We start from the raw sequence: 287,121 nt of genomic DNA on the forward strand, positions 1-287,121 counted from the left end.
TTCAGAAGAGGTGAGCAGCTAAGATAAGAGGGAGCAAAAGATAAGAGAGAGCAACACTCATCTCAGACCCTCCAAGTGTCCCTATTTTCCAGGGACATCCCTGATTTAGAGAAGGCCGTCCCGATTTCTGGTTTGATCCCAGAATGTCCCACTTGAACTTAGGATGTCCCTACTTTCATTGGAGTTAGCTGACCTCCAAGCCATCTGAAGGCAATCATCGGAGAAATGTTGGAGGGTGTGTACATCTGATGTCTTCTGGATGAAGCCTTATTAGGGCTTAGACCCAAACCAGATATTTCGTGGCAAACCTGTAGAACGTTGAAGAAATAGCAGTGAAAAAATAGCAAGTGGAGGCAGTGGCAGAGGAAGCTGTTTGGGCACCTGGGGCCGGTGCACCCAGGGGTGGGGCAAAACACCCATGGGGTGGGGCGCACCGCAGGGCCTCTGGAGTCTGCCTGCCTCCTCCCACTCAGCCGCTCTACAGCCGGGGGAGAGGCAGCGAACGGACCGTTTGTGTAGCGTAGAGCCTGCACGTGCACAAGCTGCCAAATCTCTCCCAGGAGAGACGCGTGCTACAGGCCCCGCGGGGAGTCTGCCTGGCATTGTGTCACACACCCCCTCAGTGGTGACACCCAGGGCGACCCGCACCTACCGCACCCACCTTCCTCCGCCCCTGAGTGGAGAAGGGTTACTTATCCTCCCATTCACCTCTACTCTCCTCCACTCTCCTCCCTCAATCACAGTGGTACCTCAGGTTACATACGCTTCAGGTTACAGACTCTGCTAACCCAGAAATAGTGCTTCAGGTTAAGAACTTTGCTTCAGGATGAGAACAGAAATCGTGTTCCGGCGGTGCAGCAGCAGCCGGAGGCCCCATTAGCAAAAGTGGTGCTTCAGGTTAAGAACAGTTTCAGGTTAAGAACGGACCTCCAGAACGAATTAAGTACTTAACCCAAGGTACCACTGTACCTTTCCACAACTGAGGTTTTCATATTTATGATAAGGACCTCAAGGACCAGCTCTCCTTACATGAAGCAGCCTAGACCCCACAGTCTTTATCAGAGGCCCTTCTCGATGAGCCTCCTCCTCCAAGGGAAGTGAGGAGGGTGGCAACACAAAAACAGGATTTTTCAGTTGTGGTTCCCCATTTGTGGAATGCTCTTGCCAGCCTTTCAGTGCTAGACCTTAAGATGTTGTTTGTCTAGGTTTTTGATTATAAGTTTGGATCATATCTTGGAATAATTTGGACCTTTACTGTAGTGCTCACTTTTAGTGGGATGGAATAGGATTTGTACTTTTTATAGTATTGCTGGATGAGCACTTTAATGATTTTTATTATTATTATTACTTATTGTGTCTTGTTTTCTTTGCTATTTGCTTTTTAATTGCTTTTTAACTGTTTTCTAGTCACGTTGAAACATCTTTTCATATACACAAATAAATGAATGCAACAGATGACAACAAGAGCAGCTTGTGTGTAATTCAAGTCCATTTACAATACATGAAATTAGATAAAAGTTGCAAGAGACACAAACAAATTGGGTGATATCTAATGTTAATCATACTAAGAATAGATCTGTTGAAGTCAATTGAATTGTGTGACTCAAATTTATTTATTTCAATGGATTTACTGTAACACTGAATATCACTCATGGTTTTTATGTAAGACAAGTGTATACATAATTGAGCAAGTTGATAAGCAACTCAACTTACTGCACTGGAAGAAAGGCAAATATTTAAACATAGATAACAGACACAGGAGGGACGCGGGTGGCGCTGTGGGTTAAAGCCTCAGCGCCTAGGACTTGCCGATCGAAAGGTCGGCGGTTCGAACCCCCGCGGCGGGATGCGCTCCCATCGTTCGGTCCCAGCACCTGCCAACCTAGCAGTTAGAAAGCACCTCCGGGTGCAAGTAGATAAATAGGGACCGCTTACCAGCAGGAAGGTAAACGGCGTTTCCGTGTGCTGCGTTGGCTCGCCAGATGCAGCTTGTCACGCTGGCCACGTGACCCGGAAGTGTCTGCGGACAGCGCTGGCTCCCGGCCTATAGAGTGAGATGAGCGCACAACCCTAGAGTCTGTCAAAACTGGCCCCGTACGGGCAGGGGTACCTTTACCTTTACCAGACACAGGTACACTGGAAAGTCTAAAAAAGGGAACTTGAATCTAGAAACTGAAATTAGCAGAAAAGACTAGAAAACAATCTAGGACGATAAATATTTTAAATGTATTTACCTACATGAAAAACAATATTTAAAATGCATCTGCAGGTGGTATAATGCAGGAGTTTTCCTATATAAATAACTCCTTATTTTTGGATGTGTGAGTATAACAGCAGTGCCTGTTACCACATATGATGGCTGTGTCCAAATGTTTATTTATTTTGAGGAAAAGGTGTTTCAGGAAAGAAAATTACTTCACAAAATGTATTATTTATCACCAGTTTGATAAATACTTATGATATCCAAATTAAAGAATTAATCATATGTTGACAACAGCAAGCTTAATCATATTAAGACTTTGGAAAGATTTTCAAGGAACAACAGTTGACAATAGCATTCAAAATTGTGTATCTTAGCAATGGCAAAAAAAAACTAACACAGAAAGGAAAGCTAGTCAAAGGACAACTTAAAATCGATAATATATTCACTGTTCGAATAGATTTTTTTTTCACTAATAAAAAAAGAAAAAAGCAGAACAGCTCCAGCAACCTTTATGTGGATTTGGAACTCAAGCCCCCTGAAGAAGTAAACTGACAAATTATGCGGGCTGATCTTCGAGATAAAGCAGGAATTCTTGAAGCTTGAGACAAAACAGAAATGCCTGTAAAGAAGCAAAAAGAATACATTTTTTTTACATATATAAATGTTAACAGGGGCAGCTGAGAATTGTAGTCCAAAACATCTGGATGGCATCAGATTGGGAAGACTGATTTATATATGAAAGTTAAAATATTAAATTAAATGATCAATGCAGACGCCACCCTCAGAGCAACACAACCTAGGAGCTATTTTCACACACTTCTAGTCAGGAACTATTGCTGCTAGGATGCTTCCGAAAAATCAACCTCACAGCATTTGCCTCCATCACTGGGTCACACAAAAACAAGTTAGTTGCAAGTACTAATTCATTCCGGAGGTCCGTTCTTAACCTGAAACTGTTCTTAACCCGAAGCACCACTTTAGCTAATGGGGCCTCCTGCTGCTGCCGCACAATTTCTGTTCTCTTCCTGAAGCAAAGTTCTTAACCCGAGGTACTATTTCTGGGTTAGCGGAGTCTGTAACCCGAGGTACCACTGTAACTTTAAGTTTTATGATTTCCAAGTGCACTTTGTTGTTGTTTAGTCGTTTAGTCATGTCCGACTCTTCGTGACCCCATGGACCAGAGCACGCCAGGCACTCCTGTCTTCCACTGCCTACCGCAGTTTGGTCAGACTCATGATTGTAGCTTCAAGAACACTGCCCAACCACCAAGTGCACTTAATTATGACCAAAGTTAGCTGTCTTGTAGCTATATAGTTTTTAAATGGCTGTTTGTTTGTTTTTTTGGTTACTGTGGCAATGGTTGCCCTTGAGTAACACACATTTTGGAAAAGAAAAACAATCTGCATGTCCCTGCCCTTTCCTTTAGTAGGATCTTTCATGTTCCTGCTAATGTTATATCTTCTGGCAAGCCTGACGAACTAATGTGGTGTAAGGGCTTGTTTACCCCTGCGCCAATCCAGTCCTCCTACTACCGAGATTCCTTGCAAACTTGCAGCATCTATTGGTCCATATCAGTGTAAACCATTGCTTTGATGGGGATCCATATTCTGCAAAATATTCATGAATATTGTGCATCCGTTTGTGACAGACAGAGCATTGAGTCATCATCTAATCATGGCAGGAAGGAGAAATGGCCAGTCAGGAGAAAGTGAGGATGGTAAAGAGAGAATTTGACAACGGCCCTACTGGCCGGGCACCAATTCTCTCGGATCCTCAGTAAAGCCATAGCAGCTTGCAGCCTCCCTCCTGCCAACTTTGCCCCCCACTCCTTCAGAATCAGTGCTGCAACAATAGCATCCACTCACGGATTGCCAGGGGATGAAATTAACGCTTTGGGCAGGTGGCTCTCTGCATCCGACAGCCAATACATTCACACTCCCCTTCCATCACTCAGTATGTCCTGTTGACTTCTTCACTTTCAGGTATGGCACCCAAAAGAAGTTGGATACGCGGCCACAGCATTGTTCACTGGGCAAGGGCCCATGTTTCATTCTCCTCCCGAGGCTATGGACTCAGTTTGCCTTCAGATGTCCAGATTACATGGTTCAGTTGCAGGGGTATGCGATGGGAGCAGCTGATGCCACTCTTGCCATCCATAATCAAGGCATCCAGTCCACCCGATCTCTTAGTCATCCAGAAAGGTGAGAATGACCTTGGTCCTAGGAAGGGCATAGGCCTCATCTGGGCCATCGTTGCAGAACTGGGCTCTCTTAATGGATTTTCCCCCCAAATGACCGTCTGCTGGTCCGAACTATTGGAGAGACATCAGTGGTGGGATATCCCAGCTCCCTCAAAAATCAACAAGGTTAACCACACAATCGGGTGCAAAGGAGAGGCTATAGGTGGAAGGGTGATGTGGCATCCAGTCAGCACTTACGTTCAGGTCACCTGTCTGACGTCATTGGCAATGATGTGTGGCTTAATGACATCCCTGCTTTCCCCCAGGGAAACCCATGGTTTAGCAGTGAATTGGAGCAAACAGCAATAAGATTTCCTGCATACTGATGCTTATTCTGATTTATCGCTAAAAAGCGGTTTTCCAGGGGAAGGCAGCGGGGCAAAGGCAGAACCACTCAGGCCCATGCTTTCTAGGAAATGTGGTTAAGCCCTTAATCAAACATTTAGTCAATCTCTCTTTTCCATCCTGTCTTCTTTGTATATTGGGGTTAGAACTGAGTGACTGATGTTCTTTTAAAAAAAAAAGTTTTCTTTGTGCAAAGAACCCAGAGAACATATCTTTACCTAGTTCATGCTTTGATGCAAAAATACAAATACATCTGTTTCTTAAGGCAAAAGAAATATGAAGTGGTTCAGACTAAGACAATGAACAGAAACAGGAGTGAATGGTGGGAACTGTTACTGACTATGTAGTCACACCGGCTTGTTCCCCAAGCTACGGTATATCTTGTGATCAACTAGTACAGTTTACACCAAATCCTGCATTGACAAAATTTGGGACAGTGTACTGGCATACAGTTCTTTCCTACCATTTAAAATTGAGTGTGATGTGCCCGTATAATGTCTCAAAGAATGATTCACCCATGTGATCCATTCATACAACTTACTACAGTGGTACCTTGGGTTAAGTACTTAATTTGTTCCGGAGGTCCGTTCTTAACCTGAAACTGTTTCTGTTTTCATCCTGAAGCAAAGTTCTTTTTTAAAAAAATATTTTTTATTAACTGGCCAATCACATCAAATTAAATCACCTCACATAAATTCCGAATTACAAAGCCAAATTTTGAATTTTGTTGGGGGGACCCATACTTCAAGATCCGAAGGGGGATTCTGATCATCTTCTTGCTGCTGCGTTAATGTCCAAATCAGTCCAAATCAGACAGAGTTCGTAATTCTATCCCATCTTGTCTTGCTGTTTCCACATCACATCTTGTTCATATATTTTTTCTTTTTTCTTTATGATCTCTTCTTAGTCTCCTTAAGCCGATAAACACCAATATAATAATCCTGTGTGAATTTTCCGTTCTTCCAATCCTCAAATCCAGATGGTTTCCATATATCATCTCCTTCATAGATAACATCGCTCTTTCCATCATAATCTTACGAAGCTGTCGCTCTTGAGTCCCACTGAGGAGTTTAATCCACAATATATAAACAGCTTTGTTTTTCTCTTTCTCCTCCCAGACTCAAGACCTCCGACAGAGCTTCCCAAAATGGCGACCACATTTTTAACTGCGTCATTCCAAAGCTCTTATACCTTCCAGGCTCATCTTGAAACATGCTTTGGTCCGAAAGTTTATCTCCACACTGCCTTAAATCCACAGCTTAAGTCCTTAAAACGACATTTCTGACTCCTTAGGGGAGGGGATTCTTGTTTAATCACATAGAGAAAGAAAGGAAAGTTTTTTTTCCCCTCCCCCATCAGTCATTTGCCGTACCGTATCTTGACGTATCTTCTCATATTTTATTCTTGTCTTGTTTTATCAGAGATCTCTTCTGTCAGCAGTCTTTACTCCCCCTTCTTCCTTGAAGTATGTGCAATTCGCCTCGTCCAAATTGTTTCTTTTGAAGTTCTTGCAGCTAGTGGCGCGAGACGGCGTCCAGGAGTGCCGAAATCCCACAGGAGGGCTTTGTGCCTAGTGCCCCCATCACCACAAATTCGGGGGTGGTATAGGGCACAGCAGGCAAGGGCCATCCCCCCACAATCCTGGGGGGGTTAAGGAGGCTAATTACCCCCATCATAGCCTCCAAATCACCTTGTGTGGGTCGGAGAGATGTTATTGTCAGCCATCTTCTGATGCGCCCCCTAGTGGCTCCCTGAAGCAAAGTTCTTAACCTGAAGCACTATTTCTGGGTTAGCGGAGTCTGTAACCTGAAGCGTATGTAACCTGAAGCGTATGTAACCCGAGGTACCACTGTAATATAATTCTGCACTTCCAGAACCAAATAGCCACTATCTTTTAGGCTCTTAAAAACAGAGGATCTATTTTATTTTATTTTTTGTCCCAGTAGCCCGGGATGTCCTTACACTCTACAATGCACCTTAAGAGGCAAATCCAATTATAACTGCAAAAGATCTGTATTCCAGTTTAATATGCTTATAAACTGCAGGCTTCAGAGCAACTGCACCCCTCCTAGCTCCTTGCTTTTTAACATTCTACCTGATGAAGGGCTCTGGAGAACTTGAAAACTTGCTCACTATTTTGTGGCAGTTCAGTTGACCCTGATAAAAGTAATGCCTTATTGTGTGTTTTGGTTCCCGCCAAATGTATTTAACAGCTACTTGTTCTTCTGTAAGTTTTAACTTTTAAGCAGGAAGGGAGTTGAAACATTTCCTTATTGTTGCCTTAACTAAAACAGGATGTAGAATGGATAGCCGCTGCATGCCTTAAACAATATATGGTCTCCAGTTGCAAATCATCTTGCCATGGGTCTGGAGTTGATAATAATGGGTAACAGAATATGCAGTGCTTGCAAATCCAAATTAGAAGCTTATTTCCCCCTGGGAATTTTTATTAGCCACTGAGAGGGCCAGAGGTATAGCAGCGAAAGAGACGTCACAAAAACTGTTATCAGCTGACTTAGTCTTTATCAGTAAACTGCAGATGGCAGCTCTTTTGCGTGGAGGCTTAGGGTCTTTTCAAGCTCCCAAGACAGGCATGGCCAGCACTGCTATGCTGCAGAATGTGAAGCAAGTAACCTGCTTCAGGCAGAATCATTGGGGGTAGGGGAGATACATGAAGCCAGGTGCTGAAATCTGAAAGGTGCAAAGACACTTTTGACAGTAGTGCCTCTAGCCAGGAAATGGGGGTACCATTTGGGCTCCATTCCGAGCAGCAATGTGTCCTGGGATGGCACTGAGAAGAGATGGGGTTCTTCCTGGCAAGCAGCTCCTAATGTTACCCAGTCCTGATTCCTCTGCTATAAACGGCAAGTGGAAAGGCAATGGACTTTCCACACTGCAGAAGGTTTAGTGCTATGTCTGCATGTATAGATAGATAATGTCAGATTTTTAGCCAGCTGCAAAGCCAAGAACAAGAACATAAGAATTGGGGTCCATTCCAAGGAAAACAGGTAAATTGGCTGAATGTACATCAAGTTTGTTACTTATAAAACAATAAATGCTCTTAGACAACTTATACCCTTTGAGCAAATATTGCAAGAAAACTCAGTCCTCAAAACGTTTAGATTCTAGAATTATTCTTATTGTTATTATTCACTACCCACCTTTCATCCTAAAGTCCCAGGGGCAGGTTACAACATTTAAAAATGGAACGATGATATAATGGATATATTGTGCTAAATGTTTAGGTTTAGTAAACATTGGGATTCAATTAGAACTTGTATAACTGGGATATGTTATAAGACAGTCTCTATGTGTATTAGAAAGGGAGTTATGCAAGGGGTGTGAGGTGTTTAATTCGTGTTGATGTGTGAAGACTGTGTGTCAGACCTTGAGAATGTTAACAAGATCCATGTGCATTGCAATGTCTGGACCTACTTCTGAGGATCAGCAATTAGCATGGGAAGAGTTACTTAACCTAGGCAAATGTCTTGAGTGTGTACCAGTCTTTCATCCTAGTCAATCAACAAGTGTTGATGAAGTCCGGAATTCCTTTTTTCAATGAGGGCCTGGGGAGATTAACTATTAGCACTGCAAAGCATCAAAAGGACTGGCCTTTAAAATGCAACTGAATGAAGCAGGCTTAGTTGTTAGAAACAGCAGAAATCAGCAAGAAAATTGGCTTCCAGGTGGAAAAATCAAAATTGGAAACAGAACTGTTAGATCCCAAAACTAAGATATTATCAAGAATGTATAACTTGCTGTTGAAATGGAATACTCAGGATGAAACGGTGAAATCTGCTATGATAAATGGGCACAAGATGTTGGACATAACATTATGCTGGCTGACTGGGAACAGTTATGGACCACAGGTATGAAATTTACGGCATGTAATGCCTTAAGAGAAAATATTATGAAAATGATATACAGGTGGTACATGACACCAGTCAAGCTTGCAAAAATATATCACTTGCCCGATAATAAGTGTTGGAAATGTAAAGAAAATGAAGGTACATTCTTTCACCTTTGGTGGACGTGCCTAAGGATTAAGGCTTTCTGGGAGATGATCTATAATGAAATGAAAAAGGTATTTAAATATACTGTGATGGGATCATGAGCTGCTTGTGCGTAAAAGCGTAGTCCCTCAAAGATTGCCCAGATTAGCAAAGCTCTGTCTATGGCGGAGCCCCTTAAGCATGGCTCCCTCAGTCGCTGGCAGAATCCGACAGTGGGCGTTTGTGGAATCTCTTCCAACATAAAAGCTCCTTAACGGAAACGCGTCTTCTGGACTCTCGGCGCGACAGTTTCCGGCGAGGGGTGGGTGTCCCTATAGGAGGTCCTGAAACCTCCTCACTGTTCTCGCTAGAAGTGTCCCTGAGCCATCCCTCCGACTCACTTTCCCTCGGAGCTCCTTCTCTCCCCCTGCTGGTTCCCTCCTCTGCTGCTAGGTCTCTCCTAGCCTCCGTGAGCCCTTCCACCACCTGCCCTTCCGATGGCAGTTCCCTGACATATACCTTTCTGAAGAAACCAGAGGCCTTTCTCCTGGGCATAGTCGGCCAATTGGTGTTAAAGAAGGATAGAACTTTTTTTATGTATGCAACAACAGCAGCAAGAATACTTATAGCGAAGTATTGGAAGACACAAGATTTACCCACCCGGGAAGAATGGCAGATGAAGGTGATGGAGTACATGGAACTGGCGGAAATGACTGGCAGAATCCAAGACCAGGGAGAAGAGTCAGTAGAAGAAGATTGGAAGAAATTTAAAGACTATCTACAGAAACACTGTAAAATTAAGGAATGCTAAAAGGATGTTGGAATGATGTAATGTGGCTTTTGCAGTAATGTTATATAGGGTTAAGGAAGAATGGATTGTTAACAGGTCAGAATGTAAAGTTACAATATATTAAGATAAATTAGTAAGATAAAAACAAGAATGGAAAGGATTTGCTGAAATAATCAATTGAACTAGAATACAAAAAAGGGAGGTGTGAGGAGGTCAAGGAAACAAGTAAATGAAACACAAGACATGGAAAGATGGATTTCTTTTTAATTGTTTTTACTTTTTCTGTATTTTGTATTTTCTGTTTTTCTTTATCTTTATTTTTGTAATTCTTTTGAAACTTTAATAAATATTATTTATAAAAAAACCAGTAGAAATCAGGAGAGATGCCTTAGAGACTGAGTGTTGCACTTCTGTGGGGAACAAGCCCCTCTTGAAATGACCATGCTGTAGGATCTAGGACTCCCTCCATGCAGGCTGAAGGTGCAAAGATGTGAATAAATCCTATTTCTTAAAGCTATGACAAGTCTCCGTCTCGCCTTCAGTTTTCCAAAGGAGCACAGATCCTGGCTGAGTGCCTGGAACCCCCTGGAATCTTCCTACCTCTCAGCAGAGAGCAGAGGTGGTACTCAACTTTTGTAACAATATATTGGTGGGTAGGAAGGCCAATGAAATCAGCATTTGTCAATATAAGGGGAAACTTGCTGAAGCTAGCCCATAGGTGGCCATAGTCATCAGTTGAAATAGCCAACATTAAATAATTTTGGACATTTAATTGCTAGAGAAGATGTTCTAACAGCAGTACGTGCTATCGCTCAGTAGGAGAACATGTGATTTGCTTTTGCAAAGGATCCCAGATTCAATCCCAACCATTTCCTTGTAGAACTTGAAAAGGCCCATTTGATTCAGTCCAGTGAAGAATAATATGTATTCCATCTGAGCAACAAACTGTATTACGTTCCTAAATAAAAGAGTTCAGGTTCAAGAAATACACGTGGGTTTTTTTAAATATCCTAGGAAGTGATTACTAAAAAAAGAGGAGGGATAAAACATCAAGAATGCAGTGAATTTTATGTTCTCCAACTCACCCCCCTTTTAGGTAATCTCATCCTAGGACATTTCTACACACGAGACTTATATTGATTTTGCATTATATAAGCCACCAATACAAATGTAAACCTGACGTTGACTGCCAACAGCAGATATTTGATTACTATTCTGAATTCTTTCCTCTATTAAATAAAAAAGAAGAAGAGAGACTGAAATGTATTTCATGGAGACCTGTGCATTTTCCCCCTTAGTAGTTAAGTCCCACTGAATTTTCTGCCAAGTGTGCATATGATTGCACCTTTCGCCACAATCCAGTGCGCATTCACCTGGGAATAATCTCCATGGTACATAGTTTGTATGAACATGCATATGACTGCACTGTTTGTGTTTCTCTAAACCAGTGGTTCTCAACCTTCCTAATGCTGCAACCTTTTAATACAGTTCCTCATGTTGTGGTGATCCCCCAACCATAAAATTATTTTTGTTGCAACTTCATAACTGTAATTTTGCTACTGTTATGAATCGTAATGTAAATATCTGGTATGCAGGATGTATTTTCATCGTTACAAATTGAACATAATTAAAGCATAGTGATTAATCACAAAAACAATATGTAATTATAAATTGTGAAATATTTATTTCTAATTACAAATAAATGAAATTTTGTCTTGAAGCATGGTGTAGCATGGGTAACAGTCTTAATATAACAACAGTAAACTACATTGCTACACTTTGTGACAGTATGCGTAAAAAGCCAACGTCAGTACAAAGGTTGAGATTGCTTCTTTCTCACCAGATCAGAAATTCTCGGGGCAATCTTTGCAAGAGCACAACAAAGATAATCTTCCACAACAAGTCTACTTCTGTATTTAGACTTGATAACCAACAAGCTGGAAAACCCTGTTTCACAGATATGTTGTTGGAAATGGAAGCAGGCGCAACACAGTCTCAGACAGAACAGGATATGACTGCAAACACTTGAATTTTGTAACTGGTGTTGTAGAGAAATCAGTTCTCGCTGCATCGCTGTTAATAAGTTCAATGATCTCCTCTTGTACTGTCTCAGGAACACCTTCAACTTTGACTGTGAATGGGCTTCTGACAAGTGCAAATGGGGTGTCAGGTAGATTTGGAACTTTCAATGAAATTTTGCCTGCAAGCATGTGCAAGTGTTCTTTCACAGAAATTATCATCGTAATCCTTTTGTCTGGTTCAATGTCATGTTCCTCAAAGAAAGCAGATAAGGTAGGCAGCATTTAATTTTATTTTCATCCATATTTTTTTTTGCCAAAGCTGAAGTTTCATTTGGAATGATCGGATCTTTTCAGACAAATTGAGGCATGTTGAATTTGGTCCTTGCAGTGATAAATTTAACTCATTCAAGATGACAAAGATGCACGATTTCTGTTCTCATCCTGAAGCAAAGTTCTTAACCTGAGGTAATATTTCTGGGTTAGCGGAGTCTGTAACCTGAAGCATATGTAACCTGAAGCATATGTAACCTGAGGTACCACTGTAGCTGCTTTCAACACAGCAGCTGCTCTCTGCACAGTAGCTGTTCTCAGTAGCAGTTCTACACAGTAGCTGTGGCGGGTCCGCATAAGTACATTATGGCGCCAATCCTATCACATACACCTGTATTTGTACGGGGTTATGTGATGGGGTTGGCACGGTGATGTCCATAGCTGTCAACTTTTCCCTTTTCTTGCAAGGAATCCTATTCGGAATAAGGAAATTTCCCTTAAAAAAAGGAAACATTGACAGCTATGATGATGTTATCACGCCGGGTACTCGGTTGTGGGCGTATCTGTACGTGGGCGGACCCGCCTGGAGACGGATAGAGGAGCAATGTCTCTGTTCCTAAGACCATTGGAATTATGTGTTTTCCAATGGTCTTAGGCAGAAGTCAGCAACCTAAGGCCCATGGGCCGGATACGAGCGGCAGAGGCTGTTGGCGGCGGAGGAGCCCATCCTCAAAAAGCTTGCTGACCCCTAGTCTTAGGCGACCCCTGTGAAAAGGTCATTCGATCCCCAAAGGGGTCGCAACCCACAGGTGCTCTAAACAATGCCAATACAATCCATGGACAGGGTTTACCCAGAGAAAACCTCCTGATAAATTACACTCAAAAGGAGAATAACAACTTCCGCCGATTTTGAAGCACATCTTGTATTCCTCATGCAGCTGCTCACTCCATACAAAAATGAAAGTTAATTGAGCTGTTATGCTGCAGGCAACAGTTTCAAATTCTTGCCAATCAATCCTAATTTAATCATGTGCCATCCTGTTGAATGCTTGCATGCCAGCACAGTGGTGAGAGAGATTGCTCTTCCAGAGGCAATTTATGACATAGATGAAATGTGTTTGTCTTTAGGCAACAGTTCCCCGCCCCCAAGAAAGCTTATCTAATCATTCCCTACATTTTGTTTGGATTTTGGGCACAGTTCAACTCTCTATATATAACCTTCTTATGAAAATAACAGCACATTTATGGGCAAATAGCAGTCAGGTAGGAGGTGATTTCTAACATAAAACCAGTGCAGGGTCTACTTAGATCAGGAACACATTCCAGATTAAAGGTTCTCCAGTTCTTTCTCCCCTCCAAAATAAAAACAACCAGTTGTTCTATTTAAAACATGTGATGGGACATCGCATACAGTTTGGCCCTAAAAGCTCCCAAGGGCCTCAGAATATAAGATACTGACTTTAGCTTTTATAAGTGTGTCCATAATTTATTTTATTTAAATACTGCTAAAATATTTATGTTAGTCATAAAAAATCAGAACTGGTCACCACAATATTGTTGCATGCCACCCCCAATTTTTGAGCAATACAAGATTTCAGGGAGTTCCAGGTACACTTACTCAATTAGTGTTTCCTTTTGGAAAATGAGACACAGTGGGAGACTGTGGTGTCTTTACTATATATGGTTTATTTACATGTATCTACAACTAGGACTTGCTGATCAGGTCAGCGGTTCAAATCCCCGCCATGGAATGAGCTCCCGTTGCTTGCTCCCTGCTCCTGCCAACCTAGCAGTTCGAAAGCACCTCAAAGTGCAAGTAGATAAATAGGTACCACTCTGGCGGGAAGGTAAACGCCGTTTCCGTGCGCTGCTCTGGTTCGCCAGAAGCGGCTGAGTCATTCTGGCCACATGACCCGGAAGCTGTAGGCCGGCTCCCTCGGCCAACAAAGCCAGATGAGCACCGCAACCACAGAGTCGGCCACAACTGGACCTAACGGTCAGGGGTCCCTTTACCTTTACCTTTTTACAACTTGAGCCGGTTCCCAGCATCACATTCCAAGAGGGTCTCTTGCCTTCTCCCATAGCTGCATCCCTGGATTCAAACAGACATCAGCCATTGTGCTGCACCTCCTGCTTACCTGTTTCTTCACTGCCTACCCTAAGCTTCTAACTCACAATTAGCTTTTAAAACTTGGCCTAATTAAAGGGTTAGAAGTGTCTGGCACATATCCCTTTATCATCGTAGTCGTTCTCCCAGTGGCGTAGCGTGGGTTGTCAGCACCCGGGGCAAGGCAAGTGATTTGCGCCCCCTAACCCGTGGATTTTAGCAGGGGGCAGAGAGCTGCGAGTGCGAGCGCGCCCCCCCCAGATGTTGCGGCCGGTGTGGCCGGCCCCCCCTGCACCCCCCACGCTACGCCACTGCGTTCTCCTCTGCACACATTCCAGCTTGTCACAATCCTGCTTAAACTGTGGTGCCCAGAACTGGACACAGTACCCCAAGTATGGTCTGACCAAGGCTGAATAGAGCGGTACAATTACTTCCCTTGATCGGGGACACTACTGTTGATGCAGCCTTGAACAGCAATAGTTTTTAAATAGTATCACCCTGTTTTCCCGTGTTATGTTTGTGTTCTGCTAAAATCCTTAGATCCGTTTCACATGCTAAGTCTTAGTAATCACAGCGTTCTTTTCTAAGTGTTCACAGACTGACTGTTGAATTATCTGTTCTAGGACTTTTCCTGGTATTGATGTCAAGCTCACCAGTTAGTAGATACCTGGGTCTTATTTCCCCCCTTTTGGAAGGTGGGGGCAGCATTTGCCTGCTTCCAGTCTGCGGGGATCTCAGCTGTTCTCCAATAATTCTCAAAGATTATAGATAGAGGCTCTGAGACTACACCCGCAAGCTCCTTTAGTACCCTTGGGTGCAGCTCATCAGGTCTTGGAGAGTTGAATTCATTTAAAGTAGCTAAGTGTTCCCTTAGGGACGCGGGTGGCACTGTGGGTTAAACCACAGAGCCTAGGACTTGCTGATCAGAAGGTCGGTGTTCGAATCCCCGTGACGGGGTGAGCTCCCGTTACTCGGTCCCTGCTCCTGCCAACCTAGCAGTTCAAAAGCATGTCAAAGTGCAAGTAGATAAATAGGTACCACTCCAGCGGGAAGGTAAATGGTGTTTCTGTGCGCTGCTCTGGTTCGGCAGAAGTGGCTTAGTCATGCTGGCCACATGACCCGGAAGCTGTACGCCGGCTCCCTCGGCCAATAAAGCGAGATGAGTGCTGCAACCCCAGAGTCGGCCACGACTGGACCTAGTGGTCAGGGGTCCCTTGACCTTTCAGTGTTCCCTTACTACCTGTTTTATTATCTTGGGTGAAGACAGGGGCAAAGTAGGTGATGAGCAGTTCTGATTTTTCTTTGTCACCCAATAGCATTTCTTAGTCTACTCCATGTCAAGGACCTACTACTTGCTTGTTCATCCTCTTGCTTTGAACATAGCCGAAGAAACCTTTTTAAAATTATGTTTGACCTCTCTTGCAAGCCTGAGCTCATTCTGAGCTTTGGCCCACCTAATCTTCTCCCTGCAACTGTTGGCTACTTATGTATACTCTTCCTTTGGGATTTCCCCTTTCTTCCATTTCTTATACATGCCCATCTTAAATCTCAGCTCATCTGTAAGCTCCTTATGCAGCCACACCAGTTTCTGTAGATGCATCCCACTTTTATTTCTTGGTGAGGTTCCATGTTGAACTGTTGATAACACACACCTGTGCCATTATTCGGCCCTGTTCACCTCTGAAACAGGACAAGCATGCTTTCTTAGCTATTGACCTGTAGCGAAGGCTGTCTTGCCATTTTTCTGTTTCTGATATTACAGAGCTGTGCTGCCACCCAGTGGATGTTTCCTATGACATCCTCCTCATCATCATTTACCTAATACTAAACTTGATAGTCCTATGCCTATCAAATGCAGTCAAATGGGGCACCTTACAAGCAATAAAGGTAGGGGGTTGCATATATTTAAGGGGCACCCAGGTATGTAGAAAAATATTAGCTTGTAAATGTAAAAAATAATAATAATGGAGCAGTGGACCCAAACAGCTTGTGGAGGACTGAGCATGGAACGCTGAGAATAGCTAAACATCAACTGAAGAACTTTGGCTATGTACACGTACCATATATTTGAAGTCCTTTAAAGTGCATGACTCACCCCAAATAATCCTGGAAACTGAAGTTTGTTCAGAGTGCTGGGAATTGTAGCTTTGTGAGGGGTGAGCTACAGCTCCCAGGATTCTTGGCAGATGCATTAACGTATGGTGTTTATACAGGTAAATAAAGAAAAAGGAATAGGAGGAGAGAAGTGGCCTCATCAAGCCCCAGGTAGAGCAGCAGGAGAAAGACCCCAACCATCAGTCTCCCAGCATCAGGTCCTTTGATCTGGGCAGAAGCTCACCGAGCCCCTCCCATCTATGGCTTTTGTAGCCTGCCTTGATGTAATCAAGTGCGCCTGGCATTAAGTAAAGGTAAAGGGACTCCTGACCATTAGGTCCAGTCGTGACAGACTCTGGGGTTGCAGTGCTCATCTCGCTTTACTGGCCGAGTGAGCCGGCATACAGCTTCCAGGTCATGTGACCAGCAGGACTAAGCCGCTTCTGGAGAACCAGAGCAGCGCACGGAAACACCATTTACCTTCCCATCAGAGCAGTACCTATTTATCTACTTGCACTTTGACGTGCTTTCGAACTGCTAGGTTGGCAGGAACTGGGACTGAGCAACGGGAGCTCACCCCATTGCGAGGATTCAAACCGCTGACCTTCTGATCGGCAAGTCCTAGGCTCTGTGGTTTAACCCACAGCGCCACCCACGTCCTGCATTACTCATGATTAACACAGAGCAGCTTAGAGTCTCTCACTACCTGCAGCTGGCATCCAGCCAGCACTTGCAACAGAGAAGAACCCAATAAACTCCAGACAGGTGTGTGAAACACAAGAATCAAACTGGGGATGTTTTTGGGTTTTTTAAATAATATTTATTGCTTTTAAACCTTACAAACAAGAAGAAAAAAGAAAAAGAGAAAAAATAAGAAAAAACAAAAGAAAGAAAAAACAATACAATACAATATATAAACAACACACCACACAACATTAACGCATTAAACTAAACTAAACAGAACAAAAACAATTTAAAAACATACATCATACCATTTCAATGCCTTATCTTTCATTCCCTTGTTTCATCGACTTCCTCTCACCTCCCTTTTTGTATTCCACTTCTATTAATTGTTTCAGCAATTCCTTTCCATCTTTCACTATTTTCTGTTATATAAATATCTTAACTTATTTTAACCTTATTTTCCATTAATACTATAATACTTATTTATGCTTAACTCCTTATAACACTTCAACTAAGGCCATATAATTTCATTCCAACATTTTTCTAACACTCATTAATTTTACCGTATTTCTATAAATAAACTTTAAACTTTTTCCAATCTTCTTCCACTGTCTCTTCTCCCTGGTCTCGGCTTCTGCCAGTCATTTCCGTCAATTCCATATAGTCCATCAACCTGGTGATCTTCTGTCCGAGGCTCTTAACTCTTTTCCAGGTCCCTTCTGCAAGTCTTCTTCGTATTTATACATACACTTTATTTGTCTTCTGCTGATCTTGTTCTTAATTTCCTTTCTTTGTTGCTGAAGAGTAGGTCTCGGGGGAGCTCCAACCTAGCAATGTTTTTATTCCTTCTCGACGTGTCATCCACATCTCCGTGGTTAAAACTAAAATCCAAAAGATATTTCAGGACGTGTTTCAAAATCCCTCCAAATCTGAAGGTCCCCACAACTCCAATTTCCTTCTGACCCAGGTCCAGATCCCAAAGGTCAGTAAATCCCTGCATGAGATGATCTATCCAACTTTCCTTCTCCAGTCCAAGCAGGGTTCCAATCTGACTTTCTCTGAATTCAATCATAGAGGGCAACAACTTGTAGTCATCAAATTGCCTCTGTAAGGCTGGGGCTCTCTCCTTCTCCACTTGTATTACTTTAGGTTCAACAACCACAACTTTCTCCCTCGCTTTCTCCACCATTTGGCATGTCAGAGTAGATTCATGTATCGGTTCCTGAATAGTTTCTGTGTAGATATTCACTTTTTGTCCCAATTTAGTCACTTTTTGTTCCAAAATATCAATTTTAATATTCATCACATCCGTCTTCTTATGAAGCTGTTCCAATGACTCACTTATCTTGCATAGTGCAATCACTAAAGCTTCTTCTGCCGACATTCTCAAGCAATCCAAGGTCAATCTCACGGTTTTCTCTTGCAGCTGGAGATTCCACCAGCCCAACTCTTGTAACAATTTCAAAGGCTCCCTCTAGAGGGAAACAATTTCTGTTTGTATCAATCCTTTTAAGCACAGTTCAAGCAGTAAAATTAGTTTCAATTTTCAGCTACTTTTACTCCTTTTTAAACGCAGGAAACAATGGAAACAATGTATTGTTAAAGGGAAATGGACATGCCACCTAACTCCTCAAAATACAATTGTCTTCCGCATTTCCACGACAAACTAAGGCATGGCTTCCGATTGGCTGCAGGAAGCTCCTGCATGCAATCAGAAGCCATGGAAGCCACGTTGGATCTTTGGCTTCCAAAGAATGTTCACAAACCAGAACATTCACTTCCAGGTTTGAGGCATTCAGGAGCCAAAACGTTCGACTCGTAAGGAGTTCAGCTTCCAAGGTACGACTATAGTTACTTATCTCCTTGGCTCAGGGGTTACATAACTCCATACCCTCCAACATTTCTCCAGTGAAAACAGGAACATCTTAAGGAAAAGCAGGGCATTCTGGGATCAAATCAGAAACCAAGACGGCTTCTGTAAATCCAGAACTGTCCCTGGAAAATAGGGACACTTGGAGGGTCTGCAGTAAGGAAGAATGAACCCCCTCAGTGAAGCCAGCAGCTAAAGACTGAAGTAACTGTGAAAGCAACTCTTACTAGTCTCATATTCGTAACTAACAGTGCCTTGCAATTAACTTTGGTTTAGGAGTTGAGTTACTGTGTGTGGTTCCTATTTACTAATTTTTGTTACCATTAATTACTTAAGGAAGAAGAAGAAAAACCCATGAGATAAAGAACATTTTAAATGAACATTGAGTTCTCCAGAGCAAGAACCTGTTGTTCTGCCCTGCTAATCCTTAATGCAGTAATAAGGCTCCATGGGATTGGCTGGCTGGTTTTCAGGAGAGCTCTCAAGAGTGGAGCAACAGTGGAGAAAGTTTTAAAGAAAGTAATGGTAATAATTGGTGGAACTTAGAAACCACTGCAGATCTTTCTGTATCTATGGTATCTGCCGGTCCAACTGTCACGGTCCGGTTCATGGGCGATTGAAGTCCTGGCTGGGGATGTCGGGACCGGGGGCAAGATGGCGGGGTGGGAGCAGGAACGGGGGTCCAGAAACCAGGAGTCAGGAAGCCAAGAGTCTGAGGGTCAGGAAGCAAGGAGTCACGAAGTCAAGGGTCTGTGGATCAAGAAGCAAGGAGTCATGAAGTCAGCGGTCCGAGGATCAAGAAGCAAAGAGTCACAAAGTCAAGGGTCCGGGGATCAAGAAGCAAGGTGTCAAGGAGCCAAATACAGCAAGGCAGGGAGCGCGTTGCTGTGGCAAAGAGCCAAAGGGAAATGCTGACCTTATATCCCTTCCCAGCTCTTGCCACCAGGTTCTGTGAGTTACTAATCAGCCTCACCTGTGCGGCCACGCCTTGCCTCTTCAGAACAAACTTAGGAAGGCCCCAGTCCTGCAAAGTCCTATTGGTCACAGGGCCTGGCTCCTGCATGCACTCCTGACACCAACAAGGTTCATGCATGGGAGATGTTCATCTGGATTCTGGACAAATTGGGATGTGTGGGGAAAACACAAGGCCCAGGCATCCGACGGTGACCAAATCAAATGTGCATTTCTTCAGTTTAGCATATAGATGGTGTTCATGGGGCCACTGCGAGACCCAATGGACGGCTGCTATATGTTGCTGGAATATCTCAGGGTAGATCAGGATGTTATCCCAGTAGATGATTATAAATTGATCTTGCACGTCTTGGAACATGCCGTTCGTAAAGTCCTGAAAGACCGCCAGAGCACTGCAGAGAAAGAAGGACAAGGCTACATCATGTTTTAAGGACTTTTCTATTTGCCAGCCCTGCCTCCTTTTTTTCAAATATGCACCAAGTTGTACGCTTCCTTCAAATCTAAATCGATGCAGAGATGGGGCCATCTGTAGGTAATTAAAAAGTTCTGGCATCACTGAGAAGAAGCAGTGATTCCAAATAGTGATTTCATTCAGGGTTACAGGTAATTGTTCTGCAGATTTCTTTTTGACAAAGTACTGGGGCTCCTGCCAGGAAGGTGGATAGACGGATAAATCCATCAGCTTCTTTCCCAATGAATTCCTTGAAGGGGCTCAGGTTCAGAGAAGGGTGTAAATGTCTTTGTTATATGTTGGCATCTTGGCTCCAGGAATTGGGTCAAGAGCACAATTGTTTGCCTTGTGCAGTGTAAGGAACTGAAGATACATTCATAATCGCAGTAGATTTCACGGAGCTGAAGTGTCAGTTTGCATTTCTTAGTGCAGGAAGTATTGATCTGGTGTTTCCTATTCTAATTAATTCAAGAGGTTCTGGAAGCTTCTCTGTGTGAAATAAACAAGCAGAAGGTTCATGATGTTTGGGTTATTCCTTCAGAGAAGCTGTGCACAGCTGGCTTAAACTGGTTCTCTTATGTCTTCTGTCAAGGTCATGCTGACTATAAACGAAAGGCCAAATGGAGCCTGGGTTTCACTTTCTCTTTCTTTTCCTTCTGGTGTGGTGTTCTGTACATTGTATGCTTAGTGTTAAGGTTTAGACGTATTATAAGTTATTGTAAATTTAAGTTAAGTCTGCTGCAACTGGATTTCTTATGGACAGTGCCAATCCTGAATGTATTGGATTTGTAACCATTATGCTCATATGCCTTCAGTAGTGGTAAAGCCCTGATGGATGAAATATAATTGCCTCTGGTCTATTTTGGGGGGGAATCCTGCAAGGTGTTTAAGTTTTTACTCTGCTAACTATACGTTGGAATCTGCTCTGGATAAATATTGAGTAGAATTTCATGGCATGAAGAGCCATCAAGGAGGGTGGAGTTGCAGTAGCTATAGCACAAATCACTGGAACAAAATGCTCATTTTGTCTTTGGTCAGTCTGAGTGCTGTGAAGAGACACATGAGGAGGAGTTGTTAGGCTAGTCTCGCCTAACAGGGGATGGGCAACCTTTGAGCCAGTGTGGTGTAGTGGTTAAGAGCGGTAGACTTGTAATCTGGTGAACCAGGTTCGCGTCCCTGCTCCTCCACATGCAGCTGCTAGTCACACTTCTTTGAAGTCTCTCAGCCCCACTCACCTCACAGAGTGTTTGTTGTGGGGGTGGAGGGAAAGGAGAATGTTAGCCGCTTTGAGACTCCCTAGGGCAGTGTTTCCCAACCTTGTGCCTCCAGCTGTTTTTGGACTACAATTCCCATCATCCCTTGCCACTGGTCTTGCTAGTCAGGGATGATGGGAGTTGTAGTTCAAAAAACAGCTGGAGGCACAAGGTTGGGAAACACTGCCCTAGGGTAGTGATAAAGCGGGGTATCAAATCCAAAATCTTCTTCTCTTCTTCTTCTTCTTCTTCTTCTTCTTCTTCTTCTTCTTCTTCCCCATGAGGGTCACATGCAGTGATGGGTATACTGAGCCAGGTGAGGTATTGGCTAGCAGTGGTTGTGACCTGGGCAGGCATGTTCATTCACTTATGCACAAATTTATTCTCTTTCTTCCTTGCAGCTTTCAAAAACTCACCTCTGCTGGGAAGACCACCAATCTCTGTTGTTGTTGTTGTTGTTGTTGTTGTTGTTGTTGTTGATGATGATGATGCTGTTGTTTGTTGGCATCCGTCTGACCACAACTCTCTAATTTTTTTAACATCTAATTAAAAAACAATAGTGGGTTGCAGCAGAAAGAAAAAGAATAATAGAGTTGGAAGGGACTCCAAGGGTCATCTAGGAATCTCAAATAAATCATACATGACAGATAGCCATCCAACCTTTGCTTTGAAACCTCCAAGGAAGGAGAGGCCCCCACCTCTCATGGGAGTCTGTTCTGCTGTCAAACAGCTCTTACTGTCAGAAAGTTCTTCCTGATGTTTAGTTGGAATCTCTTGTCTTGTAACTTGAAGCCATTGGTTCGTGTCCTACCCTCCAGAGCATAAGAAAACAAGCTTGCGCCATATTCCATATGACAGCCCTTCAGATATTTGAAGGTGGCTATCCTATCTCCTCTCAATCTCCTCTCTTCCAGGCTAAAAAAACTATCTCTCTGTATCAGGGCTATGATGAGGGATTGTGAGTTTAAAAAGAAGTTGTGGCATTTGCCCGTTCTTTTGAAAATGTCTGTATAGGGGGAGAGAAAGAGTTAATTGGTAGACCAATAGAAAAGCCAGAGGCGGAGCCTACCTGTTTATAAAAGGGCTTAGCCCGAGGTTTAGTTGGTTAGTTGGGAAAAGGCAGTTGGGAAAGCAGTTGGCAGACAGACAGGTGGAAATAAAGAGACAGTGCAGTTGGTTCTTGTATGAGGAGAGATAGAAAAATTAGAGACAGAATAAAATACAGTGGTACCTCTGGTTACGTACTTAATTCATTCCGGAGGTCCGTTCTTAACCTAAAACTGTTCTTAACCTGAGGTACCACTTTAGCTAATGGGGCCTCCCACTGCTGCCGTGCCGCTGGAGCACAATTTCTGTTCTCATCCTGAAGCAAAGTTCTTAACTCGAGGTACTATTTCTGGGTTAGCAGAGTCTGTAACCTGAAGTGTATGTAACCTGAAGCATATGTAACCCGAGGTACCACTGTCAAACTAAGAGGGTAAAGGGTAACAGTGTTTCGAATGCATTTAAAGTTTATTTGTGTTTGCACTAAATTAACTACAATCTTCATTGTTAACTTCAGAACCTGACTGAGACGAAGTGATTTACCAGGGAGGACCTGGTTGGTGGCAGCGGATTAGTGGTATACGGGTCAATAGTCCATGAGACGACTGAGGGCTCCATACCAACGCCACAGAAGTACACTTAGAATCTAAGTGACATGACACAAAAGGAAAATGGAATGGAAAGGGTAGAGGAAAAACATGCAGATTAGACACCAGTTCTTAATCAGATACTTAAACTTAAAATGACCAGCATGAATGGAATGGGAGGGGCCAAAAGGCAGCTGGTTTCAGATATGCAGTGCTGAACTATGCTGTGTGCAGGAATCTCTCCACTGAACAGAAAGGTACTACTGCCACTCATTGGAAACCAAACTGGAAATGGCAAATGGAACTGGAGTCCCCAGATAAGGGATTGGCACTAACAGCTACAGCTATCTATTTCACTGGGTGCCCTTGCAGCCCCAACTTGATAAGGAGCTATTTCTGTGCACTCTTGACTGCTAGTTATCATTCCCTGCACAGAGCAGCTTTTTCTGCATGGGGGAACTGGTTCAAGACAGGGATGCATACGTCAAAGCCTAGTTCCACATACTGGGCTTGCTAGATTGGGGGACAAGCATGTGAGCTTTTCCAAGACTTCCTCCCAGCAAATAGGGGGGGACCCCTAATTCCAAGCTTGCGTATAAATAAATTGTAGATACACTTGAACCACACAATAACCCTGAGCCTAGAATATTGTTGCACTCCACTCCAATCTTTGAGTGGTGCGAGATTCCAGAGGTTCCAGGCGTTCACCCAGGAGTCATGTTTTCTTTCAGAAATGGGGCACAGCAGAGACTGTGGTGCCTTTATGATATATGGTTTATCTACACACATATAAACAACCTGAGCCTATGATGAAGGGGTTTGCAGCATTAACGCCCCAAGAGGGTCTTGTTCCTCCCACAGCTGCAGCCTTGGATTCAAACAGAAATCTTCCCTGCCTTTCCCCTCAAGAGCTGCGTCTACAAACGTAGTCAGGGCTGCCAAAAAAAGAGGGCCAGTTTTGCTTGTGAAGACACAACCACCTGGGTGTCACCCAGAGTACGCTAAACCTTTAAGACACGTTCTTTCTCTCAAAGAATTCTGGGTATTGTAGTTTACCCTGGGCTGCTCCTACTATTAGGCAGGGTGAGCTGACTGCCTCAGGCAGCATATGCTAGAAGGCAGTGGTGCTGCTCAGCTGTGTGTCGTGTCCTTTGCTCTCCACCTTTATAATTATCCTGCTGATCTCCTTCAGGATCAGTGCAGTGCCCAGTTCCTAGCACTAAAGTAGGATTCAGCACATTGGGTAACCTCATGAAGAAAAGCAATCTATAATTTTTCTAGTACATGAATGACATCGTCTACATCCTGAGGCTTCAATACTTTGGCCACCTCATGAGAAGAGAAGACTCCCTGGAAAAGACCCTGATGTTGGGAAAGATGGAGGGCACAAGGAGAAGGGGACGACAGAGGACAAGATGGTGGGACAGTGTTCTCAAAGCTACCAACATGAGTTTGACCAAACTGCAGGAGGCAGTGGAAGACAGGAGTGCCTGGCATGCTCTGGTCCATGGGGGTCACAAAGAGGCGGACACGACTAAACAACAACAACATCCCATCACTAGTAAGTCAAGATGGGATGTAAGAAAACATACAGACTTCAATATATCAATCCACTCTTTGCGGGGGGGGGGGCGGGGAGAGGATGATGTGTTCCCCCCATCTTCTCTCACTTTCTGAGGAATCTTATACCTTCTGCACCCCTTGCTTAATGCCCTTTGCGTCGAGATGGTCTTCAGGGTACAAAACAGTGTTTTCTCAGAGGTTCCCTTGGCGAGCCCTGCATTGGGAGCTGCTTAAGAAGCTAATGGTGGAATGCATCACATCAAGGGTTTCAACATCCATAGCTATAAACAAGGCCCTGGAGTCTTCAGGGTTTCATCCTGGAAGTGGAAGAAATGAGCTGGTGCCCTTCAAATTTAATACAAGCTAGAGAAACTCAGTATCCATCTAAATCAGGCTCATGTCTACAAGTTACGTTTTCCAAACACAAACTTTTTAATTAGCTCCTCGGAGGCTTCAAGAGAGCATTCCCTAATTACTGTCAGCTTGTCCAATTTCTAATAACTCCTCATATGTATTTGTGAGCCAGCAACTGGCTTCAGAAATAGCTGCAACATCTCAAATATTATTCAGCTTGTTGTGATGAACTACGGCATTGATCAGATTTTTTTAAAAAACGCTCCAATTAATCTTGTTCAATTTCCTGATATATGTTTCAGGATTCTGTGGGCATGGGGGAGAGTATTTTCTTGAGACCCATGATGTGTCCACGCATACACAAATCATCTATTCACTATGCTCTGCTTGCATATTTGTAAATAAAGTTTCCAGCGCTCTTTCCTCCAAAGGAAAATAATCCTTGTAACGTTGCCAATTAAATAATAATATAGACCTATGTATTATTATTAGGGACGCGGTTGGTGCTGTGGGTTAAACCACAGAGCCTAGGACTGGCCGATCAGAAGGTTGGCGGTTCAAATCCCCGCGACGGGGTGAGCTCCCGTTGCTCGGTCCCTGCTCCTGCCAATTTAGCAGTTTGAAAACACGTCAAAGTGCAAGTAGATAAATAGGTACTGCTCCGGCGGGAAGGTAGACGGCGTTTCCGTGTGCTGCTCTGGTTCGCCAGAAGCAGCTTAGGCATGCTAGCCACATGACCCGGAAGCTGTACGCCGGCTCCCTCGGCCAATAAAGCGAGATGAGTGCTGTCAGGGAACTGCCATCGGAAAGGCAGGTGGTGGAAGGGCTCACGGAGGCTAGGAGAGACTCGGCAGCGGAGGAGGGAACCAGCAGGGGGAGAGAGGGAGCTCCAAGGGAAAGTGAGTCGGAGGGATGGCTCAGGGAGTCTTCCAGCGAAAACAGTGGAGAGGTGACAGGACCTCCTATAGGTACACCCACTCCTCGCCGGAAGCTGTCGCGCCGAGAATCCCGAAGACGCGTTTCCGTTAAGGAGCTTTTATGTTGGAAGAGATTCCGCAAACGCCCACTGTTGGATTCTGCCAGCGACTGAGGGAGTCATGTTTAAGGGGCTCCGCTATAGACAGAGCTTTGACAACCAGGACCAAGCTCTGAGGGACTAAGCTTTTACGCACAAGCAGCTCATCATCCCATCACAAGTGCCGCAACCCCAGAGTCGGCCACGACTGGACCTAATGGTCAGGGGTCCCTTTACCTTTACCTTATGTATTATTATTATTATTATTATTATTATTATTATTATTATTATTATCTATACCAAGACTCTACATTAATCAAAAATTATCTATAATCTTATGCATGTGACTCTCAAGTATAAACTGTAATCGTGTTTCCTTGGAGTGCGGTAATATTTTAACCACACACCAAAGATGGTGAGAGTCAACTTGCCTGCCCCATTACAATATAATGGGACATAAGGAAATGTGTCATTTGTTGGATCAAAATCTCAGCTTAGTTTGCCATGCACAGCATCTGTTGTGCGTTTGAACCCTGTTTTGTCTATGAACCATACTGGATCTGAGCATTAAAGGGTTTGGGCAGAAACTGTACTCTGAATTTGAAATCTTCATCATCCACTGGGAGTCAGGACAATTATTGTTTATGCAGCACTGGTAAGACTCATGAACACATGGTGTTTCTTAATGGTCCAGTAGATAAAGAGGAAATGTAGGAGGTTATCAAAAAACTGAAAAGACTGAAAGCCCCAGGGATGGCTGGCTTCAGAAATGGTGGAAAGGCATTCATTTCACATGGTTAAGTCCCATCTCAGCAGTAAAAATGAACGTATTGCTCCTATTCAATCCTTTCTTGTGTGGCTTGAGCTCAAAGAACAATGTTGGTGGCATTGACTTCTCAATGGCTATATTGACACTGGAAAACATTGTCGACTGAATAATCATGTTTGTTATAGCCACCAGAGGGAGGGAGGTATAGATATTCCTATTTTGCAATTTTATTGCCACTGCCATAAAGTTTCATAGGTTGCTTAAAGAGGATTGAAGTTGCGTCTTCTGAGGTGACTGCCTTTTTATTCTCACTGCTGATCGTCCATATAATTATGAGCACGGAAAGGTGAGGGTAGGATTCACGTAGTCCTGTCAGTGGAAGCCTTGCACAAGGTCGCCTGCTTCTACAACAGGGCTTTCCCACCACCCCTGCCCACTGTGTGCCCCCATGCCACATCCCGCAAATGACTTGGGCACGGGAGAACTCCTAGAAGCATGCAAGGAGGAGCCAGGGTATGTGTGTTCATTCTGCTTCTAACAGAACATTCAACTTAGCCCAATGATTATTATTTTTTTGCAGGGGGAACTTAGCCCAATGTTGAATTCCTCCCGGGTAGTGCTCCTCCCCCCCCCACACACTTTGCATTTTTTGTGTGCGTGCAAATTGGTCTTAGAGCTCCTGGCATCACCTTTGTTTTCTCACGTGAGAGTGGATTTTTAAAATAGCATTGGTTGGTTGGTTGATTGATTGATTGATTGATTGATTGAGATTTACAAAGGAAGTTCCCTCATCCACCTGGACAACTCCTCTCGAGATGCAGCATGCCGTAATAATTCAAGTCAATAACCACTGCTTGTTCTCATTCCAGATGGCTTATAAATAAAGAAAAATTCCATGTTCAGACTAACCAAAAGATCTCGAAGGCAGATGGGAAATGAGTCCCCGTGTTCCTTTCCAACATGCCAACTTCAAATTATTGGTCAACTGTTCAATAAGCACAGTCCGCCAGGCTTTATTGTACCAATTTGTTGGAGATGCTCCCTGAAGCTTCTTCCAAAATCCAGCTATTATTAGCCTGGCTGCTTCAAGTAGAAAACTTATTAGGGGTTTAAAATGTAAGTCCACATTCTCTCCTCAAAAAAGGTCCAGCCTTTCCGAATGAGAGTACTTGTTCACAATCTGTCAACGCAGCTGTCAGGGGTTCAGAAGGAGAGACACAGGAGGGGGAGCAAATGGAGAGTGAGGAGGAGGAGTACGAGGGGGGCGCAGGCAGTGACAGTGGCCAGAGTTATTCCACAAGCCTCTCTAGCGAATCGGAGGACTCACAGAAGGGAGCGCCGGTGGCCAGAGCAAGGGAGATTCCAAGGGAGAAACCTCAAGAGGGAGGGGCCAGCGGGGAGTCTCTGAACAGCAGCTGGAGATCAGGGCCAGCGTCTCCACCAGAGCGCAGTGGGGAGGGGGAGTCCCAGGAGTCGGGACCAGTGTCCTCACCACCAGAGGGAGGAGAGGAGTCAGGTTTGGCAACACCCACATCAGGAAGCGGGGAAACGGTCAGAAGGAAAGTCACCGGCTGGGCGCGCGCGCCAAGTTCAAATGTACAGGAGCGCGGCACAGCGGGGAGCCCGGGAAGGGAGCCAGGTCCTAAAGCCCGCCGGAGGGAGGGGCAAGACTCAGGAGGCTCCGCGTCAGAGGAGTCCAGGAAGGAGGGAACCCCAGAGGGCAGAAGGACCCAACGCAGGAAAGAGCAGCGCAAGAGGTGGAGCCAGGCTAGAATCTTAAACTGGTGTGGGTGGAGCAGTGAGTCAGAGGGGACTTAGCCGGTCTAGCGTTAAGACGTGGGCCTGCGCGCCCAGAGCTTGGAAATGGAAACTAAACTTCAATAAAGACTTTTGTATATAATATCCACTGGGCGTTGGTCCTCTGTGAGCTGGGACCTAGCGGCAGTCCTGACAGTAAGTCCCCTCTCCATTTTCACCAATTTTGCAACCTCGTGGAGTGCGGGAAAGCAGCGAGGGGTGAAGATTGGTGCTTCGCGAGCTCACGAAAAACAGGGAAATGACTACCGAAGAGAGGATAGCGAGTTTGCAAAACGCAGTGACGCAGTTGACTGCAGAAATTGCGGCTTCCAGAAAAAAAGAACAGGAAGCAGCTGCTGCCTGCCAGGATCTGCGAACCAGGTTAGAAGTGCTAAGTACACAGAGGCTACCAGCCACCAGACCAGAAGGGATTGGGCTGGGAAACAGAGGAGGGAGCCTGGTATCTCACTTCAATGGGGACCTGCAGGAGTATCCTAACTTCAGAGCAGATGTGATTTATACATTGCAGCTGCTTGACAAAGACTTTAAAAATGAGGGAGAGAAAGTGGGATTTATTATTTCGCATTTGCGGGGGACTGGAGGCCGTGCGCTTTCTACTCCAGAAAACTCAGCAAAGCGGAGCAGAACTACACCATTTGGGACAGGGAGTTGCTGGCCATACATGCAGCCTTCAAGGCGTGGCGGCACTTCCTCGTCGGAGCCAAGCACACGGTGCAGGTCCGCACAGACCATAAGAACTTGGAGTACTGGCGCACGGCGAGGTTCCTGAACCAGCGACACATCCGCTGGGCGGAGTTCTTTGCAGATTTCGACTTCAGAATTGAGTACATCCCAGGAAACAGCAACGTCTTGGCGGACGCGCTGTCCAGAAAACCGCAGTATCTGGTGGCAGAGGCACCGGCGGCGGCCAAGCACATTTTCACACCACAGGCGTGGGCATGCGCGTCAGCCACGGTGGACCTGGACGCGGTGCGCCGCGCGCTGCGAACAGACTCGTTCGCCCGAGCCAAGATGGAGGAGGTGTGCAGTGGCAAGGCGAGGGGCGACGAATTCCAAGTGCGAGACGGCCTGCTCCTACGCAAGGGAGTCCTCTACGTACCAGGAGACAGCCTCCGCGCGAAGGTCCTGCAACAGCTGCACGACGCGCCCAGCGCGGGGCACTTCGGCAAGGAGAAGACGGTGGACTTAGTAGCCAGAGACTTTTGGTGGCCTAAGATGCGGGGGGATGTCGCGGACTATGTCAATAGGTGCGACACCTGCCAAAGGGCTAAGCCTGTGCACCAGCCGCCGGCGGGCCTGTTGGAACCGCTACAGACACCGTTCGTACCGTGGGAGAGGGTAGCCCTGGACTTTGTCACAGATCTACCCAGCTCAAGGGGCAAGACGGCAGTGCTCGTGGTAGTGGACCTGTTCACCAAGATGGCCCACTTCATTCCGTGCGCGAAGGTGGCCACGGCCGAGCAGACCGCTAAGATGTTCATAGACCACGTGTTCAAGGTGCACGGCCTACCACGGTCTATTTTGTCCGACCGGGGGCGCCAGTTCATCTCCAACTTCTGGCAAAAGCTGATGGGATTCCTGAACGTCAAGGTCAGCCTGGCGTCGGCGAGACACCCGCAAACTAACGGGCAGGCGGAAAGGGTCAACGCCATCATGCAGCAGTACCTGAGATGCTACGCGAACCAGCAGCCATCGACCTGGGTGGACTATCTACCGTTGGCCGAGTTTGCCTACAACAACACGAAGCACGGGTCCACGGGGGTGACCCCATTTTTTGCCAACTACGGGAGGCATCCCAGAACCTTCCCGGGTCTGGACACAGTGCGGGAGGGGGAGCCACAGGGAGCAGAGGAAGTGGCAGCGGAGTTGCAGGAGATCCACGAGCAGCTCAGGAGGCAGTTAGAGTTGGCAAAACAGGCTTACAAAGTGCAGGCAGATCGACACAGGAGGGTTGGGGAGGACATCCAGGTGGGAGACTGGGTCTGGTTGGCAGCACAAGCAGTTCCAGCCAGATCGTTAGCCAAGAAGAAACTAGGGCACAAGCAGCTAGGGCCTTACCAAGTAGAGGCGCAGATCAACCCAGTGGCCTTCCGGTTGACACTCCCGGAGGGTTCCAGAATGCACCCGGTCTTTCATAGATCAGTGCTCACGCCCTACAGAGAGCCCCACAGGTTTCAAGCACCGGGGAAGGCGCCAGACCCGCTCAGAGAAGCGCCCAAAAAAGGGGGGTCGCCGAAAGGGGAGCCACTTAATGAAGCCACTGAGATTTTAGACTCAAGGTGGGGGGAGGACGGGATTGAATATCTTCTCGCCACGGAGGACACCCCGGCCAGCGCCAACAGGTGGGTGCCGGATTACGCAGTGGAAGAGCAGTTGCTCAAGGAAGAATTCCACACACTTTTCCCGCACAAGCCTATGCCGGCGGGCTTTTTCGAGGATTGTTTGTTCACACCCACACTCTCGGCCAGCACTTTCCGGGGTTTCTCGTCAGCTGAGGACTCGGCTCCGGGAGGCAGCTCTCCGGAGGGATCACTTTCAGGTTTTGGCACGGGGGGATCTTATTGGTGGGAGGACCAACCCGAGGTGGGCTGGCGCAGAGACATGCCGAAGGGGCCCTGGGAGGTGGACCCCCATCAAACAACAGGGGGAGGAGGGCTCTTGGGTGATTTGGGGTCGAGCGCAGATTTCGAGCACACCGCGCAGGAGATGGAAGCGGAGGAGGTCGTCGTCGACGAGCCCATGGGGGACTTCCCGGACTTATCTCGATGGTTGCAAGCCTCAGGGGACGAGCTGTATCCTGGACTCACCCCTACAACAATGGAGCACCCGGAACCCGCACCGGAAGAGGGGGAGGGGGGAAGGGGGGGCTTCGAGGGGGGGATGGATGTCAGGGGTTCAGAAGGAGAGACACAGGAGGGGGAGCAAATGGAGAGTGAGGAGGAGGAGTACGAGGGGGGCGCAGGCAGTGACAGTGGCCAGAGTTATTCCACAAGCCTCTCTAGCGAATCGGAGGACTCACAGAAGGGAGCGCCGGTGGCCAGAGCAAGGGAGATTCCAAGGGAGAAACCTCAAGAGGGAGGGGCCAGCGGGGAGTCTCTGAACAGCAGCTGGAGATCAGGGCCAGCGTCTCCACCAGAGCGCAGTGGGGAGGGGGAGTCCCAGGAGTCGGGACCAGTGTCCTCACCACCAGAGGGAGGAGAGGAGTCAGGTTTGGCAACACCCACATCAGGAAGCGGGGAAACGGTCAGAAGGAAAGTCACCGGCTGGGCGCGCGCGCCAAGTTCAAATGTACAGGAGCGCGGCACAGCGGGGAGCCCGGGAAGGGAGCCAGGTCCTAAAGCCCGCCGGAGGGAGGGGCAAGACTCAGGAGGCTCCGCGTCAGAGGAGTCCAGGAAGGAGGGAACCCCAGAGGGCAGAAGGACCCAACGCAGGAAAGAGCAGCGCAAGAGGTGGAGCCAGGCTAGAATCTTAAACTGGTGTGGGTGGAGCAGTGAGTCAGAGGGGACTTAGCCGGTCTAGCGTTAAGACGTGGGCCTGCGCGCCCAGAGCTTGGAAATGGAAACTAAACTTCAATAAAGACTTTTGTATATAATATCCACTGGGCGTTGGTCCTCTGTGAGCTGGGACCTAGCGGCAGTCCTGACAGCAGCCTTCTGTTTTTGTGTGCACAAATCATATAACTGACACTTACCTGTCAAAGTAACTGCCTTCCACATATCTGTCCAATTGTCGGTTTGAGTTTGCATATTAATATCTTGCTAATCATGGGTTTGATGGAATAATTTAGACCTTAATGCAAAAGATGCTGTAAGATTTCAGTCCCGTGGTATCTTGTTTCAAAAAGGAGGTTGGGTGGACCTCCCAGAAACTTTTCTTTTAGCAGGTATGTGGGAGAGCAAAACATTAGCACTTAATGGGGGGGGGAGATACCCGCACTAAAAGCAGTATAGTGAAGTCTAGCACTGAGGGCCTTCTGGCGGTTCCCTCACTACGAGAAGCCAAGTTACAGGGAACCAGGCAGAGGGCCTTCTCGGTAGTGGCGCCCGCCCTGTGTAATGCCCTCCCACCAGATGTCAAAGAGAAGAACAACTACCAGACTTTTAGAAGACATCTGAAGGCAGCCCTGTTCAGGGAAGCTTTTAATGTTTAACAGACCGCTGTATTTTAATACTTTGTTAGAAGCCAACAATAAAAAGCAGGGAGAAACCACCTCCTGGTGTTTCAAAGTGCTAACTAATGTGTACAGTGGTACCTCGGGTTAAGAACTTAATTCATTCTGGAGGTCTGTTCTTAACCTGAAACTGGTCTTAACCTGAGGTACCACTTTAGCTAATGGGGCCTCCCGCTGCCACCATGCGATTTCTGTTCTCATCCTGAGGAAAAGTTCTTAACCCGAGGCACTATTTCTGGGTTAGCGGAGTCTGTAACCTGAAGCGTCAGTAACCTGAGGTACCACTGTACACACTTTCAGACTTAAGGCACATAGTCGTGAAACGAAAAGCACAGTTTGGAAGGCTGCTTCCTTCTCTGATACAAAATACACCCAGTGGAAGAGGAGGACGGTCACCACACGTTGGTCAGGAATAAGGTCCTCATTTCCCTCACATTGGTCCCATGGACCACACAGAGCAATTAAGACACTGTCAAATGGCTTGCCTTGCTCCTTCCACATTCTGCAATAAGCATAGATGATTTATTCTTTCTGCAGCAGGTGGAAGGAGACTACGTGGCTGAGAAGTGAAGGTGGGAACAGGCCTTGCAGAGAGATGTCTTTTCTCCCCAGACGTGGGTTTTCAGAGCGCCTTCTCAAAAAGAGACGACGCAGAGCAAGATTCTGATGTTACTCTCAGCACCCCTGTGGATCACAGCTCCCTCCCGCTCCACCCCACCCACCTTGAAGCTCTTTCAGTCTCCTGGGAGCATAAGACAGGCTGCAAATAAAACTTTTATTATAAAAGTACTTGCTCACATACAGCACTCTGAATGTGGAAGAAATCAGGAACAGAGAATCTCTTCCAAATGCAGTTGTCTGGAAAATACTAAGATGCTCTTTCTAGATCAATGCACATTTCTGGGTTTTTCTGGATCTTGTACCAGAGAAAAGAAAGCATGACTGTGCTCATTAAAAACAGGGGGGGGGGTGAGAGATCTTAGAGAGAAATAGATGTTGAGGAGATCAAAACAAGCAGACATTTAAATTGCTTTCTCTGTGTGAATCCAACCCTAAGCTGCCTGCCTCACTTCTCTACTCATGGAAGAATCTTTCGCTTTCATATCTAGCCTGTGTTCCAAAGACTCACAGCACTGTAAGTAATTTCCTAAGATTACTCTCCCATTGATTTATTGCACTGGATGCTCTGCCCCCCCCCCCCCAGTCTTACTACCTGCCCTGAAACAAGAGGTACCACACCAACAGGAAGCTTGTCGTTTGGATCCAGCTCCTGAACCAATTTTGCTTGGCTCACACTGTCCCAATCGAACTTTAATTAAGGCGTGTTTAAAATGCATTACTCATAGTTTCACTTGTAAGGCAAAAGGAAAAAAGAAAATTGCTTTCAAACATCACATTATTCAACCCAATAATGTTACATTTCTTTTGGGTCCTGCATGGAATTTCTCAATGGGTGGCACTTAAGAGACTTTTTATTATAAGGTCAGGCAACTCTAGGCTTATTATACGTCTGGAAAACTCCTGACATGTCCTGTTGCTGGTGTCAGGAATTTTACTTTTTGAAATATGGCAACCCTAGGTAACTCAAAATATGTAGAGAAGCACCTGGACCACATTTGGATAATAAAGTGACCTGTGGGGGGGGGGGGATACATTACATGAAGCCTCTCCAACTGGTGCCCACCCTTTCCCCACCCTTAAAACTTCTGTGATTTCCTTGAGCTGTTTTGCTAAATTGGGTAAAAAATAGAAGGGGCAGGCAGCTTAAATTAAAAGATGAGATTGGTTAAAAAAAACAAGCTTGTGCAAAACCAGGAAGCCCAAATCTTTAAAATTCTACATATTTGTTGAAAGTTTGCAATGTAATGCAAGTTACTCAGGCAATAAAAAAAGAAGATGCCTTGTAAAGAACATGCATAGTAAATAAGAGCAACATAAAAATACAAAGCGACAAAGGTGCACTCAGGGCAGGATAATTTTTTTTTAGCAACCAGACACTCATAGAGGCCCCACTCAACAAATACTTATTAATACTATGGATCTCACTCCCACAGGAGTTAGTAATGGCCATTGTTAGCTTCTGGGTGGGGGAGTTTGCGCAAAATCACCTTACATTTCTCAAGCAAATGGGTTCACTTAAAAAAGGGAGGTTGGGATGGGTTGTGGGGGGGAAATGTGTTCTGCAAGCCAAAACAAGCCCATCCTCTCAATAAATAAGTACCATATATGCTTGTTGGGACGTGGGTGGCGCTGTAGGTTAAACCACAGAGCCTAGGACTTGCCGATCAGAAGGTCGGCGGTTCGAATCCCCGCGACGAAGTGAGCTCCCGTTGCTCGGTTCCTGCTCCTGCCAACCTAGCAGTTCAAAAGCATGTCAAAGTGCAAGTAGATAAATAGGTACCGCTCTGGCGTTTCCGTGCGCTGCTCTGGTTCACCAGAAGCGGCTTAGTCCTGCTGGCCACATGACCCGGAAGCTGTACGCCGGCTCCCTCGGCCAATAAAGCGAGATGAGTACCGCAACCCCAGAGTCGTCCTCGACTGGACCTAATGGTCAGGGGTCCCTTTACCTTTACCTTTTTATGCTTATTGTAGTGAATGAGGATGCTTACAAAAATCCTATTCAAGTTTCAGAGGGTCTCTCCAAACAAGTAGTTTTTTTGTGTCTGTATTTTGCAACATATCATTGACACAACAATGGTGTGTTAGTGGCAGATTTATACTGGACATCAGTCTGATCTTTTTTTGGTTGTTCTGTGATACATCTCCAGTGTTACCTTATTAGCATCAACCTGAAATCCTGGACACCTGATTGTGTTTTCCAAAACAACGTGACACCACAATGTGATTTCGGTTCAAAAAATGCAACCCAAATATGCATATTTTGTGCAGTATGCACAAAGCACATTTTTTAAGGGGAAATGAATTGAAAAGCTTACACAAAGGTGCCTTTAAGGAGAAGAACGTATACAAAATGTGTATAAAATACATACAATTTAGAAGTGTGTTTTTTTTTTTACTTTTTTATCTGCAAAAAGTGGATGGGGCAGACCATTCAAAACTGTCATGAAGTGGAAATAGGGTGATTTGTCTATCCTTAGTTTGTGAGCTTCCTTATTCCGAGACATCTGACTAGTGTTGGAAACTGAAGGCTGGTCTAGATGAAACATCTGATTTTAAAAAGCCTTTTCTTACATTCAAATGGAGAGCAAAGAGAACTGTGGAACTTAGAAAGAGAAGGTAGAGAAAGACTTGTGAATTTGGGAACAAAAATGTGAAAAGGGATGCAGAGAGGGAAGAAAGTACTAAGGGGTGAGGGAAGATGATATGAGGGATGCAGCAGAGAGAATGAAGAGGGGACCTGCTATGGAGTGTTCAGGGGAAAGGCGTTTAAAAGATAATTGGTTAAAAATAAAGTGTTGGGTAACAAAGGAGTGTAGTCCTCCTGAGCTAATAAAAAATATGGTTATGGATTAGTCACCAGTTCTGCTCGAAGATATGATTTGGGGAGAAGGGGCGGACTGTTCTTTATCAAGGACAAGAAAGCCAGGACCACCACTGACACTGGCTTTACCTTCCAGAACTGTAACTCAAAGACTTGGGCCTGAGCTTGCTTTTCCCCCCTCCCTCCCTTTCATTCTTTTCTTGTGTGTCATGTCTTTTTAGATTGTGAGCCTGAGGACAGGGGCCACTGAAGAACTGGTTTTTGTAAGCTGCGTTGAGAGCTTTTTTGGCAGGGTACAAATGCACCGGCAAATCACAGTGTGCTTTTGGTGGGGAGGGGGTGGCTCCCATCTAATTTGGTGGTTCTTGATTCTAAAAGGGAAGCTGGGATAGAAGCCTGCCGGGTGAGTGTGAGCCCTGGCACACTGTTTAGTCAGGCTTATCATCTTACAAAATATGAAATAATCCAAACAGACCTATAAGCAAAGGTCTCCCTATTCACAGCCTACATTCCAGCCTCCAGACGGTTTGTTCTCCCTTCCGAGGAGCTTATTTTACATCTTCACTGAGTTTGAAACGACTCAAAAGCAACTCAATACCTTTATCACATGATCTAAGGTTACACCACTCACATGTTAGCTACCAGAGAAACAACAATCAGTTAATCACTGACTTAGCAAGAACTCAAAAGTGCTTGCCCCAGCTTTCAATACAGCCTCATGGAAAATCCCCGTGTTAGCAACAATCATTAATACACATAGCCATTCCCATTTCAGTAAATTAAACAATATTACTTAACACGGTAGCCTCTTCCTGACCCCTTTGGGATACAAGTGGGGCATCAAAACTAAAAACGACAGACGTCATGAAAATCTTCAACTCCGTCTTGATCGCAGTGAGTTATTTGTTCCTTCGGTAGCACTAGGACAGAGAGTAGCTCATGTTGCCCCGGCCATCATGGCAAATAGTCAGGCATAATAGGAATTATAGCACAGCAACATATGGTGATCCCCTGCTCTAAAGCTTTGTTATTGTCTTCTTACCTATGAATGGGGTTAACCTTTCTGGTTCTCTGTCTGTGCGAGTGTTTTATCTTCAGATTACCGTTCTTTTGGGGGTTGGTAATGTGCTTGTTCTCCCCACTGCCCTTTTCGTTCTCTCAATAGGTTGTGCATGATTATGAGGCAACGTGACAATGGCCTACACAAGGAGAAAGCTGGGGAGGGGGAGAGATGCCACCATCCCCCCTTTATCCAGCAAAGACTAATCTGCTTATTTTGCTTGTCCTTCAGAGAGAAGAGTGGAAGAAACAGGGCGATGAGAAACCAAACACACACTGCAGAATTCATCCTGATAGGCTTCTCCACAACAATGTGGTTGCAGAATGTTCTGTTTGCACCATGCCTGGCGTTCTACCTGGTTTTGATAGGTGGAAATACTGCTATTGTTACAATGGCCTGTTTGGATCCTCGTCTTCACACACCTATGTATTTCTTCCTATGTAATTTTTCTGTGGCAGAGACTCTGGTCACATCCACTGTGGTCCCCAGAATGTTGGCAGGCCTAATGGTGGAAAGAAGCGCTATATCCTTTGGAGGGTGCCTGGCTCAATTTTACTTCTATTTTTCGCTGGGATCCACAACCTTCCTTCTGCTGGCTGTAATGTCAATTGACCGCTACGTGGCCATTTGCCATCCTCTGCATTACTCTGTCATCCTGAGCGGCAGAGTTTGCACCCAGCTTGCCCTTGGATCCTGGGCGATTCCCTTTCTTTTCATGATTCCCCCAACCATATTAAGGTCCCTGCTATCCTTTTGCAGCTCTAATCAGATTGACCACTTCTTCTGCGATAACGCACCCTTGCTCAAGCTCTCTTGCTCAGACACCCACCTCATTGAGCTTGGGGACTTCCTCCTTGCGATTCTGTTTCTCTTAAGCTCTTTTGTTGTCATAATAGCATCCTATGTCGCTATCATCTCCACCGTTCTGAAGATCCCCTCTAAAACTGGTCGGCAGAAGACCTTCTCCACCTGCACCTCACATCTCGTTGTGGTGGGCATCGGCTATGGCACCGCTATCTTCATCTACGTGAGGCCTGGCAAGAGCCACTCCACAGATATGAACAAAATGGTAGCCCTCTTGACGGCTGTAGTGACCCCATTCCTAAGTCCCTTCATCTTCACTTTGAGGAATCAGAAGGTCAAGGAGGTCTTCCGTGACTGGTTGGGGAATTTAAGAGGTTTACAGAGAACAAAACTGTGATTGGTAAGAATCATAAAAAAGGACTGCATTTCTGGTTCAGACCAAGGTCCATCTGCTCTAGCAAAGTATTTAACAGTATCCAGTAAGGGTGGGTGAGTGAGTTAAGAAGTCTCTTAGGCACTATTCCTTTGCAATGAATTGTGAAATTGGGTGTTGCTGTGGTCGTTTCTTAAGAGGTAAAGGTAAAGGGACCCCTGACCATTGGGTCCAGTCACAGATGACTCTGGGGTTGCGGCGCTCATCTCACTACTGGCCGAGGGAGCCGGCGTAAGGATTCTCTGGACACTCAGAAAGAGAGCATGAAATTGCTGACCATTATTTATTATCCTCCAAAGCACCTGGTGTTCAGATGTATATGGAAATTCATTGTAGCTATCATGCCTTATAGCAGTTAGCAGAGATAGCGACAGGTTTCCCGAATTTCTCTGCACCTCTGGCGATAGTCAACTGGCCTATGGATATTTGCTTCTTTTAATATTTTTAGCCTGTTGTACCGAATGCCATCTTTGGCACACAGACCAACTTCGTCACATAAAAATCCTGCTTTGTCTTTTATATATAGACTTTTTATATTTTATGATTTTTATTATCCAAATCATACCAATAAAGGCTGGATGAGTACAGACTTTGTAGTCTTTTCTGGGCTTCCAAAGGATAGCCCGTTGGTGAAAATGCACGCCATGGAGGCTTCTGGTCTTAGAATAATTATAATTTTATTATTTATACCCCACCCATCTGGCTGGGTTTCCCCAGCCACTCTTGCCAGTCAGAATGAATTTTTAAAATTGAAGCACAGTGGGAAACAACTCCTTGGGATTTCTGTTTGCTTGCGGGAAGGTTAGACCATGCTGTGTCGAAGCAAGTGTTATCTCACACTTTCTAGGGCACTTTCCCATCACTTTCCTTATTGCAAAAAAGTCTGATCTTTGGAGGATGCAGGTTTGTTGTGCAAGACCCCCAGTCAGCTATAGTTGCGCAGCCTGAATTTGCCGATTCCTGACTGAATCCCGCCTGAAAATAGATAATAGATCAGAAGTGGATACACTGGGCTGATGCTTTCAGTGCAGTATCCACAGCGACTTCCTGAAAGCAAAGTTTAGATTGAGGCTCCCCCGACAATAGCCATACTGGGAGAAGAGGAAGAGCTAGTGGTTTAATGTACCATTTGTAGACTTCAACTTCAATTGCTCTAAACAAGACCCTGGAGCCTTCCATCCAGGAAGTGAAGCAGCTTAGCGGTTGCCAATTGAGTGAGGACTACAGAGACTTGGTACTTATCCAAATCGAGCCCTTAATTTGCAATTACCATTTTGTTTTAATAGACAAACTTTTTAATGAGACCCAGAAGGACTTTATGACATTTTCTTAATTGATCTCGGTTGGTCCCTTTTAAAAATAATTTCACCAGGCACATCTGAGCTAATGGCAACCTTTTGAAATACTGGCGACACCCGCTGGAGAATTCTGGGCTCGTTGTCATCATTCCAGCACAGCATCCAGGCCCAAAATAGTCACTGTTGGGCAGATTAATAACAAACTAAATGATAAACTACACTAGCCTAGCTTGGGGAGGTGGGGGCAGGAAGCAAGCCATTTTTAGGCTGAAATATGGACATGTGGCGCTATGGCTGCCAATCAGCCAGTAATTCACTGCTCTGTCCTGTAAAAAGCACATTTTGGCAAGCAACATGAATCAGATGATTAAAATATATAATGTGTGGCAGTATCAGACGGTGCAGGCAGGGCTGTATTGCTGACCTGGCTTCCCACTGTGGCATACATACCCTCCAACATTTCTCCAATGAAAATAAGGTAAAGGGACCCCTGACCATTAGGTCCAGTCGTGGACGACTCTGGGGTTGTGGCGCTCATCTCGCTTTATTGGCCGAGGGAGCCAGCGTACAGCTTCCGGGTCATGTGGCCAGCATGACTAAGCCGCTTCTGGAGAACCAGAGCAGCGCACGGAAATGCCATTTACGTTCCCACCAGAGCGGTACCTACTTATCTCCTTGCACTTTGACGTGCTTTCGAACTGCTAGGTTGGCAGGAGCTGGGACCAAGCAACAGAGCTCACCCCGTCATGGGGATTTGAACCGCCAACCTTCTGATTGGCAAGTCCTAGGCTCTGTGGTTTAACCCACAGCACCACCTGCGTCCAATGAAAATAGGGACGTCCTATTCCATCAACCTCATCATCATATCTAGACCCTGCCACTCTGGGCGGCTTCCAACAGATATAAAAGCATAATGAAACTATACAGGGCCACTTTTAGATGTTTTCTAAAAAATTCTATATTATTAGTTATGTCCTTGGCTCAGGGGTCACACCCTCCAACACTTCTCTGTCAAAAATCAGGATGTCCTAAGGAAAAGCATGACATTCCAGGATCAAATCAGAAATCAAGATGGCTTCTGTAAATCTGGGACCAATCCTGGAAAATAGGTACACTTGGGAGGGTCTGTGCATGTCTCTGCAGGTTACCGAGGATGTGGGGAGGAGAAGGCAGTGGGAGTTCAGTACAATGCAAACACCGAGTCAGGAGCAGCAGATTGGCTCCACTGTTGCACCAGCACAATGGCAAGCTCCCAGCTGCCTTGCCCCATCCACTAACTGGCAGTGATATGTGGCATTAGGAAGGAGGTCAGGTCAGAAGTGCAGCCCCACCTATGCCACCTGCTGCTGTTGTTGTTGTTTAGTTGTTTAGTCGTGTCCGAGTCTTCGTGACCCCATGGACCAGAGCACGCCAGGCCCTCCTGTCTTCCATTGCCTCCCGCAGTTTGGTCAAACTCATGCTGGTAGCTTCGAGAACACTGTCCAACCATCTCGTCCTCTGTCATCCCCTTCTCCTTGCGCCCTCAATCTTTCCCAACATCAGGGTCTTTTCCAGGGAGTCTTCTCTTCTGCTACTGCTTGTCAAATATTGTTTGCTCTTGAGCTTATCACTGGACCCGCCAGGCTCCACCAACATACTCTCCAACATGCCGCAGAGGGAAATCAGGGCACATATATTTTGGGCTCACATTCTTGCAGAAGCCAGAACAGTACGGTCAGAAGCCAGGGTGCCATCTGTAATTCCAGGATGTCCCGCTTTAAGCAGGACAGTTGACAGGTAAGTATCCACAAACCACACATGATTCTGAGCAATGACACTGTCACTCCTCTAGTTCATACTTATCTATAGATAATCTATAGATTATCAATGGGGAACAAACTGTGTCGGGGGTGCAGGGGCCTTGTGCCAGACCTGTGTGGCTGCCCAGAATTTTCCCATGTGTGTTGGCTCTGGCTAACCCACATCCAACCTTCTTGCATTGGGTAGGAAGGTCGAAGGATTATTTTACATGTGTTTTTTTCGTGACTGTGCTCGGTTCCCTATCACGGGGAGGATTCTAAGCGCATTCAGCTGAAACTCGCTTCAGACCTCTGCATCTGATGTAGGAAAGTCAGGAGGTGGAGTATATATCCCAAGTTCCCCAATTTTCCAGAGACATGCCCAGAATCACGAAGGCCATTCCAGTTTCTGATTTGATCCTGGAATGTCCCTATTTCCTATGCCAGTGCTGCCACGGAGGAGGATGAGCCAGTGCTTGTCCTGAGCAGTGGCGACAGCGAGGGAGCATCTCGATGCCTCCCCAGGGCCACTGCTGTCGGCCTCCTCCCTTGGGCACCTATGGGACCGCCTCTCCTGATATGCCCTGTGGAGGACCTTAAGGTCCACAAATGACAACACCTTGGAGGTCCCAAGTCGCAAGGTGGTTAGATTGGTTTCAACTAGGGCCAGGGCCTTTTCAGTACTGGCCCTGACTTGGTGGAATGCTCTGTCACAAGAAACTAGGACCCTGCAGGACTTGACATCTTTCTGCAGGGCCTGCAAGGCAGAGGTGTTCCGCCTGGCCTTTGCTTTGGACTCAATCTGACCCTTATGTCTTCCCTCCCCTTACGGTTTTGATCTATGGGCTACTTTTAAAATGAAGCTGCATTTTAAATTGCATTTTAACCTGTATTTTAAATTGGGGTTGTTGTCCCCCCCTCCCATTATGTTTCTATTGTAATTTTACTGGTGTTAGCTGCCCTGAGCCTGGCTCTGGCCAGGGAGGGCAGGGTATAAATAAAGTTTATTATTATTTATTATAGCAGCTGCTGGAGAGCAGACAAGGAGAAGGAGAGACCTAGCCCCAAGTGACGCGCCAGCTTTGAGGGGCAGGCAGAGGTCAGAGCGCCCTGGGCAGAAAGAAAGGGGGAGCAGAGCACAAGGACTCAATGGAAACAGTTGGTCCTGGCAGCTATTAACCACTCTCAATTACACCCTGATAATTGCCACCTGCCTGGGTTCTAACTTGTCTTAATTCATTTTAAGATGTATTTTAATTAATTTATGCCTGTTTTTATGCTTATTGTGTTGTTATTATGATGTTAGCCACTCGGAGCCCGGCCTTTCGCCGGGATACAAATAAATATTTTGTTGTTATTGTTATTGTTATTGTTATTGTTATTGTTATTATTAAATACTTTGTGGGTCCGCATCTAATCTTGCCCCTTTCTAAAAAATTGTTTATTGCCGTGTGTTTTTCTTTTCTTTGGTAAATCTGCCAAAAGAATAAAATAAAATAAGATCAAGATCAAGGGTTTTTCTCAGGACACTGGAGGGTTTGTGTTAAGTTGTGGGTGAACATATCAGACGACACAGCGATTCTTCAAACAGCTCTTGTTTATTCACAGGCCAGAACAGAACAGAACTGAAGGGTTCAGCCAGCCTGCTCATATAGAGCTCCACTACAACGCAACAGTAACCATTTTCTGTAACTATCCAATCACTGAACGTCACTTTCAATCCCTTATTTGCATATGTGGACCTGAACTATTTACAGTATCCCCCTGCTGGCCCAGGAAGAGAACTTCAGTACATAACAGTTTGTGCTTTGTCCCGTTGGTGTACTGGTGGCGGCACTCAGCTTTCTGATAGAAAATGCTCTGTGGCAGGGGCAGGGAAAATGGGGGGGGGGGGTCAAGGAGAGTCAGCTGGAGGGAGTGAGAAATGTCCCTATTCTCATCTCAAGTGCACATGGACTCATGATCCCTGCATGGTTTGTGCCCTCACATGTTCTTTGGACTGCCTGGATAGGACAAGGAAGACAGTTTGAAACTCTGAATACATTTGTAATTTATGTGACTTGAAATAATTATAGCAAAATCAGAGTGAGGGATCCCTCAGTAACACAAGCAAGGTAATCAAACCAGGCAGAGGGCCTTCTCGGTAGTGGCGCCCACCCTGTGAAACGCCCTCCCACCAGATGTCAAGGAAATAAACAACTATCCGACTTTTAGAAGACATTTGAAGACAGCTCTGATTAGGGAAGTTTTTAATGTTTGAAGTTTTATTGTGTTTTTAATGTTCTGTTGAAAGAGTGGCTAGGGAAGAAATAAATTATTGTTATTATTATTATTAATCACAGACCAATAAATTTAAAGATTATAATACAAAATTAATATTGTGATACTTATAAAATGGATGACTAAAACCCCCAAGACAATGTGTTATAGTGTAATGCAAATATTTGTAACAACCAATGCATCAATGAAGTTACAAAACAGTACAGGACTAAGTGCCAATAACCAATATGAAAGCTATATATAATGGAGGCACTAAACAGTAAGTGACATAAGTAATAAACAATGCAAAGGTTGTATATCAATAAATAAATTTCATGTGTCCCAAGGGTTAAATGGACACTATATATCAGTAGAAATTGGTACTGATATCAGTGAAATGAATAAATGAAGTTAACAAATACCATACATCAGGGGAGTTTATATACAAATTCCAGGCGGTAGTAAAGTCAATATTGATGAAAACTCTGGAATATTTTTTTGTTTTGCTATTTCCTCAGAAACTACTGTAATAGACAGCAACCAAGATTGATTCTTTCCATGACATCACTGGGCAAACCTCAATTTAAAAATGAATAAATCAAAACAAATCCACTTGTTAAAAATGGGCAATTGAAAAGTGTGGCACAAATTAATGACTAACAGGAATACATGTAAATACCCTGCCAGCAAATCAGGAATACCTGTAAACAAATAAGGCAATTTCTCTTCTTAAAATAATGTATATTTTGAACTGCTGATTTTATGTATACTTGAGTTATTTTTTTACGCCAACCTGTTTTTAACTCCTGATTTTTTTATTGAAAATCTTGGTGTGCATTTCATGCTTTGTGTGAACTGATTATCAGTTTATAATAAACATTTTTAAAAATAATTTTTAAAAGAGTGGATGTTAAATGAAAACAGTTTTTCACTTCATTTATTTCAAGCTTAAAAACAACCACCACGGTACACAAAAATAGGCGTTTTTATCCAAATTAGCAGGAGTCAGGAGGACAGCCTAAACTCAGATTTACTTATTTTTTTAATGAAGGTGGAGCACAATCCCCACTGGCTGAAAAACTGGGTCTCTCAATAACTTTTTGGCCTCATAGTTTATTACAAGGAACTTGTAATACTTTGAAGTAACTTTGCAGTTCTTCTGGGGGTTCTCTAGGGAGGGCAGGAAAAGCTGGGGAACGAGGAAGGAAGGATATAAGGTGAAAGTAAGAGTAATAAGAAAGGTGTGGCTGCTGCTGTGGAAAGAATAATATTTCTGCTGATGAAACTATGGGAAGAGAAAGGGGTCCAGGTTGTGGGTCCAAACCCTCTCAGCACAACTGAATGAAAAGCATATGAGATATGATTAAGGTAAGATAAAAAAATAAAATAAAATGCACCTGGGATCTGGATAGCGGGAGTTTCAGCGAAAAAGGCAGTAGGTGGGGAAAGATTAAGACAACCCTCCACAAATCACAGTTACTGCTTCTCTACTGCAAATCACTGCCCCCCTCTGCAGTTGCTCTTCATAGGCAAAACAGATATTATATTATAACAAGAGATATTATAACAAGATATAATAACAAGATTATAACAAGATTTCTGTATTACACGTAATTTTTGAACTGGGCAGAAGTTGCCACTTAGCTTCCTTGTTTTCCCATTGAGCATCTTGCCTGCACTGTTTTTCTTATCTGAAGAATTACCGTATTTTTCACTCTATAAGACGCACCAGACCACAAGATGCACGGAGGGGAAAAAATTTAAAAATATTCTGAATCCCAGAAGCCAGAACAGCAAGAGGGATCGCTGCATAGTGAAAGCAGCAATCCCTCTTGCTGTTCTGGCTTCTGGGATAGCTGCGCAGCCTGCATTCGCTCCACAAGACGCACACACATTTCCCCTTACTTTTTAGGAGGAAAAAAGTGATTCAGATAATTCCCATCAACATCAAGAACCTGTGGTCCTCCCAACAGTTCCCTCCAGCATGGCCGATGGTCAGAGATGATGTGAACGGTACTGGCATGCATGAAGGGGAAAAGCCACAGAGCTGCCCTTCCGACGCAGCCCCTTGCTGCTGTTTTACCTGGATGGGGTAACAGCAAGGTCAGTGCCACATGTTGCAGCAGTGGGAACAAGGCATGGGTAGGCAAACTAAGGATCGGGGGCCGGATCCAGCCCAATCGCCTTCTAAATCCGGCCCGCAGACGGTCCGGGAATCAGTGTGTTTTTACATGAGTACAATGCATCCTTTTATTTAAAATGCATCTCTGGGTTATTTGTGGGGCATAGGAATTCGTTCATTTTTTCCCTCCAAAATATAGTCCAGCCCCCCACAAGGTCTAAGGGACAGTGGACTGGCCCCCTGCTGAAAAAGTCTGCTGACCCCTGGAGCAAGGGGTTGGCAACGGTGCAGTCATACTGGCTATGAGCTTGCCCAAAACCTGCTCTAGCCCCATCTAGGCATCATCAAAACTTGTGTCAGGAGTGTGGTTCCATGGCACCAAAGAGAGTGTGTCATGTCCTATGCACATGGCTGCTCCGCCATATTTGGTGTGGCCACCATTCTCCTTTAAATGGTGTGCTACTAAGCCTCTCTCAAAATCTGACACCCGCAAGTTAGGAATTGGTTGGTTTCTGTTTACCAAATACAGCCCAAAATATATGTGGGTGGCAGATAGAAAACAAAGCTTATTACAGCCTATTGCTCGGTCAGTAAAACATGAGTCTCTTAAGAGTCGTAGGTTCAAGCCCCATGTTGGGCAAAAAGATTCCTGCATTGCAGGGGGTTGGACTAGATAACCCTCCTGGTCCCTTCCAACTCTATGATTCTACAGAAAACCCAATAACGCATGCAGAGCAAGAGTAAGTTTTTCATCAGGACCAGTTTAGGATAGTATGCTGCTATGCCTATCTAAAAATCTGTCACCCCACGGTTAGGAACTGGTTGGTTACCGTTTACCAAATGTAGCAGAATGGGACTCAAAACAGAAGTGGGTGACAGATAGAAAACAAAGCTTATTACAGAAAACCCAATGCATGTAGAGCCAGATTAATCTCTTCACCAGGACCAGTTTAGGTTGCTACCACACAAGACCCCTTTAACTCTGCTAAGGTGTGGCTTTTCTTTAACTAGCTGAAAGTGGAATCAAACCGAAGATTTCAAACAGCATTTAATATAGTGTTATATCAATATCCTTGCTCATGGCCAGGATTCTTCTATAATCTTTGCACTCATAAATACATCCCACTAAGCAAATATGCAGGGACACGGGTGGCGCTGTGGGTAAAACCTCAGTGCCTAGGACTTGCCAATCGCATGGTCAGCGGTTTGAATCCCCGCAGCGGGGTGAGCTCCCGTCGTTCAGTCCCAGCTCCTGCCCACCTAGCAGTTCAAAAGCACCCTTAAATGCAAGTAGATAAATAGGTACCGCTTTATAGCGGGAAGGTAAACGGCGTTTCCGTGTGCTGCGCTGATGCCGGCTCGCCAGAGCAGCTTCGTCATGCTGGCCACGTGACCCAGAAGTGTCTGCGGACAGCGCTGGCTCCTGGCCTCTAGAGTGAGATGAGTGCACAACCCTAGAGTCTGTCAAGACTGGCCCGTACGGGCAGGGGTACCTTTACCTTTACCTAAGCAAATATGCATTAAAACTTTCCTGTTTGCAGGTCTTACTGGCCATTTAATTTTTTTCTAACCGATTGAACCTGGAAGGTTGTTTATGAATAACCCCTACATTGCCCTTATGTCAGTTCCTATGAAGCAGGGAGAGCTTTAATTGCTGTGGTATCCTTGTATCCTTCCCATCTGCCTTATATCATTATAAACATGATTATAAAAAGGAGACTAGTGATTAAAGCCATGCCTCCCCCATGGGAAGAGAAACTGACACTGAGACAATGAAGAGGGTTTGAATATGTGTATAATTACTAGCTTTATTAGATACAGGTATATTTTGTTTAAATGTCTGTCAGTGTTTGACAGGCAAAGCACTTAATTCAAACGCGATGTTGTATAGCCATATTGTGCACCCTGAGAATCGCAACATGGAAGTTGTTTCTATGAACATTTGACTATGCCTAAAGTTTATATGTCAGGGAATAAGAGGGAGATTGTGACATAGGGATGGGGAAGTAATTTGGTTCAGTTAACAATTTAATGGAAACCCTTCTCATTCATACATCCCATACACACACACACACACACACACACCAAAACACAGAGAGACTTCGAAATTCATTTTCGTGGGATGGGATCCCCCAACCCAAAAATGTGTACAAAAATCCATATATTGAGGGAGGTTAGTGAAAATAACATACCAGAACATATCAGTACAAAACTAGGCACATACCAAAACTTTAATATGTTTATATTAGGATAAATGCACACTAAAATGCTGGCAATCTTTTTGTGAGAAGTTTTTTTTTTAATGGCAACCTGATGTGGATAAGAGACAAACCAAATTTAAGATAAAAAAATTAGAACCTAAGAGGAATCAAAATTGGCAGATTCATCCATCTCTACATGGGGATGTTGTGATGTTGAAGGCTGCTGGGCTGGTTTCCTGTGTTACTAAGAAGAGATTTGTTAGAACATCATTCTATATATTACACACACACACTTACACTTGAACTGCTTGAGAATGTCAGTACATAGGTTAATTTAAAAATATATATAATTAATCTATGATCCTTTTCTTTTACTTCTTTATTTTTTCTTTTTCTTTTTTTCCTGATACCTTATCTTTCATTTCACTCCTTTATTGTGAATAGCATTTTATAGAGGTATAAATAACTGTAAATATGAAAAGAGACAAAGTATTTTCTAATTTTTTTCCTTGGTTATATATATTTTCTTTTTCTTTTGTATTTTCTTTTGTTGTAAATATGTATGTTTTCTAATTTCTACTTAATAAAAATTAATAAATAATAATAATAAACAAAGAGAATGTCAATCCTTTTCTAGAGAATATTCCGTGAAATCCCCTTCACCATTTCAACACCCATAAGTAGTGTGGAGAATTCGGGAGGGGGCAATTTTTGTTTAGTTAGTTCTGCTTTCCTTTTAAAAAGTGAAACTCTGCAGTTTTTAATCCTTTTAAATTTTGGGTTCAATGAATACAGTAATACCTTACCTGTGTTATTGTTATGGTTTTGCTGTGCAATATTTTTGAGTATGTTCCCATTCACTGTCCTTGTATTATTAGTATTATTGTAATTGTTGTTGTTACTACAGTACGCTGTTGTTGTTGTTGTTGTTGTTGTTGTTGTTTTGCACTTCACAGGTAAATTTAATATGCTACGTGCAACCTCTAGACCAGCGATTTAAAATTTGGAAGCCGCTATATTAGTCCTAAAGCTAGAAACAAGATCAAAGCATATGTGCTTTGATGGTATGATTTCATCAATTGACAGGAGGCTGAGGAACAAATGTGCTTCTAAAAACTCTGAAAAACAACGATTCAGCCAACATTCTTGAAATCTACCCAGAAATTAATGGGTAGAAATGTTTTCATGCAATTATCTCCTCCCACATTGTCCCCAGTGTTGTTTTGCTGAATAATTCCACTGATTCATCAGCATGTTTAATTGGGAGTTAAGTCTCACCACTGATCTCAAAGGCTTATGAGTAGATAGGCATTAAGACTGCAGTTTTCGGGAGTTTTACCCTATTTTATGTGTAGATTGAACTGCTGTCCAATATAATAGTGTACCTCAATAATAGGGCTTGTCCATGCCTCCACTTGCCCTGCCACTTTCACCTGGAAAAGCCTGCTGTTTACCACTCAGTCGAAGCAAATGTCCATTGGGTTTTCCATGGACTGACATTTGCTCCAATTCAGCAGTAAAGAGCAGGTTTTCTTGGGGAAAGCAATGGGAGAAACAGGAAAACAATCAGACCCATGCCTAGAAAGCATGGGATTAGCAGAACACCTCTCAGACCCATGATTTCTAGGCAGGAGACAAGTGTTTTTTTAATTTGAAACAGTCCTGGTCTTCCTGAAAGACCTTCTGAAGAGGCCCCATGGCCGTGGCCTGTTGCCTTTCTGTAATACCTGTGAGGTAATAACAACAAAACATTTCTTCAAAATAGTATGGGTTGTCATTACTGTACTTCCTTTCCTTACAAAGGGAAGTGGGCAAAATCTTTTCCTATATGAAAATTAACAGTTGGTAGGAACATGTTAGGTTGTTTCAGGGGCTAGATGCTGCCATTGGTTGCCAATAGTGTCAGTTTGCATTTCTTAGTACAGAAAGTATTGATCTGATATGTAGAGATCTTTCCTATTCTACTTAATTCAAGAGGGTTCTGGAAGCTTCTCTGTGTGAAAGAAGGTTACATGATGTTTGGGTTATTCCTTCAGAGAAGCTGAGCACAGCTGGTTTAAACTGGTTCTGTTATCTCTTTGTGTCAAGGTCATACTGACTATAATAGTGAGGCCAGAAGAAGCCTGGGTTTCCATCTCTCTCTCTCTCTCTCTCTCTCTCTCTCTCTCTTTCTTTCTTTCTTTCTTTCTCGCTCTTTTCTTTCTGGTGTAGTGTTCCATATATAGTGTTAAGGTTTAGACTTATTATAAGTTACTGTGAGTTTGTTAAGTCTGCTGCAACTGGATTTCTTATGGACATTGCCAATCCTGAATGCATTGGATTTGTGACCATTATTCCCATTTGCCTTCAGTAGCAGTAAAGCTCTGCTGGATGAAATGCCTCTGGTCTATTTTTTGGGAATCCTGCAACGTGTTTAAGTTTTTACTCTGCTTACTATACATTGGAATCTGCTCTGGATAAATATTGAGTAGAATTTCAATGACCATCTCTTCTCTAGAGTCAAAAGCGTTTCCCAGTTTAAAGAAATTTGGACTGTCCTTGAATGTCATGTGACATTTACCTGGGAATCATGGCAACTGCTCTCACTGAGGACACAACTGAGCCGACGCAAAAGGGGGTTTCATGGACAGGGGGGCTGCTTCCTACGAGTGTTGGCGACAAGAAGGGTCCATAGGCTGCAAACAGGACAACATCAGCAATGTCTAGGCAACACAATGACCATGTACATACGCAATAGACAATATTTATAGAATTCCTTCAAACCATAACAAGTACAAAATGAAATCTTTAGTCTCAAAGTCTCTGAAAATCTTTAAATGAAGCGAGGTACCAGACTTTGTACGATGAAAGACAAGCTGTGAAGCTTTGTGTATTCAGCAAATACAATGTCCAACACTGAACAGTGATTCCGGATATTGACTACTGATTTGTAGAATTCTTCGTCAGCCTGGTAGAGGATATAGAATTGCTTTGTAAACCCATCTTACAGTGGTACCTTGGGTTAAGTACTTAATTCGTTCCGGAGGTCCGTACTTAACCTGAAACTGTTGTTAACCTGAAGCACCACTTTAGCTAATGGGGCCTCCCGCTGCCGCCGGAGCACGATTTCTGTTCTCATCCTGGAGGAGGAGGAGGAGGAGGAGGAGGAGTTTGGATTTGATATCCCGCCTTTCACTCCCTTTAAGGAGTCTCAAAGCGGCTAACATTCTCCTTTCCCTTCCTCCCCCACAACAAACACTCTGTGAGGTGAGTGGGGCTGAGAGACTTCAAAGAAGTGTGACTGGCCCAAGGTCACCCAGCAGCTGCATGTGGACGAGCGGAGACGCGAACCCAATTCCCCAGATTACGAGACTACCGCTCTTAACCATTACACCACACTGGCTCTGAAGCAAAGTTCTTAACCTGAAGCACTATTTCTGGGTTAGCGGAGTCTGTAACCTGAAGTGCATGTAACCTGAAGCGTATGTAACCCGAGGTACCACTGTATTTCAAATGAATGTATGTAAATGAAAATTTCAAATGCTGTGGAACAGTGCTCATGTAATAATGTAGTCACTGCTCATTTTGTACTTGTTATGGGTTGAAGGAATTCTATAAAGATTGTCTATTCCGTACGTACATTGTTGTCATGTTGCCTAGACATTGCTGATGTTCTCATTGCAACATAGGGGTTTGTTTACTACAAACAGGACAAGGCAGTAGCTGTTGGCTTCTTACATTTTGTGCTCCGGCTTCCCATTCCTTTTGCTGCAGGTATAATGTGGAAACTGCATGGAGAAGAGTAACCATACTTCATCTGGTGAAACTATGGAATTCCTGCTCCTCGGATTCTCTGACTTGCTCCCGCTGAGAACCTTCCTCTTTTACGTCTTCCTCATGGTGCATGTGGTCACCCTTGCAGGAAATCTCCTCATCCTCCTGGCAGTGGCTGCCGAACCCTCCCGCCCTCCTATGCTCTTTTTCCTTTGCCAGCTCTCTGCCATCGAGCTCTGTTACACCCTCGTCATTGTTCCCAAGACGTTGGCTGACCTGCCCAGCCCAGGGGAGAGCACCATTTCCTTTGTGGGGTGCGCGACCCAAATGCATTTCTTTGTGGCCCTGGGCGGCGCTGAATGCTTCCTCCTTGCAGCCATGTCGTACGATCGCTACGTGGCCATCTGCCGGCCCCTGCACTACATGACAATGATGAGCCAGGGTGTCTGCCTTCAGCTTGCTATCGTCTGCTGCCTCGGGGGCTTTGTGATCTCACTGGGCCTCACCGTGGCTGTCTTCCGCCTGCCTTTCTGCAACTCCCGCCGCATTGACCATTTCTTTTGCGATGTCCCTGCCATGCTCCACCTGGCCTGCACAAAGAGCTACATCAGTGAGCTGCCCCTCCTTGCAGCCTGCATGATCCTCCTCCTGTTCCCCTTCCTTCTTATCCTCACGTCCTACACGTGCATCTCAATGGCTGTGATGCGCATCCGGGACTCAGCTGGCCGGGGCAAAGCCTTCTCCACTTGCGCCTCACACCTGGCCGTCACAGTCTTACACTATGGCTGCGCCACCTTCATGTACGTCCGGCCCAAGTCCAGCTACATGCCAGACCGGGACAAGATGGTGTCCCTTGTCTACACCAACATCACCCCCTTGCTTTACCCTCTGATTTACAGTCTCAGGAACAAAGAAATTAAAGGAGCTGTGAGGAAGCTGCTGCAGAAAACGTTAGCTCAGCCACACTGCAACACCTTCAAGAGCAGGCTTGCGTAATTTGTAGGCCATGCAGCTGTATTGTCAGGAGCTGGAGTGAGGCGCAGGTCAGCAATGAAGCAGCCAGTGTCAGTGAAGTGAACTCTTTATTCAAGGAAACCAAAACAGCTCAGACCTAGTGATCGCTGCAACTCTTCCCAGGAGGTCTTGCTCGGATGAGGAAGTTGCAAGGACAGAAGATCCTCACCTTCCCCTCTAAATCAGAGTATCCCTAAACATATTTCTTAGGAAAAAAGCACTAATAATAATAATAATAATAATAAACATCTAAAGAGAGACAAGAGTTTTACCAGAAAGCTGAAGGCTCCTAGTAGCAACAGTTATCCATGCTGTGATGTCTAGAATTGACCGCTGTAATGTGTTATGTGTAGGGCTGTACAGTGGTACCTCGGGTTACAGACGCTTCAGGTAACAGACTCCGCTAACCCAGAAATAGTGCTTCAGGTTAAGAACTTTGCTTCAGGATGAGAACAGAAGTCGTGCTTCAGTGGCGCGGCAGCAGCGGGAGGCCCCATTAGTTTAAGTGGTACCTCAGATTAAGAACAGTTTCAGGTTAAGAACGGACCTCCGGAACGAATTAAGTTCTTAACCAGAGGTACCACTGTATTTTGGAAAGTTTAATTCATTCAAAATGCAGCTACCAGGTGGGAACATGCCTTGCCAGTACTTGAAAGACCTTCACTGGTCTCTAGCTATCACCCAATTTTTCTCTCTGGTGAACAGTTCTTGCAGGTTTTTGTTTTTCCTTTCCCAAATCTGTCAAACCTATTTGGCACAACGGGACAGAAGAAATAAAAATGCACACTGTGAGAAGTGGTGCCCATCTCGAGCCGCTTCCAACTTTCTTAAAAAACTATTTTCCGTCTCCAGCCACTTAAGCTGCAGTCCTATACACACAAATCTGGGAGTCACTTCCACTGAACCTAAGGGGGCTTACTTCCAAGTAGGCATGTCTAGGATTCCAGTTATTCTAATAGGAAACATTTGTTGCATACTGCACTCTTGAGGGGCCCTGCACATATTGTGACCTACACGGGTGGTGCTGTGGGTTAAACCACAGAGCCTAGGACTTGCCAATCAGAAGGTTGGCGGTTCAAATCCCCATGACGGGGTGAGCTCTGTTGCTTGGTCCCAGCTCCTGCCAACCTAGCAGTTCGAAAGCACGTCAAAGTGCAAGGAGATAAGTAGGTACCGCTCTGGTGGGAACGTAAATGGCATTTCCATGCGCTGCTCTGGTTCTCCAGAAGCGGCTTAGTCATGCTGGCCACATGACCCGGAAGCTGTACGCTGGCTCCCTCGGCCAATAAAGCGAGATGAGCGCCACAACCCCAGAGTCGGCCATGACTGGACCTAATGGTCAGGGGTCCCTTTACCTTTACCTTTTTACTCTCATTTTCTAACTCATACTGCCCCTCAATGTGGCCAAACTTAGATTCACAAAATGTTTAGGGGTATGCGTACCCCTGCGTCCCCCCAGAAATAACCACTGATGATGATTATTAAAAAATAAATTTATTTCTCACCCACCCTCCCAAGGGAGCCCATGGCAGCAGTATTGCTGGACACAGAAACACTTAGCTAAGTGCAGAATGTCCCAAACTGCCTGGAAGCACATTGTGGTCAATCTGTACCAATCACATTCCAAGATAAGAGTCTGAAGCTCTATTTATGAGCCAAAATGGGAACCCCCTGAATTTTCATTTTTAAAAAAGCAAAAACCATTTGAATTTCAGCAAAAAGAGAAATTATTTGGCAACTAGCCACCTAGGAGAGATTTCATATGCCTGTGAGTTAACTAACTAGAAACCAGGGCTGGATCTAGACCCATCAAAGACTTGTTTCAGTTAAACGTGTTGCAAACTCTATATGAGAAATTGGGTTAGCAAAAGTGGAACTCCACAGTGCCATCTGGTGTCACAGTGTTAGAATGCATAAACAATGCATATAAAGTGCTTTTTCTTTGCTGAATCCCAGTAACAGAATTACATGGAAGTCTATATAAAACCAGGCATTGGGGGATGGGGGTGGGGAGGAGTTATCACTCATTGATGATTTAGTTGTTGGCAGACCTCTCAAAGTATGATGCAGCTACTCGCCTAGGAAAAGTAAAAAAGGAAATGTACATTATCTGGGCTTATTAGCCCAGGAACGTAGACCCCAGCATTGACATACAGAAACAGAAAGAAAACATCTTCAGAAATAAACTCCTAAGGTAATTATCATATGACCTTCAGATATCATAATTTCACACATATAATGCAGGAAAGGGAGTGTTGGCTTGTTCTGCATGTGACAATGAAGGCAGAAGGTACAGAGTTTGAATAACCCCCACAGAAATTGCAACGCAGCTGCCTATTTTCATGCAGGAAGCCCAACCTATTCTGTCCATGCAGATGTGGAAGTTACAGAATCTGCAGGAATCCATTGAAAACAGGAAATGTCAGTAGAAGTCCACAAGGAGGCACACAAAAACCACTTTTCTGAATACAAATTCTGTTCATTTGCATTTCGTTTACTAAAAATGGCAACAGTTTCAGTTTCATTTCTCCAGATTCTTTTCTTTAAGATTTCCCCCCTTTATCTGACCTGCCCTCCTTCAGATTTAGTTTCATTCAACTTCGTTTTGCTGTTAAGGAGAACTGACTAAGATTGGTAAGTGACATTGTTTTTATGGGGTGCAGCTGTCATAGTAACAGATGGAGCATGTTAGTTAAAATAACACTGAAACAATCAAATGTGCTGTCTTAACTTCTCTAGATAACTGCCTAAAATTAAATTATCACTATTTAATTACAAAAGGCACACACCCTAAGAACTGCAGAAAACTTCAATGAAGAGATAATTATGTGATGCTAAATGGGCAAATATGTAAATTAAAAATGTTTTTAAAACTGCATCAGTGGAACTGCCCTTAATTAAAATGAAACTAGCTCACAGCTTATTAAATCGCACAATACAGAAAATCATAATGGAAACACGACATGAAAAAATTTGGCAGGCAGAAACCAGAAAGAAACAGAACTAAGATGCCTCTTGTCTCAAACATAGAGTGCTGGACAGGTGATTGGTCTCATTTTGGTTGACAGGACCCCTTTGACACTTCCTTAGAGGAAGGGAACAAACTACCAGTGCCATCGCTGCTAAGGCAGAGGCAAAGGAAAGAGGGAACGTGGGAGAGAGAGGCAGAGAAATGGAGGTGGCAGCAGCAGTGGGGAAGAGGAAAAAGTGGTTGGTTGATGGAAGGGCACAATCTCTGGCTGTGTGCACTACCTTTAAAGCACATTTGAAGCACATAATTCCCCTCAAAGACTTCTGGGCACAGTAGTTCATTATGGGTTGCTGGGAATTGTCACTCTCTGAGGGATAAACTACAGTGCCCATAATTCTTTGAGGAGAAAAAAGTGCCCTGAATGTGCTTTAAAGGGATGGACTGTTCACAGTCTGTGACGTTGTGTCCTCTTCCCAAAAGTGATATTCCTCACAAAGAGTGTTAGCAGAGGATACCCCTTGTGATAACTTTTATTCCCACAGTGCCCTTTGCTTATTTGCAAGCTCTGAGGGCTTTCAAAGCATCTCTTTATTCTCCCAGCTACGCCATTAGCTCTGGGATGGTATAAGGAAATGGTTTTTGTGTCTGATGCCATTAGCGTTCTGGTATTTCTGCATTTCTGTAGAGATAAGTTATACTATTCTACCCGCCCTACCAATTACCTGCCCTGGGACCTGCTGGTGAAGGGAGGGCAAGAAACTTAATAATAATAATAGTAATAGTAATGATAGTTGCTGCTGCTGTTTTGCCACACATTCACTCCGTTTGCTGGAATCCTTTTGTAGCTCCTCACAAGTTTAAACTCGTTCCGACTTAATCTGCGCAAACATTAACAATCAAGACAGAGAAAGGGGAAGAGGGCGGTGGTGGTGGGAAACTCGGAAAGCCCCAAAGTCTGCGGTTTGTAAACGTATTAGGGCAAAACTAGGTGTAATGCCATTCACACAATCGGCAACTCCGTGAATTATTTTTACAGAGAATATCAGGCATGAAGTGCATTATGGATCAGTACCCTGGCAGGGGGATTGGGGTGCTTTAGCCCATCCCCCCCCCAAAAAAAACCCCACACACTCATTGCATTCCACCAGATTGGTGGCAATGGAAGTTTTCCTTTCAATCCAGATGAGGTGAAGAAACAAAGGCTAACATCTGCTTAGCCTTCCCCCAGGGCCCTGATCCAGATTGGGGGCCTCACACATGTTGTTTAGTCAATAATAATTGCTGGTTGCATGAATGGTGGTGACACGTTTAATTTGGCCCTGAACAGCGAATGCTGGAGGCATTAGGCAGACTTACGGTAATTAAATTAGACTCTACTAGGTGCAAAACAGATTTCTTGTTGTGTCAAGCGCTGCCGAAGCAGAGAAACAGTAATGGAAAGTATAAACAGATTCTAGTGACTTGAGCATTAACAGGAACACACAAATCCCACAGAATAAAAGAGAAACATGGTTTCTCCAGCAAGGCTGGAGACTAGTTTTAGCAAGAGAAAATATGTGGGGAAGACCCACCACAGGACGGAACGAATCATGATGGTGGCAGCCATCTTTGTTCAGGTGTTTGCTACATCCACACACAAAGCGGCGCAGGAACGTGTGGGGAATAATGTTTACTTGAGAAAGGTGCACAGGTAAAGAGAGATGAACTTTTCCCTTCTCCCCGCTACCGCATCTCCCCATACTTCACCATCTTGAAGGATTTTTATCATGGCATTTTTTCACTAATAAAATGCTCTCCATGACTTTTGTTCAGACAAAAAAACTGGAGGGAAACAAAGTACACAAATACTTTGTACGCCTTTGGAGTCCTTTCATTGTGGCTGGTGGTATTCAACACTGTAAGATAGGACACACAGAGAAAACAGTGCCAACACACACCGATAAATGGTAATCATACCACATTTAAGAAAACGTGCCCTTATTCCTGGCTTAGGTCCCATCTGCACTATACAGTGGTACCTCGGGTTAAGAACTTAATTAATTCTGGAGGTCTGTTCTTAACCTGAAACTGTTCTTAACCTGAAGCACCACTTTAGCTAATGGGGCCTCCTGCTGCCACTGCACCGCCGCTGCACGATTTCTGTTCTCATCCTGAAGCAATGTTCTGAACCCGAGGTAATATTTCTGGGTTAGCGAAGTCTGTAACCTGGAGAGTATGTAACCTGAAGCATATTTGAAGCAGTATCGCACCACTTTAAACTGTTACGGCTTTCCCCAAGGAATCCCAGGTACCACAGTTTAAGGATGCTGAGTGTTGTTAGGAGACTACTGTTCTCTTCACAGCTACAATTCCCAGAGCTCCCTGGGAAGAGGGATTGATTGTTAAACCACTCTGGGCCTTAACAAATTGCAGCTCCCAGGATTCTTTGAGAGAAGTCATTGCCGCTTAAAGTTGTGTGATACTGCTTCAAAGTTATCATGCAGATGGGATGTAGATTGCATCCCTGTTAAGAGCACAAAGGAGGCATATTCTTTAGAGAAAAGGAATACCCGGAGAGGCCATTGTCAATGTACAAGTCTTTGGAGCATTATTGGGACACTGAGATGTGGTGCACTGGAAAGATCCTTTATGTTCTGAAAAAGATACGTTTCTCTCTTTTGCAGATCTTTGCCAGCGACTTGCCGGTGTTTGAGAAGAAATATCCCTCAGAAAATGGGTATATGATCTCATGTTGCACTTTCTAAATGTCTTGATTTTAAAACATTCTGCCTCCGGGGAACTCATGGGTGCTGAAGAGGACTTTGGAGTACAATGGTACCTCAGGTTTAACAACTTAATTCGTTCTGGAGGTCTGTTCTTAACCTGAAACTGTACTTAACCTGATGCACCACTTTAGCTAATGAGGCCTCCCATGCCGCTGCTGCCGTGCCGCTGCTGCACAATTTCTGTTCTCATCCTGAAGCAAAGTTCTTAACCCGAGGTAATATTTCTGGGTTAGAGGAGTCTGTAACCTGAAGTGTATGTAACCTGAGGTACCACTGTATGTTCTAAAACAAGATTTGGGAAACTGTGTGGTCCTCTATGATGTTGCTAGAATCTCCTCAGCCTCAGACAGCATGGTGAATGGTCAGGGATGGTGAAAGTTGTAGCCAAGCAAGAGCTGAAGGGCTGCAGGTTCTGCAACCATCTTTAATTTACCCAGTCCTTTTACATATATTTACATATTTTTATTCCCCAAAGGATTCTTAATTCTCAAGATGTTTCAAACACCAGTCTTTCTGTTCTGACATTTTTAAAAAATGGGCTGTTCTAACTTGCTAAGAATTAGATATGTACTATCTGTAAAAACAAGGGGTAGGTAACCTGAAGCCTTCCAGATATTGTTGAAGTACAGTGGTACCTCGGGGTACATACGCTTCAGGTTACAGACTCTGCTAACCCAGAAATAGTACCTCGGGTTAAGAACTTTGCTTCAGGATGAGAACAGAAATCGTGCTCCGGCGGCGCAGTGGCAGTGGCAGGCCCCATTAGCTAAAGTGGTGCTTCAGGTTAAGAACAGTTTCAGGTTAAGAATGGACCTACAGAACGAGTTAAGTTCTTAACCTGAGGTACCACTGTATGCTGACTCCTGTCAGATGCAACCAGTGTGGGGAACAGCAAGGGAAGATGGGAGTTGTATTCCAAAAACATGTGGAGATTAGGTACCCCTGTATAAGAAAGAAGACAGTATCAATGAATCATAGAATTTGTAGAGTTGGAAATATCAGGGATGTTGTGAAGCCACAAACTCTTCTACAACGCTTTTCAAGGAAAAGCCCTGCAAGTGAGTTAAACTGTGATGAACATGTTGGAACATGCTGGGGCTTCTTCCAGCTAAGTTCACACTTGATATTTCAAACGTATAAATATTTCAAATGAATGAACCTGTGTTTCAGATTGTCAGTCTGCCCACTCAAATACTAGTTAACTCAGTACTGAATTCCTCAGCCCAGCTGTTGCGAAATGAAGGAATGTGCACATGACCACCGAAATGGTTAGGTGGGAATGCTATTAAACAGGAGGAAGTGAGGTCCTCAAAAGAGTTAAGCCTATTCTCCCTGCACTATCACAAATTCCTCTTCAGAGAAAAGTTACGTTCTGCCTAGAAGTGTACTCAGGTTGTATATTAGGAACACATTTATCAGAATAGTTGGTATGGGAAATCAAAATTTTAGCATTCGGTACAAATCACTCTGGTACATTGGAGATCTGATTCTGATTCTATGCAAATTCAGTGTGGCACTTAACCACAAGCAAATATATATAGGATTTGAAACAGCCTATATCAGGGATGTCCAACCAGTCGACCGTGATCGACAGGTAGATCCCCTGGTGACAGCGGTCGATCGTGGTCGATCTTGGGTTCATTTGTGATCGGGGGCGGGGGGGGGAGCTGTTGAATGAATGTATCCAACCCTGGCCCCCTCGCTGTGTTTTTCTGTCGTGCAAAATGGTGGTTCTTTTGCCGTCTTCTGCGGACAATTGGGAAGACAAAATTTGGAGTAATTGCTGCTTACTTCTGTCTATGGTGAGCAATTTATGCTCTGTCCCCCTTAAAAAAAAGAGTTCAACAACTTTGGCCTGCCCCCCTAAAAAGCTCTATAACTCTGGTGTCTCCCCCCCTAAAGAATGGTCAACAACTCTTGCCTGCCCCCCCTAAAAAAGCTCAAGAACTCTGGCCTACCCCCCCCCCAAAGGGTAGATCACTGCCAGTTTTTTTAATACTGGGATTAGATTGTAGTCTCTTGGGCGTTGGATGTGACTGTCCTATATAACTAGGACATAGTTCCAGGGTGAGGTGGGGTGGGGGAACATGTTACGCAATAGCCTAAAAAGTTTATTGTTGGGGAAACATTTTAACACATTTACAAATGATATAAACCATAGAGTAAAACTTGATGCATGCACTAAGGGGTTGTTATTATTATTATTATTATTATTATTATTATTTATACCCCGCCCTCCCCAGCCAAGGCCGGGCCCAGGGCGGCTAACAAGCAATAATAAAAACAAGTTGAATGAATGCAACTTAAAAACAAGATTAAAATACAACAATTAAAATACTGTAACATTAAAATATTAAAATGCAGCCTCATCACAGGTGGAGAAAGGAAAAAGAAAATAAAGAGGGGGAGGGAATCAAATTGGCTCCAAGCCAAAGGCCAGGTGGAACAACTCTGTCTTACAGGCCCTGCAGAAAGAAATCAGATCCTGCAGGGCCCTGGTCTCATGAGGCAGAGCGTTCCACTAGGTCGGAGCCAGTGCTAAAAAGGCGCTGGCTCTAGTTGAAGCTAATCTAACTTCCTTAGGGCCCGGGACCACTAGGGTGTTGTTATTTATGTTTCATCCTGAGGGTGTTTTGTGTTGTACAGGATCATGAGAGAGATGAGGCCATTGTACATCAGATCACGATGAGAAATTACTGCTGGTCAGGAAATGGGTGAAGACAGCATTAAGAGAAAAGGCCTTTCCCTATGCGTTTTATAGCGTACATTGATTTCTTATTATTATACTGTACAACAGGCTGGCTGTTAAACAAAACAAAAAATTAAAGAAGCCAACGTAGTAGCAGTAGGCACAGGGAAAAGTCAGGCTAATAACCACCAAATCCTCAGCTTAGCATTGCCTTTGTTACAGTGCTCTGGAAATTTAAGGGAAATGAATAATATCATCTGTATTTACCTGTTGTTGTTTTTCAGAGCTGGAAAAGAAAACGAATGACTTGACTATCCTGGTCCACAACCAGGGTTACGATGATGTCACGGTTGCAGTCAGTGCCAGGCCAATATACAAACTGCTGGATGGCAACGTGGTTTTCTTCTGGTTGCAATGGCTTTGGTCCAGCATTGCCACCACAGACGTTGGCCCGAAAGCTGAAAAGAAAGTAAATACGGTGACCAGCTGGAATATGATCACTCACCAGTTGGGAAGCTGGGGGTGGAGACTTTATAACATTACCGTGCGGAGGAAGGTGGATGGATATGTTGCTACGTGTACAACTCCACTGGATTGCACTTGGATAGTTGAAGAAAGGGGGATACACCAAAAAGGTGCTGCTGAAAGAAACTACTGCAAATTTGAACCACCTGCCAATAGTGAGGATTAGCTATTTTCCCCCATTCTGCTACATGAATTCTTCTGTGTAATATGGAAGCTTAGCCAAGGCTTTAACAAAATGTTTTTATTCACGTTTAGGTCAACAGATCAGCATAGTATAACCAGCAAAGAACATCACAACATATTGGGCTTCACAACCTTCTACAAGAATAAAAGTTACCAACATCTGTATTGGCTCCGTTCAATAAATCATTCCATAAATTCAGATGAGAGCGTGGTGGTGTTCTTTCACTGTCTTCTATTTTCATGTAATTAATAAATGGTTGGCCAGCCAGGTGTTGTAAAAGGAAAGGGATTTGACTTGCCTTTAGCAGCTCTAACTTGATGAGTCAATTTTTCTGCTAATGCAATTGACCAGATTCTTGCATACCATGTGTCCGAATTTAACAAATACTAAACATCAACATAAATCAAACAAAACTGATTGTCTTACTAGCTTTGCGTTTTGTTTTTAAATCTCGGAGTATAGCAATTATTGTTTGTACCAAATTATTTAACCATAACCTCTTCATCATATTGACAGCTGGCATCAACTTTTTTTTTTCTCTCCTCTCTGCTCTTTGGTCCCCCAGCTTTATTCACTACCCAATACACTAGTTTTGCGGCCCCATGAGCCATCTTATTGCATTTATTTATGGCTCTGGAAAAGGACACATCCAGATGTTTTGAACTACAGCCACAGAGGCAAAAATGTTTGCAAATCCTGCATTAATTCCTGACTTTGTCAATGAGATCACCCCTCTCATAATTCTGTGCTGGGTGAGCACACTGTGCTGTTAACCGTAGAAGCATGTAAAGGAGCCCATGTGCAGCAATGAAGATAACTCGGGGTAGGACTTTTAGGGAGGTTGTCCCTGTGTCCCTGCTCTGTGCAACAGCATTCCTGTCAAGATATGACAGACACCCACTTTCTGGAAATAATTGAAGACATTTTGGTTCCACCAAGCTGTCTCAGCTGGATTAATACTTCTCTTCCATGGAAGTCTACTAAGCATTGTTTTAAAACTGACCTGGTGTTATTTTCTGTACTGTTTTTAAACTGATCTTTAGCTGTTTTATTGCGTTTTGTGCATTGCCTAGAAGCATATGCGCAGAAGGCAATAAACAACTCAGCCAGATGGGTGGGGTATGAATAATAAATAATAATAATTTATTATTATCATCATCATCATCATCATCATCATCATATCTGCTTTAAAACTTCCAAGGAATGAGAGTCTACAACCTCCCAAGGAAGATCGTTCCAAGGTCAAACAGCTCTTACTGCTAGAAAGTTCTTCCTGATGTTTATGTGGAATCTCCTTCCGTGTAACTTGAAGCCATTGGCTTGCATCCTACACTCCAGAGCAGGAGGAATCTTGCAAAAGAACTAATCCAAGTGGCTTCTTTCAGCTCTGGAGTCCACAAACACAGAAAGCCTAACTTCTGTGGAAGTCATTGGAAGAAGACCAAAAATGTCAGCACCGACCCACCAGGTGGCACCCTGAAGCTGTACACAGGGTGTAACTGATGGAAAAGACAGAGGGAGGATCCCAGGAAAAGGTAGCTACCTTTAAGGTGAGTTTATTTGTCTGCCAGATGGGACAGCCCCTTTCAAGCTAGTAAAGCAAGGGAGTTGATTGGGAGAGAACTGGTTTCACCACTCCTCTGCCTGAGTCTTTCATCATAACTCAGGGCCAGGCAGGCAGATTTTGCAATGCACGAGCCCCAGTCCGTCATCTGGCTCTAGAGAGAGCCTCGTGCAAAGGGCACCACGCTGTTGCCCAGATGTGTAAGGCCTCTGGAGAAGGAACTGAGAGAGCTGCAGGCTGCCAGAGCTGAGGAGGAGTGCTGCAAAGGGTCAGAAGTGCCTCCACAGGGAATATGGATGTGAGATTTACTGTGACAAAGGCAGTTCTCTTCTTTGAGCTCCTTTTCCTGCACTGGGCTTCTCTTCCTCCTGAGGTGTCCAGTAAAGAAGGTAAGGGCACTTTGGGAAAGATGGGCGTGGAGTTTTCGGTTAAACTGGACAAACTCCTTGGAAGGTACCAAGGAGGGGAAGCTTCGTTTTCCAGGCAAAAACTGCAAAAAGAAAACTGCTGGAGCATTTTATAGGGAGTCTTGGCTTAGGAACAGCTTATTAAAAAACAAAGTTGCAATGTGTGTTGAGTTCTGGCAGAAGAGAAATTAGGAAAGAGCCTCCTAACGCATTTGTGATTTTTAAGTGTGCACCTAAGAGTGTAAAGCATGAATGTGGTGGACCTGTGTTCGTACAGGTGTGCTTAGCGCTGGGTTGGCTGTGGCACCAAGTGGCAAACTTGGAATTACTGCTGTGTTGTGTGTGAAACAGCCCTAGGTGATAAAGAGATGCTTAAAAAGGCCTTGATTGGCAAGCTCACTGAACCATCTCTGCCTGTCGTGAGGCTGGCTTTACTTACCTGGAAAGTAGCATTGAAGTGAAGAGTGGCATCCCCAATACATGAAAAATCTCTTAAAATAACACATGGTTAGTCTTAAGCTCTGATTTTTTGGTTGAAAAAGAGGGTCTTTGTTTTTACTTAGCTTTCCAGGTCTTGGTGTTTTGTCATTTTAAAAAACCTTTCTTTTTTGAAAAATAAAAATATATTAGGAACAGTGAAATGCCCTGATAAGCAAGCTGTAGGCAAATGATACGACTCCAAAAACTTTATAGAGCCCATTACTTTAGAACCTTAGTGCTAACCTGAATCACACATATATTCCGCTTACATGGAGCAGACACTCTGTAGCTTGTAATTTCTGTGCCTGGAGATGGTTCTCAGTATTATGCCTCTCCCACCCGTCCCGGCACAGTACCACAAAAAAATAAAAATTATAATCTGGCAGATTACATGCAAGACGTAAAAAGCAAACAAAGCAGTAGTTTTCTATGACCCCATCCCTGTAAGGAGTAAATAATAAATAATGAGGAGGGTCGAGAATGTTTATGGACCTTTAAGGATAACTCTGCTGAAATTCAAAGTTCTCATTAAGCAAGACAGAATGCTTAATGAAATAGACATTAATAAATAAATAAAATTTCTGCCTATTGCTGTCCCAAGGGTATATATCTATTGATTCCCAACCCCAGTCCTCAGCCAGTTGATTGAGCTTCTGTGGCATGGAGTTACTGAGAAGCTTCAATGATTTCCCCCTTCCTGTCTAACCAGCTGCCCTTGCTAAGCCTCCTAGCAAGCTACCATCTGGCATTCCACCAAGCTTTCCTGATTATTCCAACATGAAAAGGGGGAAATACATAATAATGTTTGAATAGCTAAAGGTAAAGGTACCCCTGCCCGTACGGGCCAGTCTTGCCAGACTCTGGGGTTGTGCGCCCATCTCACTCAAGAGGCCAGGGGCCAGCGCTGTCCGGAGACACTTCCGGGTCACGTGGCCAGCGTGACAAAGCTGCATCTGGCGAGCCAGAGCCGCACACGGAAACGCCGTTTACCTTCCCGCTAGAAAGCGGTCCCTATTTATCTACTTGCACCCGAGGGTGCTTTCGAACTGCTAGGTTGGCAGGCGCTGGGACCGAGCAGCGGGAGCGCACCCCACCGCGGGGATTCGAACCGCCGACCTTTCGATTGGCAAGCCCTAGGCGCTGAGGCTTTTACCCACAGCGCCACCCGCGTCCCCGTTTGAATACCTAGCACTATATAAATCACATGACATTTTTTGAATTATTTATTTATTTATTTTAAATATTTTTATTGGTTTTTAAAATACAAAATTATAAAACATACCACACAATTTATCACAAATACATTCATTATTGGACTTCCATCAGCACCTCTGATAATCCTCCGTCTTAAACGCTTTTTCTGCATTTCCTAACTTGATATTGCCTTTAGATCTCATAACATATCATCTCTCCTTCTCCATTTTTTACAATATTTCTAATGTTATCCCTCACAGAACTTCTTGCAAACCTACAAACGCCGTCTGATCATTACATATACTTTTCAAATAATCCGCAAATTTACTCCAGTCTTCGGTAAATTTCTGGTCGCACCGGTTTCGGATCCTTCCCGTTAGTTTGTCGAGTTCCGCATAATCCATTAATTTCATCCTCCATTCTTCCATCGTTGGTAATTCTTCTTGCTTCCATTTTTGGGCCTTTTTGGAATTTGTTAAAAAATTATTTTTATCATTAAAAATTTACATTCAAACAGTTTGTGTAATCATTTTGTGATACAGGGTTTGAATTTGATTACAATGGTCTCCTAGGTAAGTTATAAATTTTCCCCATTTTTTTAATGTCCTTGTCTTCTTGATTCCTGAGTCTCCCTGTTAGTTTTGCCGTTTTGGCATAGTCTAGCATTTTGGCTTGCCATTCTTCCCTTGTTAGGATTGACACTTTCCATCTTTGGGCTAATAACATCTGTGCAGCTGTTGTCGCATACATAAAAAGTCTTTTCTGATCTTTTGGAATCTCGGTACCTAGAATTCCTAGTAAAAACGCTTCTGTTTTTTTGACAAAAGTTATTTTAAACAATTTTTTTAAAGTTCATCATATACCATTTCCCAGAAGGATTTAGTTATCTTACATGTCTACCACATGTACCCTCCTTTTCTTTACACTTCCAGCAGATATTTGAACTTGTCTTGTACACTTTAGATAATTTAGTAGGAGTCAAATACCACCGGTACATCATTTTCATATAGTTTTCTTTCAGCGTACAAAAATCACATGACCTTTGATGCTTTTTATCCACACATTCCCCCATATATTTTCTACTTGAAGTTTTGAAGTTGTAAGAAAAGGAAAATTTGGCACAGGGAAAATGAGAAAGACAGGAGGAGGAGATGATACCAGAAGAAAAACATTATGCCGCATCAATGCTCTGATGCTTGCTGTACACCTATCCTGACTGAGACCATAGCAGGATTGATGATGGTACTGTGAATTCTTTCCTAGGGATCCATCCCTGCCAATCCACTCTTTACTTCACTTGTCACAGCTATAGTTCCCAGGACATTTAAACCAACTTAAGACTATGGTGTGATGTAAATATGGCCCAGAGACTTCACAGGTGATTAGTGTGAAGGGAAGGGAAGTCTTGGTAATAATTGACATTGTAAGTCAAAATGACTGCGATTAAAATCACTCAATCAGAATACTTTAGTTTCACCAGTTTGTCAGCAGACCAAGGAAGTTTACATCATCGTGTCTGTGGGTGACAACATATTATATCGGAACGATCTCTAAACCTGAATTACAGAAATATGGCATAACCAATGGGTGAAATTACTGGGTTAGAGTGACATTAGCAAATGGGGAATTTATAAAGTGATAAATATATTTGCTCTGCACACTGCAGGTGCAGAGTTCACAAAACTCATGAGAACTTCGAAGCTGAACGTATATAAGTGCTCTTCAAATATTGATTTCAGTATTTCAACATCTCATGAAAACCCTGATGGCCTTTATGCCCTTCCTCTTTGGCCTCTAGCTCTGTTTGGCTGGCACCTTCTCCTTATCTAACTCAGTGATACTGATGAAGTATTCGAATAACGGGCTCCTTGTATGAATTGCTTATAGTAGTTGTTTTTATTATAAGATGGGTGCCCTTATCCGAAACTCTTAATCTGCTTTTAAGGTAAAGGGACCCCTGAGCGTTAGGTCCAGTTGCGGACGACTCTGGGGTTGCGGCGCTCATCTCGCTTTATTGGCCGAGGGAGCCGGTGTACAGCTTCCGGGTTTTGTGGCTAGCATGACTAAGCCGCTTCTGGCGAACCAGAGCAGCGCACGGAAACACCGTTTACCTTCCCACTGGAGTGGTACCTATTTATCTACTTGCACTTTGACATGCTTTCGAACTGCTAGGTTGGCAAGAACAGGGACCGAGCAATGGGAGCTCACCCCGTCAGGGGGATTCAAAACGCCGACCTTCTGATCGGCAAGCCCTAGGCTCTGTGGTTTAACCCACAGCGCCACCCCCGTCCCGATAATCTGCTTTTAACTAGTATCAAAATGTATTTGGAGCCGATGTTCTGCATTTCCATGGGCAAGTTGGCCTGCATCAAACCAAGCTGTCAAGGTGCGTAGCTGTCCAGAACCTGATTACTTTAACCCCCTTACTTGATCCCACTTTACATGTTATACACATGAAGGGAGAAAAGAAGGAATGGCCATAAATGAGCACATTATTACATCACCCTATGCCTCTGGTTCTCTCTTCTTCAAGAAAACTTACTCTGAAGATTCTGCCCAGAATTTTCTTGGAGAAGGAGAAGTGCGAAAGAAGTCTTTTAAATTGAATTTAATCTCCTGTGGGAATGAAATGATAGGTCTAATTAGTAAATAGCTTGCAGGTCTGGCGAGAAGGACCTCCCTTCACTACATATCCTATTGTTACTGTGCTGGCTGCAGATGACAAGCGTTGCTATGCTTTGTAACCCTTCATTTCCGTATAACTTTATGCCAAATACATTTTACTTCTCTCTCTCTCTCTCTCTCTCTCTCTCTCTCTCTCTCTCTCTCTCTGCAACACCCAGTGGCGTAGCGTGGGGGGTGCAGGGGGGGCCGGCCACACCGGGCGCAACATCTGGGGGGGGCGCTTGCACTCGCAGCTCTCTGCCCCTACCTGGGTTAGGGGCGCAAATTACTTGCCTTGCCCCGGGTGCTGACAACCCACGCTACGCCACTGGCAACACCCACCCCCCTGGATTGATTTAGATTGAGGGTACCAGTGAATAGCACCCAGAAAAGGAACTCTGTGTCAGACATTGGGGTTTGCTTGAGTCGGACTCACTGAAGCATTTTTTTGAGTGGGTGTTTTATTGAGTTGTATTCTGCCCACTTCTGGCAACGCACTATACATTCAAAGCAGTGCCGTGCCATTTTAAACAATCACAGCTTTCTCCCCCCCCAAAATCCCAGGAACTGTAGTTTGTTAAGAGTGCTGAGACCCTTATTCCCTTCACAGAGAAACCATTTTCAGAGTTCCCTGGGAAGAGGGAGTGACGGTTAAATCAATATATGAATTGCAGCTCTGTCTAGGGAATGGGGGGTGTTGGTGGTTCTCCGAACAACTCTCAGCACCCTTAAAAATGCATTTTCCAGAATCCTTGTCAGGAAACCATCACTGTTTAAAGTGGTATGATACTGATTTGAATGCATAGTGCAGCTGGGGGGGGGGGCAATGTCTCCTACCCTCTCAATTCCAGCAAATATATTATGAACCCCTCTTGTGAGCTGTGCTCAGCCTGCAGCATTAGTGTGGCAAGATTTCATTTCATTTCTTCTTGAAATATTTCTTGAAAATGTGAAATAGGTCACATTTTGGAGCAGAGCTTTCACAGGGCAGCTTACCTAAAACAACCACAAATTCCAATCACACATTTCAATTGAAAAACAACAGCAGCCATTTTAAAGCCGTCTAAAGTGATACTTGGGCCAGCAGGACAACGTTCGAGACCAGATCTGGACAATCCAGATTTTTGTTGTATTAGTGGATGTCATAGGAGATGGTTGGGGGAGCTATCAAGTCCTACTGTTTTAATTAGTACCGATACCTCCCCCCCCCCCCCCGTTTCTCAAACCTTTTCCTCCTCAGCAAAAGGGTTCCCATTTTTCTCTCACATTCTCAGGCTGTTTTAGAATTTATTTAAAATATGAGTGGTTGTGGGGTTTTGAGCTTATTTTATCATCATGAGATGGCCAAGGGTGGTATATGCGCTACCTGTTCCTGTAAACATCTACCCAGCAATTTGCAGCCTCCCCAGCTGACCATGATATTAAAAAGGCCCATGGAAGGAGTTACCTCATGATGTTTTCCCCTGGGCTTTAACTGACACGTGGGCACCTGGGAAGGCTGCAAAGTGATTTCTAGAATGAAAGAAAGGACACTGAGAAACCAAAACACACTCTGGCCACCTCAAAAGTAAGATAAGCGCAACAAAAACCCTACCATGAGAGTTTCAGCCCTTCAAATCTTTCTCTCCCCTTTGAAAAGTTTCTAATGCCTTTTCCATCTCATTAATTGATGGAGAATGTTTGTTTGTTTTAACCCGCAGAAGAAATTTTCAGCACGGCAGCTTAAATTATTAAAGCACCAAGTTGAAAATGAGTCACTGTGGCCTTAATGGTCATTCTAGCCTCTTATTAGTCTGCAGCACAATACAGAAATCCATTTGAGATGTGTCAGAATGAAGAAAGTGGAACAAATTGTGGGTAATGTAGCAAGAAAAACAACTTGCTCATCTTGGGCATTTCAAAGCGGGTTCCTTGTGCGTTCTTCTTCCGTACCTGCAGACGAATTCCCCTACTCCATGCAAACTTATGAAAGAAAAGGATCCTTCAGACATAGGCCTCCCCTCTACCCAACATGGATAAATTAACATTATGGGCGGTACAGATCAGATCCTCAGCACATGCCAAAATGCAAGCAGTCATCCAGGGAGAGGAGTAGCAAGGAAAGCCCAGATCCACTCACCCTAGTCATAGCCTACTCAGAGGCCTGTAGGCCCTGCTGAGTATCCGTATCAGGGCAATAGGCAATATCGGGCAGAATTGGAAGCTTCAATTTTCAGTCCTGGTATTTCCAGTTACAAGGATCTCCAGCAGCAGGGCTGGGCCTGAGACAGCTCATTTGGTAGAGCCTGAGCCTCTTAATCTCAGGGGTGTAGTTCGATCCCCATGTCAAGCAAAATATTCCTGCATTATAGGGGGGTTAGACTGGATGACCCCGATGGTGCCCCTGATGCTATTATCTTGTAGTCTGCAAACATGGAGAACCACCGTCAGGAAGAGTTGTTAAGGAGACTTCCTGTAGTTAAGAAGCAGAGTCTAAATGCTTTATATGAGCAAAAATCTATTCCCGCTGTCCCTACTTTCCTTCACTTTTTGTTCCTGGCCATAGTAAAACACTCCCTTGTGTTGCCCTTCGGAAGCGCAGCTTTAAAACGGAGTTGTGAGTTGCTCCTTTTCCCTATCTTCTGGTTTCCGGCACCACCTCTCGGTTGGCTGGCTGAAATCGGTGGTTGTTCTAATCCGACGTGGTTGGGAGTCTGGTAAATATTTTGCAGTGGTTTGCACAGAGAAACGGTCTGGTAAGACTTCAAGTTGAAAGGATAAAGAAGACTTAAGGTTTATTACTCACAGCAAACAAGGCCATGCTAAGCACCTGTTTTGCACGTGGCCAAGATGGAGCCAATATGTTAGCATTACAACCGCATGCTAACTCATTCTGTCGCTAACCTGGACTAACTTGGCGAAGGAGGAAGGAAGTAGAAGCCTGAACAGAAGTAATCTGCTTTACCAAAAAGTACTTCCTAGAAAAGAGTGTGTGAGGCAAGAACAGATTGCCTTTTTGGCCTATAAACACTGCCCTCTCTGCCCAGTTCATGTAACTAATTGCAAGCATTGTTGCTCTACTCCAAGCAAAGGTATCTGGAGGGCACCAGGTTGGGGAAGCCGGCTGTAGAAGTTAAATCTCAGAGTGCAGGGTGGATGCATCTTCACCGTAGTGCACATGCACACTGAATGCAAGCTCATTAACATTGAAGCACCTCATAGGCAGAAGCTCTTTTCACACACTTCAGGTGGCGACATTCAGATTAAACTGTTTGTTGTTGTTGTTTAGTCGTTTAGTCGTGTCCGACTCTTCGTGACCCATGGACCAGAGCACGCCAGGCACTCCTCTCTTCCACTGCCTCCCACAGCTTGGTCAAACTCACGCTGGTAGCTTCAAGAACACTGTCCAACCATCTCGTCCTGTCGTCCCCTTCTCCTTGTGTCCTCCATCTTTCCCAACATCAGGGTCTTTTCCAGGGAGTCTTCTCTTCTCATGAGCTGGCCAAAGTATTGGAGCCTCAGCTTCAGGATCTGTCCTTCCAGTGAGCACTCAGGGCTGATTTCCTTCAGAATGGAGAGGTTTGGTCTTCTTGCAGACCATGGGACTCTCAAGAGTCTCCTCCAGCACCATAATTCAAAAGCGTCAATTCTTCGGCGATCAGCCTTCTTTATGGTGCAGCTCTCACTTCTATACATCACTACTGGGAAAGCCTAAGCTTTAACTATACTAGTATCATATTATAGGACAATGGTGTTTTAAATCAGTGATGGGTGGGCTATTGCAAAGCAGCTGAGAAGAGCCTTTAAGCGATGTTTAACACTTGGAGGCCTCCAGTAGTGATCCTTGCTGTGATAGCACTGGTGCTAAAAGTGCACAAGAGTGTTCCACTTCTTATCTGTTAGATATTACTACTGTGTGGGTCAGTGATGCTCCAAACTTAAAAGAGCACTTTATTATCACCCTAGGTCTTCATTAGAGGAGTAGATAAGGATTCTTCAGACAGGACAGAAGAAGAGACTGCAGGAGGTTACTTCATTGGGGATTTTCTCTCATGCGCTTACTACATGCTCTGATTTACAGACTTCACTGATTTGTGGAGATAGTGAAAGCAGCGCTTGGGTGGTAATAAGAAAAAGCACAATGTCATCACAGTAACACAGATGTGTGCATGTAATGCTTTTTAAATTAATAACAGCATTTATATACAGGCAGTGAACATTTTAGGCATAATTGCGCATGTGCGCATCACGCCAAACCCGGAAGTGACCCAAAAACGTCACAGAAAATAACAGTGGTTGAACAGGCTTTTTCAATGGTGTTTCAGATATACGCGATTTCACTTAAACACGCAGTGCCTTGGAACATAGCCCCCATGTAAATTGGGAGTTGCCTGTATTCTTTTTATCTCTGTGAACTGCCCTGAGGGCCATTTGGCTGAAAAGCAGTATAGAAATATGTAAGATTTAAAAAAGTGAATTGATTGTGGCATAAATAACAAAAGTATTGTAGCCTCTTAAAGACAAACAAATTTATTATGGGATAAGCTTTCATGGACTAGTCACTAGAGGAGATGTCATCAGATTCACGAAACGTTACTAATTGGTAGATACACACAGGAAAAAGGAGAGAGATTAAAGGAGAAGGAGAAAGGAGTGAAAGCACAATTCAAGATATTAAAAGATCAGGAGTAAATAATGGGCTGATGCACAGAAAAGGGCTTAAAAGGAGTTAAAGAATCAACAGAATGAAATTTGAAGGAGGAGTTGGGAAAGAGAACTAGGAAACGACAAAAAAAACCCAACCTCTCACAAGCAGGGCAGGGAGAGAGGAGAAGGAAGATGAGCTGTAGGGAACGAGGGATGAGGTTTACAGAATAGGAAAGACCTGCAGAATTGGCCTCACCCACATAATTGTGGGGCTTTAGAAGCTGCAGCCGTGCTGTTGGCATGAACCTGTGGGAAAGCAGCTTCCACCGGGAGGCTGTAATGTCTAACGTGTGCCGTAGTCAGCCCAAACCACAGCTTGCAAATCCACTTCTAATCATGGTTCCAAACTGTGGTCTGATGCTGGCTAAGATTAGGGAAAGCACAGGTGCAGCCCTTGACTCTAATTATAGCCCCGAAACGGAAAGCATGCCCATACGAGAGGCGAGGTGGGTGTGGAAGGAGAGTGTGGGGCCCATAAGGTGCTCTAATCCCCTAACCAGTCTTACGTTTGCATCAGGCCAAAAATAAGATTGCCAACTGGAGGTTGGGGTTTTTGTTTAACAGTCATTCAGTCTTCCTTATGTGTCATATGAGTACAGTGGTACCTTGGGTTACATACGCTTCAAGTTACATACGCTTCAGGTTACAAACTCTGCTAACCCAGAAATAGTGCTTCAGGTTAAGACCTTTGCTTCAGGATGAGAACAGAAATTGTGCTCCGGTGGCATGGCAGCAGCAGGAGGCCCCATTAGCTAAAGTGGTGCTTCAGGTTAAGAACAGTTTCAGGTTAAGTATGGACCTCCGGAACGAATTAAGTACTTAATCCGAGGTACCACTGTACATACAGTAGCCCAAAGTGGGGATCCCATAACTGTTGAATAGTTTTATTCAAAAAAGTGACTGCATGTGCATCTTTGACTCCCATGATCCCCTGGCCTGTCATTCCTGTCTCTGGTTAGTTCCCTGAGGCAACACTAATTGATCTTTTGTTCTGGTAATTTGTCCCTGTCACTTTTCATCCTTTTGTTAGGTCATGCTCCTCTGTGCTGAAGAGATGACTGCTAGTGTCAAGGCACCCCTTTCCCATTCTAATAAACCCCAGATAATGTTACGGCTCTTTTTCCGCCACTTTACTTGCCACAGCAGTAGACAAATCATGGTGACTTCTTCTGGGAGTCATTTGTTCATGAGAGGAACTTGAAGTATGAGTCAGTAATTCTCTCAGCTCAGCTGCTGCAAGTTCTGTGATTTAAGATGTAGGTTTCAGAAATCAGGTTGGTGTGGCCAAGATCCATTAACTGCTGGCTCAGACATTTTATTGCTTGCAAAATGGATGGAATACAGAAAGGACAAGGACTCCTCTTCTGTGCCCCCCCCCATTTTTTAAAAATGAAATTGTGTGGAAAGAGGAAGGGAGACCTTTCAGCCATGTAAAGGAACCAGAGGACAGTGTGAAGTACAGGGATGAATCCTGTCGTGAACCAGAGAGGCCTGGGGTACCACATTTGGCACATGGCCTGAGATTCCGCATTCCTTGTTTACATTGTCCACATCTCACTACCAGTCTCTCTTTAAAATGGATGCGTTTTATTTTGTGGTACAGCTTCCAGGTGCCCAGGTGTCCCAAAGACTGGTAAGGTCCAGTCCATGGGTAGGCAACCTAAGGCCTGTGGGCCGGATGCGGCCCAACCGCCTTCTCAATCTGGCCCGCACATGGTCCAGGAATCAGCGTGTTTTTACATGAGTAGAATGTGTCCTTTTATTTAAAATGCATCTCTGGGTTATTTGTGGGACCTGCCTGGTGTTCTTACATGAGTAGAATGTGTCCTTTTATTTAAAATGCATCTCTGGGTTATTGCTGGGGCATAGGAATTGGTTCATATTTTCCCCCAAAAATATAGTCCAGCCCACCACATGGTCTGAGGGATGGTGGACTGGCCCACGGCTGAAAAAGGTTGCTGACCCCTGGTCCACTCCCTATGTAGGGTGGCAGTTATGCATCCCCAAAGGTGATCATTTGCATCAACCAAAAAAAGTGGACATCCATTTGAGTATGAGAAGTTAGAAGTGTAATATAGGTGCAAATGTAGGAGTAATTGGCAAAATTTAAACAGATGTACAATACGTCTCTCCACAGTGGGTAAGGCACCAGGTGACGTGTGTCTTCCCAGTCTGCTGTGCAGGTGTTGCTATGTGTTGATGGGGAATCTTCAGACCTTTCTTGATCTGCTCAGCTCTCAAATAGAGGACACATTCAAATAGAGGACTCTGCCTTCCTTGGAGGTTTCCAAGCAGACGTTGGATGGCCATCCGTCATGGATGCTTTAGTTGAGATTCCTACATTGCAGAGGCTTGGACTAGATGAATCTTGGGGTCCCTCCCAACTCACAATTCTATGATTCAGTAAAGTAGGACACATGGGCATCCTACACCTGTGACAAGTAGAGGAATAACAAGAGATCTTGGTGCTGTATAGCAAGTGGCAGCACAGGATTGGCTCTCTGGGATCGTATGATTCTCCAGGTCACAGAATCACAGACCTGTAGAGTTGAAAGGGACCATGAGGATCATCTGGTCCAACCCCCTGCAATGCAGGAATCTTTCACCCAATGTGGGGCTCAAACCTACAGCCCTGAGATTAAGAGTCTCATGCTCCACCAACTGAGCTATCAGGAGGTCCCTTCATACCTTTATGATTCCACTAGTGACTTTCAATGAAGCTGCCTTTTTTTGGCATAAAGGATAGCCTGTACAGTAAGGACCCATTACATGGTGACTTGAAATCCGATATTTTGCTGCATGTCCTAATTGTTGCTTTTTTAATGATTTTCAGTGAACCTTCTTGACACAAGCATTGCTCAGAATGAGTTGGGTTGGTTGCCACATCCTCAAGAAAACGGGGTGAGTAGCCAGTACATGTTCAGAAAGAGAACTGGAAGCAATCTACCTGTATATTGAAACACATGGAGGGGGTTTGGTGGCGGTGGTAGTGATACCTCTGGCGGTGATAGGTTCCCATTGGCTGAGGTTCTCTGATGTCAGAGAGGGGCAATGCAGGTAAAGGTCTATAGAGAGTGAGAGGCAGAAGAGACAGAGGCCTTAGGAAAGATCAGATGAGCTAAGTTAGCCCGTTATGCTTTGCCAAAAAAATTTGGCAGACCCAAAAAAGACATAAATTTGCATAAACTCTATGCATGATAATTTATGCGTATATGTATTCATATGTATGCACAAACGTAGAAATAACTGCTAGAATTTAAATAGAAATGCAAAACATCTCACAATAGTGGGGAAGATGCCAGGGGACTTGGATGCTTGTTCAGTCTGCTGACTATTGATGGGCAACTTCTCATTTTTTTCCGTTCCTGAGCTGACTACAGTGGTACCTTGGGTTACAGACGCTTCAGGTTACAGATTCCACTAACCCAGAAATAGTACCTCAGGTTAAGAACTTTGCTTCCGGATGAGAACAGAAATCATGCTCCGGTGGCGCTGCAGCAGCGGGAGGCCCCATTAGCTAAAGTGGTACCTCAGGTTAAGGACAGTTTCAGGTTAAGAACAGACCTCCAGAACGAATTAAGTCCTTAACCTGAGGTACCACTGTACTGACATCCATTTGGGATCAAGGATTATCCTCTGTAAAATAGGTTGTGTGGCCACCCTACGTAGGGGTGGGTTGAGAAAACAAGTCAAAGGAAGCAATGATATGTGGCTGGGACAGGAGGATTTGAAGGTCTACTGGGGGGGGGGGGAGAGGTGATGAAGAGAAAAGGGTGAGGGTTGACAAAGAAATGGAAGCTGGGAGAAAATGGACAAGAGCTACGGATGTGAGGAAAGCTGAAGGTGACATTTGGACCTGAAATAACCCGTCAAATGTAGGGCTGCATGCATTTGATGCAGAATGGTAGCTTCACTTTGTAACCAGACATCAGCCCAGCCTTATATTCCAGGCCTGAGTTTTCTACACATGGCTCTTAAAGGTAAAAGTAGGTCCAGTCATGACCGACTCTGGGGTTTCGGCGCTCATCTCACTTTATTGGGTCATGTTATACAGCTTCCGGGTCATGTGGCCAGCATGACTAAGCCGCTTCTGGCGAACAAGAGCAGCGCACGGAAACGCCATTTACTTTCCTGCCGGAGTGGTACCTATTTATCTACTTGCACTTTGATGTGTTTTCGAACTGCTAGGTTGGCAGGAACAGGGACTGAGCAACAGGAGCTCACCCTGTTGCGGGGATTTGAACCGCCAACCTTCTGATCAGCAAGTCCTAGGCACTGTGGTTTAACCCACAGACATGGCTCTTACTTGGCTTTTATAGTTCATCTGTCACAGTTCCTGATCATCTCCCATTCTCAGGCCGCTCCACTTCCAACTCCACTCCCAGCTTTCTCTCTCTCCTCCTCCTCTGGACTTCTCAAGATAGCAAGACAGCTTTTCTGCACTGCAAGGACACTTCCAAATTCCTTCACTTCCCTTTTAAAGCAACTCTCTGGGCAGAAAACTAAACACATTCAAAAGCTAGGATTGCCTCAAAAATGGGAGAGAGCTCTGTCAAGGCTTTTTATTTATTTATTTAAATTTTTTTTTATTTTAGTTGCTCAACACATAACAAAAAAAGACAAATTACACCATAATAAGAATACCGTCAGTCACGCCCTACATAAAGAATTAATATAAATTTCATAATCCATAAACTGTAAAGTCTGCGCCTCCTAGTATTGGACTCATTTGAAATAAAAAAACTAGTTTCGGGAGTACGTTCATCTTAATGATTGAAATCCTTTCCAGGAATGTTAGTCTCAATCTGCTCCAGGTTTCAAAATTCCTTTTAATTTCTAGACAAGTTTTTGTATAGTTGTCCTGGAATAAATTAATATTTTTAGGGGTGATCCAAATACCCAAATATTTCACTATCTGGCAGATCCGCAATCCCGATGTTTCTTCTAATTCGATTTCTTCTTGTTTTGATAAGTTTTTAACTAATAATTTTGTTTCGGTAGTATTCAACTTGAAACCTGCCACCTCTCCAAAGTATTTAATCACTTCTAGCACTCTTATCAAGCTTTCTTTAGGGTTTTCACTCATAATAATCAGGTCATCGGCAAAGGCTTTGAGCTTGTATGTTTTGTTGCCCAGGATGGTGCCTTTGACAGATTGGTCTTCCCGAATTTGATTGTTCAATACCTCCATTACCATAATGAAAATAAGGGGGGATAAGGGCTTTCCTTGCCTGGTTCCCTTACTAATGTTACACTCCTCCGAGATATTGCCATTAATAATTATTTTGGCCTGCTGTTCTGAGTAAATTGGTCGGGGCTTGAGGCAAAACAAGGGATGGGATGGATGAGAAGGGGATGGGGAGTTTATGTCAAGACACTGTCCGCAATCCTCACCATGTCTTCTCAGAAGTAAATCCCACACACTCCAGTGGGACTTAAGTCAGAGTCAATTTAGGATTGTAGGTTTCAATCTAGGATTGTAGGTTTCAGCAAAGGTGGAAGAAGCAGGGGAACAGACACCTAACGAAGGGTGTGTACTAGGAATCTGAAGTCACAGTGCAAGCCTAGCTATGTTTACTAGGAAGCAGGGTTGTAGTTCTTTAGCAGGAACCCTTACCTTTTTAAAATTAATATTTGGGGGGGCGACGGCTAGAACAGATAAACATATGCCCAATGCCTAAACCAAAAATCCATCTGCATCTCTACAGTCATACCTCAGGTTACAGACGCTTCAGGTTACGTTTTTTCAGGTTTCGGACGCACTGAAATCCGGAAGTACCGGAATGGCTTACTTCCGGGTTTCGGCGGCCGCGCCTGCACAGAAGCACTAAATCGTGCTTTGCGCATGCGCAGAAGTGCCAAATCGCAATCCGTTTGTGCACAGACACGGCCCTGCGTGTTGCGGCCCTGCGTGTTGCGGACGCTGCAGGTTGTGAACGTGCTTCCCGCACGGATCACATTTGCAACCCAAGTGTCCACTGTAATCAATAAAGTTGTGGCCATTTCTAACCTAGATCATTGTCTGCTTGGGTTTATTAATCATATCTTACATTTCGCCACTGCCTGGGGGTGGCATGGCAACTGGGCCCGCAATCTCTCTATCTATATAGACATTGATTGATTGATTGATTGATTGATTGATTGATGAGTTCCCCCATCCTTTTTTTCCAGGAATAAAACCACTGGCTATTAGTATTCGTTATTTGTTTTGTGTTTTCTGGTTTTCTTCTTTAAGAAGCTTTGCTTTTTGTATTTCTTTGTCCTTTTTGGATTCAGTGGGGTGGGGTGGGGATGGGGGAAAAACACACAGCCCCTTTTATGTTAATTAATTATGTTAATTGTTCAAAGCCTTGAGTTTTTATCTTTTTAGTTCCGAAACCTATAATGTAACACCCTGGAGATGTTACACAGTTTCTGTTAAAGAGATTTTCCCAAATGAAATTTTTGAGCAGATCACAGCCTTTTTTCTTTTCTTTTTTAAAGTTTGTGGAAGACTACCTGGTTATAACATTCTTTGGAATGCACTGTAAATCTCCATTGCCCCCGGGGATTGTCACATACATTTCAGCTTCCCTTTTGATGTTCCTGCAACGCATGCTAACCTTGAGCATTCCAAATTGCTACCACTTGCTCCCAGTTTAGTGTGGAGGGTTTGTGTGTGTGTGTGTGTGTGTGTGTGCCACCCAAACAGTACCGAATTTATGTATAAACTAAACAAACTATAGCTTAGGGCCCCACTCTCTTGGGGGGCCCCAAAAAAAATTAAAGGAAAAAAAACTGGAGGTACATTTCCAAAATATAAGATAAAAAACAAATAAAATAAAACCTACATACAGCAACAATGTTTCACTATTAATATTTGTTGTTTAGTCGTTTAGTCGTGTCCGACTCTTTGTGACCCCATGGACCAGAGCACGCCAGGCACTATTAATATACTTCTTCTTAAATGTATTTCAATCCAACAATTACTTTGATAAAATACATATTTTGTTATGTGCAAATGGCTTTAGATACCTATTAGGTCCATAAATTACCATGTAGCATATATTCAACACAAAAAAACAGCGACAATTTGTTGTTGACAAAGGACAGCTGGACATATACAGGGCCCCATTCATAGCTGTCAACTTTCAGATTTGAAAATAAGGGATCAGCAGCCTCGAAAATAAGGGATCAGCAGCCTCACCTGTCCCGGGGACAGTCTATGGGATATCTAACAATCCAGGATAGCAGCAGGAAATAGCGCTGGAATAAGGGAATTTCCTGCATAAAATGGGAAGGTTGACAGCTATGGCCCCATTACCTTCAGTAGCTTAGGGCCTCATCAAAACTAAATCTGGCCCTGCCCCCAACCTATGGGAAAGGGTGAGGAAGGGGTCCATGCATACAGTTTCCTTGAGCAATAATCCCAAAGTCTTTCTTTTTACATGAGTTTCAAGAGCATCCTGGAGACTTATGGTGATTTTGTAATTCCTTTTTTATTTACAACTATAACTGAGAAGTTGAGCAGGATGGGTACATGCATTGCAGGCACACAGATGAGCAGTGCTAGCCTAATATTGTGTCCGTAACACCAAAGGAATAGTAGCTGGTCTCTGTTTTCCTCTGACTAGCCTGATTCACAAGCTGTGAAGCTTTGTGTATTCATCAAATATGATGTCCAACACTGAACAGTGATTCCGGATATTGACTACTGTATCGTAGAATTCTTTGTCAGCGTGGTGGGAAGATACGGAATTGCTTCATAAACCCATCTTATTTCGAATGAATGTATGTAAATGAAAATATCAAATTCTGTGGAACAGTGCTCATGTAGTCAATATCTGTACATAATCTGGTACGGAAATGTACATAATCTTCATTTGAAGATTTTCAGAGACTTTGAGACTAAAGATTTCATTTCGTATTTGTTATGGTTTGAAGGAATTCTATAAAGATTGTCTATTGCGTATGTACATGGTCATTGTGTTGCCTAGACGTTGCTGTCAAGGAAGGAAGTTGGCGGCAGCAGCAGCCATGGGGAGGCAACGAAATGCTCCCTCACAGCTGCCTCTGCCACCACTGTCACTCAGGGCAATCACAGGCTCATGTGCATATCCAAGCTCTACAACAGTGGTGCTGGCGGAGAAAACAGGGGCATTCTGGGATCAAATCAGAAGCTGGGGTGGCTTTTGTAATCCTGGGATTGTCTCTGGAAAATAGGGACACCTGGAGAGTATTCTAGTTTATTGAGTTAGGGAGTAGGCAGCAGTTTAGGGCTAGAAGAACCATAGGCCTCACTCTACCATGTTATAACCAACTTTGGGTCTTCAATGTGTCTAATCACGACGATATTTTATACATTAAAATAATATTTTATACATCAAGATGATTATGGAACAGAAAATGGGGTGGTTGCAATCCCCAAAGGCCTGGTGGAATGTACAAAGTTTCATCAGGTTTCTGAAGCCCAGAAAGGAGCTAGCAAGGCATGTTTCAACAGAGCAAGTTTTCTACCTGTGGTGCCACCACAGTGAAAGCCCTGCTCCTTGTAGGTGTCAGTTTTGCTTTAGTCACAAACCACACTTGGCACAGAACTTTATTAAATGACTTAAATTCAGCAGGTTCATATCAGAGGAAGTATTCCCTAAGGTGTCCTAGTCCCCAAATTATGTAAGAATTTTTTAACACAAGCAACATCTTAAATTTAGCCTTCAGAGCGATGGGCAGGCAATGGAGTAGTTTTCTCAGCTAGGCCACTCTTGACAGTGGCAAGGCTTTCTCGTGTATGCTTCATAGCGCTATGATGAATCAACATTAAGCATTATTTTGCAACAGGGAGCGACTGAAGCCAATGTGGTTCCTGGTGCATTAGGGTCACTATCTAGCCATTCATGTAATTACTGCCTATTGTAGCCAGGCAACCATCTCAACAAACATTGCGCAATATGCTTCTTTGCCCCGTTATTCTAGCTGGCTCTGAAGCCTCTGGCATGCCCCAATCACAAATTTTGTCAATTATTTCCTTGCAGACAAAGAGAAAGAGTCCATGGCCTGACGTTAGCCTTTGATATTTGTGTGCCTGTTTACACGTCGTCGACTGGCCTTGGCGTGAGTAAAGGGTAAAGGCTAGGGCACTTGTAACCTGGAGCTGCCCTTTCAGGGGGAAAAGAGGAAGGGCAACTGTGACCGTCTGATGCCACCCTGAAAGGAGCAAAGCCATACAATCAGACGGAGGAACTGACCATTGGGCAGCCCTCAAAGAGGAGACACCTTCAAACTGAGGGCTAGCCTCTGTAAAGGAAGATGCATTGCCACCCTAAAAGCCTGAGATATTCTTCTGAGCTGTAGGCTCTCCCCTGTGTATAGTTAGGCTTCCTAGATGTGAGTATAACTATATCGAGGAAAATAGAGAGTTTTTAAAATGACTCAAAGATGCCTGCGGTTAAAACATGAAAATGAACGTGCTGTGAAATGTTGCCAGAAAAATCTGAATGTAATCAATTCTCACTGAGATGGTAAACCTCTTGGCACCTCTCTCGTAATTTAGCAATCACCAAGAGTGAGCGGTTGGGAAAGAGATCAGGGAAGTGGGAAGGGCCCACCCATTTACATACACATTTCTTGTTAGCTAGCTATTTCTCAGAAACGGTAATAGATACTGGGTAAAGGTGAACTCAGTAAAGTTTCCCTAATGAGATATTGTAGCTGGATTTTGCTCCAAAATGGCAAAAATTCAGATTTTGACCAAATGTTTCAGGGTTGTTGTTTTTTGCTTCCTTTGGGTTCTCCAGGAAAAGTAGCTAAATCTCAGGGTAAGAAGGTGGGTTCAAAAAGGCAAATTGTTTTCTGCAGGACTTCCTCTCAGCCTTCTCTTCCAGTGCTTAAAAAAATGAACCACTTTCTTTTTACAACAGGTTTTATTTTTATTTTTATTTTTTGGTGTTGGTATTTTTTTTTGCTCTTTTTCTGTGGAAGAGAGCAACAGCGAGAACACTACTGAAACTGGCATAGGCAATGTATCTGGGCACACATGAGGAATAGAGAGGGAATGAATCAGCACTGGAGATAAGAGAGGAGATGCTTGAAATCTGTACTTTAAAAAAAAAAAATCACAAAGTGCCTCCAGGCTCCGCCCACCGTGCTGCAAAGTAAGGTTCCACATGCATGGGAGGCAGGCAGAATAGTAGTGCAGATTTTGTTTGGTTTGTTTTCTGAAAGAAAACATTGATTTAAGGCAAGTTCTGTTTGTGGTTAAGAGTACTATGCACCATTTGCTGCTCCACCTTGGGCAGCAAAATCTCTCTTGGGCTGGCCTTGATACTTGGCAAACCCTATTCATGCTCAGTACCTATTACTGTACTCCAGGCATTTCTGGCAGGGGGAAATGTTCCTCAAGAGATCTTTGCTTTGTTACGGTGTGTCTGCTTTGTGTTGAAGTTTTCTCAGCCTTCTCCTGCAGAGTGGGGCTTGTCTGGTTTAACTGAGTTGTGTAGACCTCAGAGTGTACAGCAGGTTTTCATTCCTTCTTCTGGTTCAATTACGTAAAATCTTTCAAAAAGCCCAGGGAGCTCAGCTGCTTAGGATCTGATTTAGGATTGTTTGATTTGTATTTAGTATATTTGTTGGTGGGACAGTTCCACAGAGTGTTCCATATTTGGGAATATCTGGTGTTTATACTTATGCGCGTGACGTCATTTTGCGTTTCTGCGCATGCACGAACATCAAAACCCGGAAGTAACCCATTCCGGTACTGGGTTCGGCGCAGTCTGCTACCCGAAAATGTGCAATCCGCAGCGTTCGTAACGCGAGGTATGACTGTACTCTATATCCTCCATTGAGGCATAAGGCACAGGATCCAACAAAACGAATCTCTAAATGCATGAGAGCAGAGTTCTCATAATATTACATTGGTGAATACTTTCCTTGCTTTTGTACTATGCTTGGCTACGTACAAACTTGTAACTTAAATAATTTTTTGTGGTTTTATTTGTTGTTTGTAATGTTTAATGTTGTTTGTAATGTTTAATGAAATAACAAAAATTGTGTACTGACACACATCAATAACTATGGATTTATATTTACGTGTTTCTTAGGGTCAGTCACCTGAAAAAGTTAATTACAACTTTAGAACCACTCCATTTAACCGATAACCGTATCCATTAATTATGCTGCTAATTAATTTTATGGAGCAACACGTATTTTAAAAGGACATTTTCTGTGGAAACATATAGCAGCAGAAAATGTTCTGGGAAATTTCTGCCCCGCCTTACTTGATGGGATGGTTTTAATTACATCTGTCCACCGGTCTTATAATTCTCATGTTCAGTCACCAACCATTTCTCAAATGCAGTTCGGAATATGGCTTAAATTCATCCAAAATGTTAAATCTGCAGCGCGTTTCCAGCATTTTGTGTTGCGTTTGGTGCCAAATTCACAGCTCAGAAAATCTGTGTTATTATACTCCTTCCCAATATTTCCATGTTTATTGTTTCAAAATTAAAATGCTTCCGAAACAGAAATGCTTACTGCTGAAAAACAAACTAATTATATGTTGAAGAATACATAGGAATAATTGTTATGTTAAGTATCACAAAAAAACCCCAGTCAGGTAGACCAACAAGAAACCACTAGCAGGGGAGGGCCCTTGTTTTTTGGATCCTGACTGTGAGTTTCCCACAGGAATCTGGTTGGCCTCTGTGAGAATAGGATGCTGGACGAGATAAGCCATTGGCCTGATCCAGCTCTTCTTATGTTCTTATCTTTTACAGCTGGTTGAATAAGATGTATTTTCAATATGAGAGACAAATGGATATCAATTAGTTAGATTTATCAGGTATGGCAATCCTCCTACATGAGAGCAGGATTTTATGGATGAGTTTTTCCTCACTGCCCTCTAAGCCACAGCCTCAAGTAACAAGCAGCTATTGTTGCATAGCTTTCTGTTGTTGTTGTTGTTGCTGCTGCTGCTGCTGCTGCTGCTAACTAATTACATTTATATACAGTCATACCTTGGAAGTCGAACGGAATCTGTTCTGGAAGTCCGTTTGACTTCCAAAACGTTCGGAAACCAAAGTGCGGCTCCTGCAGCCAATCGAAAGCTGCGTAAGCCCCATTGGACGTTCGGCTTCCCAAAATAGTTCGCAAACCAGAACAGTCACTTCTGGGTTTGTGGCGTTCGGGAGCCAAAACGATTGAAAACTAAGCTGTTTGAAAACCAAAGTACAACTGTACTGCCTTCATCCGAAGATCTCAGGTTGGTTCACAAGATCAAAGTTTTCCAGTGTGCTTTCAGTTTTCCAGTATTAAACCAGCACTGAGTGTACTGCACTAACCAATGAAATAGTTCCATCATTATGGGACTGAAAAAGACAAGATCTGATGACACTAAGGCCATAATACAGAACTCCCTTACATGGAGGGATGGGGGAGGGCAGAACCAAGCTATCAGTGATGTGATCGGTCAGTTAGTTAAGTATTTTTATTTATTTATTTGATTTAGGGGGGCAGCTGCCCCCCCGGCTATGCTCATGTTCGCTTATGTGAAATAGTGTAGCAGGAGCCCCTCCAAAGGCTTATAGAGAGTAAATATATATACATTAATTCCAAACTATAAAGTATTACACGCAAATCTTCCGGGTTGCATTGCAGGGGACCTTTCAACTCCTCAATTCTATGGTTCTATGTATGTAAATACATTAACCTCTGTAAGCTGCTGAAGGGGTTGCAGTACCTCCTGGCAGACTATTTCACATATAGTGGATCTATTTTATCACCTCGGTGATCTTGGACCTCAAAAGTGGCTTCTTTGATCTTAGCTAAGATTGCTCTAATGCAGTGTTTCCCAACCTTGGGTCTCCAGCTGTTTTTGGACTACAACTCCCATCATCCCTAGCTGGCAAGACCAATGGTGAGGGATGATGGGAACTGTAGTCCAAAAACAGCTGGAGACCCAAGGTTGGGAAACATTGCTCTAATGGAGCGGTGCCAAACTTTAGTACAGAATTCAAATTTGCAAAATTTTCAAATTCGTAAACAGAATCAAGTTTCACGTCCCACTGAGATTTGAGGCTGGTGGTGTTCTTGATAAGTAGTCAGACTGGCCACCTGATGCTGTGGAAAGGAATTTAATGCAGATGTTTCCCTTGGGTGGCAATGAACTCTGTGACCCTTTGAACACCGTTTTCGCAGTCATTGCTCAATAGCGGCGATCGCCCAAAGCAGCACATTATGGTGTAAGGATTTTAGCAAGGAGTTTATGTTTTTTGTGGACACAGGTTACATCTCCTGCCCTCATTATCAGATAGTCTTAAGTGTCGGCCTTGGATTGCTTATCTAAAAGTGTCTTGTACACAAGGCTTAAAGGTCCTCTGAGCCTCTGCTCATGGTTGGTGTGGAACAGAAGGTGGAACCGAGGCATCTGTATTGCAGATGTCTATTTTGTACAATGCAGGTTTTATTCCTGTTGGGTGCAGGCTCCAGGTATGGAAGAACCTTGGGCAGTAATAAAACACCTTTCCTGGGCATCCCTCCTTCAGTTAGTCCTCCCTCAGTGAGTCTACCTCTTCACCACCATTGTCACCAACTACTGCAGCTCCTTTTCCTCATGATTGCTACTATCCACTTGCTTAAAGGTAAAGGTAAAGGGACCCCTGACCATTACGTCCAGTCGTGATCGACTCTGGGGTTGCGGCGCTCATCTCGCTTTACTGGCTGAGGGAGCCAGCATACAGCTTCCGGGTCATGTTGTCAGCATGACTAAGCCGCTTCTGGCAAACCAGAGCAGCGCACAGAAATGCCATTTACCTTCCCGCCAGAGTTCTACCTATTTATCTACTTGCACATGACGTGCTTTCGAGCTGCTAGGTTGGCAGGAGCAAGGACCAAGCAACGGGAGCTCACCCCGTCGTGGGGATTCGAACCACCGACCTTCTGCTCGGCAAGTCCTAGGCTCTGTGGTTTAAACCACAGCGCCACCCACTTGCTTGCTTGAGCAAACTGGCATTGGCAATGGCATCTACTGCTCCTTCTTGTTGTTGTTGTAGGTGTTGGGATGCAACTCAGCTTGTACTGAAGACTTGTGGGTCTGCATTGGATAAAGTAGCATGAGAGAGGAACTTCCCTAGACTGTCCTTTAACCTGTGCTGACCTTGCTTCAGGTGCCTAGGCTGATACTTTCAGAGTTGCATATTTCCTTCTTCCTGCTAGCCTTGGGAGAAGATACATCTCTCTGTGTGTCTCCTGCTGATACCAAAGGGCAGGCATGGCTCGTTGTTAGAACTAGGAACCTTCCTATCAAATATGTCTTTCCTTTAATAAAGTTAGCTTTTTTATTTTCCTGAACGCAGAGTCTCAGTTATGGCCAAGGGCTAGGTGTGCTTATCCAGCAACCATTCAGTACTCAGTTCAAATCCCATTTTTAGGCCTATTTTTTTTTATACTTATCAAAATATATACAAAAGTTTATACCCAATACAGAGTATTTTTTATACTACACTTTTAAAATCTAATCTAAAAAAAGAGCAAAAGAAAAGAGAAGGGGAAAGAAAAGAATAAAGAGAAAGAAATGGGAAAAGATAAAAACACTCCCAGTTCTCTGTCAGCTAAATATAGTACCACTCATTAACATCCAACCATTCCATTTTCTATAAGCCAATAATTTTTCCGTCTTCAAATCCCTTTCACGCAAAAAGTCCATAAGAAGATTCTGATCCTTTAAAAAATGACAATAATTGTTTTTCTCTAATTAAACACATTAACTTTGCCATCTCAGCTAAGTCTAATAATTTTATCAGCCATTCCTCCATCGTAGGGCTGTATCTCTTCCATCTTTGTGCACATAACAATATCACCGCAATTCAGACTCCAAGCTTACATGTTAAGCTGTGCATAAGTTCCAAGACTTCTCACCACCAGCATTGACTGACCCTGAGCAAGCTGTGCGTGAACAAGTAGGCTGCAGTGATGAAGGGGAGGAATGGGTCCTGGAGGTGTCTTGTAAATGGACCCCCTCCTTTGGTGCTAGCCCTATTTTGAGTTGTAGCACATGGGGGGGGGTGAAACTCTGAAGCTGCTGCCTACCATGGGGGAAGCGAAGCAGTAGTGTGGTCATGGTTGCATGGCTGTACTAATGGAAGTGCCAGATTAGCAGGGGCACAGATGTCAGTGCAACTGCTGAGCCTCAACTTTTGCTGTCACCCTGCCCCAGCTCAGGTACAGATAAGTCAGAGTGGCATGGGTGTCGGGATGGTGGTTCTGCAATCTTAGGCTTTTAGGCAAGGCATGCAGGCACACTCTTGCAACTGGCACTACGTGTTCAGTCCTTGTTAGCCTGGCTGCCCGAAGCCTTTGTTTCCTCAGAAACTTCTGGTCCTCCCTTTGAATTGCAATGGGAACCTTTTGGGAGAATCTAATAAGAGCCTGATGGCTCTGGCCAGTTGAGTCCAGCACCCTGTTCCTACAGTGGCCAACCAGATGGGAACTGCTCCTGCTGTTTCCAGCAACTGGTATTCCTTTGACAGTGGAAGGTTCTTGTTCCTGCCTTCTCAGCTTTTGCCAGGGCTTACTGGTTACCTATCAGCTGGGTTCCTGGGCCATGGCTCCTGCAGTCACCCAACTGCTCTATCTCAGCTGGACCCACATAAACCTCCTTTGGTACCTGGGACATGAAGACACAAGGGTTGCCAGATTCCAACCTAGAGATAGTGCCCATTCCTTTAAGAATTCATGGGGAACAGGTGTGGATTCAGCCGTTGTACCCGACTGATCTTCCACTAGTCACTTCTTCTCGATCTGCTGCTTTCAGGGAAGCAGGAATCCTGACTAATACATTAGGGAAGGTGAAAGAGGGTGAAGGGACTGGAGACTCAATGAATGCATTCTCTTTCACTGCTTTGGACATTTCAAACAATCAGGCAGGATCTCTGTATCCCAGTCTGTCAACCCTGCCAGGGAGAGTGGTATTACCCAGCCTTGTATTGGCAGAGGAGGCCCTCCTGGTACTTTCACCACCTTCAGAAGTTGGCTTGGAGGGGTGGCAGCCAGGACAGGGCATTATTTATGGCAGCCACTAAGCTGTGGAAATCCCTCCCCACAGAGGGAAAATCAGGCACGTTCATTGTGTAGGTTTAGTCATAATGCTGATGACACACCTCTACCTTGACTCTTGATACTTGATATATATGTTTTTAGGACGCACCCTGTTCTTTCGATTGTATATTGTTTAAACTATTTTAATACTGTATGTTTACATTGATGTAACCCACCCTGGAATGGGGAGGGTGGGTAGGAAATCTCATAGTAATCCCTACTGGTTCAACTGGGGGTGTCAGAAGTTGTAGCAGGACCATATATAGGCAAAGTACATACAACTGAGATGCAGCTCTTGCCAATATAACCAAGTATGAGGACACCTGGTACTTTGGCAGGGCTGCACTTTAATATATCATTGTTTTCCCTGAAGTCAGCGATCCACAGAGACAGATTTGGCTTTTCTCCTTCCAGCGTTAGTTCTTAGCAGTTATCACTAATGTTGTTTCTTAATAAATGTTCATCTGGTTTACAAGTTGTTCTGCATAAACTGGTGGAAAGCATGATTAAAGGTAAATTATCAAGAACGAATCTTGCAATAGAAAAACCAACAAAGCTTCTGGAAAGCCTGACTGACCTTTTACAATTCTATGAAAGTGTCATTAACCACATGGACAACAGTGATCCTGTAGAAATTGTCTCCTTGGACTTTCAAAAAGCTTCGGCTAAAATTCCTCATCAAAGACTCCTGGGTAAACTTAGCAGCCATGGGATAAGAGGACAGGTCCTCTTGTGGATCGGTAACAGATTAAAGAACAGGAAGCAGAAAGTGGGAATAAGTGCCCATTCTCACAATGGAGAGATATAAAAAGTGAGGCCCCATGGGACCCGTGTTTTCTAATTTGCTCATAAATTATCTGGATTTAATAATGTGCAGTGAAGTGCCTAACTTTACTGATGACACCAAATTATTTAGAGTGGTAAAAACAAAACAAAAAAGGATTGTGGAAGAATAGCTCAAAATACCTTTTTTTGTGGATGAGTGGGCATTAAAATTGCAGTTGTTGTTCAGTGTAAAGAAATGTATACGGATGCATGTTGGGGCAAAAAATCTTAACTCCACATGCTCACCAATGGTATCTGAGTTGGTGGTAAGGATATCCCAGGACATACAGTGGTACCTCAGGTTACATACGCTTCAGGTTACATACGCTTTAGGTTACAGACTCCGCTAACCCAGAAATAGTGCTTCAGGCTAAGAACTTTGCTTCAGGATGAGAACAAAAATCGTGCTCTGGCAGTGCGGAGGCAGCAGGAGGCCCCATTAGCTAAAGTGGTACTTCAGGTTAAGAACAGTTTCACGTTAAGAAAGGACCTCTGGAATGAATTAAGTACTTAACCTGAGGTACCACTGTATGAAGGAATTGTAATGTGAACAGAGGCCACCACACTAAGAGACACATGTGCAGCTGCCTCCCATGGTGCATCAATTTCCAGGCTGCCACATTTCAGATTGCAGGTGAGGAACTGAATGTTTCAAAAGTTCCCCATTTCTGTTTTATTTTATTTTTAATCCCTCATAACAAAAGCTGTTGCTCAAGCAAGAAGGTGGGCGAGATTGCTCTCCCTGACACACTAGTTTTATATGTCTGGAGAGTTGTTTTGTTTTAATGTGTGGGAGCGCTCAAATAGTCAACCTCTCACTTGCAATCTGAAGTACAGTCAACAGCAAAGGATTTGTCATGTCAAGCTGCAGATTGCATGGCTTGGCTCTATACAAAAGAGGTTTATAGGTGACAGACTCTGCAAGAATACCCGCATCTGGGCGACATGTACCATCATGAGGGCAATCCCACAGAGGCTTGTTTCAGGTGATCCATCGCAGCTCCCTTTGTACAGAGAGGGACATGTGATCCCCAAACCCGAATGCAGCCTGTGACTCACGCAATTACAGCTTCAACTGACTTTGCTTGCTTTGCATGTAAGGGCAGTCATTACCTCCTTTTGTCTCATTCACCTTACTCACCTCTTTACTTTGGAGAGCAACAAGAGCAGCTGCAGTGTGGGTGCCACAAAGTCATTTTGGCAAGCTTTGGATAACTCCTTAGGAATCCGCCTGCAAAAAGAGCAAGCAGACAAGAATGGCTGTCTGCGCAATGTGTGCATGGGACAGGAGGAAGTATTCTCAGTGGGTTTGTTTGCCCCATTGCTTCATTTTTGCAAAGAACAGTGGGCCTTAGTAGCTCCAGGAGGCGTCCTTGAGGAAGGGACAGCTTTGTGCAGCTGCCTGGGAGAAAGGGATTGGTGTAGAATTATACAGAAGTTGTTTCTGTCCTGTGATGCACTAGGTAGGACACAAATAGATGTTTTTTAAAAAAAATAAAAATTAAGGAATTGCTTAAGGAATTAAGGACGCCAGTGGTGCTGTGGGTTAAACCACAGAGCCTAGGACTTGCCAATCAGAAGGTCAGCGGTTTGAATCCCCGTGACGGGGTGAGCTCCCGTTGCTCGGTCCCTGCTCCTGCCAACCTAGCAGTTCAAAAGCATGTCAGAGTGCAAGTAGATAAATAGGTACCGCTCCGGCGGGAAGGTAAACGGCGTTTTCTGGTTCGCCAGAAGCGGCTTAGTCATGCTGGCCACATGGCCCGGAAGCTGTACACCGGCTCCCAGGCCAATAAAGTGAGATGAGTGCCGCAACCCCAGAGTTTGTCACGACTGGACCTAATGGTCAGGGGTCCCTTTACCTTGTGAAATGTTCCGCAAATGACCAGAGGGGGAGCACACAACATAATGATAGCCCACATTTTTTAATACAGTGGTACCTCGGGTTAAGTACTTAATTCGTTCTGGTGGTCTGTTCTTAACCTGAAGTACCACTTTAGCTAATGGGGCCTCCTGCTGCTGCTGTGCCGCCGGAGCATGATTTCTGTTCTAATCCTGAAGCAAAGTTCTTAACCCAAGGTAATATTTATGGGTTAGCGGAGTCTGTATCCTGAAGCGTATGTAACCCGAGGTACCACTGTAGAGACCTGCACCCCAATTTCCTGTACATAAAGAAAACAGGACTCCCTTTGGTGCAGGAGACATGATCCCTTAGAACTGAGTTAACAGAAATTTAATTTGACCAACTTCTAATGCTGGTTTTGGTGAAAACTTGAATTGCTGAGTTTCTCTTTTCGTTTTAAATCTAACCCTCTTTTAAAATATACTCCTTACCCTTCCCTTCCATTATTCAAATGGTAATTTAGCCAAAAGATGCACCACTTTTAATGGTATAAAAGATTTGCTGAAACTTGAACTCTGCACATGCACAGACCGTGTAGGAATTCCAACCAAGTATTTAGTTGTGTTTAGTCATAATTTAGTCACGCTTAGACCTACTGAAATCAGTGGGACTTAAAATTTGTCTTTGAGGATATGCAAAGTGCCTTTTACTTCATCACTGAAACTGCATCCTGTACCCTTCATGTTAGGGAGAATAGATTCCAGAGCCACATCCTCTGCCCGAATTGCCTAGAACTTGCCTTCTTTGCCACTATGCTGTGCAACCAAAATGTGCTCTTGTCACCCTCCCCAACAGTGGGGGAGACTATTCCTAATCTTCTCTCGCTCCACAACTCTTTTCCAGCTCCTCTTTGCAAAAAGGCGGGGGACACACCTATTTTTCATTACATTCCTCCCTCCACCTTCCTGGCCACAGATAAAGCTTTCTGCACAAATAGTCAAATTCTTTCCAATTATTCAAAGTTCATTGAGATCTACATATGACCTCAGGAAACACTTATTTCCAAATACACACACACACACATGCAGAAATTCCATTGATACCAATGGGAATCGCACCCAACCACCCCTGTGTCTAATTGGTGCATGGGGAGGGGGCAATTTATTTTTTAGTTTAAACTGCCTCTCCTCATGTGCTGCAGTCACCATAAACCACCCACTCCTGCAAATACCTAATATTTAATTTTTTAAAAAAGAACAGCCATGGTTACTAATCACACTATTAAAGTAACATCTGTTTATCATCAAGTGGATAAGTGCTTTGATTTGTGAGATCTCTGACTCCAGGCAGAGGGTACGCCTGTAAGGTTTGGGATAAGGGTACATTTAGGGTGCTTTGCGGAGGCCCAAGATTGACACGGGGGAAGTTCACAGCTGCCAGAACAGGTAAACAGGTTTGGGCTAGAACATGACAATGTTTAATTTCGTCTCATCTGAAGATGATTCACCTACAGTAGAAGAGATGCATTTTCTCAATCTAGCTTCTGCCAAACATAACACAGTCATCATCTCTTTTGCAAATTTTATATTTAGCAATTGGTAATTGACTTAAATAGTTTTCTCCTACAGGAAATTTCTGTGGAATTTCTAAAGGCACCATTCCATTTGTTTGTTTGTTTCAATACAGTCACTCATCCTTTGAAATTATAGGCGTGCTTCAATATTTCTTTATGTTTGTTTGCTCTTTTATTCTGCAGTACAGCATCATGCACAATGATTGTGCTGTACAGATACTGTATTAATAATTTGAGTGTTTGATGTGTGTATGCGTGTGGAGTCTAAACTCCCAACGCTCTTAGATGCCTGCCCATAATGTACAGTTGTGGCCGTCCCATCCAGATACTTTGAACATTAGAAAATCCCAATTTTTTTGGAAGCAATTTCCTATATAAAAAGGGGCAGTTCACGTAGGATGACAAGACTTACTGGTCCTTATTTTATTGAGTTTGCAAATACCTAGCTAATCAGCATCACATAGGTATACTTGCTGAAGTTCCAGCGAGTGGTTAGTTCTAGATCAACACCCAAGACTATTCCATGGCAAGTATTTAGGATATTCTCCCTCATTTTACTCTTGTTGGCGGCCTTGGGCCAAATCAGCATGTATTCAGGATGCTCTGAACTAGCCACATTGCTGTTCTGTTGGGAGAGAGGCAGAGGGAAGCAACAGCAATCAGGTTGTGTTTCTTTAGTTTAAAGAAGGAGAAGGGCGAGATGCTTTGGTTTCTGTGCTGATAAAAAAGACTTCCTTTATTGCAGCACAGCACTCCCCCAGACCCATTAGTCTTTTCCCCCGTAACCTCTGTTTCCCCAATCTCTCCCTCTCTGCTTAAACTCTGTGTCTGTGTAATTGCTCTGCCAATTGCGACTTAGTGCTACCACTACCACTACCTCTACCTGCAGTTGGCTGCCCTGCCCTCCGCCCCACCTGCCCCAGTGGTCAGAATCCTGCTCCTACTGCAGGGGTGGCTAACCCCCAGTCTGGGGGCCTGATTCAGCCCCTCAAAGCAATTTTTCTGCCCTCCTCCCCTGTCCTACCAATTTATCCTATGCTAAGAGAAACAACGAGGGACATGGGTGGCGCTGTGCGTTAAACCACAGAGCCTAGGACTTGCCGATCAGAAGGTCGGCGGTTCGGATCCCTGCGACGGGGTGAGCTCCCGTTGCTCGGGCCCTGCTCCTGCCAACCTAGCAGTTCGAAAGCACATCAAAGTGCAAGTAGATAAATAGGTACCACTCCGGCGGGAAGATAAACGGTGTTTCCGTGCGCTGCTCTGGTTCGCCAGAAGCGGCTTAGTCATGCTGGCCACATGGCCCGGAAGCGGTACACTGGCTCCCAGGCCAATAAAGTGAGATGAGCGCCGCAACCCCAGAGTCGGTCACGACTGGACCTAATTGTCAGGGGTCCTTTTACCTTTACCTTTAAGAGAAACAACAAAAAATTAAAGAGGCACAACTCAGGAGTGGGCAGTGATGTTTAACAACCCAGCACCCTGATAGAGATGGAAATCGCCCACCCCCTATTCATATATCCTTTCATGGTTCTCCTCCAGCCCTGTTTTATTTTCTCAACAATCCTGTGAAATAGATTAAGCCAAGAGACAGTGGCTGGCCAAAGCTTCCCAGCTGAGTGTGGATTTGAAACTGGGTTTGAATCTGTAATCGCTTCACCACCACACCAGTTCTTATGTGTACAAGGTGTGCTCTCTGGCACACAGCTGTGGACTCCCCATGCAGCTTCTTTCCTTCTGGCAGAGGATCCCACCCGGGGCCTTGAACCAAAATACTGAGAAGCAGAAAACGTGTCTCCACCAAGTCAGGAGTAACTAAGTCAGCATTCGCAGACAGTGTTGTGTGTGCCAGATGATGGTGTTTTAGGGACAGGATAACAGCTATGTAGATAAGTCAAGAGATTGACTAGTCGGGGTTATTACTTTGTCATCACTGTAACTTACCAGTTTAATGGCCCTGTTTTCGGGACATGCATTATTCAATTTAGATACTCCAGACTTTAATAGCTCAGCAGGTTTGGCTTGCATCGTTGTTCTGCTGTACACTTGAGAAGCAGGAAAGGCTGGAAGTTCAAAGTAAGCAAGCCAAGCCTCACCCATTGTATTCCGGGCAGGTCACCAAATCAACAAGGAGTGCAATGCAATTTGGCAGGCTCTAAGGACCTGAGATGATTGCTTAGCAATCTCAGATTCCTAATTAAAATGGGGGGGGATGAGGGGGCTTATTCTACATTCCTCCTCTAGTGTGGTTTCATTCCACATCATTAGCTTCCATATAGGTTGTGGATTCTGCTAGTGTCTTAACTCATGTGTCACCTATGTTCAGAAGCACACTACTTTGGAATACCAGTTAACAGGGAGGAGCGACCTGAGATAGCTTTCCTTTTTCCTTTTAATGCTCTGCTCTTGTGCTTTCCTTTTTTTTCTTTTTTAAATTTTTATTGGAATTTTATTTACAACATAACACAAACCCCCCACCCCCAATACACAAATCCACCCCCATTAAACGTGAACATAACATACAGTGAACATAACATACAACAATACAAACAACCAAATAAAAGACTTCCTTTATCCTTTATCTGGCCTCCTTATTTACTTTTTAGAAACTGTTTCCTTTATGAATAATTATTAAGATTTTTCTAATTATAACTTAAATATCCACAAAGTCTCCTGCAGACATTAATCGAAACAAGTCCAGGTATGTATTTTAGGGCACTGTTTTGCGAAGTATTCTCTGCATTTCCCCCATGCTTTTTGAAACTCTTGTCTAGTGTGACCTCTCATTGCCTCTGTTAATCTAGCCAGTTCAATATACTCTAACAGTTTATCTTGTCATTCCATTTTTGTTGGCACAGTTTCTTTTTTCCAGTTTTTAGCAATTAGGATCCTTGCCGCTCCTGTGGCATAGAGGAATATTTTCTGATCTTCTCTTGCTATACCAGTGTCCGTTATCCCTAGTAGAAAAGCTTCTGTATTTTCATAAAGTTATACTTAAACATTTTTTTAATCTCATCATACACTGTGTTCCAGAAGCTTTTGAATTTTTTACAGGTCCACCAAACATGTATAAATGTCCCCTCTGTTTTACCACACCTCCAGCACAGATTTGTTTTTGTCTTATACTTTTTAGCTACTTTGGTAGGTGTTAAGTACCATCTATAAAACATCTTGATTAGGTTTTTCCTCAATACTTCACAGGCTGTAAATTTCCAGTTCTTTCTCCATAGTTCTTCCCATGCTGTTAAGTTAATGGTTTTCCCAATATCTAAAGCCCACTTGATCATTATCTCCTTGACCTGTTCGTCTTTGACCTCCCACTCCAATAATGTATCATACATTTTTTATATTACCTTGGTTTTCTTTTGTAATAACACTTTTTCTAATAATGAAGGTTCGTTTGAGAAACCTTTTTTCTTATCTGTCCTGAACACTTCATGCAATTGATGGTATAGGATCCGACCCATAATCTTTAATTACCAATTTATTATCTTTCCCCCAATCAGATCTTTATATGTGGCCCATTCTAATTCCATATTTTTCTTTTTTATTGTAATTGCTTCTAGAGGTGATGCCCACCATGGTGTTTTCGGTTCTAGAAGATCCTTATATTTTGTCCTTGTTTTATATAATGATTTCCTTATGACATGATTCATAAATCCCCCTAATGAGATACTTTTTATTTTAATATCATTTCTTATGGCATTCATCAATAATTCCAATAATTTCCTTTTCATGCTCTGCTTTTGTGCTTTCCAAGAACATCTGCTAGGCCACCGTTGGAGGCAGTGATACAGCGTAAGCAGTGTTTACATTAACACCCAGTAGTAATTGTTTTTAGTTGTTGGAATTCTAGATACTGTAAATAAATAGTACAGTGGTGAACCCGCAAGACGAATGCCTCGCAAGACGAAAAACCCGCTAGACGAAAGGGTTTTCCGTTTTTCGATGCGCTTCGCAAGACGAATTTCGCTATGGGCTTGCTTTGCAAGACGAAAACGTCTTGCGAGTCTTGCGATTTTTTTCGCTCCCCCCCTTTTTCTAAACCGCTAAGCCTTTAATAGCCGCTAAACTGCTAATAGCGCTAATCCGCTAAGCCGCTAATAGGGTTGCTTCGCAAGACGAAAAAACCGCTAGACGAAGAGACTCGCGGAACGGATTATTTTCGTCTTGCAAGGCACCACTGTAACAGGATGTGGTCTTCATATGCATGATCCATAAGACACATATTAACTCTTTTGTGCACCTTGGCAGTTATTACTAATGTTGTCAACCAATTAAATAATATTTAGTTGATTTAAAATTAATAATTGATTCATCAGTTACTTTTTTTTTTTAAGCATGCATATTGCCACTATTTCAGTGTAGGAGCCTTTTGAGATATTGAACGAAATGTAAAATAACTAGCAATTTAATGAATAAAATCTCACTGTTAGAAGGAAGGGTCATCGTTACATTTTAAATTCTCATTCCCTTTTACAGTAACACAACAGTAACACAAGAGGGGCCTCAAAAGGAGTTGGGGGCGTGACGTGACAAGAGATATGTTCCTAAAACCTGCAGATCCATCAATTAAAATTTCCCTCGTCAATTGAAATTGGCTCCCACTGATCAAGCCGCTAAGCCTTGGGCTGATTAATCTCTTGATTAAATGAATTGCAGCTTGCAGCCCTAGTTATGACTGCACTTGAAAGGATAACTATCACTTACAGGAAAGCATCATTATGCTTATGCAGAGAGAGTATTCAAATTCAAAAACATCACCTAGGAAATTCTTAGCACTGTAAGGCGGGCAGTTCTGTACTGTACTTGCATTACTGTAGATGAGTGGCTGTCTAAGGCCACTCAGTTTTTTTAAGATTTAGAACATAAGACCAAGTGGTCCATCTGGTTGGGCATCCTGTTCTCACATTTGACCAACCAGATGCATGTGGGAAGCCTCAAAGCAGGACCTAAGAGAATGACCAGGGTGAGATTTCTACTAGGGAAATTCCTAAGTCTTAACCACACTCTGATGCTACTGCATTGCAGAAGCCCAGCTAAGCTTTTCCAAAAGCTTTTGGAATCTGGTCCATCTGCTGATGTTAAGGAACCTTCTGAGGCTCTCTGATATGACATGCTTGCAAAACACTTTGAAGAAGGAAAAAATCACTCATACCCACTATTCTATGGATGCAAGAATTGAAATAGATCAGTCTATGGAAATGTCCATAATTCTGTCTGCTCCTGAGCTGTTGGGTGAATTGTTGAGGCCTGATGTGTTCTATGTTATAAGTCAAGCACTGCTAGGAATTGCTTCTTTTTGTTTTTCAATGTATTTCCTATCAGTAAAAAAATTCTCTCTGGCACGAGCAAATTTTTAATCTGAAAGTGTGGCCCAGATAAAAAGTTTGAGAACCACTGTCCTACACAAAGGACTTTAATCTAGGTTCTCCTATGGGTGCCCCTGCCATCTGAGTAGAGATGGGTGGCTCTTAGATGGGCTACTGAGTTTTGGTGGCCCAGTTATAGAAAGATATGCCCAGAAAGACTTGCTTGGCATCTTCCTTGTTGTCTCTTTCGTGTCTAGCAAATGACTTTTTATTTTACCATCAGATTTTAATATTGAGTATTGTTTTGTGCCGCTTTTATAAGTTTTATAAGCCTGCTATAGCCCTTTGTGTCTACAGTTCAATTCTTTCATTCATTCTTGTGAACTGTCCTGGGAATTTTATTGGAGGATGCTATTAAAAATACTTTAAATAAAAATAAACGATAAATATTGTCAGGGAACTGACATCGGAGCTAGAGGCGGAAGGAAGGCTCCAGAGGGATGCCGGAGAGGGTCCCAGCAGGGAGAGAGGCAGGCCATCTGCTGGGGAAGGAAATCAGCGTAGCACCAGTGGAGAAGGGGGGCAGATGGGGGAATCGGAGAGGAGGCTCCAGGACTCTTCACCGGAGACCAGTGGAGAGAGCACGGGTGCTCCGCTGCCCACACCCTCCCTGCGCAGAAGACTTCCGCGCAGGGAGAGTAGGAGGAGACTTGGCGTCAAAGAACTTCTTTGCTGGAAGAAGTTCAAGAAACGCCCACTGTCGGATTCTGCCAGCGACTGAGACAGCCATGAAGTGAAGGGCTGTCCAGACAGAAAGGGTTCAACCAGGTAACCTGGCCAGGAGTGACGGCAACTTACGCACGAGCAACCCCTATAACCATTACAAATATATTAAATCATTTTCCTGGAAATGATCGTTAAATCCTTTTCCTGGAAAAGGCACTTTGTAGATCCAAGGTGTGCTGCAAACTTCTTTCCCAGCCTTCCTACCTGAAAGGCTATACTTAGAAATACCTGTGATTTCATCTGGCGCCATCTATATGTGCAGGATGTGCTCTGCTGCCAGATTATGAGCCCTGCCTTGCTGCGCATCCTGATATGAATCAATCTAATGCTTCAGCCTTAGCCATTAAGGGCAGGTGATTCTTTCTACAGGAAGCAGCTAAGCAAATGAGTGAGTTGAGTGGGATAACCAACCTGGTTAATCTGTTTCTTATCCTGCCAACAAATTCTCCAGCTTCCCTTGACGTGTCATCCATAACTTTATCAACCCTATCAGGTATCATTTGCCTTGCTTTTGTGTTACCTAAGAGAAGCAGTGTGCTCTCACTCTAGACTGGGATTGTGGAAGAAAGGCAAGTGAGGTGTAATATCCAGAAGTGACTCCACAGAGTCACCACGGCTCATCTGTCTGTTAGCAGGCCCCCCAAACACCACAGATGTTGTCTCTGCATGCAGGGAGAAGTTCATCAAAAGACAGCAATTGCACAATTTAGAGTTCATTTGCCTAATGCTGCCTTTTAAAATAACCCTTTAGGGGCTGTGCCAAAATTACAAAATTCCTGATAGCGGGTGGTGGTCTTAAATCACAAGCTCTTTTGAAATAGAACCAGAGAAGTAATTTTCAAGGGAGTGCCTTTGCTTGATTGCTTCAATCTGAAGTAGGGTTCTCTCAAAGGTCTCGGAAGAATACAAAACTGTAACTTGGCCCATTGTCTTATATTGAAGCAGCTTCTATCACTGTGGCAAAGTAATATGCAGACAGCTACATTTACCTTACACTCTTCAGACTATTTAAATAGTAATTCCTTTCATTTGTACGAGAGGAGCTAGTGAGTTCTAACAGAGAAGTCTCGTAATCCCCGAATTACAACCCCCCAGATTTTTCAGGGTTGCCATAACCAACAAATATGAATCTGTAGTGGCAATAAGCCCTGGAATCCAGCTTCTTCCTTCTGGCAAGGACAACAACTGTGGCTTGGCAATGCTAGCATTCGTAATAAACTTGTTTGTCTCCAGTGGCAGCCAATATGAAGTAGAAGGCACACAGGAAATAAATATGTTGTGCTGTTATTGTTATTGTTGTATCTTTTTCTGCCTGCAATTGCATTTTAAATGGATTTTCCCCCCGCATGGATGCCTACTTTAAACACAGTACTTAGACTAAAATTTTCTCCCAGAAGAAGGAGGATTGATCTTGTCTTTTGTAATAAATCTATAGCTCTAATTAAAAACAGCAATGCTACATAATATGTGCCTTTGGTATACAGATAGTCGAAAACCTGTGTATCTCAACTTGCAACACACATACATGACACACATACACAAACACTCATTTCTTCAATGAAATTTGCTTTCTGTGCTTAGATTAATGCAGTAATTCACAAAGAGGATATACTCAGCCACCCACATGAACCTATATAAAACTTACGCTCTTTCCCACACCCTGCGAAGAACTTCCTCTTTCTGAACTTCTTAATTCAGGAAAGCACTGGTGATTCATAGATAAGAGACCTTGTCGATTCCTGCAGGGCAGGCTGGGTGACTAGCAATCCAGCACCTCAGAACTGGAAGGCTTGGAGAGTTGCGCTAGATGCACACCCTTCTGTTGGCAGGGAGCCAGTTGTAGGTGCTGTGAGCCATAGGCTTGTGGCCTGCAGGGAAGAAGGATCCTGCTCCTCCAAAAGGGGTTGTAGGAATTGGCTTGAAGCAGCCATGACCTGCCTGGAAATGTGAAAGGGGGAGAAGCAGGAGTTCTCTGCGGTTTCCTTCTGAGCAATAGCCACCACAGCTAAGAATGCGCCAGAGGCTGCATGGCCAGAGGTTCACCCAGGGGAATGGGGTTCTTTTTTGTGCTTCCCACAAGGCAGGAGCCAGGGCTAGAGGGAGGGGAAGAGTCTGAGCCAGAAGGAGATGGGGAACAGGGTGTAGGATGTGGGGCAGGAGCCGGGACTGGAGGAAGGGCAGGATGCGCCAGGAGCGGAGGAAGAGATGGTCCTGAGAGAGTGAGGTGGTAGAATCCCCTCTGTCCCCCAGGACCAGGAGGGGCTTGAAGAGACGGGATGCGGGTGGCGCTGTGGTCTAAATCACTAAGCCTCTTGGGCTTGCCGATCAGAAGGTTGGCGGTTCAAATCCCCGCGATGGGGTGAGCTCCCGTTGCTCTGTCCCAGCTCCTGCCAACCTAGCAGTTCGAAAGCACGCCAGTGCCAGTAGATAAATAGGTACCACTGCGGTGGGAAAGTAAACGGTGTTTCCGTGCGCTCTGGTTTCTGTCACAATGTTCCGTTGCACCAGAAGCAGTTTAGTCACGCCGGCCACATGACCCGGAAAGCTGTCTATGGACAAACGCCATCTCCCTCAGCCTGAAAGTGAGATGAGCACTGCAACCCCATAGTCGCCTTTGACTGGACTTAAGCATCCAGGGGTCCTTTACCTTTTTACTGAAGAGACGGGCACAGTGGCAACTCCTGTGTAGGAGAAGTCGCAGCTTGCTTGCACGTACTCCATCAGGCGAGCCTTCTTAAGTTTGGGTGAGCATAGCCAGGGGGCCGCAGCTGTCCCCCCAGATCAAGTAAAACAATAGAAATACTTAACTAATTGACCAATCATGTCGGTTCTGCCCATGCGTAGAGCCATTGTTACACTGTTGCTCCAACCATCGAGTTCATAGCACAAACCTAGAGAGGGGAGGCCAGCTCCTTAGTCATCAGAAGTGTGCGTGTGCATGTTCTGTGCACCATAGGATCAACTGTGTGTGCTTTGTCAATAAAGAATTCAACTACCTGCCATTTGTCCTCCTTGCACTGGGTCTGCTCGGCAGCTGCTGCTCTCCTCAAATTGTTAGCCCCCCCCCCCCCGCCCCACTCACCCAGCTATGTTCAAGTAACAACTCCAAGAGATCTGATGACTGTCTCCTGCTGCTATATGGGCATGGTGCTTATTTTAGTACACTGGTACCTCTGGTTAAGAACTTAATTCGTTCCGGAGGTCCGTTCTTAACCTGAAACTGTTCTTAACCTGAGGTACCACTTTAGCTAATGGGGCCTCCTGCTGCTGCTGTTGCGCCACCGCTGTGCGATTTCTGTTCTCATTCTGAAGCGAAGTTCTTAACCCAAAGTACTATTTCTGGGTTAGCAGAGTCTGTAACCTGAAGCGTCTGTAACCCGAGGTACCACTGTACTGTTGGTATCCACCTGCTGCTGATTTACATATATAGTTTACCATTAATCTGCATGACAGTTTAGAAGGATGACAACAAAGAGGTAGGTCCCTGCCCCCAAGGAACTTGCATTCTAAAATGGCAGGAAGGAACTTGCATTCTAAAATTTGACAGCATGGGTGGGGGGAGATGGCAGGGAGGCTAAACAGTGCGGGGTGTGTGTGGTGGACTGGTTCTTGCCTAGTATTGTAAGATTATTTGCCTTATATTTTTAATTCATTCTTTATATTTACATTAATCCATTGGCATACATCATAGGACTAACAAAAAAGCATGAGTTCTTTGACAGCCTGATAAAACTCTCGGCTAACATGACTCTTCCCCCATTCTCTCTCTCTCTCTCCCCCATAGTGGAGTGAGGTGCAGGAGATCGTAAATGGCACTCCGATGTACATGTATCAAGACTGCAGCGTCCTCTCGGAAGGCGATACTGACCATTGGCTGCGGACCAACTGGATATTCCGAGCCGAAGCCTTTTCCCGCATCTATGTGGAGCTGAAATTCACCATCCGGGACTGCAAGAGCTTCAAAGGAGAGGCGGTCAATTGCAAGGAGACATTCAACCTCTACTACATGGAGTCGGAGCAAGATGTTGGCATCCAGTTCCGCCGCGCTCTCTTCACCAAGGTCAGCAGGGGTTGCAGAGCTACAGACAGTTTTCAAAACTTGGCTTACTCAAGAGCAGAAGGAACGTCCAGTCTAAACAACAGCAGAGGGGAAGGAGAGATGAGAATGAGCAGAATGGTTTGGGAGAACAGGAGTCCTTTGGGTGGCTGAGTTGCAAGAGTAAAGGCTTTGGGTAGGGATGTGGCAGGAAGCAAGCAAACCCCCCCAAAAAAACTCAGGGTGGAGCAAGGCCATGAAGCTTCTACAGGGTGTGGAAGTAGACATTATTATATGGGCCCACCCAGATAATTTTTCTCGGGAGTCAGTACTGAGCCCACTGCCCTTGTAGCAGCGCCCCTTGGATTTCTGTTCCCCAAAGCTCCAGTTTTCAGCTGTGATGCAAACAGGAGAGCCTTCTAATGAAAGGGGTGGGGAATGCTGTCTGTGTATACTTGGTACAACATTTTCCACATTTCCTCTTGTTCTGTGGCTTTCCCTGCGAGGCGGGGGGGGGGGACCACTCTTATGCACTCAATTGGAGCAATCAGCAATTCATGTTTTATCACTAAAAGGGAGTTTACAGTCGAAAAGGAGCAGGGAAAGGGGGAAACCACTTGGACCCATGCCTAGAAAGTGTGGATTAAGCAGAAAACCACTCAGACTCATCCTCTCTTGGCTTGGGACAAGCAGAAGTATGGACAAACCCTGAGGATCTTTTTACACATTACACATGAGTCAACCTTTGTTTGACACAGAGTGTACACAGCAAGGAGCTATGGCCAGTCACAGGTTTCTTTTGACATAGCTGTCAACCTTCCCTTTTTTTGCGGGAAATTCCCTTATTTCAGCACCGTTTCCCCCTGCTTCCCGCTGCTATCTCGGATTGTTAGATATCCCGTAGACTGTCTCCGGGACAGGTGAGGCTGCTGATCCCTTATTTTCAAATCTGAAAGTTGACAGCTATGTTTTTTGATAATCTGTTTCTGTACACTTTAATTTGTCACAGTCACATTCTATGTGTATGTTTAAAAGATCTTAGATTTGCATTTTAAAACTTGCCATGCGAAGGAGCCCTTAGCCAAGGTTTTCAGGAGCATTTTCAGTGTGGAAACCCCTGAATTCCAGTGACACTTGGAGCAAAGCCAAATTCTTGGGAATCAGAGCATCCAAAAGTGCAAATACCACAGTGATCAGATGCTCATAACAGCTTCCTTGCAAACAGATGGACAAGTGGGGAGCTATTTGCACCAATGTGCTCTTCAGTCAGATTAAGAAAAAAATGTGTCTTGGAGGCAGACAGTTTTCAGACAGGGAAAATATACCAGTTGTTCTTCATTTGGCTGGTTCTGACTGCATATTATTTGACCACAATTAAAGATTGTCAGGTATTCCACAAAGACAGGGAAGCCTTTTATAGAAGGCGGCATGGAATACCTCTCCGAAAAGAGGCCACTCTTGCCCTTCGAAAGAGACTCCTACAAACAGGAGCCGCTGTTGTCAACTGGGGCAAATGTACAATCTTCTCCTCACTCAAGAGATCCTCTTCTCTTGAGGATCAAGTCTGGAAGGAATGAGTCCTGTCAATCTGAAGCAGAAGAGGCTGTGCTGAGTGCAGAGGCGGAGAAAGGTGGGGACAGCGCGCCCCAGATGTCATCCTTGAGGGGGGGTGAAATCACCGCTGGTGGTGCCCCTCTGGGACGCTTGCCACCGCCGGCTAACCCCCTGGGATGCTCCCCGCTGCCAGCGCACTCCTCTGGGACGCATACCACTGCTGGCACACACCCCTGGGTTCCACCTCTGGCTGAGGGCTGATTTGCTGGATTCCCAAGACACCATGATAAAGTTTTCCTTCCCTGCCTGGAGCATTTTTCAGATTAAACGTAATAATTAGTTTTTTGTTTCGTTTTTTAAGACAGCAAACCAACCAACCTGTCCCTGTGGATGGGTTAAATGAGCAAATAGCACTTATCTAACACTGCAGGCAGCACTATAATCAAAGAAAGAACAACAGCTGGAAGGTGGATGGCCCATAAGAATTGTGGAAAGAGAAGCCAGTCAGGCAAGGAAATTAGTGGTCAATGTGAAGCAAATAAGTGCGTCATTTGATCTGAAGAGCAAAGGTGGGAACGATGCAAGATCTTTCCCTGCAGAAGCCAACAAGGAGAAGAGATAAATTATGCTGGGGGCTCAGGCAAAGCTTTAAAAGGTGGCTAACCTGTGACCTTCCAGATTTCATTAGACTCCCAGGTACCATCAGCTCAGTTGGTAGAGCGTGAGACTCTTAGCCTCAGGGTCGTGGGTTTCAGCCTCACCTTGGGCAAAAAGATTCCTGCATTGCAGAGGGTGGACTAGATGAGCCTCGTGGTCCCTTCCAACTCTACAGTTGTGTGAAAAAGCCCTACCTTATGCTTCTTCTTCTTTGTTGAATTTATATACCGCCTTATACCCAGAGGTCTCAGGGCGGTTCACAGAAAAGATCAACATAAAAACCACAATGTATATAATCAAAATAAATACAAAAACCCAATAACCCGTCCCCAAAAGAGCCACATTTTTAAAAGGGCATAGGACATGTTCAATGGCCATAACATGGTCAATGGCGAGGGATGATGGGAGTTGTATTCCAACAACATCTGGAAGGCCAGATGTTGGGCACACCTGCTTTAAAAGGGAGTAGGAAAGTCTTTTTTGCACAAGCCCTACTGAAATGAAGGAGTGGTGTACAAAAGCAAGACTGTCCTCTTGTGTACAGTGGTACCTCAGGTTACAGTCGCTTCAGGTTACAGACTCCGCTAACCCAGAAATAGTACCTCAGGTTAAGAACTTTGCTTCCGGATGAGAACAGAAATCGCGCGGCGGCAGTGGGAGGCCCCCTTAGCTAAAGTGGTACCTCAGGTTAAGAACAGTTTCAGGTTAAGAACGGACCTCCGGAACGAATTAAGTTCTTAACCCAAGGTACCACTGTATCTCCCTTGGTCTTGGTGAAGGTTGTGCAGCCAAGTCTCTCTTCATTACAGTTCTGTGAAAATAATACTTTAAATTAGGGGGGGGGCATGTGGCTCTCCAGATGTTGCAGCCGAATTCCAACCACCCCCAAATATTGGCTAAGCTGATTGAGGCTGTTGGGAGCTGGGGTATGACAACTTTTGCTTTAAGTAATTGATGCTCAGTTGCCCCTTTTTGACCAGTGTTAGCTTGATACAGGTTACAGTGTATGTAACCTGAGGTACCACTGTAATTTAATTTGAAACACCTTCACCTGGGGAAGTATTCTGCCTCGATTTCCATGCAAGCTCTTTCCAAGTTAGGGTGCCTTGTACACTCCTGTTTCATGTTTTAGCATTTTGGGGTCGTTTTCCCACAGCTAAGGAGATGGATCTAGGCCAGTGTTTCCCAAACTTGGGTCTTCGGCTGTTTTCGGACTACAGTTCCCATCATCCCTGACCACTGGTCATGCTAGCTAGGGATGATGGGAGTTGTAGTCCAAAAACAGCTGAAGACCCAAGTTTGGGAGGCACTGATCTAGGCATTGGGCCTCTCTCTTTGCAGCATTACGCTTTCCTGTATTTGGGTTGTGGTACCTGTGCAAGAAGATCAAACCTATCCATTCTTAAGAAAATCAGCCCTGAGTGCTCACTGGAAGGACAGATCCTGAAGCTGAGGCTCCAATACTTTGGCTGGCCACCTCATGAGAAGAGAAGACTGCCTGGAAAAGACCCTGATGTTGGGAAAGATGGACGGGAGGGCACAAGGAGAAGGGGACGACAGAGGACGAGATGGTTGGATGCTACCAGCATGAGTTTGACCAAACTGCGGGAGGCAGTGGAAGACAGGAATGCCTGGCGTTCTCTGGTCCAGGGGGTCACAAAGAGGCAGACACGACTAAACGACTAAACAACAACAACACCTGTGCAAGGGCCACATTCCACACAGTTGCACAGTGGGCTCTGTATGGCTTGTGAATATTGGGCATATTGTCAGGGCAGCTCAACCCCCTCCTCTCTCCTCCTTCTAAAAAGAAAAATTGTCAGAACAGCCTCCTAGTGCAATCCTATGCATGTCTGCTCAGAAGGAAGTCTCTTTTTTCACCAAAGATTACTTATGTAAGATTGCAGCTGTAGCTGTTTATCAGCCTGGTCTAGGAGATTGTGCAGAACCAAACACACCATTAGACATGATAGCTAAATGGAACCTCAATGTTCAGAGACAGTGTATCTTTGTATATTAGTTGCTGGAGGACAAACTCCAGGGACATTGCCTTCCTGTCCTACTTGTGGATTGCCTGGAGGCAATCTGGCTGACCACAGGACGCTGGACTTGATGGACTCTGGATTTTAGCCAATAAGATCTAGAGTGCAACAAGTATGGGCAAGTCCCACTCGTCTGGAGTGATCCTGCTGGTGTCTTTCTTCTAAATATTTCCATTATATAATTAAAGGTACCTGTCAGAACCTGCCGGACACAGGTCTGACAAACCAATTATGTAAACTTCAGATCTTCTTTCTTGATTTTTTTTTAAGGATGATACAGGCTCAGATATCCTATGTGTGCTTATTATCTACTTGCTGATAATGTTATGAATTATTATTTGCATTCCATTTGACCTGTGATACAGTTTTCAAACCAGTTTTTCTTTGACTCATACTCTGAAATGTTTATGATCGTTATGTAAATATAATACAGTACATCCAAACCAGAGAGATAGCAGTTGAATGAATTGTTCTTTATTCCCAGCAGGTTTCGCTACGTAGTCTTGCTGTAGGAAAGTAGTCAATCACTCTTCAGTTAATTCAGAGTTAGATGCAGCATCAATGATTTTTTTGAGCATTCTCTAGCCATCTTTCATTTCTGTGTCAAATACGTGCATGTGATTCAGTGTTACTGTTCAACTCTAATATACTCTAGTCATTTAGCAAGTAGTTTTTAAAAAATCTTCCATTAGTCCCATTATGAACCATACTGCATGGCAGGGAATTCTTTAATCCAGGGATGAGGAACCTGTGGCTTGTATGATGTTGTTGGACTACAACTCACATCATCCCTGACCACTCACCATTCCATGAGACGCTCATTGGAATTGTAGCCCAGGAGCAGCTGGAGGACCACAAATTCCTCCTATCTGGCTTAGCACGAAAACCAGGCTAAACCTTAGAAAGATGGAAATACTTATTGGTTAAGCCACATTCCTCACTCTGATGGTTATGAATGGGAAGGTGTATGGGTGATACATCTATCTTTGGAGGGCTCAGGAGCCATTTTATATTGTTTGATTTCTGAAGAATTTGGTGAATTTGGGGTGTATCATTTTCAGCTGTGGGTGTTGTTGTTACATATTTGAATTATCTTCCACATGAAAAAGAAATCTCCCTATGCATTGGCTAGAAGGCTAGATAAACCTGGATGTGCTTGTATTTTTTAATCTGTCCAAATTACTTAAATTTAATACAATTTGGGAAAAGCATTCCCTGTCTCCCAGTCTTTGGGCTAATTTGGGGTTTCCCAAACTTGGGTCTCCAGCTGTTTTTTGGACTACAACTCCCATCATCCCTAGCTAGCAGGACCAGTGGTTAGGGATGATGGGAATTGTAGTCCAACAGCAGCTGGAGATCCGGGAAACCTTGGGTCTTTAAAACTGGAGAGAGGGTTGTTTTTAGTTTGTTACCATTTTATGTATTTTTGTCTTTTCATACTGCGAACTGCCCTGTGATCCTCGGATGAAGGGCAGTACATTAATTTAATAAATAATAAACAAAGAGTGGGAGTTTTTGCATATAGGTGAACATTGAGATGTGTGAAACCTTCACCTGCATTGTGGTGTACTGGTTAAGAGCAGTAGACTTGTAATCTGGTGAACCGGGTTCGCGTCCCCGCTCCTCCACATGCAGCTGCTAGTCACACTTCTTTGAAGTCTCTCAGCCCCACTCACCTCACAGAGTGTTTGTTGTGGGGGAGGAAGGGAAAGGAGAATGTTAGCCGCTTTGAGACTCCTTCAGGTAGTGACAAAGCAGGATATCAAATCCAAACTCCTCCTCTTCTTCTTAAGTCCTATATTACAGGGGAAAGTTGATTCTGCTGAATATGTGCAAACTTCATGCCCATTTTCTCCTCCTGCAGATCAACACTGTGGCAGGAGACCGGAGTTTCACGGCGCAGGACATCATGACGCGTGACATGCAGCTGAACATGGAGGTGTGCCACATAGACAACCTGCAGCAACGCGGCTTCTACCTGGCCTTTCAGAACTCGGGGGCTTGCGTTGCCTTGGTTTCCGTGAGAGTTTACTACAAGACCTGCTCGGACATTGTGCGCGGACTGGCCCACTTCCCAGAGAAGCTAGCTGTTTCGGGGGGACTGGAAGAAGTGTCTGGTGTCTGCTTAAAGAACGCAGTCGAGGACGGAGGGCTTCCGCCGAAGATGCACTGCAGTCCCGATGGGGAGTGGCTGGTCCTGGTGGGCCGCTGTGTGTGCATCGCTGGCTTCGAGGAGGATGGGGGAAGGTGTGTTGGTAAGTACATAATGGCGCAAGCTAGGAGGCGGGTACCTGAGGAGATCTCGGGATAGGAGCACGCCAGAGTTCGCAGGGTGGAAGGTGTGGAAAGTTTACTCATTGCACGCAACTTACTGGGGCGCATCAGCTTATCTGACTCCCATTGCTGTTTATACGTCAAGCGCAACTCCCAGGTTGTCTTTCTGTTTCACTCTCCCTCTGACTATAAAGTAAGTAGACTAGTTTGACATACCTGTCCTTCCACCTGCTTTTTATTTCCTTCCAAGTTTTGGAGCCAGTTTCTGGGACGTGGAAGTGCGTGACTTAGACTGATTCACTTGATGAGTGTCTCCCAGTTCTTTAAACTGGGCACCTCCGGGGCGTAGGAGTTGGGTCAGGGTGGTATCGCTGTATAGGCTACCTGTATCTGCAGGGCCGTCCTGAAGCATTTTGGAATCTCAGACAGGAAATCCCAACTCTCTTTCCCAGCACTAGTAGGATATATTTTTCTTATGTTCTACTTGTTTCAACCAGAGGCCATGAGAAAAATGGCAAAAGGGAACACAGTCAAAAACCTTTAAAGGCAGCCAATGAAACATTTGTTTGCCCAAAACAGTCTACTATAAACACACACACACAAAACAAGCATGCTGTAAAAAATGTAGCTGGTCGTACACTCCATACACTCCATCCTCAAATTGCTTTTGAAGTACCAACTAAGTAAAGGGAATATGTCTCGGAAGATGAGTATATGCATAGTATTCCTTGTTCAAACCATGGCATCTTCACTCAAAAAATGGGATCAGGCATTGTGCAAGAGCTGGGGGGGTCTGGAGAGAGAGCCACCACCAGCCAGTACAATTGGTAGACAATACTGGCCTAAGCAAAAGGGACGCGGGTGGCGCTGTGGGTTAAACCACAGAGCCTAGGACTTGTCGATCAGAAGGTCGGCGGTTCGAATCCCCGCAACGGGTGAGCTCCCGTTGCTCAGTCCCTGCTCCTGCCAACCTAGCAGTTTGAAAGCACATCAAAGTGCAAGTAGATAAATAGGTACCACTCCGGTGGGAAGGTAAACAGCGTTTCTGTGCACTGCTCTGGTTCACCAGAAGTGGCTTAGTCATGCTGGCCACATGACCCAGAAGCTGTACGCCGGCTCCTCGGCCAATAAAGCGAGATGAGTGCCGCAACCCCAGAGTCAGCCACGACTGGACCTAATGGTCAGGGGTCCCTTTACCTTTACTGGGCTAAGCAGACGAAAAGCCCAACCTGGTTATAAGACAGCTTCCTCTCTTACGACAGAAAATGACTTCTGCCTAAGCCTAATTCTTTAGTCTGCAATCTGCTCTCTCCCAACATTTCAGCTAAGAGCTAGTATTCACTGTGATGAGGTGTAGGGAAGGTAATATATATTGACAAGATTTCCTCAGGGTGTTCCTCTTTGGATTTCTCATTAGGCTGCTCTGTCCTGTAAAAGGAATTTGCACCACTAGGAAGTTCCAGGGCAACCGCTTGAGGCCTGGTAGTCCTTGCACTTCTCGGTCTTGCTAGCTGAAGAACTGGGAAACATTTCCAGACATCCACCCTTCCCTGCCCCTCTGCTTCCACAGCTCAGCCAGTTTTTCCACTTAGCTGCTAGCATTACTGCTTTCATTCCACCCTCCTGGGTTGGGAGCCGTCCCTTGGAATGGGACGGGGAAACATCCTGCCCAGGCAGGTCCTCACTGCACCCGCCTAGGTAGTAGCTGACACACAAGCTACTCCCTTACCCAGTTCAGGCCAAGACAAAGGGAGAGGTGGCTTCAGAGAGCGAGTTCAAGGAATTGTCCCTGTTTCTCAAACCCGTGGGGAGGAGTTAGTGGACTTGGAGGGCAAAATAAAAATGGAGGCCTTCGTGAAGAGAAAAGGCACATGGAACAATGGCAATTGACACATGAGAACTGCCGGTTTTAGGCTGTGCACACACAGCGTTTTATTCTAGAATCAATGGAGATGGAGTACCGTATTTTTCGCTCTATAAGACGCACCAGACCGCAAGACGCACCTAGTTTTTGGAGGACGAAAACAAGAAAAAAAATATTCTGAGTCCCAGAAGCCAGAACAGCATGAGGGATCGCTGCGCAGTGAAAGCAGCGATCCCTCTTGCTGTTCTGGCTTCTGGGATAGCTGCGCAGCCTGCATTCGCTCCATAAGACGCACACACATTTCCCCTTACTTTTTAGGAGGGAAAAAGTGTGTCTTATAGAGCGAAAAATACGGTACTTGTTTCTCTCCCACCCCCCACCCCCCATCTATTCCACACACAATCTAGATCTATTGCATATTTATTTGCCCCTGAAAAGCGTAAAATGGTGGGTGGTTTATCTCCCACCAAGAATGGGGAGCAATATGTGGCTTCTGCACAGGGCAATCCAACATAGGATCTCTGTGTTATACAGATGGGCTGTCAATCACAATGGTTGACATTTAGCTTGCATCTTTCTAAAAAGAGGGTTCCCACACACATGCACACATTTGTATGTATGCACATGTGTGTGAGCAATCGCACACAGTTTTTAAGATGGTGCTTTCATGATGCTGTCCGCTTTCGCCTTTTCAAACCATCCGCCACGCCGTGATGGGAAATGGTTTCTTTTGTTCAGAAAGGGTTCTTGCCAGCTCCCAAGGACTCACAATAAAAGGCATGCAGATTTGGCTGTTCTCCTGGTATCTCTCTGTCCCAGGTGTCTCAGACTGGCAGCAGACCTGGGTGTTCACTTCTAAGATCAGGTCTGGATCCAAACCTTTTGCTGGACCCACCCAGCGTTGGCAGAATGCCAGAGGTACTCCTTTTGGCCTTTGTTCCAGGATCAGGGTGACGCCACTTCCAAACAGGAGCATACAAAGAGCTGAAGTGTGGGACGGGACGCGAGGGGGTTGTACAACTCTGACCTTTGCTCTGACTTGGGGTGGGCGGAGAAGATGGAAATACTAAGGGAAGTATTCTTGGACTTTAATTTGGGTTGCCATGGAGGGTGAGCCCAGGGCTGCCTCCTTATGAAAGGAAGTGGCAAATCTAGCTAGTAAGGCTAGCTAGCTGTGATCATAGCTGCTGTCTGTTCTGCGCTTAAACTTTCAAGAAGTAAAATTTAAAAACGTTTGCATAAATGTACTTTTACGTGCGGCTTTCCTTGTGCTTGACCCAGAAACTGCAGTTTGCGACAAGTCCAATGTGTACCTATTGGTATTTAAAGTCCTTACTGTATTTTTTGCTCCCTAAGACTCACTTCTTCCCTCCTAAAAAGTAAGGGGAAATGTGTGTGCGTCTTATGGAGTGAATGCAGGCTGCACAGCTATGACGGAAGCCAGAACAGCAAGAGGGATTGCTGCTTTCACTGCGCAGCGATCCCACTTGCTGTTCTGGTTTCTGAGATTCAGAATAATTTTTTTCTTGTTTTCCTCCTCCAAAAACTAGGTGCGTCTTGTGGTCTGGTGCATCTTATAGAACGAAAAATACAGTAAGAGCTTTAGAACAGTGTACCTGCAGGATTGCCTTTTGCCAAACTTGGCCCTCCAGCTGTTTTGGGACTACAACTCCCATCATCCCTAGCTAACAGGACCAGTGGTCAGGGATGATGGGAATTGTAGTCCCAAAACAGCTGAAAGGCCAAGTTTGGCCACGCCTGCCTTATGCCACATGTGTCCACTTGACCACTCCGATCTGAAGAACTGGCATTGTTACTGGTGCGACATAATACTCATTCCATAGTTGTATGAAATGGGTCTTTCAGTGTGGCAGGACTCCCTGCCTATAGTCATTAGGCAGACGCCTTCGCTGTACTCTTATCAGTGCCTACTTAAAACATTTTTGTTTAAGTGAGCCTGTCTTGAGATTCCAGACACATAATTGTTTCAGGGTGTGTACACACAAACACACACACAAACGTTAAATTATTAATTATTTTTAAATGTTCTGAACTGTTTTTACTGATAATTTTAATATTTCTTTGTAAACTGCCTAGTGGTTTTGTGACATTCAGGCAGGATATACATTTTGTTAAATAAATAAATAAATAAATAAATAGATGATAGATAGATAGATAGATAGATAGATAGATAGATAGATAGATAGATAGTTGGACACAGGGTTCTGTGTAACCTGCCCAAATTATGCAATATATATGCAAAATTAATTTGCATGGTTTATTTTGCATTAGCTTGACCATTGGGAAGAGGCAGATATTGAGCTTTTCAGAGCTAGAATACCTTTTTAACCAGGTCTTTGGTTGATTCGATTGACATCCTATACCCTTTTAAAATGTGGGGGGTTTTTTGGGGGGGTGTTATTGGGTTGTTGTTTTGATTTTGATTATATATTTTGTGGTTTTATATTTGGATTTTGTTCTATGAACCACCCTGAGACCTCCAGGTATAGGGTGGTATATAAATTAAAACAGCAGCAGCAACAACTCCCTTCTTTTGAACGCAGAAGGCCATAGTGAGCCAGACTTTCATCATAGGCTTGACCTATAGGTCTATCCTTAATCATCTCAGAGATATTCTGAGCCTCTTTTCTGAATTTTCAGCTTTGATTTCAAAATCTAAAAATAAATCTGTACCCTTTTTTACTTTCAGGGTAAAAAGAAAAGCAGTATTTCTGTGAAGTAATAAATCTGCCCCTGATTTCTGGTGCTCTGGTCAATTAATGCACTGGGATAACTGACAAACCCTTGGCGAAATTGTGGTTAGCAATTTATTAAAACTACAGTGGTGCCTCGCAAGACGAAATTAATTCGTTCCGCGAGTCTCTTCGTCTTGCGGTTTTTTCGTCTTGCGAAGCACGGCTATTAGCGGATTAGCGCTATTAGCAGCTTAGCGGCTATTAGCGGCTTAGCGGCTATTAGCGGCTTAGCGGCTTAGAAAAAGGAAAAAAACTCACTGAACTTGCAAGACATTTCGTCTTGCGAAGCAAGCCCATAGGGAAATTCGTCTTGCGAAGCACCTCAAAAGACGGAAAACTCTTTCGTCTAGCAAGTTTTTCGTCTTGCGAGGCATTCGTCCTGCAGGGCACCACTGTATATCTGAAGATTACTGCTATCCAAGGTTTATTGCTGTTTCACATTGGACCCCCTCAAAGTTACGGTGATGGGTGTTCTATTGAAGCTTCCTTAGACTCTGGAGGTTTCACGAGGTATTGCTTTCAAGTTTGTCTTTGCAAGCGTAAACTCTAGAAATGTGTCCTTTGTTCGTTTAAAATGAAAGCTGGGGTTCTCAGGGAGCTGAATTTGGAGCCCCCTGGCGCATTGTGGGGCATTTTCATACTAGATAGAGAATAGATGCAACCACAGCCATGGCCTTTTCTGTGGGTACAGAAAAGAACAGGGGAGGACAACAAGGGATTGAGTCAGTGCCTCTGTGGTGTCGCTCTTGAAAAGGGAATGTTGACTCCTTCCTTGGGGTGAGTGCCTTTCGGTCTCGGATACAGATGTAAATTTCTTTTTTCTTTCTTTTTTCAAATGGCAGATTGTGCTGACCCCTAAAAGAGTATAAGGAACTGTGAGACAAGAGGTGAATTTATATACAGCATTTACAGTCATACCTCTTGTTACGTTCGGTTCAGGTTACGTTTTTTCAGGTTGCGTCCCACGGCGACCCGGAAGTAACGGAACGGGTTGCTTCCGGGTTTCGCCGCTCACGCATGCGCAGATGCTCAGAATTATGTCATGCGCAGAAGCGGCGAATCGTGCATTCTGCGCATGATGCGAACGGGGCTCCGGAACGGATCCCGTTCGCAACCAGAGGTACCACTGTAATTACATTTTTGTCTTTATTTATCTGTAGGGAAGGTTAGAGCAGCTTGCGATGGGGAGTCCCCCAATTCAGAGCATTGACAAGGCTGAGACCTGCTTAGCTTTGATAACAGATTCCCTACCCAGGGGAGGGGTCAATTCTCCCCACCCTGGATATAGAATCATAGAATGGTCGGAAATGACTCTGAGGATCATCTAGTCCAACCCCCTGAAACACAGGAATATGCAGCTGTCTCTTATGAGATCGAACCTGCAACCTTGGCATTATCAGCACCACGCTCCAACCAATTGAGCCGTAACATGCCGTGTCTGAGTGGAGGTGGGAACCGCTGGCTTGTGGGCGCACAGAGGCAGCATGGGGGTTAGGCAGAAAAAGTTCTTCCCTTCCCTAACGGGGAACCTTAGCTCTGCTGCTCTAAGTGAGCTAAGGTGGGAAGCTCCCTTCTCTTCCTTCCATTTAATGAGCCCATACAGGCCTCGTTAAAGATAATTGCTGGGTGGTGGTGGTTGAGCTGGTGCCACTGTCTGCCACCCCCACACCGGGGAGGGGTGTCTCTGCCTGATGTTTAGCCTTCCCAGGTTGCATCCGATTTCCTGTCTGCCTGTCTGCCTAAGGAGCTTAGTCCCTTGGCAAGCCACAGGATCGGGCCCAGTTGTCCCTGCAGCTACTGCAGAACAAAAAGAACCCGTGACCCTCCCTATTCGGTGTAGGTTTTTGCAGTGCTATTTTTCTCGAAAAACAGGTGCCGGAACTCACCATGAAGGCCTCCCTTGTCCTCTTATAATGGCATACCCTCCAACATTTCTCCAATAAAAATAGGAACACCCTATTCCTCCTCCTCCTCCTTCTTCTTCTTACAGTCCTACCTCTTGTTACGTTCAGTTCAGGTTACGTCTTTTCAGATTGCGTCCCACGGTGACCCGGAAGTGCCGGAAAGGGTTACTTCCGGGTTTCGCCACTCGTGCATGCGCAGACGCTCAAAATGACGTCTAGCACATGCGCAGAAGCAGCGAATCGACCCATGCACTCACAGACGCAGGTTGCGTTCTGCTCATTTTGCGAATGGGACTCCAGAACGGATCCCGTTCGCAACCAGAGGTACCACTGTATTATTATTATTACCCTGGCCATTTGACTGGGTTGCCCCAGCCACTGTGGGTGGCTTCCAACATATATAAAAGCATAATAAAACATTAAACGTTAAAAAGCTTCCCTATACAGGGAAGCTGCCTTCAGATGGCTTGGGGGTCAGATAACTCCATAGCCTCCAACATTTCTCTGACGAAAATAGAGATGTCCTAAGGAAAAGCCAGACATTCCGGGATCAAATCAGAAACCAGGACGGCTTCTGCAAATCTGGGACTGTCCCTGGGAAATAAGGACACTTGGAGGGTCTGTAATGGCAACAGCGCCCACCTGAGAGGTGCTGGAACTGAGGTCACAAGAGTTATGGCTGGTGGGGAAAGCCCTGGTGAAAAACTTTGATAGGCTAAGGCTCCCTGTGACACTCTGTGAAGGGGTTCCTCTGACGGACTCTTGCCATGTGGGGAGTTTGGTCTTATTTGTCACACCTGACACCAAGCCCCAGACGACACTGTTGTTGTCAGGTGTATGTTCTGTGGGAAACCTGAGTTGGTCACTGCATAATGCGCAAAACACACCCGAGCGCCTTATTTGTAAGAGGCAATGCTCACCTCAGGGCAAACTGACTGAGCATAGGCACAACACCCAGCAATTTATGTGTTCCTCCGAGGAAATAAACCTGTCTGCTCTGAATTAATCCATCCCAGTTTAATCAGAAGTAATTAGCTCCTGTATTCCAAGGTAGAACAATCCCAGAAACTGGGGTGGGGGGGTGGAGAGGTGGGTGGCATTGGAGGAGGAGTTGAACTTCAGGTGGCCTCCAGCACATAGCATGCTTCCGCTTTTCCTGTAGGTTCAAAGTGTATAGTCATCTGCATTCATTGCATATGAGAAAGGAATCCCTCAGATCTTGTTTTCGCTGAGGCGATAAACCTTTGAACTATACCACTCCAGACAGCGAACAAGGGCTTACACAGCCAAATGCTCGACGGTCCAGGAGAAAATAAATTTCTGTGTGGAAAGCTAGCAGGTCAGGGAGGAGGATAAGATTTCCAGAGGGGCTAACCGCTGTGGCGTTTGTACGGAGCCCCCAGTCGTCTCACGGACTATTGACCTGTACACCACTAATCCGCTGCCACCAACCAGGTCCTCCCCAGTAAAATCACTTCAGTCTCAGTCAGCTTTTCAATTCATAAAGAAGAGTGTATTTTATTTCAGACTTAAAACTATTATAGCATTCCAAACAGTGTTCCTCTTTACTTTCTTAGTCTTATGTTCCTCTCTCTATCTCTGTTACCACCCCACACTCAAGGACCAACTGCCCTAACTGTCTCTCTATTACCAACTGCCTTTCCAAACCAGCCAACCCACTCAAACCAACCAACTACCCACCCACAGCTCCCAATGAACTAACTCCCAGAACTCCTCCCGGAACTCCTTTATAGACCCACTGACTCCACCCCCCTGGGTCCTGTCTGTGCAACCTATTTAACTATTTCCCCTCCAGCACTCTCTCATATCTGGTAACGTCACAGCCGCGTTAGTCCGTTGCAGCAAAAATGACAAAAGGCGCTGTGGCACTTTAAAGATTATGGCATAAGGTTTTGTGGACTGTAGTCTACTTCATCTGATGTAATCCTCAGTCAGCAGGTATATATGGGTGCAAAGGAAAAATATGGAGAAGTTGGAGTTTGCTGGCAGTCTTGTTGTTTTTAATGTGCAGGAATCCTACTTTCTTTGTGAGGGAGTATTCAACCCTGTGGAATCTCCCAACCGCATTCCGAAGTGGTATAGTCCTCCCGAGACAGCTTTACACTTGGCGCCAGACGATCTAGTTCCAATTGGTTGCCACCATGTGGTGAATCTGCATTCCATTAGGGTAGGGAATAATTAACCCAATATCAGAATACCTTGGCAAATTCATGAGTGCGGCTTGGGGGAAAAATGGGTATATTTATGTCACTCTGGAGAAGACAAAGGGCTCTGAAGGGAACATCTGCTTTCATAGAACAGTGGGTGCTGCCACCTGCTGTTTACCTTGTAGTTTTTGTAGTTTTTTTAAAAACCAATTCTTGCCCGATTTCCATTCCATTCCCTCCCTGTGGTGACATAATCCTGTTGGCGCCTGTTGCCTGCATTCCTAGTTCACCTTTGCTCCTTCCCCAGGTCGGCAGCACTCCCTTTGTGACACCCACACAATTTCCCGCCCTGTTTTCATGTCTGCGGAAGTAAGAACCAGTTCTCTGCCATGCACAGTGGCAGAGAAACACATTGGGGCATTTAGGGTAAGGTAACGTGCCCCAGAAAAATGATGCTGCAGAGAGGTGACCTCCTAATTATGGGCACAGACTGGGCAAAGCACTGGGGAAAGTGAGGTGGAGACAAAAGTATGATTCTTGGAGTCAGAAGGGACCCCCCCAGGTCATCTAGTCCAACCCCCTGCAATGCAGGAATCTCAGCTAGAGCCTACTTGACAGATGGCCCTCCAGCCTCTGCTTAAAAAAACCTCCAAGAAACGAGAGTCCACCATCTCCCCCCCCCCAGGGGGGGGTGTTCCGCTGGAACCCGCATCGATGTTCATGTGAGCACACATGCTGATTTTAATTGCTTTAAAGAGATTGGGAACCCGATTCTTCCTGCACAGAGCTGCTATTTTTTGGGAGATCAGTGTTGATATATGAAATTCAGTTCTGAATGTTCTGTCACAGTTTAGTGTGACCAAGAGCCAGATGAGACTGTGAAGATGCAGGAGCAGGTTTGAGATGCAGGGACTGTAGTCACTAGGGAAAAGAGCAACTTTTAACCTCAAATCTCAGAGGTGTGTCCCCAAGGGGAACCTCTTTTCTGTATAAATGAATAGCTGCTTTTCAGCATTTCGCTGGATGTTTTTATACTCTGAAGGGATCCTTACAGCAGTGATCACCAATGTGATGTCTTCCAGATGTAGCTAGACTCCAGCTCCCATCAGCCTCAGCCACCATGATCAATAGTCAAGAGAGGATGGGAGTTGTAGTCCAAAAACGTTTGGAGGGTGACATCTTGGCTACTGCTGCCCTACATTATACTTAAAAGTACCTTGCACCAATACAGCATTATTGTATTTATTTCATTACATTTGTAGCCAGTGTTAGAAACAGAGATATGAAAGCTAGGAGCTAAATGGCACCTTAAACCTAGGTTATGGGTGCAAAGGCACACTTTTTTATAACAAGAATACAAAGCTGGAAATGAATGAACTGCAGCTAAAATATTGTGTTCATTTTTCACATGGTCTAGTCCTTCCCCTGTCCATCCCCCATATATTCTTAAGAGGGTCTCTTCTCCAGTCTTGAGAGACTAGCTGGAAGCGGGGAGGCAGAAAAAGGTCCTCCTTTCCTTCCATTCTGCAGTTTTAATCTGAAATCTTAGGTACAGTACTGTGCCCAGAACTCAGAAACTGCTCACGCTAATGAAATTCCCAGTCGCAAAATGCACCTAGAACAATGGGAGTTTTGAACACTGTTTGTAGCCCACCTCTTTTCCACAGAGACGTAAGGTGGGTTGAAGTCCTGTTATGGATCATTCTCCTCTTCTTTAACAATAGTTACTTTTTAAGGGGGGGGCGAGAATCCTAAGCATACGATTCAAAGACAAGATTAATGCCATATCCATCCTAAATCTATCACCTCAAGAAAAGTGTCAGCGCCACTCCTCATTTCCTCTGCATTTGGTATAACCCAGCTTCCAACAGAACTCCTCCAAATCAACGGACATCATTTTCAGCCACTACTGTGGCTTCTAAGATTTCAGCAGTTTCGTTACCCATAAACTCCCAAGCATGTACTTGCAGCCGTAAGAATTCCAATCCCCATTACAAATGGAAGATGCAGAGACTCCCAATTCTATCTGAGACCATGGCAGGGGCAAATTGTTAAAGTTGCAGGCATACACTTGATGGTTCTGTTTTGGTGACTCACCAGACACAAGGTGTTTGTTTTTATTTTCAAAATGCACATCAGGGGATAACTGTTAAAATTCCTGCTCTGTGATTGCAGTCATGGGATTGTTCTCTATCATGTGACTGTATATGTTTTGACTCCACAGAGTGGGAAGTGACGGAAACAGGATGTTTGTGTTATTGTGTTCCGTGAAGTGGGATTATTGTCCTTTGTTCATTCTCTTTGCTGTCTGATGCTAGAGAGAGAGGGAGCCATGTTGCAATGTTCCGTGTGTGTTTATATGTAAATAAAGTATATTAGCCAAAATGCTGAGTTGCTGAGGTCTGTTATGCATGATGCGCAAACTCTGTGAATCCCTAAGTGTGCCGGTGTCGGTTGGCATCGGTCGCTGTGATGTTCGGGCTGAAGAAAGCTTTTGAAGCTCCTGAATGATCGACCAGGAGGGAGAGAACATGCCAGTCGGGTGTGTGTCTCTGCCAGGGTCCTACTTGAGTGTAGGCTGAGCTCCTGACAATAACTACAGGACAAACCCCTTCTAGTTTGGCCCTCTAGTTAGCCTCTAGTACCATATTATATGCTTTTCCGGCACTCCAGCAGAATTGTAGCATAAACGGAGCCCAAAATTTTGCCACCAACAGTGAGTTTCCCTATGTTTCTCACCTACTGATGGAACGGCATCCTGAGCCCCCGGACACTTAAAAGCCACAACTTCCTGCTTGGCTCAAGCCGACATGGCTCCTGGTGCACAACACCCAGCCAATCAGAGCTCCACTTTCTGCTGAGAATTCCCAGCGGCAGCCCATTGCTACCTCAACGCACAAAGCCAAGTTTAAACCTAGCCAGAATTGGGTGGGTAAAAGTGTAGCAGGAGACAGACTATCCATTTTGGGTGGTGTTGGTGAGAATATAGGCATGAAGAAGAGAGTATGGGGAGAGCAGAGAAATGGCAGTGAATAGATATTGAAAATTATCCAAAGGGGATTTAAGTATGAGATGATGTTGTTCCTTGACAAGGAATGAAGATCTCCAACTCCTCTGTGAAGTTAGAAACAAGATATGTCCCGTGTATGGTGACATCTTGAGGGATGAGGTTCTGCACCTCTTGCTGGGTGCTTGTATTCCTAAATAATTGCATTCCTAAACTGGATTTTAAAAGAAATGGGTATAGCCAAAATGTATGGTTATTTGCATCCGCTTAAGTTAGCTACTTGGGACTTAATCTGCTTCTCCTTTCCACAGCCTGTCAGCCAGGGTTCTATCGTCACTCGCTGAAGACCGACCAGTGCCTCAAATGCCCTCCAAACAGCTTCTCCAGTTCTCCTGCTGCCACAAGCTGCCCCTGCCTCGAAAACTTCTTTCGGACTCCCGCTGAGGACGAAACTGCTCCTTGTACTCGTAAGTCCTGGGTGGGAGTACTGTGGTCCCCCAGATGAGCAGGTGGAACCCCGTTCGCACCTACTTGAAAAATGCACCTACTCAACAAATAGGAAAGCTCCAGAGTGGTTCTGATTCCTGCCAAAAGGAGAGCAAGTGGCATTCGGTTCTAAATTTTAGTGGCGCTGAATGCAAGCTGCAGCTGTAAAGGAACAATCAAGGGTGCATGCAAAGGCTCCTGGTTGTTTTTTGCAGCTGTGGCTTTACCTGTCCTGCACCTGATGTCATGCAAATGGCAGGGTAGCTGCAGCCTGCCCCAAACGGCCTTGTGGACCAAACTGATCTGGAGGTTCCGAATTGCTGCTCCTTTATATGTCTTCCAGATGTCTCTGGCCACAGAATACATGGTTCCCTCTGTAAATCCCTACAACGACCCTGTGTGGTAAGTTAAGAGGCTGTGACTGGCCCAAGGTCACTCAGTGACCTGCATGACTGAGCGGGGTTTTGAACCCTGATCTCCCAGGTCCTAGTCCGACACACTAACCACTACACCACACTGCCTTCCTAGAGTATTTCTGCCATGGGACAGCCGTAAACATTAAGTAAGTAAATAAATATGGGAAAAGCAAAATGTCACTTAAGAGAAGGATCTGAAACATTTTCCTTGAAACCTGAAATGGTTTTATTCTGGATTGTTTCATTTGATGTTTTAATGTGCTGTAAAACCGCTTTGAGATTTTTAAAATTTAAAACATAAAGCAGTATAGAAATGGAAATAATAATAATAAGTTGGAATGAAGATATTTATATCCACTGTACCTGTCCCCAGGTGCAAGGAAAGAAAAAGAAATCTAGATAGAACCCTACAGCGCACTATATTTATAAGCTTTAAGGTACACTGTATTTTTGCTCTATAAGACGCACCAAGTTTTTGGAGGAGGAAAACAAGAAAAAAAATATTCTGAATCTCAGAAGCAATCCCTCTTGCTGTTCTGGCTTCTGTGATAGCTGTGCAGCCTGTATTCGCTCCGTAAGACGCACAGACATTTCCCCTTACTTTTTAGGAGAGAAAAAGTGAGTCTTGTAGAGCAAAAAATACGGTAGGTACAGATAGGGTTAGAATCTCTTTGCAGGATTGTACTTTTAACACGCTGCCTCCTTTTGCCTTTCCAGGCCCCCCTTCGGCTCCTCACAATGTCACCGTACTTATTGAGGGGACTGAGGTCACCCTTTCGTGGCAGGCACCCACGGATCAGGGTGGGCGCCAAGACCTCTCCTATAGCGTCTCCTGCCAGCGTTGCAGTTCCCCAAAGTGCAGACCTTGCGAGAGCAGCGTGACTTTTTCTCCCGGCGCCCTAGACCTCACCCAGCAGAGTGTGGTTGTGAGCGGCCTGGAGGCTTTCACCAATTACAGCTTTGTTGTTCGGGCTCATAATGGTGTGTCAGAGCTCAGCCCTGCCTTGCACAGCAGCAGCACCAGCTCTCCTGTCCGGGTTTTGGTGGGCCACGCAGGTGAGTCGCTGCGACGTATATGGGGAAGAGGAAGTGAGCACAACCAAAGCAAATAAAAGTTGTAGCAGCAGCCGAGCTGCATTTTCCCCTTACACTGCACTGATTAGTTAATTGCAAATGAGTGTGTGCAGGGGTCAAATTTACAGTTCTTAGATCAGTGATGGCCAAACTTTTGTTTTTGGCCTACAACTCCCATCATCCCTAGCTAACAGGACCAGTGGTCAGGGATGATGGGAATTGAAGTCCCAAAACAGCTGGAAGGCCGTTTGGCCATAACTGTCTTAGATGCTTGGATCCTGACGAAATCTGAGGTACTGTAGGGGCTAAAAGTATGAGCTGTGAGCAAGGGAGTCCTTGACTTTCTTCATGTTCCAGCCATGAACTTTTTAGCAGACCCTCCAAGTGTCCTTATTTTCCAGAGACAGTCCCAGATTTGCAGAAGCCATCCTGGTTTCTGATTTGATCCCAGAATGTCCCGCTTTTCCTCGGGACACCTCTATTTTCATCAGAGAAATGTTGGAGGGTATGGGAGTTGTGCAACCCCTGAGCTAAGGAGATAAGTAATTATACAACCTTTAGAAGACATCTGAAAGCAGTCTTGTATAGGGAGGTTTTTAAATGTTTAATGTTTTATTATGTTTTTGTGTATGCTGGAAACCGCCCAGAGTGCCTGGGTCGACCCAGTCAGATGGGTTGTTATTATTGTTATGGAACAGGACATCCCTATTTTCATCGGAGAAATGTTGAAGGGTCTACATTAGGCAGCACTAAGGCTTCCCACTCTCTTTGTCAGCCTCAGCTCCCTACCCACACGACAGTATGGGAATCATAGTCCTGCTACAAAGGGCTGGTGTACGGCAGAATGGGGGGTGGGGCTCCAATTGCTGCTGGTCTCCGGCTCCAGTCAGTCCCAGAAAGCTTAGCCAACAGCCAGGAATGATGGGAGTTGTAGTCCATCAACATCTTATCACAGGCTCCCCACCTCGGTGAAAGGAATGTTGAGGTAATGACTGTAAAGCATTTGCAGTCCTCAAGAGAGAGATACGTAATTGCTGAGCAGGGTGCTGTATTTTGTCAACACAATTTCTCTGTTGTACCGGATATGACATTTGTCCAGTATTTAAAGCTCAGTGGTTTATTGTCTAGGGTGGGGGTGGAATGCTGGTCTCTAGAGAAGTTTGGCAGATGTAGCAAGCCTGTTGCGCTGGTCTGAAAACTAATTGAATAAACAGATTATTGTAACGTAGATGCTCTTCAGCCTCTTATGCATCCTAGTTACTCTTGGCAGAACTCTTATCGTTCTGTTTGCTTTATGATGGCAACAGAATTAGAAGCTTATTTGTGTTCACCCAAGCTAACAAAATCATTTCCCATATCCCTGTCAGGCCTTTCCATCCACATTGGTGGCCACTATCACAAACCGTGTACAGTGGTACCTCGGGTTACAAACACTTCGGGTTACGAACCTGGAAGTAGTACCTCGGGTTAAGAATTTTACCTCAGAATGAAAACAGAAATTGCACGCTGGCGGCACGGCAGCAGCGGGAGGCCCCATTAGCTAAAGTGGTGCTTCAGGTTAAGAACAGTTTCAGGTTAAGAACGGACCTCCGGAACGAATTAAGTTCTTAACCCAAGGTACCACTGTATTTAATCTGCAAAACCTTTGTTGTGGATTCATCAGTGAAATAGGAAAGTTGATTCTTCAGTATAAGAGTTGCCAGGCAAAATGGCAAAATTTGTTTTGAGTTCCCTGGTGCCATCATAAACACATGAACTGCTCCTTCTACCGTGTGCATGTGTGTGTGTTTTTAAAGAGTCAGATTTTTATGCTGCAGAAAGCAACTTATAAAGAGAGGTGGTCTTTTTGAATGCAGAGATAATCCAGGACATATCTAAGGCAGGTTGTGGCACAGATAGCATTATGGTTTCTTCTCTGGAGTCTGTGGGCTTCCCAGAAACAAAGGTGATGTTGGAAATTCACACCCTTGTGCCTCAAGATGCCTTTAAGAGTTGTGTCATTCTTAGAAATGCATTTCTGTGTACAAGAAGCAGTATCCAAAAAGTGGAAGGAAGTGAAGTCAAATAGGAGCGAAAGTATGTGTGAAGGATGCTAGCAAGTTCTGATCCATGGGTCTCCTGGTCTGCTGCTCTAATGGCAGCCCAAATGTGGCCCTAGAGACAGCCGCCTTACTTTGGCTCAGAGAAGGGCAAGCTCTGTGCAGAATTTGTTAGGTTTAGTCAATCTGCTGCTAACTGGGCAGAGTCAGGAAAAGCAATGAGATCCAGAGCTTTCACTAAGGGAATGGGGGTGTGGGATGAATTGCAAAGAGCAGGTTACACTTTGACCATCTCTCCTCTTTATGTGCAGTCCCTGGCAAGGTGACTGATCTCATCCTGGCAAGGCGAAATGACAGCAGCCTCTCTGTGACTTGGTCACCGACACGACATCGCAGCCGTAGCTCCGTGAACTACGAGGTTATGTACTTTGAGAAGGTGAGAGATGCTCTTCCTTTGCTCAACACCTGCAAATTTCATCAATCTTCTCCTTCCATTTCACAAGGTGTTCAAGTCCTATAGCGTATGGGTTTGGAACCTCTGGCCCATGGATTCAGTTTTGCCTGCCAGGCTGTTTCCCCCAAACCACACCTGATGTCATATGTGACGTTAGGTGTGGGGCAGGTAGAGATGTGGGTGGATCAGCTGCTCACCCAGCTGGTCCCTTCAGAAAGCACCATTGAACTCCCTTTCCCTGCACATCAGCTGAAGCACGGGGAGTTCAGTCCTGCTTGGCTGTTACCTCTCCCCGCACCCCCATGGACCAACTTTGGCAGGTGGGTGGGATAACCTACCTGTCAGATACCTGATGCCATTATTATGAATTCAGGTGATGAACAGGTGGGTGCTAAAGATCTTGACTCCTGGGCCAGAAAGGTTCGCAACCCTTGCTATAAAGGTAAAGGGACTCCTGACCATTAGGTCCAGTCGTGACCGACTCTGGGGTTGCGGCGCTCATCTCGCTTTATTGGCCAAGGGAGCCGGCGTCCAGCTTCCGGGTCATGTGGCCAGCATGACTAAGCCGCTTCTGGCGAACCAGAGCAGCGCACGGAAACACCGTTTACCTTCCCGCCGGAGCGGTAGCTATTTATCTACTTGCACTTTGACATGCTTTCGAACTGCTAGGTTGGCAGGAGCAGGGACGAGCAACGGGAGCTCACCCCGTCGTGGGGATTCGAACCACTGACCTTCTGATTGGCAAGTCCTAGGCTCTGTGGTTTAACCCACAGTGCCACCCACGTCCCTAACCCTTGCTATAGCACAGCGGAATTGTTTTGCAGGGAGAAGAGAAGCACTACACTGTCCAGCACCTCCAGGAACCCCAAGTAACTTTGGCAAATCTGCAGCCTGACACAGCTTACCTGATGCGCGTGCGCTCCATCACAGACTCTGTCGCTGGGCCATATTCCCAGGAACAGGAATTCCGCACTCTTCCACAAGGTAGACCCCTTGATGCCTCACTTTGTTTGTAAAGGAGGGATTCTTGCTAATGGATTTGGGACTAAACTAGATGCAAGGAACTGTGATTGTGTTGCAAGTGTAGGAAGCTAATTTTCCACCCACTCCAAGCTGTTTTTCTTAAGGAAGTCACCCCATCCCTGAAGTTGCTGTTTGTGACATTACCTACCATTACACCACTGGTGTATGTGGATTTTCATAAGGAAGATAAGGAAAATGGAACAAACTTACACATACATACACACACTTACTTGCAACTTTTCCAGGCATTATATGGTAGCATTCCTGTACAATCTTTTTTACTCAATGAGCTCTAAAACACCTGAGGTCATACTTTTTTGCTGTTAGGAAAGTGATGTGGAAATGCATTATAAAGTGTAGGATAACAGTTTATTTATAGTCTCTGCACAAACAAATCAGGATGGGTGCTCAATATATAAGTTTCTAGGAGGCATCCAGATACTGTCGCAGCTTCCTTTTTAAATTGTTTTACTAATATACTGTTTGGTTTTTCGGCATGGTAATTAGAAATGCTTTCACATCTGCATTGCAAAACTAAAACTAAATGCAAACGACTTCCCTTTGGAGACTGAGAGCTGTTTCATGCAGCAGTCGTATTTGCTCCCCTCTTTGTTACACCAGCTTCCTGCAATGAATGCATAAACTGTGTGGGGCAAGTCTATGTGCCTAAACTCCTGGAGAAATGAACCTGCAAACCCTACTTACTGTGGCTTTCTAGTGCCTCTTGTTGCTAAATTTATTACTTTCTCTTCACCCACAGGTCCCAGAACAGGTTACAACAACTTAAAATTCATAAGAAAAAAACAGTTAAGACAAGTCACAAGAATAGGTTGGGTGCTGATAAGATAGCAGAGGCCAGGATAAAGAGGCACATTGACAGCATCCACCCAAAGCTGTAAAGAAGCCAGACACACCTCTTGTGGGGAGAGAATTCCACAATGTAGTAATAATAATAATAATTTATTATTTATACTCCGCCCATCTGGCTGAGTTTCCCCAGCCACTCTGGGCGGCTTCCAATCAAGTGTTAAAAACAGTACAGCATTAAATATTAAAAACTTCCTTCAGATGTCTTTTAAAGATAGGATAGCTGCTTATTTCCTTCACATCGGAAGGCAGGGTGTTCCACAGGGTGGGCGCCACTACCGAGAAGGCCCTCTGTCTTGTTCCCTGTAACCTTACTTCTTGCAATGAGGGAACCGCCAGAAGGCCCTCGGTGCTGGATCTCAGTGTCCGGGCAGAACGATGGGGGTGGAGACGCTCCTTCAGGTATACTGGACCGAGGCCGTTTAGGGCTTTCAAGGTCAGCACCAACACTTTGAATTGTGCTCAGAAACGTACTGGGAGCCAATGCAGATCTCTCAGAACCGGTGTTATGTGGTCCCGGCGGCCACTCCCAGTCACCAGTCTTGCTGCTGCATTCTGGATTAATTGCAGTTTCTGGGTCACCTTCAAAGGTAGCCCCGCGTAGAGCGCATGGCAGTAGTCCAAGCGGGAGATAACTAGAGCATGCACTACTCTGGCGAGACAGTCCGGGGCAGGTAGGGTCTTAGCCTGTGTACCAGGTGGAGCTGGTAGACAGCCGCCCTGGACACAGAATTAACCTGTGCCTCCATGGACAGCTGTGAGTCCAAAATGACTCCCAGGCTGTGCACCTGGTCCTTCAGGGGCACAGTTACCCCATTCAGGACCAGGGAATGTAGAGGCTGTCACAGAGAATACTTTATCCTGGGCCACCACACCCCCAAACTTCTGAGGGAGCTAGAACTACCAAGAGGGCCCTCTCTGCTGGTCCTAACACCTGAGAGGGTCTGTTGGCACACCTTGTGCATTTGCTGTGGCATAAACATGCCACAAAATTTGCTAAGAACAATGGCTGTATGAAACTTCTCTGAAACCCATCCACTCCCCACTGTAGCCCTTGGATGAGATAAATAAGGTCAGCAAAGGCATTTTAGGAAACCAGAACTTAGGATAACGCCAACCATTGTTTCGAAGAAAAGACCAAAATGCACTTTAAAAAATTATCCACACAGCACTCAGTACTGAAAGTGTAATTGGGATCCAGCCGAGCCACTCACTTACTAGTGGTTCCATACCCAACGTAAATACTGAAGAAAGCATTTGGGATAAATTTGGCATTGACATCATGAGCATACACTTCATAACAGTTCAGCTCCTCAAGTCCTTCCAATGACCTCTCAGATCAGGTATTTATAGATAAAGAGTTTTGATAAATAGGGCAGCAAGAGAACATCCAGGGTGCTCACTGTTTGCGTTGGGGTTTAATACTCGTTCACTTTCTGTGTATATTAAAGCACAAAAAGTATCAGGATTGTGTTTGCCTGGGGCTGACGTGCCTGCCTGGGGAATGGGGCTGTTGTTGTTGTTGTTTAGTCATTTAGTCATGTCCGACTCTTCGTGACCCCATGGACCAGAGCATGCCAGGCTCTCCTGTCTTCCACTGCCTCCCGCATTTTGGTCAAACTTATGCTGGTAGCTTCAAGAACACTGTCCAACCATCTCGTCCTCTGTCGTCCCCTTCTCCTTGTGCCCTCCATCTTTCCCAACATCAGGGTCTTTTCCAGGGAGTCTTCTCTTCTCATGAGGTGGCCAAAGTATTGGAGCCTCAGCTTCAGGATCTGTCCTTCTAGTGAGCACTCAGGGCTGGTTTCCTTCAGAATGGAAAGGTTTAATCTTCTTGCAGTCCATGGGACTCTCAAGAGTCTCCAGCACCATAATTCAAAAGCATCAATTCTTCGGCGATCAGCCTTCTTTATAGTCCAGCTTTCACTTCCATACATCACTACTGGGGGGAATGGGGTTATATACATTGTAGGAAACATGTAAGTAGCATTTATGTGCACAAAATAGACAAAATAATTTGTGGTCTGTACTCTGCAAAATCGGAAGCAAAGGTGGTGCGTTATTGGACATTGGGCTCTAAGCGTAAATGCCACTTCTTCATTACTTTTCCTTACATATGGTTGAAACAAATCCCACGCTTTCACATACCTATGCATACAGTTACTCTGAATCCCTATGGAAATCCAGATATATTTCAGGAGTGGTGAGCTCTGGCTAGGGTGGCCTGGCGCTGGAACGGTGTCTATAACCTGCGTTTTGCTCTTGCAGACACTGGAATGCCCTCTGGAGGAGTGATTGTCAGCATAATCTTTGGAGTTCTGCTGTTTATCGGTCTGGTTGTCGGTCTCCTTGTTTGCCGAAGGTAGAGATGGCGGTTCGCGAGGGTGGAGGGAATCCTGGGCATTGTTATTTGGTTTGTTCTGTGCTCTGGATGGTTATACCATCTCTGTTCTGAAGTTTATCCTTATCTGTTTTAGGCACTCTTACCGACGTGGAGCCCGGCGATGCCACAAGCAATCCGGCTACGACCGAGGTGAGTGCCTGGAGTCAGGAAAGGCAGAGGAGGTGAAAGGCTTAGGAGTTCAGAGCCCCAAACTACATGTAACATGCAGACCAGCCAGACGAGCATTTGAGAATATCAAAAGCCACTTTGATGGGGATGGTCAGTAGTGCAGAGTTTTTTTGGGGGGGCGTGTGTGTGTGTGTGTGTGTGTGTGTGTGTGTGTGTGCAGGGAGAGTGATGATTAACTTTTCCTCAGCAGGTGTACTTCTGCTCCAAATTCCTCCCCTCCTCCATGCTACGTCCCTCAATCTGAAGTCCAGATAAATATTGCCAAGCACAAGCTCACACTCAGGCCCACCAACTCTAAGGGGCCGCTTTGTCTTCAGCCTCTTCAATATTTCTTGGAAAGAGACCGGGACAGCTCAGTGTTGAGGGGCCCTGCCATGCGCCATCACACACATTGCGTGTTGCAGCTTCAGCAGCTGGCTCCTTCAGAGTGCTCGGTCTCCTCCCGGCAGCATGACATCACACTGTGACATCACATATACGCGATACACGACAGGCCCCCTTTTTTAAAAAATGATTTTTACTGGTTTTGCAAAATAAATCTCACAATTAACACAATTAAATTTTAGAATCAAACAAGAGTCTTCCAAATCTTAGGACTTACCTCCTCCCCTCCAGGATCCTGCCAGAGCCCTCACGCCTCCTACCCAAGCCCAGCCATGGACTGGGGATGCGTCAAATGTTGCTGAGGACCTCACTATAAGACCTCGCTTGTTGGACTACCCTGATCTAAAATCTTTAAAATAAAATTAAAGCTGAATATCCAGGCAAGAAGCCTGGGATATTATTGCTCATTCACCACCGCCACCACCACCACAGCCCACTTCTCCCTGTGTCTATAACCTTGAACGAATTTCCACCTTACTTTTCATCCATTCTTGGTAGTCAAAGAGAACAACAACTACCAGACTTTAGAAGACATCTGAAGGCAGCCCTGTTTAGGGAAGCTTTTAGTGTTTGATGTATTGCAGTATTTTAATATTTTTTTGGAAGCTGCCCAGAGTGGCTGGGGAAACCCAGCCAGATGGGCGGGGTACAAATAATAAATTATTATTATTATTATCCATGACTCTGTTTCCCCCACAATTGTCCATCTGAAGTCCTCTTCTATATTTTTCCTAGCACGGTCATAGGGAAACCACAGCACTCAGGCCTAGTTAGGGCCTCAGATCTTAGGAGATTGGGTGATCCATGCTCATCCTTCCAGCACCTGATGTCGCATGTGGCATTGGGCATGGGAGAGTTCAAGGTGCAGGTGCTTCGAAGGAAGAATTAGGAGCACACTCCAAAGTGTGCTTTTGTTTCTTCCTTTGCAGGCAAAATTCAGTGCTTTTAAAACTTGGCAACTTTTCCTGTTCTCCTTCAGCTTCAGTACATTTGCTCTAGTAGCTTTAGGCTGTAACCTTACACAGTGAGATTTACTTTCCCAAGCCAATACGTTTAGGGCTGTGATGTTGGCTGGGGGAATTCTTGTGTCTTACTGTACCGAAAGAGCCGCAAAACCTTTGTGCAGAAATCGTTTACAGTGATGGTGTTATGTACTGAAGTTCTCACCCTGGGCCAGCAGGGGGATACTGTAGATAGTTATGCAAATAAGGGATCGAAAGTGACGTTCAGTGATTGGATAGTTTTAGAAAATTGTTACAGTTACGTTGTACTGGAGCTCTATATAAGCAGGCTGACTGAACCCTTCAGTTCAGTTCTGTTCTGGTCTGTGAATAAACAAGAGCTGTTTGAAGAATCGCTGTGTCGTCTGATATGTTCACCCACAACTTAACAGATGGCTCTTTATTACAGATGAGATTTGGTTGAAGCCATACGTTGACCTCCAGCCCTATGACGATCCCAGCAGAGGAGTCCTAGAATTCACAAAAGAGCTAGACCCATCTGTTGTCACCATGGAGACTGTTATTGGTGAAGGTGTGTATCATGAGGATTCTGCCCTCTCTGGTCAGGAGATCCCCTTTTTCTATATCCCTAATACCCGCTTTTTCTTTCCTCTTCACAGGCGAGTTTGGGGAGGTCTACTGTGGGAACCTGCGTTTCCCAGGGAAGGAACGTGTCGTGGTGGCCATCAAGACCTTGAAGTCAACTTACTCAGACTCAACATGGTGGAACTTCTTGCGCGAGGCGACGATCATGGGCCAGTTCAATCACCCCAACATTGTCCGCTTGGAAGGAGTCGTTACAAAACGTAAGGGCTCAGCCATAATAATAATAATAATTTATTTTTTATTTTTTATACCCCGCCCATCTGGCTGGGCTTCCCCAGCCACTCTGGGCAGCTTCCAAAAAAATATTAAAATACTGTAATACATCAAACACTAAAAGCTTCCCTAAACAGGGCTGCCTTCAGATGTCTTCTAAAGTCTGGTAGTTGTTGTTCTCTTTGACATCTGGTGGGAGGGCGTTCCACAGGGAGGGCGCCACTACCAAGAAGGCCCTCTGCCTGGTTCCCTGTAACTTGGCTTCTCTCAGCGAGGGAACTGCCAGAAGGCCCTTGGTGCTGGACCTCAGTGTCCGGGTAGAACGATGGGGGTGGAGACGCTCCTTCAGATATACTGGACCGAGGCCGTTTAGGGCTTTAAAGGTCAGCACCAACACTTTGAATTGTGCTCAGAAACGTACTGGGAGCCAATGTAGGTCTTTCAAGACCGGTGTTATATGGTCTCGGCGGCCACTCCCAGTCACCAGTCTAGCTGCCGCATTCTGGATTAATTGTAGTTTCCGGGTCACCTTCAAAGGTAACATGATGGGGCAGGAGCGCCTGGTGGTGGAATGGGACTACATGGAATCACCAGTGATTGTGAGGCTTCTGTGGAAGGTACTGGAGCAGCATGTGGGAGCTACCAGATTCAGTCCTTGGCATCTCCAATGAGAATAATAATAATAATATTTTTATTTTTTTTGTACCTTGCCCATCTGACTGGGTTGCCCCAGCCACTCTGAGTGGCTTCCAACATGCATAAAAACATAATAAAACACCAACATTAAAAAGCTTTCCTACGCAGGGCTGCCTTCAGATGTCTTCTAAAGTTTATATACTTATTCCATTATAATAATAATAATAATAATAATAATAATAGGGACTAGAAGCTTCATGTGTTCAAAAGATTAAAATGACTTTTCCATTTGGATTTGGGGGGGAAGCCCAGAGAGCCACTGCCAGCCGAAGGGAAGTAAGGTGAGGGCAGCACAAGTAATTTTATTTTATTTTCTTTTTTCTTCCCAGGACACCCAATGATGATTATCACAGAATACATGGAAAATGGGGCTCTGGACACCTTCTTACGTGTGAGTCCTTTTTCGTCAGTCACTTAGGCATCGCCGGTTGCTAAAACTGTATCAGAGCTGTATTAATTCAGATTGCAGGTGGAGACTCCATGCAAAAGGAAATTCAACCTAAGAAAATGAGCACGTTGGAGAGAGAAGGGTCAGCTAGAACCCGTCCCAATGCCAAATCGTTTTCTATATGCACACTTTTTTATTTTTGCATGGAGGAGTATTTAGCCATGTCATTCCCCAATGCCACTACGAAGTGCTGGAGCCTGAGTTGTTTTCTGCAGTTTTCTTTTAGCATTATTGAGGGTGGTTGTTGTTGTTGTTTTAGATTAATTTGATAAGATTTAATTTATATTAGCCACCTTGGAATCTCTTACCTTGAATGGCTGGATATTCTTGGGAACTGAGTATCTCGGGTCATGCCTGGATATGTTGTGACCGACTGGGCCATATCCATCAGCCATATCCACCAGCCCATCAGGAACTCCAGACACACCCCCCCCCCCAGATTTTGTGGTCTATCTGGGACTAAGAAGCAAAGGGCTGGCAAACCACAGTCCATGACTGTTGCACACTGTATTTGTTTTTTGGTGGGACACAGGCTAGGGTGGCCACAGAGCCTAGGACTTGCTGATCAGAAGGTCGGCGATTCGAATCCCCGCGACGGGGTGAGCTCCCGTTGCTTGGTCCCAGCTCTTGCCAACCTAGCAGTTCAAAAGCACGTCAAAGTGCAAGTAGATAAATAGGTACCGCTCCGGCGGGAAGGTAAACGGCGTTTCCGTGCGCTGCTCTGGTTCGCCAAAAGTGGCTCAGTCATGCTGGCCACATGACCCGGAAGCTATATGCCGGCTCCCTAGGCCAGTAAAGCGAGATGAGCGCCGCAACCCCAGAGTCGGCCACGACTGAACCTAATGGTCAGGGGTCCCTTTACCTTTATAACGTTTCACTGCCATGGCAATTCCGAAACTGCATTCTTCACTGTGAAACAAGCGGCTAAGCACAGTGAGAAGACTTTTCTTTGTGCCTGTGTTTGTGTTTCAGGAGAACATGGATAAGTTCAGTTCGGTGCAGCTTGTGACGATGCTGCAGGGCATTGCCTCGGGAATGACCTACCTGTCAGACCGCAACTATGTGCACCGGGACCTGGCGGCCCGCAACATTCTGGTGTCTCATAACCTTCAGTGCAAGGTTTCAGATTTTGGTCTTTCTCGGATATTAGAAAACGACGTGGAGGGAACTTACGAAACGAAGGTAAAATTATGAAAACAAGATAAATAAAGTAGGGAGTAGGGCTGGGCGATGTATCAATATATTATCCAAAACTGGTTTGAAGTCCATATCGTGATATTGGTTTCATAGTTTTTCACCTGGCAATATATTGATGTGTGTGTGTGTGCGCTACGCAAGAATCACAGCATGGGAAAAACTGTGAAGCCAGCCAATGCCTCTCCTCATAACTCCATCCTTATTTCAGACATTGTGATATATCAGTATTTGCAATGTTTAGCTGGTGATATATCAAGATGCACAAATAACTGGGACATTTAGGTCAGTTGTTGTATTAAGGCAACTTTTCCTCCCGTGTGACCTTGGCTCTGTGCCAGCAGAAGACAGGCTGCTGTTTCTCTTGTAGAGCTGGGCCAAAACTAATGCACTTACTCAGAACTCCAATGAGCCAAATGGCAGGTAACTTTCTGATTGTTTAGACTGGGTATGGTGAAATGCCTATATAAAGTACTGTAATTTTTGCTCTATAAGACTCACTTTTTCCCTCCTAAAAAGTAAGGGGAAATGTGTGTGCGTCTTATGGAGCGAATGCAGGCTGCGCAGCTATCCCAGAAGCCAGAACAGCAAGAGGGATTGCTGCTTTCACTGCGCAGCGATCCCTCTTGCTGTTCTTGCTTCTGAGATTCAGAATATTTTTTTTCTTGTTTTCCTCCTCCAAAATCTAGGTGTGTCTTGTGGTCTGGTGCGTCTTACAGAGCGAAAAATACGGTACTTAAGGGAGTAACACAGACCAAGTCAGAGCATTCTCAGAAATAAAGTTTTATTTTTTTAAAGTACAAAAAAAATGGTAATTGAACAGTGGAAAACTTTCCAGGAACTGAGAGGGAAAGAGAAAGAAGGGGCTGTACAACATGACTTTGGTATCAAGAGGCAGAAGGAAGAAGACGATTAAAGTCTGAAATGTAGTCAGAGAGAGGAGAACTTCACCAATCCTTTTCAGTTTTGTCGGAGAATGGGCACCAGGGTCCAAGGATATGAAGATGAGCATCCAACACGACCCTGGCTGGGATGTCTGCCAGAAATATAACATACTTTAAAGAACTGAGACGTGGAGACTCAAATAGGGGCAGGACCATTATAGGAAGGGAGGGGCTTGATGGATATGAAAGGATGATGTTGGAAGAGTGATTTCCAGGTTTGAACTAAAAGAGGTTTAATGCTTTCCAGTACTACTAATATCCTACTCTTTAATTAAGTAGGCAATTGATAATATTGGACCTCAAGGGAGCTTGGACATTTGCCTCCTCAGGAGGTCCAAGTCTAGCTGGGTTGGGGACGTTTCTATGTCAATAGAGAATTTTGTCAAGAAACCTGGATTTTGCCCTCTGCCTCTTGATAAATTACTTCCCGCTACATTCAAACAAAATGGAAACTTTATGATCCAAGGTTCCAAGGAACACCAACTTGAGCTTCTGGCAACGCCACATTTTGCTTGCTTACATGTGTGTGTTTCACATCTTTTTTCTACCCTGGGGAAGGAGGAAGGGAGTGGCTTTGTGGGCTCCTAGATTGCAGTTGAATAGCCAAACTGTAGTTTCCATTTCACAGTTGCAACCTCTTTTTCAACAGGGTGGCAAGATCCCTATCCGATGGACAGCACCTGAAGCTATTGCCCATCGAATCTTCACCTCAGCCAGTGATATCTGGAGTTTTGGCATTGTCATGTGGGAGGTGCTGTCCTATGGCGACAAGCCATATGGGGATATGACCAATCAGGAGGTAAGAGGGTCAAGGGAAACGCTTATTGAGCAAGGAAACCGCCTCCTGGATTAGCAGAGCTGGAGCTGAACTAGAATAGATCATAATAAAGAATAAAGAACACGTTTCCAGATTTCCCCATGGCCGAAAATTCCGTTTCCTACTTTCCTGAAGGGAGCAGCCATAGTTGGGCAGCCAATTGAGATCCATTAGTCATGAGTTTCAGTACATTAACCAATTTGATTAAATCTGCATAGGAGAAAAAACAATGGGTTGCGTCCAGTGCTCTGCCAGCATAAATCTGGGGGTGCAGTAGGGCTTCTATTTCCTCTTCTCAATACACTCCCAAATCCACTTTGGAGGATCTCCCAACCCACTGAAGTTGATTTTGGGGGCATGCAGGGGCTGGAGGGGGCATGGGTGGCTCTGTGGGTTAAACCACAGAGCCTAGGGCTTGCCAATCAGAAGGTTGGCGGTTCGAATCCCCGCAACGGGGTGAGCTCCCGTTGCTCAGTCCCTGCTCCTGCCAACCTAGCAGTTTGAAAGCACGTTAAAGTGCAAGTAGATAAATAGGTACAGCTCCGGCGGAAAGGTAAACAGCGTTTCCATGCGCTGCTCTGGTTCGCCAGAAGCGGCTTAGTCATGCTGGCCACATGACCCGGAAGCTGTACGCCAGCTCCCTAGGCCAATAAAGCGAGATGAGCATCGCAACCCCAGAGTCGGCCACGACTGGACCTAATGGTCAGGGGTCCCTTTACCTTTACTAGGGGCTGGAGAGGACAGGGGACTTGTCTACTTTCCCTCTGCTCTTTCCAGTCACAGGTCCGTGCTTAAAAGCTCAGTGTCTGAGTGTGGTTTTGTTTTGCCCCAAGCTTTCACCTCAGAAGCCTGCTCTTTAGCGCTCAATTGGAGCAAATGTCAATTCGGGCTTTCTGTGGATTGCTGTTTGCTCTGAATGAGCTTTAAAGAGCTCCAGAGGAAAATTGTGTACTCGGACATAGTCCCTGAAAAAAGCAGAGAAAAAGTGTGAAGCTCTGGGAGGGAGAGGAAACTCTTGTTACCAGCAAAGCTCAAGTTTTGGATACGGCCCAGCAGTTTAGAAGGGAACCTCACACACTGCTTTCAAATGACATACATCTATCACAGTAGCAGCATCTCTCCTTTAAGAAGCATTTCTCCTTCTCAAAGATGCAGAAACAGATGCATTTTCTAAGATGCCACTCATCCATAACTTTTGCTGTTCAACTTGTATCGGAATTACTTTTAACAGAAGAATATGGTGACCTCCTTAGCTTATACGTTTTTAACAAATTAATCAAATGGATTAAATGTGGCAGTTCTAATTCCAAAGGATTTCCCAATATTTAGACATTACCCTCCTGAGAAAGTGGCCCTCAACTCCAGTTTCTTAGGTAGCTGTGTTCTAAGGAATGTTTGCCCTGTTCACAGTGATCTTGTGTTTTACCTGGAACAGGTGATGAAGAGCATAGAGGATGGGTATCGGCTCCCCCCACCTGTGGACTGCCCATCCGTCCTTTACGAGATCATGAAGGTGTGTTGGTCATATGACCGGACCCGGAGGCCCCGCTTCCGGGAGATCTTCGCTCAGCTAGAGCACTTCATCTCCAGTCCACATCTGCTTCGAACTGTAGCCGACTTTGACCCCAGGTAAGTGATATGCAGGGCAATATTTAAGGGGCAGAGCTGTGTAAATTTGTGTGCATGCACACGGGCACACACACACACACACACAAAGGGGAAGAATAAAAAAAAAAGCTAAATTCTACATGCGGTCTTACAGTGTTCTTGAAAGGCTTAGTTAGTTGTCAAACAAATCGGTTCCCGAACACTGCAAACCCGGAAGTAAGAGTTCCGGTTTGCAAACTTTTTTTGGAAGCCGAACGTCTGATGCGGCTTCCTTCCGCTTGAGTGCAGGAAGCTCCTGCAGCCAATCGGAAGCCGCGCCTTGGTTTTTGAACAGTTTTGGGAGTGGAATGGACTCCTGGAACAGATTAAGTTTGAGAACCAAGGTACCACTGTATTTATATATATTATTTGTTAGTCACTTTTCTTACCAAGTTAATTCAAAGTGGCTTTCATTAAAAACCAACATTAAAAACTTAAAAACACAAAGGGAGGACCAGAGGTCCCGCCCCACTAGAAGAGGCAATGCCACCCTTCAAATTAAGGAGCCAAAGCTCAGGAGGAAAGGATTTGCCTGGCACCTAAAACTGGATAAAGATGTTGCCAGGCCCAATTATGCATAGCTGGATAATCTCTTTTGTTTGGGCCTGGCTTATTCCCTGCATACTGAATTCTGTACACCCCTCGCATTCTGTGCTTTTGGAGCACGTCTGCAGAGTTGTTCCCTGCCCTTCAATGTGTTTGTGGCATCAGTGCCAGCCTGGGTTGCATCAAGTGCCACAGCAGCTTCTCCATGCTAGTCTATGGGATGCCATAAATGCCCCCTGGGTAAAGGGTAGACATTTCTCTCCAGCTCCATCAGAAGGGGGGGTGGGACGTGCTGGTCTTCTCATGAAATGCATTCATTTTAAGTGTCGCACCAGGTCTGAAAATGCCTATCAATCCCCAGGGTGACGCTCCGCCTCCCCAGCTGCAGTGGCTCTGATGGGATTCCTTATCGGTCTATCCCAGAGTGGTTGGAATCCATCCGCATGAAGCGCTACATCATCAACTTCCGCACTGCCGGCCTGAACACCATGGAATCTGTCCTGGAGCTTTCTGCCGAGTAAGCACTGGGCACCCTGAATTTGGGATTCTACTCTTCCAGGGCAGAAGAGAGGAGAGGGAAGGGAGGACATGCAGCTAGGTGCCACTGTACCTATTGCACTTCCCCACAGCATACAAAGACATTCAGGGACGTGGGTGGTGCTGTGGTCTGAACCACTGAGCCTTTTTGGACTTCCTTATCAGAAGGTGAGCTCCCGTTGCTCCATCCCAGCTCCTGCCAACCTAGCAGTTCGTAAGCACACCAGTGCAAGTAGATAAATAGGTACTGCTGTGGCGGGAAAGTAAATGGTGTTTCTGTGCTTTCTGGCTTCTGTCACGGTTTTCCGTTGCGCCAGAAGCGGTTTAGTCATGCTGGCCACATGACCCAGAAAGCTGTCTGTGGACAAACGCCGGCTCCCTCGGCCTGAAAGCGAGACGAGCACCACAACCCCATAGTTGCCTTTGACTGGACTTAAGCATCCACGAGTCCTTTTACCTTTACAAAGAAATTCATATGCACAGGATCAGCAAAAGAATCTCTCTATCTCTCTGCCTGTCCGCTGATTCCTTAACTACCAAGCTTGTACCCCTCTACAAGCACTTCTCATTATAGCTGTTCTTAGGGTTGCCAGCTTCTTTTCTCACCCTGCTCTCTTTTATCTGGGTTCCGTGCCGACATTGAGCAGATACCGCAGCCTTTCCTGGTGCAGAGGCTGAGTGACCAGGAAAAGGTTTCATGTGCTCACTTTCTCTGTGTTAAGCTATAATTCAAGGACGAGAGGAGGGCCAATAAAAGGCCAAAATCCTGGCCAGAAGATGGAGAGAGAGACATTCTCCTGCTGCTTGTAAAGACAAGAGTGAGATAGATCCTTCTATCTAGCTCATGATTGCCCAATGGAGTCTGTTGCTGTGGTTGAAAAGCAAGCAGAGAACCAACAGCTTAAGTCAGAGCATAATCAGAAAGAGTCACAGTAATGCCTTGTTGGAGAGCAGAGAATATGTGAGTTAAGAGGCCTGGTTAACCTTTGGCCTTCCAGATGTTGTCAGACTCCCAGCTGCTGTCAGGCCCAGATAGCATCAACAAGGGTGATGGGAGTTGAGGGTCTAACAACATGGGGGGGGGGGGCAAAGGTTCCTCAGCTCTGAGCTAGAGCCATCTCCATCACAATCTCATTTTGTATGTGGGCTGGTAGTGAGGCTGAAAACAAGGAGGGTGGTTCTTCCCCCCCTCCCGCCCCCCGCCTTCAGAAATGAAGGTGGTTTGAATAGGGCAATTTACCTATTCATTTACTCCCTCCTGCCTCACAATTGACTCTGGTGAAACAGGTTTTACAGTGGTACCTCAGGTTAAGAACTTAATTTGTTCTGGAGGTCCGTTCTTAACCTGAAACTGTGCTTAACCTGAATCACTACTTTAGCTAATGGGGCCTCCTGCTGCCTCTGCACCGCCGCTGCACAATTTCTGTTCTCATCCTGAAGCAAAGTTCTTAACCCATGGCACTATTTTTGGGTCAGCGGAGTCTGTAACCTGAAGCGTCTGTAACCCGAGGTGCCACTGTATAGGTTTCTGTAAGGCTTCAAAAATCTGCAAAAGCTGGCCAGAGAAGTCAGCATGATAAAAAAAGATCCTAGCAAAGGTTTACTCAAGAACTGATTTCAATGGGACCTCCTCCCTAGTGAGCAGGCATAGGATTCATTGGCGAGCTGGATATGTAAGAAATATTTGCAGAAGTAATAAGCATGGTCTTCTATTAAGAGCATAAGATAAAATCACTAACGCATACCAAAATACTGGACACATATGAAAATAATCATATGGAACCAAGGAATTAGCACCAGCATACCAAAATTCACATGAGACAGTTAAGATAACTGCTGGCATCCATTACACTGCTAAGGAATTGCTGCATTGTGTAAGATTGTATTTGTGCATCTTAGTATATTTAGTTTTACGGATGATATACTATGTTTTAGCAGAGTGACACTTTTGCAGGTTCTGCCCATAGTTTTGCGTTGTGCTTGCCGTCCTACAAATTCAGCTTCCTGAAGCTCTTTTATCACCTTCCCAGTGAATTAACATGTCTTTTTTGGGATCTGCCATAACACCTCCAAGCGCTCTAAAATATGTTGTCTGACTCCCAACTTGCAGAGAGTTTTGCCAGATCCACCTTGTGAGACAGCAACTGGAAATGGTGATATTTCTGAGCTGGGTCTGCGCCTTGAGCTCAGCTGAATTTCTAGGAATGGACTTTGGTAGGACACATAACAGGTGGTGGGGAAAGACCATGTTTGTTTTTCTTTTTAGTGTTTATATTATTAACTTGTAAGATATGGATTTGTGGTTTTTTTGTATGTTGGTCTTTGTGTTTTGTGTATTGTTATTTTTTGATATTTTTCATGTTTATGTGTGGAAAATACTAATAAAATTTATTAATAAAAAAAACCAACAAGTGGTGGGGAAAGGGGACAGAGGTTTCTTAAGGTGCTACAGCTTTATGAAACCCTCTGCTTGTCTAGCAGTCTCAATCTCTCTTCACCTGCTAAAGTAAAAGTAAAGGGTAAAGGGACCCCTGACCATTAGGTCCAGTCGTGGCCGACTGGGGTTGCGGCGCTCATCTCGCTTTACTGACCGAGGGAGCCGGCGTACAGCTTCCGCGTCATGTGGCCAGCATGACTAAGCCATTTCTGGCGAACCAGAGCAGCGCACGGAAACGCCGTTTACCTTCCCACCAGAGTGGTGCCTATTTATCTACTTGCACTTGACATGCTTTCGAACTGCTGGGTTGGCAGGAGCAGGGACTGAGCAACGGAAGCTCACCCCTTCGCAGGGATTCGAACCGCTGACCTTCTGATCAGCAAGTCCTAGGCTCTGTGGTTTAACCCACAGTGCCACCCACATCCCTCACCTGCTAAACAAGGCAGCTAATCTTTCTCCCCTCCTGTTTTTTCCAAGGGACTTGAAGCAAATGGGTGTGACTCTTCCTGGCCACCAGAAGCGTATTCTGTGCAGCATCCAAGGCTTCAAAGAGTGATGGGGTCTCGCATCACCAAGCTGTCACTGAACCCAACGCCACAGAGCCCAGCAGAACAAGGAGAAGAGAAGGGGAACGGACTGAGGCGATCTTGCAGTGGCGCAGCAAGCATTGGCCTGGGGCTCTGAGAGCTGATGGCAGAGTCTGCAGCATGTGCACCACCAGCATTCCTTGTGCCCCATAGCGCACAGGTTGGGACTTGCGCTTCCCAATGCAGAAAGCAACACTCCACGAGGCTCCCTGCAGATACTAACGCCAGAGAAGTGGCCAGCGCTTAAAATGCAAACTCCCTGCTTCTCTCTCATTTTCTGTCTCGCCACCTCTTGTTTAGTTCTTGTGTTTCTACTCCCGCAGCAGCCACTCTGCCCGTCGCATTTCATAGTGACTAAGGAAGCAAGGTGTACTTAAAATTATAAGCAGAGCTGAAACCATTCTGCCGGCAAAGCCATTATCTAGCAATAAGGGGTCCCTTCAAATGCAAAAGTTGTGCTTGAAGACTCAGGGATTGGGGAGGGGACTGGACTTGCCATTGTTTGCACAGTTCCTGGGGCCAAGACTGCCTACCTTGTACCTTAGCTCAGTGGCCTGGACTTGCCTTTATCACACAGCGTTAGATCAAATTTATATTGCTCCCCTTGTTGCTTATGTGTCTTGTTTTCTCTCCTGGAGCCCAGTCCTAAGAGCAAAAATGGCTTGTTTACAGTTAGGCACCACATACTCCAGAGAGCTTTGCTTCCTCAAGTTGAGGATGTTGCCTATATATATTTAAAATAGCAGGATGGGGAGGTCAGAAAGAAAACCCGGACCTGGGGTTGTGTGTTGTATATATGGTTTTGTAAATAAAAGTATCCAATCTGTGCCATGGCTTTTATTATATATGGATCAGCCCTTTATTAAGTCGGCTGTCTACTGGGTTCCACAAAACTTAAAAGCAGGACTTGCGGCCTTCTCAAAGGAGGGAGAACTACCTTTAACATAAAGTTACCCTTATAGGATTACAGCTTTTTAAAAACGAAACAAAATGATAGCTACCTTTGCTCCTTTTCAAAGAAATATTCAAGGTTAAGGAAAAGCATCTGAGTACCTTGGATAATCAGATGAAAAAGAGTGCAGAGATCCTTTACCTTTTAGTGGTTGTGTTGAAGAGAAAAAGTTAACAGCATTGTTTGTCATGCAAATCAAAGTGCAGAGCCCTGGACCTTTTCCCCCATCCAGCCAAGACATAACACAACAGCCCCTAGGCAAAGAAGAACTGGTAAAAAGGAGTCAAAATACATTTAAAATAAAGGCACTGTTACCATTTATATGCAAAGCACCAGTTATGTGCAGGGTGTGAGAGAGATGTTAAGAGCATAAAGAACCTGACATAGACACCAACTCTGTACTTACTCAGAAGTAAGTCACACAGTGTCCTGAAGGTTGAAGCCCTAAATTAGTGAGGACAGTGTTTAATGTAGTTCAGAAGCCAATGACCAGTTCCAGTTGCAAAGAAGAAATTTAAAGCACAGTCGAAGCAGTAGCCTTGTAGGGTACATAAGATAAGAAGGGAATTTAACAAAGCAGTAACCAGACTGTGTAACTGCCATACCTATAGGATCAAACTCTGTAAAGTCATATTAGGATAGCTATTCTCTATGCATCCAAGGAAAAACAAGAAAAAGGGGTAGAGGAGGGGTAATACTGTCTACTAGCGAATGATTTCCGGTTGAATGTAGATAATCGTTTACCAAACAGGAACTTACTGAACTGAACATATACCACATTTTTCACTCTATAAGACGCACCAGACCACAAGACGCGCCTAGTTTTTGGAGGAGGAAAACAAGAAAAAAATATATTCTGAATCTCAGAAGCCAGAACAGCAAGAGGGATCACTGTGCAGTGAAAGCAGCAATCCCTCTTGCTGTTCTGGCTTCTGGGATAGCTGCACAGCCTGCATTCGCTCCATAAGACACACACACACATTTCCCCTTACTTTTTAGGAGGGAAAAAGTGAGTCTTATAGAGCAAAAAATACAGTAACCTGCAGCATCTTCCTACAATGTGGCTGAAAACTGAGTCACATTCCTCCTCTCCCAGCCTTCTGATCAGGTCCAAAATGACACGTTCCTCAGAATTGCATGCCCACTGAATTAGTTTTAACAAGGGTAATACATAAAGGACTATAGTTCTATCACTTTAGAAATGCAAGCCATCCCAATATGGTACTGTAGCTTTTCAGTAGGCACTCTTATGGACTGGGCACTGATCTGGCAAGGAGTGGCAATGCCCATGCCCCATGGGCACTCCAATGTCCATTGCTTGAATCCTGAAATGCATTCACTGCTTTTAAGATGTGGTACTAATCAAGCTGCAAGAGTCAAGCAGCAGCCTAAGGGTACCATTTTGTACCATAGAACTGGTTTCTCATCACCTTGTCCATAAACATTATGCCCTACACTGTTGGACCTATAGAAAAATGAGTTTTCCACCTACTGAACTCCTCCACAAGTCTGTGAACTTTGAACCCTAGGCCGGGCAAGTTTGGGACGGTTTTTATATATTGATGTCAATTAAGAAAGATTGCAGAAACCAGATCTGCCCAATTTAACATACCCAGTGCAGTTGAACTAGAAAGGTCTTATTGAAACAGTGTGTCTACCCACCACCACTTACAGCTTAGGGACTCATCAAAAGCTTCTGCTGGACTAATGGGGTCAACTTGAAACAAGTACTATCCATCAGTACAAAAACTATTGTTATGCATGTTTACCATCTGCATAACTCTTCCAAAACTACATCTACTAACAGGACCTGAAGAAGAAGTTTGAAAAAGCCTACAGGGATCAGGCCTAGGGATCTTTCCTTCTCAAAAGATCGTGTCAGAGAGCAAAGTTCAGCTGGTTAAGTGTTAGCAGCATTAGGCCTCCCACTCAGCAGATGGCTTCTGCTATCAATTTCCTTCCCAGCCTCCAAAACAAGAAACTTGTCATTCAATGCGAACATTCATTTCCTCCAAGCTACCATTTTTTTATTTTTTATTGGCTGTATGGTTTCTTTTCTTGTAACCTTCAGAGTTATCTATGCTGAAGGACTCCAGATTAAGCAGAGGTATAATGAGCTGCCCAAAGAATGGGAGGACCACGGAAGAAACCTCCATCTCAAAGCAAAGTTGGAAGAGCCTGGTGGTGTGAGCCAAGGAGCCTTAAAAGAGGTGGGGAGAGTAATCTCACCCCTGCAGAGAGCTGTCTCCCGCAGCAGCCTTCAGTCGGGACACAGGCTCAGTGCATTAAAGTCAAGTTATCTGAAGGGTCTCTTCAGCTCCCAAGACGCAGGCAGCAACGAAACAAAGAGATCGAGGGGCTGCTGAACGAAACTGAACTTCACCTGAACAAACAAGCTAAACACTGTGCAAACATTTGCCAGGCTCCTCCACTTTGGACTTTTGCTATTTGTGTTAGATGTCAAGTACATGCAGAAGGTGGTGTGTGGCTTTGGGCTAGAGCACAGTCTTTTAACTCTTAAACTTCTCGTACCCAGATCCAGTACCAAAGACAGAATAAATTACAAGGAGGGCTGTGTGTGCTTGGACGTATATCTTAAATTCAATAGATGCCTGCAAACATGCAAAATATGCCTAGAGTGCAGAGTTTGGCTTTTTTTGAGTTTCTGAGTCTGGCATCAACGTCAGGAGATTTATAAACCTGTTTTTCTTTTAAAATAAACTGGGTCCTCGCAGAAAGCCCAATTCTGCAAGCTGTGTGTTTTCTGCACAAATGGCGAAAAAAAATTCAAGGGGGCGGGGCGGAATAAACATTGCCCTGGCTAAAATCAGTGCTACACTAGAGTCCACAGTTTAACAACATATACTGTTACAGGATTCTTAAAGCCTCTATGGAGACGGCAAGCAAATGTAGTCCTAGGTCAGCAGCAGAAACAGGCTTCTTTTAAAACAAAAAACAAGAGCCACTGGTGAGCTACTCTGCACTGCTGGAGTTCCGCTTTGTAGGGTCGTGCATGTTATAGCCCTCATCAAAACAAGGATACTTAACCCCCCCCCCCCCAATTTTTAAAGAATATGTAAATGGGCGATCTCAAACTATAGCACACTCAGTCACTCAAGTCCACTGATCAAGTATCAACTCAGTCATATTCCAAGTAGATCTACTACAAATCGGCATAATTCACATTTCTATTGATGAAAGTCCATCCAGTTCAACGCCCCCTGCAATGAAGGAATCTTGCCCAACGTAGAGCTCAAATCCATGACCCAAGACCAGGAGTCTCAAGCTCTACCAACTGAGCTATCCTGGGACTTAGTTATCACCCAAGGCATTGCTTTTTTAAAAAGGTAATGACATTTTCCGCCTTCCTTATCTTTAAGCCTATGACTATTCAGTCTGTATTCATTCAACTAGTGTCCAGACATTACCAATAGTAGTTTGGTGTTTAACTTCCCTCTCTCAGAAGAGGGAGTGGCCCTGGGGTTGCAGTCCTGGCCACATGTGCCACTCAGCAAAGCTAACCTGCTTTTCTAGCCCAGCAATGCTTCAGAGGGCTGGACGTGGACGTCAATCACAGCGGCTGAAAATCCTGAAGCACCACTTTAGCTAATGGGGCCTCTCGCTGTCACCATGCCGCCGGAGAACAATCTGTTCTCACCCTGAAGCAAAGTTCTTAACCCGAGGTACTATTTCTGGGTTAGTGGAGTCTGTAACCTGAAGCGTCTATAAACCTGAAGCATCTGTAAGCTGAGGTACCACTGTATTACTCAATGAGAGTAGGGGATGAGATGCAGCTGAGATCCACAAAATGACGACTTCTTTTGAAGATGAAGAAAAGAATGTACAGTGGTACCTTGGGTTACATACGCTTCAGGTTACATATGCTTCAGATTACAGACTCCGCTAACCCAGAAATAGTGCTTCAGGTTAAGAACTTTGCTTCAGGATGAGAACAGAAATCACGTGCTGGCGGCGTGGCAGCAGCAGGAGGCCCTATTAGCTAAAGTGGTGCTTCAGGTTAAGAACAGTTTCAGGTTAAGAACGAACCTCCAGAACGAATTAAGTACTTAACCCGAGGTGCCGCTGTATAGACAGGAAACACCACTGAGAACACTGCCAACAAACTGAGGAAGAGCAGTAGCAGGAGAAAAGCTTAGCAAGAAGCAGCAATTTTCTCTCTGCCAAATGATGCATCTAATTGGATACAGAGGCAAAAAAAAAAAAAAAAAAAGGATTGCAGAACTCCAGAAGGACCACTCCGAACAGAATGAATGGAGAGTAAAAAGGCAAATGGAAGTCAATGTAAAAAAGGGTTGAGTGATGTTGGGGCAAAAAAAAATCTTAACTTCACATATACTATTGAGCTGAACTGGAAGTGACAAGACCAGGAATGAGATCTTGGGGTCATGGTAGATAGTTTGATGAAGATGTCAACCCAGTGTGCAGTGGCTGTGAAAAGGCAGGATCCATGCTAGGAATCATTAGGAAAGAAAATCAGAGAACCATAGAATTGGAAGGGGCCTTGAGAGTCATCTAGTCCAACCCCCTGAAATGAGATGGAGGGAGAATGGATTCACTGCTGGGTAGTTTAGCAATGATCTCTCTCTGACCCACCCCAGCCACAACACACACCACAGAAAGGCTGAAGTTATAATGGGGGGGGGGGAACGACCCAACACAAATTTTATTAATGCAAACAGTGGCTGGGACAGACAATATTGAAGATGCTTGTTCAGTCCAGCCCAGGGATTGAGGCTCTGTTCCATTGACTGTGCCAAAAACACACACCAGCAAAGTCACCCATCACATGTAGCCTGCAAACGAATAAACTCAGATGAGGGTGCCTTTCTCAGCATCAATTCGGGACCATTCCCGGTCACACCACACTCCCAGTTCGACAAAACATGTTGTAAACAGAGGAGTAGTCCTTTGGATAGTTTGCTATACAGAAGTTGCTAGGCCAAAGCACCACAGAGGGGAAAAAATAACTGGGGCCACCATAATTCTGGGGTCTGGGGGAACTGGTCCATAAACTCCTTGCTAGCAAGGAGAACCATTCAGGCACACAAGTCCAGCACAGAAGAAGGAGATTCATTTATATCATCATCCTGTAGAGCAGACTCTGTCCATCGCCAAAAGTAAGGGTTTAAAAAAATAGTCCCATTAGTTGGGTTGTGTTCCATACCTGAACAGAGGACAGCATTTTGCAGGGTCAGGGGACATAGCAGATCCAGACTTTTCCTCTAAGATTACTTTATTATTTAGTAAGTAAAAGGACTGCAGGGCTTATAGCAATTCCACCTCACTTTCTGCAAAGTCTAGAATAATATACTGTGGCCAGACTAGGCAAGGAGTTAAGGAACACCCAGTCTTGGAAGGGGCAGGTTAAAAGGAAAAAAGGAAACACAGATGGGAAGTGGGAAGAGTCCTTAGGTGGAAGGAGATATTGCCAGACAGACTCTTTCTAAGTAAAAATGCATTGTGGGTTTTGAGGGGAGGGGGGGAGAGGAATGACCAGAGACAGCACAGAGGAAAATCAGGCCCACTGACTGGGCTGGGTGGGGATGGGGAAGCACATCAAGGGCACATCCTGATCCAAGGTCCTTAGACCGCAGCTTTGGCGCGTGTGGTGTGACATTTTCTACACAGCACGTGCCCGTCCAGGGGGAAACAGCCATTGTCATCTGCTTCGATGGAAAGGGGCTTTCCACAATCCTGAAAAAGTGAGGGAGAAAAGGGAGAATCAACGCCACTGAGGCGGCAGAAATGTCAACGAGGGACTGGCAGGAAGGGGAGAAGGGAATTGGCTCACCTCACAGCGGTAACATTTCATGTGGAAGTTCTTCTCCAGGGCTACCACGCGGACGGTCTCATCCTTTCCGGGCTCTGGCATGATGGGCTCAGCACACACAGAGCATCGTGGGGCGTATTTTCTGCAAGCACAGAAGAGGCGGTATGAGGGCTCGAACTTTCGGTTTCAAACTCCTAGGCCAGACTTGTTCTGGTCAAGTCATGAAGGTCCCAGGTGAAGTGGGAGGAAGAAGACGCAGGAAATGAAAGAGGAGGTCACCCACCTGTGATAGTCGTCCACGCAATGTGGCTGGTTGGCTTTGTCCACAATGAAGGAGGCTCCCTCGAGGGCTTTGTGGCACACCACACAGGTGAAGCACTGAGGGTGGTAGGAATTGCCTGTGGCTCGCAGCATCCTGTCTGTGATCGTTTGCTTGCACACACAACACTTCTCCAGGGTGCCCTGAAGAACAAAAACAGGGTCAGAAATGAAGGAGGCTGGCCCTCCAGAAACGGAACCATTTGTGGAGACATGTCAGAGGAAGAGATTATAGGGTGCACTCAATCCCTGAGCTGTGGGGCACAGGCTGCCTCATGAACGTGCCCTACTTTAAGGTGAGACACTGACAAACGTACAGAACAGATATCAATGTATGGGGAAATGATCCATAATGAATTGGGGGGGGGGATGTTTTAATGTACATTCCCAAAAAAAACCCCATAGTCCTTTCTGTTGGGGATAATTCAGACTGAAATTCCCAGGTGTCAAAAAAGGTTATTTAGGTATGCTACTACTGCAGCCTGTGTTTTGTTAGCCCAAAAAATGGAAAATGAGCGAGGTCCCAACTAAAGAATAACGCAAACCTAAGTTGACAGAATATGCACAACTTGCAGACTTAACATACAGAATAAGAGAACAAGAAGAACGTAGGTTTAAAGAGGTTTGGAAAACGTTTACTAAATATATGGGAAATAATTGTACACAGCTGAAAATGCTGGCAGCGTTGAGATAAATTCAACAGTGTAAATAAGTTTTGATGGATGCAATAATGGAATAGTGATTGGTATAGTTAACCATGGAAAGAGAAGAAGGGAAGCCATTGATATCTTAAGGATGTAAATGGGAGAAAACAGGCAAATTTAAACAATTCTCATCCAACCTCCCCATCTCCCAAAACAATACAGAGCATAATGTCTCTCCAGGATCGCATACTCAAGATCTCTTTTGAAACCCATCAATTGCCCTTTAACAATGTTGAGCAGACCAAGATTGGGCAGCTTAGCAAACAAGAAATCTGTGAAGAAGGCAGCCTTAATCAAATCTTACACCAGCCATGAACTGGGTGTCTTCAGAAGCTGCTGCCTGAGGCAGAGAGCACGACAAGTGTGAGGACACTGGAGGGGGGGCTTGCTTGCATGCATAAGCCCCCGTCCACACTTTGAGCTTCTGCGTGTTCAGGCAAACGCCTGGTCACACCCACAGTGTACAAGCACACGGTGGTATGTTTGCGACGCCACCGAAAGAGACTGTTGAAGCCAGTTCAGATGTAACTTTTGTGGCACGGAGCCATTGTTGCGTGGCACAGATCCACACTGGGTTGACCTGGTAATGCAGACAAAGACTCCACCGTGAGCTTGGCAACTTCACCGCCCTGGGATCTTTGGATAAAAGGTGGTATATTAAGTGAACAAATAATGATGATTTATTCCCACACTAGGAGACTGGAGTCAAGGGGTTGCGGTGTTCAAAAATACCGGCATTTCAAGATGAACTGACCCCACCTTGACCACCTGACCCAACAAATGGACTAATATCTGAGGTACCTGAACACGTGAAGAACGGCTGTTTTTAATGAAAGTTGCTTCCTTTCATAATGAACTTCTGAATGGTTTCTTCTGAACAATGTCAGTATAGGAAATAGGGCAACTTTTTCGTTCGGGAAACTAGCCCAAATAATGAAATTCCGACCAGACGAATTAAAAGAGAAAAAAGGTGAAGAACTCTAGCTGGTTGCCGAAGCAAGATGTGGCAGCCATTTTAAGACATTCCAAAATTCGCTTGGGGAAAACAAGCTGAGGTTGCTGAGGTAACGCCAGCGCATGGCTCCTTCCAAAATGCCCTGATGACTGTGATTGGCCACCCTTCATAGGAGCCAACTCCTAGGGGCTGAGGTCTCTTCGGACCCCCCACAACAAAGTATTTGCTCCCCCCCCCACAAACATTGATAGGCAGTACCACTGAAATGGTGTGTGTTCACTGTGACATGTGATTGATTAGGTGGGGCGGAGACCAGGGAGAAGAGTTGGTGGAAGAAGATTGGAAGAAATTCAAAAACTATCTACAGAAATATTGTAAAATTCATGAATGTTAAAATGATGTTGGATTGAAATGAAATGGCTTTAGCAACAAAGCTAAAAAGAATATGTAAAAATGGATTGATAATCAGATGAAGATACGAAGTTTTAATATGTTAAGACATAGAATTAAGATAAAAACAAAGAGGGAAAGGATTTGCTGAATTAACTATGTGAACTGGAATACAAAAAAGGGAGGTGTGAGGAGGTCAGGAAACAAGTAAACAAAATATAAGACACGAAAAGATTGATCTGTTTTTAACTGTTTTTTTATTTTTCATGTATTTTGTATTTTTATTTGTATTTTTTTCTTTTTCTTTTTCTTTTCTTATTCTGTAACTTTCTTTTGCCTGTAAAACTTCAATAAATATCATTTTTTTTAAAAAAAAAGATTAGGTGGGGCGGAGCTTACCTGTGTCCTGCCCCCTCCATATTTTATTCAAGGCGGCGCCCCTGCATTTCACTCACCGCATAGCACTCCTCGCAGAAGGGCTTTTCGTCCACGTTATAGAACTGCTGGCCCTGCAGCTGCTTCTCACACTTGAAGCAGGTGAAACACTCCACGTGGAAGAGCTTGTCTAGGGCGCGGACAGCCGGCTGCGTCCGCGACAGAGCTTTGTGGCACAGGCCACACAACTCTGCAGCGGCAGGGAGAAGGGGGAGAGAAAAGAGGACCGTGAGAGGCTGCTGGCAGGTCATATCTCCACGCAATACGTATCTACGCCTCCAGGCAAGAAAGGGGAAGAAGAAGAGTTTGGATTTGATATCCCGCCTTTCACTCCCCTTAAGGAGTCTCAAAGCAGCTAACATTCTCCTTTCCCTTCCTCCCCCACAACAAACACTCTGTGAGGTGAGTGGGGCTGAGAGACTTCAGAGAAGTGTGACGAGCCCAAGGTCACCCAGCAGCTGCATGTGGAGAAGCGGGGAATCGAACCCGGTTCACCAGATTACAAGTCTACAGCTCTTAACCACTACACCACACTGGCTCTCTGAACACAGCTACCATCTCCATAAGAAGAAGATTGTAGCATTCAGCGGCAGAGAGCTGAGTGGAGGGAAACACGTCAGCCCACCCACCCACCCCCAAACCTCTGTGCGTCTGGTTTCTGATGAAGGCACCGTAGCAGAGGGGTGTGTGGCAAGAGTAGACTGAAATCCCATTCACTCTCCATCACCGACACATGCAAAATATTTAATGTACACACGCACCAGAATTGGAGGCCTCTGCATGTGGAGGCTGGTCCATGTCCTTCATGAGCTTCTGGGTCAACATCTCCAGTTCCTCAACTTCTTTCATGGTCAGGACAGAGTTGCCCCTGGGAGGGTCTGATCCAGTGTTCGCAAAGGGCGCCGGGTTACGCTGGACAAAGAAATCCAGAGTCAGTGAGACTGGAACGTCCCTCTTGCTAGCCTCTCAGACACCACATATTCCAGGGAACAGATATACGCTCAAGATCACTTAGTATGGCCAAGCCATCCTTTAACATTGTTCTGCAATGCAGATCTTCCTCTGTCTGTCCACACATGGTTTTTCACCCGTTATGTAGCCTGTACCCTTCCTTCTCCCTGAGACACCACCTTGCACCTCACAAGATTTTGAAAAGTTTCCTTTCCTGTAATAACTGTATTGATGAAGAAACTTCCTTTTGAGGAACTTCTGTCCTCTATTTGCTTTGCAATGGTTTTGTTGGATTGAAAGATTCAACAGACACAGTTTTACCTCTGGGTTTGTTTGTTTGTTTTTAAATTCCTTCTTCTATAAAACCAGTGGAAGAAAAAAGTACATGTGCCCAGTGCTCTTTTGCAACTGCCCTCAATAGAACGGGCTTAGTTGTTAAGCTGGCAGAGGGGAAATCTCTCTTACCAATACAACCACAGAGGAAGAGATAGAATGTAGCTTCATCCTTCTGGGAGCCCACAGACCCACAAATCTTACTGAGGCCTCTCTTTTAAAATGGCCGCTAGGAACTACAGCAACAGATGTGGGATCCAGCCAGATTTGATTTATTGCTGACTGGTATAGCTCAGTCATGGGACCCAGGTGGCGCTGTGGGTTAAACCACAGGGCCTAGGACTTGCCGATCAGAAGGTCGGCGGTTCAAATCCCCACAACGGGGTGAGCTCCCGTTGTTCGGTCCCTGCTCCTGCCAACCTAGCAGTTCAAAAGCACTTCAAAGTGCAAGTGTATAAATAGGTACCGCTCTGATGGGAAGGTAAACGGCATTTCCATGCGCTGCTCTGGTTCGCCAGAAGCGGCTTAGTCATGCTGGCCACATGACCGGGAAGCTGTACGCCGGCTCCCTTGGCCAGTAAAACGAGATGAGCGCCGCAACCCCAGAGCCAGTCACGATTGGACCTGGTGGTCAGGGGTCCCTTTACCTTTACCTTTTTATAGCTCAGTCGGTAGAACATGAGACTCTCAATCTCATGGTTGTGGGTTCGAGCCCCACATTCAGCAAAAGATCTAGATCATGGGTAGGCAAACTAAGCCCCGGGCCCAATCACCTTCTAAATCTGGCCCATGGACGGTCCGGGAATCAGCGTGTTTTTACATGAGTAGAATGTGTCTTTCTATTTAAAATGCATCTCTGGGTTATTTGTGGGGCCTGCCTGGAGTTTTGATGCTGTGGGTTAAACCACAGAGCCTAGGGCTTGCCGATCAGGTCAGTGGTTCGAATCCCCACGACGGGGTGAGCTCTCGTTGCTCGGTCCCTGCTCCTGCCAACCTAGCAGTTTGAAAGCACCTCAAAGTGCAAGTAGATAAATAGGTACCACTCTGGCGGGAAGATAAACAGCGTTTCCATGCGCTGCTCTGGTTCACCAGAAGTGGCTTAGTCATGCTGGCCACATGACCCAGAAGCTGTACGCTGTCTCCCTCAGCTTACACAGCGAGATGAGCGCCGCAACCCCAGAGTCGGCCACGATTGGACCTAATGGCCAGGGGTCCCTTTACCTTTTTAGAATGTGTGCTTTTATTTAAAACACATCTCTGGGTTATTTGTGGGGCATAGGAATTCGTTCATTTTTTTTTCTTTTCAAAATATAGTCCAGCCCCTGACAAGGTCTGAGGGACAGTGGGCCGGCCCCCTGCTGAAAAAGTTTGCTGACCCCTGATCTAGATGACTCTCGTTGTCCCTTTCCAACTCTATCATTCTAGTCTAGTCTAATTTATCTGCCTATATATAAATCCTGAATGAAAAGTCCACCCTGCTTTGCACACTTCCCTTGTTTCTCCACCCCAAGTTGAGATTTATTCCCCACTCACCACGTCTCGCGGGGCAGGAGGCTGTCCAACAGGACGTGGCTTCTCCTGAACCTGTGGCTTTTCTCGCTGTTGTGCATAGGTGAAAGCAGGCGGCTGTGGCCTCGGGGCTGGTCCTGTGCCAGAAGCGGGTGGGAATCGAGGCTGCGGAGGGGTGGCGGCCGCCTGGCGCGGGAAGCCGGATGGGATCCCTGCAGCTGCTTTGGGTACAAATCTGGGGGCCACGGCAACGGGGGGTGGAGTGTATTTGGGGGCTGACGGAACTGAAGGAGGAGGAGGAGGAGCCGGCGGTCCTGGAAGCTGTGTCGATGGCGAGTCTCTATTCTGCTTCACCCACGGTGGAGGAACAGAAGCCGTTTCTCTCGGCGTTTTGGGCACGTAGCCTGCGCTGGGGCTGGAGGCAGCGTTGGAAGGGAAGGAAACAGGAGCTGAAACATCCTTAGGTGGAGCGATGGTTTCTGGGGGAGCTTTGGGTCCAGAAGCCAGGCCTACGTGAGCCATGGAACCTGGAGATACCTGCAGAAATAAACATGGTTATCAAAGGGGAGAAGAGGCCAACATCGTAGCATCCAAACCAGACCCATCTTGGTCCAATCTGCTCTCAGTGTGGAGAAGAGGAACAGAGAGGAGATTTGGGGGGAGTACAGGAAAGAGGGGGTTGTTGCAGCCAGACATTTGTCCACACACCTGCACACCACAGTGTGGCAAAAACCTCCTTATCCCTTGGCAAGCAGATACAGAGGCTTGGCTACTCCAGCGTGAGAAAGCTCACCGGAGAGTAACTTGTCCAGAGACTAGCTTTGTCCTTAACAAAAGCAGGCTTTGGATCCCAAATCCAAGCATGGTGAGCCTGGCTCCATCCTCTGTCTCTCCTGGAGAAACCATAGTTGGTCCCCAGTACTCACTGAGGGGGTCAACCTATCACTGGGCTGCACCACTTGCGGCTGCCAGTGGGGGCTTGCCTGGCCGAGTGCTCTGTTTTTTTAAAAGATAAAAAAAGTTCTCTTCACGCAGAAAGCTAGCATGTCAGGCAAAAGGGTCCTACAGTGGCATTGAGCTAAGTTTTACTCAAAGATGACCCATGAAGTGAATGAACATGGCAAAGTTAGGTCTGTTAATTTCAGTCAGTTTATTCCTCCAAGTGAAACTTAGCTGAATATCACTCAAGTCTTCTTAACATGCTAATATTTTAAAATATAGATATACCCAGGGCTTTTTTTCATCCAGAATTCTCTTCTTGTGAATTGCCATTTTAAGAGAACAAGGGAGGTGTTCATGGTGAGTTCCGGCACCTCTTTTTTTTTCTAGAAAAATAGCAATGGATATACCTTCAAGAACTTTTTGCATGGGGAAGGGGCTCTTCAGTCCTTGGCGCCGTCAGCTGTAGCCTGAAGTGACCAGGCACAGGCTGGCCCCCTCAGTGAGAACGAGGCCTTGGACATGCTACCCTGTTATTGCAGCTCACCCGCGGTTTGAAGGGGTCATTCTTCTCCATGTCATCCAGCATTGAGGACAGAGTATCAATCTCCAAATCAATGCTGCTCATCTTTCCACGGGCCTGCCCCTTCCGTCACAGAGAAGAAAGGAAGTTACATGTTAGAGAGGGTTACAAAGCCCGTCCTGAAGGCTGTCAGTCAACAACAGCCTTTCACATCCTTTGGTTAGTGCACTTAGCAGGAGAGCAACGTGTCGGAAGGGCGCAGAGCAAAGGGCTGGAACTTTGAATTGTGGGAGAATCTCGGCTGCTGTGGTTTGTGTTTTCAAAAAGGGAGCTTCTAGCCGCCAGGATGCACTTTGAGATAGAAAAGCTATTCGCCTTTCCCCCTTATTTTTGCAAGATTGCAAGGCTGAAAATGAATTGTGTATATTGTCAGCTGTGGCTAAAGTTGACTCACGCCATAGCATAGCAGCAAAAAAACATTGCTGTGCACTAGCCAGCCAGATGGTGGAGATGTCAGGCGCTTATCCTGGCACCCAGGCATCTTCACTTGGTCGCAAGTAGCCAATAGTCAGGTGCAAAATGCGCCTGGCCCCTGGCTAATTTCGAACACTGCTCAGAAGTGTATGAGCAACGCCTGGTGAAATCTCAGAAGCCAGATGATTGGCTTAAGATGTATCGCCACTGCTCAGCGCATGCAAAACATAAACCTTTGCTCCTCCCCGAGCCACTGAATCAGAAATGTGCAACACAGTGAAGTATAAAATATATCATATATATATTTATATTGCAGCATATATTGCAGAATTATGTTCCAAGTAAGAGCCATAACTCAGTGTGCTGGGGAGGTAAAGAGTCCCAGTTAAATTCCTAGCATCTCCAGGAAATTCCAGGGAGATCATCCCTGTCTAAAGCCCTGGGAGACATTGCCAACAATGCTGAGTCAGATAAGCCAGTCAAAGAATCACAGAATTGTGGATTTGGGACCCCCGAGGGTCATCCAGTCCAACCCTCTGCAATGCAGGAATCTCAACTGAAACATCCATGACCGATGGCCATCCAACCTCTGATTTGTACTAGACCAGTTTTGTATAAGGCAGCTCCCTATGTTCCCATTTCAGTTCATTTCACTTTTAATTTGTACACCGCCTTTCTATATTACTATAAACAAGGTGGTTAACCAGCTGAAGAAACAACTAAATCATCAGCAAAGATCTCTCTCACACACAGTCTGATCCAATACAAAGAAGTCACAACTTCAAAATAAACAACTTAAATAAAGCAATATTCAACAATCCATTGGAATATAATAGTAAACAGTGAAATTAAATATCAGCAGATAAGAATTAAGCAGTTTACATTTACCAATTGCAATAAAGAATAAGGAAACTATAATCAATAAAAATAGCGGCAAGTCACAATGCATAAAATACCACAAAACATGCAAAACCATGCAAAAGGATCCAATTGAGAAACAAGGACATCTTATAAAACATTTTTTTGAAAATATCCCTTAACCCCTCTTCAACCATATACCCATTTTTCTGGATTGGTGTGCAACATCATTTCATTTGTATGGCTTACTTACAGTGGTACCTTGGTTCTCAAACTTAATCCGTTCCGGGAGTCCGTTCGACTCCCGAAAACCAAGGTGCGGCTTCCAATTGGCTGCAGGAGCTCAATCAGAAGCCACGAAAGCTGCGTCAGACGTTTAGCTTCCGAAAAATGTTCGCAAACCGGAACACTTACTTACAGGTTTACGGCGTTTGGGAGCTGATTTGTTCAACAATTAAGCCATTCAAGAGCCAAGGTACCACTGTTATTTCCCCATCTCTTGGTGCGAAGTTTAAATCTAACGAAGAATGTGAAGGACGCCTGCAATCCTGGAGAAGGCCAGAAGGAGGCAGCAGTTTTCTCACCACCATCCCATTCTTGGGACCACCTGATCGCTTGCTTATCATGCAGTCTAGACCACACCTCAGCTATGGGCCACATAGTTCCTGCAGCCAATCAGAAGCTACGGAAGACGTTTGGGTTCCAAAGAAGGTTTGCAAACTGGAACACTCACTTCTGGGTTTGCGGCATTCGGGAGCCACCACTTTTGATTCACAAGGTGTTCAGGATCCAAGGTACGACTGTATTTCTATTGTTTTACTTGATTGGGGGGAGGGCATCTGTCGTCGTCCCCCCCCCCCAGCTACGCCCATGCAGGACAACTATGGCAAAACAGGTCTTTCCCAATAAACCTTCCACTCCCCCCAACCACTGCCGTTTGCCCACCTTGACAGCATTAACCTATATGAATACTCACCTGGGGGGCAGGTAGCCCACTCAAAGCCACGGGTTCCTCCTCCAGCATTGGCGGAGGAGGCGAAGGGAAGACGTCTTCTGGCGCTGGGGGAAATGGCTCCTCGAATGGGGGAGGCGGGGGAGGGAATGCGCTGTTTGAGGAGACAACCATCTCTTCCCCAGGAGGGGGAGGCGGAGGGGGTGGAAGTTCTGCAGGGAACAACAAACGGGCATGTATTATTATTATTATTATTATTATTATTATTACTATTATTTCTGTCACAGCGCCCCTTGAACACACCCTGTTAAAACCAGCATTTGAAAATCTCCAGGCGCCATTTGCAACTGGCTATCGGCCACTTGTGACCAAGTGAAGATGCCCAGGTGTCAGGATGGCGCCCGATGTCTCCACCATCTGGAGGCGCATGCCTAGAGAATCCTTGGATCTGAACTGTTTTCACTATTAATAATAATTTTTATTTGTTATACCCCGCCCATCTGGCTGGGCTTCCCCAGCCACTCGGTGCGGCTTCCAACAAAATATTAAAATACAGTAATGCATCAAACATTAAAAGCTTCCCTAAACAGGACTGCCTTCAGATGTCTTCTAAAAGTCTGGTAGTTGTTGTTCTCTTTGACATCTGGTGGGAGGGCATTCCACAGGGCGGGTGCCACTACCGAGAAGGCCCTCTGCCTGGTTCCCTGCAACTTGGCTTCTCGTAGTGAGGGAACCGCCAGAAGGCCCTCGGCGCTGGACCTCAGGCAGAACGATGGGGGTGGAGACGCTCCTTCAGATATACTGGACCGAGGCCGTTTAGGGCTTTAAAGGTCAACACACCCTGTAGAATTTTATCTGTTATATCAGGCATCTCCAAACTCGGCCCTCCAGCTGTTTTGGGACTACAACTCCCACCATCCCTAGCTAACAGGACGGGACCAGTGGCCAGTGATGGTGGGAACTGTAGTCCCAAAACAGCTGGATGGCTTAGTTATATTTTATCTGCACACTTAGGATGAATTTCAAGGGACCCAAAAGTCACACAGTATTGGAAAAATATGACCTTCGAGCAGTCTGGCCCAAAAATGGTAACTAGGCATACCTAGTCTGAAATCTGAAAGAGGAAACCAAGTCACACACTCAAGAACAAGAGGCCAGCAGCATATCCTTTGCCAGCAGCACAAAACAAGACCTGCTGCATTCCTGTATCATCCTGGGAGGAAGGGGGGGGGGAACCTCAGCATTTGGCCTTTAGGGACAAATACTGACCCTGCCTACTCTCAAAGGATTACAGCCAGATTACAGCCAGAGGGGAGGCACTCTATCCATGTAAGAATCTGGGCCGCAACAGCAACAACAGATCCCCCCTGCTCTCTCCCACTCTCCCTCATCATGCAAAACCCAAAAAACAACAACATTAACATAGCGTATTCAGAGTGTTCATATACATTGTTTCAGAAATCCTTTCAGGAACACTGTAAAGCATTCATTCCTATATTGCTGATGAAATGCAAAGAGAACGTTGGTTTGCCTATAGCAGGCACCCCAAACTCGGCCCTCCAGATGTTTTGGGACTACAATTCCCATCATCCCTGACCACTGGCCCTGTTAGCTAGGGATGATGGGAGTTGTAGTCCTAAAACATCTGGAGGGCAGAATTTGGGGGTGCCTGGCCTATAGGCTACCTATCGAGTTTGTGACTGAGGCCAAGTTTAACCCCAGAGCTTCCTGGCTCACACCTCTAGGCCACTAAACTACACCAACTCTCATGTTCCCCTGACTTGTATTTTTGCTGGGGAGAAAAGAGCATGACAAGAGTTAACCTCAGGGTGACCAAGCAGCACCTATGAGTTCATCCTTGGGCAAAGAAGTGTGAGATGTGTGTGTGTGTGTGTGTGTGTGTGAATGCATACACTTGGGCATACTATGGCAGTTGCAGGGGGGATATTTTTTTTTATTTTTTTTTATTTTTTTTAATTTTTTTTTAATAAACTTTATTGATCACATTTTAAAAAAGAACAGAAATCCTTCAAAAATATGTACAGATACAGATACGTAGTATCAGTATAACTAAGATACATAACATCGAATATAAAAAAATACGTATGAGTTGGACCTCCAACCACTTCAGCTTAGGGTTACATAATCCTATACAGTTTCTGCAGTTGTAGTAGTAATTACTCAGAATGCCGTAAGTGTTAACTCATATCTACTGCTATGTTGTTAATTCCCAGATTAGTCTTAATATAATTTAAGAATTTGTTCCAGTCACTTTTAACTTTAGCCATATTATGGTGCCTAATTCTTTGAGTTAGATTTGCTAATTCTACATATTGAAACAGTTTCACTTGCCAGTCTCTGACCGAAGGTATTTCAGGAGATTTCCACTTCTGAGCAATTAAGATCCTTGCCGCTGTAATGGCATATTGAAAGAAGGTTTGGTCTGCGTTTTTTATTTCCTCCTCAATCATACCCAACAGGAACACCTCGGGGGATTTAGGAAAGTTATATTTCAAGATCTTCTTCAACTCGTCATAGATTTGCCCCCAGAATCTCTCAACCACATCACAAGTCCACCAAACATGAAAAAAAGTTCCCACCTTATCCCTGCATCTCCAACATAGATTTTTTTTTAAAGGCATTTTATGGCCCGGCTCCCAGACAGGGTGTTAAAATTCCTACAGTTAGAAAAAGCTGCTTAGCAGCTGATGTAATTTCAAGCCTTATTCTACAGCACACTGGAATACAGCACAGCAGCATTTCTGCTGTTCCATCGTATCTTTTAAAAAATATTTCCTTTCACCTTGCGGAACATTTTTGTTATCGGAGGCAAGAAATTAAGAGGGAGGAAAAAACAGAGCTCTCTTCATCTAGTTAGAAGATACCTTTTGCTTCTGTTGTGGCCATGTGGCTTAGATCGTTTTGCACCTGGCACTATTAACCTGATTGGCATCATCTGTGGCACGGCCACCGGTTGCATGCTGTGTTCTGGAGCCCTTGCGTGGAATGATCCGTGAAGGAGTTATCCCATGCAGGATCGGTGCAAAGTTGCAGAACAGAGTTTCAGGGTGACAGAAGCAACCAACCGGAAACCCCCAACAATTAATTGCCGGGAGTAGCGCTGGCCAATATCTGGATTTCAACACTGCAATATATTACCAGCTAAACATCCTGATATGCCAATCTATCAGGATGTCTGAAATAAAGATGGAGCTACACAGAGGCATTGGCTGGCTTCATAGTTTTTCCTGCATTGTGATTGTTGCATAGCACACACACACACACACATCATGATTCACAATATATTGCCAGGTCAAAAGCTATGAAACCGATATTGCGATATGGACCTTGTTGTAAACAAAATCTGCCCTTTCCCCCTTATGGGGTATCCAAGAGCCCGTATAGAGTCCTTACATGGGTTCCCTATTGGTAGCAGAAAACAACAGAGGCCAACCAGAGAATATTGAGAAGCAAAGCAGCTAGTAAGCCTGATCTTTGTTAAAGGTGTTGCAACAGGGTGCTCCCCCCACACGCAGGAGGACGGAGGACCGAGAACAAAGGTGTGCCTGCCCTTATATAGACATTTTAAATTCCCTACTCAAGACACCCCTCCATACATCAGACATACATCACAGAAGGCGTGTAACCCAAGACCACCCCCCACAAACATCAAACCTACATCACAGAAAAGGTGGTCTACAACAGAAATTTGAATGTTGTTGTTTTTCCTGTCTGCCAGGTTATCTGATAATGGCTTATCTGAGTGCCTTTCCTGGTAGCCTGGCCATTCCTTTGAAATGGTGATTACCCAATTCCTGAGACAATGGGAAGGTTCCCTCACCCCCTCCCTCCTTGCAGAGAAAACATATGGTTAGTTTGATAGGTTTCAGGATGGTCTTCCTGTGCTACTCCAGACATGTGGTTTATATATTTATGTACGTGTTTGCTTTGAACATTTATGAACATTTATTACATATCGTGGGTGGCATTGTGGGTTAAACCACAGAGCCTAGGACTTGCCGATCAGAAAGTCAGCAGTTCGAATGCCCACAACAGGGTGAGCTCCCGTTGCTTGGTCCCTGCTCCTGCCAACCTAGCAGTTCGAAAGCATGTCAAGTGCAAGTAGATAAATAGGTACCACTCTGGCGGGAAGGTAAACGGTGTTTCCGTGTGCTGCTCTGGTTCGCCAGAAGCGTCTTAGTCATGCTGGCCACATGACCCGGAAGCTGTATATTGGCTCCCTCGGCCAATAAAACAAGATGAGCGCCACAACCCCAAAGTCGGTCACGACTGGACCTAATGGTCAGGGGTCCGTTTACCTTTACCTATTACATATCTAAGACCTTAAAATTCTTATAATAACTTCAAACTGGTTTTGGAAGATCTATAGATATATCGCCTAGCCCTAGCCGGGAGTACAGATAAGCCCTCAGCAGACACTAGCAACCAATACCCACTACCGACAGCCACCAAATCTGCAACATCATCTCCAGATCTAAGGAAGAGCCTTGAGGGTAGGAGAGGTGGAAAGACAGCAGGATCGATTGATAAACAAATAAAAGGTTCCCACATACCCAGGGGAGAAGGAGCACAGATATGCTCCCATCAGCTTTTCTCTCCCTCCCTGCTGCCACAATCCTACCTAGCATGGTTTGTTGTGGGTGTCGAGTATTGTTTGGTGACCCTCCCAGAGTTCCTGTTCAGATGGGTTGAGTGTCAACCCACTCTGGGAATTGTAGCTCCACTGAGGGGAAAAGGAGCTTAGCAAACCACAGCACCCATACCGTATTTTTCGCTCTATAGGACGCACTTTTCCCCCTCCAAAAATGAGGGGAAATGTGTGTGCATCCTATGGAGCGAATGCAGGCTTTCGCTGAAGCCTGGAGAGCGAGATCCCTCTCACTCTCCAGGCTTCAGGAAGCTATCTGCAAGCCTTCGGAGCCCAGCGGGAGTTCCCGCCGGGCTCTCAAGGCTTGCAGATAGCAGTCTGCAGCCCGAAGACCGGGGAGCGCAGCGCTGCCTTTGCGCTGCTTCCCCGACCTGCTCTTGAATGCACCTTGAACGCACCTTGTTTTTGAGGGGGAGAACAAGAGGAAAAAAATTCCCCTGTTCTCCCCCTCCTATGGTCCGGTGCTTACTATGGTCCGGTGAGTCCTATAGAGTGAAAAATACAGTAATTCCTTGGGGAAAGCCATGGCTTTAAATGTATGGTATGAAGGCATCCCTAATATTTTCTACAAGAACCATTAAAGCCCCTGGTGACTAGATTTTTGCATGTCTCCTTAAAAATAAGCATTCGTATTTGAACAGGGGGCAGATAAGCCAGCAAGATCAACTTGATGCATTCACATCCACTCAGGCAAGCAGAGAGGGCTCTTTTAAACCCCTCCTTTCCCCTCTGAAAAGCCTCACTAAACAATACAGCCATTAAAACGTGCGTGAGCCAAGGTTCAAGCGGGTGGGGTGTTAAAAATGCCTTTGTCCGTGCATCAACTCTCAGGAGAAAAAGCGGAGCCAGGAGGAGGAGTCCATGGGACTGGAGATTGCGATGGCTGCTAACGCAACCCTCAGGCTATATATCCCTCCATTGGAGTTGAGAGTCAGGGAATGAGGACAGCGGAAGTGAGCAGGCAGATGACTATGTCTGCCAGAAATGATAGCAGCCCTCTTCTTTTTGGGGGGAAGGGACTAACACAATGCTTCTTGATCTTGCTGTCCTGCTCAGATGTGAGGGCTCCGTCGGCTCACACACCAAGACAAATGGAAGTTTCCCAGCTTTGTTTGACCAAGGTGTGAAAGACACATATTTGTGAGTGGTTGGTGCAACCATACTAGTGACAGCTTTTATCATCCCTGCAAACTGTTAAGATCAAAACACAAAGGGCTAGGTTCCAAAAATGACCCCCCAGGGCTAGGTTCCAAACAATCCTAAGGTTTAGCAGCCCTCACTCTTTTTCTCTTTTCTTTTATGGGAAAAAAAATGAGATTTATGTTTCACCAACTGCTTTCTAAAGTCCTCAAAATGAGTCGCAAAGCTTTAGGTTTCAGAGATGTGACACAGACATAATTGCAAGGTTGATTTGGCCATTCAGAGCCCAACCAGGCCACTCTGAGGAACGTGGTAAAGGTAAAGGGACCCCTGACCATTAGGTCCAGTCGTGAACGACTCTGGGGTTGCGGCGCTCATCTCGCTTTACTGGCCGAGGGAGCCGGCGTACAGCTTCCAGGTCATGTGGCCAGCATGACTAAGCCGCTTCTGGCGAACCAGAGCAGAGCACGGAAACGCCGTTTACCTATTTATCTACTTGCACTTTGACATGCTTTCGAACTGCTAGGTTGGCAGGAGCTGGGACCGAGCAAAGCGAGCTCACCCCATCACGGGGATTCGAACTGCCGACCTTCTGATCGGTAAGTCCTAGGCTCTGTGGTTTAACCCACAGCACCACCCGCGTCCCTCTGAGGAATGTAAAAGTATGCAATTTTAAAAAATAAAGTTACCAGACACACATAATTGTGAGGACTCCACAGGCATAAAACACAGACTGAGAGAAGGGAGAGAGTGTAAACATGGATGCAGTCCAGCGAGGCTCAGTCTCAGCCAAGCCACAGCCTTGAGAGTGGGTGATGGGGGGAAATGAGAAGAAGAAGAAGAAGGGGCAGCTGGAATATACATGAATTCTGAACAACAACAACCAAGGAACGCATGCACAGCAACAGAACTGGGATGCATGGCAGAGGAAACAGGCAGTTGCAGAATCCACAGGTACATACAAAGGGGAAGAGGGAGAGAAGCATCAACAAGGAGACACAGAGAGAGCACTGCAACATGGGATGGACTGGAGAACACACTGGGGAATCCACTGCAATGTTTTGCAGGACCAACAGGAAATCCAAGAGTTAAGTGATGCTTCCCATTTACTGTCTAGCAGTTCCCAGCTAATCCTACAAATTCTCACAAAACACAAAAATGCTTGGAACAGTGTTCTCTTGAGGATCCCAACACCACTGTCCAAGTGAACAGCTGGCCAAGAATCAAGTTACCGTATTTTTCGCCCTATAGGATGCACTTTTCCCACTCCAAAAATGAAGGGGAAATGTGTGTGCGTCCTATGGGGAGAATGCAGGCTTTTGCTTCAGGAAGTTATCCACAAGCCTTGGGAGCCCACGGGAGTTCCTGCCGGGCTCCCTAGGCTTGCGGATAGCAGCCTGTTCTGGGGGCTGGGGTCAGGGGAAGCTCGGGCTTCCCCCGCCCCAGCCCCACGCCTGGGGGGGGGGGTTCTTCATCCCCCCCCAAAAAATACTAGATGCGCCCTATGGGCCGGTGCACCCTATGGGGCGAAAAATACAGTATATTCTGCGTCCGAGCAAGTCCTTGGACGTACAAGCCACGAGCATCGACACAGGAAACAGTGAAGGTGCTTGAAGCATGTTGCTGAATTAGTTGGATTTTATACCAGTGTTTTTCCCTCATGGATGGCAGGTGGCAGGGAGGAACAGAGGAACAGGAACAGCTATTTTTTTGTCTAACGTGGGTGCTGAGTGATGGAAGAACAACACACTGAAGCAGATACTTTGCACGTTGCGGCACTAAAACCGTTCCAAGCAAAGGTTGTTTTTTTAAATTAAAAAAGTTCCAACACAATGAAAGTACAACAATAACAAATGATGATGATGATGATGATGATGATGATGATAATAATATTTAAATAGTACAGTTCTATATTTATTGACCAGGAACCATGTCTCAAGAGGAGCTTTGCTTGAGACGGAGTTTAGGATTATAGCCCTACCCATCGGGAGGCAAAGCAATTTATGTGCATTGCAATTTTACTCATGCATCCTGATGGAACAAGAGATGCTGGACCCTTTCAATCTCCTGTATGGCCAAAGTAGAGAACAGGACACATGGTACAACTGTTCTTGGAATGTACCACTCTGGAGCAGGGGATAGAAATCTGAATGGCTCCTACACAGTGCAGGGGGTGGTTCTGCTCTTAGAAACCTTGCAGGTCAGGAAGTAGGCTAGACTAAACCCTTCTGTAGTCATCAGAACACCAAGAGCATTCAGCCATGAAGTCACCTTGCCGTCTCAATTGATGCAGCCCAGGAACAGTTTCCTCACATGATCTGTCATGTGTGCAGCCTAGCCCTGAGATATGAATCAAAAAGGTCCTGTATTCATTACAGGGTGAGTAGCCATTCCCTCCCTGATTACTAATCTTGGGACATTCATAGGATTATACTACCATTTTACTTTTTCCTCCATTCATCAGTTTCAACAAGCAACATTAAGACTTTTGATACTTCAGAGTTTAACGTTTCAGGTCATTTAAAATATTTAATAGAAAACGATGCAAAAAAAGGCTTACCAAGTCCCTCCATCGTGCGCCAAATTACACATTAAGAAGTACCACGTGACCCAGCCTTTCTGGACTGCGCCACTTAATGCAGGCGGGTAAAATCTTGTTTGAACGCTTCCCTCCTCTCCATCTTTTAAAAACTCTTCCTACTCATAGGAAAGGTAGAGGTAGAATGAACAGAGCGCCAAAAGGGTGGCTGTAACAAAACCAAAATTCTGTGATCCCTAAATGACCAAAAAGTCCTAAGGCAGTACAATGCGTCCAAGGATGAGAACACCCTCCCCAAATACCAATTTTCAGAGAAGTTGTGCTAGGCTGTTGCACCAAAACTAACCAAGAGTCCTCTACCACCTTAAAGGTAAAGGTAAAGGGACCCCTGACCATTAGGTCCAGTCGTGACAAACTCTGGGGTTGTGGCGCTCATCTCGCTTTATTGGCCGAGGGAGCCGGCGTACAGCTTCCGGGTCATGTGGCCAGCATGACTAAGCCACTTCTGGCGAACCAGAGCAGTGCACAGAAACACCGCTTACCTTCCCACCGGAGCGGTACCTATTTATCTACTTGCACTTTGAAGTGCTTTCGAACTGATAGGTTGGCAGGAGCAGGGACCGAGCAACAGGAGCTCACCCCGTCGCGGGGATTCAAACCGCCGACCTTCTGATTGGCAAGTCCTAGGCTCTGTGGTTTAACCCACAGCGCCACCCGCGTCCCTTGTCTCTAGCACCTTAAAGACCAACAAATTATATTATGGTGTTGGCGTAAGTTCTCATGGTTTAGAGCCCACTGCATTAGATGCACAGAGTGTGATCTACAGTTGCCAAATATCCATTTGCCCATGGGAACAAAGCAGGGGTCAGGGGAAGGGCTAATGTGCCCCTTCTGGCCCCTCTGGACCCCCCACAGGCCCCACACCTCTCTCTCCATCCCTGCTGTATGTCCACCTCAGGCGCATTTGCCTAGCAAGCATGTGCATTTAAGGTACTGCCTGGATGGAAGATGGCAACACTGAGGATGTACATACAAAGCTCTGACTTCAGAGTGGCTTGGATTACAAAAGGAAGGAGTCCCACCCATGGCCCTGTTCACTTTTGCCTCCACCTCCCCACACCCCTGGCAAGTGGCCCCCAGAAGAATGCACGGGATAGAATGCGGCCCTTAGGATGAAAAAGCCCAGCCCACCCCCGTGTATAAAGGAGACGGGTGGGAATGTATAATGTGGAGTTAGATGGCAATGGGATGCAAAAACAAACAAACACACAAGTCTGCAGCAATTACATCAGAGCTTAAATGTATGTAAAATAATCGCTGGCAAAAGCCCGGCCTGTAACAATTACATCAGAGCTTAGACGCATGTAAAATAATCCTTCGCAGCAGCAGCAGGAGGAGGAGGATAGCAACTGGGTATTATGCACACAGAGGGAAAGAATTATAAACAGTGGTGTCAAGAGAAAGTAACATGCAGTGCGGAAACTGTAGGTACACCACAGTTTCCCAAAGAGAACAGGGCATCCAGCAAAACCCAGGGACCCAGTGGGGCGATAGTGCGGTCAGGCAAGTCATTCCAAGCCAGGCCTTCCCTTCCTAAACTCCCCTCCTCCTCCTCTATTTAGGTGGTTACCAGAAAAGTGAGAGCAAGAAATAGGCCTAGGAAGAACAAGCCTATGGGAAGAACAAGCCTGAGCAGCTTGGCTGGGAGACTTTGCACCCGTGAAGATGGCAGCAAGCTGGCAAGGGCAGGGAGAGGACTTATCTGAATTTCCAGGGTGGCACTGCCGCACCCTACTCCAATGTATGTGAACCCTGGCTCCCCAGGGAAGAAGAAGAAGAGTTTGGATTTGATATCCTGCTTTATCACTACCCTAAGAAGTCTCAAAGCAATCTCCTTTCCCTTCCTCCCCCACAACAAACACTCTGTGAGGTGAGTGGGGCTGAGAGACTTCAGAGAAGTGTGACGAGCCCAAGGTCACCCAGCAGCTGCATGTGGAAGAGCGGGGAAGCGAACCCGGTTCCCCAGATTACGAGACTACCGTTCTTAACCACTACACCACACTGGCTCTCTCTGTTACTCTCTCTGTTGGGAGTAAAACTCCCATAATCCCCAGCCAGCTTAGCCAATGGTCAGGGATGATGGGCGTTCAAGAACATCTGGGGTCCCCAAAGCTGGAAAGCTTTGGGCTAATCTGCGTACGTGAGTCCTGCAGAACGGCACTCGAAGAAGTATCTGGATGGTTAAAAAAAAAAAAAGCCAGGAGCAACCTCCTCTGAAGTAACAGCCATTGCTGGAAAATTGGCCCAGCAAGAAAGAGGAGGGCTTCCCTAACTGTGGTCTGCAAGCCACCAGCGGTTTGCAAGCTTCATTCAGGTGCTGCCTGAGTGTCTGTGGACGGGGTAGCTGCAAATGAGGCTCCATTGCATTAAACCTTCTTAACGATTTTGACTGTATTGTTTTCGCTTCTTTTATTACTTGCACTGTATTTTATTACAGTGGTACCTCGGGTTAAGTACTTAATTCGTTCCTGAGGTCCATTCTTAACCTGAAACTGTTCTTAACCTGAAGCACCACTTTAGCTAATGGGGCCTCCTGCTGCTGCCGCCAGAGCATGATTTCTCTTCTCATCCTGAAGCAAAGTTCTTAACCTGAAGCACTATTTCTGGGTTAGCGGAGTCTGTAACCTGAAGCATATGTAACCTGAGGTACCACTGTATTGCATTATGATCTGAATTCCACGGAATGCAAGCTGTAACGCAATAGATAAATATGAAATGAAAGAAGTGATTACAAAATACCATTTTAAAATCACACAGCATCTAGCACAGTGCATTACAATTACAGCAGGCAGAAAAACTGGGGTGGGGAAAATTGCGGAACTACTGGGCTAGAAAGAAGGAAGTTCACTTTCTGTCATGGAGAAGTCAGTCTCAATGCTAGCTGAAGTTCAATGATCAGGCTGCTAAAATTCAGTTAAGAGACTAGGTAAACTTATGAAGCCACAAGCAACACGATTATTCTCTGATAAATCATTCTTCCACAACCTGGTGCCCTTGAGATGTTTTGGACTATAGTTCCAAATGGACCACAACATCGCAAGAACAATCAGGTTGGAGAATGCTGCTCTAATTGATCCATCCCCAATAGAATTGGCTCCAGTGTGATGTCAGTGTAATGCAAAGTTGGGATCCAGCCTTGAAAATGGCTCCAGGACCTCAAAATAATTTCCTCATAGCTGGGCAGACGGAGACACAGGGCTTTTATCTGAGACACATTTTCTTGGGTTTACCTCAAAGGAGATTTTTTAAAAATGTATGCACGCTTCCTCTTTATATCTTGAGAGGGAAGTGCTGTAACATTCTGACAGCTCTGCTGTGAAGTCAAGGACACCGTGGAGTCCTTGAATAGCGGCCAGCTGTAACAGGGTGAAAATATTAAAGCTATGTCTTTGGGAGCTCTGGGAGCGAAAGAACAAAGAAGACTCCAACTCCCCCCCCCCCTCTCTCTCTCTGGTTAAATGCAATTTTTAAAAACACACTGACAAAAAGACAGACCAACTAAGCACTTTGTCCAAAACTAAGGTCACATCTGCACCATACATATAAAGCAGTATCCTGCTACTTTAAACAATCATGGCTTCCTCCCAAAGGATCCTGGGAACTGTCATTTGATAACTACCACAGAGCTACAATTCCCAGAGTTCCCTGGGAGGAGGAATCCATTTTTAAACCACTCTGGAACTATGAGGGGAATATGGAGTCTCCTGAAAACTCTCAGCACCCTTAACAGTTAACTACAGTTCCCAGGATTCTTTGGGAGAAACCACAACTGCTTAAAGGGATAAAACAGTTTGCTTTAAATGTGCAATGCAGATGTGGCATTACACATTTAAAGGGAGAAGTTAAGTGGGAAAATATCCCACAGGACTTAAATCCCTCCACCGTTTTCAAATATAAATTCTAACACAAGTAGTACCTCTGAACATGTACAGAGAGCCTTCCACCTCATGGTGAGCCACTGCAATCCAGCCTCACATTTAAAATTAAGTAACAAGGCTTCCTTCAGGGATCCTACATACAGGCCTCTGCCCCGACACCTCCCACGTTAAAAATTAAGCCTTGTCTCTATGTCCCTTGATAGCAATCTAACACAGAGTGCCAAAAATAAATACATATGAAGTTTGGTAAAGCTAATTTATGCTGGAACTCCAAGCCACCACTAAATTTACATCATTGCCCAGTTCCTGCCTGTACCTGCACACTTCCATTGCTGCAAGAGGAGGCCACACCCAGGCTAAAAACAGTTTGGCTTGCTTGCTTAAGGGTACTTATTTGAGTTCCAGGCCAAAAAGCTAGTCCTTATTGCTAACAAGGAACTTTTATGCAGCCGAAAAACTCCTCACACAAATCACGAGCGGCTCCACTGAGCCGTGTGGCATTCTAGAAGGCCCAATTACAATTGAATTCAAGTCAATCACCAGGTCACAAGAAGATGAACCCCTTCACTGAAAGTGCTTTTTAATCCCTCCCTGGGTGAAAGCATTCTGACAGCCACACATAACACAGAGACCAGAATTCTACGCAAACGCCCATTTCACAGAATCATAAGAGTTGGAAGGGACTTTGAGGGTCATCTAGTCCAACCCCCTGCAATGCAGGAATATTTTGCCCAATATGGGGCTTGAACCCACAACCTTAAGATTAAGGGCTTTGTGCAGGACTAAGCTGGTCCAGCAGGCACAAAGTACTGTAACTAGAATCCTGAGGAGAACCTCTGTCTTTCCGACGCTGGTCATTGGGCACAGTTTTGTCTTTTTCCCAGTCCCAAGTGGAACTGAAGGAGCACTTACCTTCACAGAGGGAAAGAGTCACAGCTGCCGGGATCTCCCCCACTTTCCCTATCTGGGCACAAGCCCCCGGCGGAGGGGGCGGAAACGTCTGCTCAGAAGCATTTTCCGGAGCCGATCCTCCAGCCTTGAAAGGATTCACTTTGGGCTTAGGGGCAACAACGGGTGCAAATTTCTTCTGAGGGCTGTAGAAGCTCGGGGTGGAGATGTTTATGCTGACTGTGGATGTCATGCGAGTCCCCGGGGCCCCCGACGAGGCCATCCTGCCGCGGAGTGGATCGGGACCTATGGATAGGAAGAGTGCAGTCAGAGAAGAGCAGGCAAGTGGGAGAGGTGGAAACAGGGCAGGATCTTTTGCGGAGAGCATGTAAAGGTGGTGGCAAAGGGGTGTTTTGTGTGTGTAGGGGGGTTGTGCATGCATGCATTCTTGCAAGCAAGCACAGAGCATATATTAAAAACATGGATCCAAAGACCTGGAAAATCTACTCCTCCCTCTGGGGCAATAAATGGCAAAATAGGGGCCAGGCCCCAACTTCTTCCCTGTGTACACTTTGGAGCAATGCAAGCTCTATTTTGAGAAAGGCGGAGGAGAAAGAGAGAAGAGGATCTAAGGGGGGGGGGGGGGGAGACACACATTACAGGAGAAAAGAAACCCACAGCGCAGGAGATGGAAAGGGGACAGAATTCTCAGTAGCCAAAACAGCCGTTCCAAGGCTGCGTTTCAAAAATAAAAATAAGAGCGACTCCGGAGCATTCCTTTTTGACTTTGCAAAGCAACTGGGGAGGGGGTGGTCTGCTACACAGAGCTTTCAGCATGGCTACGGTTCGCTCACAGGCTAGCAGACACACACATGCATACCCCGCCCCTTAAAACATCTCCGTCTAACCCCCCTCACCTCTGCTTTTGTGTTACCTCAAGGCCCCTGGCCCCGGCTGGTCAACGCGGACCGTTTGCAGCTGGAGCAGAACAAAAGGAAACCTGGCGATGGAACCCATGCCATGGCGGTGTCTTCGACGAGGGAGCCCCTTGGTGTGCGCACACGCACGCACGAACACACACACACAAACACACACACACACACCCTCCTCCTGCCAGAGGTTTGTCCTCTTTTCTTCTGTCACTGTGGCCAGAGACAAGCATCTCCGTTCAGCATCTCTGCCTGCTCTGCTGTGCCACCTCCATCCATCCCTCCCTCCTTCCCGCTTGCACAGGAAGCAACTCCAGGATTCAGCCAGGCTCGCTGACATGCTCCTGGAGTCACCCGCCTCCTTTCCCAGCTCCAGCTACACACAGGCGAGAGAGACCGCCCATTTTTCGCAGGGGCAACCAGTGGCACAGCACAGGAGGGGGGAGCAAAAAAAAGAAAGACCCCTTCTAGCCACCTAATAAAGTGGTGCTTTATTAAAGGAGAAGCTGACTTGGGAAAGGGCAGCCCAGAATCCCCGGAATTGTACAAACAGGCAAAAAAAAAAAAGAGAGAGTCCTAGCAATACAAGAATATAGAAACAAAATGCAAAATCCTAGATAGAACACTTTGCCCCACTATCTCCAACACTGGAGGCATGTGCCATATACAGTGGTACCTCACGTTACATACACTTCAGGTTACATATGCTTCAGGTTACACACTCCACTAAGCCAGAAATAGTGGTTCAGGTTAAGAACTTTGCTTCAGGATGAGAACAGAAATCGTGTTCCGGCGGCGCGGCAGCAGCAGCAGCAGGAGGCCCCATTAGCTAAAGTGGTGCTTCAGGTTAAGAACAGTTTCAGGTTAAGAACGGACCTCCAGAACGAATTAAGTACTTAACCCGAGGTACCACTGTATATGTTTCTTTTGAACGTCAGCATACACGCACAGTCAACAATAAATGGTATGCATTCTTTCCGTTGCATGTTATGATTTTACTTTCGTTAGCATATTTCAAGAGGCCTCGGCATGGTCTCCGTTCCCACCTTGCCACCAACCACCTACACAGAGAGAGAACTTTACCCACCAAGGATTGCAAATATCTTGTTCTACTGGTACTTCCACAACACGCTGGGCTCTACGAAGGTTGAGAGAGCAGTCCAGCAAAACAAGTCCTCTGCCACTGACATTCCCCTCAAAGTAAACAGAGGTATTGGGAGGGTCAGCACAGCCCACCCCCCAACCTTGGGGCCCATTTCCAAGGTTCTTGCTGACTGAGCAATTCAGGTTTGCCAATGACACCCATCAACTTCCAATGGGCTTCAAAGCCTATCGCCGCCTGGTGGGGGTGTCCCAACATCATACAAGACCCTTCCTGACCTCCTCCAATGCAGTCCTTCTCTATAACCTGCCAGTTGAATCACTGAGATTCACAGTCATGATTCACAGAATTGCCAAGTTGGAAGGGCCACAAGCTTCATCTAGTGCAGGCATTGCCAAACTCGGCCCTCCAGATGTTTTTGGGACTACAATTCCCATCAGCCCTGACCACTGGTCCTGTTAGGTAGGGATGATGGGAGTTGTAGTCCCAAAACACCTGGAGGGCAGAGTTTGGGGATGCCTGATCTAGTGGTACAACCCACTGCAATGCAGGGATCTTTTGTCCAATGTGGGGCTCAAACTCACAACCCTGAAATTAAGAGTCTCGTGCTCTACCGACTGAGGTGTCCCAAGGCCCAACTGGCCTCCACTACAAGACATAGCTCAGTTGGTTAGAGCACGGTGCTGATAATACCAAGGTCCAATCCCTATTTGGGACAGCTGCATATTCCTACATTGCAGGGGGTTGGACTAGATGATCCTTGGGATTCTTCCAACTTTATGATTCTGTGAGAGTGAGTTCTATAAGTATTTCATGTCGCCAGGCCCAAGCTGTGGAACACACTTCCAGCAGACAGCGGACACCCTCCTTTCAGATTTTCAGGAGTCCCTTTGCAGCTGTTTAATTTGCTGGTCACTTTAATGACTGTCTCTATTGCTTCTAATTGTGCTTTACCCCCCCCCCTTTTAATACCCTCCCAAAAATATTTTATGATATGGGTGTGCCAATAATGTTATAAATAAACAAACACACTTGGTGCCCAACTCCCATCATCCCCAGTCAGGGCGGCCACTGCTCAGGGATGATGGGATTTGTAGTCCAACGACATCTGCAGGGCACCAAGTTGTGGGAAGGCAGAGCCAAGGCCTTGAACGACATCACTGAAAGCTTCCGCTTAGACAGAAGGCAGAATTTACTGATGAATCCATGGGCATCTTCTACATGTGGCAAGACTGGAACCAGCCTACTCTGTAGCCTGCCAAATCTCTCCAGCATAAAATCCCATCACAAAGAAATGCACCAAGAAAGTCCTGTTTCCCACACAGGACTTTCCCATTAGGCCTTCTGACTTTCCCAGCATTCGGCAGCTTCCTTGAGGCCAGTCCACCTCAATCTCAAGTGATTTTTTAAAAAATCCCTTTGCTGGTTTAAAGGCAAAATGTTTTGGTTCTCCTAAGAAGAGCACAACATGGTTTCGAAGGCAAGAGAGTCAGCTGCCCCATAGAGACACTGCATTGCATAGAACGGGCAGCTGTTCCCATCTCCTCAACCTCAGGACAAGGCAGTTTCCCCACTTGCTCTCAAGCAGCTGCCCTGCTCATCTTACTCTTTCTCTCCCTTGCTCGTGACCTCATTCCCAGCTCCAACTCAAGAGAAGTCAACACTCCTTCTTATGATTTGCAGCCAGTTCCCTAAGTGTCACTTGAAATGGAGTGTCCGCAGATGAAAAGGGAGCCGAACAGGGTTTCAAAGAATCCAGCTATGGGAGCCATTGAGAAACACTTGGACACAACTCAAGACGTGTGTATCGCATATCAGAAACCAAAAGGGAGAGCTATGAGATGCAGGCAACACACCCACTGTTCACATGAACAGGAAAGACTGGGGCATGCCCCAACGAGTTTTCAAGTTTGCCCAGAGGGAAGAAGATGTTCCTGGACTCCAGGACAGCTCTGGCACTACCTCATCTTGCAGTTATTTGAGAGGGATTGGGGTGTAAAGCAGCCAAGCTGTTGCCAATAAGCAGAGATGGCCCTGGCAATGTTCTTGGGACGACAGCCTAGTGCCTTCCAGATGCTGGCTGGACTCCAACTCCCATCAGCCCCAGTAGGCACGGCCAGTGATCAGGGATGATGGGAACTGTAATCTAACAGGATCTAGAGGGCACCAGGTTGGGGAAGGCTGCTTTAGAGAGAGAATCATTCTTAAGCAGCCTATATTCAAGAAACATTTATTCCTATGGCCATGTTCTCCCGCTTCCCAAAGATGCAAGTGAAACCCTCTAGATTTCTGCATTAGAGGCCAATGGCAGCTGCAAAGAGCAGAGCTTTCTTAGTGGTGGCACCTTCCTTAGAGAATTCTATTCACAGAGAACCACACCATTGTGAGAATTTGAGGACCAGTTAAAACAGGTGTTCCTGTTGGCCCATTGTAAAGGGAATACCTGTTTGTAGGTGTACGTGTAGTATTTAACGTGAAATGTCAGATTGCTTTTATAGCTCTTATGTGTAAGTCACCCTGAGAGCCTCTGAAAGGAAAGCATATACAGCGATACCTCGGGTTAAGTATTTAATTTGTTCCGGAGGTCTGTCCTTAACCTGAAACTGTTCTTAACCTGAAGCACCACTTTAGCTAACGGGGCCTCCTGCTGCCGCCGCACCGCTGCAACACGATTTCTGTTCTCATCCTGAAGCAGAGTTCTTAACCTGAAGCACTATTTCTGGGTTAGCAGAGTCAGTGTGTAACCTGAAGCGTATGTAACCTGAGGTATCACTGTATGTTGTTTATTGTCAGTGGTGGTCACTAGGAGCTGCTGGAAACGTTAAAACACATTTTAAATAAAACACTCATGATATGTTCACAATCCAAGTATTTCTGCCTGGGGGGCAAGAAGTCTGATAATATTGCCCACCACAGTTTCTGCCAGTTAACTATAATCTCATTGTGCATTTCTTTTTTAATTATTATTAAATCTTTCTTAGTTTACAAAAATACGTGCACTCTTTTTTTCAAGTTGTGTTTTCTACAGATCAGTTTCATCGGTAGCGAGACATTAGTGTTGCACGCAGTTATCACAGTGCATCTCTTGACGATTTAGGTACGCAGTCAAATCAACTGGCACCACCCACTGAACCTTCGGCAATTAAATAGCCAACGGGAAAACAACAGTTAGGAACTGTAGGGCTGCATCCCTGTAGGATAAGGAACAATTTTAGCAAATAAAAGGTAAAGGTAAAGGTACCCCTGCCCGTACGGGCCAGTCTTGACAGACTCTGGGGTTGTGCGCCCATCTCACTCAAGAGGCCAGGGGCCAGCGCTGTCCGGAGACACTTCCGGGTCACGTGGCCAGCGTGACATCGCTGCTCTGGCGAGCCAGAGCCACACACGGAAACACCGTTTACATTCCCGCTGGTAAGCGGTCCCTATTTATCTACTTGCACCCGGAGGTGCTTTCGAACTGCTAGGTTGGCAGGCGCTGGGACCGAGCAGCGGGAGCGCACCCCGCCGCAGGGATTCGAACCGCCGACCTTTCGATCGGCAAGTCCTAGGCGCTGAGGCTTTAACCCACAGCGCCACCTGCGTCCCTTTTTAGCAAATAAGCTGTTGCCTATTAAGTGTGAAATCTCCTGCAGAAACTTTTTCAGGACTATGCAATCAGTGGCATGATGGACGAGCCCTGTTAAATACAAATTATGATATAATCTGGCTATTGTAGGCCTCTCAATAAAGGGATTAACACCAGGCTTGTGTGAGCTGGTGCAGAGTGAATTCTGACAAAGGGGAGGAACATTGACCGGGAGCCAGTTTATACACTGAGCAGAAACAAACGGTGAAGTTTTTCATGGGCTGCACCATTTCAGGCAGTGGGTGAAGAATGAATGTTCTTTGATGGCAGCGCTCTGAGCCTAGAAAAACAGCTGTGCTCAGCCTAGCCTTCCCTTCTGTGCTAGCTGTCTAAGTGCAGGAGGGTTTTCTTAGGAGGAATTCAGAAATGCCATCGTACTACCTGCAGTGCGTTAAGTTTCACAGTCCTGCAAAAAGCTTTATCGCTTGGTTTTGCTGACTGTATATAATGGCCATATAGATATTTTGGCTTCTGCCATTCCCAATCAGGCTCTGGAAATGCACAAGAAATGTCTGCCTTGCCCTTCATCATAAGATCTCAGATCCTGCCTTGAGCAGGGTTGGAGTACAGAACACCAAGTTCTCTTCTAATTTCTATAAGCCCATAAACCACAAATAATGGCTTGTGTGTTGTGCTACGATTGGTGGGTCACAGGTTAGGCAGGTATGTGTGTGTATGTGCCATCATATAGTTTAGTCACTAGGTGGCACTGGGCTTAATTAAAGCATCTGGGTGGAGTCAGGAGTTTCCTGTTCGGCTCTTATTTTAAGACATAGTAAACGTTGTGGTCTAGCAGCTTGGCTGGTGTGTCTCAAATAATAGCAGGCCTACACTAGAATCAGATTATGAACTGCACAGGTTTGTGCATTCATCAAACCCTAAAGAGACGCAGCCCACACACATCCTGAATTTAGCAGGTCTGTTTAACACGGCCCAGCATTTTAGCATTTGAGGCATAAAGGCAGCTCATGAACTATGGCCAGCAGGGAAGTGAAACTAGCTAGTTGTAGCACCGTTAAAAGTCAGCCCGCAACATCTCTCCCAACCCTAGACCACACCCCTTTCTGTTATTGCATACTGATTGTTCTGAAGGAAAACCCACTGCGTATCATTTCTGTGTCTGCCCAGTGAAAAGGTTGACATGATCTTCCACTGATGTAGAAAATATCTGTTGTTTAGTCATGTCCGACTCTTCGTGACCCCATGGACCAGAGCATGCCAGGCACTCCTGTCTTCTACTGCCTCCCGCAGTTTGGTCAAACTCATGTTCGTAGCTTCGAGAACACTGTCCAACCATCTCACACACATATATATGGAGAGTCATACCAGAACTTTGAGAAATTAACGCAGCAAACTCTCAGTTCTGTTTTCCAAAGGCTGTGATGGCTGCTCAAAATAACTTCAGTTCCCTCCTTCTCCCATAATGTGCAAACTCACTGGTTGAGCTTTTAAACCGGTAATGTTGTCCAGGATCACCCCAAGGCAAGAGTCCCTTTTGCTGGATCAAACCAAGTTTCCTCCAGCGTCCTCTCTGAAGCAGGGGCCGCTGAATTAAGTTCTGTAGGGCATGAATAAATGCACCAGCCTTCTCCTGTGGGCTGTGCACACCATTTGGCATTTAAAGGTAGACTGCTTCTGAACAGAGAGGTTCTCCAGTGCTAGCTTGGCAAACACCCAACCAGCTCACAAACAGGATGCAAGATTCCTGCTATACCATTCTTTCCCTCCCCCCCCCCACCACACGCCTGCAACGATCCACTGTTTCTAGGGATCTCAGCGCTTCTTCTTTTCAGCTTTGTGATCAAAAAGCAGTAAAAAGTACTTTCTTGTGTAGACCGCAATAAGCTGGCGAATGCGCGTGTATAGAAGTAACAGTGCGGCCTATGCTCAGTCTAATACAAGCGGCTGACACGTCCACACCCCCTTTTCTTTGCTAAAAGTAGGGGGAAAGTCTGGCCGAAAAGAAGTGGACTTGATCCAGCCAGCCAGACCCCCTGTAAAGGGCGCGGACATATCGCACCAGTTGCGTCGCCCCCTCCCCGCTGCCGAACCTGGCGGATTCTTCCCGCTACTTCGACTCAAACATCTGGAAAAATGCTCCGGGCCGCGGCGGGCGCACACCCCTTCCTGCAGCTCCAAAGCAACTCCCAGGCCGCTTCTCCGCTTTCAGCCGCTGCCAACCCTTTAACAAGAGAAAGGAGGAGACTGCCGGAGGTATTTCCCTTCAGGAGGGGAGGGGGGCTCACCAGAGAGACCGGACGGCAACGGCGCGGCGCGCCTCGTCACGGTTTCCCCCGAGGAGGAGGAGGAGGAGGGGCGCTTGGCAATCCTGCAAATCTCTCGCCCACGGGAGCGTTACCACCCTATCGCGATCCTAGACTTCCTCGAGAGTAAACCCCCCCCGCCCCCGCGATCCAGGGCACTTCCGAGGAAACGCGCCCCTAGTTTCTCGCTCTTTTCCCAAATGCCTCCGGCGCTGCAACTTTACGCGCGCGTAAACTTTTACGCGCACTCAGCCAAGCCCCGCGTTGCAACGGGGATGTGCGCAAAAGTGGCCCGCACGAGAATCCATCCGGCCCGCCTGCGCCTCCGAGGAGGTAGGGGCACCTAGCCCTCCCTTCGAGCACGAGGCACACGTTTTAAAAGCTCTTAAAACCACAGTAGAGTTTCCGGGGGGGGGTGAGGAGGTGGAGGGAAGCCCGGAAGGTTTCTCCAAGGAGAAGGCAGCCTTACCTAGAGGGCAATGGTCTGGTCCCAGCAGGAGCGGCGGCGGCGGGTGGCGCAGCTTTAGGGCGCAGAGAAAGGGAGCTGCTGTGGGATCCCCGGGGGACCTGAACGAGGACTGTGCGCCCTGCTGCTGCAGCTGAGGATCGCAGCCTCTCCTCGCGACTCCTCCCCACGGCCAGGAGGGTTGTGCTCGCCTGGCCCGCGCGCAACTTTCTGAAGCTGCCTTGGCCAAGAAGGGGTGTTGAAGAAGCTCGGAGGGGGCGGAGGAAAAAGGAGCTGCTGTAGCCCCGACACTTCCGAGCTGATCGCAACTTTTTCTTTTCTTTTTTTTTAAGGGAGCCTCGCTCTGCCCAAGCTGTTTGACCATAAAAGGAGAGAGGCTGCTCGGAGCGAACAGCTGAGCTCACTCATCGGGGAATGTGGCAAGGAGGGGAGGCTGCCGGCGACCACGCAGAAAAGGAGGAGGGGGCTTCCTCTCCTCCCAAAAGGCTGCAGCCCCTCGATGCGTCCGAGCCTGGGCATGTTTTTGCTCTGTGGGGCCCGGCGGCCCGATGCGGTGTGGGGGCCGCCTCCTAAGACTAACCGCGTGCGCAACGCCCTCCCCTCCTTGGGCTTCCTCGGAAGTAAGCGGCGCCCGCCTCCCCGAGTTCACTAGCCCCCAGTAAAGTGGCCATAGGCCTGGTGTTCTGCTCGATCCCCCAATGAGGATCTGTTGAGTGTTTTTCCCAGTAGGTGAAAGTTCGCCACGTTAGCGCCCCAAGCCTAAAAAACTGCTGAGAAGGAAGCCTCGAGACGAGAGTTCAGTAGTTTAAGGATGCGTTAAGATTGCAGTCCGGAATGAATGGGAAAGGCGGCAGCACACAGGTTAATGCATCTCCGTTTCTCTGGCCAGCCTTTAGGTGCTTCATTCCTCCCCCAGCCCTTTTCGTGGCCCCTGCCCCCCCCCCCACGGCCCTCAGCTCCAGGCCCTGGTGAGGTTTATGGTTTCCTTCATACTTTTGCTGATCTCTTCCCCTCACCCCTTCTCCAAAACCACCTTGACTCTGGGTGTGTTTTTTCCCCCCTTAATGCACATCTTGAGTTCGCCTCCTGCAGCCTCACTCCCCTTCTCCCTCTAGGAATGACTTCATTTCCTTTGGAGGCGCGCGCCCCCCTCCAAAAAGCTGTTCTTGATGAGTCAGGGTCTGCCTTGGCTTCTCCTCCAACCACCCACCCACCCACTCCCTCCCCTCCCTGCCCCAACCAGCTGCAAGGCTAGCATCTGACTCAGAATTTCCTCTTAGAAAACTGTGAGGAAGTTTGTTCTTTCCACATACAAAAAACCCAGTGTTATCATGACCCAACATGGGGTTTTTTTGTTTGTTTGTTTGTGTGTGTGTGTGTTCTTCTTGTCCTCTCTAGCCTGGAGTGCGAGTTCAGGGTACAATAGGAACTCCCTTCCTAACTTGAATGGCGCCATTCAGAAGCATCAGGAATGATGGAGGTCTCCTGACATAAGGGCCACAAAGGGGGGTGGGGTGGGAGGGATACAGTTCTCCGAATATATCTGTGGTGTTTCTCCGTCCTGGACTGCAGCCCACAAGACGTCGTCTCTTTCCCATTCCCTATTTGTGGTTTGCCTCTGGGACCCCCTTAGGTCATTCATTTTTTCCCCTGCGAAGAATTCACCTATGCAATGCTGTCTCTTTAATTTTAGCTGATGGAGTCTGTGAGGTCTGCATTTCTATACAGTGGTACCTCGGGTTAGGTACTTAATTCATTCCAGAGGTCCGTTCTTAACCTGAAAATGTTCTTAACCTGAAGCACCACTTTAGCTAATGGGGCCTCCTGCTGCAGCACAATTTCTGTTCTCATCCTGAAGCAAAGTTCTTAACCCAAGGTACTATTTCTGGGTTAGCAGAGTCTGTAACCTGAAGCGTATGTAACCCGAGGTACCACTGTACAACCTTGTCTGTCTTGCACGATTCAGGTGACTGAGAAATCCTGTTCCTAGCTTGTGCTGGAGATACACCACTGCTATGCAAGAGAAATAAAATATAATAAAATAAATAAAGTTACAGTGTATACACAAATTAAAGACTTCTATGTGATTTACAAAAGGCAAAAGACTCCCAATGCCTGCTCAGTGAGGGAGGGGAAATGCAACACCAAGAAAATATATAGAAATGGGGAAATAACCAACACACCCAGCCCAGACTGCCTCTGTGTCAACATGTCGTGTGGACACAGTGGCAGCCAGTGAACTGAGTAATAGGAACGCGTCCTCAGAATTGCCACAACATGCAGAAATCCTCATGCTCCCACCGGCACAGCTAGTAAGTGATTTGGCTCAAATCCCTTGACGCCAATCCCTGCCATTTTTGAGCACAACATCTAAAGGGGAGCCCGTACAACATGGCACCCACGTGGCTTCCAGGGCAAGAGGAAGCCAGTCCTCCTGGGACAAGGGTTCAAAAGCCACTTGGGAGTGGGAAAGACAGTCATGGCAAGCTGCCCAATGAAGTGGGGGGGGGGCAAGAGAGGCTAGGAGAGCGGCCTACCAGCACACATGGACCACATGGACTTCCAGTGGCCTGCTGCCTGGGGCTGGGAAGCAGGACTTGGAAGCCTCCACCGGGGAAAGGGAAGAAATGCCCCCTATTAAATGCCTTACAAAGAACAGTCCCATCATGGGCAAAAGAAGTTGATCTCCTCCTGGGGCTTGGATAGGCACCGCAAGCCCCACTCGGGCACAGCAGCACACAGAGATCAAAACACACCCTGAGGATCTTCTGCAGGGGTTGCGAAAGAATCTCTAGGTGGGTGGAACAGCTTATGTTTCACAGCAGCCATAGCCAATGTGGTCCCTTCTAGATGTTGTGGGCTGCAACTCTCATAATCTCTGACCACTGGCCAATGGTTTGAAGGTCAGTGGTTTGAATCCCTGCGACAGGGTGAGCTCCCATTGCTCGGTCCCTGCTCCTGCCAACCTAGCAGTTCGAAATCACGTCAAAGTGCAAGTAGATAAATAGGTACTGTTCCGGCAGGAAAGTAAACGCCATTTCCGTGTGCTGCTCTAGTTCGCCAGAAGCGGCTTGTCATGCTGGCCACGTGACCCATGTGTACGCTGGCTCCCTTGGCCAATAAAGCAAGATGAACGCCGCAACCCCAGAGTTGGGCACGACAGGACCTAATGATCAGGGGTCCCTTTACTTTTACCTTTAGGGTATTGATTATGTGAAGGATATTGATTATGTGAATTATTATACAAGCTGCAGAGGAATTCATGGGCTAGCCTATGTAAACTGACCTGGCCAAGCTCGGGTCATTAAGAAACAATACAGGGCCACTGAGCACCAATGGCAGTGCAAGAGAACTGCCCCCCCACCCCACCCCCGTCCTGAGATGTGAACAAAGACTGGGGGGTTGGATGTTTGCTAGGGTAACTGAGTGTGAGGTGACAGGAAAAGAGAGTATTGAGCAAGAGTTGCTGGGAAGAAGAAGGACTGGGATCCATCATGGGCAGGCTGGCTGAAGGCTGGCTGGGAGAGATGTCTTGGATTCCAGCACTGAACTGCTGGGGAAAACAAGCCCCTCTTGAGATGACCATGCTGTAAGATCTGGACTCCATGGAGACTGAAAGTGGAAATGTGTGTAATTAAACCATATTTCTTAAAGCTACAACAGCCTCCGTTGTGTCTCAATTCTCCAAAGGAGCACAGACTCTGGTTGAGGGCCAAGACCTCTGGAATCATGTGCAACAGCTTGGCAGGGATATCAGTATCAAACTAGAGCAGAATAAAGTGTGTCCTTCCCCTTCCCTTGTTTACTTCTCTGCATACTCCTCCCAGGAACCCTCAGCGCTTGGGAACGGAATTTGGTGCTGGATGTTTGTGTCTGGAGCCCAAAGCGAGGTGCCTATTAGGGTTCTAGGCAGCAGAGGGTTAGCAATGTGCTCAGGTATGTTCTGAGGCCTTTCTGTTTCATGCAAAGTCCTTTCTCCATAGTGTCCCTTCTCCACAGCCTCCTCACCCCATGAGCTCTGAGTGTGTGCAACCTGAGAGATGCCAGAGAGATATGCAGCTTTATGCCAGTACTATACCAACTGCACTGGCTCCCAGTGGAGTACAGGAGCAGGTTTAAGGTGCTGGTTTTAACCTTTAAAGCCCTATACAGCCTAGGACCCTCGTACCTATAGGGCCACCTCTCCTGGTAGGTCCCATGGAGGACCTTACGGTTTTCAAACAAAAACATCTTGGAGGTCCCGGGCCACGGAGAGGTTAGGCTGGCCTCAACCAGAGCCAGGGCTTTTTCGGCTGTGGCTCCAATCTGGTGGAACGCTCTGTCACAAGAGACTAGGGCCCTGCAGGACGTGACATCTTTCCACAGGGCCTGCAAGACAGAGCTGTTCCACCAGGCCTTTGGCCAGGGCACAACCTCACCCCCTGCTTTGGCAATCCTCACAGAGCCCAATGGTTGCCATTAATCTGATTTGAACTGATTTTATAATGAAATGATTTTAGAATGTTGTGTCATTTTACTGTTGTTAGCCGCTCTGAGCCCAGCTTCGGGGCTGGGGAGGGCGGGATATAAATAATTTTATTATTATTATGTGCTCTATCATCTAAGTTCTGCCCTCTTTGTATGGGGTCTATAGTGGTGTGCTGCAAGTGGGTGTTGTGTCATATCTTATGCTCTGTGGTGATGACATGAGTCAGTTGTGGGGCTTCCTCTTCTTTTAATCCCCTTTCTGTTGAAATCAATGGGAGAGAAATTTGTTGTGCTAGGACTGGGGTTGAATTAGTAGCAGAGGTGCTGACTGAAGGGGTATCGGATGTGGCATAAATGTGCTCCTCCCTTGGTCTTCCCACCTGCAACTCGGCCCTGTCTGTGCTGTTCCACCAGCGTACTGTATTTCTTATGGCGACCGACAAACCTTGCGTTCTGTCAGCAAAGCGCCATGTCTGCTGTCTCCTAAAGCGCCTTAGCCATTAGTGAAGGATCGCAAACCATGCTTTGCAGCATACCACCTCCCCAGTTAAGGTCAGCTGCCGTAGTGTAATGGCAAACAGTTCTGAATAAAAGTGGAATTCTTTACACCACGAGTGGGTAGCCAAGGTAGTGCCCTCCCTATGTTTTGGACTACAACTCCCATCATCCCTGCCTATTGGCCATGCTGACTGAGGCTGGTGGGAGTTGTAGTCCACCATTGTCTGACAGGCACCACATTGGCTATCACTGCAATGCACACTACCCTGCACAGCAATAATTCCCAAATTATGTGTTACAGCATATGCCTGTATTTCCCCCCTTTTTATTTTGACAAAGTAATAATAATAAATAAGAATAAAAATGTGCGCCCCACCACCGAGACCATTCCATTGTAACTATCCAACCTCCCAGAATTTCAACACCTCTTTGACCACTTTCTGTTTTAACAGTACAAATTCTGCAAATACCTTCCATATCTCCTCAAAATAATTTCTCCTGCGTATTCCCCGTCTTGCCTTAATGGCACACTCTAATTCATCATGAATAGCTATATCCCACACCTCTTTATACTATTCTTCCATTTTATATTCTCCTTGTCCCTTCCACTTCCTAGCTATCGTAATTCATGCAGCTGTCAAAAAAATTGTGAGCAAGTCCTTCATAGCCTGCGAACCTTCCACCCCATCGTAAATTGAGAATAATGCTACCTCTGGACTTTTGGTCATCTTTAACGCAGTGGTTTCTGTTATCTCCTTAAACACCCTTTGCCAGAAAAATTGTACATATTTACACCCCCACCACATGTGAACATAATTCCCAGTTTCCTGGCATCCCCTCCAACACTGTATAGTCCTTGTTTATTTGATTTAATCTGACTGGTGTTAAATACCATCTCCAAACTAATTTATAATAATTTTCTTTTAGTCTTATAGACAACATTTTCAATGTACAATTCTCCCATATTTTCCCATGCCTGTATTTCAAGAGAATGACTGGTGCATTGCAATAAACAAATAAGCTCTCCAAAATACCCACTTTCAAAGGACTGTGCCCATTGTAAAAGGTAAAGGTAAAGGACCCCTGACAGTTAAGTCCTGTTGCAGACGATTCTGGGGTTGCCGCGCTCATCTCGCTTTACAGGCTGAGGGAGCTGGTGTTTGTCCGCAGACAGTTTTTCCTGGTCATGTGGCCAGCATTACTAAGTTGCTTCTGGCGCAACAGAACATCAAAACCAGAGCAGCGTGAGGAAACGCCGTTTAACTTCCCGCCGGAGTGGTACCTATTTATCTACTTGCACTTTTTGGCATGCTTCCGAATTGCTAGCTTGGCAGGAGCTGGGACTGAGCAACGGGAGTTCACCCCGTTGCAGCATAATTCTCAGCGTAATTCACTGTTCTGGGGTCACCTTTTCACAGTCAACCTCTCCTAGTGATGGCTCTGCAAGTTACCACGGCATGGTTCAACATTCTTGATGGAAAAACACAGTAGAATGACTCATTCTCAGAGGAAGTGGCAGATAGTACGTTTCTACATGAGTTACTATACTCCTCTGTGGGCTGGTAGTTCCTGCTGCTGCGAAATTAAAAAAAAGTAAACATTTCCGACTGTTAAGATGGAAGTGTGCTTTCGTTTTTATGTCAGAAATCTGAAACTGAAATCTTCCACAGGGATCAAAAACCTGAGAAATACTGCCCCATAGATTGTGGTATTTCTAATTACAGTGCAACAAAATATGTAAGAGGCAAAAAAATAATAATTTAGGAACGCAAACAGCTTTAGATCTTAATGAGAAAATTATCCTAGAGAACAGTTAGTTTATCACCAGTAGGCAAACATTTATCTCAACACGACCACTCCCTTTCTGATACCTTGTCTCCTGCCCTGATCTAGACAACACCGGAAAGGGTGTGTTCCAAGGAACTAAAAGACTTTAAACTCTTGTTACTGGCATGAGACAACTGGTTTAAAAGATACCATTCCGCTTCTGAAGTCATTGTAATAGTTTGTAGCCCCCTGCTGGTCAATGTATTTTGTACAGTATCTGAAATGTCTGATTGGCACCCACACTAGTTATGGCATTTGTTTGCTTACCTGATTTGCCTTCCTGTACAGTTGCTGCGAAGCTGAGGGAAAGGACGCAATGAGGTGTGTCCAACCATTTTCCTCCCATGCTTACCCTATATATGCCGACTTGACTGCTTCAGTCAAGCTATACTCCTTCAGACCTTACACTTTCAAAAGTGCTATATAGTTTGTGTTCTGCGTTTGCTAAAAATCAGTCTGCTAGTCTTTTAGCGTGCTCTGGAATCCCTCACCTTCACTGTTCTGCTTTCGACACCTGCTAATATTTTGTTTTGTTTACGCAAGCCTACCCAGACATATAATTTACTTATGTCTACTTGTTTTTAAATTATGATTTTATCTATATTTATGATAACCTTATTATGTCTACAGTGGTACCTCAGGTTAAGTACTTAATTCCTTCCGGAGCTCCGTACTTAACCTGAAACTGTTCTTAACCTGAAGCACCACTTTAGCTAATGGGGCCTCCCGCTGCTGCCGCGCCGCCGGAGGACGATTTCTGTTCTCATCCTGAAGCAAAGTTCTTAACCTGAAGCACTATTTCTGGGTTAGCGGAGTCTGTAACCTGAAGCGTATGTAACCCGAGGTACCACTGTACTTGCTTTTTAAAGTTCCTTGATCTTGTCAGTATTTTTTAAAAATAAATATTTTACACAATTTTTTTAATATTAAGGGGTCTGGTCTATAAATTCTCTTAAATATAAAAATAAAATGCTATTTTCGTGATGCAATTCCTACCTCCCCTGAGTGCTATTAGCTGGCACCTTCACCTTTTGAGGGGCATGCACAAAAAGGTATTTCTGTATCTGTGTGTGCATCTTCAAAATGTATTTTTCACAGAAAGTGCACAGAGCAAATGTTATCAGCCCCTGGCTATCATGCTTCAGTATGGGCAAATGGAGATTTTGGGGGCAGAAGGCAGCAACATCCATTTACATTTGGTGATTTTAAAAAATTATACAGAGCTCTTGTGCAAAACTGATATTTAGCTATACTTACATGCCGGTAAAGAGGTCTTGCACAAGACTTCTATGGGTTTTTTTTGTACTTCAGGTCTCATTCACACTTTCGCTTGCCCCAAATTTTGTTCTGATTGTATACCAATTAATTCCCCCCCCCCCCCCCGGTATGAGAGCTTTTCTTGCTGTCCTGCAGTTGTGCCTTGGGAAAATCCAGTCTTACCTGCTGAATCAGAAGCTTGGTAAGCAAAGTCTCTCTTTGGATTTTCCGTGCATGGAAATTTCCAATTCAGTAGGTAGAATCCAATTTTTGCAAGGCGCAGCCGCAGAGAAGCTCTTAGACCTGGAGGAATTAATCAGTACACAACACAAGCAAAATACAGGTCAAGCAAAAGTATAGATGAGCCCTCAGTTACAATCTCCAAGGTAACTCCCCATGCATGTTGAGGTCTTGAGAGAATAGTCCTTCTGAACAAAATTCAAACATACTCTCAGCAGTTGGAGAAAACAAGTACAATATGCTCCTGGAAACAAAATGGCCAGATCGCGCTCAGGTGAGGAGCAAGAGGAAGCAGGGTGACAATAGGGACCACCCGCCAAAACATTGTTTGTGACTAACTGCCCACCTCGAAAAAGTGTGTTAACAGGCTTTTACATCAGCAGTGACTGCGGATGTATAGTCCGTTGTTTTTACTTAATGGGTTTTTCACAGGAAGAAGTAACCTGGATTAACTAAAAAATAATAAGTACGGGCTGGCATTTTGATTTTCCATTCTGACTGATGAAGATTTATGTGTAACTCAAAAGCCTTCTTTCCTCTGCATCAATAAAGCATTGTTCTGTCTTGTTACCTATTTTGTGTCTTTTTGGAACTTGTCTTCAAATGTTAGACAGAGCTACAAAGTGGATAGCCATGAGCCATGAATTCGTTTTTGTCCGTCCCACAAAGCTACCTGTGAAACGGACAATTTCCCCTCTTGCTTTGCTTACACTGAGGTCCACCTCCGAGGGCCTTCTGGCAGTTCCCTCACTGCGAGAAGTGAGGTTACAGGGAACCAGGCAGGGGGCCTTCTCGGTAGTGGTGCCAGCCCTGTGGAACGCCCTCCCATCAGATGTCAAGGAAATAAATAACTATCTGACTTTTAGAAGATGTCTGAAAACAGCCCTGTTTAGGGAAGTTTTTAATGTTTGCTCTTTTATCGTGTTTTTAATATTCTGTTGGGGGCCGCCCAGAGTGGCTAGGGAAACCCAGCCAGATGGACGGGGTATAAATACTGTATTTTTCCGTGTATAAGACTGCATTTCCCCCCAATTTTTTAAAGTTTAAAATTGGAGGTCGTCTTATACATGGAATGTTGCATTTAATTATTTTTTAATTTGGGGCTCAAAAAATAGGGGTCATCTTATACATGGGGGCATTTTACACATGGAAAAATGTGGTTATAAATTATTATTATTATTATTATTATTATTATTATTATGCGTCAGAGAGGACTTTTCTCCAGCCACTGTGGAACTAGTTCTCCAGACTGGCATGAAAACATGGTTTCCTGTGTTATTTATTTCCTTAAACTAGATTCACTGAGCTTGCTCTGCAACTGATCTGCAAGGCTAAATTAACACAGAATAAGCTTGTTCAGCAGGGGTGGTGAATACATCCTTAGAGGACAGAAATTTGTATGTCTCATCTGATTCAGCCACACATTCGTGTGAGAACATTGCGCTGAAGAATGAATGGTAACTGACCTCTAAGGACTTGGTGGAGTCCACCTTAGCTACAGAATAGTTGATTCAAGAAACCAGCATTAACTTCAAATCAGTGTCTGCGTGATCAGGCTGGTGTACAATTTAGTTGTAATATGAGCTATGCTCAACTATCCCGGAACGGACATTGTACAAATAATCAGGTACTGCTTCATCTCCACTGCGTGAAACTTTCAGCCCTGGCTGGATGTGTTCCTGGAGGTTTCATAGCATGATGTCATGCTTTTAGATTTCATGCATTCCTGGGGAATCTGTAGTCTCGTTGGTTTTGGAAAAACAAAGACACAAAGAGAACTAACAAAGAGCCAATAACACCAGTGATTCCTGGAACAAGTCTCTGTGATGTCCCTCCTTTCCCCCGCCCTGGTTATTTGCAGCGCAAATATGTCCTGGAAAGATGTCTACCATTCTTGGGAGACTTCAGAACAGTAGAAAAAGGAATTCTCCACCTTTCAGAATCAAAGGGATTAGATTATAATGAAGTAGTTAATGGGATAGTGGAGAGATACACTTGGCCTTGGTGACTTAAGTCACATTAGTCTGCACAGCACGACATGCAGCAGCTGTGGTCAGGAGCAGTTTCCTTGTAAGCAGCATACCAGGGGCTTCCAGACCGTTGCTGTTTTGGACAGGATTCTGTCACGTAACTAGCAAATTCAAGTTGCGCAACGGCGGTTCATTGGAAGGTCTTGTGCAACAAGCCAGCTTCCCCCAAAGATCAGATTTTTTTGTGCTAAGTAAAATGACTTGAAAGCGTACTGGGAATCATAGGAAAACTCTTGCTTTGGCACAACTGTCACCCGGCTTCTCCCTCAAACAAATCAGAGGGTGTTATGTACTGAGTTGAATAGGATCCAAAAGGCAGCAGTCTGATTGGTCCTAGAACAATAGGATTCAGAATGCAGCAGTCTGATTGGTCCTAGAACAATAGGATTCAGAATCCAGCAGTCGGATTGGTCCACAGGAGCCACCCAATCCAGCTCCAGGTGGAAGTGAATCCACAACCTGATTGGCCTATAGGAGAATCCCAGAATTAGCCAATCACATGCAGCCCATTGTGTAAATAATGTATATAGAGCAGATACTTTGGGGAAGCTTCCATTCCTCCTCACCACTATGAGCTGAATGAAGAGCATGAAATCCTCTCTTGACTCCGAGTATATTTCAGAGTGGATGTTCATTAAATAGCAAACATATACTCTCCCTGCAAGCCAATCAGGATAAAGGCTCATTATACAGGCTCCCTGGAAGTGCCCTAACTTATGCAAAAACACATAAAGCTTAACAAATATTAAACTCAAACAAAACACACAAAGCAACCTCAAAACTTTAAAAGTAGACAGTTTAAAACAGTTGCAGAATCTAAAGGCTGAAAATGCAGCAGAGTTAAGGCTCCTCCCCGTGGAAGGTTTATCACTAATGGGTCATTTCAGACCTTCCACAAATCCCTGTTTCAGTCACCGATTTTCATTGTCATTGTGCTGCTTGGTGTCCACATCAGGGGACAGAGCTTGGTGGCATATGCATCTGGAGGTGCCAGGTATATGAGTATTTCTACACCTGTGTCTGCACATCTTTTTCTTTTTAACATTTTGCAATTGGCAAAATGGAGGCTCGGGCATTTTTCGAGGTGGCTGAGCAATATCCATGCCTGTTTGGGTTTTTAACAGAAGTCAAACATGGAAGTCTTGAACAATAGTGATATCTGTGTAAAACTCACACAAGAGTGATAAAAAGGCCTTGCGCAAGACATGGGTGGCGCTGTGGTCCAATCCACAGAGCCTAGGGCTTGCCGATCAGAAGGTTGGCGGTTCGAATCCCTGTGACGGGGTGAGCTCCCGTTGCTCGGTCCCTGCTCCTGCCAACCTAGCAGTTCGAAAGAATGTCAAAGTGCAAGTAGATAAATAGGTACTGCTCCGGCGGAAAGGTAAACAGTGTTTCTGTGCACTGCTCTGGTTTGCCAGAAGCGGCTTAGTCATGCTGGCCATATGACCATGAAGCTGTCTGTGGACAAACGCTGGCTCCCTCGGTCTGTAGAGTGAGATGAGCACACAACCCCAGAGTCATCCGAAAGGGGACCTAACGGTCAGGGGTACCTTTACCTTAAACACGGATGTCTTAAACAAGAGTGATATTTGTGTAAAACACACGTAAGAGTGATAAAGAGGCCTTGCACAAGACCTCTGTATTATTTATTTATTTTAAACCAACCCAATGTATGCACTATGGTTACAAACTCTGAGGCAATTCCCCATTTGTGTTTTGTGGTGAATGTGAAAGAAGAGGTCCTCAAGCTTTGGCTGTTGAAATTCAAACATGCCTTCAGCCTGTCGTGATTGGTGGAAATAGGCATTTGGGCTGTCTGAAACAAAATGGCTGGGTTGTGCTCTGGTGAGGAGCAGACAGGAGTTGGGGTGTGTGGCATGTCCCCTGAAACATCACCTTTGGTGGACATGCCCAAGGATTAAGGCTTTCTGGGAGATGATTTATAACGAAATGAAAAAGATATTTAAATATACTTTCTTGAAAAAACCAGAGGCCTTTCTCCTGGGCATGGTCGGCCAATTGGTGCCAAAGAAGGATAGAACTTTCTTTATGTATGCAACAACAGCAGCAAGAATACTTATCGCGAAGTATTGGAAGACACAAGATCTACCCACCCGGGAAGAATGGCAGATGAAGGTGATGGAGTACATGGAACTGGCGGAAATGACTGGCAGAATCCGAGACCAGGGAGAAGAGTCGGTAGAAGAAGATTGGAAGAAATTTAAAGACTATTTACAGAAACACTGTAAAATTAAGGAATGTTAGAGGGAGGTTGGAATGAAGTTAAGTGGTTTTAGCAATAATGTTGTTAAGGGGTACGTAAAAATGGATTGTTAACATGTAAGAATGTAAAATTATAATTTATTATGATAAAGTATCAAGATAAATGCAAAAAGGGTAAGGACTTGCTGAAACAACTATTGAACTAGAATACAAAAGAGGGAGGTGTGAGGAGGTCAGGGAAATAAGTAAATGAAAGATAAGACATGGAAAGATTGAAATGTTTTTAATTGCTTTTTTATTCTTTTTTGTACTTTGTATTTCTTTTTGTTTTCTTTTTCTCTTTTTTCATTTTTGTAATCTTTTTGAAACTTTAATAAATATTATTATAAAAAAATGAAACATCACCACATATATGATGAACCACCCGCCAGAAATAAAAAAGTCCCAACCCACCACAAACAATATTCCACATCAGCAGTGACTGCATATGTGTTTGCTTTTGAATTTTCCACAGAAAGGGGGAATTCAGATTAAATGCTTAAAAATCTGACATTCCGGTGACAATGACACTGTGGCACAGCTGCACAGAACTTGTGCGCGTAAGCGGCACTCCTTCCACAACAAACTCCCACCCAAGTTCAGTTACCCACTGCCTCACTGGCTATCTCTGAGACTCAGGTGGACAGATCTGCTCTGACCACTTCAGCCAGCCAGGATGGGCAAGGCCTAGAACCTCAAAGCAGCCTGTGCACATCCTCAGGGAGAACCGAAATATACCCATTGCAACATGGATAGATGGTGCCTTAGCAGCTCCCACCTCTGACCGTGCCCCCAAAGTGGAACCCAGGCATTTTAAGAGCATTTCTGTGCAACATCTGCTTCCGTCGGGACTCAAATACACACACAGGCAGGAATATTCAGAACTGTGCGGGGCTGCCCCATGTGGCGGGCTGCTGAACTGCATGTTGCAGCAACTGCATAAGTAGTCTGATATGCTCATAACCCACTAACACAGCTTCCTGATCCTTAAGCATCAAGACTTCTCTCAGCTCTTGTGTTTCTGCATCCTTTGATTGCTCTTTGCTTCTGCCTTGTTTTTCTCTACCTTTGTTTCTGGTTGTCCCTTTGTCCTGGCTTTGGTCTTTATTGGCTTTATCCCATGGTTCCTGGCTCACCTGGTTGCTGGCCCATCCCCATCGGGTTCCTTACAAATATACAAGCTGAGCATTGGCACAGGTAAGCACTCAGACACAACGCTAGCTTTAATACCACATCAGTGCCCCTAAAAGCAATCAGCATCTCAGCACTGTTTGGCGGAACGACAGGGTACAAACGGAAGAAGCAAATACATGAAATGACTTGGGCATTTGATCTGCCAAAGAGTTTCCATCATCTGACCTGGACCTGAACGTCGTGTGTGAAATAGCTAGTAGCCACCAGCCCTCAAATGACATTGAACAAGCACCTCCTAGCCTTTAGTGCCTATTGAAGAATCACAGTCGGCTCTTGCACTTAACACAACATAATACATTTATCTGGTGCTGTGCCTAATTCCAGGGCTGAGGTTGGATGGTTCAGTGCAACTGTGCCCTTCATGTAGTGATAGTTGTGAGGTAGGAGAGTTGGGGGGGGGGGGGAAATTTCACATCTGACAACCTTGGGTTTCAGAAAATATATAGGTAAAGGTAAAGGGACCCCTGACCATTAGGTCCAGTCGTGACCGACTCTGGGGTTGCGGCGCTCATCTCGCTTTATTGGCCAAGGGAGCCAGCATACAGCTTCCGGGTCATGTGGCCAGCATGACTAAGCCGCTTCTGGCGAACCAGAGCAGCACACGGAAACGCCCTTTACCTTCCCGCCAGAGTGGTACCTATTTATCTACTTGCACTTTGACGTGCTTTCAAACTGCTAGGTTGGCAGGAGCAGGGACCAAGCAACGGGAGCTCACTACGTCACGGGGATTCGAACTGCCGACCTTCTGATCCGCAAGTCCTAGGCTCAGTGGTTTAACCCACAGCACCACCCACGTCCCAGTAGATAGGTAGATGAGTCTAAAAAGCCCGGGACACAAATTTTCACAGCCCTCTAGTGGCAATCCAACTTGCTTGCTCAGGATTCCAGTGAATTGGGAGGTGATGACAAATTTGGAACCTTGCATTGACCTCGAAGCAGATGGGCAGTCTCCACAATATGTACACGGGATAAAATATTGCAGCTACGTCACAAATGGCAGCCATCAAGTGTGGCAACCTCTCACCATAAGGCACAAGAAAGGATGAACTGAAATTTTAAATGTATCATAAACAGAGAAGAAATCTGAACCACTCTCCCAATGTGGGAGAGTCATGTTTTGTTGTAGCTGAGGCAGATGAGGCAGATGTTGTGCTGCTGCAGATGCACCGTGGCGTTTCTTCTCCCTGAGCTCCTCCCAGCACAATTCACTGAGAGTAGGATTTTTAAAAACCAGGCACTATTTCAGCTATGGCTTCAGGTAACACCTGAACTAGCTCAAACATAGGAAGGAAATCATTGCTCAGCAATAGTGCTCCTGATTATTAAAGCTGACATCAGCTGGAACTGTGGCCCAGGGTTGAGAATGTGTCTGTGCAGAAGATCATGCGCTTTCCCCAATGGTTGTATACCAACTCAAGTGTCAGAGGGAGGAAGACTAAGAATTGCAGGAGCTGGGGAAAAAAGAGTGGCAAGCTTGCTCAGGTCTTGCTTCCATGCGCAACAAATTTGTTGCTTCCAGCCAGCAACAAATCTGAGATTTTGTTGAGCCTTTGGTTTGATCCAGCAGAGTTCGTCTTATGCTCGTGTTATAGGAACATAGGTGAACTCACTTGTCCATCTAGCCAGGACGGTCTATCCTGTCTGGCAGCACTTCAACAAAATCTCAGATTTGTTGCTGGCTGGATTGATGCTGATACCTGGCCAAATATGTGCTCTGCTACTGAGCTACCTATGCCACACATACCCCACAGCTCTGCTCAGTGCTGCCCCCACCCCAGCTTTTTGCTGTTTGGCAATGGGAGAAGGAAAAACTTAACAGGTTGTGTTCTCATTGCTGTGATTAAAACAGTATTTGAGCTGTACCACTGGTTCTTAAGTGTACACCTTCAGAACAAAAATAATAAAACGAAACGGGCATGTTAAGGAGTTAAGCTTAGGACACTTCTTCCTAGCAAGGAGCTTTCAATGGGGAAGAATCCCATTGGAAACAGAACAAAGCCCGCACTAACGTTGTGGGTCCAATTGCTCAACATGGTCATTCCTGCTAGCAGAGCAATAACAGTTGTATTTGCAAGCTTTCGAAATGTTTGGTTTGTTGACCTTCATTCTCCAGATGTTTCTCCCCAGCTATCGCACCATTGGAATAGCAATGCTTATTAACTTGGAGAGGGGGAGGCGGCCCCCTCAAATATTGTATTGGGGGGGCGCAAAGGAATTGGCTTCTATGGTCTGGGGCGATCACCACCCTGCTGGGGGATCTGTGAAAGGGCGTTGTGTGGGGAAGTCATGCGCACCTGTGGGTTCTGGCCCAGGCAAGACTGTGCCCCAGTATATCTGTCAGTGTTTCAGGGTGCCTCTTTCGCCTCCCCCCCCCACCCCGCCCTTGCAAATGACTAACAGAGCTGCTGTCTCTCTGGCATTGGGCCTGCAGGCCCCATCACCCCCACCCACCAACGACCCACGTGGAGGGCTAAGGGCTGCCGGCGGGTCTCCCGGGCGTTCCCCTAAGATCAGGTCGCCGGAGGAAGGGCAACTTTGGACCGGATCGACAGCGTGGAGCTGCGCTGGTCGTCCCGGCGGTAGCTCGCTCCTCCCTCCCTGTCCTGGCCGGCTGCCGCCCTCCTCCAGGCTCTCCATCAGATCTGCCTGCTGGTACCGAGGATCCCCTCCTTCGCGCCCCGCTACTCCCTCCCGTCTGGCACGGGCAGGAACCCCCCTGGCACGCGCCGCAGACCATGCGATGGATGCCGCGCCGTCCACTGCGGGTGTGGTGCGCGCTCGGAGGCGCCGCTGCACTTCCCGGCGGCGGACACGAGGAGGCTCCGGCACGCGCGCCTCCTTCTGGGTCAGAGGCGCAGAGCCCGAAAGCGCCACCAAAAGAAAAAAAGCGGCCCCGGCTCGCTATCCCTCCCCGCGCACCTGCCGTCTGCCCGGGGCAAAGAGGGCTTGCAGGAGTGCCAACTTGAATAAAATAATGGGGGGGGGGGGGAGGTAAAACCCCGCGTGGCATAATCGATCGTTTGGTGCCATGCACGCACAACTATTTGAATGGCAATGACCGTATGGGGGGGGGGGTAAAATATTGGAGAACGCTGCCCTCCCCCAAGTTGATAGGCATTGCAATTCAAATAGTGCGCGTGCACCCCCATGTGATCGATTATGGGGGCGGGGCTTACCCACTTCCCCAAGTGGGCACCCTTACTCTCCAATATTTTATTGGGGGTCCCTCGGCCCCTAGGAGTTGGCTGCTATGGGGCTTGCGATGCCCGGGAGCTGGCCTCCCCATCCCTCTCGCGCCCTCTGTCCCGACGGGCCTCGCTGTTCCTCTCCTGCAGCGCCCTCCTGCGCCCGTCGACTCGCGCTAGGCGTGGGCTTCCTCGCCGGCGAAGGCCGAAGACGACTGCAGTCGTAGCCGCTCTTCGCCGGATGCCCGTCTGTGCGCAGTGCCCTCTCCCGGGAGCCAGGTGGGCGCACGCACAGGCTTGGCAGCCGCAGCCGACCAGCGGCGGCCCTGCTTCTGGACAGGTGCGGATTACGACGCCCGCCGGACTCTCCTCTCCGACCCTTGACCCGAGGCGACGACCCTGGCGTCTCGTCTGAACCCCCGCCACGATGCCACCCATGGAACCCAAGAACCGTAGAGTTGGACGGGACCTCCAGGGTCGTCTAGTCCAACCCCCTGCAATACAGGAACCTCGAGTGAAGCATCCGTGGCAGATGGCCGCCACACCACCTCCTAGGGAGGAGAAGCTGCAACAATCCGTGTGAACCCTCACGGCTGGCTGGCTTTCTCCCCCCACCCGCCCCGTTTGCTCCTCGGTGCCGCTTCGTACGGCGGCATGCCTCAAAATGGCCCCCTGGTAAAGAGCGGAGACCCGCTCTGCTTTCTCGTGTGAACGTGCCAACACGCCGCTTTGCAGCTTCTCCTCTCCACCCACCTGCCCCCCCCCCCGACATGGCAGGGCGTGTACCAGGCCGGCTGCTAGCTGGCTGGCAGGCAACCACCCCCCCCCCCCCAGCAGCAGCAGCAGCAGCGCGCGTCTCCTTGCCGCCTTGCGCTCCTCGCCCGCCCGTCCGCCCGCTCCCTCCTTCCTCCCGCCGCGGCTCCGGCTCAGCCAATGGCAGCGCCGCGCCGGGCTCGGGAGCTGTTTACCCAATCTGAGCCCTCCTCCCTCCTCGCCTCCCTCCCTCGTGAGCCCCGGGAGCATCTTCCTTCCACCGAGCCGGGCAGAGAGAGAGGGAGACGGCAGGCGGGCGGGCAGGAGGCGGGTCTGGCTGCTCGTCGGGGAAGCGTCTGGCGCGGCTCCCTCGGGGCGCCTCGGCCTGCCGCCGGGCTCGCGCGCGCCTTCGCCCCTCGGCGCGGGGATGAGCAGCCCTGCGGGGCCCCCGGCGGGCCGGCCTGGGGACTCGCCGTGACGGAGCCCCCGCTCCGCAGCCCCGCTCCCGCCGCCGCCTTCTGCTTCGGTGCGCACAGGCTGCGGCGGCCGCTTCCCCCGCCGCCGCCTCCTGCACCTGCTCCTGCGCGCCCTCCCCGACGAGGGAGCCCCGCGGGCCGGAGGAAGGATGGGTTGCATCGGCTCCAGGACTGTCGGTAAGGAAGGGCGGAGAAGCGCCGCGGCGAGCCAGGCGGGGAAGAAGGGGCCTTGGGCTGGAAGGGCCGTCTCCCACCGCCCCCGTCTGGAAGAATGGGCCGCTGCCGTGTGCCCGAGTGGGGAGGGGGTCTCGCTGGCTGGCCTCACGTCTGGAGTGCGGGGTCTCCCCTTTGCAGCCTGGGCTGGTTCTCACCTGCTGCCAGGATGAGAGACCCCCATCCCCAAGGGGTTGGCAGCGGCGGCAGGCGCCCTCGGGGGCAGAAGGTGTGTTTCCCCTTTGACAAGGAGAGGCAGAAAGAGAGGATAGTCACCGCCTCCGTCTCCCCCCAGGAATGCCCATAGCTTGCTGGCCTAGGTGCCTTTGGCGTGGAGATGGATGGAGGAAGCCTTAAGGTAAAGAATAAGGAATGGCAGTGGCCAGACCACTCCACCACTCCTTGAGTGAGTTTCCCACCAGCTCCTGGATTGCAAGCTGATACCATCCCCTCCCCTTCGTGGTTATTGTTATCAGATTCTCCATATCACTGCAGTGATGGCTGCTCATCCCTCTCTCGCTCCCTCCCTCCCCGTGGCTGCCCACGCCTCAGCAGAAGGAGCAGCCACTGGATCCCTCCCACAAGACCCGAGTCCCTTGCCAAGGGCACCCCCGCTTGCTTCGGCTACACAGCTCCTCGCATCCCTCTAGAATCGAATGGCACCCGCCCACCACGGTCCCCAGCGGGGTTTACGGGCTGCAGCCTCAGGCATTTCCAAAGAATTGCAAAAAACGAAAAGGACATATTGTGGGATGAGTCTTTCCAAAGGCCCTTCCAGGCACAAGGCGGATCAGGGTGGATTTGGGTACCACTTAAGAGGCATCCAGGCTGGGCTTTTGACCCATGTGCCACAACCTTCCAGGAAGGCTCAGTGCAAAAGGGAGGAAGGTGCGGAAAAATCGGTTGGATGAGTATTGCCCAGGAAAGTCGTCCCAGTGGATTGTGCCCCACCCACATTGTCCATTAGTGGTGGTGCTGCCATTTAGCTTTTCCGACTTTGGCACTGAAATGCTTTTCGCCCAAAAGCTCTGCTTCTTTCCCCCTGTGTTTGGCATATCAGTTAAATTACTCTTCCGCGTTTGTTTAACGTTCCTTCCCTGCCAGATCTCAGGGGCTCGTGGTGCATTGCAATATAGATCCCGTTTCACCCTCACGACGCAAGAGTAAATTAGACAGAGGCAGCAATTGCAACTGCACTTGCCAGTCCCTTCACAGACTCTTGTTATTTCCAAGCAAAAATGCTCAGGAATGCCATGACCTGCCCGTTGCGTTGCCCACCCAGTGAACTTGGTGGCTTGGCAGAGATTTGAAGGTGTCCTGAGTGACTGACTGCATCTCTTCCTTCTTCCTAATAACCAATACATCTCCTCCCCATATCTACACTTCAGAAAGCATAGCAGTTGTCAGCAGGGAATTGGTGCTTTCTTGAATAAGGTGTCAAGAGGGCATTATAGGTAGCAATTTGTTTGGAGGCTATGGAAGCCTTGCTTCCCCCAGATTCATGGCACCTGCTTAATAGGTACAGTACCTGTGGCCACAGTATGTCACAAGAGACCTGAGAACCCTCACCCCATAAATGTCCTATATAGGAACATAGGAAGCTGACTTACACTAAGTCAGATCATTTATCTAGCTCAGTATTTCTGGCTGACTGGCAGTGCCTCTCCAGGGTCTTTCCCAGCCGTACCTTGAGATGCCAGGGGCACCTTCTATGCATGAAGTAGGTGTTCCACTGCTGAGTTTCCACAACATACAGTGTGTTGTGCCACGTAGTCCTGCATTGCTGAAATGGAGTTGTACCTTGAAATGAGCTGTACCCTAATTTTTTCTCTAATGTCAGAGTTTCCTTCTAGCAATGCTAGTGTTGGTATTCTGCTATACCCTTCCTTGGAAGTGAGATCGCATGACTTTGCCAGTGTAGGGAATCTGGTGACTCTTAGTGGTGGCCCTAACCTTTGGTGGCAGAGCGGGAGACAACCAAATCTGATCTATGAGCCCCAGGTAGGAGCCATTCATTAATGCAACAGCGGTCCTGCGAAGCTTCTGTTCCCTTCGGTGATACTTACGTAGGAGAGCTTCCAGGGCTGCATTCCCGTGAATGGTGTCTAGCTATCTTCTGCCTCCGTCACTCAAATTCTTAGACTGACCTTTATTCTAAAATTTTAATATTTTGTGAAATGACTGTTGTAGTGTTAAATGTATGCATCTGACAGCCACATAACAGAACGTTGAGCTGTAGGGATGGAAGTATTTTGGACTTAGTTTTAAGGTGTCCCACCAGATCTCAAGGAAGCATCTTGCACATTGGGTGATCCCTTGCTTATTAGCATGTTAGGATCCCCTTGAAAAGTTGCCCATGCACCTGATGAAGCAGCATCTTTTGCAAAAGAAACACCCAAAAAACCCACCCTGTTGCCATCTTAAAGGCGCCAGACTACCAAGTTGACATAGGATTTTTTTACTGGTTTTGCTGTGACACACTAAAGGCAAGCATATATTAAAGTCAACTGGTTGCTGCTTCTGATTGAAACTACTTGTGAAAATTGGGGGAGGGCGTGATTTGCAGCAGAAAAGTGACAGGGAGGAATGCTTGCAGTGATATCTTACCCATGGCTATTAAGAAGTATGTCTCATTTGAGTTCAGTGGGACTTTTCCCCAGGAGTGTATAGGATTGCATCCCTAACCCTTTCCCCCATGTACTGCTTTCCCCATGTTTGCAAGGGTTTAGAAGGGCTGATAGGCAGGTAGGCTAAAACATCTGGACTGCTCCAAGTTGGCAAGGACTATCTTAAAGGCTGAAGACTGAGCTTTCACAATGCACTGGTAGCTATTGTCCATGCTGTGCACATCTATCTCACGATTGCCTTTAGATAAATAGATCTGATAGGTTTTTACAGTGCCTCAACATTCTGTCACACCTTATCTTGCAACCAATGGGTACATCTCCTTTTGTTTATTTGTCTTTCAGATTCTAATGTGTTAAGCTGAAAATAACGTATTTATGGGAGATGATATACAACCGGTTTGAGCCAGGGGGTGATCAAACAACGGAATGAATGTTAACACCATGGGTGTCATTCACATAGGTATAAACAAAATCTGGAATATAGGCTAACCCACTGTTCCCCAGCCTTGTGTCCTCTGGATGTTTTGGACAACAGTTCCCATCAGCCCCAGCCAGCATTACCAGTGGTCAAGGATGATGGGTGCTGTAGTCCAAAAAGATCTACTGGTATATAGAGCACTTCATTGGGTAAGGCTGGACTAACCTGTGGCCCTGCAGGTGATGTTAGGCTGCAACCAGGCTGTGCTGACTGATTGAAGTTGGAGTCCAACATTGCCTGGAGAGTCACCAGTTAGCCACTCCAGGCCTCAAATGAGATGCAGTCTGAACTTCTGGTAAGAATGGAACGCCACCATTAGCTATGATTTCCTATGGTAGCACTGCTCTGTTTCTTGGGAAATCTCTGTGGTGCAAACCATCTGGATGTGAGAGTGGGGGAACAAGTTAATTCTTCGCCAAAATTGCCAGTGAGGACTGTGACGGTAGTCATTGTGTTTGACTCTAGATCTTCTCCTAGATCTCTGGTAGAGATGGGAAGCCTGTGGCTCAAGGGACCATATGCACCCCTAGATCTAATGTGATTCATGTGGAAAGCGAATCATGTGGCTTTGGTACCACTGACCACCAGCTGCAGCACACAACCCCTGAGGGAATGTGTCCTTGAGGGGGGAAGGAAGGTTCTCCATCTTTGAACTACTCTCATCATGCTAGCTTCCGCTCTCAAAAATCTTGCTTGTCTCTGGCCCAATATACTTTCTGTCCTGTTGTCAGGTGAGCAATAAATTACACAGAGTAAGTGAAGTTAACTTTGTAATAGAAGAAACAAGGCTGCTCAGTTATGCCAGGCCTGAAGAGCGCAGCAGCTCTTCCCAGTAGGTCTTGCCCAAGGGGGGGGGGTGAAGCTCCCTGCCTTCCCACAGCTGCCTAAGACTTGTGGTTATCCCGGGTGCTTCCCAAGCAATCTGAGACTCAGCCGGCACTCCTGTCTCTGCTCCTCCCTCTCTTCATACCTCTTCTGGACCCGGGAGACCAGTGGGGAAGGGAGCTTGTTGCAGCAGGAGTGGGAGACACCCTGGTTTCTTCGCCAGGTATACTCATCTCTGCCTCTTGGCCTCCCTCCTCTTCAGCTTCTGCCTCTGATTCTGGTCCCTAAGCCCTGATACCTCTTCAGCTTCCAACACCTCCTTCTCCCAGTCTTCTCCTTCTTCCCTTGGTGGTTCCGCAGCTGTTTCCTCCCACCATTCCTCTGAGTCTACCCAGTCCATGACACATGAACATATGCTTCTGTTTACTAAGAGTAATTGATAATGTCACCTTTTAGTTCCCCCTTCCTGAGTTCTTAAAAGGTGCCAGCTTCCGACACCTTCTCTTCCCAGTCTTCTCCCTTTGACCACTCATTGTTGTCTCACCGCCACTCCCCAGGCTCTGAGCCTTATTCCTTTGGTGGTTCCCAACTGGTGCCTCCTACCACTCCTCTGTGCCCAGCCTGTCCCTGACACCTGTTGAAGCTTTTTCCTTATAGCATTTCAGCACGTAGTCAAAGGTGGCATAGTTCAAGTATATTACCCATTAATCTAAACCAAAACCAGTCTCATCTGTGTCCCCAAACATACTGCACTCTTTTTCTTGCATACGAATCCACAGCATCTGAAGATCTTCCTTTCCGTATCACCCACGCATTCTCCTAAAATAACAAGCGCCCTCCCCGGTGACACCCACTCTTGGTTGGCCAAGCATTTAACCGAACTGCTCGTAATTATCTGTTTAGGAGACTTTTAAGGCAAATTAGGACCAAGTGCCTGAAGCAAACAATATTGCGAAGGATCAAGTTTATGCATATTCCCACAAGGGTTCTGCTGCTGAAATTGTGTAGAAGAAAGTGGCAGTCATGGATGGCTGATGGCGGTGGAGAAATCCCCCACTTAAAATCTCACCTCTGCCGTGAGCTCACCTTCTCTGCCTGCAATCTGAAGATCATAATTCTCCCAAGTGGATGGGGCTTTTTTAATTGAATAAATTTGTTTATGGCTGTGCTGTTGTTGACTTGACTGCAGTTTTCATGCGTACACACCTGTGCTGTCTCTTTCCTTCCCCCTTCCAGATTGACTGTACAACATTATTGAGTCTGGGTAGAGTAGGACGCATTGCAATGCACTTGCCTTGCTCAACCTGCCACTGTTTAGTATTCTCAGCTCTGTGGGGGAAGCATAAATCTCTCCGCTGATGCGTCTTTGAAATGCCAAGCTAGTTGGGGGTTGAACAGCCTCTGAGCAATGTGAACAAGGCTCCTGGTAACATGGGATATGATTCAGAGCTTGCTGTGGGGATGTGGTTTTCTTCCATTGCGGTCTCCAACTAGTCTCATCATTTGGGAAGCACAGTGGCTGTGAAATGTGAGGACAGCAAAACTGATCATAACCAGGACTGCCAATTTCATGCTTTAGTGTGTGTCAGTGAGAGCGATCTTCTTAAAAACAAGGTACTACATGGTGCTGTTTTCTTCAAAGTAAGTATTGTTGTGTTCAGGTAGGTGCGCATAGGATTGCAGCCTTAATCAGGAGGGCAACCAAAATGGTCAGAGGCCTGGAAACGATGCCTTATGAGGAACGGCTAAGGGAGCTGGGCATGTTTAGCCTGGAGAAGAGGAGGTTAAGGGGTGATATGATAGCCATGTTCAAATATATAAAAGGATGTCACATAGAGGAGGGAGAAAGGTTGTTTTCTGCTGCTCCAGAGAAGCGGACACGGAGCAATGGATCCAAACTACAAGAAAGAAGATTCCACCTAAACATTAGGAAGAACTTCCTGACAGTAAGAGCTGTTCGACAGTGGAATTTGCTGCCAAGGAGTGTGGTGGAGTCTCCTTCTTTGGAGGTCTTTAAGCAGAGGCTTGACAACCATATGTCAGGAGTGCTCTGATGGTGTTTCCTGCTTGGCAGGGGGTTGGACTCGATGGCCCTTGTGGTCTCTTCCAACTCTATGATTCTATGATTCTTTTCCTGTTAGGTTTTTTTTTTTTAATAAAAGGAACATGAAATAAGCGAAAGCAACGTGAAACAAAATGACTATGGGAACCGTAGCATAGAAATAAAACCGAAAACAACATTGTTATAAAACTGATGGAAGGAGAAGAAAGCAAATCAAATAATTATTATAGCTTGTTCATAAAGACAAGGTTAGTTTAAGAAACAGAGAGGGCACCTGCTAAATAATGAGCAACAGATCTGCTGGCTTCAAGCGTTCATACAGTAATATAGAACCTTTCTACCCTGTTTGTTTAACTGAGGCTGCAGTCCCAGGCGCACTTGGGAATAAGTCCCACTGAACTGAGTAAACGTACATAGCATGTCACGGGGTCCATTGCTTTTCTAATCCATTTCATTTTCTTCATATTTTCTTGCATTCCTGTCCTTTGCATGTGTAAACCGGGCAACAAGATGTGTAAGAAAATATTGCTGATAATTTTTTTTATTGGGAAATGCCGCCATATAATACCATTAACACTGTGTTAAGAAGGGATGTTATAGGTGATTCGCTGTATTGTGAAGATCTCATGAGGCACATGAATTCAATGTGTGTGTGTGTGTGTGTGTGTGTGTGTGTAAAAAAGAATCACCTTTGTGTGCTGAAATAACACCTGCAACATGGATCTCAGTTCTGTATTGTCAAATGACAATGGATTGCATTGGTAATTGCCTTCTAATATTTGTTGCATGTAAGTGAATAAAAAGTGCTGAAGTTTTGAAATATTTTCTGGTCTCTATTCTGTCAAAACATCTACCACTTTATTTGCTCTTCCAATAAGGTAGGGTGCACTACAGATATTTTGGAAAATTCCTCTGAGGATACCTTTTGTTAAAATTCAAACTCTGTCTTTTGTCCAGGTAATATAGGCTTGGATCCAGAGATCCTGGATTCCACAAAGGAGGTACTTGTATTCATACAGGGTGGGTTGTTGTTACTCCAACCCAACACTACAAATGTCCCTTAAGTAGCTAATCTAAAGGATTTCCGAATCCTCTGGAGCTAATTTTCATTAGGAGAGCAGACAGGAAGACATCAGTGACTCTCCTAAAGGAGAGGAACTGACTCCAACTGCTTCTTTGTATCTAACCCACTAAACCTCTGCTAAAAAACCAAAAAAATCTTTGGAAGTATTGGTAGAAAGGCATGGGTCTTGAACTCACTTTATTCAAGTATTGTAGGAATTAAGACTCTGGTCTCTGAAGGCTTTCTCTTGTAGTACATGCAACAAGAAACAATAAAACAAAACATTAAAGCCAGCAGAGCAGCCATAAAAGCAGGGGAGAATGTTCAGTTTTAATATTTCTTCTTCCAATGAAAGATCTATTGAAATCAGACCATAACTTCATATCATTCTGGACCCCTTTCCAGTGATTGGGTATAATTATTTTTAAGCGCTCTGATTGTCATTATAATAAAATATGTCTAAGTGGTATATATGGGCTTTAGTCGGGGTTGTTTAAAAGCAAGGGTCCTGTGTCTTTTTACCAGAAAGGCAGTGAGGTGGGGAAATAGGATAGAAATCTACTAACAAAAATAGTTTGGAAGTTATTTAGAAATAGCTTTTGAGGAGGTTATTGAGCCCTTGCTGTGCCACCCTGCAATGGTAGTAGCTTGATGACAAATTGTGTGGGTCTCCACTATGTTAAAAGATGCAGCGCTCGTGATACATAACTTCTCCCCTTCCCCACACACAGATAAAGGAGACTGGAAATTTGAGCTAGAAATGAACAAGTAGATCCAGTTAGTGTCTGCTATTTGATTTTGGACAGTCTGCACATCACTCGCTCCTTCTATCTTTCCTTGGAAGAAGTAGAGCTGGAGCGAAGGGTAATATTCCAGCACATTTTACTCAGAGTAGACCTATTGAAATTAATGGGCCTAACTTAGCCATGTACATTAATTTCAGTGGGGTCTGTTCTCGGTGAAAGTTCGTTGAATACCAGCTGGAGAGCTAAAATGTCTCATTCTGTCTGCAAGGCACTCCTGAGTCTACTGGGTCAGACTCTTTCTTGACTGTGTGCAGGAAAGATAATATTTTCTCTGGGGCGCAGTCACAGATGGCCTCAGCACTAGAAGCCTGTCTGCTTTCTTGAGATCAATTATAAGATGGAAATAAACATCAGATGCTGAACATTCATTATGAGGTAGCAATATGCCCAGCTCTGCCTTGAGAGTTCTTACAGCAAACATTTGGTTAGCATCTTACATAGGAGGGCCTGTCATTCCTGTGTGTAGAAGCTATGTTCAGATGTCATACCATAGCAGGATTTCCCAAACTTGGGTCTACAAGTTGATCAGTGAACCCTCTACATGAAGACGTGCCTGCAGGATATTTGGATCCAGCTTACTGTCCAGCACGTTAACAAGATTTTATTTATTTTAAGTATTGCTAGGTGAATGGAGTATTGGTCTGGTACTTGGGTTTGGGTTTATAGCCAGGTTTAGATAGAGCTGCACACACCCCTGGAATATTAGGTGCATGGTTTGGGGTGTTGCTTTATCTGCGGCTAGGGACGTGGGTGGTGCTGTGGTCTAAACAACTGAGCTTCTTTGGCTTGCTGATCAGAAGGTCGGTGGTTCAAATCCCCGCAACAGAGTGAGCGCCTGTTGCTCTGTCCCAGCTCCTGCCAACCTAGCAGTTTGAAAGCACACCAGTGCAAGTAGATAAATAGGTAACACTGCGGTGAGAAGGTAAACAGTTGTTCTAAGCACTCTGGTTTCTTTCACGGTGTTCCGTTGCATCAGAAGCGGTTTAGTCATGCTGGCCACATGACCCGGAAAGCTGTCTGTGGCCAAACGCCGGCTCCCTCAGCCTGAAAGCAAGATGAGCACCACAACCCCATAGTCGCCTTTGATTGGACTTAACTGTCCAGGGGTCCTTTACCTTTTACCTTTTACCTGCTGCTCATGTTAGATATGTGGCCAGCATTGGTAGTGAAGGTTGCTTGGTGCCAGCTAAAGCTCTTCCAGACAACCTTGGATTTTTCAACAATCATTAACATTCCAGTAGCTAGACTACTGGGACACACTTTACATGGGACTGGCCTTGAAAACTGCAGCGTGGAAACTGCAACAAGTTCAAAATTATGCCACCAGGATGCCGTTGGATGCTAAGAGAGTTTTATTCCATTATGCCAGTTTTGCATGATATATATCAGTCACAGTTATTTAACTGGGGCAAAGGACTCCTGACTTGTGACATATTTTAACATGACACAATGTTTTGATTTGTTAGCTGCCTGGAGTCTCTTTTGAAAATTAGGTGGGATTTAAAAAACATATAAAGTATGTGTAATTAGTTCTGGTTCTCAGTGTAGTTACATGACCCTTTTGAGGATCATCCAAAACAAAATAGTTTTTCAAACTTTGTGCCTTCAAGGGACTGTTTTCAAACCAGTGTGTCTACTGAGGTACTCCATATCTTCCATGAACTTCTGCGGATTGTTGAAGTTTGCGGTGTGATGGTAGGGTGCATTGTCAATTCGGATGGAGTGCTGGCGACGTCTTGGCCCTCACTGTTGGCACTGCCTGAACTATGAGATCATTGCAGAGCCCATCCAACAATCTCCAACAGCTGCAGATTAACAGGAGAAGATCAACAGTGGTAGACAAACTATCTTTCAAGGAAGGATTGCTGAGATAAGGCAAGCAAAGTGCCCAAAGTACAGTATAAACACAAAGTAATTTGCTGCTGTTTATCATAATCAGTGTACCAAGTCATGTGGTATTCTTTTGGGAGTGGTTTCCTGCTTCTAGGAAATAGTAAGGCATTGCTTAATCTTAAGATGTGTGTTTTGGAGGACTACATTTGGACAATCATATATTGGCTTATTAAGATGAAATACACATGAGCCGATACAGCTGCTTCTCTTCTGCGTTTGTGCTGCATAACAATAAAACCAGGAAGCCTCTAATCAACTCTAGTTTGTCTGAACAGGGAAAACCATGGTTTATCAGTTTCTGGACGAGCCAAGATCTCAAACCACAGTTTGAAGTGGCTGTTTGTTTGTTTTTGTTTTCTTTTAATCCTAGCTTATACTGCAGGTTTTAAGTATAGTTTTCCGGTTTGGACAGAATGAGAAACTGTGGTTTAATTAGAGACTTTCCTAGTTTAATCATGTGAAGGGAAGAGTGTCAGGGTTGCGTGCACAGGGAACAGGCTAACCAAATGAGAGATGATTATGTAAACCAGGCCAGTGAAAAGGACAACAGGGCAGGAAGGATGGAGGCCCTTGAAAGAGAAAGAGCTAATCAAATTTGGCATTATTAAGAGACCAGAGCTGGGTGGTGATAGCTCCATAATGCATTAAAGCTGATTGGGGAGGCAGTGCCAAACCACAGCGTGCCTTCAAGCAGTGAGGAGGAAGGGGAGGGCAAATGGAAGAAAAGAATACAGCGAACCAGGGGGATCTATCATTAAAAAAGGAAGGTTAGCTGTGCTGGGCTACAATCCTAACTCACTTACCTGGAGGTAATCCCAGTTGAATTCAATATGGCCTACTTCTGAAGAGACATGGCCAGAATTGCATTGTTAGTCTGCCATGGTAAGAAAGCAAAAAGCACAGGCCACAATCTAACTGAATTACCTCTGGCATGAGATTTCCATCTAAGGCAGCAGCCTTTTTCATTAAACCCAGGGCTTTTTTTCACCAGGACTCAGTTCCGGCACCTCTCAGGTAGCCACCATTACCATTATAAGGGAGGTGTTCATGGTGAGTTCCAGCACCTCATCGTCTATAAAAACACTACTGATCAAACCTGGAATTGAACAAGAAGTAGGGTTTTAACATGAGGTTTAAAAATGTGTGGACACAGCCCTGGGGCAGGAACTAACTTGTTTTATTGCTCTGTAAGCCATGGTTGAACAGTGTTCTCGAAGCTACCAGCATGAGTTTGACCAAAATGCGAGAAGCAGTGGAAGACAGGAGTGCCTGCGTGCTCTGGTCCATGGGGTCACGAAGAGTCGGTCACAATTAAATGACTAAACAGCAACAACAACAAGCCATTTCAGCAGGGTGAAAACATTCTTAAACAAACGTCAGCTTTTCTGTCTGACTGGAAACCATGCTTCTACATGTGGCAACTGCATGTTTTCTGTTTTGCTTCATGTTCATTCACTAGGAAGCACGATCGTAGCTTCCTGGCGGCGCCTGTTACCTGCATGCACACAGCAAAACACGTGTGCTATCATCATGCTATCATTTACATATGTTTCCCCAACACACAATAACTCTGTGCTAGAGTTTCTTAATGTTAGAAGCTGCCTTTCCATAGAGAGAAGGCAAATGACCGTGGAGCTGAGTATAATATGTGAACTAGTAACTTGGGTAGCAGCAGCAGGTCACCAACAGCTTGCACTGAGTTATTCACTGCCTTGAGATTCCTGGAGCCGCTTTGTCATCCTGGCTGGGGCTGATGGGAGTTGTAGTCCAACAACATCTGGAGGGCTCTTGAATGGGAAAGGTTGATCTAATGCAATGTTTCTCAGACTTGGGTCTCCACCTGTTTTTGGACTACAGTTCCAATGACTGCTGACCGTGGGTCCTGCTAGCCATGGATTATGGTAGTCCAAAAACAGTGGGAGACCCATGTTTGGGAAACACTGGTCTCATGTATTATCCTACTCTTGCTTATGTGTTGGTTCAGTCATTGGCACTTTATTTTCTCCCCCTCCTGTTTCTCCTCAGTTTGCCTTCATGCTGCCAAAGCACTGTCAATCTGCAGATACATTTGTTCATCTGTTTTCCTTCTCCAAACAATGCTGCTACCCTCCATTGTTTAGTCTCTTGACGGTTTTCCAGATCCCACAGAACTGCCCCGTCTAATTTCTCTAGAATGGTTTCTGCTTAGCGGTCATACAATGCTGTTTAGCGTGTATAAATCCAGTTAGTTCTTGCGTAGTGACATCATTCCAGCACATCAAGAGATGCTATTACACGTAATGGTATTAATATAACATTGACCCCCCCCTCACTTTCCTCCAGCTAGCTTCATTCCCTGGGCTAGCTAAGCTCTTTCTGATTTAGTGTGGTGAGAGAGAGACAGAGAGAAACAAACTCTTGTTTTTCACTACAGGAAGCAATGTTTATTATTATTATTTTATTTATTGCAATAATTTAATATCTCATGGTTCAGTTTAAGTGACTTACAACATGTAAAACAATAAAATAAAAATTATTGAAACCAGCAGAGCACCTTGAATTCAGAATAATAAAAGAGTGAAAAACAAAAAGCAAAATTCTGCACCCGGCACAAAAAAATAACAAGGCTTATTATGCCAGGCAAGTCTCCCATGGGAGAAGCTTTCCAAAACTCAGGTGCTGAAGTGGAAAAGGCTTTAACCCTGCTCACCGCCTGCCTCACGCCTAAAGCTTATGGGGGACCCAGAGAAGGCCCTCTGTGGTCAGTCTTAATACTCTGGCAGGTTCATAAATGAGTCCCTAGAGTACTGGCTTTAAAGGTAACATCAGCACTCTGAAATCTACTTCAAAAGACCAGCAGCCCAGAGCAGTTGTTTCAAGACTGATGCGATGTAATCCATATGACCAATCCCTGTCAACAACCTAGCTGCTGCAACTTGTGCCAGCTGAAATTCCCAAGCAGTCTTCAAAGGCAGCCCTTGTGTAGAGTGGATTACAATAGTCTAAACAAGGTGTTGCCCGAATGCTAATGATTTTGGCCAGGCTGTCTCTGCCCAGGAAGGCTTGCACCTGGTGAAAGTTACTTTCATGCCAGAGCCATGGGGATTTCCAATACTGAAGCTGTGGACCTGACTCTTTAGGGCAACAGTTGCCAACCTTTTGGGACCTGTGGGCATGTTTTGAATTTTAAGAATGTGCTGTGGACGCCAGTCTTAAAACGGTTGGCCAGAGCAGTTCTGCAAAATAGAAAATTGAAAAACTCAAAAAGAAGTGCCTTTTGACACCCTCCCACAGACGAAACTATAATAAGCCATAGCAACCTACCTGAACTCAACAACCACCACTTGATCTGTGCATCATGTTGTCCCATCTTTGCTCTCATCCAGAATGGAAAGGATGGGGCTGGCATCCAATCAGAGTTGCCCTCGGAAAGGGTGTGTGTTCAGTCTACATGTGGCCTAGCAAAGAACTTTGAAACCTGGTTTCTAGACAAGTTTTCAGATGTGGTTATGGTGGTTAGTAGGTGTTGAAGTGAGTGCTTGCACAGATTCTGTGCTACCTATGGGTGTCACCTTGATAAATCTCCCCTTTAGGCAATGGAGTGCAACCCTATTTAGAACATCACCTCCCCAAATCTGGTCAACCATACCCAGGATTTTGTGGATTCAATTTATGCTGTCCCTCATTCCGTTCTTTACTCACTCCATATTTCAGCGGAGCCTCACCTGAATCAGAGGAGAAGTAGATATGGGTGTCATCAGCATGTTGAAGACACCTCCCTGAAATTCTGAATTACCTCATTCAATGGATTCATGTGGATGCTGAAACAGCCCAGAGTACAAAATGCACACAATTCCATGGGGCAGAACAATAGCTACCTAGAGAGCCTGATTCCCATTCTGGACAGTCAGTGAGAGGACAGTGAGTGGCCACGGCTGTTAAACATCTCAATCCCTGACACTTCACTTGTAGGGGAAAGTTCCACTAAAATTAGTAGGGCAGTTTTATGTACCAGCTGCATAAAGGAACAAGTGAATGAGTACCATTGGCACATCAGGGGCTTTCCCCATGAAATATTTTAATCTTGTATTTATGGTTCTTCATCTTCCCAGCTGACACTTGGGCCTGACAGTTCAGACTCCAAAGCTATGTTTACATTGTGAATTGTCTCCTGTGCCTTTATAAAAACGTTGGCTAGATCGCTTATGTTGCGTTTCTGTCTCCTTCCCGTCTTCCCATAGCTATGGCATTTTTGGACTACCTCTTTTTTTAAAAGTATGTTTCACAAGGTTTTTTTATTGCAGCTTGCATGTTCTTGTGCCTTCCTTGTAGTAGTAAAGGCGGGGGGGGGGGAGAGGAAACTTGGCACAATTTTTCTGTGCATGTATAACACATAAGATCACCTGAACTCTTAAGACATTTGTCTTCTGGTGCAAATTGAGCCACCGCCAGTTGTTTTATAGGGCTACCTTAGTTGTCAGCTGATACTTGGATAGATACAGGAAGCCAGTCCTGTGTTAAGTCAGTTTTAACTCAAGACAGCTGTGTAATTGGAAGGCAGGGCAAGCTGACCTCTAAATGGGAGACATTAAAGTGGAATGGACTTTTGCAGGTCACTTTTCGGGGCTGACGTCATACCATGGATCTGCATATTTGCTTGCCATGGTGAGTATTCCACCCCCAAGATCAGGAAAATGCTTGAAGCTTGCAATGTTCACCAGAGAGGCAAGGAACTCCCAACATGAGACTTGGTGGGTGAACCGCAGGGCATGAATGCACAGATTGGTCACAATTGCACTAGAGGGTTTTCAGTACTAACTGAATTCTAATATTCCAAGTGCATTTCCACCTTTCTGGAAACGGGGGTTGTTTTGTGGAAAGAAGAGACAGACATGGGACAGTTCTTCCTCAAAAATTCCAGGCGCTTAAAGCCAGAAGGCAGGAAGTTTGCTAGTATGATCTACAAAGATTCTAGATAGAAGAAAAACTAAAAGGACTGGGATGGATTTTCGTGGAAACAACCAAATATAGAACATGGAAACATTTTTTTTTTGCTATATGAAAGGATGCTGTTATAAAAGGAAGAGCCCAATTTCCTACAGGCAGTGAGGGGAGCACAAGAATTATGGGCTCATGTTGCAGCCAACCAGATTTAGGGTAGATACCTGGGATTGCTTTCTAATTGTGAAGACATTTGGACAATGGAACAAGAGGCATAGAAACTTGTGGCAGACTGAATAAGCTTGTGTTGGGAGTAGTTAAGATCCAGGGAACACTGCCATTGAAGACCAGGCTGTGGAGTTGAGCTCCCTTGTTATAAGCTCCAATTTTGGTGACCTTCCAGTTGCAATAGAAGCCTGAGTGGGGATCTCTGGTCCAGCTTTGTGTTTAAACAGTTGTCCACTTACATGTTATATTCAGCAATAAGGGCACAAAATAGGTTTATTCAAAACCTCATGAAATTCTAGCTTACAAACCTTTGGAAAAAGAGACAGAGCCTTTGTTTTGTAGAACACTGTGAAACTGAGCAGGCTCTAAGTTTGAAGAGAACGGAAGACTCGCAGAGGAGAGAACTGCTTCTGAATTAAATACCAAGTGAATTTCTGCCTGCCCCATTAAGCCGGATTATTTGCATTATGTGACTCTAACCTACTTATATTTGTAATTTGATATTAATGGGGGTGGGGGGTGGGGAGACCAGCAGGTCAAAATGCATCCGGTAAGCGTGGCTGTTTTTAAAAGCATGTTTGTGATGAGAGTGTTATGCTGGCCATTTTATCTCTATTCACTTGTATGCTGACAAACGTGCATAATGTTATTCCTGGACAAGTAGAGCTGTCATTTCTCAGTGCAAAGAAAATATACTTTTGCAACATAAACAGCTGCCATATAGCAAGCCAGATCATTTGTCCAGCCAACATAGTATTGCCTACCCCAGGGGTGGAAAATCTGTGGCCACCCAGATGTTATTGGAGCTCCAACTGCCGTCAACCTCGAGCATGGTCAGTGGTCAGGGATGAGGGGAGCTGGAGTTCAAAAACATCTGGAGAACCACCAGTTAGTTAATCCAGATCTACAAAAGAACTGGCAATGGCTCTCCAGGGTTTCAGGCAAGAATCTTCCCTAGCTGTACTGCAGATAAAATCTGGGACCTTTTTGCATGCAAGGCATGTGTTTTACCATCGATCTGTGTCATTTCCCAGCTTTTAGCAACTTGCAGCATTTTAAAAAAATATGTATATCCTGTTCTTCAGAAACGTACTCTCAAGGCAGCTGGCTATGAGAACAATTAAAACATAATAACCAAAATAGCAAACCAAAATAGCAAACAAAACCAAAATAGCAAAACAAACATATTAAAACAGCAGAGGTCTGGGGAAATGAAAAGGTTTCCAGCTGGCACCAAATGGTCAAGAAAGCTGAACACCTGACTTCAGAGACCTGCGGCACCTGCAGAAGAGCCTTTGATGGAGACATCTGTACACAAGACAGGTTTGGATGGAAGAAAGCAGTCGTTCAGGTTCCAAGCTTTAAGGCAGGAGTGGCTAACCTTTGGTCTTCATATGTTGTTGGACTCCCAACTCCCTTCAGCCACAGCCACCATGGCCCAATATTCAGGGATGGTAAGAGTTGTAATCCAGCAATACAGTGGTACCTCAGGTTAAGTACTTAGTTCGTTCTGGAGGTCCGTTCTTAACCTGAAACTGTTCTTAACCTGAAGCACCACTTTAGTTAATGGGGCCTCCTGCTGCCGCCATGCCGTTGGAGCACGATTTCTGTTCTCATCCTGAAGCAAAGTTCTTAACCTGAAGCACTATTTCTGGGTTAGCGGAGTCTGTAACCTGAAGTGTATGTAACCTGAGGTACCACTGTATTGGAAGGGCAGCCACTCCAGCTTTAAAGGTAAGCACCAACTCTCTGAGGTGCCCCACTCAAAAACAGAATGGCAGCTGAAAGAAATAAAAAAAATAAAATTGTCCAGTAGCACCTTAGAGACCAACTATGTAAGTTTGTTCTGGGTATAAGCTTCCGTGTGCATGCAGATACACTGAAACAGAAGTCACCAGACCCTTCTATATAGTGGGTTTTTCTCAGAAGGGTTGTAAGATGATTGACTCGATATGGCAGCAATTGCAGTTGGTTCAAAACTGGCCAGTCTTGGAAGCACAGCAGCTAAACTAACTAAACCAAGTTAAGAATTCTGTATTTTATGGACTGCTTTAAATAAATAACATGCTGTGATTTTGAATAAATAGGTCATATCATTTTGGACCCCAAGAGCTGAATGTAATGCAGATTTTTGTTAAAAAAAAGAGTTTTGTATTGCTATAGGGTGCATACACTTTTTAGCTAACGCACAAGCCTCTATGCATACTGGCTGTGCAACCTGAGTTTGTAAAAGATTACATATGGAATAGACACCTTTCAAATGTGATGCAAGCCTGCAGTGGACCCTATACCATATCACGCCACCGCCCCATTTTAAGCAGGACACCCTGGGTTTAGAGAAGCCACCCAACTTCTGACCTCAATCTCGGATGTCCCCTTTCGGCAAACCAAAATAATTCCCCCCCCCCTGCACTGTGGCGCAAGTCAGTTGCACCTGCATGCCTCCACTCTTCTTCCTCCTTCTGCGGCGGCTTTCCAGCCAACATACTTCCAAAAGCTTCTGGAAGTATGGCGGAGGCAGAGGCTGTGTGATGGCTGTGGCGGCTGCCACTGCGAAGGCGGTGGATAAAGGAGTGAAGGGGGAAGGTAACAGAGGGTGAATGAGAGGGGGTTGCAGCCTCTGTTGAGGTTGTGTCCCGATTTCCCTCACTCCAGTATTGGAAGGTATGCTATATGAGCTGGTGCTTGCGTGGTGAGTCCCCCCCCCCCCCCAGTGGAAATAAAGACACATGACACAATTATTTAAGGTTAATGGGCTAAATAAGGCCACAACGTTATTGGTTACAGGTGATGAGCGGTATTGACTTAGGCATTGGTCCTAACTGACTATCCGTCTTCAGCCTGTCCGCTTGAAGTCCGGGAAGGGTTAACCACCAGTAGGGGGAGTCCTGCTGAGGCACATCAACTAGGATCTCCTCCAGGGTCACCGCTCGGGGGCGTGCCTTGGGCCCACACCTCCATAGGCTTCGGACAGGGCCACGCCCCCCGGAATCCTTTATCGGACTACCCTTCGATATGCAGGGGAAGTGATGGCGCTTCCTCCCTCCATCTACATAACAATACAAATACCAATGCCTTCCAATACCAAGGAAGTTGTGACGATTTGCTACGAGGTAGGCGGAAAACCAAGTGGCTGGTGCCAATTTGTCAAGTGGAAAAAATTCCTACCCGGCCCCTTAACGGCAACCAACCGAGGTCCATAGCAAGGTCAAAGACGAAACCTTAAAGGGTGGGAGGGTGGGAAAACCGGAGCAACTGGAGGCAGCAAAAGAGGGAGATCCCCAGCCGTGCCAGTGTTAAATAGCGCAGGCCACACCCCTTGAGCCAGCTGATTGGCTATCCAGGGGATGACGCGGCCAGGGATTCCCTCAGTCGCGTGAAGCGCTGTGCTGGGGGCGTGCAGCCCCCAACCCCACCTCCTCTTAAGGCGGAAGTGGCTTTTTAGCACAACTCATTTAAATTGGACCTACTTACTGAGAGGCAGACTAGAGGCGAGGCAGTGAGTGCCCTGTGCTTTAAACATAAAAATTCTCCAGTTGTGCTGATGGCACTATATAACTGATGATAAATTAGGGAACAAGTTTCAGCATGGAGTGCTCCAATCAGTCAGCCTCGCTAGCCTCCACCATCTTCCATTTCATTCCCCCCCACACCTCATTTCCCATAGATGTTGGATAGTCTTCGATATGACTTTCTGACGTTGATTTAAAACCGAGCTTCCAAAACTTTGATTTATCTGAAGAAGCCAGATACCTGGGTTTGCTCGTTACACTTTCCACCCTTCCTTCAAGGAGCTCAGAGCGGTGTACGTGGCAGCTTCCCCTTTTAGCTTTACAACCTCTCTTGGAGTTGGGCCGAGAGAACGATTTGCCTAAGGCTGCCCAGGAAACTTGATGACAGGCTGACCAGATGCAGTGCAAAGTATCATATAGAAATTGAAAAAGACAAATGCCGCCTCTTGAACCAAAGGGAACCAAACAGAGATGATAAGTTTAAATACATAGGTTTTGATTCAACTAAGTATGTGTGGAGAGGCAACCAGCCATACTTCAATAGCACAGTATTTTGTAGGGAGAAAATTCTTGGTGTGTACACACATTTATCAGAAAATTGGAGCTGGAAAGTTTTCTCTGTAATCTGGTACTTTTTTTATTTAAAGCACCAATAGATCATGCCTGTGACCATTCCCATAAATTTCCTGCATTGATGTGCAAGTGAGCTGCATTTTGCAGTATGTTAAGTGTAGAGCACTAGCACATTAAGGTACCCATGCAGATTAACCTTCAAAACTTACTAGCCGCCAGAAATGTTTAATGGCCCACCTTTCCACATGTACCAACACTAGTCCTTTTAGGGGCTGTAAACTCATTTCCAGTTTACAACAGCTTCTTTTCGGGGTTGACAGGATGTAATTCTCACTTGCCATAGATGACCAAATTAGTAGATATACACAAGCCTGCTCTCTTTAGTGATGCAAATCTATAGGGCAGGAGAGAGCACCTCTCTCTTCTTAGACCACATATTAAAAACCACCAGGCTTGTAGAATGCAATTAATTTTCGTTCTGATTTTGTTAATGGAAAAACTTGTGTATTGTGTAAATCTTCCAAACCACACAAGATTTCTATCAACAAAATAAACTTTAAAGAACTACAGCAGGTCCACGAAAGCCCTGTGTTAACAGAGGCCAAAGCTGAGCAAATAAATTAAACAAGCAGAATGTTTAAGAACAACTGATGTGTGTGTTAATTAAATACTCCATGGAAACCCTTACTTTTCCAGAGTGACAGTGGCACAGTTAGGACATTTTATACGACGGGTTTATTAGCCTTTTGGGCTCCTCCTCCTTAGATGGTTTTATATATATATATATATATATATATATATATATATATATATATAACTTTATTTGTTTCCAACTCTGGTACATTTCAGGGCCATACTATTTGGGCTGCTATCTCGCCAACTTAAGTTCACACGAAAAGGTGAGGCAAAATTGTACACTCCCCACCCCTGGAGTGCCTTGCTTTCACTAGGGGGCACCCAAAAAGCAACAACAAAAGTGGGGGGCAGCCTTGGTACAGCCCAAATGGGGCAGCTCCTCCCCTTTGGCCCACCACAATGGAGATGCACTAGTTATAGGTCCATGGCTGAAAGTGTCCCTACCAAGCCCCAGGTATCTTCCTGCATCTCCTCCGAGTTCTACCAGGCTTGTTGCCTCCTGGCTAGTCCAATGTGCAATGCCATCGGTGGCAAATTGCTTGGACTCTGGAGGGATGTTGCTTCTGCCGTTCCACAGCTCCCTTTGGCCACTGCTGGTAATGGGGCAGGAGAGCTGAAAATAATGCCAATGTATTTCACACCTTTTGTTTTAGATAGTACACGGGTAGACGAGTCTAAAAAGCACGGGACACAAGTTTTCACAGCCCTCTAGCAGCTATGTTTTGACTCATTTACCAGAAGCAATGTATTGAGCGTTAACTCTGGAAGTGTATACTCCTAGGAGGCTAAGTTTGGTCAGAATCAAGTATACACTTCCAGAATTAACACTCAATACATTACTTCTGGTAAATGAGCCACCGTAGAGGGATGTGAAAATTTGCACCCCGGGCTTTTTACACTCATCTACCCATGTACTATCTGAAAACAAAGGGGTACCTTGGTTGCCAGATGTGAAATATATTGGCATTATTATCAGTTCTCCTACACCATTATGTGGCAGATGGTAAGTTGCTGGGTTTGGGGAACATGTGCCACTGCTGTTTGATCCTTTGGGAGGCAGGTATACCTGGTGCTGAGTTTTTTTTTTGGCTGCCAGGTACTTCTCAGCCTGCATCAGGCTGGCACTGGAAGCAAAGGGTGAAGAGGTTTGTGTGGAGAAACCTGTCTCTTCCTAGCTGCTATTTCAGGAGAGATCAGGAGTGATGGCCTTGTAGGCAAGTTACTGGTTCTAATGCCTTTTTCTACCCTGTCAGCCAGTTCCATAAATAACCCCTGTCAGCTTTCTTTTTATAAACTTACTTTAAAAAAAAAATTCAGAGGGAAATGGGAGCTGTAAGGAAGCTTCTAATAATGAAGAAAAAGCATATGTATATATATGGCGATAGTTTTAAGAAAACACCAAACACTGGGGACAGAGCCAATAAAACAAATTATGGCTTAGTGGAACAGAATCTCTTGGCATTCACCTTTTAGAGTAGGTAGACGTAATTGCGTATTGCATACTGTTTATTATATTTACTGTATATGGGCATAATTTAATTAGTTGGTGTCAGGGAACTGCCATCGGAAGAACAGGTGGTAGAAAGGCTCCAGGAGAATAGGAGAGACTCTGCAGCAGAAGAGGGAACCAGTAGGGGCAGAGCAGGAGCTCAAAGGGAAAGGGAGTCGGAGGGGAGGCTCTGGGATACTTCCAGTGAGAACAGTGAGGAGGTAACAAGACCCCCTTTAGCAACCCCCACCCCTCGCCGGAAGCTGTCACGCAGAGAGTCCAGGAGGCGCATGTCCATCAAACAACTTTTATGTTGGAGTAAGTTCCGTAGACGCCCACTGTCGGATTCTACCAGCGACTGACGGAGTCATGCTTTGGGGGCTCCGTTAGTGCCTCGGTTTGGATGACCAGCCAAACCCCAGAGGGATCAAGCTTTTACGCACAAGCAGCTCACTATCCCATCACAGCAATCTGACAGTCTTTGAAAGCAGCTTGTGCAAGCAGAGGGCATCATGAGCGAACCAGCCGGAACCGGAGGAGCAGGAGCGGGTCCAAGCCTGGAAGAAAGGTACAGGGCGTTGGAGGTCCAGCTCGCACTGCAAACGGCGAGGCTCGAGGAGAGGAGGGCTCAAGATGCGGATAAGGGGAAAACCACCCCACTTGCCAGAAAGGTGCCTGGATTGGTGCAGAAATTTGGGGGGGATCCCAGGAACTATCAAGCGATGCAATATGCTCTCAATCTACTGTTTGATCACTTCCCCGATGAGAACTCTAGAGTGGCGTACGTTATTGGCCATCTAGAGGGAGGGGCGAAGGACTGGATTAGACCCCTGATGGCAGCCAACAATGAAATCTTAAAGGACACGAGGAAGTTTTTCCGCGCCATGGACCTGATGTTTTCCAGCGAGATTGAGCAGGGAGTGGTGCGCAGGCAGTTAATGGCGTGTAAACAGGGGAGCCGATCTGTACGTGAGTACTGGACTGAGTTCACCATGTTGATACATAGACTGGGGTGGGACCTAGCGAGTGAACCTATTCAAATGCTGTTTGAAGAAGGGCTCTCTCCGGCAGTGAAAGATGAACTTTCCCGGGCGCCTAGGGCGGAGTCTATGGATCATCTGACTAAATCTGCGCTGTCCATAGGAGCGCGCCAGGAGGCAAGAGCTTTGGAAAAACGGGAAGGAAAGGGGGAACGTTGGAAGGACTTCCGCATTCCAGAGATTCCGGAGCAGCCTTTCCTGCCAGCAGAGCCGATGGAACTTGGAACAGCGCGCGCGCGCGCAGTTTCAAACACCAGTGAAGGGCGGAGGAAGGAGGGAAAGAGTGCCAAGAAATGTTATCTCTGCCAACAGCCAGGTCACTTTGCCAGAGTCTGTCCGCAAAGGAAGGAATGGCAAGGGATGGCGGGAACTGTTGGGGGGAAGGAGGAAGAAGAAATCAAGGAGCAAGTAAAAGCCAACGCCTGGCTGCCAACATCAGGGCACAGCAGCCAGGCCAAGGAGTAGTGAATGTGCCCACGCCGGTACCTCCAAGACCAGCGCTTGTGATAGAGGTGTTGCTGGAACTGTCAAACGGACACCCACTAAAGATAAAAGCGCTATTGGATTCAGGCAGCTCCTGTAATTTCATGAGTAAGGAGTTTGCAGCTGAACACCAGATACAGACTATCCCATTAAGTAAGCCTTTGCAGGTTACCACGATTGATGGGAGGGAACTGTTGGGAGGAGAAGTGAGCCAACAGACTGTGCCAATGATAATGAGGGTGGCAAGACACACAGAACTGATAGCGTTTAACGTAGCCACCTTGGGAGGAGCTCCTATTATTTTGGGGATGAGCTGGCTGGCACTACATGATCCGCTAGTAGGCTGGCATCAGAGGGTGGTTTCCTTTGGATCAGCACCTTGCCTAGAACACTGCAAGGAGGGAGAGGCTCAGGCAGGGGCCAGGGCCACTCTAGCAGGGATGGAAGTGATGGACAAGGGGAGGGTGCCACGACAATACGCTGACTTGATTGACGTATTCAGCGAAAAGGAAGCAGATAAACTGCCCCCGCACAGACCCTTTGACTGTCAAATTACCTTACTCCCAGGAGCACAATTGCCAGTGGGCAAGCTGTATGCGATGTCAGACAGTGAGATGCAGGAGTTAAGGGAGTTCATTGACAAGAATCTCAAGCGAGGTTTCATCAGAGAGTCACGAGCGGTGGGGGGCAGCCCAGTGTTCTTTGTGGACAAAAAAAACACGGGTAAACCCAGGCTTGTGTGTGATTTCAGGGCCCTAAATGCAGTGTCAGAACCAGTGACTTTCCCTATGCCTAGAATTGATGACATTCTGACACGGGTGAGAAAAGGGAAATTTTTTACCAAGCTGGACCTTAGGGGGGCATATAACTTGATACGTGTGAGAAAGGGGGATGAGTGGAAGACCACTATGTTCACCCCCTTGGGGGCTTTTGAGTACCTGGTTATGCCTTTCGGATTACAAGGGGGCTCAGCCTGTTTTCAATCATTCATGAATCACGTCTTGGGGCCATTGCTCTACAAGAACTGCGCAGCGTTCTTAGATGACGTCCTGGTGTACTCTGAAAATGAGGAGCAGCATGTGCGAGATGTAAGAGGTACTGAGCAAACTGCGAGAAAACCGGCTGTGGGTGAAACTGGAGAAGTGTCAGTTTCATACCAGGGAGGTGGAATTCCTGGGGTACCGGTTGTCTGACAAGGGATTGGCCATGGATCCCAGCAAGGTTCAAGCGGTACTGGAATGGAAAACACCAAAGACCAAGAAGGACGTGCAAAGGTTCCTGGGCTTCGGAAACTTCTATAGGAAGTTCATCAAAAACTTTGCCCATTTAACAGCGTCCATCACGGATTGTCTTAGCAGCAAGAAGAAATTTGTTTGGACGGAAGAAGCGCAGCGGGTGTTCGAACGCTTAAAGCAGGTGTTTGCGTCGGAAGAGCAACTTTTGCACGTGGATCTACAACAACCAATGAGAGTGGAGACTGACGCGTCAGACCGAGCGGTGGGGGCCGTGCTTCTCCAGCCGGGAAAAGATACGTCTGAATGGAGACCGTGTGCATTCTTCTCGCGGAAGTTGAACAAATCCGAGAGGAACTACACAGTATACGACCGAGAACTGCTCGCCATTCATGAAGCATTCCGGAAATGGCGGCACTTACTGATTGGGGCGCAGCACAAGGTTCAAGTCAGAACTGATCACAAAAATCTGGAATACTGGAGAACAGCCCGAGTGCTGAACCAGAGACAAGTGAGATGGGCCCAGGAGTTCTCCAAATTCCACTTTGAAATTCGTTACGTGCCAGGCTCCGAGAACGTAAGGGCGGACGCTCTTTCCAGGAAACCTGAGTACTTAGAGGGGGAGGGAGCGCCTGAGGAAAGGCATGTAATCCCTGAGGACCGCTGGGTGTGTGGGGCGGCTTTGGTGGGGCAGAGGGAATTGATAGCGAGTACTGAGAACGATGAATACGCCCAAGAGAAACTAAGAGAACTCAGGAGGACAGAGGAGAACACGGGGGGGTTTGAAGAAAAGAACGGGGCGTTGTATTACAAAGGGGCACTGTACATACCCGATGGGGAACTGAGGGGCAGAGTACTAAAGCAGTTGCACGACAGCTCCACAGCGGGGCACTTCGGGCAGCACAAGACCATGTGGTTGGTTACCAGGGAGTTTTGGTGGCCCAAGGTGAGGGAGGACGTACGGGAATATGTCAGGGGGTGCGACAGGTGCCAGCGAGCGAAAGGGGAGAGGCTGGCACCGGCGGGGCTATTAGAACCCTTACCCACACCAGAACGGCCATGGGAGGCAGTATCCATAGATTTTATGGCGGACCTGCCAAAATCCAAAGGCAAGACAGTGGTCATGGTGGTGGTAGATGTGTCATTTTATAGCCTGTTCACATGCGGTCACAGCGGAGGAAACTGCCAAGTTGTTTGTAGAGCATATTTTCAGGTTGCATGGCGCCCCCTTGAGGGTGCTCAGCGACAGAGGGAAACAGTTTACTTCCAGGTTCTGGAGGAAACTCATGAGCTTACTGCACGTGGAAATCAATTTTTCAACTGCCCGGCACCCAGAAACAAATGGGCAAGCGGAGAGGGCAAACGGGATTTTACAACAATACCTGAGGTGTTATGTTCAGGACAGAGAAAATGATTGGGTAGATAAGTTACCTCTGGCAGAATTTGCCTACAACAACGCGGAGAATGTGTCCACAGGGATGAGTCCCTTTCTGGCAAATTATGGGTGTCATCCCCGGGCTTTTCCAGGAGAGGGAGGGGAGAGGTGGAGCGTGCCGGCAGCGGAACATTTTGTTGAAGAGATGGAAGCGATCCACCGTCAGCTCCAACTCAACTTAGAGAAAGCCAAGGAAGAATATAAGAAGCAAGCAGACAGAAATAGGAGGGAAGGTGAAACTATAAGGGTGGGAAACCGGGTGTGGCTATCCACCCAAGGACTACCGTTCAAGGGAGGGAGTAAGAAATTGAGACCCAAAAGATTGGGACCCTTTGAGGTCATACAGCAGGTCAACCCAGTAGCATTCAAACTCAGATTGCCCAGTCACATGAAATTGCACCCAGTATTTCACAGGTCATTACTGTCGCCGTACCGAAAGGGACGTGAGTGGGGGGAACGTGAGAGGGAGGTCACCCAAACGCCCGTGATAGAAGAGAGAGAACGCGACATGAACGTGGCAGGAATCATTGATTCCAGATGGAAGGGGAATCAGGTGGAATATTTGGTAGAATGGGAGGGGGAAGTAGAGTCAGAAAACACATGGGTACCAGCAGAGGCAGTCAATGACGAGATTTTAATAGAAACGTTTCATAGGCGTTTCCCAAGGAAACCGCAGCCCGTGGCACGATTTAGAAGGGAACATTTCGGGACTACCGATGAGGAAGGGGAGTTTGAAGGGTTCCCAGAGTCAGGGGTGGATGAGGAAGCAGACTCCGACGAAGAAGAGGAAGACGGGGCAAGAGACGGTAAGCCGTGGCAAGAAGTGTTTGAATCCACGGACGACGAGGAGAGTTCCTTCAGGGGCTTTCCACCCTCACCGCCAGTGGGAGAGGAGGTGGGAGGGGGTGAAGGGGGCCCTGGGAGGGAGGTGGATGTCAGGGAACTGCCATCGGAAGAACAGGTGGTAGAAAGGCTCCAGGAGAATAGGAGAGACTCTGCAGCAGAAGAGGGAACCAGTAGGGGGAGAGCAGGAGCTCAAAGGGAAAGGGAGTCGGAGGGGAGGCTCTGGGATACTTCCAGTGAGAACAGTGAGGAGGTAACAAGACCCCCTTTAGGAACCCCCACCCCTCGCCGGAAGCTGTCACGCAGAGAGTCCAGGAGGCGCATGTCCGTCAAACAGCTTTTATGTTGGAGTAAGTTCCGTAGACGCCCACTGTCGGATTCTACCAGCGACTGACGGAGTCATGCTTTGGGGGCTCCGTTAGAGACTCAGGTTGGCTGACCAGCCAAAACCCGGGGGGATCAAGCTTTACGCACAAGCAGCTCATTATCCCATCAAAGTTGGCTTTTAAAAAAACTACTTTTAGTTGTGTTTCTACAGTCCTTGTTAATTTCTGCTTATATCTGCTTCCTGTTGCTGTAGTTGTGTTATCTTAAGGAGTGTGTACAGGTTTGGTGCTGTGAAAATGGTAGAGGCAGTTTTGCTGCTTTTGTAAAACAAGTGTGCTACTTCTGTTTTGAGGCAAGTTTTTGTTTTTGTTTAGGTTCCATAACATGGTAGAACTTAAATATCAAAAGATCTGCCTAGAGGTGGTGTCTTGTGGCATGATGAATTTACCATTCTTCACAATCTCCACTGCAATTTTTCAACATTGTACGTTTTAAGGGAAAGAAGGAACATAGTTGAACACTTCATTGAATAGTTTGCAATGCTAGAATAATAATAACAATAAAAAAATCTGACCAGTAGCCACTTGCTCAGGGTGTTGAGCTGTTAGTATTTGTAATTTCATTGAAAATGTATTTCCCAAAGAATAGATGGAGAAAGGAGGTGGTAGTTGACAATTGGCAGTTGGAAATTGGCAGTTGGCAGTCGGCTGGTTTTTTCTGTTCTATTTTGACTGAAGGTGAGAGGTGTGGAGATTTCATGCAGAGGACCCTGTCTGGAGGAGTTTGTACATAATACTGTTGCCAACCTGACAAGTAAAAATTAAAGAGATTTTCAACTATTTGTGTAAGATATACTTTTTTTTCATCACAAATAGCTAAGCTGGGGACTGTGCAGGTAGCAAGTCCATTAGATTTGAGCAGCCAGGATTGTGAATTGAAGGAGGGAGCTATGTCCACATTATTATTATTATTATTATTATTATTATTATTATTATTATTCTTCCGCTCTTCATCCTAAAATCTCAGGGTGGTTCACAGGATAAAAGAACAAGGTAGAATAACAAATAAATACTTAAAAACCAAAACAAAACCCCATAACCTGCCCTCCCACAAACACTTTTAATAGGCTGTTGAATATTCATCACACAAAGGCCTGGTCGAAAAGGAACATTTTCGCCTGGCAGCTAAAGATATAGGAAGGCACCAGATGAACCTCTCTGAGGAGAGCATTCCACAAACAGAGAGCCACGGCAAAAAAGGCCCGTTCTCATGTTGCCACCATCTGGACCTCTCATGGAAAAGGCACGTGAATGACCTCAGATTATGAATGCAGAGTCCGGGTCAGTTTATATGGGGAGAGACAGTCCTTGAGGTATTGAGCCATTTCCCATCAGGCAACAGGCAATATTGGCCCAAATCCTCCTGAGTTCAGAAGTCAGGTGACCTAGGAGAGCCAGTCCTATATACCTTTGCCATCTATATAGCACCAACGTCTGCTGCACTTCTCATTCAGGATGAGTTGCTGGCTCTCCATGCTACTAGAATCTTCCTGGTTGTTGTTTCTTTAATGACTTAGGTTTCTTGGCCTATCCATCCTCCCAGACGCCATAAACACAGGAATCACGTCAGTGGCTTTGCCACCTCTATCTGAGCTATGGACTCTACTACCCTGGCAGGCCTCATCTGCTTTGAGAGCCTGACTAGATCACGAAAGCAACCCTGCCTTAAACAAATTGCCTAGGCTTGAAAAATCAAGGTGGTCTCCGGGCACTGTGTATGAAAGGAGTAGATGTGAAGCCCCCCCTTTCCCCCCAGCCCCCTGCGGTGGTGCTTTTAGCAGTGGCTTTGACCTGTAGGAATTAGCAAGTGAGATTGTAAAATCCCCCATGCTGCGAAAAGCTTCACCTGCTGATTCCTAAAGATCAAGTCATTCTGACAAAGAAACAAGAAGCAATTCACCACGCTTTGGACTGCATGGATCGGAGATGGGTTAGGAGCAATTTGGGGACATGCACAGACTTTGTGTGATGGGTTTCCCTACTTCTTCAAACTGCTGGCTGCTGGGAGGGTGGCGAGTGAAAGTAGGGTGCTGTGGGTGGCCCCCAACCCAAGCAGTGCAATGCAAGGAGGCGGATCTAATCCCTCTCCCAACACTGTATGGTCAGCCATGAATGTTGAGTGCTGTAATATTATGAAAGTGGTAGAGGGGTGAGGATCGAAATTCTCTTGCTAGTGCTACGTTGGCAGGTTCAGAACTAGCAAGCTGTGTTGCATTGTTGTAAATTAGGGACGGGAAAGAGAATTTGGAGGTAAGCAGCAAACTGTTCAACCAGCTCCCAACCTGAGAGCAATTTGGTGTGGAAGAGAGCTCTACTCACTTCTCTCCATACAGGGGCAGAAGTCTAGTCTCTCTTCCCCTGCTTTCACCACTGCCAGAACTTTGAAACTGTTCTCTAATGTTCTTCTTGTATAGGAGCTGTTATGTACTGAAGTTCTCACCCTGGGCCAGCAGGGGGATACTGTAGATAGTTATGCAAATAAGGGATCGAAAGTGACGTTCAGTGATTGGATAGTTTTAGAAAATTGTTACAGTTACGTTGTACTGGAGCTCTATATAAGCAGGCTGACTGAACCCTTCAGTTCAGTTCTGTTCTGGCCTGTGACTAAACAAAAGCTGTTTGAAGAATTGCTGTGTCGTCTGATATGTTCACCCACAACTTAACAGGAGCAATTTGAGCACGTGCAGCCCTCAACAGGGGTGCATTCTCTCTCATCAGAATAATATTTTCCCGCATGCCTGACAAATCCCCTAGCACGCAGAACAAAACCAAAAGGCTAGTATGGATCACTGTCCCACCAGTTTGAAATTGGTTCCTCCCACCCCTTTGGTTGCTTTTATACAGTTTATGTCAACCGACTCATCCTGGAGTGAAGGTTGGTGTTGTGGTACCATCATGGGGAATTGCTCCCATTTGGATTTTGCAAATCACGTTTCTGCAGCCTAATGCTACCAGAACTTCCTACTGGAGCTTTAAAGGATGTAGGTACATTCGCGGGTAAGTGTCCATAAATAACAACACCCTAGTGGTCCCGGGCCCTAAGGAAGTTAGATTGGCTTCAACCAGAGCCAGGGCCTTTTCAACTCTGGCTCCGGCCTGGTGGAACGCTCTGCCTCATGAGACCAGGGCCTTGCAGGATCGGATTTCTTTCCGCAGGGCCTGTAAGACAGAGTTGTTCCGCCTGGCCTTTGGCTTGGAGCCAGTTTGATTCCCTCCCTCCCCCCCCCTCTCTCTTTTTCCCGCTTCTTTTCCTTCTCCTCCTGCGATGAGGCTACATTTTAATATTTTAATGTTCCATTATTTTAATTGTTGTGTTTTATTTTTGTTTTTAAGTTTGTAATCATTCATCTTGTTTTTATTATTGCTTGTAAGCCGCTCTGAGCCCGGCCTTGGCTGGGGAGGGCGGGGTATAAATAAAAAATTATTATTATTATTATTACAAGGGGAGGAATCTTCTTTTCTATGTGCCACCACCTCTTTAAATCTTTGTGGATGTTTTGGCTTCGGCTGCAGAGCACAGCAGTAGATGGCCAGCATATTATTTAAGTAGCTGGGCTCCTTCCCTTTGAGTAAATCTGTCTGGGTGGGCTGCTGCCTGCTACCTCTGGCAGAATCTACTCCAGATCCGCTTCAGCTCTCCTCCCAGAGGGAACATTTACTAATGGATCATTTTTTTGACGGGGTGGAGCTCCATCTTGCCGTTTAAAACCCTCCTGGTTGACAGATCTACCTGATAAATGGCTGCAGCAGATCTGTCAGAGCTGGGCTCCGTTTCAAGCCGTAAATGGGAGTCCTTCCCAGTTGGCAGGTCTGATGGTTCTGTTATGTGTGTGTTCTGGGGCTTTTGCTCAATTTAAAGAAATTGTGTAGCCTAGTGGCAAAGAGACTGGCCCTGCAAATCTGAAGGCTGCTGGTTTGGATCTCATGTGTCTGCCATGAACACACAAGGTGGCCTTGGGTGACTCACTCTCCCTGTCCTAGTTGGTAATATGAGAGATAATTATACTTGTCGTACCTCACAGGATGCTGTAAGAATTACATCTAGATAATGCATGTGAAGGGTTTTGAGCACTGCATATCACTATGCAAATGTTATTATTAATTGATTGATTAGCTTATTAAAGCTGCATATATTTGCATATGATTAAAACAAAGATCAAGAAGCAAAAGGAAAACCCAGTAGGGTACTGAATGTGTCACACTAGGCACTGTGTATGTATGAGAGAGAAGAAGATAGGATGCTTCTTCTGAGATGGTACCACCGTGCCAAGTTTGTTGTATACAGTACTTGTAAAAAAATATAATTTAACACATTTAAAATTTAAAAATCTGCCTCATTTATCACATAGTTTTTTAAAAGATTATTAGCAGGTTTCTTGATGTTTAACTGGTTTACTTTTTTTTTTAAAAAAAAAGTTGCAATGCTAGTTTTATGTGCCTCTATAAACAGCCTCCTTGCCTTCAGAGTTTGGAGTGGGACACCAGTCAGTGACTCCATCCTGGATCTAATGTCAATGACACCAGCTTTTTCTCATACGTGTCCTGTGGGAGACTCTGGTGCAAATGCACCCTGCCCTTCCTTGTTGCACCCAACTTTGGGTTTTACATTTTCCGTTCTCACCGGCAGCCTAATTGCACAAGCTGCTTTTCCCGTGCGACTTTTAAAATGTCAGTAATCCTCTTCAATTTTCCGATTCCGCCCAGCTTCACTCATGGCTGATGCACTCAATGAGTCAGACACTCTCTCCTAATCAGTTGCATCTATGCGCTGTGGCAACCTGTACCACTTGCTTCTGTGCAATAATTCAGAGCCAACTTGAAAATTATCTAAATATTGTAATTGCCTTTCTCCTGTATTAAAAAAATTAATTATTTTGTCGTTTAGCAGGGTGCAGATGCCTGTTGACTCTGAGAGTCCACTGCTAGCGTATCTGACCAATGATGGCTTCATCTTATATGAAGCAAATGAGCTATTCTGTATGTTGGAAGCTAGCTGGGTAAGACTCGAGTCAGAAAGGCAGGACGCTCTTTGTCACCTGAGGCAAAACAGATAATGTCCCACCCCCCACAGCCGCCGCCTCCTCTTCTGCAATCTCCTGCCCCCAGTACTGAAGGCAGCAGGGGAGTAAAGTAAAGAAGTCTGGAGAGGAGCAATCGACAAGCATTGCACTCCTCAGAGGCTGGATCTGCTGCCTGAGGCAACCGCCTCACCTCGCCTCATGGTCGGGCCCAGTGCTTTTTTTCAGTCGGAGCGCAGTTCCGGCACCTCTTAGGCGGGCGCCATTGCAGGCCAACACTCCTCCCACCGCTTCTTGCCTTGACATACTTTTAAGAAGCCCAAAGCAAACATTTCAACTCAAAACGGAAGCCAGCCAGCATATGCGAATCTAGATTTTTAAAAAAATCCATGGCTTCACCTAGCTTCTAGCTGCTGCTAGCCGCAATTGGTCAAGCTACGAGGTGGGGCCAATTCATATTTCCTTTTCTCCCGTGTAGTAGTGGCAGGCTTTAAGCTTTGCACCCAGGCCTCTAACATTGCACATGTGTGCGTTTGCGTGAGGGCCCTTCCGAGATGCCCTAACCATCTGCCTGAATCTAAGAGAACATGGGTGCATTTATTTGACCTGTGCCAGAACCAGGAGCGACCCCCAAACCAGTTAGTGAGAGAGTTTGCCATAATTTTTAGCAGCTCTGTGGTTGGTGAACGTGGCTGTTGTCAGATTGGCATCCGTCCAGGGCTGCCCCATGGTGAATTCCGGCACCTATTTTTCTTTTTAAAAAGCACTGGGTGGGTCAGCCCTGTAGGTAACTTGCAGAATACTAAAGGTGCAATATCCTGTGAAGTTCTCCAGTAGTAAGGTAAAGGTAAAGGGACCCCTGACCGTTAGGTCCAGTCGTGACCGACTCTGGGGTTGTGCCACTCATCTCGCTTTACTGGCCGAGGGAGCCGGCGTACAGCTTCCAGGTCATGTGGCCAACATGACTAAGCTGCTTCTGGCGAACCAGAACGCCGTTTACCTTCCCACCGGAGCAGTACCTATTTATCTACTTGCACTTCGACATGCTTTAGAACTGCTGCTAGGTTGGCAGGAGCAGGGATCGAGCAACGGGAGCTCACTCCGTCGCGGGGATTCGAACCACCGACCTTCTGATCGGCAAGTCCTAGGCAGTGTGGTTTAACCCACGGTGCCACCCGCGTCCCATTCTCCAGTAGTAGCCACATAGTAATCAATGAGCAGCAGTGTGCTTTTGCAATAGGGATTTCTCCAGAGAAGATCCCTGGGCACTGATTTCCTAGAGGTGCTTCTAGAGTTTCTTGGGCATTAAATGGGCACATAGATGCACTGCCCACCTGTGAAAGACAAGTACAAGTCCTTTGCTGGTCCAAATGACTCTGGGCTATGAAGTGGCTGAATATGGATGTGACACCAGTAGCCCCTGAAGTGCAGAGAGGTTTGGTTGCCTAGCTATGGGAAATAAGTTCCTGTTAGAAAACGAGTGAAGAGCAGCTGCAGGAAAGCCACATTGCTGCCTTTTCCATAGTGATGGGCTCCAAGCCAGATTCAAGGGGAACCCTGTTTTAACCGTAGGTGCCACACACTTCAAAGGCAAGATTATCCTGGTATCTACAGAGACCTCATGCTCCTGTCCTGACTATTGCCTGCTGAATTCTACATTTCCTAGTGTTTAATATCAGATGCCAATGGGCAACAGAGGAAGAACTCAGTTGTAATCCTGTCCACAGGTTGCTGTACTTGTGTTTGCAGAAGCACATTTTTGGAATGCTACATAAAATACAGGATTTGTAAGCATCTGGGAGGGGGGGGGGGAATACTACAATTTTTTTAGCAGCCAACAAATAATACCAACAAATAATAATGCACTTATACCCGACCTTTCTTCCATCATGGAATCATTGGCTATGTTCTGCCTGCACTGTTGGAGGCAGTGGACCTCTGGATACTACTTGCTGGAAATCCTGAGAGGGGAGAATGCTGTTGTACTCAAGTCCTGCTTGTGGTCTTCCCTTGGGCATCTTGGTTGTGAGTCCTGGAAGACCGGCTCCATGTCTTGCAGGCCTCTTTCCATCTGACCGGGGAGGGCGGGGCCTGGACTGACTCCATCTACAAAAGCTGAGGCTCCTGAACAGACACTTGGGCTGGGGTGTTGTTTAGGAGGTTTTGGTGTGGAGGTATTAATTTTTGTGTATCCTTATTTTAGATGCTGTTGTGATTTATGTGGAAATTGCTTCAACTTGGTTTTGTACTTCTTGATGTTTTATTTATTGGTTATGACTACTTTTGTTATATGGGGCTGTGGGTTAAACCACTGTGCCGCTTGGGCTTGCCGATCGAAAGGTCGCGGTTCAAATCCCCGCGATGGGGTGAGCTCCCGTTGTTCGGTCCCAGCTCCTGCCAACCTAGCAGTTCAAAAGCACACAGTGCAAGTAGATAAATAGGTACTGCTCCAGTGGGAAGGTAAATGGCGTTTCCATGCGTTGCTCTGGTTTCTCCAGAAGCGGCTTAGTCATGCTGGCCACATGACCCGGAAAAACTGTCTGCAGAAGCGGACAAATGCTGGCTCCCTTGGCCTGTAAAGCGAGATGAGCGACGCAACCCCAGAGTCGTTCACGACTGGACTTAATTGTCAGGGGTCCCTTTACCTTTACGTTTACCTTACTTTTGTTATGTTTGTAATCATGTTGTGAGCTGCCTTGAGCATGGTTTTAACAATGCAAAGGCTGGAAAGGCAGCATACAAATAGAATTATATATGTATCTTACAGGATGCTGAACTAGATGGGCCTTTGACCTGATGCAACAGCGGCTTTCTTAAGTCCTTAAGGTGGAATACATGTGATTTCCAGGAGGTCTCCTGTGAAAGATGCTGACCAGGGCAAGACCTGTTTAGCTTCAGCAAGATGATGGCCTTGTGCCTTCAGTTCAGGCCATATCTTGAGAGTTTAAATGCTTTAGGTCGGACAACTGGTTTGCTGTACAAAGGCAACACACTTTTACTTGCAATATGGGCAATGCACTTTTATTTGATTATAGAGAATGGCAAACGCTAAAGTCATGTGGGCAGAAAAGCTGTGATTAATGCACAGGTAGAAAATTAGGCTTATAAAAATGCACTTGAAAATATGAGCTAATGGATCATTGCTGAGCAGGAAAGGGACTTACTTGGCTGGGGAATAAAAATAAAATATAACATCTGTTGCTGCAAATATGATGCACTCAGAGCCATGAAATAAAATTAACATTTTAGAAGGTAAAGTTATTAGGGATCTGGGTCACTTTCTCTTTCAAGCTAGTAATGGGAATCTCTGTGTCTATATTATTGTCATCAAGTCTCACAGGTGCTTTGTGTGACTAAAGTTTCTTTTGGTTTATCATCGTCTCTCACCTCAGGATCAGATGTTCTGCTTTTTCAGTTTCAAACCTTGTTTCAAGGCTACCTATACATGCATCCTCAGTCTGAATCAAATGTGATCTTTGAACAGTTGGTCTCACGGTCCCTCTTGCAGGCTTCTACATTCCTTCTTAACGGATGATAACTGGCTTTATTGCACTCAAAGGAATGAACACAAGACAACACGATATGTGCCATTCAAGCTGTTTTTCTTTTAAAACCACCTCTCTTGTTTGAACTCTTCTTTCAGCCTTAAGAATGATGGTTAAGGAATTAGATATTTGCAAATTCCTAAATGAAATGACCTGATCCACACCTCTTGGACCAATGTGCAGGTCAAAATTTGTCTACCCTTCACATTTCACACTCCTCCAAAATCTTCTGGTGCAGTTCATACAGACTCTTGAGTAAGTTTAGCAGTCATGGAATATGAGGAGATCTCTTCATGTGGATAAATAACTGCTTAAGAAATGGGAAGCAGAGGTTAAGAATAAATGGACAGTTATCTCAATGGAAGAATGTAGAAAGTTGAATGCCCCAAGGATCTGTATTGCATCCTATTTTTGTTCTGTTATTTTTTCTGTTTAATTATTTTACAAATTTAAAATTATCTTTGTTTGTAGATTCAGTAAGGATTGCACATAGACCGTTTCTGTTTGGCATTTTATATTTGATATTTAAGGGTGTGTGTGTACAGTCCTATATTATTTGAGCAGTTGAGTGGCTGTGGAACATGGCTCAGAATACTACAAACATAGAAGGCTCCCTGTTCAGGATGAAGCTAAGGTGGGAAACCGGTTAAGCCAGTTTGTAGCTGAAGCTGGTTGTGAACTGTACTAGTTGACCAGCATGTGGGGTACCACTAATCCTTCTCCCTAGAAATGTTTTGCAGCTCCCTTAAGATGGATTTTGCTTTAACAAAAACAAGAACACATTCCTGTTTAATGTATAGACATTAGCGCTATACTTTAAAAAATAAATAGAGTAAACAGCCAGCTGGATGAAGGAGTGAGGAGCAGGAAATATGCTTGATAGTGGGGTCAGAATTGCTAGTAAGGAGGACATCTGTCAAACGCATTTTGAAAGCTAAGGGAGCTGGGTTACCTTATGAGTGGTAAAAAAATAGAAAGCCCTCCACTAAAGGTCTGTCTGAACACATCCTACTTGAATCTTGTCTTCAAGCCATACTGAATAACCTATGTTTTATCATCAGTCACCTTTAATAATCTGTATTTTAAAACAGAATTATATTTTATGTATTCCTTATTTGATCGATGATATTGGTTGTTGATACCAATATTTGAACTTAATATTTAGAGTTTGTGCTGATTTCATTGTACCTGGAGCAAAGTTGTTTTACCTCTCTGCTTGACTAATATTCTGCATTGAAATACATCCGTTGTCTTTAGTGGATGGTGAGCCCGGGGATTTTTTATTTTTTTTAAAAGAGCCTTTCCTGGCCCTCACAGGTATTTCTGCCATTGCTGCCCTGTAAGATTGTAAAGTGAATTTGTGGTCTTTGATTTGTTAACCATAAAACAACTCCCCGTCCTCTCCTTAATTTTAACAAGAGCGTGAGTTATTGACCCAACGAATGGCTTGTATCACTATGGCTTGGATAAATGCAGTGGATGTTCCAGTTTTGGAATGAAATCTGTATGATGGAAGCAGCAGCAGGCTCTGACGCAGTTTCTGTGCGATTGCAGGAAACGAGGTGATTGCTGTGGACTGGAAAGGACTAAAAGATGTTGACCAGATCAATATGGACAGCACCAGCTCACTCCATGGCAGCAGCATCCACCGGCCGTCCACCGAGGTAAGTATCCATTCCGTGTCCTCTTAAGAAGACAGAGTATCAGGATCAAGTTTGGAGAGCATAAAGTGACAGAAGGCAGTGTTCTTCTTTGTTTGCATTAGAGAACATAGACATAGTTAGTTTTATTCATTTTCTGCACAATTGAACTTTGAGTTGCAGCAGACTACTTGATTAGAGCCAAATGAGTTTGATTCCAGGTACATGGAACTTTGGGACATCTCAGATGTTCTCCATGAAGTGGGTGTCTGGGACAGTGTAAACAATTTGCTCAATGGTCTGGATGTGTGTTGACAATACTGTGATATTCTCTATACTTTGGGCCAGATCATTATCTCCCCTACCTCTCATGGGCCGAGTATGACAGGTGTGTGGGACCACCCACCTGTAATCATCTGATGTCGCAATGATGTTGGTTGCCCTGTTCTGCCTGCGTGGATCTTAAAGAACACTTTGCCGAGTGCTTCACAAGATAGCCACTTTCCAAGTGCCACTGGTGGCTGCCCAGTTGGCGGCGTGACAGGGCCTTTTCAGTGGTGCTTCCCCATTTGCAGAATGCCCTCCCTCATTATGGACTTTTGGAAGGAATTTAAAAACATTCCTGTTAACAGAGGCATCAGGTGGTTGAAAGCCACTGTTCCTGGCAACTCTGAGATCTCTAGCTGATAATATTTGCAATGGTGTTTTTAAAGAATGCTTGCAACTGTTTTTAGTTGTTGCTGTTGTTGTGTTTTTAATGTTTAATGTTTTATTATGTTTTGTGGGGCACTTTATAAGACCTGGCAGAGACGTGTGCACAGCACTTCATATAAGGATTTGCAGGCATCACCTTTGGGCTGAACCAGGTTATTACCTGCTCCATACCTGATGTCATAGACAACTGATGACAAGTTGGCATGACTTAGCCAGCATAATTGGGTCTGGAAGTTGCCCACCCTTGGTATAGAGGCAGGGATCTGATAGCGAATTTTCAACAAGAAGAGGAGAAGCTTCCTTGGGTGGCTGCAGCAATGCAAAAGGATGCTACAGAATCTATAGCATGTTCTTGCCTTGCTGTTGCCATACAGAGAAGAATCTCCTCTTCTTGCTCTAAATTTGCTGCCAGATATCTGCCTTTTGATTACCAGGCAGTGGTTTCCGTAGACGGTGTTATTTTTGTTGTTTGGCAGCCGCTCCACCATCTGTAATTTTATGCATGTGAGTTATCTATGTAATAAGCTTCAGTGAATGCAATCTGATGAGACCTTTGGTCTTTTCAAAAGATGAATACTATTTTTATTCAAACAGGCCACTTTAGCTTTATGAATCTCTCACCATTGCAAAATGCAATGAGGTTGAAAGTTTCATTTCAGTACATCACTGCTAAGCTGTAGGGGATGACTCCAGAAATCCCTCTCTTTGTGCGATGATGGTTGGTGTCAGTGTGTTACCAGGATGCCACCTAACCCGCCGGCACTAGAGTGGCTCAAGAGGGGACTCATTCGGTGCCATCTTGCTGATCTTGTGAACTTTCCATCTCATTGCCCATTGTTGGAGAGCAACTGCTGGACCAGACAGACCCTTGATGTGATCCAGCATAGGTACTGTCTACTTTGACTGGCAGCACCTCCCAAAGTCTATGTTTAATATTCAAGGCTTATCTTTAGAATAACTAGCTAGACAAACTCCTTCCCTCAGCTAAGGAGATCTGTGCATATAAGCAGGCCTGTGAGCACACATCTACTGCCTAGATTTGGATAAATTGGATGCGCATTCAGAGGCGCACTGTGCATGAATTTGAATGGTGGGCACATTTCCGTGTGCTTTCAAATGTGCATACTCATTCTCCTTTCCATGCAACTAGCTGTGCATTACCGTCATGTTTATTCATGACGAGCTGGATTGTGCATAGGGTGTGTGTCACAGTTTTTGCCTGCAAGTTTGTAATTTGGCGAAAACGGGAGAGAGCATGAAAGAAACTGAAGAGGGGAATTGAAGGGCTGAGCTGAGATGGGGAGGGAAGAGAAACAGTTCAGTCAGGGCAGGGGTGGTTACCTTGTGGCTCTCTAGGTGCCGCGGGACTACAACTCTCATCAGACACAGCCAGCAAAACCAATCATTGGAGTTGAATTATATCCCAACAGCACCTGCAAGGCCACCCCTGAACTGGGGACAGAAGCATGTGAGAAAAGCTAAATTTTAATGTGTGTATAGCCAATGCAGAACATATATTTGCAGTGAAAGGGGATTCTGAAAGTAAGATGGCACAATAGAAAATGGAGGGCTAAAGGAAAGAACAAAAGGAAGACAGGGCTCATGAAGAGAAGTTGGAAGCAGCAGAACCAAAGGAGCTTGAATGAATGTAGAAAAACAGGAAAAAAATTGGGCAGCATGCAGGGGAGCAGAAGAAAGCCTCTAGCCTCAAGGTACAGAGAGCTCCATATTGTTGTATAAATCTATATGCACTTAATCATCCGTTACTGTTGTGAATAAGCTTTTAATCTTGCACATTCATCCCCTTTGAATGTACGTCTGCTGGTGTCAGAGATCTAGTGTTCAGCCATAAAAGACTGAAGGGGTTTGATCGCCATGGGATTCCTAATCCCAGAAGAGTTTTATATATATTTTCTGCATGTCCGTGGTTCTCTCTCCCTTTCTCCCAGCCCACTTCTGTTCTTCTCTTTGTCTCGTCATCTTTCTTATTCTTTATGTAGCACATGATGGCTGCACACGTACGGCTGTGGCCATCAGGAGCAAATTGGACAGGGATGCGCTTCCAAGCGTGCACCCTTAAAGTGAAGGAGTAACACCCTTTTTCAATAAGCGATTAAGTAGTAGGTTGTTCATAGTAACCAGTAGGATCAGCTGGTAGAGGAAGTAATGTATGTTATATGCAGAGAACTCACATACGACATTAACCTGGCCTCTTCTTTCTCCATAGCAAACACGGACAGATTTCTCCTGGGATGGCATTAACGTGAGTACCGTCCCCATTCCCTAAGACAGAGGTTGGCCTCTGGGAATTGCTCAACTACATCTCCCATCCTTCTTGAGCAGTGGCTGTGCTGACTAGGACTGATAGGAGCTTCAGCCAAACCACATCTGGAGGGCCCCAGCTTCCCCACTGTTGCCCTAAGAGATTTTCTTGCATAGACTCCATGTGTCTGTGTGGGAGCCTATCTTGCTACTGGTGGGTTTTGGATTATATCTCAAGATGGGTGTATTGCTGCTTCCAGTCTGACCCATAGTGATTACAGGGGTGCCTGCTGAACATTTAGGAATCACATCAAATAAAAATTGGCCCAGAGCGGGCATGTGAATGGCCCACCACCTCTCCCTGCAGTCATTCCAGTGAGGACTGGCACCTCCTTGCCACCCACTCCTGCTTTGCATTAGTTACCCAGAGGCAGGGAAGCAGCAGCAGAGATCTGTACTTTTGAATTAGGTGGATGGATAAATGAATATTTATTTTGCTAAACGTTTTAATTATGCTTTCGTGCATTTAAGGATTTCGGTTATGAGGGCATCTCTGTGGCACACAAGCACTATATTTTGAAACCACAATTTGCCTACTTTTCTCGGTTGTGAATGGATCCAGTAATAGAAGTAGTGATTTGCCTCATACATTTTAGTTTAACTCTTCATATTGCACTCTTTCTAAACATAGGAGGCGCTCCCATTTATTTTGAAATTTTGTCACTCTCCTTTACTCAGTGTGGACATCACACCAGCTATGGTTTGCACTACTTATAGTTTAGAACGAAAGCCATGGGCTTCTCCTTCAGAAAGGCAAACACAGAGTTAAAGCCATAGTTGCGTAGTGGTTAGAGTACTGCCCTAGGACTAGGGAGACCAAGGTCCACATCCGCACTCTGCCATGAAGCTCACTGGGTGACCTTGAGCCAGTCACTGTCTCTTGACCTAACCCCTGTAGGATTCCTGTGAGGATAAAATGGGGTGTCACCTTAAGCTGAAGGAAAAGTGGGATACCAATGAAATAAATGCATAAATAATTCTCACAGGAACCCTGCGCAGTAGATTCGACCAAGTGACTGGCCCAAACTCACACAGTGGCTAAATGTTGATCAGAATCCTTGTACACGGAACTTCCATTCTTAGCTATCTTAGCTAATAGCTGCTGGTGAATCTACCCTCTGTGAATTTGTGCCTCTAACCCCTTTTAAAAACAACCCAAGCCAGATACAAATATGATGTGGGCAGGAAATGCAAGTAAGGTTGAAATATACTCGGAGTCAAGAGTGGATTTCGTGCTCTTTATTCAGCTCATAGTGGTGAGGAGGAATGGAAGTTCCCCCAGAATGTCTGCCTTATATACATTATTTACACAATGGGCCCCACGTGATTGGCTAATTCCGGGATTCTCCTGTAGGCCAATCAGGTTGCGGATTCCCTTCCACCTGGAGCTGGATTGGGTGGCTCCTGTGGACCAATCAGACTGCTGCATTCTGAATCCTATTGTTCTAGGACCAATCAGACTGCTGCATTCTGAATCCTATTGTTCTAGGACCAATCAGACTGCTGCCTTTTGGATCCTATTCAACTCAGTACATAACAAAAGCTTTCCTTCTTTTTTTAAATGAACAAATCCCTTCCATTTTTATACAAGAATAATAAATTCCTGCTGAAGTGAACTTTATTATGTTTGACTTCTGTGAGGAGGAGGAGTTGGAGAAGGAGGACAGCTTAAATTAGCTTTATTCTGTTGGGCAGAGCCTGGAGTTGCAGAGCTGGGATGGCCTGGGGCTTATTGCCACATACACCTGTACACTTGCTCACCTAAGATCAATAGCTGCAAACAGCTTTGCTAGATAGCATGGCAAGCATCCTCAAGAATGGCCGATTCAGACACCTATCAGGCAAGGACATGAGTACAATGGCGTGAGTGAAGCATGCTGGCATGGCCTGAGACTCACCTGCCCGGTATGGCTCACCCTTGTGATTCATGTTTTACTCCCTCTTTTTCACAAAGAAATTTGTGCTTCTCTGAAGAGGTGCTAACCTTTCAACAATTACTTTGTACATCCCCTCCCCCCAGAGGGGTAGCTGTATTAGTCACTTCCACAAAAGCTTCTGACATAGAATACATTTGTCAAATCTTTTAAATTGCTGCAAGACTCTGGGCTGCTTTTTAGCACAATGTTCCTCACCCCAGCCATTATTCTAGTCTTCTTCATTAGCAAAGCCTCTTTATTTAGGGAGGGAGGTGGAAATAGAGAGAGATTTTCTTTTGTACAGATCGACTGATTCACCATCAACACAGTGCTTAAGGTTCTGGAATCGTTTTTGTTCAAGGGCAGGAAAGGAAAAGGTTCGATTTATTTTATTTTTTTACCTCAGCGTCACATTCCCATGGAAATATCTCCAGGTGATAGAAATCCTTATACAGAAGGCTTTGAATACTCAGCAGAACTATACTATAAATGCAGCCCCACAACCTCAAGAATAAGAAGCATGAAAGCGACCATATAGATAAACACAAAGCATCCCCTTTCAGATTATCTCCTTTCCCTTTGTAACATTCAGTTCCATTTTCCCCATGACACATGCCAATTGCACTGAGTGTTGCCCCTCCAGTGACAGCCAATGTTTTGGGGGCAGAGGCAAGGAAACGAAGAGCACAGTGACATCAGAATGTTAAGTAAGTTATGCCACATGTTGCTGAACTTAACACAGGGCTACAGTTTTCAACAGCAGTCCTCTGTTTATTGTAATTTTAAAGCCCTGCTCTAAACATGGGGCAAACTGAAATTAAAAAATGTGTGGCACCAGGGACATCTGCTTAGTTACATTTTTTAAAAGACCTTTCTGACCTCCTTTCCACAGTAATATCTTCATCCAGTCAGTATTAAACTTTTCCCATTCTTCTCCTTTCGCTCCAGTGCTGTGTATGCAGAACAATCTTTAAGATTGTCGTTGTTGCTGCTTGTTGTTATCTTCATATTTTTATAAATACTTCACCTGAACAAATTTCTGGCCAAAAAAGCACACCTGACTAGTCATGAGATACATCTTAGCACACCAGGGCTGGCCCAAGACAGGAATATCCAAAATGGCATACACAACCCAATAATTCCCTCCCACGGGCAGTTCCTGACCAAGCCCCATGCAGGTTTTCAGTCTAGTTACTAATTTCCCCATCTTTATTTGTCCCTTCTCCTTTGGTTTCTTCTGCTTCCCAGTTCCTTGTGTTCTTAGAAGTCCAGACTGGAATGTCTCCTTCCCTCCCCCTCTTACCTTTTCATTCCTTTTACATGATCTCTCTTTGCAGCTCTCCATGGAAGACACAACCTCCATCCTCCCCAAGCTGAAGCGAAACTCCAATGCATATGGGATTGGAGCTCTGGCAAAGTCTTCCTTCTCTGGTGAGGATCTCAAACCTGTGGCTCTCAAGCCATCTATCTCACTTTTCACCAATCTTGGCTTTATCTTGCGCATATATATGTATATCCCTTACTTTACACTGAACCACACATACCCTTTTTAAACCTGAAGTGACTTCATTACCCACTCAGACTCCAGGCTTGTGTGTCAATATACTCACCAGTTCCATTAAGACTTGCACTACTACTTCCTATGACAAATTTCCATTGTGGAACAAGTATGTCAAAATGTGTGAATAGTAGAACACCTGTCCCCACCTCAGAAAGACATTGTGACAACTCAAACGCCTTTAGTAGCATGTGGCTTAATTGCATTTCATATGCATGCATTAGCAGAAGAAATTGGATACAGGCCACCAAGGACCCACGGAGATTTGTAAAATGATGTGTTTGCACAAAATTTATCTCCAAAAATATCCAATTGCTTATATGTTGTCAACTAATGGAGAGTGCTTAAAACAGGGGGAGGGGGCTGCTTTATATTTGCTTATGTCTGCTTAATGTTATATAAAATCAGTAAACTTTTTTTTTAAAAAAAGAAGGAAATTGACTAAAATTGTTTTGATGTCAATGATCTTTAGACTATGGGGAGGTTGAGGTTTTGTTTATTTGCTCATTAGTGGGTCTGAGTATTGCTTTGTTCACCATTTAAGTATTTTTAATGGCTTTTATATGAAATACTAATGTATTATGACTCCCCGCTCTTTTCCCCCTATGGTAATATGTGTGGTATATCTTTTTCCTCTTTTTTTGCTGTAAGTTGTTTGGAGATCCTTGGGTGACAAGCAACTAATAATGAAAATGAAATAAATATCAGTTACACTGTGGCCCCCAATAACCAGATGCCCAGTCCATTTCCCCCTTTGGTATGATAAAAGGCTGCAGTGTCCACACTTTGTCAGATTAAAACATGGCAATTAAGTTCATTATTGGGCCCCACGTCTTATGACTTTTATGTGCTTCCTTACTTAGACCAGTATGTAGATAGAGTTTTGGAAGCAGGCATGAAGGAGGAATGGGAGAACTGGGTGAAAATGGGCCCATCCTAGGTTGACAATCAATGTCTCTGGAACTGTATAATAGCCCCTTTTTGTTTTCCTAATGTCTGGCGCCTTAGGGATATCCCGCACCATGAAGGATCACGTCACCAAGCCCACGGCCATGGGGTCGGGTCGCGTCGCGCACATGATTGAGTGGCAAGGTTGGGGCAACGGCAACACCCAGCAACAGCAGCACACCCACGAAACGGTGCGCAAGGACGCCGACGCTTACTCGGACCTGAGTGATGGGGAGAAGGAGGCCCGATTCCTTGCAGGTAGGCTGCTACTGTTTGGCCGTCCATCGGTGGATGTGGTGGAACAGGAGGGTATGGGGGGTGGGAACAGTTCAACTGGGCTGGATTGGTTGATCCATTTTCTCTGAACGCATCTTCTCTCTGGATTGCATAAACATTAACCCACCCAATGTCGTGGGCGCAGGGGAAACTTAGAAGGAATGACCTTTTGATCCCTTCCAGCTTTCTGGGAGCAAAGTGGAAATAGCCCAAGAGGCATTTCAAAGGAGAACACGCATGCTGAGGAAATTGTTGGTTGTTGTTGTTAAAATTAATACACTGCCCTTCATCAACAGATCTCATGGAGGTTCACAGAATAAAATAAAATAAAAACAAGTAAATAATTAAACCAAAACAGCAAAGCAATAACTCTTCTCACAGACACTTTAAAAAGGCTATTAATCAGCCACAGGCCTGGTTGAAGAGGAACATTTTCGCCTGGCATCTAAAAAATATAATTAAGTTGTCAGGAAAGACTCAGCGCACTTATTGGGCCAGATTCAACTCACCATCCTCACTAGCGAAAGCTTGCATGAGGACTGCCACTAACTCAAAAGGGCTCCCCGCCTCCTGTGCCCACGGTTTAGGAGAGCCCCCCGGGGGGAAGGAGAGGGGAGATTGTTTCACCAAGCAAGCCAAAATGCTTGTGCTGATGGAGCGATCTCCTTAGTGCTATGCTGAATTCCTCTGGTTATCTGGCTGTGAGATACACTGGGCACTTCCCAGTCCCATTCCATATTGCTGGCCTGCCACTGGTTGCAGGGGGCGGTAGGGGAATTCTCCGTGTAATAACATCAAGACATGGGGTAAGTATACTATGCACTACAGAGCAGGGAGGAGGAAGCTCAGCACAGGGCTGCCGTTTGCCACTCTCTGCCCTGCGTTCCCTATTAAGGTACAGTTGCAAGAGGATGCTTACAAGGGTTACATTTATTCCATGGCCCTTTGCAGGCATGCTTATGAGTATTAGTGGAACCAGGGTAACGGCAGCTATTCTGGATTGGGGTTCTGAACCCTTCAGAAAACCAAATCCTGATACTTGGTTTGGGAGCCTGGGCAATGGCACAGAAGATCAGGCTACTCCATATTGCTAAGTTAGGATCCCAGCCAGAGTTTCTCAGGAACTGGACTGGGCAATGGGACCCAAGAGGCAGGATCTGCGGCTATTGGCTGGGGGAGAAGAATAGGGCAATTCCATGTACCGCTATCCTTCTCTCTTCTCTGCTCAACACAGGGGTGATGGAGCAGTTTGCTATCTCAGAAGCCACCCTCATGGCCTGGTCTTCCATGGATGGCGAGGATGTGAGCGTCAATTCTAACCAGGAGAACCAAGCTGGCAACTACAACGAGAACTACCAGGAGATGATGGAGAACCAGGGTGAGCATTGGCTTTTCCTCCTGGAGTTGGTTGAAGATGTCTCCATCTGCATGTCCCCATCTGCAATTCGGGATGGGTGGGGGTTAATGATAAGGACCTCCATTATATGGATACTGTGAGAATTGTTGAAGTGTGCATGCACACGAAAACTCATACCAATAACTAACTTAGTTGGTCTCTAAGGTGCTACTGGAAGGAATTTTTAAAATTTTGTTTTAGCAATAAGCATTCCGAGATAATTCTGATAAAATAACAGAAGCCTTCTCCACAATAACTCAGGGCAAGTCTTTCATTGTAGCTGCCCCTGTTCTGTAGAACTGCATCCCCTCTGGAGATACAGTAGACCAGTCATTCCTAATTGGTGGTCTACGGACCCCACGGGGTCTGCGGTGCCTTTCATATCACTAAAACTATGGTAGAGATACCAAAATTTTCAAAAGTACAGGGTCCACAGTACTTAGCAAATTGGGAACCACTGTGGTGCCTCTCTATACTTCCCAGAAGGCACTTTAGTTTCCACAAGTTTTTCCACCAGAGTGAACAGGCCTCTCTGCCTTATGTGTTTATTCTGTACTGTTTTAAAACTTGCATTTAATTTGCTTATTTTGCACCATTTTGAAAGCTGCTTTTAGTTGTTTTTTACGTAAATCACCTTGAGATTCAAGTGGATGGTGATTCGTAAATTAACAACGTATCTAAATACTAAAGCACTAAATAAATGCTTGATTTTTTAAATTTCTATTTCTATTATTTCTATTTCTATTTCTATTTATAAACCTCTTTTCCCCAACCCTTTCTGGGAACTGTGGTTCTCAATCCTCTCACTGAGGGGAATTTTGGCCTAATCTTGTGGAAGTGGAGTGTCTTGGGCATTTGGGGAGGCTCCTCACCCATTTTAAAACCCTTTAAAGAGGCATGGGAGCCTCCCCGGAAAAAAAGAGCTCTCTATAAGAGTTAGAAGGTTAATTTAAAAAATGGTGGAAGGGTAGAGCTAACACATTTGTTCCCATTCCTCACACCCACACCCTGGGTGTTTTATTAACCCTATTTGTAACGTCTGGAGATGGCTGGACTCTGATTTCCTTTCTTCCATTTTTTAATTTTTGTTTCTCCCCCCGACTCTTCCCTTCCCTGCAGAGCACCTGGCCCAGGCACAGTATGACAGTTGGCCTCACTCCTACGTCTCGCAAGGCATGTACTGCCTGGGTTCCTCCGACGCCTGGGAGACCAGCGACCAGTCACTCATTGCCTCCCCAGCGACTGGCTCCTATCAGGGCCAGAACTTTGAAGAGTCCCAGCCCAGCTTGCAGGAAAGCGTTCTGATCCAGAACAACCTTATCCAGCAGCATCAGTTGTTGCAGCTACAGCAGCAGCAGCAACAACAGCAACTACAACAACAGCAGCAGCAGCAGCAGCAGCAGCAGCAGCAACAACAACAGCCACAACAGCAGCAGCAGCAGCAGCAACAACAACTGCTTTCTAATACTAGCCTTGTGGATGTATGGCCTGCTCAGACAGTTCCTAGTGGCGGCGGCAGCAGCACAGATTCCAGCACCTTTGTGGGAATCCACACAGAGGAGGAGGAAGGAAACCCCTTGCTGGAGAAGGCTCCCTTACTGAACAAGAAGCCCTCGCCCGAGGAGGACGATGCTGTCTGCCGGGACCTGGAGTCCCTGTCCCCCCGCGAGGAGCCGGAGCCTGCTGCCCTCAGCCGCAAGGTCTCCGACGTTACCTCGTCCGGGGTGCAGTCTTTTGATGAAGAGGAAGGTGAAGCCAACAACTGATGCTGCCATGGAGGAACCCTTTGCTCTTATGCATGGGAAACACACGGGTGGGTTGGGGGAAAGTGATAGGGAAACCCCCTCTCCAGCTCCTGAAGTCCCCAAGTGCACGAGCACACTTGTTTGTTTGTTTTTAGTTTCACAGCAAGTTAAGCCGAGGACCAAAAGTGCTGGGCAATGCTAAGTCTCCCCCACCCACCCACTCACCCCTTCCTCCTGTACATGTTGGGCTGAGCCTTCAAGACCAACTGCCTTGGACACCCAAACACAGAGAGCTCAGGGAATGCAAGACGGTGGCCTCCACTGGCTGTGTGGTGGATACAGGTTGTGCTTTTAGCAGAGATGTGGGCTTTTTTGAGGGGAGGCACACATTCGTACTTAATTCAGCGACGCAGAAGATGGGGCTACGATCTGCTTTGGCTCTTGGGACTGGAGGGTCATTGAGGATACAGGCAAGAGTTTCAACGGCAGCGTCGTGGAGCAGGAACAACGAGGGCGTGCAGCTTTGTAGACAAAAACGTACCGCAGCAAAATTTGCAACCCCAGGGCCCGTCCTAAAGTGAGGAGAGGCACTCTGGACTTGAGTCCGAGAAGAGAGTGATGTGTGGAGAGAGAGTGACTCTGTGGATGTGCAGGCCATGCACCAGAATGAGGCTCTGTGGGTACCAACTATCCTTTGATGTGGACAGAGCTGCTCTATGAGTCCAGCCCAAACCTCATTCTCCAGCCCGTGTGCATTGTTGGCCTCTGCAGAAACCTTCCTTATTAACCCCTGTTACCTCTGCCTACCTGGGAGCTGGAAAGAGGGGTTTCTCCCCCTATTTAATATTGGATACTGCATGCAGGGTAGGGGAAGGGGGAGGGTGGGTCATCTCTCAGTTTTCTATTTTATGCAGTCATGGAGTCCTCTCCTTCCAGCAGTGTGCAGGTGCAGAAACCAAGGGAAGCAAGCATGCGTGGCTTCAGCACCACCCTTTCCCAGTTTCTGTTAGAACTTTTGTCGCTGTTCCCCTCTCCCTAATTTTTTTTGTATTTCCAAGTAACAGCTTTTGAAGCAGAAGCTAACAGAGAGGGAATAGCCTGGGTGCCACTTAGCGTGAGGTCATATTCCTTTCCTAGCACCGCCAGATCTTCTGTAGTGCCAAAATACTGATGAAGCAGAGACTGGGAAAAGGGTGATTTTCCTCTTTCCGTTGAAATCTCTCTGTCTCCTTTTTACGCCGACAATGTAAATATTTCTCAGGCTTCATCTTGATTAGGAACGAAGACAGGGTGAGTTAGGGGTTCTTAAGTTTTGCAGGGCATTTTTTTTTCTTTTGACCGGGAGTGATTTTGTGAATGAGAAGTCATGGCTTATGGGACATACTTTTTAGTCCATCCTCAAATGCTGCTTTGCTGCAAAAGACAAGAGGGGTACTGTTTTATCAGCATAAAAACCACATTTTTATCCTCCTGCAAGTCTCCAGAAAATTATTTTTAAAAAATGGAAGAAAAGGATGGAGTGACCAGTTACATTTTGCTGGGCAAAACCACACGTTTGTTATTGAAGCAGTGGAAGCTTATTTCTGATGAGGAAAGTCTTGCCAAAGGTGACTGTAGGGCTGTCTGATGAAGGGAATCCTTCAGGAAACAGCCCTGTCTCTGCTCCTCTCCAAGCCTGACCTGTTCTGAGGCTTGCCGCTAATTACTTTCGGCAGACTACCGATTGCAAGACCGAGGAGTGAACCAAGACGGAGGAGTCCTTTGCTTACCCATCTGGGGCGCTTTGTGCAGATAAAGAAGATGAGCGTTCAGCCCAGAACACCCTGGTTTGCATCCAGAAGGTGTGAACAGAAGGTGAACAGGACACTATTGTTCATTCACTTTTGATGGAGAGAATAGTGGGAGATTTTTCACTTCATGGATTTCAAAAGCTAAGAGGGCCCAGTCTTCCCTCTCCACGGCACTTTCCTTGAAAAAGCCTTCACGACCGCGGACACGTGATCAGGCAGAAGCAAGCGCAGCAGATGCATGAATGAGAAGCCTCTTGGCAACCCTTCCCCAACCTTCTCTCCTTTCCTTTCCCTTCCTCTTCCTGGCTCCTCCAGTGGAGAGGCGGCTCGGATTCTGAGCTCTGGGGAATCCACCTCTCTCTTTTAAAAATATGTTTACATGCTACTGTGCCAACCTCTGAGGGCTAAGAGGATTGGATACAGCACTGCTCTGAATATGAGGGCGAACCCTCGTGTTCCTGCATTTATCTTAATTGCTGCGTTCTGGCTGGCTGTCAGTTTTTTTTGGGTGGGGGGGATTCTGCTGGTGATGATGTAGAAGCAAGAAAGTGCAGAGCGCAACTTCTCTGCAAGTGAAGAATGGATGAAATTCCAGTTGCCCCAGCATTTTAGAGCCTTCAGGTTCTCCAGGAAGCTTTGAGATGTCCTCAGTATTGGGGTTGGGGCGGGGGCAGTGAGTCAGGCAGCCTGCTACTTCTTTCCTCCAAACCATTATTGCTCCATGTGCCTATCCAGGACCAGGACTCTACCTGGATGTTTACGGTAATTCTGTTTCAATGTAAATGTATCCTGCTGTCATCTTGGCACTCACCGGACTCGAGACAAGTGGTTCATCTTGTCCAAACCCGTTCTTTTATTGTCTGTCTTTTTTAAAAACAAAAAATGCAAGCAACTTGTGTGCATTTGGTAATATTATGTGACACTAATGTTTGGGAAGACGTATATTTCTTTTTTTCCTCTTTCTGAGATGTGGTGCATAAAGAGAGCAGCTTTCTCCACCCTTGGGTCTCCCAGATGTTGTTGGGCTACAACATCTGTTGTCCTTTAACCAGCATGGCCAGTGGTTAGAGATAACGTGGGTTGTGGTCCGAGTGTGCTAACTCTAGGGGGCGGAGGTGTCGCTCAGCCCCTTGAATATTGAGGGAGGAGGCTGAATCACTGAGCTGAGTGTGGCACAGCATCAAAAGCAGGCTCCTCCAGAGTTTGAGAGAGGAGGAGCTGCGGCCATTGAAGCTGTGTGGTGCTAGGCAAGGCGTGACATCACAAGCATGTGACACGCGAGTGATGTCACAAATGCGACGCGTCGCTACGGGCCCCCAATCTTCAGCCACAAGCGGAGCCTCTGTTGTAGTCTGACAACATATGGGGACAAAAGGTTTGGGAAGGCTGCTATGGAGGGGCACATGGCTTGGCATCTAGCAAAGAAACAACAGGAGATAGAGAAGGAGGCTAATTTTGTGTTTTGGGGGAACCATACTGAACATTTCTGTAGAGTGGAATAGAGAATCACAACTCTGCTGTAGCATTCTACAGCCTGCTACTAGAAAGTCCTGCTCAAAAACAAAGACTCCATTCTCTATTAAACTGTACAAATCCTGGAGAAGTTTTCTAAATAAACATTATTTCAGGACCATTCAACTCAATTTTAACTTATTTTTTTAAAATAAGGGGGTCTTCCCTTGCCATTCTGAAATTCTTCTGACATTTAAGGCAGTGTGTGTATATGTTTCCAACTCTGCCCTCCACCCACTACCGAAATCTTGCCTGGCTAGCAAGAATTCTCTCTCCCCCCCCCCCATTTTATACTTGGCCTTAGATTAGAAGAATTATTAAACTTCAGCCCTCTCTTGGTGTTGCCTTCCAGGCTCTCAAGAGGTAAGGGGCTTGGTTTGTTGAGCCAAATTCAGAGAGAATAGTCAGCAAAAGCACTTGTGGCCCCCTAAAGATTAAGCCACGTGTCTCGTGGCATCAGCTGAAATGGATGAGGGCAGCTCAAAAGCAATTCCTGACGGATCGGATCGTCATTAGCAGCAGATGTCCTGAAGGAGCTGTTAAGATAAACCGGGACTCCATGTGGCGAGGTTAGAGCGGTGTCCTCAAACGTAAGTAAGCCGCAGTAAAGTGGTAGGTAGAAAAATTGCTCTCAGCATTATCAGAGAAGCGGCAGATAGGAGAGCGTAATGAACCCCCCTCCGCCACTCCGCCACCTCCCCTCAGGATGTTTTCTCCATTACCTCAATTTATTTCTGAACATGAAGCATTGCTGAGAGAAAAGCGGCTGGGGCAGGAGCAGAGTTTTTGCAAGGAGAAAGTGGCAGCACTTGTGTTCCTGTGTTTTGAAGGGCCCCCCATCTAGGTCGAAGGGTGCCATGTTTCTTGACTCTCACTGATTATAAATTAATATCTGCATGTGCAGTAATGGGTCCCCCCCTCCTGTATTTTGCTATGGTACCTGAGTAATGTACATGTAGCACATCTGAACTGCACATGCATTTATTTATTTTTAGTTGCTTGGTCTCTCCAAATACACGTGAGTAGTGAAGAGGATCTGGTCTCCAAGGCCAGCTTGGAAACCACACAGTTCTAATATATGGCCCATGGCAAATGTATTTTGTACTCCCATATGGCTTATGTAAATTGATCAGCAGTGGGCTTTAAGCAGTGGATGTTAAACACAATGAGTGAATGGTCTTTGGTTTGTAGAGTAACATCAGTAGAATTAACCATTGTGTGCTCATGCACAAGACGTTGTTACGAGGTGCCTGGAGGCTTATGCACAAAATTACTGATTTACCGGTATATCCCTTTTCCACATAGAGGGACTATCTTTGAAATAATTAGAAATAAAAAAAAGGTAAAGGTACCCCTGCCCGTACGGGCCAGTCGTGTCCGACTCTAGGGTTGTGCGCCCATCTCACTTAAGAGGCCGGGGGCCAGCGCTGTCCGGAGACACTTCCGGGTCACGTGGCCAGCGTGACAAAGCTGCTCTGGCGAGCCGGCACCAGCGCAGCACACGGAAACGCTGTTTACCTTCCCGCTATAAAAAGGTACCTATTTATCTACTTGCACTTAGGGGTGCTTTCGAACTGCTAGGTGGGCAGGAGCTGGGACCGAAAGACGGGAGCTCATCCCGCCGCGGGGATTCGAACCGCCGACCATGCGATCGGCAAGCCAGTAATGAGGTGAAATCTGGCTCTGCATTTTCATGGCCCGGCTGTTTGGTTTCAGCCCATTATAAGCCTTAAAAAAAAAAAAATGCCGCTTACTCCCTTCGTAGGAATGCAAAAGTACCATTTAGCAGAGCCTAGAAGACAAAGGCTAGCATATCTGTATGACTACATAATCCACTCTGTTGCAATATCATAATGCTCACTTGGCTACATTGGCTATATAGTTTTATTTCAATTTTTTGCTTCAGTTTTAGAAAATTTGCTTGAATGGGTAGCGAAATCACTGCCAGAGCATTGTGGAAGGGTAGCTTTGTAAAATGTCTGTTGTCGAGAGCCCTGGTGCCTTCAGAGTTTGGAGCCCCAGGTTAGAGACCTATGGTTCTTCCTCCCCCCACCCCCCAGCCATGAACCTTATCTCACCATCCGCATTGCTGGAAGAGCAGTAAAGCAGACTAGGAGTGGAGCATGGGTTTCAGATCACACCAAGCCTCTTGTGGGCTCTTAAAGCAGCCACAGATAATCAGGCACCTATCTAGCCTTGCTGGGTGCTGGCACTGGGCATAGTTAACTAAGAAATTTAGGAATAAATTCATTTTTTAAAAAGAACCAATTTCTGTCCTTGAAGCCTGGGGGTCAAATTAAAGGTGATGTTTATTTAGGTTCTTTGAATTTGATGAGGCTGCTGCTGGGAGAGGTACTTAGCCTTTCAAATTGACCCAGCTATGAGGGGAGAAAATATGTCGAGTCTTCAGGTTTAAAAAGAGTCTTATCCCTTGTGAGGGGAGAAGCAGATGGGTGGAGTGTTTTGTTTTTAGAAAACTAGCAGCCTGCAGAGAAAGGGTTAAGTCAACTCCCTCCACCCTATGGCTCAAATAAAAATTTGGAGCGCTCTGCAGCTGCACTAAAGGAAATAAACAAGACGAAGGTATTTTATTATGCCTCCTTCATCAAACCTACTTTAGGCCTGAGTGCAATGCATCCATCATTCATGATCCTCCATTTCTCATCTGGTAGTGTGTTGTTCAGCAGCACCTGCTGTCTCTGTTTCCTTCCTAAGTAAGGCATGCGGTTAAACCAACATAGTCATACATCCTGCTACCAATGGGCGGGCACAGCCACGGTGGCTTGAAAACCTTAGGAATTCACTTTGTAGAATATGTAAGACTTTCCCCAAGTGCTCAGAATAATTCATGTACAACCTCTGCTTTGTAAGACTTCAACAAATTATCTGGGTGGCTTGCATAAGGTGACTTGCATGGTTAGAATACCAAGTAGCCAAAGTGCATAAGGAATTCATACCTTATATATATATACCTTAGTATAGGCAGCATACAGCAGAGTTGAAATCAAATTAGAAGAAAAATACAACAAAAGACTGGAAAAACAAAAACAGAATTGGCTTGAAGCTAGAATGACCTTAAGGCAGGTGCCAAGCAAGCCTCTCTAAGGAGAACATTTTCGCCGCCATCATGAAAAACCTGTAAGTTAGACAAGTATGTCTTGGCCTCATTTCATCACTGGAGCAGACGATGCTGTGAGGATAGCAACTCAACCAAATGCTGTTGAACATAGAAAGCAGAGTCTCCAGCTGTTGTTGGACTACAACTCCCACAAGCCCCAGCTAGCAGGACCAGTGTTTGGGGATGATGGGAACTGTAGTCCAGAAACAGCTAGAGGTCCAAGTTTGGGAAACGCTGCTATTCAGGATGGAGAGGGTGGCATCTTGGTTTATTTCCCCCTTACCAAACAGCTGATCAGGGTGGTTTCTGGGAAGCTTTTCTACACAAGTTCCATTAAAATGAGCCAGTGCATAATGGATCTTCTTCACTTCAATGGAGCTTGTTTTGTGCTGTTTTAATGAATTGCACTTTATGGGTTTCCAGGTATGGTCTGAAAGCACATGAAGCCATCTCCTTGTTGAAGCTAAACAGGTCTGGGTCTGAGCAATGCCAGGATGCCAGGCTATCTGGGAACCACAAATATAATGCCTTGTGTTCAGTGATGAACACAAGAAAGAAGGGGTATAGGTGTAAGAAAAGAAATAAATAAGATACGTTAGTGGGAGGGTGTCATTTGGTTTTTTTCCAACGCAGTCCTATCTTAGACTGGCCTAGAGTGAAAATAATTTTCTGTAGTTGTTGGACAGCCTCTAAAGCAAGAAGTGTTGTACAACCAGCCATTGTGGCCCATAAACCAGTTTGTTGTGGAAGGGAAAGTTGGACGTTGGCTTGTGCCTCTGTTTACCATCCTTTCTCTGGTTACTTTGATAAGATTGAAGTCTGAGTCTCAGGTAGCCAAGCCGTGGCTGAGCTGGTGCCCTCATTTTAGGGTTTTGTGGTCATGTAACAAATAGGTGGTAAGACGGCAGATGGAGGTAGGTGATTTGGTGGCAAAAGGAGTGAAATTCTGTAGCCGTTTCCCACCTGAATGTCACCTTTCCATGCATCAAATCAGCTCCAGCACCAGACATTTTGCTGCAGCCTTGCTCTGGGTCTTCCTTTAATTTCATATGCAGGAGAGAGGGATACGTATTCCTGAACATCCACTTACCCAAGACCTTATTTCTGTTTTCTAAAAAAGAAGAAGCATGAAATGCTTAGGAGAAGTTTTTATTGTATCTATACAAGGAAAGAGCTCTTTGTTTAATGGTGGCATAACCCTTGACTTGTAAGCAAGGTGAGACCAATTCATATAAAAGCCATGGGAGTGGGAAATGATTGAAGTGAGAAGGAAACAAGCAAGTATTTCTACCCTCTCCTCCCAAAACTGGTTTCCCTCCAGCTGTTTTCTCCTTGCAATGCTTGCATGGTCTCAAGACCCTGCAGGGAGTGACATGGCAGAGTAAAACGGGGGGGGGGGAGAGAGAGAGAGAGAGAGAGAGAGAAAGAAAGAAAGAAAGAAAGAAAGAAAGAAAGAAAGAAAGAGAAAGAAAGAAAGAAAGAAAAGCACTGGAAGTGTTTAATCCACTCTGGTCTGAACGCTCCTCCAGATAAAATAGAGTACTAGATGTGAGGGTGAAGGGTTCTAACTTAGACTTCTCCCCAACATAGGTTTTCCATGTGCAAGGAAGTTTTTGTATGTAAGAGCGTTCATTTGCGTGGACCCACAGTTGCAGCCTGAAGTGGTACAGTCCATATGCAGAGCTATCCCTTCAGGGCTAAAAAGAAAGAAAAAGGGCTTTCGTGTTCTCTGAAATGGGTTCCGCTTTCTTTCCACACGTTCCAGGCCAGGCTTACCCGAACCCTTTTTCCGCAGGCATCTCTTCAGATCCAGAATGCCTTTTCCTTAAAGTCTACAACCGCCTATGTCTGGGTTTTGTCCAAAAGTCCATTTGAGCAACCTCTGCTCCGATTCCTTCTGTTGTTTCCAGAAACCATGCTATGTGTGAGACAGAAACAATTTTGTGAATATAAGCTACTATCCTTTAATATTTATCTGGTTCATTTGGTGCTGTGCATGAAGTGGTGGAATCCTTGGGGTCCTCCCAGCTACAAAATGAGCCTCAAAAATAATTTTGCAATGAGCAAATTCTTTTTTTTTTAACAGCTATTTTCAGGGGTGGGCAGGGGGGGGGGGTACTACAGATTATAAGGGTTGTGTGCAAGGGAGCAATGGGGACTGATCTACTAAAGCACGTTTAAAAGTTACCAAAGGTTGGGGGCTTAAGTTTGGGTAGTTTTTTAAATATATATATATATGAATTGCATCAGGAGATTACGAGGAGAGGGGCAGCTCTAAGTCCTTTTCCTGCTCTGAATTTCTGAAAAAGGGGTGAAGCGTAGAATCTTCCCATCCTTTACGGATGACATTTATTGAGGTCTGTGACTTTTCAGGGAGAAAGGAGGGTAATAGGGAAGAGCAGGACAAGACATGGGTCTACAGTTGTAACCCTCTCACCACTACCGACACCCCTTCTGTCTAGGGGAGGGGGAAGCCCCCTACCAGACAAGCAAGCAAACAACAAACAAAAAACAGATTTGCCTTTGGTCTTCCAGCTCCAAAATGTCTTTGCTTGAAACTTTTTTGCTGGTTATTCTGCGCATGTTTTGATAATGTGACTTATGAGAATTATATCTTCTATAAATATATATATATATATACCATATATATAAATATATATATGTAACTATACAAATAGATATAAAAACTATATGGCGACCATGCCTGGTTGTGGTTCACACCCACCGAGGATGAGGGAACATGGCCTGGAAGGGCATGTATGAACCTCGTGAAGTTATTGTTATTAAACAGCACGTGGTTTGGCCATTGTGGTTGGTGGAAGTGTGTTTTATTTCCATGCGGGAGGTCTTACCAGATGCACTGAGCGTATTCTGAAAGGGAGGAGGCGGGTGTGGCGATCACACAGGGTCCCCGGACGTTTCACCATCTATTGATCCCTGTGCCACCACTTTATTTCTCGCTGCCACCACCCAGGCCCTACCTGGTACAATACTGAGTCCAGGCAGGGTTAAATTGGAACATAAACTTCTGTTTATTTATTGCAGTTTAACAAGCGTGTGGTTTCATAAACCAGTATTGGTCAATTACAAACATGGGGTGCCTGTCCAGACCTATAACTTCCATTCCCTGCTCTCACTCACTAAACCACCTCTCAGATATTTACTTGTCTTCCTAGCCCCTAACTGTTCCTGACTCAGCTTATTTCTCTACACTAACTCAACCTACCCACAAACTCTATCCCAATTCACTCCCACTCCAACCAACCACCCAACTCCCAACAAACTCCTCAACGAACTCCTCCTCCGCCCCTCCCAGAGCTGGTTTTATAGTCCCTCTGACTCCACCCCCTGGGTTCTGATTGGGTAGCCTGTTTAACTATTTCACCTCCATCACTCTCATAAGTTAACGTCACAGCGGGGAGCAGGAGAAAAGGATGGGAAAATGTGACTGGGCTGAAAAAGAACCTAATATATAAAGCCCACCCACCCACACTTCCACAAAAGCTCTCGTTTTGTGTAGACAAAGTATTGCTTTTCTCCACCGAGTTAGAAAAATGGCACTGTGGTATTCCCAGTTCATGTCTGGCACATATTACTACCTTTTTGATTTGCAGAACACTGGCCATCTCTAGGTCACCAAATGGCGGCAAACGCCACCCAAAAGGGCAGCCATGTTTCTCCCCTCCTCCATAAGGTCTGTAGAACTTGCCTTAGTTCATGTCACAATTTCACGCATTTCCCTGCCAGTAGAGCACGAGACTTAATCCTAGGGTTGTGGGTTCAAGCCCCACGTTCGGTGAAAGAGTCCTGCATTGCGAGGGGTTGGACTAGATGACCCTCGTGGCCCCATCCGACTGTACGATTCTATGAAAAGCCCATTATGGTGTTGGGGGTGGTGGGAAAGATAGCAAGGAGATAATGATGGCATAACCCGAGGTAGCGCCCACTAGAATTTATGGAGGAGGAATGGGCTGGGAAATGGACTCACGGTTGCGATTTCTGACAGCGAGTGCATCTACAGCAGCTGTTCCCATCCTGGTGCCCTCCAACTGCTTGAGACTACAGATCCCATCAGCACCAGGTCAGGAAAGGTTGGTTTATAGTGATGATGTTTTGGGGGCTTGGGCTGTGTCTTTGCATTGGCCAAGCTCCCAAGCAGCTAAAAGATGTAGTATATTCAGCCAGACGACGCAGTGTATATTTTAAAATAAGACAAAGTTTAATGTTTCTGTTCTTTAACTTTACATACATGGTTAGACGTTAGGATTTTCATTTTTGGGCTCCCCCTTCTATCGATGGAGATGATGCTCAGACACTGCCTGATACTAATGAAAGGTAATTATGACCTGTTTGCCAGAAAACAGCCTTTTTGACAGTGGAGGTCCTGGCCTGACCCAACGAGCCTTGTAACTTCCTTGCCCTGGCCCCTCCCCTGCCTCAGAATGACATTCCATTACAGTCACCTTATATATGAAACATTGGGGATGGGGGGATCGATCCATGAAAGAATGCGGCATGACCCAGAAGAGGAGTACAGTTCTAAGAGCCAAGATCAAGAGGCAAACAAAAACAGAGAGCAACAACTTCCAAGAAGCACACTTCTCCTCCATGCTAACCGAGACCTGTGTTGTCAGTGAAGACACCTTCCATCCACACATGTGAGCAAGACCATTATCAGAAGAATTTTTTCCCCACCAACTCCAAGGTACTGGACATTTTATGTATCCCCGACACAATAATAATAATATACCACTTGTTGAGATTGTTGGCCTAGAAACCAATAACCCAACCTAAAAAGCTATGGGTTCATCCCAGACCCTTCAAAACGTAGGGAAGATGTTTGTTGACACACACAAAATACAAGCAAAAAGTAACATACATAATATTCTTGCTGTCCTGTTTTGGTTTCTTTTTAAATCCTGCTTTATACCTTATTGACCTGTGTCTGGGCTGTACAATTTCACACTGCTGACCCTTCAGAAAGGAGTGCTCGATAGCTTTACCTAGGAAATCCAGTATGCAGGGACATTCAGTTCTGTAAGTCCCCACCCTCTCCTGCAGCTGAAAGCAGTGAGACATACACATGGGCTGATGCTGTCCATGAGAACCAGGCCATATTCTGTTTGGGGGTTGTTTGTTTTTGTTTTTTAAGTAAAACGTCCAAGTGCTGTCACTGTGTTCACAGAATATGTATCTTAACATTTGTATGTATTAATAAATATATTTTCTACGTGTCGTCGTAACTTGGATGCATATTTTGACAATATTTATTTATTGTATGGATCTCTGTGCTGCTGTAAATGTTCAAGCTGGCTCACATTAGTATAGCTGGGCCTAAGCCAAAATTGTTACCATTCCCCAAGGTGTGCATATATGCAGCTGCCTGTGGGTTTGTCTTAGCTTTCCACTAGGAGCTTGCAAAAGCTTTCAAAATTCCCATAGGACTCAGCGTTTGAGATGCTGGCCTAATTCTTACAGTGGCAGTAGCCCTGCATCTGGACTGTAACACCTGCCTGACACTGAGTTTTCTATGTGAGAAGAACTTTGGGATGGAGGAGAATTCAAATTATTATTATTATTATTATTATTATTATTATTATTATTATTATTTACTATTTATACCCCACCCATCTAGCTGGGCAGCCCCAGCCACTCTGGGCGGCTTCCAACCAAATATTAAAATACAGCAATACAACAAACATTAAAAGCTTCCCTAAGCAGGGCTGCCTTCAAATGTCTTTTAAAAGTTTGATAGCTGTTCTTTTTGACATCTAGTGGGAGGGCGTTCCACAGGGTGGGCGCCACTACCGAGAAGGCCCTCTGCCTGGTTCCCTGTAACTTGGCTTCTCGCAGTGAGGGAACCGACAGAAGGCTCTCGGCTCTGGACCTCACTGTCCGATGGAGGTGGAGACGCTCCTTCAGATATACAGTGATACCTCGGGTTACATACGCTTCAGGTTAAAGACACTTCAGGTTACAGACTCCACTAATCCAGAAATAGTACCTCAGGTTAAGAACTATGCTTCAAGATGAGAACAGAAATTGTGCTCCGGTGGCATGGCAGCAACAGGAGGCCCCATTAGCTAAAGTGGTGCTTCAGGTTAAGAACAGTTTCAGGTTAAGAACAGACCTCCGGAACGAATTAAGTACTTAACCCGAGGTACCACTGTACTGGACTGAGGCCATTTAGGGCTTTCCAACACATGAACTTCCACATGCAGTCTGAAAGGCTGCTGCCCAGAAGCAGGCTCACTGCTTCAAGAACTAGGCCTCTAAAGGCAGATGAGAGGCAAGTATAAGAGGAATAAAAATAGTTTTTGCTGTTGACTCACTGTGCCATGTTTACCGCTTGGCAGGCACTATGCAGTTCTTGCCTTCCATATCCACAGTTGAAAACTCTGCAGAGCACTGAAGTGCATGCAGATGGCAAACAAAATGAGCACGTTTGGCAGCAGACCTGCTTCTCTTTCCCCACATATTTTGGAATCTGCCTAGAGCTCAGAACTCTCTAACCTTGAAATCTGCCCAGAACCACATGTTTAAATAACCAGGTTAATTTAAGGGTACCAGACATCCCTGTTTCCTGGGGACAGTCCCCAGATTTATACATCAGTCCCCATACAAAATCCGTTGAAGTTGAAAAGTGTCCCCGGATTCATTGAAAAAAATCTGGTAACCTTAGGTTTATTATTATTATTATTATTATTATTATTATTATTATTATTATTATTAGATCACTATCCCCTTTGAGATGAATGCATATGTCAGAATCCCCATTCCATGCACACTCCTCTTTAACAGCAGTGAATGTGTCACCAACAGGTTGCTTAAATGTTAAGATGCAGCTGACCTGTCATTAATCCTGTGTCTACACCCTCGGGCCTGACCACATGGGGATTTTGTGTGTGACCGAGCATACTGATTCAATACATCCAGTTTTGCCACAAGCTCCCTGGGAACTGAGATGCTGCTCATATAATAGAACAGGTGAATTGCTGGCAAAAGACAGTGAGCTGTACCAAAGCGCTGTCCAAAATGGTTCTGATGGAGTTGGGGTAGGTAGACACCTGATGTCAAGCTTAGCTACCAAACCCAGCACGGACAGGATTGCCACCATCTTTCCGCAGAAGGGCTCCTAACAACTGCATGGCAGACAAACTCAGTAGGTGATTTGTTTCCTAGTGGTTACTGAATTTCCAAGTAGCATGCAGCTGTTGAAAATATGCCCACACACCCTCAAATGTGCCATTTCTGAGCCTAAGAAACTACCATCACATGAGTGTATTCATAAATGTCCTTCCAGTGTTTTCTCCATGTGTATGAGACAGCTTTCGGGCTGGTGATTTCTGCTTGTAATAACTTTGTTTTTATTTCCTCATGGAACTGTCCAAGAGGGCTGGAGAATTCTAAAAACGGTAAACATTGCATGTCATCAATTTCACATAAGCAGGGCAGGCACTTTACTCCTCCAGGTGGTATTCACCTGCATGTGCAAGAAATGCCAGTGCAGATCCTCCTCTCTGGTAAGCCAAGGCTTGCTCAGGAGTAGGAGCAGGAACAACTGAGACCACTTCACAGACAGTGGCTGAGGAGCTTTGTCGAAGCTGCGTGGAGGCATTTGAGGGTTGAGCAAAGGCAGATCTAGGGGAGCACAACCAGTTCAGGTGCAGAGTTTTTGGGGTGCCGCAGCTGCGAAGTCCAACGGAAGGTGCTAGATTTTGACATTGCACAGACAGCATATACTGGTGTAGAAGCGTCCACAAAAATGCTAACCCTAATGTACAAAACGCATTGCATTAGGGAAAATTGCATACAAAAAGGTATGTATATTAGAAATTGGCCCTAAAGTGTTGATGAATTTTAACGAGGGCTTTATTATTTTAAAAAAAGAAAGAAACTGATGTGGTGAACTGAAATTAGCACGGGAAAAAGGAGAAACCAAGAGAAACCAAAATTGACTGATTCACCCACCCTAATGGAGCAGCGAGGGAACTGGAGTGCAGGATTGGAAGACACAGCTAGGACAAAACTGTGTTTTTAATGGCAAGCTCAAAAGACAGGCATTTTCCTCTCTTTTAGATACTACCGTCAGCCGTCATTCTCTCCCAGGAAATGTCATTGCAGATGGTTCATAATAGAATGTTCAGCACCTTTGCCAAACTTTAAGTTTTGGGGAGAAGCCATGGCTGTTAAACTGGTAGAAAGCCTATAGGCAACTGTAATAGAGGTGTGCTCACAGAAGCAGCAACTGTTTCTTCCTCCACTTGCTGACTCTTATCACAACGGTTTCTTCACAGGAATTCTAGTGATTAAGACAACTGCTTTGCATAAGTGTCCATCATGTCATGATAAAAACGTAAAAAAACCCCCAACCATTTAAGACTATGTGCTACCTTGCTCAAACTTTCGCCTCGCTAATGATCAGAAAACTTCAGAATACTACCCTTTCTGGTTGTATCATTTTCTTACAGCCTTCAGATAAAGCTGCAGCCATTATGTTTGCCAGAGAAGGCTGCACAGGTCTCCCTAGCTGGGTGGGAAGCTATATGGGAGCAATGCGCTGTGCATATGCTCATTTCTCTAATCCAGCAGATGTGGTGGTGGTGGTGGCTGAATTTGTTTTTATTAATAGATTTTCTGGGGTTGAGGTGGGGGCACTAATTTATTGGGTTTCAGGGAGCCAGATTAATTCCCCTTCTTCCCACTCAGCAACCCAAAGCAGGATTTTAAAAGACTTCTGCAAACAGAGCCCTGGTTGTGTTACATTTCCTAGAGTGAGTCAGGGCGCTGAGTCTTTCCTTCATTTAATTTTCACATCTCCAAGAAATATACAAAACAAGTGATCAAGCTGAAGAAGAAGAAGAAGTTTGGATTTGATATCCCGCCTTTCACTCCCTTTAAGGAGTCTCAAAGCGGCTAACATTCTCCTTTCCCTTCCTCCCCCACAACAAACACTCTGTGAGGTGAGTGGGGCTGAGAGACTTCAAAGAAGTGTGACTGGCCCAAGGTCACCTAGCAGCTGCATGTGGAGGAGCGGGGAAGCGAACCCGGTTCCCCAGATTACGAGGCTACCGCTCTTAACCACTACACCACACTGGCTCTCTGCCTTCCTACTGCTGCCTTCTTTTTCTCTAGCGGGTGTGGTAGAGATACTCTTCTCTACACATACTGAGCTTGGCCTTTAAATTCCATAACACATCCTGACCTGAGCCGCACAGTTGAGTGGGATATATTGGGGAAATGTTGTGATTTCCGGATGGGAACATTGGACAAGGATGGGTCCGGAAAAGCAGCAAAAAACACATGTGGCTTAAAGCTGCAATTCTCAGGAGAGGGGTTTCTGAGATGTGCAAAGTGGTAAAGACGAGACAGTTTCAGTCCGGGAGCACGAAGGGAAGGGCACCACCGCATAAATTCTCCACTTATGGGCCTGTTGACAACCTGGGTTGCATTCTTTTCACAGCCAGTCTGGGTTAAATCCTTTGTCTACTTCCTCTCTAAGCTAAGTATTTCATAAAGCAAGGTGAGGAAAATGTTGGTGGCCGTGTCATTTAGGCTAAAGAGAAGTTTCTACACAGCCTGCCATGACCATTTCTCCACAGGGGATGGAGCCCTATGGAATGCCTAACACAGCATGGTAATCAAAGTACACCCCACCCCACTGATAGTGGCAGAAGGAAGAGTCAGCCCACGTAGCCAAGGCTCTCCAGTGCAAATTACCATCCATTAGTGCCAGAGAAGCTGCCCACAGGCCTTTCCTTGAAGCGCAAGTATGGCAGGAGTAGCTTGGGTGAAGGGGCAAGGCGGGTGCCTCCTCTGTACAATTATAGTGGCACGTCATCGTCGTCATCCTCAGACACGTCTGTGGGGCGCAGGTTGAGGTCCTTCAGGATGCCTGAGATGTTCTCAGCAGCTGGGCCAGAAAGCTCCAGTTCCTCCAGTTCCATATCAGCCACTGAGGCAGAGCGCACCACCGCCTTCCCTCCACTGGGGGCAGAAGAGGGTGACGGGAAGGGAGAGCCAGGGGCTACCGGGCTCTCTGTCCCTGAGTCTACTGCGGTACTGCTGGGAGCTGCTGCTGCCGCCACCGCTGCCGCTGCATCACTGTCATGCTTGCTCCACATCTGTGCAGTCCACTTGGCCTGCTCCTTGCCACCCGCCGTCTGGGTAGTGTCACGGAAGCTGGCCAGGGGAGGACGAAGGCGAACACCAGAGCTTGTGGTGCCCTCAATCGCTTTCTGGAGCTGAGAGTTACAGAGAGGGAATGAACAGATACACTACCACCACCAAAGAAACAAGTCTACAGTTGTTCAGGAGACCTGGAAATCTCCGCCAACATTCACTGAGTGCCTGACGTCTCCTTGGCAGGTGGGGGTGGGTATGGCTATAAATGAGTCCATCTTGAATCAAAATATCAGAAAATATCCATGCAAAGGATACTAGGTCTCAATTTGCGGAATCTCAATAGAAATACTTGACCATATCTACACCACAGATAGCAGTGGTTTGAGCAGACTTTGCATCATCCCAGGGAACCCTGACAATGACAATTCTACTCAGGGCCTAAAGGTAAAGGTTAAAGGACCCCTGACAGTTAAGTCCAGTTGTGGACCACTCTGGGGTTGCGGCACTCACCTCGCTTTACAGGCTGAGGGAGCCGGCATTTGTCCGCAGGCTGTTTTTCCGGGTCATGTGGCCAGCATGACTAAGCCGCTTCTGGTGCAACAGAACACCGAAACCAGAGCAGCGCACAGAAACGCTGTTTACCTTCCCACCAGAGTGGTACCTATTTATCTACTTTTTGGCATGCTTTTGAACTGCTAGGTTGGTAGGAGCTGGGACCAAGCAACAGGAGCTCACCCCGTAACAGGGATTTGAACCACCAACCTTCTGATCGGCAAGCCCGAGAGGCTCAGGGGTTTAGACCACAGCGCCACCTGCACCCATACATGCAGGGCCTAGAAGCCTTTAATAAAAAATCATCAGCACCATCACTAAGCTAACATCCCACTAGTGGGGCAACTGTGAGATAAAACCAGCAGGAACTCGCTGGAACTGAGTTTCTAGAAAAATAGCAGTGGATAAAACCAGTGTTAATGTACAAACATGGCAAGACTGCCCTGATCATACCTCTCTTTAAAACTATTTGTCTGCCTTGAATCGTAGTGGCTGAATCTTTTACTCCTCTAGGCAAGAGCCAACTGGCATTGGACAATGCAATGACTATCTGAGACTGATCAAAGGAATACAAAGGTAGCAAAGTTAAATTTACCTCTTCCAGGGCAATCACACCTCTCAGCTTCCCCATACTGGTTACATAGGCATGGCTGAGTCCCAGCAATGAAAACAAGGTGTGTGTCTGTGCGAAGGGAGAGATAAGACAGTTTCTATCACTGAGAAAAAAGAACAGGCCGGTCATTGTAGATTCATGGAGAATCTGAATCGGACGTGGTGGATTTTGTTGCACCCAAGTCCAGAAGAGAAAATTCGGCAAAGCCAAGAGATGAAATCTTCGTGCTTGGACCTGAACCATTAATGGTGCAGATCCCACCTACTGTAATGTTTTGTTGGTGTTGAGAAGAAATTGTGGCAAGTCCACTGGTATTAAGCATAACATACTGAAATTCATGTAGCGTAAGAACCATAACTACAGAAACTGAATTACAGATTATGTTTTTGTCTGAATGAACCTGATGAGCAGTTCTGTACTTCATGTGACCCTCCAAGCTCAACCCAAGTCACTGTTGGCTTGTCAGGGGCTTGAGAACCTTTTGTGTCTGCCCCACCTCCCCCATAATTGCAAGCAGCATAAACAGACAAATGGCACCACACAAGTTGGGTGACCCACCAAAGTTTCAACAAACCCAGGGCTTTTTTTCAGGGGGAACTCATTGGAACTCTCAGGTGGGTGCCATTGCCATTCTATGAGAAAGAGAGAGGCGTTCATGGTGAGTTCCGGCACCTATTTTTCTAGAAAAATAGCACTGAACAAACCTCATTTATGGAGCTCACGTGAAACTAGAAAAACCCTAAAGTTCTCAAATACCGTATTTTTTGCTCTATAAGACTCACTTTTTCCCTCCTAAAAAGTAAGGGAAAATGTGTGTGCGTCTTACGGAGCGAATGCAGGCTGCGCAGCTATCCCAGAAGCCAGAACAGCAAGAGGGATTGCTGCTTTCACTGCGCAGCGATCCCTCTTGCTGTTCTGGCTTCTGAGATTCAGAATATTTTTTTCTTGTTTTCCTCCTCCAAAAACTAGGTGTGTCTTGTGGTCTGGTGTGTCCTATAGAGCAAAAAATATGGTACCTGGCAGCTCACAGTAGACAGTTGATGATAGCTGTGCTCCACTTAGGAATCACAAGTTGTCCAGCTTATGGTCAGGAATGGCTGTGCATTCCAGGGGAGGTGGAAAGGGAGGAGAACTGATGAGGCATGGAGACATGGCTTTGTGTCTGTAAAATCATGGCATAGGCCCTACAACAGGAAGGTCTGAGCAGTGGCGTAGCGTGGGTTGTCAGCACCCGGGGCAAGGCAAGCAATTTGTGCCCCCTAACCCGTGGATTTGTGCCCCTAACCCTAACCCCCAGATGTTGCGCCCGGTGCGGCCAGCCCCCCCTGCACCCCCCATGCTACGCCACTGGGTCTGAGAGTTTTGTCTCTTGCATATGTGAAAAAGTAGCAGCAAGTAACCCCAATCTCAGCAATTCTTGGCTTTGTGACTATGAAATACAGTTTTGACCAAGAGTCGGGGGGGCGGGGGAAATAGACAAGATTGGAAAGCAAGAGGAGGGCTGGGGACTGGGGGGGCTGGCCAAAGATGGCGGTGGAAGACAGAAAGGGACGGGGCAGCGGCACTCACCTTGTGCAAGGATGTCCTCTCCACCAGCTGAAAGGGCGAGGGGTCTATGCGGCAGCTGTTGAAGCACACGTTTTTCTCTAGCTCCTCCTGCTCCCAAGCTTCTATCTGACACAGGAAAGATGCATTCACACACAGAGGTTGCACTCACTCCTATCTTTTCCCAGGCTGCTGCTGCTGCTGCCACCACCACCCATATCCCGTAGACCATATATGCTCTACCTTCCTTGGGCCATTTCAGACAGGTTCCTCAAACAACTTTCCCTGCACTTAGTGCCCTGGAAGCCTGCCTGAAACCATTTCTAATGGGGATTGAGTTCTCCTTATTTCCCGTCTTCCTTGCAAGTCTTTCCTACCCCTTTCATCCTTGTTGTCTCTTGTTCTTGGAACTCCTTGGAACTTTCCCTCTTTCCAGCCGACCTTTTCCATAAAGTCTATGGGTTTAACTCATTACTCCTCATCCCCTACTGAAACTAATTCTTCTTTGGAGATCACTCATAGCCGAGTAAAATTGGCTATGAGTTGGATAAACTGACAAGAAAGGTCAGATATCTACGAGATCAAAAGTTTATCGAGGACTGGGGAAAGTTGGTGGATTATTGGGAAGGTATAAGTGATAGAGAAATAACGTTAGTGGCATTTAAAGAAGCTCTGTAAAAGTCGAAGAAATATTGCAAAAAAGAAAAACAGGATTAAAAGGTACACTAAAAAGCAATAGTGAATTTAAGAAATGTGTATTTAAAAATTAAATTCGGATGATTATCGGAGAGGTTGAAGGAAGTCCAAAGTGAAAAATTTGTCAAAACTGAATTGTGATGTATTATGTATTTTTATGTGAAAATTAATAAAAATTTATTATAAAAAAAGAAAGAAACTAATTCTTCTTTGGAGACCACTCATAGCCGAGTAAAATTGTCTTCCATAAACACGGTCTTAACAGTGAGTCCGTAAGTGACTGTGGAGGCCAATTCTGGTTCCACATGTCCTTCCACAGTGGGAACACAGGTTTCCGGGTGGGAGTTGAGGGTTTGCCAAGTGTGCCTTCCTCTTAGCATGATTCTCTCTTTTGTCCTGAGTTCGAGTGTCTTCAAAGCCCATGACACCTTTGGTAAAGGCTGTTCTCCAGTTGGAGCGCTCTCAGGCCAGTGTTTCCCAGTTGTCGGTGCTTATACTACATTTTTAAAGATTTGCCTTAAGAGAGTCCTCACTGAAACTAATAAGTTTCCTGCCTTGAATTCTGAGCACTGCAATTTGTTATGGATTACTGGGAATTGTAGCTTTATGAGGGATAAACTACAGTTCCCACCTGAATTCTTTTGAGGGGGGAAATGTTCTTTGAAGGTATAGCGTGTGCACAGCTCAAGTTTGTCCTGGGTCAGACTAGAAATCAAAGTAGCAATTTAGACCTTGTGTCCTCAGCAATATGCCACTTTAGCAAATAATGAGAGAAGTTATAGACCCTAAGCTGGTCTATGACCATAATAAAGATTTGATTTGATTTGTTATAGACCTTTCTCTTAGGACATTATTGGCACACGAATGAAGAGTTAATGTTCTAGGCTGCAATCCTGTTCATGGCTATGTGGGACTGATGGGGTTTAAGAAGCAACAGGGATTAAAATAGTTTCATTTCCTTTTTTGCAAATTAATTTTGAAAGGATCTGTCTCCCTAAACCTTGCTGACAATCTCTCTTAGAATCCACTCACCCAAAAATATCTGAGACAGTTCTCTTAGTTCACATCTAGGGCTGCGTACGCAATTTACCTTTTTATTTACTTTTTAATATTTTTTATTAAATTTTACATAATTTTATCATCAATGTATCAGAAAAAGAAAAGAAACAATACTATTCCCAAATCTCCCCCACCCCTCGTGACTTCCCTCAACTCCCTCTTCTGTTTCTTACATATTAACTTCTCCTGCTTGTTTGGTATTCTAACTTTAAAAGTCTTTAAAATAGTTATTATTGTTCTCTTGATATTTTAACATCATTGTTATTAGGGAAGCTTTTAATGTTTAATAGGTTATTGTATTTTAATATTCTGTTGGAAGCCGCCCACAGTGGCTGGAGAAACCCAGCCAGATGGGCGGGGTATAAATAATAAATTGTTGTTGTTGTTGTTATATTTTCTGTATCTATCTTGGTAAAGTGTTTAATTTAAATCTACTAGTGAGTCCATTTCACCGCATTGTTTCCATAGGTGTAACATAAATGGTTCCAAATCTTTCTTAAAGTCTCTATTGTCCTTATCTGGAAGTCTTTCAGTTAACTTTGCCATTTTAGCATATTCCATCATTTACACAGTTTGCCTTTAAAACACATTTCCCGCCTCAAAGAATTCTGCTTTAGAGGCAGAGCAGAAGCTTCAATATGTGTAGCTGACCTGAATGCATATATGCGTCCTCCTACTTTCACCTCCATCTTGCTCTCTCTAGGTTACATTTTAGATTGTAAGCTACCTGGGACAGGAAGCTACTTACTGTTCATTGCTATGTAAGGCACAAAAGCCCCAACTTCTTGCCAACTGAGAAAGGGGGCAAATCTTGCCATTTCTTTCCAAAGCAATCCCATGATTGGTCCATGGCATCTCCTGACATGGAAATGGCAGCCTGGTCAGTTCTCCCCACCCCCCTGCCCCTCTCTTATGCTTCAAAACATACCTCTTCTGGCTTCATTGGGTCTTCAAACTCTGGGGACTCCTGGTGGGAACAGAAAATAAATCCCAAGATTAGATCAAGTATTGAATACACATCAGTTTCTCAGGATAGGAGAAATGCAGTATCTTCCTTAATAAGCCTCCGGGTTTTCTTATTTTTATTCATTTTCTTTACATAGTACAAATATGTAGAATGTTGATGTGAGTTTTAATCCGGTTTTAGGTCATCAAGGATTTATTTATTTATTTTTAAATGTTTTTCAATGTTTTATGGTTAGGTTCTTTTTTATTTTATGACATAACAAACAAATAAATAGTGCCTGTCCCACCCACCTGGATATAACGGCACAAAGGCCTCAACACAGATATAAAGCCCAAAATGCAAATTATATACCTGTGAGGTGAAACTGTCTGCAATCCAATAGTACAAAAGCAAAACAGAAGAAACACAACAGGGACCAAAAGGCAGTTTTATATCAATCAAATGTTTTAAAAGGCTTCCCGCCACCGCTACCGTTTTGTTCACACCCCTGGACCAACCAGTTCGTCATTTTGAGGTGTCCTCCCTCTCATTACATTACATTACTTTACTTCTCCATTTTCAACCCAACAAATGCTCCTGTCTTAGAAGCCAGCAGCCCCTGCTTTCCAGTCAGGCACAAAGGCCTCCTCACCTGCTCAGCCATCTCTTGCTGATGTGGAGGGTGGTAAAGGCACAGGAGATACCGCACCAGTCTCCTCAAGCGCCAGAATCTCCGTCCTGTAGGAAGTAAGACCAGAGAAAGGAATGTGTGGTCCCTCTACCTACTCCATAATCTAGACCAGGGGTCAGCAACCTCAGACCATGAGGTGGGCCGGACTATATATATAATTCCTATGCCCCACAAATAACCCAGAGATGCATTTTAAATAAAAGCACACATTCTACTCATGTAGAAACACCAGGCAGGCCCCACAAATAACTCAGAGATGCATTTTAAATAAAAGGACACATTCTAAAAACACGCTGATTCCCAGACCATCTGTGGGCCAGATTCAGAAGGCGATTGGGCTGCATCCGGCCCACGGGCCTTAGATTACCTACCCCTGATCTAGACCAACAAACAAATATACACAGTTACTGAATGCTAACTTGAGAGAGCTTGGCCAATTCTCTTTTATTTCTGACGGGGGAAAGAAATTGCACAAGCCATTGCAGAAAATAATGTCAGATGTTCCATACAGTAGGACAATAAAGGCTTGTTCACACAAAGGTGAACATCCCCTGATGACTCAACACCTGGTGGCTCACAACAACTGAATTTGTGAAAAGCGTTGTGCTTGGGGTTGATGTATACTGGGATGGAATTTCCATAACACCTCAGCTAAGAAAGGGGGTAAGGCCAAGTAGGGCTTTCTTCCCTTTCCCCAGGGACTCAGCTACACTTGTCAATTATATCATTATAACTATGTTATAAACATATACACCAGATGGCTCTGTAGAGCAGTGATCCGTCACCAATGGAATTTTGCATTGAGAGCTTTTATAGCGTTTTTTCCCCTATAGCATTGTATTTTAATTAGTACAGATCCAGCCCAGCAAACATGTGGCCTGGCAGCTAGTTGTCTAAACCACAGGGATTATCAAAGAAAGAGGATAGGAAGCAACATGACTGAATTTGTGAAACAACAGAAATCATGTAGCAGCATGAAGGGAAGCCTTGGCAGCAGAGGTGACCAAACTATGGGGCTTCCTGTATCTTCACTCCTGTTTTCCTCCAAGTGAGCAAAGATGAGTTGATGACGGGACTCGTGATCCACTCTGTAGCATCACACTTGCGGTCTCTATTCCCCTCCCCTCCCATAGATTAGAACAGACGGGCAAGGGCAGTCAAGCTTCCAAGTGCTGACTGGAGTGGCCACCAGCTTTGAGGGTTTTAAAAGAAGATTAGACATAGATTAGACATTAGAAGTCATAGAGCAATACCACAGAAGGGGAGAGTGCTCTTGCGCTTGGGTCTGGCTTGCTTGGTTTCCCATAGCTGTCTGGTTGGTCCCTGTAAGAACAGGATGCTGGACTACATGGGCCACTGGCCTCATCCTGCAGACTCCTCTTACACTCTTCTGTCCCACCCCAAGACAACAGGGTATGTATTTCTGTACCTGGAGTTTCCTGAGGGGTTGGTGACTCTGGCAATGGCTTGTGAGGAGCCACTGGGCCATTGGGTGGTTCTGAGAAACTGCTGATGAAAGCAGGCTGTTGTGGAAGCTGCAGGAGAAAGGACCAGGTGTTAACTTGAAATATTTTTCATCTATTTTGCAACTTTCCCAAATACTCTTTGCCTACATTATTGCAGCAATCTCTGCGTTAATCTCTCCAAACATGTATTACAAGCAAAGTATAACTTATGTTGAATGAGAAGGTTCCTCATATGTGAATTCTCAACAGGTGAGATTTTAACCAGAGGTTTCGAGGTCCAAATCTCATTTTCTTATAACAATGCTACTCTTCTCCCCCCCCTTTCCTTCTTCCCACTCCTGTTCCTTCTTTCACTCTCCTCCTGGGCTCTGTTCCTCACCTTTTCCTTCACTACCTCGGGCTTCTCTTCTTCATCCTCATCCTCATCCACAAAAGCAAACGATTCGTGCTTCCACCTGTGCCCATCATATGGTGTCTCGGCCAGTTTCTGCTGCTGTGTTTCCCTGGCCAAGCGCAGACGGCGCTCAGTGCTGAGGTGCCTGAGCAGAAGGGCCTGGAGCTCTGGCCGCTCCACAGAGCCCAGCAGGATCATGGACTCTACAGGAGGAGAGGGAAAGAACGAAAGCAGGTAAGGCCAAGTAGGGCTTTCTTCCCTTTTCCCAGGGACTCAGCTACACTTGTCAATTATATCATTATAACTATGTTATAAGCATGTACATGTGCTCTGTAGAGCAGTGATCCGTCACCAATGGAATTTTGCATTGAGACCTTTTACAGCGTTTTTTTTCCTATAGCGTTTTTTTTTAATCAATACAGATCTAGCCCAGCACACATGTGGCCTGGCAGCTAGTTGTCTAAACCACAGGGATTATCAAAAGAGGAAGGCCCCAAGTTGGCTGCTGAGTCAACTGGACCGTCAAACAGGGGCGGAGGAAGGTGGGTGTGGACAACCCTGGGTGTCACCACTGAGGGGAGTGACAAAATGCCGGGCGGCACTCACTGCAGGGCTGCAGCGTGCCCGAGCCACGCGTTTCTCCTAGGAGAGATATGGTGGCTTGGGTGCACGCAGGCTCCGCGCTGCCCAAATGGTCTGCCCACTGCCTCCCCCCCAGTTTTAGGGCAGCTGAGTGGGAAAAGGCAGGCAGACTCTGGAGGCCCTGTGGTGTGCCCCACTCCTATGGGCGGCTCACACCACCCCAGGCACCCAAGTGGCTTCCTCCGCTGCTGCCGTCAAACCCATATGAGGAAGACAAGGTCTCTCTAGAATGAGCCATGGGTCCTGACATGCATTTTGTCTAGAAAGACCAAGAACCAGGCTCTAGTCATGCAGCAAACAAGGTGCCACTGAAGCAGAGATTGCCAGCATGGTCAAACTGCCAGTCTCATCAGCCCCACCAAGTACAACTAGGGATAGTGAAAACTTTAGCCAAACATGGGGAGAGCTCAAAGTTGGCTGCTACTGCTCTAAAGGCTGGATCATACTCTAGTCCCCACCCTCTGCAACAGGCCAGTTCTATGTAGACTCAAAGGCAGAGAAATCTCCACTTAGTATCTCTAGGAATGCCACTTCAAGGAGGGTGACCATCTCTGCAAGTTCTAGAGCACTAGTCTTTTTGAAAAAAAGAATAGTGTGTTCAGAGGAGCTCTAGTGTCTCTTGGAAGCTTATATTTGGCTCCTCGATGAGAAAACCAGGAATAGTAGACATGTTTTCATAAAAGATAACTTCCCTATCTTTACTAGGTTTCATCCTTTGCAATATGTGGTGGCAGAGAAGTGTTAGTTGCATTCTAGGGCTCTCGGGCCCATTCTCCGTTCATGTGGGGTAAAAGAAAAGACTCAACAGGGCTCTAGCCAGTTTCCTGCAAAAGAACGCAATTGTATTGCATAGAACATGCCCCAGAATCCTCTCTGCAAACTTCTGGAGTCCCTTGGATGCAGAAAGTGTTCTCTGAAGGTAGAACGTTTGGGAAACGCTGTCCTAGAGACCTGACAGAATCAAAGCCATTTTTGATAGGAAAAGGTGGCGCCCAAGGTTATTTAAATCTTTGGTCCGGAGCCAGTATGTGGTGGTATAATTTTCCACTTGGGAAGTTCTGCAAGGTCCTGGTTTTCTTAGTCAGAGCTCGTTGCAGCCAAACAACCTGCTTCTGGCTCTCATCCTAGCTCTCAAACACATGCCTAACCACACTGCTGTCCCTCTAGAAATATACTCATTTTTCTCCTGTGCCTCCTCCTTCTTCACAAACAGTATGAGGTTTTCACACACAGCAGCAGCAGTTGAGCCCACTCTGTATCTGACACCAGCCTGTTGAAGCCTCCTCTTCCACAGAAAGCACCGGTCCATCGAGCCAAGTGGTTGGTGGCCAATTCCTGCTGTTCATGCCTTCTGTTGCAGTTTCGCTCTTCTCCTGCCAAGTTCTCTGAGCAGATTCCTCAACCCTCTCCACCAGTCATAACTCACAGAATTGTACAAGGCATCAGAAGTGACAAAGGCATTCACATGACTTATTATTGGGCAGGTGTTCAGGGTTGGTTGTTGTTTTTTTTAGTATACCTGAGACCAGTTGTGGTGGGATTTTTACCTTTTCAAGACCAGAAAATACACGTAGATTATTTTCAAGACAGTTTCACCCTGGAGGCATAGAACCTACAAACTAGACTTGGGAAAGTCTTGGCCCTCTAGGACTAGCTTGGGAAACCATTCATGAGCAAATACCGAAAAGACTTTGGAGAATTAGTAGAACATCAACAGGAAGAGGTGGAAGAGGGCGAAAGAGAAGAAAGTGCAGAAGGAGAGGAGATAGGCAGAGAAAGGAGGAAGTAAGGAGGAAGGGAGAAGGAGGGAGGGAGGGAGGGAGGGATAAGAGGAGAAGAAGTTATAAAAGTAAAGAGGGTAAAAAGTTAAAGTTAGAATATAGGAGGATGGTAGGGGAAGAGTAAAGAGAAGGAGAAAGGGTGGATTTGAAAGTACTATCATGGAACAAAAATGGTTTGAATATTAAAAGCAAAGAGAAACAAAATAGCACATACTTTAACAAAAACTAGATGTTATTTGTCTACAGGAAACACACGTAAAGAGACAAGACAGACGTTTATTGGTAAACAAAGGGTTGAGCCAAGAATTCATTTCATCAGATCACAAGTCTTCTTCAGGCCATGTCCCCCAAAATAAATAAAATACCAACAGGGGATCAAAAATAATAATCCATTGAAAACCAGAGTTGTGTTTAAACAAAAAGTGAGAATGAAACCATGTGGATAGTTTGGCTTAGTGCTAATTGAGTTTTCCTCTGCCCACCAACAATATGTTATCATGCCAAGGAACTGATCAGGAATTCAGTTCTTAGGGTTTGCTGAGCACCAAAGTGCTTGGAAACTTTGGGGGGCGGGGGGGCGGGACGGATGTGAGCTACCTCTGAACTCATCAGTGGGTCTGGTCTCTCGCCCATCTCACCTGGTGAATCCACAAGAGGAAAGGTCTTGACAGTGGTGTGCTCAAGAGCATCCTGCAGGTCCCGGTATTTGCAGTTGGAGGAGATGAATTTCACGTCGCACACCATAATATCCTCCACAAAGATATTGTATTTGCTTAAGTGGGCGGAAGTTAAAATCAAAGGGAAGAAAATGAGTAACTTAAAGAAAAAAGAGGTGGTGGCTTAATTAACTAATTTGTCAGCTAGTTAGTTAATAGCCTTCCACCCACCCACCACCACCAACAATTGTATTCTGCTTGAAGAATCCTCACGGCAGCTGCTACATATGAGATTGTAGTAAAATCCAGGCAAGGAAAATATAGATAGATAGATGACTATGAGAGATAAAATGGTAGTAAAATCCATAGGAGGAGAAATTCCACTTAAAATAACTTCAAATGTCTGCCAGAATTATATATAGGAGACTTCTTGAAACAGACTATCAAGCAGGCTAGTCAAATGTCTCTAGGGAGGGGTCCCCCTTCTGAGAAAACACTGCTTCACACCAGTTTAATGCTGCTGCCACTTGGAGCAGGACCCTATCTGATGACTGAAGAACCCAGGAAAGCCTGTATGGGAGAAGGGCGTTCCTTGAGGTAGCCTGGGTGCAGGCTATTTGCTTCAGGAAGAAGAGGAGTTAAGGTCATAGAGAAATGGAAGCAATGCAGAGAGGTTCACCTCAGATGGAGGCAGGAAATAGATTGTGGGCTTATCCACACTTCCTCTTGTCCTGCTGCTCTCCCCCAGGGAACACCACTCTTTAGCACTCAATCGGAGCAAACAGCAAATTGAGTTTTCCCCAGAACACCATTTGGTGTGCTCTATTGCTAAAGAACAGGATTTCCCTCAGAAAGGTGCGGGGCAAAAGGGGGAAACCGCTTGGACAGGGGTGGTTGCCCCGGGCACAAAATAGGGCACAAAATTACAACACCCAGCACTGCCTCAATACATTTGTGCACTTCCATCACTGGACTCCGTTGAAAACGGAGGAAGTGACCTCTCCAGCAAACCAGGAAGTGTCCTCTCCAGACAACGTAAACGAATCTTCTTATCACTGCGGCTGCAATCTCCTGGGTGATGCAGACACCGTTAGGCAGCTGAATGCGCATGCATACACCTGTCCATTTTCCTCCCCTGCTCTGCGCTGCCCTGGGCAACATGCAACCCATGCTACACCACTGGGTGGACTCATCCGCACCCCCTTCTCATCATCTCAGCATTTGACTCCATTCCCTCCCTCTCACCCCCTCATTATTATAATACCTTATTTGATTCCATCCCAAGTCTGGCAAATAGGGCAACTTCTTAACTTGGATGATGCTGTCGTAGAGACTAGGCTGCAAACTTTGGGCCACCATGTTGGCAAGGATGACGGCCACCATCATGGGCAGGATGTGGGAGATCTGACCTGTCAGCTCAAAGCAAATCACTGCTGTGGACACCGTGTGGCTCACTGCACCAGTCAAAGCGGCGGCTCCTTTTCCCAATTACAGGACATGGAGAAAGCAGGAAAGTTAGCAGCATATGGACCATCCGTAGCTTAGATTGAGATTGCAACCTAAGGAAAAAGGGATGTGGACTTACCAATCACGGCATAACCTCCAGGTAAGATTTTGTAAACAATGTCATCAAAGACAATCCCATCAGGAAAAAACCAGGCCATGATTTCACCAACCAAGCGTCCAAAGGCAGCCCCTATAAGCCATCATGAGATCACTGGTTAATACAAGATCAATAAAAACTCGTTCCCCTCCCTGCCTTCATAGCTGTTCTGCGTCTAAGTGTGTTCTGCTAACAATGTACAAGAAAATATCGAGCAGTTGATGAGTCCCACTAGTAGAAGGCAGCAGCAGGTCTTCCATCAGCACAAATTGAGCTTTTCCCTCCTTCTCCTCCCTCTGTGCCTCCCCACCACCACCACAAATTAGCCCTGGGGTGTTGGGGAAACCCTCAGAACAGCCAGGGGGTGGTTCTCTAATACCCCAGAAGAGAAGAGGTCATTCCATCTGGCAAGCTGAAAGACTTGAGCTGACAGAATGATCTTCTAAGTCCTGTGTTGAATTTCCCACTCTGCCTCAGGATTTGCTAGCAGGCGGCATAATTGATACTTGTGTAATATAATAGCTGCACACAGGGTTTGAGCAAATGAACCCACACTTTAAATTTTAAAACTGTACGTCTGCAGAGGAAGAACAATAAGCTTACTGCTGCTTCTTTGCCACAAGAGGTCTATACTTCAGCTCAAAGGAAGAGCTAGCTTTTCGTTTCTATTTTCCTATTCTGACCGCTAGTGAGTTTTCTTATCGAAGGAAGGTATTGTGTTGGAGCCACATGAATAGGAGTGGTGCAGCCCAGGATTTGTGAGTTGTAGGGAGTGGCTAGAGAGTGACAAGGAGCCGGGAGTGAGATGCGAGCTGAAATGTCATGGGATTCCCTAATGGGGACCAGAAGGAGAACCAGGGTCCCAATCATTTCAAAGAAGCACCACCCAACGTCAATTTGCATCTCTGAGCAGATCAACACCATACATTTAAAGCACATTCAAGGGCACTTTTAAAGAATAGTTTCCCCCTCACAGAGCTACAGTTCCCAGCACCTTTAACCAACTATAGTTCCTGTTAAGTTGTGGGTGAACATATCAGACGACACAGGGATTCTTCAAACAGCTCTTGTTTATTCACAGGCCAGAACTGAACTGAACTGAAGGGTTCAGCCAGCCTGCTTATATAGAGCTCCACTAGAACGCAACAGTAACCATTTTCTGTAACTATCCAATCACTGAATGTCACTTACAATCCCTTATTTGCATATGTGGACCTGAGTGAAAACTATCTACAGTAACCCCCTGCTGGCCCAGGGTGAGAACTTCAGTACATAACAGTTCCAAGCATTCTTTTTTTTGGGGGGGGGGTCACATGTGTCAGAGGTGCTTTAAACATGTGGTGTGGATCTACCTTCGTTCAGTTCTCTCCTCTCTCTCAATCCCAGCCTCCGAAAAATTCCCCTCTGAGGAAAATACAGAAACTCACCCAGCACAAACACAGGCATGAAGCCTCCGCAAGGTATCGGCATGGTAGTGGCAACGACAGACATCCAGAACTAGAACAGAGGGGACAGGCAGCAATAGTTAGTGTGTGGCACTGGTGGCGCCTCTCTCACAGCTCCACTGAACTTACTCAGAGATGGACCAAGAAGATGACAGATGTGGGGAAGGAGCAAAGGAGTTGGGGGACCATAAAATCCACAAGAAAAGGGACGCGGGTGGTGCTGTGGGTAAAACCTCAGTGCCTAGGACTTGCTGATCGTATGGTCGGCGGTTCGAATCCCCGCGGCGGGGTGAGCTCCTGTCTTTCGGTCCCAGCTCCTGCCCACCTAGCAGTTCGAAAGCACCCCTAAGTGCAAGTAGATAAATAGGTACCGCTTTATAGCAGGAAGGTAAACAGCGTTTCCGTGTGCTGCGCTGGTGCTGGCTCGCCAGAGCAGCTTCGTCACGCTGGCCACGTGACCCAGGAGTGTCTGCGGACAGCGCTGGCTCCCGGCCTCTTAAGTGAGATGGGCGCACAACCCTAGAGTCGGACACGACTGGCCCTTACGGGCAGGGGTACCTTTACCTTTACCGAAAACCCACAAGGGCAGTTCAAGCAAGCCAGCCGTGTCCCCTAGGGTGGCTGACTGCCCAGGACAGGGATGGTCAACCTGGCTCATCACTACCAGCTTCCCTGTCCCTTCTCAGTCTCAGTGTCTAGTCTGGTTAAAAAGGAAGGAAGAGCGTTCATATAGGTATTCTGGAATTTTGTGCTTCTGTGCAGACAGTGGCCACCCCAAAAGCAGACCTGTGTATATGAGCGCACAAAGAATATGCTTGTTAATTTTTTAGCTGTTTTGAATACGTTGAGCTGGTCTCTCTTGCCGGAAGTATCACATTTTGACACCTGTTCCCCCCCCCCCCAGTGTGTAGATCCACCCTGGGGCTGGTGCAAAGGTGCTGAGAAAGAAATAAAGGAGGCTCAATTTTGGAAAGAGGATGATGGGGAGTGGGAGGGGAGAGTCAAGAGTTTATACCTACAGTTCTTTGAACCTTGCTCTCTGGGAGTCTATGGCATTGTTAATGCATTAGCTGCCTGCAGTAGCTGTTCTTTTTGCCCCCTCTTATATTCTGTTTTTTGCGGAATTGTAAACAAATAAAATATTACAAAGGCACCCTAAGGGTTCTGTGCTCTCTCTCTCTCTCATCTAAACGAAAGCCCACAAGCACTGCCCCCGGAATTTTCCACTGCTCAGAAGTAGGAAACATGTAACTACATTTTTTCCTGTAGGACTTTCATTAAGCTATGGAGGAGGGAGGACTTCACGGAACTGCAGGCAGCCCAAGAGACATATTTAGGTTAATGCTAGCAAAGTGATTTCTAGTTGATGGTACAAAAGCACTGCACCTAATGGTGAGTATTCACCATTAAAATTCATAGAGGAGAACTTTGTGGCGCAGGGAATAATTTTGCGTCTGCATGAAGCCAGTCTCATTCAGTAAGCCTCCCTAATATGTGTAGGCAGGAAAATTATATAGGTGCTCATTGTGTAGATTGGTTGATACTTTCAACTTCAATACTTGCTATAGCACAAGAGGCTATTTTCTGCCACCCAGAAGATGGAGCAGACTTTTCCTGCATGACTGGAACTCACAGGGAGACAGGTTTTGGCTAAATATCAAGAGAAGCAGCATGGCACCAAAGGCGAATCAGCAGTGGAATGATTGCCTTGGGGCGAGGTACAGTAGGCTCTAACAGAGATATTTTAGCAGAGATTGGAAGGGATGGTATAATTTCATCCCGCATTGAGTAGCAGGTTAGATCAGGTGATGGACCATGCCTAGGATTCTGTGAGCCAGCTGATAAATCTCCAGTAAGGCAAATAAAACCTCAAACACTCTCCGTGAACACTATGCAGAATATCTGCCTTCATGGCTATTGCCAGCCATGTAAAAGCAGGGTCCCCTGGTGCTTATTGTCTATGGCTCCCAGTGCTACATAAAAGAGATGTCAGCTCCAAGGAAGACTTAACATTCCTGCCAGGTGAGCAGCTCTTAAGTAACCTAATTGTTGGCATTCTGCTGCAAGCTATGAGCAGATTCAAGGTTGATTTTCCAGACTATTGGAGGTATAGTGTTTTGTGTGCTTGTGCATTCAACATAGTCCCATGGGTGAAGAAGTATAGTTCCCTTGAGATTTTGAACCACTTATTTCATTGGCACTATACTATAGCACCTTTTAATGCAATTCCAAAGGGAGGATCACATCCCACCAACTACCACGTCCATCTTCTTCCCCTACTCTGGCTGCAGGACAGATTGAATAAAGGACACACTATATTCAGGTTGTTTCCACACCAGGGCCCCTTAGTGCCCCTGAGGCATTGCTTTTCAACAACCACAATTAACCTAGTGATTATACACAGCACTTTATACTGGACTATATTCTCCATGGGGATGCGGGTGGCGCTGTGGTGTAAACCACTGAGCCTTGGTGTGCCAATCGGAAGGTTGGTGGTTCAAATCCCCACAATGGGGTGAGCTCCCGTTGCTCATTCCCAGCTCCTGCCAACCTAGCAGTTCAAAAGCACTCAGTGCAAGTAGATAAATAGGTACCGCTCTGGCGGGAAGGTAAACAGCGTTTCTGTGAGCTGCTCTGGTTTCACCAGAAGAAGTTTAGTCATGCTGGCCACATGACCTGGAAAAACTGTCTGCGCACAAACATTGGCTCACTCGGCAGTAAAGCGAGATGAGCGCCGCAACCCCAGAGTCGCTTGCGATTGGACTTAACTGTCAGGGGTCCTTTACCTTTTTTTATATATATATTCTCCATGACAATCTCGGAATGCCCCATCCCATAAGGGCAGGTTCTCCTTATGTATAGTCAGATATAAGTTATGTTCAGCTACGCTCCCGCATCCTTTAATTAGTGGCTTCCCACTTTCTTTTGAATGGTTATGATAAAAGATTAATTGAGTAATTAAAGTTTCAGGAAGGGACCCGTTAAAGGGCAATGGCTGCAAATGAACCGGAAACAACTAATTGGCCACTTTAAAATAAAGGGCTACCAGAATTAAGCTACTAATTAAAGGGGTAATAGCCTGAAAAGCTTCTATAGCACTTGACAAGTCTATACTCGATAAGGCTAGCACTGCAATTGTACTTTAAAAAGAAAAAAATGAGCCTGGAAAAAAGGCAGAAGGATATCACAGAACACACTGGGATGCAATTATTTGACAATGGCACTATCTGGATTGTCCATACCAGCTAAGTGAAGAGACATTATCCCTATTCCAGACTAAGTGGCTGATGTGAAAGAAAACCCCATTATCCCTGAATGTTCTGGGGTGAATCAGGGTTTCTCATCCACTACATTAAACTCTCTCCAATAAAACCTCTTCAGTTGGCCTGGTCCAAAAGAACGTACCAATTGCCTTGGAAAATAATGAGCTGTTTCTCTAAGGACTTTACAGCTCGCTGCTCCCGCTAAGGGAAAATAGCTGCAAGGGGCTAGGAGGAAACAAACCACATTCAGCGCAGTCGGGTGGGTTCCCTACCTTCATGACGAAGAAGAGAAGAATGATGACAAACACACTGACTTTGGGATGGATCCAGACTGCAGATCTCCCCAGAATCTGGGGGTCCCCGGTATGCTTTACCCAGGTGAAGTTATCAAAGAGGCTGCTAATGGCTTCTCTGGGCATCAGCTGCAAGGAGAGACAAGGCAATGAGGGACTAGGCTTTCGCCACAAAGGGAACAATACAGTATTCTGTTTGGAAATGTGTGTATTAGGTGCTGAGAAACCGGGGGTTGGGTTGGGTGGGGTGGAGGCTCTTTGTGACAAGGTAAAACAAAATTCAGCAAGGACTGATATTTGTTATCTGCATAAGTTATACAAATTGAACAAGCAGGCATTATTTTGCTTCGTCTCGCATCTGAGGTTTTGTGAGAAATTGCCTGCACACTTTGAAGCACATCTTCGCAGCCATTAAGAGCTAGGAAAATACTGCATTGGCTTGTGAGTTTTTGTCTTTTCTAATGAAACCTGAGAGACTGGGGAAGCTGGATTCTGTCGCCAGTACCACTCTCTGCAGGTCTCTGTACTCCAATGAAATCATGGCATACACAAAGCCCTGCTTATATCTGGATGTGAATTGCAGAGGCTCTTTCTGCACTTTCAGAAACAATTCTATCTTCGACATCCTCCTCTTTAGTTTGTTCTTATAAATACCTCTTCATGCAGCCGAGAGGTTACAATTGTTCAGAAACCACTCACTAATTCTGCGTCCCCACCAATGGTTTGGGAAGTGGTGTACATGCAGCATACCCTGTGTATTGCCTGTTGTTTCTTATGAAATGCTGTGCTTTGGTGACACTGCCCCCAAACTAGCTTCGAATTGACAAAAAGAATGACATAGCTATGTTTTAAACCAGTAGCGTGTTCAGAGTCCCATATTTTGCAATATAATTGTGAGCAGATCACAGTTCACAGAACCACTGAAATATGAAATATGCACTCTCTGCAAAACCAAATAAACAGAAATCTTATAAATCTATATGGCTTGTGTAATGGTTATAGGGGTTGCTCGTGCGTAAGTTGCCGCCACTCCTGGCTAGGTTGCCTGGTTAAACCTTTTCTGTCTGGACAGCCCTTCACTTCGTGGCTGTTTCAGTCGCTAGCAGAATCCGTCAGTGGGCGTTTCTTGAACCTCTTCCAGCAAAGAAGTTCTTTGACGCCAAGTCTCCGCCTACTCTCCCTGCGCGGAAGTCTTCTGCGCAGGGTGGGTGTGAGCAGCGGAGGACCGGTGCTCTCCCCGCTGGTCTCCGGCGAGGAGTCCTGGAGCCCCCTCGCCGATTCACCCATCTGCCCCCCTTTATCGCTGGTGTATGCTGATTTCCTTCCCCAGCCGATGAGCTGCCTCTCTCCCTGCTGGGCCCTTCTCCAGCATCGCTTTGGAGCCTTGCCTCCGCCTCTAGCTCCGATGGCAGTTCCCTGACAGCTTGTTTTCACCAGATAAGAATCTGACCCATTGCTTCTTTCAGAGACTTGCATAGTCTACAAAGACTTTCAGAGACTTATAAGACTTACGTTTATTTGGTTCTATGTTTTCATGGGAATCCATCTAGAGTGCACATTTTGTGACTTTCATAGATTTATAAGATTTCTGTTTATTTGGTTTTGCAGAGAGTGCATATTTCATATATTTCATATTGTTCAATGTTCTGTATAGATTATATAAAGTTTATATTGACATCGCATTGTCACTTGGTCATCGTGTTGCCTTGGATATTAGTGATGATTGTTTGCAACACGGGGTTTAATTGCCTTATAGGAAAGACAAGATCCTCCATCTTCCTTTTACTCCAGGGGCGAATCTTCTTCAGGGCCAGATTCCCTCACAAGCCAGCCTCCCAAGGGCCACACAGCAGCAGCGGCCAGTGTCAGAGCCCAAAGTGGGCCACGCAACAGATTGGATCTTTGTACAGTGGGCTCGGTACAGCCACAGGTTTCTAGGCACATCCCACATGGACTTCTTTCCATGCACAAGATGCGCCATCAAGGGCACATTTCAGCCACAGCAAAGTGCTCTGGGGACTGCGCCAGTGGGAGGTGGGGGAGGGGTGTGACTTGAGGGCCAGACATATAGGCCCTGAGGGCCACATTTGACGCCTGGGCCTAAGGTTCTCTAACCTGTCTTAGTCAATGCAAGGTAGGATGGGATTACTACTACTTTCCTTCTCAGCATGCACACAAAACAGAGAGGAATGGTGCTAGTTCACTCCCCAACGGAGTGACAGCACAATCAGTAGAGAAGTGTTTTCCCCCCTGCAGCTGATGGAAGCTACTGCTGTTGGAAAACGAGGCACAGACAAATTCTAGGTTGAGAAAACTGTACCCCTCATTCTGTGAAATGAGGCTTTAGGCATTTATGGACCTATAGCAATATTCTCACCTCTCCAGCCATAAACTGCCCGAAGCCTGGGGGGAATGTCAAAGACGCTATCACAAAGGTTATAACCCCTGGATATATAAGGCGGCTAGAATAGAAAAGAAACAGAAGTTAAGGGCCAACATACATAAAACCCAGAAAAACTGCTGCCAAATCCAACCAGAGAGCAATTCTGCCCTCGCCTCTCCTAAGCCCAATGAACTCTGTCAGGGTCTCTAGCCTGACTTCAACAATATCTGCTTTCTGCAAAACAAGAAGGCATTGTGGTATTTAAGTTGGCAGCCTCCCTTAAACTTATTTCAAAAGAAAAGCGACACTCATGAAAGGCTATTGTTTACTTTCTACATTTAAGAGCACTTCCTGCGCCATGTTTTGCCTGACCAATAAAGTTTGCGCTGAAATGAAAATTCCGATCTTCCCTCTAAAAAAATCAATGCAGCACAGGGTCTTTTCAGATGCTGCCACTGAAAATTTACTTCACAGCGGCTCCCACTGGCTGGGCTTTAGAGCAGGGTCATTGGTACAGTGGCTGGGTAGGTCCTGCTGCCATTATTCTTGAGCAAAGGAGGAGAATAACTCTATAAAAGCATACTCACTATTTGGTTAGGAATTGACTTAGAGCCGTATGTCGACGTACACACAAAACCACCTGCCGGTTGAAGTAAACAAAAAACGCTCCAAGGAACCCAGAGCAGATCCTACAGCAAAGGAATTTTTAAAAAATAAAATAAATGTGGGCATTGCCAACTTTTAAAAATTGTCTATGTATGGATTTACATAAGAAGAGCCCCATTGGATCCTGTTTGGGGCCCATATGAACCATAGGACCCTCTTCCCCAAAGCCTAACTTTATTCTTTAAGCAAGGATAAGCATAAAAGTTTGGGACGCGGGTAGTGCTATGGGTTAAACCACAGAGCCTAGGACTTGCCGATCAGGTCGGCGGTTTGAATCCCCACGACGGGGTGAGCTCCTGTTGCTTGGTCCCTGCTCCTGCCAACCTAGCAGTTCGAAAGCACGTCGAGTGCAAGTAGATAAATAGGTAGCGCTCTGGCGGGAAGGTAAACGGCGTTTCCGTGCGCTGCTCTGGTTCGCCAGAAGCGGCTTAGTCATACTGGCCACATGACCCGGAAGCTGTACGCCGGCTCCCTCGGCCAGTAAAGCAAGATGAGCACCGCAACCCCAGAGTCGTTCATGACTGGATCTAATGGTCAGGGGTCCCTTTACCTTTACTTAAAGCATAACAATAGGCAGCTGTCAGGGACTGGGCAGAGGAGGAATGGTAGATACCCCCTCCCCAGCCTGACCCTTCCAGAGAAGAGGAAGACAGTTCAGAATTACAACAGGGGTTTGAGGGAAGTCTCAGCTCAGAAGCTGATGAGGGGGAAAGTTGGGAAATAATGGGAGAGGAGGAGGAGGAGGAGGAGGAGGAAGCACCAGGAGGGCGACAACTGGCAAACACAGTGTCTTTACAAAGCATTCCAGATCCCCCCTCTCCCAGAATCTGGCAAGCCTTGAAAGTAGGAGAGCAAAGAGCTCAAAAGAAGAAGGCACTTGTCAGCACCTGTAGGGATGATGCATGAGTTAGTGGGAGAGAAGGAAGGAGTGGAGATTCTCTCGGGACAACGCCATTATCTAAGAGGCTGTGTTCCAAAGCCTCTCTCTGAATAAAAAACGGATGTTAAGAAACTTTTCCTTGTCTTTGTACATTCCTGGGCTACCGGATGTGGGAGTTGCTTCCAGCCGCCTGACAGAAGCATATCCAGAAAATATATATGAGTAACCAAAAAACAAACCAACCCTAGAGCAGCCTTTCTCAACCTGTGGGTCCCCAGATGTTGTTGAACTACAACTCCCATCACCCCTAGCTAGCAAGGCCAGAGCTCAGGGATGATGGGAGTGGTAGTCCAACAACATCTGCGGACCCACAGGTTGAGAACAGATGCCCTAGACCCTGGTCTGTACAAATCCAGCAGAATAAGATGGGTCTTGTCCACTTCAAGCTGCAGCTGGTTAAAACTACAGTGGTACCTCGGTTTATGAACTTAACCAGTTCCGGAAGTCCGTTCTTAAACAGAAACCGTTCTTAAACCAAGGTGCGCTTTCCCTAATGAGGCCTCCTACCGCTGGTGCCCTTCCACCTTTCGGATTCCGTTCTTAGACCAAGGTAAAGTTCTGAAACAAGGGCACTACTTACGGTTTTGTGGAGTTCGTAAACCAAATTGTTCGTAAACAGGACTGTTCTTAAACTGAGGTACCACTGTATTTTGAATGCTCCTCCATGTAAACACAATCTCTCTCTCTCTCTTCCTCTCATCAAAAAAATACCAAGCTCATCAGTGAACTCAAACTCACTTTGTGCACCCCTAATTTTCTATTTGCAGTAAGGATTATTTTTAAAAAATCAAAAAAATCAGGAGAGCTCTTTAAAAATGTGAGCCATTACCTACATTATTACAGGCCACTCTATCACCTCAGGATGCCACAACCTCATTCCTACCCCACAGCCCTTGGGCAAGCCCTGTCATTTTGTCCATGGGGAAGATCGTAAGAGAGACAAATGAGGTTCGAAAGAGATGCAAAAGGGGTAGATGGAGGGGAGCGGATTGTTTCTTTCAGCTCAACAAGCATCTAACACCATTTGAAACTGGTGAACTTGTTTTTAAATGGGGTTTTTTAAATAAAAAAGGCCCCTTTTCCTCAACCCAGCCCTGATAAGTGAACTGTTATGTACTGAGTTGAATAGGATCCAAAATGCAGCAGTCTGATTGGTCCTAGAACAATAGGATTCAGAATGCAGCAGTCTGATTGGTCCTAGAACAATAGGATTCAGAATGCAGCAGTCTGATTGGTCCTAGAACAATAGGATTCAGAATGCAGCAGTCTGATTGGTCCTAGAACAATAGGATTCAGAATGCAGCAGTCTGATTGGTCCTAGAACAATGCAGCAGTATGATTGGTCTACAGGAGCCACCCAATCCAGCTCCAGGTGGAAGTGAATCCACAACCTGATTGGCCTACAGGAGAATCCCGGAATTAGCCAATCACGTGCAGCACATTGTGTAAATAATGTATATAAAGCAGATATTGTGGGGGAACTTCCATTCCTCCTCACCACCATGAGCTGAATAAAGAGCATGAAATCCACTCTCGACTCCGAGTATATTTCATGAACGAAAGCAAGTTCCAAGGCTGATTTAGGAGAACACGAAACCTATTCTTTGCTGTGGTGGCCAGGAGGAAGCAGGATCCCAGAGTGCCTTTGAAAGTTGTGTGCAAGCGGGAATTTTGCCAGCTTTTCTCAACCCTTCGCGACAGCAAGCCGCATCCGCAAAAATGCCTGCCTAGATGCCATTCAGGGGCGCTGCTCCTTTCCTTTGCATCTGGCCACCTTGCAGGAATAATTTCTCATGAGAAAAACACGACAATGTTTCTATTCTGAACTGAGTCATTCAATGGCTGCTGGAAGCACTGCAGTGAGGTTCCCCCCCCCTTTTGCTGAATGCTGTTGTGTCTAACCTGGATCCTCCAGGGGACTCTAAGCAAGCAGCAACTCTGCGTTATACAGAGAGTTTTCAACGGGGGATGGGGGACGCTCGCCTTGCATCGTTTTGCATCACAATTACCCATGTCCCTTTGGGCTTACCCTATTATGGCAAAAGCTGGCAGCTCCTGCAGGTCAAAGGGAAAATCCATGCGGAAGTTTGTTCTGAAGAGGGCTGTGATGGTCACTGCGAAGCGAGGGTGAAAAAGACAGGAGGAATTACGACCGTGGAAAAATAGAATGTGAGAGAATTTTAAATGTGTACTACAGAAAGCAGTAGCCCCGGGGGTGGCGGAAAGCCTAGAAAAATATGGGATATCAATGTGCAAGCACAAGGGACAGGCAAGGAAGAATCGCAGAAGCTTTCCTTTCAGCACTGCCACAGTTCTTAGCACCCCACTTGAAAAGACTTGGTAATGCGGATGTTATTTTGATATGTTTTGGGACGGGCCTGGAATACTTCTAGCCTCAAGAGCACTTCATTAAGAAAAGGTTTTGCTGTTGCTGTCATCAGGAAGTAGTTCTGGCTCACAAGCAGCACCAAATGGTATATATTATTTTGATTTGGCATCCTCACACATTTTTCTCTTTCAGTTTAACAGGAAGAGGGAAGCAGCAGCCCTTTCAAAAATTCTTCATCCTGTTTGCTGTTGTTTTGGTATGAATTCCTGCATCGTCCCAGAAAAGTCCAATACTGAACCCACTTGAAAATCCCCTCTTGAAAATAGCCTGAATATCAAAGGCAAGCAAACTCGTAGAAAAATCTCTGTGGCCTCCAATAACACCACAGCACAGCAATGAGAA

General features: G+C 45.6%; 6 protein-coding genes and 3 long non-coding RNA genes across 24 annotated transcripts in view; 6 read left to right on the top strand and 3 right to left on the bottom strand.

The window, feature by feature from the left end:
* Positions 1-3,786: 3,786 nt before the first annotated feature.
* Positions 3,787-38,356, top strand: OR6V1 (olfactory receptor family 6 subfamily V member 1). Of its 2 annotated transcripts, none has more exons than XR_014559374.1 (2): positions 3,787-4,404; positions 11,413-11,896. XR_014559374.1 is itself a non-coding variant. In XM_083719395.1 (2 exons), the coding sequence occupies exons 1-2, from the start codon at positions 4,082-4,084 to the stop codon at positions 38,313-38,315; spliced, it is 1,293 nt and encodes a 430-aa protein (XP_083575521.1). In that variant the 5' UTR covers positions 3,787-4,081; the 3' UTR covers positions 38,316-38,356. The 2 variants fall into 2 exon arrangements, 1 of the variants encoding a protein (XP_083575521.1); XM_083719395.1 differs by lacking the exon at positions 11,413-11,896 and adding an exon at positions 37,346-38,356.
* Positions 38,357-44,900: 6,544 nt separating this feature from the next.
* On the top strand, positions 44,901-62,108 carry LOC310835001 (olfactory receptor 10AC1-like). 4 transcript variants are annotated; one of them, XR_014559389.1, is made up of 4 exons: positions 55,089-55,410; positions 58,411-58,463; positions 61,486-61,881; positions 61,982-62,108. XR_014559389.1 is itself a non-coding variant. In XM_083719646.1 (2 exons), exon 2 carries the CDS (start codon positions 51,781-51,783, stop codon positions 52,756-52,758), a length of 978 nt encoding a protein of 325 aa, XP_083575772.1. In that variant the 5' UTR covers positions 44,901-45,054; positions 51,763-51,780; the 3' UTR covers positions 52,759-52,937. The 4 variants fall into 4 exon arrangements, 1 of the variants encoding a protein (XP_083575772.1); XR_014559387.1 differs by lacking the exon at positions 55,089-55,410 and adding an exon at positions 44,901-45,054 and having other exon boundaries at positions 61,486-62,108; XR_014559388.1 differs by having other exon boundaries at positions 55,065-55,410; positions 61,486-62,108.
* Positions 62,109-63,401: 1,293 nt separating this feature from the next.
* EPHA1 (EPH receptor A1) lies at positions 63,402-143,383 on the top strand. 2 transcript variants are annotated; one of them, XM_083718628.1, is made up of 18 exons: positions 63,402-63,460; positions 75,739-75,806; positions 103,091-103,366; positions 109,460-109,850; positions 121,880-122,035; positions 123,188-123,526; positions 125,895-126,019; positions 126,862-127,021; positions 130,196-130,289; positions 130,405-130,460; positions 132,294-132,416; positions 132,505-132,690; positions 133,729-133,790; positions 134,820-135,029; positions 136,635-136,784; positions 138,238-138,431; positions 139,357-139,512; positions 142,447-143,383. In XM_083718628.1, exons 3-18 carry the CDS (start codon positions 103,127-103,129, stop codon positions 142,523-142,525), a joined length of 2,721 nt encoding a protein of 906 aa, XP_083574754.1. In that variant the 5' UTR covers positions 63,402-63,460; positions 75,739-75,806; positions 103,091-103,126; the 3' UTR covers positions 142,526-143,383. The 2 variants fall into 2 exon arrangements, with proteins under 2 accessions (XP_083574754.1, XP_083574753.1); XM_083718627.1 differs by lacking the exon at positions 63,402-63,460 and adding an exon at positions 63,504-63,863.
* Positions 143,384-148,151: 4,768 nt separating this feature from the next.
* On the bottom strand, positions 148,152-180,597 carry ZYX (zyxin; the record flags this gene model as incomplete). 2 transcript variants are annotated; one of them, XM_083718865.1, is made up of 10 exons in its annotated part: positions 148,152-149,223; positions 149,321-149,441; positions 149,583-149,761; positions 152,122-152,291; positions 152,863-153,013; positions 154,919-155,431; positions 156,381-156,479; positions 158,665-158,852; positions 171,839-172,120; positions 180,204-180,597. In XM_083718865.1, the coding sequence occupies 10 exons, from the start codon at positions 180,562-180,564 to the stop codon at positions 149,113-149,115; spliced, it is 2,175 nt and encodes a 724-aa protein (XP_083574991.1). In that variant the 3' UTR covers positions 148,152-149,112. The 2 variants fall into 2 exon arrangements, with proteins under 2 accessions (XP_083574991.1, XP_083574992.1); XM_083718866.1 differs by lacking the exon at positions 156,381-156,479 and having other exon boundaries at positions 180,204-180,564.
* On the top strand, positions 179,208-182,267 carry LOC310835356. The gene is made up of 2 exons (XR_014559593.1): positions 179,208-179,684; positions 180,533-182,267. It is a non-coding gene; the product is annotated as an uncharacterized lncRNA (long non-coding RNA).
* A 16,171-nt stretch (positions 182,268-198,438) lies between these two features.
* Positions 198,439-249,644, top strand: FAM131B (family with sequence similarity 131 member B). 5 transcript variants are annotated; one of them, XM_083719412.1, is made up of 7 exons: positions 198,439-198,566; positions 235,251-235,360; positions 238,278-238,313; positions 241,626-241,715; positions 242,842-243,052; positions 244,305-244,448; positions 245,586-249,644. In XM_083719412.1, exons 1-7 carry the CDS (start codon positions 198,539-198,541, stop codon positions 246,230-246,232), a joined length of 1,266 nt encoding a protein of 421 aa, XP_083575538.1. In that variant the 5' UTR covers positions 198,439-198,538; the 3' UTR covers positions 246,233-249,644. The 5 variants fall into 5 exon arrangements, with proteins under 5 accessions (XP_083575538.1, XP_083575537.1, XP_083575539.1 ...); XM_083719411.1 differs by lacking the exon at positions 198,439-198,566 and adding an exon at positions 198,932-199,008; XM_083719413.1 differs by lacking the exon at positions 198,439-198,566 and adding an exon at positions 203,703-204,173.
* LOC310835301 lies at positions 207,062-225,725 on the bottom strand. Of its 2 annotated transcripts, none has more exons than XR_014559526.1 (3): positions 225,649-225,725; positions 209,281-209,452; positions 207,062-208,268 (listed from the first exon to the last, which is right to left on the bottom strand). It is a non-coding gene; the product is annotated as an uncharacterized lncRNA (long non-coding RNA). The 2 variants fall into 2 exon arrangements; XR_014559527.1 differs by lacking the exon at positions 225,649-225,725 and adding an exon at positions 211,660-212,241.
* On the top strand, positions 219,238-225,631 carry LOC310835396. Its single transcript, XR_014559634.1, has 2 exons — positions 219,238-219,767; positions 225,246-225,631. It is a non-coding gene; the product is annotated as an uncharacterized lncRNA (long non-coding RNA).
* A 3,260-nt stretch (positions 249,645-252,904) lies between the features above and the next one.
* Positions 252,905-287,121, bottom strand: part of CLCN1 (chloride voltage-gated channel 1) — a 111,745-nt gene continuing 77,528 nt past the window's right edge. For 3 of the 5 annotated variants that reach the window (XM_083718586.1, XM_083718584.1, XM_083718585.1), the window contains exons 9-23: positions 286,420-286,504; positions 283,372-283,473; positions 282,779-282,863; positions 280,381-280,530; positions 276,828-276,897; positions 275,383-275,493; positions 275,062-275,275; positions 273,780-273,913; positions 270,704-270,921; positions 270,288-270,393; positions 268,820-268,905; positions 268,150-268,188; positions 265,491-265,595; positions 263,904-263,990; positions 259,975-262,875 (exon numbers count right to left, since the gene is read on the bottom strand). In XM_083718586.1, the coding sequence (XP_083574712.1) occupies positions 262,456-262,875; positions 263,904-263,990; positions 265,491-265,595; positions 268,150-268,188; positions 268,820-268,905; positions 270,288-270,393; positions 270,704-270,921; positions 273,780-273,913; positions 275,062-275,275; positions 275,383-275,493; positions 276,828-276,897; positions 280,381-280,530; positions 282,779-282,863; positions 283,372-283,473; positions 286,420-286,504 (2,012 nt within the window). In that variant the 3' untranslated portion in view covers positions 259,975-262,455. Of the gene's footprint in view, positions 262,876-263,903; positions 263,991-265,490; positions 265,596-268,149; positions 268,189-268,819; positions 268,906-270,287; positions 270,394-270,703; positions 270,922-273,779; positions 273,914-275,061; positions 275,276-275,382; positions 275,494-276,827; positions 276,898-280,380; positions 280,531-282,778; positions 282,864-283,371; positions 283,474-286,419; positions 286,505-287,121 lie in introns of all 5 variants that reach the window. The other 2 variants (XR_014559328.1, XR_014559329.1) reach the window with 1 other exon arrangement.

This window comes from Podarcis gaigeae (assembly GCF_964106915.1).
Source record: "Podarcis gaigeae genome assembly, chromosome: 17".
NCBI lineage: Eukaryota > Metazoa > Chordata > Lepidosauria > Squamata > Lacertidae > Podarcis > Podarcis gaigeae.

Bases quoted from the DNA above. Each gene is read 5' to 3' on its own strand.
- OR6V1 (XM_083719395.1), top strand. From the start codon at position 4,082: ATGAAATTAACGCTTTGGGCAGGTGGCTCTCTGCATCCGACAGCCAAT. The intron at 4,405-37,345 runs GTGAGAATGACC...CTTGTCCTTCAG, and splicing joins TCTCTTAGTCATCCAGAAAG to AGAGAAGAGTGGAAGAAACA.
- LOC310835001 (XM_083719646.1), top strand. From the start codon at position 51,781: ATGGAGAAGAGTAACCATACTTCATCTGGTGAAACTATGGAATTCCTG.
- EPHA1 (XM_083718627.1), top strand. From the start codon at position 63,767: ATGGATGTGAGATTTACTGTGACAAAGGCAGTTCTCTTCTTTGAGCTC. The intron at 135,030-136,634 runs GTAAAATTATGA...CTTTTTCAACAG, and splicing joins AGGGAACTTACGAAACGAAG to GGTGGCAAGATCCCTATCCG. The intron at 138,432-139,356 runs GTAAGTGATATG...ATCAATCCCCAG, and splicing joins GTAGCCGACTTTGACCCCAG to GGTGACGCTCCGCCTCCCCA.
- FAM131B (XM_083719411.1), top strand. From the start codon at position 198,975: ATGGCAGTGGCCAGACCACTCCACCACTCCTTGA. The intron at 199,009-235,250 runs GTGAGTTTCCCA...GTGCGATTGCAG, and splicing joins ACCACTCCACCACTCCTTGA to GAAACGAGGTGATTGCTGTG. The intron at 238,314-241,625 runs GTGAGTACCGTC...CTCTCTTTGCAG, and splicing joins TCTCCTGGGATGGCATTAAC to CTCTCCATGGAAGACACAAC.